Source organism: Euprymna scolopes, chromosome 8 (genome assembly GCF_053919585.1).
Source record: "Euprymna scolopes isolate OS-2025 chromosome 8, ASM5391958v1, whole genome shotgun sequence".
Lineage (NCBI taxonomy): Eukaryota > Metazoa > Mollusca > Cephalopoda > Sepiida > Sepiolidae > Euprymna > Euprymna scolopes.
This window is the reverse complement of record NC_136489.1, coordinates 161,733,355-161,990,812: the sequence shown is the minus strand read 5'-3', so window position 1 is coordinate 161,990,812 and position 257,458 is coordinate 161,733,355. Positions and strand designations below refer to the sequence as shown.

General features: G+C 34.6%; 1 protein-coding gene across 1 annotated transcript; it reads left to right on the top strand.

Annotated features, from left to right (window-relative positions):
- Positions 1-21,285: 21,285 nt before the first annotated feature.
- On the top strand, positions 21,286-243,360 carry LOC145283970 (WD repeat-containing protein 91-like). The gene is made up of 16 exons (XM_080133067.1): positions 21,286-21,485; positions 118,843-119,107; positions 128,752-128,874; positions 130,305-130,387; positions 134,530-134,654; positions 138,287-138,632; positions 200,609-200,945; positions 211,386-211,423; positions 213,451-213,545; positions 215,481-215,577; positions 219,341-219,435; positions 226,820-226,979; positions 232,764-232,872; positions 236,157-236,269; positions 240,089-240,280; positions 242,585-243,360. Exons 1-16 carry the CDS (start codon positions 21,363-21,365, stop codon positions 242,750-242,752), a joined length of 2,469 nt encoding a protein of 822 aa, XP_079989193.1. The 5' UTR covers positions 21,286-21,362; the 3' UTR covers positions 242,753-243,360.
- The last annotated feature ends 14,098 nt before the right edge of the window (positions 243,361-257,458 follow it).

The window sequence follows — 257,458 nt, the reverse complement described above, 5'->3', positions numbered from 1 at the left end:
TAAAACAGGGAGAGAGATGCCACATTGCGGCGATGGGACAGGGGTTGGAGCTTAGTTGACAAAGTGGAACCTACTAGATTTAAAATTCTTTTTTGGACCTTATCTAAGAGAGGGAGGCTAGTGGTAGATGCACCAGCCCAGATGTGGCAACAATACTCCATGCATGGTCGAATGGTGGCCTTATGGACGTACAGAATACTCTCAGGTGTGAGCAGTTTTCTAGCTCGATAGAGGGAACCCACCTTCTTTGCAGCAGCCTTTGCAATGTCCTCAATGCATTTCTTCCAGTTCATATTAACAAGCTTTAATTAAATATAATTTGTATAATTCTGTTCTGTTCCTTCTATTGTTGCAATCTATTCTTAAACATATATAAAACATTTCTTTTTTGGATATTTACCTCTGAACTCTTTGTTTACTTTCTTTTGTTTTATCCTATGACTTAACTCTTGCTATCTCACATTTAAACCTAAAATCTTCTCCACAAAAAAAGAAACAAAACATTTCTCTAAACCAAATCATCCCAAAGTACTTTGCCCAAATCAAAACACCGAAATATAACTCCACCCCCCCTCTCTGAAAAGATGACGATTCCCCGCAGTAGGAACCTCTAAAACCGGTCACTCCCATAAATGACGACTCCCAACATGGATGCATTCCTACAGAACATACAACATTGTTTGCGGGAGTCAATCAGCCGAGGAGTTTTAGCAGGTGTCCGTACAAAAGTATAACAATTAAATGTGTTGGTCTAACAATCAGTTGTAAACGATGGTGTAAAAGATTATCAAAAGTAATTAGTAAAAGTCTATCTAAACATAATATGTCAGTTTTGTTTAATGTAGTGTTATTCTTCTCTCTAACTGACCGCCATGTTGGCCGACTCTCAATACATGGAACCATACACAGCTAACTCTCAATACACAAACCATACACAGCTAACTCTCAATACACAAACCATACACAGCTAACTCTTAATACACAAACCATACACAGCTAACTCTTAATACACAAACCATACACAGCTAACTCTTAATACACGAACCATACACAGCTAACTCCTAATACACAGAATTGTAGGGGACTAAAAATTAGAGGACACCGGGGAGGAGTAACCTGCCCCTGCTCTAACGCTGGTTGTTTTTTTCCCTTTGGGCCCGGCAGACGGTTTCCTTTCCCTCTAAAGAAGAGGAGAACCTTTGTTCCACCACGAGGTGAGCTCTGAGAACTTTTTCCACCAGTCGGTGAGTCTAATCGAACTGTCGCTATCGTATTGTGTTTTATTGTTGTTTAAATGTTTGTCAGTGTATAATAAATGTGTAAACGTAATTGGGCTATTGTGTTTATTCATATATTTTTTGTTTAGTTAAAACTAACAGAACCATACACAGCTTACTCTTAATACACGAACCATACACAGCTAACTCTTAATACACGAACCATACACAGCTAACTCTTAATACACGAACCATACACAGCTAACTCTTAATACACGGAACAATACACAGCTAACTCTTAATACACGAACCATACACAGCTAACTCTTAATACACGAACCATACACAGCTAACTCTTAATACACGGAACAATACACAGTTAACTCTTAATACACGGAACAATACACAGCTAACTCTTAATACACGGAACAATACACAGCTAACTCTTAATACATGAACCATACACAGCTAACTCTTAATACACGAACCATACACAGCTAACTCTCAATACACGGAACCATACACAGCTAACTCTTAATACACGGAAAAATACACAGCTAACTCTTAATACACGGAACCATACACAGCTTACTCTTAATACACGGAACAATACACAGCTAACTCTTAATACACGGAACAATATACAGCTAACTCTTAATACACGAACCATACACAGCTAACTCTTAATAAACGAACCATACACAGCTAACTCTTAATACACGGAACAATACACAGCTAACTCTTAATACACGGAACCATACACAGCTAACACTTAATACACGGAACCATACACAGCTTACTCTCTATACACGGAACAATACACAGCTAACTCTTAATACACGGAACCATACACAGCTAACTCTTAATACACGGAACCATACACAGCTAACTCTTAATACACGGAACAATATACAGCTAACTCTTAATACACAGAACCATACACAACTAACTCTTAATACACAGATTATACACAGCTAACTTTTAATACACGAACCATGCACAGCTAACTCTCAATACACGGAACCATACACAGCTTACTCTTAATACACGGAACAATACACAGCTTACTCTTAATACACGGAACTATACACAGCTAACTCTCAATACACGGAACCATACACAGCTAACTCTTAATACACGGAACCATACACAGCTTACTCTTAATACACGGAACAATACACAGCTTACTCTTAATACACGGAACCATACACAGCTAACTCTTAATACACGGAACAATACACAGCTAACTCTTAATACACGGAACCATACACAACTAACTCTTAATATACGGACCATACACAGCTGAATCTCAATACACGGAACCATACACAGCTTACTCTTAATACACGGAACAATACACAGCTAACTCTTAATACACGGAACCATACACAACTAACTCTCAATACACGGAGCCATACACAGCTAACTCTTAATACACGGAACCATACACAGCTTACTCTTAATACACGGAACAATACACAGCTAACTCTTAATACACGGAACCATACACAACTAACTCTTAATATACGGACCATACACAGCTGAATCTCAATACACGGAACCATACACAGCTGACTCTCCAGACACAGAATCAGACACAACTGACTCTTAATACACCGCAGCAAACACAGCCGACTCTCCATACATGAAACAAAACATAGCTGACTTTCAATACATGGAACCAGACACAGTTTACTCTCAATACACAGCACCAGACACAACTGACTCCACAGCTCCACACATAACCGACTCTCAATACATGGCACCAGACACAGCTGGTTCACAATACATGACACTGACACAGTTGCCAGGCTGGCAGACTCGCCTTTGAAGAGGTAAAAGAAAAGATTTGCATGCTTGTCCAGTGTAACTTTCCAGTCACGATGCGTCATTTTTTTTTTCTTTTTCTTCTCTATTTTCCAATCTTTATGCCTATATATGCATTCCATTCCATGATATCATGCCTACGTCACAGCTTAAAATGCTGAAGTTGCCCATGAGTCCTCATTTAATTAGCAGACGCAGACCGTGTTGTAGTTGAAAAAAGGTAGTTATCAAACGTCATGAGTGTAGTGACATGGAGATGCAATTCAAACGAACACAAAAAACTACTGGCTTAAATTGCCACTCTCTTTCTTCATTTTGTTTGGAAATGCTCTCCTCTTCACTTCCAAAAGAAGTAAATAGTTTTCACCTGCTGCTGCTAAATCATAATTTACAGCCAATAAGAATGAGCCACATTCATTTAAAACCCGAAATGTGGACTTAGGCTTGGTGAAAAAAGCACAGAACACATGATTATCGCCACCTAATTTTTGAATATGTCCAAAGAGAGAGTTAGCTAGCAGACGTTGTATTTCCAATTAATATAATTGTACCTCAACAGCAATAACAACAACAGCAGCAGGGAAATGACTGGTGGTTAAGTGGTTAATGACACAGAATGTGCCATTTTTGAATACAGTGTGTTTCACAGAAACACTTTCAGTTAAGGATGTTAGCAACGTGTAAGTACCCAATGTCTTTCTAAAAAGAATTCTAACTAGAAATATATTGGTAAAGCTAATACCAACAATAAAATCATTTAAATTCATACAGAATGAATGAATGAATCTCAGAAATAAGGATCCGTGTCATCACGGATTAGTAGACACAAACTGGATCCATGGATTCTTAGTACTGCACGCCTGTGGAACTCTGTTCCATCTGCCTGCTTCCCACCGGACTACAACTTGGATGTCTTCAAGTCCAATGTTAACAAATTCCTAATGAACCGCCCCTTAAGTAAACACTTCATCAAATCTCCACACTAACACAATGTACTTGCAATAACCCTTATCCCTGAGTGGCTTCCGGGCCTTGATAAGTGGTGATCACTGTGTAAAAAAAAAAAAAAGGCCATAAAAAAAACACAGTGTGCATCACCCATTGTTACTGAAGAATCATAGATTTTCTTTGTTAGCGTTTGTACTAGATGTTATTATGTTGATATTAGTTATTGATGATGATGGTGATGATGATGATGATGTTGTTCATCCATCACTTGCTACGATGACTGGGCCCAGAGATGGCTTTTTAGTCCAATCTGAACTCTGAAATATCTCCTGTAGGTGGAACACCTGTGGAATGATTCTGTAGCAGAAGTGTTGAGCCCTCTATTCATAATCTTGTCAGTATATTGAGCTATCAAGGATGTTTTTATCGTGATGCCATCACTAGATGGGTTGCTTACTGTTAAAATTTGTTCAAATAATAAGGCTATGACCCCAATGCTATGGACGATCTTATTTATAACTACAGTAAGGACAATCAACCAATGAGAAGCCTCTGACTGCATTATAAAAATATCGAATTTTGGATTCAAGTCAGTTTGCTGTCCGCCTCCATCTTGAACGATTGAACCACTGCTGATTGTGATTGCATTGATTCTTCGCTGATCTAATGCCGCTTTCTTTGTTCTAAAGAATTACTCAACACTTGAGATCATGACTGCATTGATTCTTCGCTAATTTGATTTACTATCACGATCTTTGTTCTACATAATGGCTCAACATTTAACACAGCTTAATAGACGCCCATCTACTCTCATCGAGAGAAAGATATTTCGCGCCAGTTTCCCAACCTGGTATTTTACCTGACGATATATATACATACATATATACATGTATATACATGTATATCGTAACCCTCCAAAGCCTCAGAGGGAGGCTAACAGGTGCTACACCTTGCCCAAGTGTGACCTGGAACTATGCAAGGCAGGAACGTTCATCTCCCTCAGGTATTATACATACCCGCATACCATCCTACTCTATGGATCTGAAACTTGGACTTTTTCAACAAAATAACAGCGCCGTTTGGATGGATGTTACACACATCTTTGGAGAAAAGGACTGAATTTTGTTTCATCATTTGTACGGTGGAGGCACCCATCATCTCACAACCGATCACGTAAGTAAACTTTTCCAGATAGGATACAATACATTCATCTCCAAGGAAGATCTTTTAGGTGCTATGACAGATAGGAAATTCTGGGAGGGTTTAATGAGTTCTATGTCGGCTGAGGCCGCGGGATGATGATGATGATGATGATGACTGCTCTGTCTTTTCTATTTTATTTCAGTTGGCATATTGTATATAATGGCGCCCAAAAGTTGTTGTTCAACCATAGACTTCTCAAGCGCTTTCTATCGTTGCATACCAACCGTATTTAATTACTAACAAGAAACTAAATAAATAAAATATAAAATAGGAAAATCGAAATTAAAATTAAAAATAACTCGCCCGTAACCATCCTGCACCCACCTTTAACTCCCCCCCCCCAAAAAAAAAACTATAAATACACTAAGCCTCCAAGAAAAAGAAAAAGAAAACGATAACAACAATCACTCCTGATGACGATCGGATGCACCAACAGAATGCACTTGAGAAGAATATGACTGAACAACAACTTTTGGGCGCCATTATATATAACATGCCAGTTTCTTTTCGCATTCCTCAATTTATGTGAATTTATTTTTGTTTTTAACTACAAAAAAAAAAAAAAAGGAAAGGGGAGACAACCCTGCAACACTGAATGCCTAATGTGGCACGAGAAATCGAACATGGCTAGTGGGTTTTAGAATTACTGATACTTAATTCATAAAATAAATAAGAGAGCTTTAAATTACACTTTTTTGAAAATAAAAGATAAACAGAAAATTAAAGGTCAAATTTTTAAACAGAAACTCATCACTAAAAATAGGATGGAGGAAACAATTCCCTTTGTGGCTTATGATACGTCAAGAACATCTGTCTTGGGCTAGATTTCCCTGTGAGTGGGAATGCAAATTGAACTGTTAGAGAGCTGTCCTTCAGGCTGTCCTTGAACCGTTGTTGCGTGTTGAGACACATGCATGACAGTCAGTAGACAAAACGCACTAGGTGATGGGATGGAGCTGTCAAAACTGATGTCGCTGGAGGTGAATAGGTCAAATAATTGACCCCCAGTCGGAGCTGAAACACTTGCTCGGGAACAGGTCAATATATATAAAAGCAAGGAAGCACAAGCGAAAAAAAGTGACAGCAGCCACGAGTGAGTCATCTTCCCCACTTCATAACGCTTGAAAACACGCCCACAAGGCAAGCAATAAAATAATAATTTTATATTTCTCTAACAAATGAATTGTGTTGCGAGTTTGTTTTCTTGACCGCCGAAAAACTAGCAGCATTTAACCCGGCTACATCACACCGTTTCTTTATTCTTTTACTTCATATGAATATTAGTTACTAGCTGAAGAATGCACAAACTATGTGAAAAGTATAACTGAAGACTTAACATCTTTTCTGTTAGAGGCTATGCCAAAAATCTGTCCTGCCGGTTGCATATACAGAAAGCACGTGAGAACCAAACTTGGTCTTTATTTTCCACCTACGAGAGTTTCCAATAAAATCTTGTGTCCACATGAAATTTGCATTGGATAGCTTTAAGAAATTGATTTCCAAAATAGCCTATCTCTGACCAGGTCTTTATTTATCCCTCTTTTCCTCAGGTCAATTTTTATCACTTCCTCTCATGTTTTCCTTGGTTTTCCTCTGAGAACTGAACCTGCTACTTCAGCTATTCGGCATCTACTAAACTAAGAACTCTCATCCATTCTTTCAATGTGGCCATACCAACAAAGTCTTCTGTTCTGCACCCATCTCCTTCTACTGTTCAGATTTATTCTTCCATTAAGATCATCAGATCTAAGCCTGCATATTATCTATCTATCTATAAAAGTGAGAATGTGTGTGTGTGAGGACAATTCTCAACCTATACACTCAACGAATTTTTGATCTGTGGACTTGAAATTTGGTATATAAAGTATTCAGACATGTGGAAAACGTTTTAATCGGTTTTTATTCAGAAAAAAGGGCTACTAAAGGGTCAAAATTGAAACATTGGTACGTGGAGGTCATCGGATTATTATCTGTTTGCTGTTTCATGAATGTGTATGTATGAATTGTTCATATGACAGATTCATCATATTAAAAATAAGTAGGTTTGAAAACATTTTTTAAAGATTGTGTAAAGCTGATCTAACAGTTATCATACTTGACTCACTGTCTTTAGGTTTTGGTTTCGATCTCAGCTCGAGTTTATATATTTGTTTTTGGCTTTCAAGACGTGGACTTATCTTTCTTAGTTGTTGTTTCACGATGTTTCGGACAACTATTCATCAGGTGGTAACCGTGATGGGATAGGAACTCCGAATCTCCTAACTGCATTCTCAGTAATTACTGCCATCCATAGTTGTTGTCATCTCACCACGTTTTGGCCAACTAAGTCTCTGGCCAGCTTTGGGTAGGATTGAAACTGCTATCTTAAGACAATTCTCACCTGAAACCATAGAGATTAAACGTCTCTATCCACTGCGCCACAGGCCCTGAGGAGGGATCAAGATTGGATTTTTTGATTTTAGAAATCTATGTTTATTTATTATCTGATCTTCCATGGTCGAATCCGTACTGAATGGTATATATAGTATTTTGATTGGAATTCATTATTGAGATGAGTATTATTTATTAATTTATTTATTGCGGACTATTATTCTCATCTTTATTAGTTGTTGTTTCACAACGTTTCAGCCAACTATTCCTCTGGCCTTCGAATCTCCTAACTGCATTCTCAGCAATTCTAGGCCAATTGCTCTTGACATATCAAAGGCCTTTGATAGAGTATGGCAGAAAGGTTTACTTCACAAGATCTCCAGCTATGGTATAGCTGGAAATGTCTTCTCAATTATTAAATCATTTCTCTGACAGGTTCATAAGAGTAATAGTTGATGGCCAGAAATCAGAAGCTCGCAGTATTAATGCTGGAGTCCATCCTGGGCCCAACTCTCTTCCTGATTTACATTAATGATCTTCCAAATCACATCCTTACATCATTCGTAGACATTTATGCTGATGACACTACTATATATGGTAGCACATCTAAGACCGTAAACGACCAAGTTCTCTCCAATGCTCTCTCCTCTGATCTTGAGCAAGTGGTACAATGGGGGAAAGAGGTGGCTTGTTACTTTTAATGCATCTAAAACTGAGCTTTTATCTTTACATCATCAACGCTCTGATCCCCATTTGCCATCAATTGAAATGAATGGCTTTCGTCTTGGGGAGGCCTCATGTTTTGACAAGCTTCTGGGCTTGACCTTTACTCCAGATCTTAAATGGAATACATACATTCAATCTGTTGCCAAGGCCGCTGGAAAAATGGTGGGATCCTTCTATCAATCCAGTAGATATCTCACTGCTGATGCAATTCTCTATTTATATAAGAGCCAGGTACGTCCAAGGATGAAGTACTTTTGCCACATCTGGGCAGGAGCTGCTAGAAAGGACTTCTCCTGCCTTGATAGAGTTCAAAATAGACTTCATAGCCTCGTAGGGGATGTCCTTTTCTCTTAAAGCAGGGACAAACTCGCAACATCTCTTCCCTGTAACCTCTTTCTCACAGAAGAGATGTTGCGAGTTTGTCCCTACTTTATAGTTATTTTCATGGCAAGTGCTCGACTGAGCTCCAATCTCTGACCCTGCCTTGCCAAACTATCACAAGAAACACCCGTCTAGCAGAAAACACTATCAATAATTTCCCCCACTCTTTATCTGTGCCTAAACCTAAATGTAGATTTCATGAACAAAGCTTCTTTCTTAGAACTGCACACCTGTGGAATTGTCTTCCATTTTCCTGTTTTCCAGCTGACTACAATATGGTTGTGTTCAAGTCTAACGTAAACAAGTTTTTGATGAGCCGTTCGATATAAATTAACAAATTTACCGAATTTCCATTACTAACGATTACTTTATTGTCCAATTGTCTACTGTACACTCTTTAACTCTTATCCTCGAGTGGCCTCTTGACCTTGATAAGTGGTGATGCCTTTGTAAAAAAAAAAAAAAAAATGATGCACTCCATAGTTGTTGAGACGACAACAACTATGGATGGCAGTAATTGCTGAGAACGCAGTTAGGAGATTCGGAGTTCCTATCCTATCATGGCTACCACCTGACGAAGGCCAGAGGAATAGTTGGCCGAAACGTCGTGAAACAACAACTAAGAAAGATGAGGATAACAGTCTGCAATAAATAAATTAATAAATAAAACTCAACTCAATAATGAATTCCAATTAAAATACTATATAAAAAGTGGACTGTTAAGAAAAAAACATAATACTCACATGCACATGTCTCAGTTTCTGTATGAATTAAAATATAATATGCATATTTTATGACCGGACAACGTCGGGCGGCCTGCTAGTGTTTTTATAAACTTTACTATTTAGGCTGTGTTCCCCTTACCTCACCAAAAAAGAAAATTAAAATTAAAGACTAATTCTATATATATTGTTTATGCCCACCTTGGGACGGGTGTTTTTCTAGTTTCACGATAATAAAATAGATTTATCTATCAACTACCACTGTATGCTAATTTACCTTGTAGAAATGGAAGACAAGGAATCTCATTCTAATATTTAATAAACAGCTTTATTTGTTATCTTCGTTAGTAAGAATAAGGAAACGAGTTAGTTGTGGAAAATGTTTATGTATGAGAGACATAGATTAAAGATTAAAGAGACAGAGTTCATGTATGTTTGTGTTTAAAGTAGTAGTGGAAACGTACATCACGGATGATTAGAGACAGTATTGTAGGATGAGAAAAAGAGAGTTTGTGTGTGTGAAACACATGTGGAGTCTGTGTGTGTGTGTGTGTGTGTGTGTGTGTGTGTGTGTGTGTGTGTGTGTGTGTGTGTGTGCATGGAGATAGTCATATTGTCTTGTTTGTATTCATGTTTTAGTCGAACCCCGTGCCCAAAGGCCAGGCGAGTTCCGTTGGGTCCCAAGAGAGAAGTTGGGGGCGGACAGGTCCGTTCCAAATGGGGTTGTTGTCCGCCCAATAAACTTGGTCACGTGACCTAGAACTGGCTTCTGATTGGACAATCCAGGAAGGAAGTGTATTTCAAAATCTCTTGCTTATTTATTGCAATTTGGTCTGCTACAACCTCATCATCAGCATCATCATATCGTACAGAGTTGAAAGAGAGAAACAGACCAAATCTCAAGGTCTCATGCATGATATGAAAAGAAACTGGAATCTTAGGGAGATATCAATCATACTAGTTCTTATAGGTGCCACAGGGCTTATAAAGAAGCACCTGAAGTCCAACTTAACTAATATTCCTGGTGAACCAAGTGCAAAAGAGATCCAGACAATTGCACTTAAGGGAACAGCGAGGATACTAAAAAGAGCTTTTGATTGAGAGTCTGATATTTTTTTTTTCTGAAATCTTAGGATTGAGAGTCTGATGTTTTGGGGGGGAAAAAAAATATTAGGACTTGGAGTCTGAATCAGACCTTATTACCTTCTTACTCTGCAACCTGGATCAATAAGAATGTAGCAAAATTTTCAAGGAATGTTGGCAAGATTCATATTCACAGAAATTTGTTAATATTTATCTAATTGAATAACCACAGATTTTAGTTTATCATATTATTACTGAAGGCTCTTCAAATATGTCCAATATTGTTACATAAGTGATTTGATCGTAACCGTTGAATCCACCATAATTTCTGAATTATATCTAATTTTATTTAATACCACCAAACAATTAAAAAATGAAGAAAATGAAAAAAGATTCTGTTGTTAGCATTGGTTTCCCTGATTTTTATCTTATCAGGATTCTTTCTAAAAAGACATCAGGTACTTACAGGAGAAAGTTGCCAACGTCCTAAGTAAAAGTGAGTTTTGTGAAACGAACTGGATTTGAACTTGGAACACCACTGAACCAACGCCACCACCTGCTAATTTATCTAAAATACCAGTTGACAAAATGTATAGCTTATTGCACAACTTATGTTAATTGAAAGCTTTATTTTATTTATTTATTTATTTATTTTTTATATTCTGTATTGAAATCTTTTTTTGTAACCTACCTCTGGATTCTTTTAATTAAGAACATGTTTTATGAGCAATTGTGCCTAAAGAGTTTTCTATTTTTAACTGAAGTATTTTGTAGTTTCATGTCATGATCAATTTACTTACTTCCAACCCTACCTTCATCTACTAAAGTGTTTCTTACTTATTCAACTCATAAGTGTTGCAGAATTTAGACACACGAATTGACTAATAGCCATTTATTGAGAGGAAATATATTTTAAGACTTTGCTTTAATTGCAAATTAATACAAAGTTAGGTAAATATTTTGATTACTCCACCCCCTATATATACGTGTATATATATATATATATATTGAACTTATGAATAGTCAAGTCGCTGCCTGATGATATCTGTTGTTTGATTGAAACAAGTGGCTATTTGTAGCAGCGGGATGTGAGCATGTTTATATAACAATAAACAAGTATTATCAGCTCTTTTTATTGAGCACTATCTAACAACCTCGTTGAATTCATTAGTCCGTTACTTTTGAATATATTTTGAAAAAACCCGAGTATATATATATATATATATATATATATATAAAAGAGTAGGTAGTAGCTTGTTTGAAGCATTGTTGATAAAGAAATATATATATAAATATATATATTTTTTTTAAAGCCAAAAACAATGCGGAGGAAAACCGGAAAAGATGAAGTAAAAAAGAAAAACAAACAGATGTAGACGAGTATGGTTGAGTAGAGGAGTGTCTAACCTTTATTTGACTATCATTCTTCACTTCAATGTATAATTATTTATAACCAAGTTGCTGGTATGTCCGGTGTATGTAAAGTCCGTGGGTGGTGTGGAACTTTATGTATATATAAAATAAATAAATTTTTTAACATGTTTTATTAACTGTTTGCTCGTATATATATATATATATATATATATATATATATATATATATATATATACACACACGGACGCACACACACACACACACACACAGTGTATCACAAAAGTGAATACACCCCTCATATTCTTTCAAATATTTAAGTATATCTTTTCATGGGAAAACACTGAAAAAATGATTTTTTGACACAATGAAAAGTAGTCTGTCTGCAGCATATATAACAGTTAATTTATTTTCCCTTCAAAACAGCTCAAAATATAGCCATTAAAAGCTACATCCCTAGCAACAAAAGTGAGTACACTCCTTATGAAAAGTTGTCAATTGAAGACATCCAAGTTGTAGTCAGGTGGGAAACAGGCAAATGGAAGATAGTTCCACAGGTGTGCACTTCTAAGGAAGAAGCTTTGCTCATGGAATCTACATTTTGATTTGGGCACAGATAAAGAGTGGGGGAAATTGCTGACAGTTGTTTTAGCTAGACGGGTGTTTATTGTGGAAGATTGGCGAGGGGGGGGGGCAGAGATTGGAGCTCAGACGAGCACTTGCCGTGGAAATAACGATAAAACAAAGACAGACTCGCAACGTCTCTTCTGTGCGAGAGAGGTTGCAGGGAAGAGAAAAGGGCATCCCCCACTAATCCACGAAGTCTATTTTGTACTTTGTCAAGGCAGGATAGGCAGTTTTTAGAAGCTCCAGCCCAGATGTGGCAGCAGTACTCCATCTTTGGACATACTTGGCTTTTGTGATACACTGTATATATCTATAATATAAAGCTGAATGTCTGTGTGTGTCTGTGTGTGTGTGTCTGGTCACGAATAGGCTCCTATATGGTTGACTATTTTAAAAAACTCATTACATATAAGGATAGAAGATGTATTGAGACACAGGAATGGGTATGTTTGATCTGGCAGAACAGTGGTTCATTAAAATTGTGGGGTCTATGTTCACGCCTGGTCCACAAAGTATGGAAATAAAAAATTTTAAAATTAAAAAAAACGTTTACAAGTGTTTTTGATATAGATGTACATAAGAATATTTTGATAAGTATGTTTTAACTTAAAAAGAGATGGTATAATAAAATTGTGGGGTCTGAGTTCGCGCCTGGCCTCCATAGAATGGAAATAGGCACAAACTTTAATAAAGATTTTTCATATCTATCTGCGTAAGTATACTTTGATAATTATGTTTCAGTTTGAAGAAATATGGTATAATAAAATTATTGGGTGTTCGTTCGTGCCTGACCTCCATAGAATGTAAATATGTCACAAAGTTTAACAAGGTTTTTTAATATAGATCCACAGAATATTGTTATAAGTGTTTCAGTGTGAACAGGTATGGTATAATAAATTATGGGGTTTATCTATTTTATTTTTACTTTCATCATATTTTGCTTTGGTTTTGATGCCCCCAAATTCGAAGCTATCTCTTTACAACCGTTCCTTTTCATAACCTATCATACTTTCATAAATAAGAGTCCATTTTCTGTAGGCTGTTTTTGAACCCAGTCAACGACGGGTACTTTTTCTAGTATATATATATATATATATATATATATATATATATATATATATATATATATGGGGGTAATTAAAATATTATATATATATATATATATATATATATATGAAATAGTTGTATAGTTCGGTTTGCTAGATGTAGATTAATTGTGTGATTATTAAAGACTGCTCAACAGAGAACAGAACAGGTATATAAATTGAGATTCCACTGAAACATGTATGCACATATGTAACCAATAATGTTTTTATCATAAACATACTATATATATATATATATATATATATATAGGAGCAAACAGTTAATAAAACATGTTAAAAAACACTTTGAAAAAGAGTTAAAAACATATTTAATCTGAAAAGGAAACACTTGATAAGTGGATAGTCCTTTCTAAGAAATACTTTCCCTCTCATCAGAGGGTAGGAATTAGCCAAATGCGGGATTTTTATTTTATATATATATATATATATATATATATATATGTATATATGTATATATATATATATATATATATATATATATATATAATAAAGCATTAGCATCAAAAAGATAAACATGATAGGCCAGGATGTCCCCTTGCCGCCCTCCATCAGCATCGATGGCCAGGTTCTCAAGATTAGTGACCAGTTCACCTATCTCGGCTCCACTATCACTAGTAACAAACGCATTGCCGAAGTTGCATGTGTGATGGCCAATCTAAGCAAGAGTGCGTGGAGTAGCAGCACACTGACTCTCAACACCAAAATCAGGGTGTACCAGGCTTGTGTGCTCGGAATGCACACTAGGAAAACCGTTTGGAGAGCTTTCATCTCCACTGCCTGCGTCATATGAACTCGGGAATGTTTCTGTCGAACCCTGCAAGGACCCGTGGCACAGTGGTTAGAGTACTTGGAAAAATTAAGTGTATACAAACATTATTGATATTCTCCTGAAGGTTGAAGGTTCAATCCTCAGTGTGGGTGACTGAAAAAATACAATTGCAAATTACTGAGGACCTCTATCCAGTCATGGCTGACAGAACAAGATCACGCTACCTTCATGAAGTAAATAAAGGGTTCCACTCGAAATTCCATCCAAATTCCCGAATTCGACAGAAACATTCCCGAGTTCGACAAGATACACTTAAAGAAGGTTGGAGGTTACCTCGACCAAAACGTTGTGAAAAATCCCACTCAAGATAAGAACAGTAGTCCGATGAATTCAAATGATACGAAGTTGTAAATGGTTGGTAACATTTAATGCTACTAAGACTAAGCTTCTTTCCTTTAAAAACTGCAAAAAAACCCTTCTCAACCACTGATTGTCATCTATACTATTAATAAAATTCTAAATGTTTATTTATTTATGTGTATGTGTGTATATATACCAATAAAACTTTCGAACGGATGCACTGAATTGAAAATTTTTTTTTTTTCCTGAAAGGTGTGAGTCCCTAGATTGTCCTTATCTATACCGAGTCACACAAAAAGCCCAAAATAAGGGTTTGGGGGCCATTTTGTAAACTTGTCGAAAAAGTTATCTGCCCATGTCAACGGAATTAAGCATTGTCTGTGTACAGTTGTGGTAGCATCTTTCTGGCATACGGAATTAAGCATTGTCTGTGTATAGTTGTGGTAAAATCTTTCTGGCATATGGACAGGACTTGCGGCACAATGGATAACGCGTCTGTCTACGGATCAGAAGATTCCAGGTTCAAATCCTGGCAAGGTCGTAATAATTTTAACCATTATTTACTCATTATCCTTACCCTTAGGGTATTTTTGTTTTTTCAGTGATTTTGTTTTGTGCATATGGAAATTCCCCATACTCCGAGTTCACAGGGTAAGAGTTGATGGTAAGACGATGTTGAGTGTACTTGATGTTGAGTGTACTCAATTTTGTGTTTGAGTCTGTGTTGTCTGTGCTGACGCAGCACAGCTGCTAATTACTAATAACATTCTATCTGAGAGGCTATCTTTCAAACTCCTCGGCCTAACATTCACAGGCAACATGAATTGGAGCAAATATATTGAGGACATTGACTAGGCTGCTGCAGATAGTTAGGCTCCCTCTGCCATGCTAGGAAATCACTCACACCAAAGTGTATCCTTTACCTCTACAAAGCCATGAAATATTGTTGCCACAATTGAAATGGTGTATCCATCACTAGTCTTTCTTTCTTAGGCAGGGTATCAAAAAGAGTCTCCAATTTAAAAAAAAATTTGTTTTTTCTTCCTTTGAAGATTGTAATGCTGGGTATGGGGCAGCCAAACCAGCTGCCAACATTGCCCTGCTTTTTTATTGAAACCAACCGAGAGCTCTTTTTAGTATCCTCGCTGTTCCCTTAAGTGCAATTGTCTGGATCTCTTTTGCACTTGGTCCACCAGGAATATTAGTTAGGTAAGACTTCAGGTTCTTTTTCATAAGCCCTGTGGCACCTATAATAACTGGTATGATTGATATCTCCAACTTAATAGGTCCTGCAGTGTCAACCAAACTTCAACTCCTATCCAATTGCTTCAGTATTGCATCCCTGTGTCTATTTTACAAGTATTCTAATGGGATATGCTCTGACGAACTCTTGCACTAGTGTTCCCTCAACGTAAATATCTCCAACTAACCCAACAAGCAGCAAAATCCCACCCTTCCACTTTAGAGATCTCTAGATGCCGGAATGCATTCTGCGCTAATGGCTTCTTTGCTGTAACTACTAGATTATGGAATTCCCCCTTGTTTTCTGACTGTACTGTTTAAATGTAATGTGAACAGACATTTTGCTGCTCAATTCCCTACATAGTATACCTGTAGATATGGTCCCAAATAGTAGCTCCTTTAAGTCAAAGTAGCACTGTACCTTGTTTGATACCTCAAAATAAAATGGTTGGTCACGTTCAATGCCGCCAAGACTAAACTAGTTTCATTCAATAATCACAAGAAACCCTCTCTACCACCTATAGCAATGGCCAACGACTCTTTATCTGAGAGTAAATCTTTCAAACTCCTTGGCCTAGCGTTCACAGGAAACATGAGTTGGAACAATTACATTGAAGGCATTGCCAGGGCCGCTGTAAGAAAGGTGGGCTCTCTCTACCGTGCTAGACAACTACTAACACCCGAAAGTATTGTGTACCTCTATAAGGCCACCATTCGCCCATGTATGGATTATTGCTGTCACATTTGGGCTGGTGCATCTGCTACTAGCTTCTCGCTCCTTGACAAGGTTCAAAAGAGAGTCGCAAACCTGATAGGCCCTGAACTGGCATCTAAGCTTCAGCCTCTGTGCCATCGATGAAATGTTGCATCCCTCTGCCTGTTCTACAAGTATTTTAGTGGTGAATGCTCTGACGAACTGCAAGCACTTGTGCTCCCACGACGTGAGCACACTCAGCAAACCAGACAGGCTGCTAAATCCCACCCCCACACTGTAGAGATGTAAAAGATCCACACCTAGATGTAAAAGATCTTTCTACTCCAATAGTTTCTTCCCCAGAACCGCTAAACTTTGGAATTTCATTCCAGGTCCCTGCTTCCCCAACAGTACTGATGTGCAGAAGTTCAAGTGTAACGTGAACCAACATCTTGCTGCCCAAATCCCTACATAGTACCCCAGTAGTTGTTGTCCCTGATAGTAGCCCCCTACACCAAAGTGGCAATTTGCCTTGTTTGGGGTGAAAATGTAATAAAAAAAAAAAAAGAAATACAAAATGCTGCAATTTATTTATTGCGTTTAAAAAAAAAAAAATTTCTAACAGAATAATCGTAATTGACTGAAAAATTGACTGACGGAAAAAAAAATCTCTATCTATTCATGTACCTATCTATATATGTTGATAATAATTTCTTTCCTTTAACAAAAAAATAAAACCTTCTCAAATATTGGTTGCCATAAATATGCTACCTGAAAGCTCTTCATTCAAACTCTTCGGCTTCACATTCACAGGCAACATGAATTGGAACAAATACATCGCAGACTTTGACAAGGTTGCTGCAAAGAAGGTGGGCTCTTCCTACTGTGCTTACGCAGGATGTAAAAAGAGTCTCCACACTGTCAAACAAACTTCAACTCCTGTCCCATCACCGCAATGTTGCATACCTGTGCCTATTTTACACATATTTATAATGGGATGTGCTCTGATGAACTTGTAACATTTGTACTCCCTAAACATAAGGTCCTGGATATGACCTAAAACTATATCCGATGGTGAGGCCCTAGCTTGCGGGCTTTGGGGAGTGTGGAGCCACCGTTTAATTGCCAGTGCTCCCAGGTCCACTCTGACCAAAAAATTTTTTTCAAAATAACCAGATTCGGCATTAAATAGCCTGGAAAGGCTTGATATGCTGTAAAACAAAAACAACCAACCAACCCTAAACATAAATACCCCCGACTAACCCAATAAGCAGCAAAATCCCAACCCTTCACTGTAGAGATTTCTTCGGAATATCTTCTATTCTAATAGTTTCTAAGTACGGCACAATCACATTAACACACCGGTTCTCGCCAGATCACCAAAGTTAAGCAATGTTGAGCCTGGCCAGTACCATATGGGTGACCATTTTGGGAAGGCTAGGCGCTGTATGTACCTTCTGGGAAGGTTGGACGTGGGGCCAGCACCCTGAAAAAAGAACTTCTCGCTTCAAAAGTATCTACAAAGTTGTGAATGGCCTATTCCCCTTTATTTTTGTTTTTCTTTTAATAGTTTCTTCCCTCGAACTGCTAGACTTTGAAATTCCCTCCTTGTTTTCTGCTTCTTTGACTGTACTAACTTGCTGAAGTTTAAATGTAATGTGAATAGACATATCGCTACTCAACCCCCTCCCCCCCCAGTCTCCTGTTAGGCATGATATCAAACAGCAGCTCCTTGTTGCAATATACATTATTTGGGGTGAAATAAAAAAGCCTTTCTACCAATACTTTTTATTTCATGGTATTGGTTCTAGATTAAGATAAAGACATTTTCTTTTAATTACAACCTTCTTTTAATTTTTAGTAGGACAAATTGCTGAAACAATCTTTCACTTGGTGATACAAGTATCAAAATTAACACACAGGCGCTTCAAAACTCCCTCTTTCAGAAAAGCACATTAGCCAACTTCAAAAATAAAATGGCCGCCATTTTTGAAGATGGCCACTATTCGTACCAGTATAAAACAGTATTTGCACTAAATATTGTCAGAGTAATGACATTTTGATGATCTGTACATCAAAATATATGTTTTTTATATGGGGAATCGAATTCTTCAATCAAAATTTCAATACCATTAAGCGTTATAGTGATGTGATGACAATTATATGAAGTAGCACTGTCTCAGTCAAGTTACTGATGTGGTATATCAAATTGTTGTGATAGAAGCACAATATACTACAATAGACTGAAGTGATTTGCTTGAATTTAACCTGGATCATTTTTTTACTCTTTGCATTTACAGCTATACATTAGTGTGCACTTCAGGGTGTAGCAATAATATTTGCATGGTCCCCGACATTCACCCGTGCAATGACATTTTGTCAACTGCTGGCAGGACTCAGCAATGGGTGGGAGGGTTGACCAGTGAACTTGCCAGGCTTCACCTTTTTTTTGCCAGCCCCAGTTGCCAGAGCTTTCAGGTTGCATTGTACATTCTGTGGATTGGCCCCCTATGACAGCAGCTTGGAATGCTGATCGTCTAACATGCTGAACGAGAGATACACTAGTTGGTGGAATGTGGAGTCATAGGGTCTTTGCTTCCGAGCAAACAAGTGCAGTGTTGCCTCATCAATCTTGGCAGTGTTGCTGTGTTTATCATACATAGTGACAATAAATTTTTAGGGTTTGTAATGCTTTTAGGGCACACCCTAATAAAATAAATAATTTGATACAAGCTTCTGAAATGACAAATGCAACAACTTCATAACATGTAACACAGAAAAGGTTTATTGAGGAGAATGTGGTATTTTCCTTGTAGAAAGCTGGACTCCGGCACCTGGTATTATCGCGGTAGTTATTCCTGTGGAATCGTCGATACCGTAGAGATAACACCGAGGTGGAGAGAGAGAGAGAAGAAAAGGAGGTCCGTTCCATTTGGTGTCTCTCTGCGTAAGAATGAGTTGTTCTTCTTCAAACTGGATGCTGGCTGATTTCCTTTGGGGATAGGAAGTATCAATGCGCCGAATAGCACAGGGGAGAGGCATTGATTCGAGGAAGAAAAAAGTCCCACTTCAGGATCATGTTTGCCATGCAGTTGTCTTCCCTCTCCCCCAAAAGGCCGAGACCGCATCACAACCAGTGAAAGCATGAAAGAAGAGCATGCCACTACATTTCTCTTGGCCGAGGTTCATCGCCAAGTCATGAATTGGAAACCATCTTACGGATTGTCCCTGGCCGAATTCTAGCCAAAGCATTTTAAGCCAACATTCAGCCCTTTGTTGCAACATACATTATTTGGGGTGAAAAAAAACAAAAAAACTTTCTACCAATATTTCTTATTTTATGGCATTTTGTCAAGATTAAAAGGAAGATATTTCCTTTTGATAACAATCTTCTTTTAATTTTCAGCAAATTGTTCAAATTAGTGTTTGTTTCTATCATTTTGAAAGAAAGGCGTATCTATACCATAAAACCTTAATCCAAACAATGTTTGCGCTTCTACACTATTGGAACGAAATTTCAGAAATCGTAAAACTGAATTTCACATGAAAACAATGGTATCTACGTATTCCTTGTATTTTTAAGATGATTATTAAAAAAAAATACGAAAATCGATGAGGTAGAAAATTATCTATTAAAGAAAATAAAAAAAATAGAATTTGAAGAAAACGATTGTAGTTCAAACGGAAGGTAATTTTCTGTTTTGATTTAAACAAGATGGCGGCCATTTTCACCTGCTAACACGATTAAAGTTTTTTTTTTTTTTTTTTTAATAATTCAGTAATATTCAGGTAATTCCGACTGCATAATTTGGAAGCTACCATTGTAATTTATTAGAATTTACAAAAAAAAAAAAAAATCAGTTAAAATCCTTTTTTTTTTTTAAATCTGAAAACTCCCTTTATCGACTACAAATTTCGTTCTGATAGTGTAGAAGCATCCAAAAATTATATACGCTAATAATTTGGGTGACAAACAGTGGTTGGTATTATTAGACCCTATGCTTATTCACCAAGAAGAAAAAAGAGATTCTACTTTTTTTAAGATGATTACTTGTAAACATCCTGAAAAAGTTAATAGCAAAAAAAAACACCATTACAACAATAATATATTTTAATTATATTCGAAAACAAGGCTACATCAAAGGGAGGCTACTCTCGTATTCTTGTCCAGGGTTGTCAGATTGGTTTCTTTTAAAGCCAGATTCGGCTGCAAACACGATTAAAGTTTTTTTTTTGTTTTTTGTTTTTAATAATTCAGTAATATTCAAGTAATTTCGTCTGCATAATTTGGAAACTAACATTGTAATTTATTAGAATTGACAAAAAAAAAAAAATAAATAAAATTAAAAAAATCAGTAGAAACCATTGTTTTAATCTGAAAACTCCATTTATCGACTACAAAATCTTGTCCCAATAGTGTAGAAGCGCCACAATGTTAAATATTATTTAAAAAAAAAAAAAAGAAAAAAGATCTGAATTATAGACAGGATTTTAGTTTTTTCTTTTGTTTTTATAACAAAGAAAATATTTGTGTATTTAAGCACAACCAGACGAATCAATTCAACAAATGTGTAGGAAGAATAAATGGGGAGAGGGGGGGGGTGATTTTTGCAGAAAAATAGCAAATTGCAAACAATGGTAAAAAAAAAAAAAAAAAAAAGAAGTCAACGTTAGTTCGCGTGATCGCCGCTAGAAGGCAGCAGTGCAGTCGCTGCTATGGCGGCCGCAGCAACTCATGTCGACGAGTTGGTAAAGGAATATTTATTACAAAGAGGACTTACAGCTTCTTTCAGGGCTTTTGAGCTTGAATTAAAGAATGAGAAAGAGAAAGGACTTCGGGTAGGTGGACCATTAAATAATAAAAACAGACAATAACTTGTTTTTTTCCCCCCTCAATATTTTGTTTCTCCAGTAACACTGGTTACTTTTGAGCGTCCCAAATTCTCGTCTTACAATTGACTGATTATAAACATTGCGTTGCAGTTTAATTTGTGGTAAAAACAATAGAAATATTCAAAAATTTAATTTAAATGTTGATTAAAAAAAAAAAATAATAATAAAAAATTGATTTGTTAACTTAAATAATAATAATGATATTAAAAAAACCCAAAAAAACAAAACAAACTCAACGGGGGAGGGAAAAGTCATAAAAAGAAAATAGGAATATATCTAAATTTAAAACTTTGCATAAAAATGAAATTTTTAAAAAATTGCAAAAATATTATAAATCCCTTAAAAAGAAAAGAATTGGTATTAAATTAGCTGAACATTTTATTTTTTTTATTTGCTTCTTAAATTTAAACCTAATTTTAAACGACAAAACAATCGTATTGTGATTTTTGGAAGGAGTATTTGGGACGCTGAAAACGTACACAAAACGAAAGTTGAAGAACGACTCTTGAATTGTCACGATTTTTAAACGGGATTTTGTAAATATATGTATCTTGTGCAGTTTTGCTACCGTGCTGAACATTATCATTCAGAAAGTCATTCTTAACAAGAGGAGGCGGTGTTTTTTTTTTTTTTTTTTTTTTTTTAAACTATTCTGTACTTTCACTTAATTTAATAAACAAAAATATCAAAAAAATTGAATTTAACTCGAAAATGCCATTATAAAATAGTGCGATAAGATAGACTCATAAGCAAGCACCTACCTAAAAATAATTACGATTACGAATTTTATTTTTATAAAATAATAATTTAAAAAAAAAAATCTGTGCAATGCACATATTGAACCGCGCTCTTTTTTTTTTTTTTTTTTTTTTTTTTAAATCGTATTTTCAAGTTAAATTAAAGTTTTACGAATTTTGACTTTATTTAATTGTTAGGTGAAAGTACAGAATAATTGCGGTACTAGTGCAGAGTCCAGAGAGTGATCCGGACGTAAATAATAACGTTATTATTTAAAAAGCCATTCTTAACATGGGGAGGGGAGGTTGTTTTGTACCTATTCTGTACTAACCTTACAATTGACTAAAAAAACATATAAAACTTTAATTAAACTTGGAAATACGATTTAAAAAATAGCACGGATCAGTAAGTGCACTAGCACCATAATTGCAAAACACCCTCCTCTCTCCATGTTAAGAATGGCTTTCTAAATAAAGTTATTTCAGCAAGGTTAAATAAGTGCATTGCATAAGTACCCAAAAGATCAGCTAATGTGAAGTGATTTCGGCTTTCATTTAATATCTTTTCATATAAAACCAACTACGGCATAGTTTAACAAAAGTAGCTTTAAAATCACCTTATTTTATATTTTCTTACGGAAATATTTCGTCCTAGTTTAAATCCTGTTTTGATAAATATGCTAAAAACAAATAACAATTTTCATGTAAAAACAAAAAAAAAACATATTCATCCACCCACTTCACAACAACAGACATAAAATCCTGATATTGCTGACATAATCATATGATTAAGTTATTATGACTATTTTCACCCCAAACATGTTCTGCCCCCCCCTACTCTTCCCTTCTTTCCATTTCCCGTTTCTCTTTCTATCTCCCTCACTTCCTGACTGGTTTCCTAACTTAAAATGTACCAAACTGTAACCCTTTTCCCTCTCCCATTGCCAAAACTCATTCATGTTCTGCAGGGCAGGAAATAAAAACGATAAAATCCACTCTAAAACAACCAAACAAAACCAAACACTACAAACTAGCGACAAAGAGGTTGAAGAATAAAAACCTTCTACAAAATAACTGGATGCAACATGGATATTATTTTCAAAAAAAACTGGATTCGGCATTAAATAACCCGAAAAGGGTGATATGCCGTAAAACAAAAACACTTCAAACAAGGCTCAGTGCCACTTTGATGTAGTGGGCTACTACCTGGGACATAATTTGCAGGGGTACTATGTAGGGAGTTGAGCAGCAAGATGCTTATTTACATTAAACTTGAACTTCCGCATGTCAGTACAGTCAAGGAAGCAGGAACCCGGAAGGGAATTCCAGAGTCTAGCAGTCTTAGAGAATAAACTATTAGAGTAGAAGGTTATCTTACATCTAGAGATTTCTACTCTGTAGGGGTGGGATTTTGCTGTTTGTCTGCTTTGTCGGAGGTATTTACATCGAGGAGGGACAAGGGCTTGTAATTCGTCGAAGCATCTACCATTAAAATACTTGTAGAATAGGTAGAGGAATGCAGCATTTCGTCGTTGGGGCAGCGGTTGAAGCCTAGCTGACAGTGCAGACCTGTTGTCGACTCTCTTTTGAATCCTGTTTAAGAGAGAAGGGCTAGTAGCAGATGCACCGTTTTTTTTGTTTTTTTTTAAATTTTTTTTTTTATTATAGTTTTACATTTTAAACAGTAGTGCAATATACCTGTGCCATAAATATTACTATTGAACATTTTGTTTCATAAAAATTAAATTTTGCTTCAAGTAATTATCAGTGAGTTGAGATCAGATAGAGGGAACATATTTTCTTAAGGTTACAAACAAGATAAAGTAAATATGAGTATATATGAATTTATTTGCCGGCTCCCCCCCCCCAGATGTTGAGCTTCCTTATACCTTCATAAGTTTCCATTTAAAAATCTTTCAATATTTTTTAATCTCCTCTGATATATATGCTTTTACTCGCGTTCCCCCCTAACAAGGCATATCGTCACTTGAACATAAAGAGCTACTATTTTGAACCATGCCTAGGAAAGATTAACAAGATGTCGGTTTACATTACATTTAAACGTCTGTATATGAGTATAAGGGAAGCATGTAGCAAAAAGGGAATTCCAAAGTCTACCTGTTCAAGGGAAAAGAAGCTATTAGAGTAGAAAGCTTTCTGGCGTTTAGTGATCTCAACAGTGAAGGGGTGTGATTTTGTTGCTGAGCGGGATATGTATGTCAAGGGGGCACAAGTGCAATGAGTTTATCAGAGCACATTCGATTAAAATATTTGTAAAACAGACACGGATGCAACATTGCGGCGATGGGACAGTTAAGCTTAATTGACAAATTGGGACCTATTAGATTGAAGACTCTTTTTAGACCCTATTCAAGAGGGAGAGGCTAGTGGTAGATTCACCAGCCCTGATATGGCAAAAATACTCCATGCTATACTCCAAGTTTAACAAGAGGTTAATTTTAAATATGGTAGAAATTCAGCTCCTTAAAAAGGTACAATTTGGGTTGGGACAAAAATAGAAATTGATTTGATCTAGATTCATTTCTCTTTTTTTTGACTGAAAACAGATACTACACTTTGTACTGTTTATTTAGAAAATTGAAACAAATACAATTTTATAAATTAGTCATAAAGTACTCAAAAGTGTGGACAGGTCAGTGGTCAACTGCTATCTATTTTATCCTAAGCTAGAATAATTCTGACCTGTAATTACACTTTGAGCTCAAAGACCAGAAAAAAAATGGAACATTTTATTCTTGCTCATACCAAGATCGATACTATACTTCAATCCTAAACTGGAGCAGGTACTAGATTTTGATCCTAGACTGTAGTGGCTACTAGATTTTGATCCTAGACTGTAGTGGCTACTAGATTTTGATCCTAGACTGTAGTGGCTACTAGATTTTGATCCTAGACTGTAGTGGCTACTAGATTTTGATCCTAGACTGTAGTGGCTACTAGATTTTGATCCTAGACTGTAGTGGCTACTAGATTTTGATCCTAGACTGTAGTGGCTACTAGATTTTGATCCTAGACTGTAGTGGCTACTAGATTTTGATCCTAGACTGTAGTGGCTACTAGATTTTGATCCCAGCTTTGACACTGGACTGGTGCGGCTAATAGGTTTTGATCCTAAACTGGCACAACTACTAGGCTTTTATCCTATACTGGATTAGATATCCGGCTTTGATCCTAAATCTATGCAGATATCAGGTTTTGATCTGAGATCTATGTGGATAGCAGACTTTGAACCTGGACTGGAGCAGCTACTAGACTTTGAACCTGGACTGGAGCGGCTACTAGGCTTTGAACCTGACTGGAGCGGCTACAAGGCTTTGAACCTGAACTGGAGCGGCTACTAGGCTTTGAACCTGGACTGGAGCGGCTACTAGGCTTTGGACCGGGACTGGAGCAGCTACTAGGCTTTGAACCTGGACTGGAGTGCCTACTAGGTTTCAACCTTCAGGAGAATATCACTTTTTACAATTGATTTTTCCAAATACTCTAACTACTGTGCCACAGGTCCTTGCAGCCCCCAAAACGTTGTGAAAATCACACTCAAGATGAGAACAGTAGTCCGATGAATCCAAATAATACGAATAGTTTATGATCCATTTGACCTAACAAGTGGAAAGTGGGACATGCAAAAAAAAAAAATCTATGTCGCCTCTCTTGATTAGCGTAGTAGGAAGGAACGCTATTAATCCACATCCACATCCCCCATGTGGGTGCTCAAAGCAGAACCTGTTGACCAGATTGCATCTATCAGATCAGCCAGGCTGGTTTTGCACCGCTCCAGCCCTCTAGCTTTACCACCTACCTTGGGTCAAGTCTGGGGTCAAGGATTGCATTCCAATTCCCCACTCAAACTGTGCATTTTGGACACGTGATGAAAGCGTCAAGATCATGGAAGAAGGAGACCCACTCTCGAGTGGTTCTAGGGGCATGAACCACAATGACTCAAAACGCGCAGTTTGATGGCAATGTTGGCCACAACAAGCCTGATTGCGTCATCCCTATGGATAACGTCGACCGTCACAGACAGTGTACATTCCAACGACAGGAAGATGCCCTTCCTCTGAGGATTCCCATGTGCTGAAAAGACATTGCAGTCTCTAGCTAGCACGTGATAATCCACAAATGAAACGAAGTGTGACACCTTTATCACAGCAACATCCCCTCCCAGAGACAAGAGGTTCCTGTGGATGTGAGTCGCCTGGTTTGAAGACCTCAAACCCCTTGCATTCAGACTTGTCAAGTTTAGAGACCTGATGCTTTACTTACCTAGGTGGTGTTCCAAAGTCTTCCGGCGATAGGATGCCGACGCTATGTGCCATGCTAAATGTTGCCAGTTCTTTTATGTTGTGGCCATTGCGTGCAATGCCGCTGATGTCCAAGGGGAATGTTAATTTCAGGGCCTGTACAGTAATGGATGGGTTCACAGACAGGTTTGTGTTCAATGGTCATGTTGGGACTGGCCAACGAGGTCTCATGGAGATGCCAAGATGCTGGCTTTCCTGAGTTGAATCTCGACAGAAGAGTCGACGTGGAACCTTGTGATCAATAACACTTTCCGGGAGCTCATCATAGGTCGTCGGGCGACATGCAGTTCCTCAAAGTGCTGAGCCATGCTCAGGAAGCTCTTTTCAAGGTCCAGCAACCTTTCACAGGTTTCGAGAAAAAAACTCTATAGGGAATTAGTCAAGTGTTTGAGGAGATCCACTCTCAGTGGAGTTGTAATGAATGCGAGTACATTCGGGTTCTTCCTCCTTACAATTAATGATTGGATGGTTAAGCCATAAATACTGACTTGTAGAACCACCTGAGACATACGTCGAAAGGTACATCACAAACCTCCGAGGAATACTAACTTCGACCACGAGCACTCCTTTAGTAAGGAGACCAGATTATTACTCGGAATAATAGCAAAACCCTACTCAGCTACTTCAAACGAATATATCCCTTTCACAAGATATATCATTTAATTTATAAGAAGTATCCTTGACACCTCAGCTGTTTATGCAAAAATTTGGCGAAATTCTAACTAATAATTTCGGAACTTATGCATTTTGATAATCCTTATTATTAGCAGTCATAAAAACGTTATGATTCTTCTATGAGCATAGGTATCTGTTATAGTCATAAAAAGGGGAATAACTGTAAAGAAAGTGAGAGTAATCACCCTTTATCTATTCAAGACTAGAGAGGCTGGGAGAGACAAGCAAGATGGCGACATTGCCAGACACTCAATATTGTCATGTAAATAATTTAATGTTTCTACTGTAAATAAAATGAGTTAAAATGCCAATAAGCCTGTATACATGGCATTATAATATTCAGCAAGGCATCAGACGCTTTTGGAAGGTTACAAGATAGTCTGGTCTGACGGTGATCTAACTCTGACAACTAAAATGTCAGTATACCGAACGTGTAGTGCCATCCCTACTCTATGCCTCTGAAACATGGACCTTTGTACCAGTCGCATATAGAACTGCTCGAGAGGTTTCATCAGCACTACCTTAGACACATTCTTAGTTGTAGGATAGCTTTGTGCCTGATACATGTCTTAAATAAGGCCAAAACAATGAGTATGTTACCATTGTTATAAAGAACCAGATGCGTTGGGCGGGTTATTTTGTCTGGCTTGATGACTGCCAAAACAGTTGTTCTATGGTGAGCTCCTTCTTGGCAAAAGACCAGCACAAGCCCAAAAGACGTTTTTATGATAGCATCAAGGAGAGTCTGGTGAGCTTTCTTGTTCCTGTTGACAGTTGGGAGACCCTAGCGTATGATTGCAAGCAGTGGAGGGCACTGATATACACTTTGAAGCAGCCGAGATAGACCGAGCGAAGCTCAAGAAAGCATGAAGAAAACGCCAAACCTTGTCACCCAATCATGGAGATCTTTGGATCTGTGAGGTGTGTGATCGAGCTCTGTTGTCTAAGGCAGGTTTTGTTAGTCACATGAAAGTGCACGGTGATACAAGTTCTGTTGCTGTCAGTTTCATCCAAACCAATGAACGTTTTCAGTGTCATGTCTGCTTGAGAGTGTGCAAGTCGCTGGCAGGACTGAAAAATCGTCTTCGGGCATATGGACTTTCAGTGACTGAGGGAGTGACACTCGTCTAACAAGATGTCGCAATCATCATAATATTCAGCGATCCTGACGTCACATTTCTCTGAACACAACAGTATCCTAAACCAAAGTTTTATTTTTATGATATTTAAAAAAAACATTGTGGACTTGTAGATTTTTGCAAAATATAAATGTTGTGGTGGCAACCACTTATTTGCATATGCGAATAACATAACACTATAAATGGCAAGCCTAGGTTGGCCTTGGGGTGTCTTACTCAAATGCCACCAGAAGTGACGCCGAAGAGCGTACATGTCCTCCCACCAAGACTCTCTGACTCGACACCGTCATTTGTACATATTGTAAATATACCTTTTCTTTAATACACTTATTATTGCGTTATCTTGTTGTTTGCGTCTTCATTGTATTTCCTTACTAATTATTGTTCAACCTTGCAACCACAACAGTTGGCGACGAGATATGAAGCGTCAAATATAACAGTTTGACGAAGAACTATTTAAAAAAAAAAAAAAAAAATGTACAACGCAAAGGTTGACCATTTTTTTTTAAGGAATGCAAAGTGTTGACGAGCAAACGGATTTTACGCTAAAGAGAAGTTTCAACTCAAGTGAAAAAAAAAAAAACTCTAACGTGGCAAAAGCGACAATTTATGCCGTTTTCTGGGAATCCGACTCGCCAACGAATGTAAAAGTGAATTTTTGTTTGTCGCTACACGACAAATCTTACTAAAGGACCAACTTGCAAACGAAAAGCGAACTTTGTTCTGTCGCAAAAACGACAGGTCAGACCCGTATTACGAAAAGCAAGGAAGTAACCTACGAAAAAAGTTCACCAGTGGATTCTAATTACTGTTCTCCGTAAACAAAACAACAACTAAAGGACTTTTTAATTAATGTTTTGGTTGACGTCAGTACTAAAAGGAAATACCACAGCTAAAACTAAAATTCAAGGAAAGGATTTTTTTTCTTGAAGTTGTCACTGAATAACGGATAATACAGTAAAACGTCACGAAAAAAAAAAGGTAATCTCAATTTAAGAGGTATTTTAATTACTAAAATACTAGAGAAAAAAAAAACTCAAAGAACTAAATGTACTGCATACATTTATTCAATTGTGACTCGATTAAAAAAAACAAAAAACAAAAAAAACCCAAACTTTTATTTTGTGGAAAGAGTTACTTATTAGTAAGTGCCTAAAAACGGAAAGTCAATTCCATTTCGTGATTCCAGATAAACCTCTTTTATTTTTTTTTTTTGCAGCGTGACTCGCAAAAAGAATATATTATTGCAAGCAGCGATATTATTATGGAAAACAGGAGCTTACAGCAATTTGCTTTTTTGTTGTAACCCAAACCGGTATATATGGTACATGGTACAATATTTTTTTTAACTACACACTAAAAAAAAAAAACATGGAAGACTTATCAAAAATGTTCATGCAATTTTTACAAGCACAGGCTGAGCGGGATGAACGCAGACAAGCTACACAAAACGAGCTTTTGCAAACACAAATACAGGCACAGGCTGACCGCGAGGAAAAGAGAGAGGACAGATTATTGAAATGGCAGCAGGAACAAGAAGAAAAGCAGAAAATGGCACAATTAAAGCAGAAAAAACTGCAATTGGAACAGGAAGAAAGGCATCAGAAACTACAATTGGAACAGGAAGAAAGGCATAAGAAACTACAATTGGAATATGAAGAAAGACAAGAGGAACGTTTTGCTAAAACACTGGAACTACTAAAGAGTAATCGAGAAAATGTCGATAGTGTTAATTTCTCCTATACAACTATTTTTAATAGCATGGACACATTTCATTATGTGCCTGAGGAAGAGAAGAATTTTGAAGCATACTACACAAGATACGAGGATGTTTTTCAACTGGACTGTAAAAATTGGCCAAATAGTCAGAAAGTGAGCCTCTTACTCAGAAAATTGGGTACATCAGAACACAGCAAATTCGTAGATTACATATTACCTAAAAAAAACTGTGGAATTAGAGTTCATGGAAGCTGTAAAATTACTAAAAGAATTATTTAATCCAAATATATCTCTTTTTCATAAAAGATGGCTGTGCATGAATCTAAGAAAGATGGACAACCAAGATTATTTGACATACGCATCAGTTGTCAATAAAAACTGCGATAATTTTAAGCTTGCAGAACTAACGGTAGAAGATTTTAAATGTCTAATCTTCGCTCAAGGGTTAGTTTCCACGAAAAATGCAGAAATACGCAGACGAGTGTTGTCTAAGCTGGAATCTGAGCAAGATTTAACCCTCCAGAAACTAGCAGAGGACTGTGAAAGGGCCATTACACTAAAAAAGGATTAAAAAAATATAGAAGAATCCGGAGTGGCATATGTAAGAAAAGTTAGAAAACCATACGCACCAACCAAGAACTTTACAAAGAAAAGCAATGGAACGGGATATTCCAAAGATAATAACCATAAATATAGTACAGAATATAACCAGCCTCTTCCTAGATATAACTGTAAGAGATGTGCAGAAAAGCATTGGGAATCAGATTGTCCTTATAAGAAGAAAAAATGCTACATTTGTAAGAAGGTGAGACACAAAAGCGATTGCTGCAGATATAAAGATTACACCAGAAAGAGAGTACAGCAAACAAAATCAAATACAAAATTAGACAAAGATCGGCGAAAATACGTAAAAGTGGAAATATTTAAAACATCAATAAAGTTACAACTCGACTCCGGCTCCGATGTTTCTATAATAAACCTGAATACGTGGAAAAAGTTGGGAAAACCGGCCATGATGAAAACTAGTAAAGCAGCCCGGACGGTAACTGGTGGTGGTATAAAATTTGAATGGGAAGTTGTCCTCCCGATAAAATTGAAAGGGATTTCGAAGAAATTAAAAATATTCGTACTAAAAGATAGTGAAAATCTGTTTGGAATAGATTTAATTGAGAAATTCGGACTATGGGATAAGCCAATCAATACATTCTGTAAAAAATTAGAATGTTCTTCTCCAACAACAGTAAATATAAAAGACGATTTAAAAGAATTATTTCCTGAGGCATTCACGACTAACTTAGGTCGCTGCAATAAATTCAAGGCCTCGTTTGAACTTAAAGAAAACGCCAGCCCAATTTTTAGAAAAAAGCGAAATGTTCCGTTCGCTGGGTTGGAAAAGATTGATAAAGAATTAAATAGATTGGAACAGACGGGAATTCTATCAAAAATAGAACACAGCGAGTGGGCAGCCCCCACCGTATACGTAAAGAAAAAGAATGACGAAGTTAGAGTGTGCGCAGACTTTTCGACCGGGGTCAACTCCCTATTAAAAGATCACCATTACCCCCTACCAAGCCCAGAGGAAATATTCACGAAGTTGAATGGGGGTAATATCTTATCCAAGATGATGATGATACGACAACAGTCGAAGAGGAGGACACCATAGATATCATATACGAATCTTTTAATTTGGAACCGCCTCAAAATGCACCTGAACCCCGAAGATCAGGTAGGAAAAGAAAAGTGAATGAACCATTAATGGTAAACCCAAAAAGAAAAAGATATTGAAATCTGTGTGACTTCAAATCTTGGGAGGGGGGTGTTGTGGTGGCAACCACTTATTTGCATATGCGAATAACATAACACTATAAATGGCAAGCCTAGGTTGGCCTTGGGGTGTCTTACTCAAATGCCACCAGAAGTGACGCCGAAGAGCGTACATGTCCTCCCACCAAGACTCTCTGACTCGACACCGTCATTTGTACATATTGTAAATATACCTTTTCTTTAATACACTTATTATTGCGTTATCTTGTTGTTTGCGTCTTCATTGTATTTCCTTACTAATTATTGTTCAACCTTGCAACCACAACAATAAACAATAGTGTCAAAGTTAATTTTATAGTTGAATTAATCACAGAATTATAACCATTCAAAGTTTATTGGAAATGAGAAAATTTGTTGTCTGTTGTGCTATTGGTCTAGAAGCCAGTTGCCATGGTGTATGACTAGAAATTCAGAAGAGATATTTTTGGAGAGTTGAGTCGTTCGTAAATACTCTCCTGATATCATATGAATAATATATCCTCTGTTTTTTTGTTTTTTTAAATTCTTTTTTAGACAAGCTATAACATTCTACAGATTCTAAAAATAGAAACACATTTCAATCAATAAAATAAAATATGTATCAGATACGTTTGAAAGCCAAATCACAATGCAATATTATGAAAATAAACAAATATTTTACTTATTTAAAATTTATATATTTCGGAGTCAAACTCCATCCTCAGAATTTTGTACATTTTTTTTTCTCTTCTTTTTTCTTGTCCTGTTGTTACGTTATAGAAAGAAAAATCAGTTAGTAAAGGTTTGCGGGTTGTCTCTCAACAGTTGTATTTTGAAATGCCGGAACGGTGCGTTGGCTACGCGAGATTAACGTCAGGGGTGCGAGTTCCATGATAGAAGCGTTAATTTAATTTAAATAAAATAAAATACATATCAGATACATTTAAAAGCCAAATCACAACGCAATATTACGAAGATAAAGAAACATTTCACACATTTTTACCAAATTTGAACACTTCTAAACTCATAGTTAGAAATTTCCAAATCTACATCCTATGTTTTTATTTGCAAAAAAAAAAAAAAAAAAAATCAAATGCTTTTTAATTGCTACTAATATTTAGGTGCCGTCAATTAGAATCGAAACCGAAACTAACATTCAAAGCTGGTGACGTTACCACTGTACCAACGTGACACGCATATGAACAAATTAAAAATTAAAACTAAACTAAGATGAATGTACAAAATGTATAACAATTTTTTTCAATTTTGACCCCTTAAAAACAATTTTAACTAGTTAAAGAACCATAAAAAAACGGTTCGTAAACAATCCAATCATTTGAGGCCCCTAGTGCCACTCTGCAACTTTTAGTTTCGGAGGAAATAGAGTTTAAAAATATTGAGACAGACAGACATACATATAGCCTTTTATATATTAGATTAATAGTAAAAATTAGCGCATTACTCAATATGCTGTGGGGCTAATTAATAAAACGGCTTTTAGGCAAAATTTCACTTTATATATCAAGTTTCTTTCTAGCTTAACACAGTAGTTGCAATGCTTATCTAACTAATGTCTTTTTTATAGAACTACCATTGCTTCTGATGGAGAAAAGTCTGAATAACAATTTATCCAACCATTGCTTTGCTTGAGTAGTATATTTTCTCATCAGAACTCAATGCTTTAAAAATACGAAATTCAGATTTTTGCATTTTGTTTAAAAACTCTTTTTTTTTTTTACCCCAAACAAAGCACATTGCCACTTGGAATATAAGGGGGTAGTATTTGGGATTGTATCTAACAGGGGATTGTGGGGAGTTGAGCAACGAGATGTTCGTTCACATTACATTTAAACTTCTGTAGGTTAGTATAGTCAGGCAAGCAGGAAGGGAATTTACAAGTCTAGCAGTCCGAGGGCAGAAACTATTCGAGTAGAAGGTTTTTTAGCAGCTAGAGATCTCAACAGTGAAGGTATGGAATTTTACCACTTGTCGGGTTAGTTGAAGGTATGTATGTCGAGGGGTCACAAGTGCTAAGAGTTCATCGGAGTACATTTCATTAAAGTACTTGTAAAACAGACACAGGAATGTGACATTGCAGTGATGGGACAGAGATTGGAATTTGGCAGAAAGTGTGAGATCTATCAGATTTGAAACTCGAGAGACTAATGGTAGATGCACCAACCTAGATGTGTATGGGTGAATTGTGGCTTTCAAAAGATATCGGATGATCTCTGGTGCGAGAAATTTTTTTAGCAAAATAGTGAGAGCCTACCTTCTTTGCAGCAGCCTTGTTAATGTCTTCAATTTGTTTGTTCCAATTCATGTTGTTTGTGAATATTAGACCAAAGAGTTTGAATAATGGGCTCTTAGGTAGGGCGTTATTTGTCATGGCAATCTGGTTGAGAAGTTTTTTTGTTTTTTTTGTAGTTAAAGGAAAAGAGCTGAATCTTAGTAGCATTAAATGTGACCAACCATTTGCGGCCCCATTTCTCTACAGACTGAAGGTCATTTTTTTAGTGTTTGGATATGAGTACATTCATCCCCCCCCCCCCATGTCTATTATAAAGTGTGGTGACATCAGCATCTTGGGTACAATTTTATTTAGGTCATTTATGAATATCAGGAATAATAAAGGTTCAGGGATCGACCTCTGGGGCTCACTTGCATTAATATCATGTTATTTAAACGTATGACCATCAAGGATAATTGTGGGATGTCGTGGACTATGGAATCATCTATGTTAAGTTGAAATTCTATCAGATCTATTATTATGCATTAATTTCATCTATAATAGAAATCTCACCTGTCTGTTTAAATGTATGTTTGTATGTCTGCCTAAAACTTTCGACAGAGGCAATGGATTTTCACAAGATCGATATCGTCTTGAAGCTCGACCCTTCGGATGACAAATATAAAAATATTGGCTAAAAACATTAATTCCTTCATCCTCAAGTGGCCACTTTTCTACAAGGAGGAGTCGTTTTATTCGCCGATATTTTTGAAAGTCATCTCCCTCTTTTCTGATTGACTAGCTTTAATTTAAATCTTTGCCACTTCCGGTTTGGTGATGGATGCAACGGCAAAGACGTCACATCTTTTTTCTCATGTTCTTTTCCTCCTTCGCGATACGGGTTCGAGCTTGCCTGCCCTACCACCACTTTTTCTTTTTTTGCTCCACGCACATTTCTAAACACCTGGGCAACACCGGGCACCTAGGCTAGTCTATATAAAAGGCAAAATGGTCGTAAGCGTTTGTGTATGTAAAAGGCTTTTTGTGTCAAGGTTCTCGCATTGGTTAGATTCTGGGAGAAGTTTTCTTATACTTTTTAGATCGTAATATCTTAGATTCGCAAACGGACATCGTCTCTACCTTCTTTTTTGATTAAGTTTGAAAAAGTTCCCTCCGTCTCGTCGTGTCGGCTGTTTGTTTGTCTTTTATGTATAAATAAAGCGAAACTAATCGAACGCAACTGCCACGTCTGGCCCTCGAGCCGGGTACTATCTGTTCTGGAATTGGTCCTTAGTCAATGTAGGGGAAACCCTTCATACTGAGGCAATTACTATTTATTTGGATACTGTCAGAGTGCCTCCTTTTTAGGGGGAGCTGCTTTTCCCCAAAAGCAACGCCATTTCTGCAAGTCATCTTTTTGATTGACTATGTTTAATTTGAACGCTTTACACTTCCGGTCGCGTCATGGAGTAGCGGTAAGACGTCAGATTTTCTTTCACATTCTTTTCTGCCTTTGCGTCATGGGTTCGAGCCTCCCTGCCTACTACCACTTTTTTTTTTTTTTTTTTTTTTTTTACACTTCCAAACACCCGGGCAACGCCGAGCACCCAGGCTAGTTTTGACTAATAAACAAAAAACAAAGTTTATGACAATATGACCTTTGGTCATTTTTTAATTTTTTTTATTTTACACTTTGATTTAATTTTTTTTTTTTTTATTGTTATTTCATTCCAAACAAGGCACAGCTCCACTTTGACCTAAGGGGCTACTAATTGGGGCCAAATTTATAAGGACACTATAATGTAGTGAGTTGAGCAGTGAGACATTTCTTCATATTACACTTGAACTTCTGCATATCAGTATAGTCAGGGAAGCAGGGAAGAGGAAGGGAATTCCAAAGTCTAGCAGTTTAAGGGAATAAACTATTTGAGTGAAAGGCTTTCTGGCATCTAGGGATCTCTACAGTGTAGGGGTGGGATTTTGCTGCTTGTCGGGTTAGTCGGGGGTATACATGTCAGAATGCTTTGAGTTTGTCGGAGCACATTTCACTAAAATACTTGTAAAGCAGGCGCAATGAATCTAACATTTCATCAATGGGACAAAGGTTTGAGTTTGGTTGCTAGTGCAGGACGTATTCAGTTGGCAAATCTTTTTTGAACCCGACTGAGTGTGAGAGACTAGTGGTAGATGCACTAGCTCAGATGTGGCAACAATACTCCATGCATGGGCGAATGGTGGCACTTGTAGTGCTACAGGATACTCTCAGGTGTTAGTAACCTTCTAGCACAGTAGAGAGAGCCCGCCTTCTTTGCAGCAGTCTTGGCAATGACCTATTTTGAAAATAACTTTAAGAAAAAATAGTCAACAGAATAAATAGAAACGAAATAGTTTATTTATTGAAATAAAGATGCTTATGCACTTACGTTACCGTGCTATTTTTTCATAAATAGTATTTCCAAGTTAAATTCAACTATTAAAATATCTTTCTTTATAGAGTTGTTAGGTGAAAGTAGAGAATAATTACAAAGTAACCTCTCCTCCCCATGTTAAGAATGGTTTTCTAAATGTTATTATTTCAGCATGGTAACCTGGGTGCATTAGTATTAAAAAAAAAAAAAAAATTTGTTCAAGCATAACTGCAAAAAAAATTTTTTCTTTTGTATCTGATATTACAGGGTGGAACAATAAAGTTGTCGCCCTAAAGAAAACAATACTACAGCTTTATTTTAAAACTTTTATTGAAATTCAGCTAACTTGATTATGTAGTAGAGATGACATCTATTCTATACAGCTGCCATCAGCCTCAATCACCGCCTTGATATGGGTCCGGAACCGCTTACTTGGCAGAAAGTGGCAATCAGGCTGACTCTGGTGTTGTGGAGGTCATGTTGATAATGTTCGCGACGTATGACCAAACAACGTAGTCGAGCGGGTTCAGGTTGGGGAGGAGGAGGGGGGCACTGAGAGAAGAGTACAAAAATATAGCACTCCTTCTGAAGCCAAGCCTGAGTTTCTTTGAACTTGTGGGCTAGTGGCGAGTCCTGTTGTCACACCCAGGTCTGCCAGCAGCCACCTGATTGCATTGAAAATCACCACACTCTTCACTCTTCAGCACATCCCAGGTACACCTTGGTGTTGACTTTCAAGCCAACTTTGAAGATGTGAGGTGGCATGATGTGGCCCTCACTTAAAACCACAACAAAGATCATAACTGTGGCCAGAAACTTTTTTATCAGCCTGGGCATGTCCCTGATATCCGGATTTGCATTTTGAGGGTGCTGGAAATAATCCTGTTGTCATAACTTGGATCAGTAGAGAGCATGAGTTGTACAGTGGCACATCTCCGATCTCGCTCGTTTAACATTGTGTCACTTTCAGACATGATAGAAGGCTCATATCACTCTTGGGGTTTATACACAACTGGCTAACTAGTAGATGGTCTGCAACAAAAAAGAAAACCAAGTTTTGATCAAACAAATGAAATCATGTTGTCTTTTCTACGGCGACAATTCTATCGTTTTACCCTGTAGTTACTTGTTCTGTACTGTGTTTAATTGCAATGTGTTTTGTTAACTATGCTTTTTTTTTTTTTTTTTTTCAAAATATTAATTTTTGTTCCAATCAAAGGGGCACGTAACTCTTAATGAACAGAATATATCATGTCACTATTTTTAAGTTGTTGATGTGAAAAATAATTCCAATGTGGACAAGGTATTTTCTAGAAGAAATTCAATAGAATTGCATTTTATTTTTAAGAACATGCTGCATGATGGTACAATAGGCAATTATTTATTATTTTACCAGCAGGGAAACTTGACGTTGCTCGGGATTGAATGATGATCAACGAATGTTTCACACTTTTATTATCATCAAAATCGGTGAAATCATCCATTTTTCAATCAATTCGATTGATTGCCTGCTATAGTTGGGGACCCATCACGGTTCACTGGGAGAAAGCTTCACATGCCTCTTTGCAGTGACTAAGTCCACAATACATTGTAATTTACATTGCACTGTAGAGAACCTACTATTGATTTGGTAAAATTATTTTTATATATAATGACTTGAATTAAAGTCTAAAATGAAAACGTCAAGTATCATGATTCAGTTGTCCACTAAACAGAAACCTTCATTTCAAATGTACCCCTGTCATATCAAAGAACCTACTGTTGATTTTTATATGCCAGACCTTTCAGCTTGTGCGGTAAAAAAAAAAACTTCTTAAATGCACTTCTGATGTCAGGCTGTATAAGGCGTTAAATTTGGTCAAAATCCTGTTCCTTCTTTCATCAGATTTTTTTGATTATCGATACAAAACCTATTTAAGAACACTGCTAGGTACATAAAGTACATTTGTGTGAAATTCCATAAAAATTGACCCAGCTGTTCCGGAGTCCATACGGAACTCTTTTTTTACACACACACACACACACACACACACACAGTTCTTTTTATATAATAGTAATGAGAAAAAATGTTTAAATTAGTGTTGGGACGATGCCTAATTTTTATACGATTCCGATTCCGATTCCAGGAAAATATTGATTAACGATTCCGATACCAAGTACGATTCCGATTCCGATTCCTAGGGAATTTATTGTTTTGAAATATACCAGGTAGTTTTATACTTATGGTCGGTAGTTCCCAAATACGTTCCCTAACTTTGGAAGAGATATTTTATGTCTACACCGTCGTATTTTGGGTTAAATAAAATTATTATATAGTAAACTAAACGGAAAAATTAGCAAAATTTATTTTAGGGAAAATTTATTTTACTTAATTGGAATACAGAAAAAAAACTCAAAGAAAATAGAATTTATCCTTCAGAGAAAAAACAAATAAAATAGAATTTATATAACAGAACAAAAACAAGAAAATTAGAGAATAAATACACACGATTCATTATTTTGGTCCTCATAATTAACAGATTTAATGAATTAAATAAAAAAAATATAGCGGAAGAGAAAGAAAATATATACTAATTAAATATAAAAAAGATAAATATTTGATTTAATAATTTATAAATGAACGTGCGTAATGAAAAAAAAAAACAATATACCACGTGACATGGCGCTGTAGATACAAAATAACCTTTCCAAAGTTAATGACCATATATGAGAAATACCATTAATCGAAAGTTTTTGTGTTTTATACCAAAAGGTAGGTATAGCGAAAAGTTACAATTAAAGGAATTTCAAAAACGATTTTTTGTTTAGCTATTGATAGTTGTATTTGTGACAGCAGTTCTTCAGACCTCCATAATTCACAAGGAGTAGTTAACACCTATTATTTTTTTCTTACTTTTTCATTACTTTTACACATTGTTTCTAACGTGAAGAATAAGTTTAGCCAAACTAATTTTGAAATAGGGTATATCAAAGGAACACATATAAAAATGATAACACTATAAAAAACAAATGAAATACTAGATAAAATTGAGCAAACATAATTACCAAAATTACAGAAAAAGATAAAAAAAAATGGTGAAGTTTGTTGAGTGAAATGAATTATTGAAAGAAAATTAATTGAACTAATAGAAATGTTAAATAAAAAAATGTCACATTTCAATATGTTTTTAATAATTAAATTCTCAGGGTTGTCGAAATTAAAAATTAAGTGATTTTTTTATTAGACTTCTTTCGAAGCTTGTTACCTTGAAAAATACATTTAAACCCCTGTTTTTTTTTTAAATAAATTGAAAAATAAATGCAATTAAAAAAATTTAATTGATAATTGAAACTTTAAAAACATATTAAACATTGAAAAATTACTTATCTCACAAATTAACGTCCAATAAAGTAGATCCAGTCTTCATACAGGAATTTGGTTATAATAAATATATCTTTCCCAAACTTAAAAATTAAATCTTTTTTTTTTTGAGAGAGAGAGAGTGCTTTAAAATCGCCGGGGAGTGCCGCCTAAAATTTTAAAGAAGTAAATTTTAGGAGTTTAGTGCCTTTCAAAGACGGTTATCATAATTTATTATCATCATTTAATTTCCTTTTTTTCCTCCCCCCACACCTTTCCACGTGGTTCAGTAGTTAACCAGTGCTCCTGTTGCTGTCAGTCAGCTATCTTTACCTAAGTTTTAATTTCTAGTTAAAAGAATTTTTCATGAATGGAATCAGCATTTTTAAAAATTATTTTTTTAGTTGTATATATTGTATTTACTCTTTGAAGTTAAGGAGCGTTAAAAAAAATGGTGACACCTAGATGGTGACGTAGGCAAAAAAAAAAAAAAAAAAGACACTGCGATTTCGACCCTCACTAATAAAACTGCTCTGAGTGACTAGTTGGTAATTTTTTGTTCCTTTTCTTTTTTATTTTGCTCCTCCAATTTATTTGGATGCTTCATAGTTAAATGTTTTAACATGTTGGTTGTGGTCATGTTAGATGGTTTTATTCCTCGCGATATTTTAATTTGACAGACTTTGCAAATGGCTTTCAACTCATCATCTTCAAAAAGACTTTTTTTTGGACTTTGGGCCATATTAGAAAATTCAGTTTATCTGTAAGCAAATAATTTACTATTAAATTTTGTTTTAAAACTAGTCACTTATTTGGATAATTAATTGAAGAAAATCCGCTAAAAAAGACAAAAAGAAAAAAATATAAAGGGATGGGGCGGTAAATTGTACCAACCGGTAGTTAACAAAAAAAACTTATAGAATTTAATTTTTGAAACCAATGTATAAAAGTTTACATAATGAAATGCAAATATGCATTTTCGGGTTTGTATTACTGTACACATAGATTCGAAAAAGTTGGCAAGAAACAAATATATAACAAACAAATATTATCAAAGGCAAGATAAGTTACTTTTCTACCAAACTGGGTAATTTATTTTGTTTTTATTCAATGTAACATGTTTATTCATCTCGAAAAACATGCAGTGTTTACCGATGTATTGGAAAATTCAAAATGGCGCCCGACACTCTCTTTAACATGGTAAGTTCGGGAAAAGGTGTTATAAATAATAAACTAGACAAAATACTATTAAAAAAAACACCGAATATATGTCAAAATATGTCACGGTAACATATATTGAGCGAGTTTCTTACAGTATTTTGTATAGTTTATTATTTATAACATCTTTTCTTGAACTTACCGGGTTAAAGAGAGTGTCGGGCGCCATTTTGAATTTTCCAATACATCGGTAAACACTGTATGCTTTTCGAGCTGAATAAACATGTTACATTGAATAAAAAACCGAAAAATATATCCAGTTAGGTAGAAAAATAACTTATCTTGCCTTTGATAACATTTATTTGTTATATATTTGTTTTTTGACAACTTTTTCGAATCTATGTGTACAGTAATACAAACCCGCATTTTCTTTTGAATTTTTTTTTTGGTTGACTGTGTTCAATTCACACATGGTTGATGCGGTTCAATATTGCTAAACTATAAGTCCTTAGTAAAATTCTATTTATAAATACTTTTTAAAATGAAATTATTTAATTAATCGTAAATATTATTTAGAAATAAAAATTAATTGATTACAAAACCTTTTAAAAATATATATATTAATTTCTTTTTCATTCAGCAAAAAACTGCGCAAAACACTTTTAATTTTCAATTTAAAATTCTAGAAAAAAAGATAATATTATTCTGCTTTTAATATAATCAAATTCAGGGTTTTATCTTTCTGGAGAAAAAAAAATAATGGATTTTATTTCAATGAAATTAAAAAAAAACTTGACTGAATTGAATTAATTACCCTTAAATTAACGAAGGGGTTATTTAATAACTTTAGGTTTGGAAGAGATAGGTATGGGGTCGATTTTTTTGAAACTTCAAAAGAAACCGACTACTGTCAAAACTTTGCGAAATAATACAACGTGATCAATTTCATTTTAGAGATATTTCTTTCAAAAGCCTTCTTTTAAAAAAAGAAAAAAAAGTATGTTGTTCTATTAAACCTTTTACTGTTTAAATAATTTGACTTTGCTCGTTTTATTTTAAGAAAATATAAGTTGAAAAAGCATTTTCATTCAGTATTAGAAGATTTGTCAGTAAAAAAAAACAATCGCCAAAAAGATAAGCGTTTTTTTAAATTTTTACTCGCAATGTAGAGCCCTGCATACTTCTTTTCAAGTTAACTGTTTTGATGTTTTGATTACAATAGATCTGAATGAATGAACCTTGTAAGGGAGGGGCACTAAGTATTGCCCTGTTAATAATGAATTTCTTTGGTTTCTTTTTATTTCTCTCTTGCGGTTAGAAATATCAGGAATTTTTTTTCTTTTTTTCAACATCAGACTAAAAGAATCGTAATGAAGGAATCGGAAAATTAAGGTATTTTTTAACGATGCGATTCCGATTCCGATACCTCCAAAAATACACGATTCTTACGATTAACGATTCTGATTCCGATTAATCGTCCCACCACTAGTTTAAATATTTGATTCTTGCTGGTCAGTAACTTTATGCCAGACATAGTTTAGTAAATAATTTATAAATATAAAAGCGAAAATGTATGCATGTATGTGTGCTCGCTTTTTCTGTACGTCTACAAAAGGCTTTTTTCAGAGAAGCGATCGGTCGCTTCACAACGTTTTAAAACTTTTTATATCACATATAAATCATAATATCTCACAGTTAACAACGAAGCTCGCCTGTCTATTTAATTTGCTCGATTTTGGGAAGATAAATATTTAACATTTGTCGCTCGTCGCATTTGAGTTAGTCTTTTTCCTATAACATCTTGGGGGGGGGGGCGTTCAGCAGTAAATACTGTCCCGCAGTCAAATTTGACCTCATTAACTCATTAAAACGGGCATCTGCCAAATCCAAGTAATTAAATAAATTCAAACGTGTTTCTGTTAGCATATCGCGGTGGGGGCAATGGTTAACGTCGCACGTTTTTTTTTTTTTTTTTTTTTTTCACACTTTAATTTACAACTTTGCCTCAAGGGTTCGGGTTCGATCCTCATACTTACTTTTTTTTAACCCCCCCCCCCCACACACCTGAGTTTCCACACACACCTCCAAACACCCGGGCAACGCCGGGTACCCCTCGCTAGTTTTAGGATAAAAGAGAGATTGGTTAAAGAATATCATCAGCTGACAGTTTTATTCATAAAAAAGCTTCAGGTTATATCTCTGGATGTTGCTAATCTTTACCCCCTCCCTCTCTCGGTCCTTCACCACGGCTATATCTCGATGGCCGTGCTTTCACCCAATTCACTGTGGGTGACAGAGCACGTGATAGTCTCCTGTGATACCATTTCTCACTCATGGTTTGCAATTATAGTTGTATGCTAAGTCTCATGACTGACTTTAATTTGTTAACACATGCTTAAAATAAGAATTCTTTGGATCAACCATTGAACCCACACCTGTAATGACGAGACTTCACCATGCCCCTTACACCCCTCCCGGTTACCTCTTTTGCTATTGTTCAAATATACATATAGATTTTATGTAGACTCTGGATTCACTAGGTTTCTGTTTTGGCCTTTTTTAAGTTTTTAACAATAACGTTTTTTATCTTTGTTTTTAGTGTTTGTACTCTAAAGTTAAATTAAAAAAAAAAATGTTCTGTTTTTAATTAAAAAAAATTTTTTTTTGTTGATTAATTAGCTCAAAAAAAAAAAAAAAAAAAGAAATGATGAAATTATGTTTTAAATAATGAATCGGACTTTGATTTTATTTTGGAAGAAACCTAATTTTTAACCACTAGGCCATCACTCGGCTTTTAATGATTATTTCTACTAGGTTTCATAAACAAAATATACATTTTTATATGCATTTTTTTCTTTTTATTAAAATAATTATGCTTATAAAATATAATTATATTTATATTATAAAAATATTTAATGTGCCTACATGTCGATATTTTCTATCTATTATTAATTTTAAAATGGAGTCGTCACATATCAAGGCATGAGCGCCACTAGAGGATAACAGTTATGAGTGTACAATGGTCATTGAGATAACAGCGTAGTGATCGTTAGTGGTGGAAATTTAGTAGAATTTGATTATTCAAGGGGACAGCTCAACAAGAACTTGTTTACATTGGACTTGAAAGCAACCATGTTGTAGTGAGTTGGAAAGCAGGCCAGTGGAACAGTTTCACAGTTATAGAAAAAAAGCTTTGTTCATGGAATTGGTGTTTAGATTTAGGCACAGATAGAAAGTGGGGGAAATTATTGATAGTGGTTGTAGTAGACGAGTGCTTTTTGTGAAAGTTTGGCAAGGTGGAACCACAAGTTGAAGCTCAGATGAGCACTTGCCATGAAAATAACAATGGAGCAGTGACAGGTTCGCAACATCTCCTCTGTGGGAAAGAGGTTGCAGAAAGGAGAAAAGGGCATACGCTACTAGGTTTAAAAGCCAGTTTTGAACTCTGTTAAGACAGGATAGGGTGCTTCAAGCAGCCCCCCCCCCCGATGTTGCAAAAGTACTCCATTTTAGAACATATTTGGGCTAGGACAACAGCATATTCTTTTCATTTTCTTGACTCTCGAGTGTGTATCCGTTGATATCTTATATGTTTTTATATAGAGTGATGTGGTTCTTGGTTGATTAATTGTGTCGGATATATGCTAGAGAGTCAAAACAACAAAAAGAATATTCTTTTGTCATAGCTCTAGTTATAATACAGGTGGAAGATTGTGTCGGGTGTGAAATACCTATTGGAATGGTAGACTGACACAATGATTTTTCCATCGACATTCGCAACAGATTTGATGCAAATCTTCCATTTCAGATCGGGACTAAAGGTCAGTCCCTGAAGCTTGTCAAAGCAGAAGGCTTCTTTGAGCCATTCATATCAATTAGGGTCAAGTGGGGATCAGAACGTTGGTGGTAAAAGGATAGAAGTTTGATTTTGGAAGCGTTAAAATTAACCAGTCACTTTTTCCCCATTGCACCACATACTTAAGGTTGGAGGAGAGAGACAGAGAGATCTTGGTTGTTGCTGGCCTTTGAAGTATTGCCATCAATGGAAATGTCGTCTGCACATGTGTAAACAAATGAACTTAGAATGTGGTTTGAGAAATCGTTGAAGATAAGGAAGAGAGTTGGGCCAAGGATGGATCCTTGAGGCAGGCCAGCATTGATACTTTGAGCGTCTTCCCATCGAAGACTACTTGTATAAACCTAATGGGGAGAAAGGATTTGATGGTTGAGAAGACATTTCCAGATATTCGATAACTGGAAATCTTGTGAAGTAGACCCCTATGCAAAACCCTATCAAATGCCTTTGATATGTCAAGAGCTATTGCTCTAGAAAGGAAATGCCTGTCGACAGATTCACTGATTCTATGTGAGATTACAGTTGATACATCAGCTATAGATCTCGCAGGATGGAAGCCATATTGCTTGTCACTGAGTAGGTTTTTACTGAGCTGGTTAACAATTTTTCTATTTAACAGATTCAAGCACTTATGACACCCAGATGCAAACTGATTCAAAAGTTTTCTACATGTTTGAATATCATATATACCAAATTTCAAGTATGTAGATAAAAAATTTGTTGAGTATATAGGTTGAGAAGTCTCCTCACACACACATTCTCACTTATATATATATAAATCACTGTTACTATTTTCTCAACCTAGCATAAATTTCACTCATAAAAAAATAACTCTATGCCTTTCTTAGATTTCCTTCTCCATAAAACCAACAGCATTCCAAGTTGTCTATAAATCCACCAACAAACTAGCATGCCACAAGAATAACAGGACTTGTAATAGCATTTTATCTATGCACTCTAAGAATATGTAGCTCTCTGTATTTGTCTGATGAAATTAGGATAATTGATCCCCCTTTCACAACTCTGACCCTTCATCCTTAATGTGACACAAGAGGCTTTCCACACTAAAAAACTAAAGGCTCTTCTACTTAGCCTACCAAACTCATCACTATATCTACAAAAATGTACAATATTTAACTCTAACCTTTACCCTAACCCTAAACCATCAATATACCTACAACCATGTACAATATTAAACCCGAACCCCATCACTATACCTATGACCATGTACAATATTTAACCTGGACCCTAACCTCATCACTATAACTACAAACATGTACAATATTTAAGCCTAACCTTAAACCCAACATGTACAATATTTAAGCCTAACCTTAAACCCAACATGTACAATATTTAAGCCTAACCTTAAACCCAACATGTACAATATTTAAGCCTAACCTTAAACCCAACATGTACAATATTTAAGCCTAACCTTAAACCCAACATGTACAATATTTAAGCCTAACCTTAAACCCAACATGTACAATATTTAAGCCTAACCTTAAACCCAACATGTACAATATTTAAGCCTAACCTTAAACCCAACATGTACAATATTTAAGCCTAACCCTAAACCCCTGACTATACCTACAAACATGTACAATATTTATATGTTGGTCCAGAATCATTCAAACTATTTCTCAAATTGTCAAAATCTCTTCAGCAAACACAAAATCACTCCTACAATACAAGCCAACATTTATACCATGCCATGTAAAAAATGCATCAATCAGTACATTGATGAAACTGAACATTCCCTTGAGAAAAGTATGTATGAACATAAGAGAGTAATTAATCTAGACAATGTCAAAACATTTGTTTCACATGAGCTTGAATTCAATTGTAATTTCGACCTATTTCTCCTTGTCTTTGCCAAAACCATAATAGAAAATATACAAAAACAATGGTTAAAATGCTTTTTAGCTATGTCCTTTTTTCCTTCATTATTTTGTCATTTCTTCCCTACCAATCCAATATACCTATCTTTCTTCCACCTATCACTTTGACTTTTCTGCATATATATTTACCTCCTACTATATCTGTATAAATACTTTGTTTTTGCCTGAACCAGTGACACACAATATGGTTTCCGTTCTGCTAGATCTACAGCAGATGTGCTTACAGTTATATCTCATAGGAATAGTGAATCTCTTGACAGAGACAACCTTTCTAGGGCAATTGCTCTTGACATATCTAAGGCCTTTGATAGGGTATGGCATGAAGGTTTACTTCACAAGATCTCTAGCTATGGTATAGCTGGAAATGTCTTCTCAATTATTAAATCATTTCTTTCTGACAGGGCCATAAGAGTAGTAGTTGATGGGCAAAAATCAGAAGCTCACAGTATTAATGCTAGAGTTCCTCAGGGGTCTATCCTGGGCCCAACTCTTTTCCTGATCTACATAATGATCTTCCAAATCACATCCTTACATCATTTGTAGACATTTATGCTGATGACACTACCATCTATGGTAGCACATCTAAGTTAGTAAACGACCAAGTTTTCTCCGATTCTCTCTCCTCTGATCTTGAGCAAGTGGTACAATGGGGAAAGGAGTGGCTGGTTACTTTTAATGCATCTAAAACTAAGCTCCTATCTTTACATCATCAACGTTCTGATCCCCATCTGGCATCAGTTGAAATGAATGGCTCTCGTCTTGAGGAGACCTCAAGTTTTGACAAGCTTCTGGGCTTGACCTTTACACCTGATCTTAAATGGAACTCGTACATCAAATCTGTTGCCAAGGCCGCTGGAAAAATGGTCGGATCCTTCTATCGATCCAGTAGATATCTCACTGCTGATACAATTCTCTATCTATATAAGAGCCAGATACGTCCAAGGATGGAATACATCTGGGCAGGAGCTACTAGAAAGGACTTGTCCTGCCTTGATAGAGTTCAAAATAGACTTCGTAGCCTCGTAGGAGATGTCCTTTTCTCCTCCTTGCAACCTCTATCTCACAGAAGAGATGTTGTGAGTTTGTCTCTGATGTATCGTTATTTTCATGGAAAGTGTTTGACTGAGCTTCAGTCTATGGTCCTCCCTCGCCAAACTTTCACAAGAAACACTCGTCTAGCTGTAAACACTATCAATAATTCCCCCCACTCTTTATCTGTACCTAAACCTACACGTAGATTCCATGAACAAGGCTTCTTTCTTAGAAATGCACACCTGTGGAATTGTCTTCCGTTTTCCTGCTTTCCAGCTGACTACAATATGGTTGTGTTCAAGTCTAACGTAAACAAGTTCTTGATGAGCCGTTCCACTTGTTAACAAATTTACTGAATTTTCATTACTAACGATTACTATATTGTCCAATTTCTACTGTACACTCTTTAACCCTTATCCTCGAGTGGCCTCTTGGCCTTGATAAGTGGTGATGCCGATGTAAAAAAAACAAATTCTTTCCTCTATGATGCCTTTATAAAGTAAAATATCGATTTATTTTTTTAACCTATATCTGTGCTGATTTCTTTTTAAAAGCCATATCTTTGCTGATTTTTTTAAAAACCATATCTTTGCTAATTTTTTTAAAAACCATATCTTTGCTGAATTTTTTAAAAACCATATCTTTGCTGAATTTTTTAAAAACCATATCTTTGCTGATTTTTTAAAAGCCATATCTTTGCTGATTTTTCAAAAGCCATATCTTTGCTGATTTTTCAAAAGCCATATCTTTGCTGATTTTTTAAAAGCCATATCTTTGCTGATTTTTTAAGAGCCATATCTTTGCTGATTTTTTAAGAGCCATATCTTTGCTGATTTTTTAAGAGCCATATCTTTGCTGATTTTTTAAGAGCCATATCTTTGCTGATTTTTTAAGAGCCATATCTTTGCTGATTTTTTAAGAGCCATATCTTTGCTGATTTTTTAAGAGCCATATCTTTGCTGATTTTTTAAGAGCCATATCTTTGCTGATTTTTTAAGAGCCATATCTTTGCTGATTTTTTAAGAGCCATATCTTTGCTGATTTTTTAAGAGCCATATCTTTGCTGATTTTTTAAGAGCCATATCTTTGCTGATTTTTTAAGAGCCATATCTTTGCTGATTTTTTAAGAGCCATATCTTTGCTGATTTTTTAAGAGCCATATCTTTGCTGATTTTTTAAGAGCCATATCTTTGCTGATTTTTTAAGAGCCATATCTTTGCTGATTTTTTAAGAGCCATATCTTTGCTGATTTTTTAAGAGCCATATCTTTGCTGATTTTTTAAGAGCCATATCTTTGCTGATTTTTTAAGAGCCATATCTTTGCTGATTTTTTAAGAGCCATATCTTTGCTGATTTTTTAAGAGCCATATCTTTGCTGATTTTTTAAGAGCCATATCTTTGCTGATTTTTTAAGAGCCATATCTTTGCTGATTTATTTTTTTTTATTCATATCTTTGCTTATTTATTTTTTTTTATTCATATCTTTGCTGATTTATTTTTTTTATTCATATCTTTGCTGATTTATTTTTTTTATTCATATCTTTGCTTATTTATTTTTTTTTATTCATATCTTTGCTTATTTATTTTTTTTATTCATATCTGTGTTTATTTTTATTTTTTTTTGTGTTCCATATTGTCTTCAAGAAATATCTATTGCCAGAGTAAATGAGATGTCTAAAATATAGTGATGGGACGATTCCAATATTTTTCCCGATTTCGATTCTTTATAAATCTCTAAATATTTTACCGTAGAATTGTTATTTTTCCCCGATTATTGTAAAAACGCATGTTAATTGTGGAGATTTTTTTCTAAATGAAAAAATCCACTTGCAGGTGATCATCTGTCGATTTCAGTTTTACTAGTAGTTAAAAAACAATAAATAATTATTATTTTATCATTATTACCAGCAAAGAAAGATTTTGCCTTAAACACGTTCAAATAAAAATAACAAAAGAATCGTTTTGGCATGGGAAAATATGCACACATTTTTCCGATTCCGAAACCTCCAAATGGTCTGAGTTTTCTGTTTTCCTATTCCGATTTATCATCTTAACACAACTAAAATATATAATAAAATATATATAATCTTTTAAAATTACACAACTAAAATATATAATAAAATATATAATCTTTTAAAATTACACAACTAAAATATATAATAAAATATATATAATCTTTTAAAATTACACAACTAAAATATATAATAAAATATATAATCTTTTAAAATTACACAACTAAAATATATAATAAAATATATATAATCTTTTAAAATTACACAACTAAAATATATAATAAAATATATAATCTTTTAAAATTACACAACTAAAATATATAATAAAATATATATAATCTTTTAAAATTACACAACTAAAATATATAATAAAATATATATAATCTTTTAAAATTACACAACTAAAATATATAATAAAATATATATAATCTTTTAAAATTACACAACTAAAATATATAATAAAATATATATAATCTTTTAAAATTACACAACTAAAATATATAATAAAATATATAATCTTTTAAAATTACACAACTAAAATATATAATAAAATATATAATCTTTTAAAATTACACAACTAAAATATATAATAAAATATATAATCTTTTAAAATGGCATGCCTTATTTCATTACATGCTGAGGTTGACAAGCATCGTCTTGCATATTTATTTGTGAACTGTTATCCTCATCTTCATAGTTGTTGTTGTTGTTGTTTCACCCAACTATTCCTCTGGCTTTCTTCAGATGTTTATACGCGACAGGATAGGAATGCTGAGTCTTTTAATTGTATGCTCAGCAATTACTGTCTTCCATAGTAATTATCTCACCAACTATTCCTCTGGCTTTCTTCAGATGTTTATACGCGACAGGATAGGAATGCTGAGTCTTTTAATTGTATGCTCAGTAATTACTGTCTTCCATAGTAATTATCTCACCAACTATTCCTCTGGCTTTCTTCAGATGTTTATACGCGACAGGATAGGAATGCTGAGTCTTTTAATTGTATGCTCAGTAATTACTGTCTTCCATAGTAATTATCTCACCAACTATTCCTCTGGCTTTCTTCAGATGTTTATACGCGACAGGATAGGAATGCTGAGTCTTTTAATTGTATGCTCAGTAATTACTGTCTTCCATAGTAATTATCTCACCAACTATTCCTCTGACTTTCTTCAGATGTTTATACGCGACAGGATAGGAATGCTGAGTCTTTTAATTGTATGCTCAGTAATTACTGTCTTCCATAGTAATTATCTCACCAACTATTCCTCTGGCTTTCTTCAGATGTTTATACGCGACAGGATAGGAATGCTGAGTCTTTTAATTGTATGCTCAGTAATTACTGTCTTCCATAGTAATTATCTCACCAACTATTCCTCTGACTTTCTTCAGATGTTTATACGCGACAGGATAGGAATGCTGAGTCTTTTAATTGTATGCTCAGTAATTACTGTCTTCCATAGTAATTATCTCACCAACTATTCCTCTGGCTTTCTTCAGATGTTTATACGCGACAGGATAGGAATGCTGAGTCTTTTAATTGTATGCTCAGTAATTACTGTCTTCCATAGTAATTATCTCACCAACTATTCCTCTGGCTTTCTTCAGATGTTTATACGCGACAGGATAGGAATGCTGAGTCTTTTAATTGTATGCTCAGTAATTACTGTCTTCCATAGTAATTATCTCACCAACTATTCCTCTGGCTTTCTTCAGATGTTTATACGCGACAGGATAGGAATGCTGAGTCTTTTAATTGTATGCTCAGTAATTACTGTCTTCCATAGTAATTATCTCACCAACTATTCCTCTGACTTTCTTCAGATGTTTATACGCGACAGGATAGGAATGCTGAGTCTTTTAATTGTATGCTCAGTAATTACTGTCTTCCATAGTAATTATCTCACCAACTATTCCTCTGGCTTTCTTCAGATGTTTATACGCGACAGGATAGGAATGCTGAGTCTTTTAATTGTATGCTCAGTAATTACTGTCTTCCATAGTAATTATCTCACCAACTATTCCTCTGACTTTCTTCAGATGTTTATACGCGACAGGATAGGAATGCTGAGTCTTTTAATTGTATGCTCAGTAATTACTGTCTTCCATAGTAATTATCTCACCAACTATTCCTCTGGCTTTCTTCAGATGTTTATACGCGACAGGATAGGAATGCTGAGTCTTTTAATTGTATGCTCAGTAATTACTGTCTTCCATAGTAATTATCTCACCAACTATTCCTCTGGCTTTCTTCAGATGTTTATACGCGACAGGATAGGAATGCTGAGTCTTTTAATTGTATGCTCAGTAATTACTGTCTTCCATAGTAATTATCTCACCAACTATTCCTCTGGCTTTCTTCAGATGTTTATACGCGACAGGATAGGAATGCTGAGTCTTTTAATTGTATGCTCAGTAATTACTGTCTTCCATAGTAATTATCTCACCAACTATTCCTCTGACTTTCTTCAGATATTTATACGCGACAGGATAGGAATGCTGAGTCTTTTAATTGTATGCTCAGTAATTACTGTCTTCCATAGTAATTATCTCACCAACTATTCCTCTGACTTTCTTCAGATGTTTATACGCGACAGGATAGGAATGCTGAGTCTTTTAATTGTATGCTCAGTAATTACTGTCTTCCATAGTAATTATCTCACCAACTATTCCTCTGGCTTTCTTCAGATGTTTATACGCGACAGGATAGGAATGCTGAGTCTTTTAATTGTATGCTCAGTAATTACTGTCTTCCATAGTAATTATCTCACCAACTATTCCTCTGACTTTCTTCAGATGTTTATACGCGACAGGATAGGGATGCTGAGTCTTTTAATTGTATGCTCAGTAATTACTGTCTTCCATAGTAATTATCTCACCAACTATTCCTCTGACTTTCTTCAGATGTTTATACGCGACAGGATAGGAATGCTGAGTCTTTTAATTGTATGCTCAGTAATTACTGTCTTCCATAGTAATTATCTCACCAACTATTCCTCTGGCTTTCTTCAGATGTTTATACGCGACAGGATAGGAATGCTGAGTCTTTTAATTGTATGTTCAGCAATTACTGTCTTCCATAGTAATTATCTCACCAACTATTCCTCTGGCTTTCTTCAGATGTTTATACGCGACAGGATAGGAATGCTGAGTCTTTTAATTGTATGCTCAGTAATTACTGTCTTCCATAGTAATTATCTCACCAACTATTCCTCTGACTTTCTTCAGATGTTTATACGCGACAGGATAGGAATGCTGAGTCTTTTAATTGTATGCTCAGTAATTACTGTCTTCCATAGTAATTATCTCACCAACTATTCCTCTGGCTTTCTTCAGATGTTTATACGCGACAGGATAGGAATGCTGAGTCTTTTAATTGTATGCTCAGTAATTACTGTCTTCCATAGTAATTATCTCACCAACTATTCCTCTGGCTTTCATTAGATGTTTATACGCGACAGGATAGGAATGCTGAGTCTTTTAATTGTATGTTCAGCAATTACTGTCTTCCATAGTAATTATCTCACCAACTATTCCTCTGGCTTTCTTCAGATGTTTATACGCGACAGGATAGGAATGCTGAGTCTTTTAATTGTATGCTCAGTAATTACTGTCTTCCATAGTAATTATCTCACCAACTATTCCTCTGGCTTTCTTCAGATGTTTATACGCGACAGGATAGGAATGCTGAGTCTTTTAATTGTATGCTCAGTAATTACTGTCTTCCATAGTAATTATCTCACCAACTATTCCTCTGACTTTCTTCAGATGTTTATACGCGACAGGATAGGAATGCTGAGTCTTTTAATTGTATGCTCAGTAATTACTGTCTTCCATAGTAATTATCCCACCAACTATTCCTCTGACTTTCTTCAGATGTTTATACGCGACAGGATAGGAATGCTGAGTCTTTTAATTGTATGCTCAGTAATTACTGTCTTCCATAGTAATTATCTCACCAACTATTCCTCTGGCTTTCTTCAGATGTTTATACGCGACAGGATAGGAATGCTGAGTCTTTTAATTGTATGCTCAGTAATTACTGTCTTCCATAGTAATTATCTCACCAACTATTCCTCTGGCTTTCTTCAGATGTTTATACGCGACAGGATAGGAATGCTGAGTCTTTTAATTGTATGCTCAGTAATTACTGTCTTCCATAGTAATTATCTCACCAACTATTCCTCTGACTTTCTTCAGATGTTTATAAGCGACAGGATAGGAATGCTGAGTCTTTTAATTGTATGCTCAGTAATTACTGTCTTCCATAGTAATTATCTCACCAACTATTCCTCTGACTTTCTTCAGATGTTTATACGCGACAGGATAGGAATGCTGAGTCTTTTAATTGTATGCTCAGTAATTACTGTCTTCCATAGTAATTATCTCACCAACTATTCCTCTGGCTTTCTTCAGATGTTTATACGCGACAGGATAGGAATGCTGAGTCTTTTAATTGTATGCTCAGTAATTACTGTCTTCCATAGTAATTATCTCACCAACTATTCCTCTGGCTTTCTTCAGATGTTTATACGCGACAGGATAGGAATGCTGAGTCTTTTAATTGTATGCTCAGTAATTACTGTCTTCCATAGTAATTATCTCACCAACTATTCCTCTGACTTTCTTCAGATGTTTATACGCGACAGGATAGGAATGCTGAGTCTTTTAATTGTATGCTCAGTAATTACTGTCTTCCATAGTAATTATCTCACCAACTATTCCTCTGGCTTTCTTCAGATGTTTATACGCGACAGGATAGGAATGCTGAGTCTTTTAATTGTATGCTCAGTAATTACTGTCTTCCATAGTAATTATCTCACCAACTATTCCTCTGGCTTTCTTCAGATGTTTATACGCGACAGGATAGGAATGCTGAGTCTTTTAATTGTATGTTCAGCAATTACTGTCTTCCATAGTAATTATCTCACCAACTATTCCTCTGGCTTTCTTCAGATGTTTATACGCGACAGGATAGGAATGCTGAGTCTTTTAATTGTATGCTCAGTAATTACTGTCTTCCATAGTAATTATCTAACCAACTATTCCTCTGGCTTTCTTCAGATGTTTATACGCGACAGGATAGGAATGCTGAGTCTTTTAATTGTATGCTCAGTAATTACTGTCTTCCATAGTAATTATCTCACCAACTATTCCTCTGGCTTTCTTCAGATGTTTATACGCGACAGGATAGGAATGCTGAGTCTTTTAATTGTATGCTCAGTAATTACTGTCTTCCATAGTAATTATCTCACCAACTATTCCTCTGGCTTTCTTCAGATGTTTATACGCGACAGGATAGGAATGCTGAGTCTTTTAATTGTATGCTCAGTAATTACTGTCTTCCATAGTAATTATCTCACCAACTATTCCTCTGGCTTTCTTCAGATGTTTATACGCGACAGGATAGGAATGCTGAGTCTTTTAATTGTATGTTCAGCAATTACTGTCTTCCATAGTAATTATCTCACCAACTATTCCTCTGGCTTTCTTCAGATGTTTATACGCGACAGGATAGGAATGCGTAGTCTTTTAATTGTATGCTCAGTAATTACTGTCTTCCATAGTAATTATCTCACCAACTATTCCTCTGGCTTTCTTCAGATGTTTATACGCGACAGGATAGGAATGCTGAGTCTTTTAATTGTATGCTCAGTAATTACTGTCTTCCATAGTAATTATCTCACCAACTATTCCTCTGGCTTTCTTCAGATGTTTATACGCGACAGGATAGGAATGCTGGGTCTTTTAATTGTATGTTCAGCAATTACTGTCTTCCATAGTAATTATCTCACCAACTATTCCTCTGGCTTTCTTCAGATGTTTATACGCGACAGGATAGGAATGCTGAGTCTTTTAATTGTATGCTCAGTAATTACTGTCTTCCATAGTAATTATCTCACCAACTATTCCTCTGGCTTTCTTCAGATGTTTATACGCGACAGGATAGGGATGCTGAGTCTTTTAATTGTATGCTCAGTAATTACTGTCTTCCATAGTAATTATCTCACCAACTATTCCTCTGACTTTCTTCAGATGTTTATACGCGACAGGATAGGGATGCTGAGTCTTTTAATTGTATGCTCAGTAATTACTGTCTTCCATAGTAATTATCTCACCAACTATTCCTCTGACTTTCTTCAGATGTTTATACGCGACAGGATAGGAATGCTGAGTCTTTTAATTGTATGCTCAGTAATTACTGTCTTCCATAGTAATTATCTCACCAACTATTCCTCTGGCTTTCTTCAGATGTTTATACGCGACAGGATAGGGATGCTGAGTCTTTTAATTGTATTCTCAGTAATTACTGTCTTCCATAGTAATTATCTCACCAACTATTCCTCTGACTTTCTTCAGATGTTTATACGCGACAGGATAGGGATGCTGAGTCTTTTAATTGTATGCTCAGTAATTACTGTCTTCCATAGTAATTATCTCACCAACTATTCCTCTGGCTTTCTTCAGATGTTTATACGCGACAGGATAGGGATGCTGAGTCTTTTAATTGTATGCTCAGTAATTACTGTCTTCCATAGTAATTATCTCACCAACTATTCCTCTGACTTTCTTCAGATGTTTATACGCGACAGGATAGGGATGCTGAGTCTTTTAATTGTATGCTCAGTAATTACTGTCTTCCATAGTAATTATCTCACCAACTATTCCTCTGACTTTCTTCAGATGTTTATACGCGACAGGATAGGAATGCTGAGTCTTTTAATTGTATTCTCAGTAATTACTGTCTTCCATAGTAATTATCTCACCAACTATTCCTCTGACTTTCTTCAGATGTTTATACGCGACAGGATAGGGATGCTGAGTCTTTTAATTGTATGCTCAGTAATTACTGTCTTCCATAGTAATTATCTCACCAACTATTCCTCTGACTTTCTTCAGATGTTTATACGCGACAGGATAGGGATGCTGAGTCTTTTAATTGTATGCTCAGTAATTACTGTCTTCCATAGTAATTATCTCACCAACTATTCCTCTGACTTTCTTCAGATGTTTATACGCGACAGGATAGGGATGCTGAGTCTTTTAATTGTATGCTCAGTAATTACTGTCTTCCATAGTAATTATCTCACCAACTATTCCTCTGGCTTTCTTCAGATGTTTATACGCGACAGGATAGGAATGCTGAGTCTTTTAATTGTATGCTCAGTAATTACTGTCTTCCATAGTAATTATCTCACCAACTATTCCTCTGACTTTCTTCAGATGTTTATACGCGACAGGATAGGGATGCTGAGTCTTTTAATTGTATGCTCAGTAATTACTGTCTTCCATAGTAATTATCTCACCAACTATTCCTCTGACTTTCTTCAGATGTTTATACGCGACAGGATAGGAATGCTGAGTCTTTTAATTGTATGCTCAGTAATTACTGTCTTCCATAGTAATTATCTCACCAACTATTCCTCTGACTTTCTTCAGATGTTTATACGCGACAGGATAGGAATGCTGAGTCTTTTAATTGTATGCTCAGTAATTACTGTCTTCCATAGTAATTATCTCACCAACTATTCCTCTGACTTTCTTCAGATGTTTATACGCGACAGGATAGGAATGCTGAGTCTTTTAATTGTATGCTCAGTAATTACTGTCTTCCATAGTAATTATCTCACCAACTATTCCTCTGACTTTCTTCAGATGTTTATACGCGACAGGATAGGAATGCTGAGTCTTTTAATTGTATGCTCAGTAATTACTGTCTTCCATAGTAATTATCTCACCAACTATTCCTCTGACTTTCTTCAGATGTTTATACGCGACAGGATAGGAATGCTGAGTCTTTTAATTGTATGCTCAGTAATTACTGTCTTCCATAGTAATTATCTCACCAACTATTCCTCTGACTTTCTTCAGATGTTTATACGCGACAGGATAGGGATGCTGAGTCTTTTAATTGTATGCTCAGTAATTACTGTCTTCCATAGTAATTATCTCACCAACTATTCCTCTGACTTTCTTCAGATGTTTACACGCGACAGGATAGGGATGCTGAGTCTTTTAATTGTATGCTCAGTAATTACTGTCTTCCATAGTAATTATCTCACCAACTATTCCTCTGACTTTCTTCAGATGTTTATACGCGACAGGATAGGAATGCTGAGTCTTTTAATTGTATGCTCAGTAATTACTGTCTTCCATAGTAATTATCTCACCACCTATTCCTCTGGCTTTCTTCAGATGTTTATACGCGACAGGATAGGAATGCTGAGTCTTTTAATTGTATGCTCAGTAATTACTGTCTTCCATAGTAATTATCTCACCAACTATTCCTCTGACTTTCTTCAGATGTTTATACGCGACAGGATAGGGATGCTGAGTCTTTTAATTGTATGCTCAGTAATTACTGTCTTCCATAGTAATTATCTCACCAACTATTCCTCTGACTTTCTTCAGATGTTTATACGCGACAGGATAGGGATGCTGAGTCTTTTAATTGTATGCTCAGTAATTACTGTCTTCCATAGTAATTATCTCACCAACTATTCCTCTGACTTTCTTCAGATGTTTATACGCGACAGGATAGGGATGCTGAGTCTTTTAATTGTATGCTCAGTAATTACTGTCTTCCATAGTAATTATCTCACCAACTATTCCTCTGACTTTCTTCAGATGTTTATACGCGACAGGATAGGAATGCTGAGTCTTTTAATTGTATGCTCAGTAATTACTGTCTTCCATAGTAATTATCTCACCAACTATTCCTCTGGCTTTCTTCAGATGTTTATACGCGACAGGATAGGAATGCTTAGTCTTTTAATTGTATGCTCAGTAATTACTGTCTTCCATAGTAATTATCTCACCAACTATTCCTCTGACTTTCTTCAGATGTTTATACGCGACAGGATAGGAATGCTGAGTCTTTTAATTGTATGCTCAGTAATTACTGTCTTCCATAGTAATTATCTCACCAACTATTCCTCTGGCTTTCTTCAGATGTTTATACGCGACAGGATAGGAATGCTGAGTCTTTTAATTGTATGCTCAGTAATTACTGTCTTCCATAGTAATTATCTCACCAACTATTCCTCTGGCTTTCTTCAGATGTTTATACGCGACAGGATAGGAATGCTGAGTCTTTTAATTGTATGCTCAGTAATTACTGTCTTCCATAGTAATTATCTCACCAACTATTCCTCTGACTTTCTTCAGATGTTTATACGCGACAGGATAGGAATGCTGAGTCTTTTAATTGTATGCTCAGTAATTACTGTCTTCCATAGTAATTATCTCACCAACTATTCCTCTGGCTTTCTTCAGATGTTTATACGCGACAGGATAGGAATGCTGAGTCTTTTAATTGTATGCTCAGTAATTACTGTCTTCCATAGTAATTATCTCACCAACTATTCCTCTGGCTTTCTTCAGATGTTTATACGCGACAGGATAGGAATGCTGAGTCTTTTAATTGTATGCTCAGTAATTACTGTCTTCCATAGTAATTATCTCACCAACTATTCCTCTGGCTTTCTTCAGATGTTTATACGCGACAGGATAGGAATGCTGAGTCTTTTAATTGTATGCTCAGTAATTACTGTCTTCCATAGTAATTATCTCACCAACTATTCCTCTGGCTTTCTTCAGATGTTTATACGCGACAGGATAGGAATGCTGAGTCTTTTAATTGTATGCTCAGTAATTACTGTCTTCCATAGTAATTATCTCACCAACTATTCCTCTGGCTTTCTTCAGATGTTTATACGTGACAGGATAGGAATGCTGAGTCTTTTAATTGTATGCTCAGTAATTACTGTCTTCCATAGTAATTATCTCACCAACTATTCCTCTGGCTTTCTTCAGATGTTTATACGCGACAGGATAGGAATGCTGAGTCTTTTAATTGTATGCTCAGTAATTACTGTCTTCCATAGTAATTATCTCACCAACTATTCCTCTGACTTTCTTCAGATGTTTATACGCGACAGGATAGGAATGCTGAGTCTTTTAATTGTATGCTCAGTAATTACTGTCTTCCATAGTAATTATCTCACCAACTATTCCTCTGACTTTCTTCAGATGTTTATACGCGACAGGATAGGAATGCTGAGTCTTTTAATTGTATGCTCAGTAATTACTGTCTTCCATAGTAATTATCTCACCAACTATTCCTCTGGCTTTCTTCAGATGTTTATACGCGACAGGATAGGAATGCTGAGTCTTTTAATTGTATGCTCAGTAATTACTGTCTTCCATAGTAATTATCTCACCAACTATTCCTCTGGCTTTCTTCAGATGTTTATACGCGACAGGATAGGAATGCTGAGTCTTTTAATTGTATGTTCAGCAATTACTGTCTTCCATAGTAATTATCTCACCAACTATTCCTCTGGCTTTCTTCAGATGTTTATACGCGACAGGATAGGAATGCTGAGTCTTTTAATTGTATGCTCAGTAATTACTGTCTTCCATAGTAATTATCTAACCAACTATTCCTCTGGCTTTCTTCAGATGTTTATACGCGACAGGATAGGAATGCTGAGTCTTTTAATTGTATGCTCAGTAATTACTGTCTTCCATAGTAATTATCTCACCAACTATTCCTCTGGCTTTCTTCAGATGTTTATACGCGACAGGATAGGAATGCTGAGTCTTTTAATTGTATGCTCAGTAATTACTGTCTTCCATAGTAATTATCTCACCAACTATTCCTCTGGCTTTCTTCAGATGTTTATACGCGACAGGATAGGAATGCTGAGTCTTTTAATTGTATGCTCAGTAATTACTGTCTTCCATAGTAATTATCTCACCAACTATTCCTCTGGCTTTCTTCAGATGTTTATACGCGACAGGATAGGAATGCTGAGTCTTTTAATTGTATGCTCAGTAATTACTGTCTTCCATAGTAATTATCTCACCAACTATTCCTCTGGCTTTCTTCAGATGTTTATACGCGACAGGATAGGAATGCTGAGTCTTTTAATTGTATGTTCAGCAATTACTGTCTTCCATAGTAATTATCTCACCAACTATTCCTCTGGCTTTCTTCAGATGTTTATACGCGACAGGATAGGAATGCGTAGTCTTTTAATTGTATGCTCAGTAATTACTGTCTTCCATAGTAATTATCTCACCAACTATTCCTCTGGCTTTCTTCAGATGTTTATACGCGACAGGATAGGAATGCTGAGTCTTTTAATTGTATGCTCAGTAATTACTGTCTTCCATAGTAATTATCTCACCAACTATTCCTCTGGCTTTCTTCAGATGTTTATACGCGACAGGATAGGAATGCTGGGTCTTTTAATTGTATGTTCAGCAATTACTGTCTTCCATAGTAATTATCTCACCAACTATTCCTCTGGCTTTCTTCAGATGTTTATACGCGACAGGATAGGAATGCTGAGTCTTTTAATTGTATGCTCAGTAATTACTGTCTTCCATAGTAATTATCTCACCAACTATTCCTCTGGCTTTCTTCAGATGTTTATACGCGACAGGATAGGGATGCTGAGTCTTTTAATTGTATGCTCAGTAATTACTGTCTTCCATAGTAATTATCTCACCAACTATTCCTCTGACTTTCTTCAGATGTTTATACGCGACAGGATAGGGATGCTGAGTCTTTTAATTGTATGCTCAGTAATTACTGTCTTCCATAGTAATTATCTCACCAACTATTCCTCTGACTTTCTTCAGATGTTTATACGCGACAGGATAGGAATGCTGAGTCTTTTAATTGTATGCTCAGTAATTACTGTCTTCCATAGTAATTATCTCACCAACTATTCCTCTGGCTTTCTTCAGATGTTTATACGCGACAGGATAGGGATGCTGAGTCTTTTAATTGTATTCTCAGTAATTACTGTCTTCCATAGTAATTATCTCACCAACTATTCCTCTGACTTTCTTCAGATGTTTATACGCGACAGGATAGGGATGCTGAGTCTTTTAATTGTATGCTCAGTAATTACTGTCTTCCATAGTAATTATCTCACCAACTATTCCTCTGGCTTTCTTCAGATGTTTATACGCGACAGGATAGGGATGCTGAGTCTTTTAATTGTATGCTCAGTAATTACTGTCTTCCATAGTAATTATCTCACCAACTATTCCTCTGACTTTCTTCAGATGTTTATACGCGACAGGATAGGGATGCTGAGTCTTTTAATTGTATGCTCAGTAATTACTGTCTTCCATAGTAATTATCTCACCAACTATTCCTCTGACTTTCTTCAGATGTTTATACGCGACAGGATAGGAATGCTGAGTCTTTTAATTGTATTCTCAGTAATTACTGTCTTCCATAGTAATTATCTCACCAACTATTCCTCTGACTTTCTTCAGATGTTTATACGCGACAGGATAGGGATGCTGAGTCTTTTAATTGTATGCTCAGTAATTACTGTCTTCCATAGTAATTATCTCACCAACTATTCCTCTGACTTTCTTCAGATGTTTATACGCGACAGGATAGGGATGCTGAGTCTTTTAATTGTATGCTCAGTAATTACTGTCTTCCATAGTAATTATCTCACCAACTATTCCTCTGGCTTTCTTCAGATGTTTATACGCGACAGGATAGGAATGCTGAGTCTTTTAATTGTATGCTCAGTAATTACTGTCTTCCATAGTAATTATCTCACCAACTATTCCTCTGGCTTTCTTCAGATGTTTATACGCGACAGGATAGGAATGCTGAGTCTTTTAATTGTATGCTCAGTAATTACTGTCTTCCATAGTAATTATCTCACCAACTATTCCTCTGACTTTCTTCAGATGTTTATACGCGACAGGATAGGGATGCTGAGTCTTTTAATTGTATGCTCAGTAATTACTGTCTTCCATAGTAATTATCTCACCAACTATTCCTCTGGCTTTCTTCAGATGTTTATACGCGACAGGATAGGAATGCTGAGTCTTTTAATTGTATGCTCAGTAATTACTGTCTTCCATAGTAATTATCTCACCAACTATTCCTCTGACTTTCTTCAGATGTTTATACGCGACAGGATAGGGATGCTGAGTCTTTTAATTGTATGCTCAGTAATTACTGTCTTCCATAGTAATTATCTCACCAACTATTCCTCTGACTTTCTTCAGATGTTTATACGCGACAGGATAGGAATGCTGAGTCTTTTAATTGTATGCTCAGTAATTACTGTCTTCCATAGTAATTATCTCACCAACTATTCCTCTGACTTTCTTCAGATGTTTATACGTGACAGGATAGGAATGCTGAGTCTTTTAATTGTATGCTCAGTAATTACTGTCTTCCATAGTAATTATCTCACCAACTATTCCTCTGACTTTCTTCAGATGTTTATACGCGACAGGATAGGAATGCTGAGTCTTTTAATTGTATGCTCAGTAATTACTGTCTTCCATAGTAATTATCTCACCAACTATTCCTCTGACTTTCTTCAGATGTTTATACGCGACAGGATAGGAATGCTGAGTCTTTTAATTGTATGCTCAGTAATTACTGTCTTCCATAGTAATTATCTCACCAACTATTCCTCTGACTTTCTTCAGATGTTTATACGCGACAGGATAGGAATGCTGAGTCTTTTAATTGTATGCTCAGTAATTACTGTCTTCCATAGTAATTATCTCACCAACTATTCCTCTGACTTTCTTCAGATGTTTATACGCGACAGGATAGGGATGCTGAGTCTTTTAATTGTATGCTCAGTAATTACTGTCTTCCATAGTAATTATCTCACCAACTATTCCTCTGACTTTCTTCAGATGTTTACACGCGACAGGATAGGGATGCTGAGTCTTTTAATTGTATGCTCAGTAATTACTGTCTTCCATAGTAATTATCTCACCAACTATTCCTCTGACTTTCTTCAGATGTTTATACGCGACAGGATAGGAATGCTGAGTCTTTTAATTGTATGCTCAGTAATTACTGTCTTCCATAGTAATTATCTCACCACCTATTCCTCTGGCTTTCTTCAGATGTTTATACGCGACAGGATAGGAATGCTGAGTCTTTTAATTGTATGCTCAGTAATTACTGTCTTCCATAGTAATTATCTCACCAACTATTCCTCTGACTTTCTTCAGATGTTTATACGCGACAGGATAGGGATGCTGAGTCTTTTAATTGTATGCTCAGTAATTACTGTCTTCCATAGTAATTATCTCACCAACTATTCCTCTGACTTTCTTCAGATGTTTATACGCGACAGGATAGGGATGCTGAGTCTTTTAATTGTATGCTCAGTAATTACTGTCTTCCATAGTAATTATCTCACCAACTATTCCTCTGACTTTCTTCAGATGTTTATACGCGACAGGATAGGGATGCTGAGTCTTTTAATTGTATGCTCAGTAATTACTGTCTTCCATAGTAATTATCTCACCAACTATTCCTCTGACTTTCTTCAGATGTTTATACGCGACAGGATAGGGATGCTGAGTCTTTTAATTGTATGCTCAGTAATTACTGTCTTCCATAGTAATTATCTCACCAACTATTCCTCTGACTTTCTTCAGATGTTTACACGCGACAGGATAGGGATGCTGAGTCTTTTAATTGTATGCTCAGTAATTACTGTCTTCCATAGTAATTATCTCACCAACTATTCCTCTGACTTTCTTCAGATGTTTATACGCGACAGGATAGGAATGCTGAGTCTTTTAATTGTATGCTCAGTAATTACTGTCTTCCATAGTAATTATCTCACCACCTATTCCTCTGGCTTTCTTCAGATGTTTATACGCGACAGGATAGGAATGCTGAGTCTTTTAATTGTATGCTCAGTAATTACTGTCTTCCATAGTAATTATCTCACCAACTATTCCTCTGACTTTCTTCAGATGTTTATACGCGACAGGATAGGGATGCTGAGTCTTTTAATTGTATGCTCAGTAATTACTGTCTTCCATAGTAATTATCTCACCAACTATTCCTCTGACTTTCTTCAGATGTTTATACGCGACAGGATAGGGATGCTGAGTCTTTTAATTGTATGCTCAGTAATTACTGTCTTCCATAGTAATTATCTCACCAACTATTCCTCTGACTTTCTTCAGATGTTTATACGCGACAGGATAGGGATGCTGAGTCTTTTAATTGTATGCTCAGTAATTACTGTCTTCCATAGTAATTATCTCACCAACTATTCCTCTGACTTTCTTCAGATGTTTATACGCGACAGGATAGGGATGCTGAGTCTTTTAATTGTATGCTCAGTAATTACTGTCTTCCATAGTAATTATCTCACCAACTATTCCTCTGGCTTTCTTCAGATGTTTATACGCGACAGGATAGGGATGCTGAGTCTTTTAATTGTATGCTCAGTAATTACTGTCTTCCATAGTAATTATCTCACCAACTATTCCTCTGACTTTCTTCAGATGTTTATACGCGACAGGATAGGGATGCTGAGTCTTTTAATTGTATGCTCAGTAATTACTGTCTTCCATAGTAATTATCTCACCAACTATTCCTCTGACTTTCTTCAGATGTTTATACGCGACAGGATAGGAATGCTGAGTCTTTTAATTGTATTCTCAGTAATTACTGTCTTCCATAGTAATTATCTCACCAACTATTCCTCTGACTTTCTTCAGATGTTTATACGCGACAGGATAGGGATGCTGAGTCTTTTAATTGTATGCTCAGTAATTACTGTCTTCCATAGTAATTATCTCACCAACTATTCCTCTGACTTTCTTCAGATGTTTATACGCGACAGGATAGGGATGCTGAGTCTTTTAATTGTATGCTCAGTAATTACTGTCTTCCATAGTAATTATCTCACCAACTATTCCTCTGACTTTCTTCAGATGTTTATACGCGACAGGATAGGGATGCTGAGTCTTTTAATTGTATGCTCAGTAATTACTGTCTTCCATAGTAATTATCTCACCAACTATTCCTCTGGCTTTCTTCAGATGTTTATACGCGACAGGATAGGAATGCTGAGTCTTTTAATTGTATGCTCAGTAATTACTGTCTTCCATAGTAATTATCTCACCAACTATTCCTCTGACTTTCTTCAGATGTTTATACGCGACAGGATAGGGATGCTGAGTCTTTTAATTGTATGCTCAGTAATTACTGTCTTCCATAGTAATTATCTCACCAACTATTCCTCTGACTTTCTTCAGATGTTTATACGCGACAGGATAGGAATGCTGAGTCTTTTAATTGTATGCTCAGTAATTACTGTCTTCCATAGTAATTATCTCACCAACTATTCCTCTGACTTTCTTCAGATGTTTATACGCGACAGGATAGGAATGCTGAGTCTTTTAATTGTATGCTCAGTAATTACTGTCTTCCATAGTAATTATCTCACCAACTATTCCTCTGACTTTCTTCAGATGTTTATACGCGACAGGATAGGAATGCTGAGTCTTTTAATTGTATGCTCAGTAATTACTGTCTTCCATAGTAATTATCTCACCAACTATTCCTCTGACTTTCTTCAGATGTTTATACGCGACAGGATAGGAATGCTGAGTCTTTTAATTGTATGCTCAGTAATTACTGTCTTCCATAGTAATTATCTCACCAACTATTCCTCTGACTTTCTTCAGATGTTTATACGCGACAGGATAGGAATGCTGAGTCTTTTAATTGTATGCTCAGTAATTACTGTCTTCCATAGTAATTATCTCACCAACTATTCCTCTGACTTTCTTCAGATGTTTATACGCGACAGGATAGGGATGCTGAGTCTTTTAATTGTATGCTCAGTAATTACTGTCTTCCATAGTAATTATCTCACCAACTATTCCTCTGACTTTCTTCAGATGTTTACACGCGACAGGATAGGGATGCTGAGTCTTTTAATTGTATGCTCAGTAATTACTGTCTTCCATAGTAATTATCTCACCAACTATTCCTCTGACTTTCTTCAGATGTTTATACGCGACAGGATAGGAATGCTGAGTCTTTTAATTGTATGCTCAGTAATTACTGTCTTCCATAGTAATTATCTCACCACCTATTCCTCTGGCTTTCTTCAGATGTTTATACGCGACAGGATAGGAATGCTGAGTCTTTTAATTGTATGCTCAGTAATTACTGTCTTCCATAGTAATTATCTCACCAACTATTCCTCTGACTTTCTTCAGATGTTTATACGCGACAGGATAGGGATGCTGAGTCTTTTAATTGTATGCTCAGTAATTACTGTCTTCCATAGTAATTATCTCACCAACTATTCCTCTGACTTTCTTCAGATGTTTATACGCGACAGGATAGGGATGCTGAGTCTTTTAATTGTATGCTCAGTAATTACTGTCTTCCATAGTAATTATCTCACCAACTATTCCTCTGACTTTCTTCAGATGTTTATACGCGACAGGATAGGGATGCTGAGTTTTTTAATTGTATGCTCAGTAATTACTGTCTTCCATAGTAATTATCTCACCAACTATTCCTCTGACTTTCTTCAGATGTTTATACGCGACAGGATAGGAATGCTGAGTCTTTTAATTGTATGCTCAGTAATTACTGTCTTCCATAGTAATTATCTCACCAACTATTCCTCTGGCTTTCTTCAGATGTTTATACGCGACAGGATAGGAATGCTTAGTCTTTTAATTGTATGCTCAGTAATTACTGTCTTCCATAGTAATTATCTCACCAACTATTCCTCTGACTTTCTTCAGATGTTTATACGCGACAGGATAGGAATGCTGAGTCTTTTAATTGTATGCTCAGTAATTACTGTCTTCCATAGTAATTATCTCACCAACTATTCCTCTGGCTTTCTTCAGATGTTTATACGCGACAGGATAGGAATGCTGAGTCTTTTAATTGTATGCTCAGTAATTACTGTCTTCCATAGTAATTATCTCACCAACTATTCCTCTGGCTTTCTTCAGATGTTTATACGCGACAGGATAGGAATGCTGAGTCTTTTAATTGTATGCTCAGTAATTACTGTCTTCCATAGTAATTATCTCACCAACTATTCCTCTGACTTTCTTCAGATGTTTATACGCGACAGGATAGGAATGCTGAGTCTTTTAATTGTATGCTCAGTAATTACTGTCTTCCATAGTAATTATCTCACCAACTATTCCTCTGGCTTTCTTCAGATGTTTATACGCGACAGGATAGGAATGCTGAGTCTTTTAATTGTATGCTCAGTAATTACTGTCTTCCATAGTAATTATCTCACCAACTATTCCTCTGGCTTTCTTCAGATGTTTATACGCGACAGGATAGGAATGCTGAGTCTTTTAATTGTATGCTCAGTAATTACTGTCTTCCATAGTAATTATCTCACCAACTATTCCTCTGGCTTTCTTCAGATGTTTATACGCGACAGGATAGGAATGCTGAGTCTTTTAATTGTATGCTCAGTAATTACTGTCTTCCATAGTAATTATCTCACCAACTATTCCTCTGGCTTTCTTCAGATGTTTATACGCGACAGGATAGGAATGCTGAGTCTTTTAATTGTATGCTCAGTAATTACTGTCTTCCATAGTAATTATCTCACCAACTATTCCTCTGGCTTTCTTCAGATGTTTATACGTGACAGGATAGGAATGCTGAGTCTTTTAATTGTATGCTCAGTAATTACTGTCTTCCATAGTAATTATCTCACCAACTATTCCTCTGGCTTTCTTCAGATGTTTATACGCGACAGGATAGGAATGCTGAGTCTTTTAATTGTATGCTCAGTAATTACTGTCTTCCATAGTAATTATCTCACCAACTATTCCTCTGACTTTCTTCAGATGTTTATACGCGACAGGATAGGAATGCTGAGTCTTTTAATTGTATGCTCAGTAATTACTGTCTTCCATAGTAATTATCTCACCAACTATTCCTCTGACTTTCTTCAGATGTTTATACGCGACAGGATAGGAATGCTGAGTCTTTTAATTGTATGCTCAGTAATTACTGTCTTCCATAGTAATTATCTCACCAACTATTCCTCTGGCTTTCTTCAGATGTTTATACGCGACAGGATAGGAATGCTGAGTCTTTTAATTGTATGCTCAGTAATTACTGTCTTCCATAGTAATTATCTCACCAACTATTCCTCTGGCTTTCTTCAGATGTTTATACGCGACAGGATAGGAATGCTGAGTCTTTTAATTGTATGTTCAGCAATTACTGTCTTCCATAGTAATTATCTCACCAACTATTCCTCTGGCTTTCTTCAGATGTTTATACGCGACAGGATAGGAATGCTGAGTCTTTTAATTGTATGCTCAGTAATTACTGTCTTCCATAGTAATTATCTAACCAACTATTCCTCTGGCTTTCTTCAGATGTTTATACGCGACAGGATAGGAATGCTGAGTCTTTTAATTGTATGCTCAGTAATTACTGTCTTCCATAGTAATTATCTCACCAACTATTCCTCTGGCTTTCTTCAGATGTTTATACGCGACAGGATAGGAATGCTGAGTCTTTTAATTGTATGCTCAGTAATTACTGTCTTCCATAGTAATTATCTCACCAACTATTCCTCTGGCTTTCTTCAGATGTTTATACGCGACAGGATAGGAATGCTGAGTCTTTTAATTGTATGCTCAGTAATTACTGTCTTCCATAGTAATTATCTCACCAACTATTCCTCTGGCTTTCTTCAGATGTTTATACGCGACAGGATAGGAATGCTGAGTCTTTTAATTGTATGCTCAGTAATTACTGTCTTCCATAGTAATTATCTCACCAACTATTCCTCTGGCTTTCTTCAGATGTTTATACGCGACAGGATAGGAATGCTGAGTCTTTTAATTGTATGTTCAGCAATTACTGTCTTCCATAGTAATTATCTCACCAACTATTCCTCTGGCTTTCTTCAGATGTTTATACGCGACAGGATAGGAATGCGTAGTCTTTTAATTGTATGCTCAGTAATTACTGTCTTCCATAGTAATTATCTCACCAACTATTCCTCTGGCTTTCTTCAGATGTTTATACGCGACAGGATAGGAATGCTGAGTCTTTTAATTGTATGCTCAGTAATTACTGTCTTCCATAGTAATTATCTCACCAACTATTCCTCTGGCTTTCTTCAGATGTTTATACGCGACAGGATAGGAATGCTGGGTCTTTTAATTGTATGTTCAGCAATTACTGTCTTCCATAGTAATTATCTCACCAACTATTCCTCTGGCTTTCTTCAGATGTTTATACGCGACAGGATAGGAATGCTGAGTCTTTTAATTGTATGCTCAGTAATTACTGTCTTCCATAGTAATTATCTCACCAACTATTCCTCTGGCTTTCTTCAGATGTTTATACGCGACAGGATAGGGATGCTGAGTCTTTTAATTGTATGCTCAGTAATTACTGTCTTCCATAGTAATTATCTCACCACCTATTCCTCTGACTTTCTTCAGATGTTTATACGCGACAGGATAGGGATGCTGAGTCTTTTAATTGTATGCTCAGTAATTACTGTCTTCCATAGTAATTATCTCACCAACTATTCCTCTGACTTTCTTCAGATGTTTATACGCGACAGGATAGGAATGCTGAGTCTTTTAATTGTATGCTCAGTAATTACTGTCTTCCATAGTAATTATCTCACCAACTATTCCTCTGGCTTTCTTCAGATGTTTATACGCGACAGGATAGGGATGCTGAGTCTTTTAATTGTATTCTCAGTAATTACTGTCTTCCATAGTAATTATCTCACCAACTATTCCTCTGACTTTCTTCAGATGTTTATACGCGACAGGATAGGGATGCTGAGTCTTTTAATTGTATGCTCAGTAATTACTGTCTTCCATAGTAATTATCTCACCAACTATTCCTCTGGCTTTCTTCAGATGTTTATACGCGACAGGATAGGGATGCTGAGTCTTTTAATTGTATGCTCAGTAATTACTGTCTTCCATAGTAATTATCTCACCAACTATTCCTCTGACTTTCTTCAGATGTTTATACGCGACAGGATAGGGATGCTGAGTCTTTTAATTGTATGCTCAGTAATTACTGTCTTCCATAGTAATTATCTCACCAACTATTCCTCTGACTTTCTTCAGATGTTTATACGCGACAGGATAGGAATGCTGAGTCTTTTAATTGTATTCTCAGTAATTACTGTCTTCCATAGTAATTATCTCACCAACTATTCCTCTGACTTTCTTCAGATGTTTATACGCGACAGGATAGGGATGCTGAGTCTTTTAATTGTATGCTCAGTAATTACTGTCTTCCATAGTAATTATCTCACCAACTATTCCTCTGACTTTCTTCAGATGTTTATACGCGACAGGATAGGGATGCTGAGTCTTTTAATTGTATGCTCAGTAATTACTGTCTTCCATAGTAATTATCTCACCAACTATTCCTCTGGCTTTCTTCAGATGTTTATACGCGACAGGATAGGAATGCTGAGTCTTTTAATTGTATGCTCAGTAATTACTGTCTTCCATAGTAATTATCTCACCAACTATTCCTCTGGCTTTCTTCAGATGTTTATACGCGACAGGATAGGAATGCTGAGTCTTTTAATTGTATGCTCAGTAATTACTGTCTTCCATAGTAATTATCTCACCAACTATTCCTCTGACTTTCTTCAGATGTTTATACGCGACAGGATAGGGATGCTGAGTCTTTTAATTGTATGCTCAGTAATTACTGTCTTCCATAGTAATTATCTCACCAACTATTCCTCTGGCTTTCTTCAGATGTTTATACGCGACAGGATAGGAATGCTGAGTCTTTTAATTGTATGCTCAGTAATTACTGTCTTCCATAGTAATTATCTCACCAACTATTCCTCTGACTTTCTTCAGATGTTTATACGCGACAGGATAGGGATGCTGAGTCTTTTAATTGTATGCTCAGTAATTACTGTCTTCCATAGTAATTATCTCACCAACTATTCCTCTGACTTTCTTCAGATGTTTATACGCGACAGGATAGGAATGCTGAGTCTTTTAATTGTATGCTCAGTAATTACTGTCTTCCATAGTAATTATCTCACCAACTATTCCTCTGACTTTCTTCAGATGTTTATACGCGACAGGATAGGAATGCTGAGTCTTTTAATTGTATGCTCAGTAATTACTGTCTTCCATAGTAATTATCTCACCAACTATTCCTCTGACTTTCTTCAGATGTTTATACGCGACAGGATAGGAATGCTGAGTCTTTTAATTGTATGCTCAGTAATTACTGTCTTCCATAGTAATTATCTCACCAACTATTCCTCTGACTTTCTTCAGATGTTTATACGCGACAGGATAGGAATGCTGAGTCTTTTAATTGTATGCTCAGTAATTACTGTCTTCCATAGTAATTATCTCACCAACTATTCCTCTGACTTTCTTCAGATGTTTATACGCGACAGGATAGGAATGCTGAGTCTTTTAATTGTATGCTCAGTAATTACTGTCTTCCATAGTAATTATCTCACCAACTATTCCTCTGACTTTCTTCAGATGTTTATACGCGACAGGATAGGGATGCTGAGTCTTTTAATTGTATGCTCAGTAATTACTGTCTTCCATAGTAATTATCTCACCAACTATTCCTCTGACTTTCTTCAGATGTTTACACGCGACAGGATAGGGATGCTGAGTCTTTTAATTGTATGCTCAGTAATTACTGTCTTCCATAGTAATTATCTCACCAACTATTCCTCTGACTTTCTTCAGATGTTTATACGCGACAGGATAGGAATGCTGAGTCTTTTAATTGTATGCTCAGTAATTACTGTCTTCCATAGTAATTATCTCACCACCTATTCCTCTGGCTTTCTTCAGATGTTTATACGCGACAGGATAGGAATGCTGAGTCTTTTAATTGTATGCTCAGTAATTACTGTCTTCCATAGTAATTATCTCACCAACTATTCCTCTGACTTTCTTCAGATGTTTATACGCGACAGGATAGGGATGCTGAGTCTTTTAATTGTATGCTCAGTAATTACTGTCTTCCATAGTAATTATCTCACCAACTATTCCTCTGACTTTCTTCAGATGTTTATACGCGACAGGATAGGGATGCTGAGTCTTTTAATTGTATGCTCAGTAATTACTGTCTTCCATAGTAATTATCTCACCAACTATTCCTCTGACTTTCTTCAGATGTTTATACGCGACAGGATAGGGATGCTGAGTCTTTTAATTGTATGCTCAGTAATTACTGTCTTCCATAGTAATTATCTCACCAACTATTCCTCTGACTTTCTTCAGATGTTTATACGCGACAGGATAGGAATGCTGAGTCTTTTAATTGTATGCTCAGTAATTACTGTCTTCCATAGTAATTATCTCACCAACTATTCCTCTGGCTTTCTTCAGATGTTTATACGCGACAGGATAGGAATGCTGAGTCTTTTAATTGTATGCTCAGTAATTACTGTCTTCCATAGTAATTATCTCACCAACTATTCCTCTGACTTTCTTCAGATGTTTATACGCGACAGGATAGGAATGCTGAGTCTTTTAATTGTATGCTCAGTAATTACTGTCTTCCATAGTAATTATCTCACCAACTATTCCTCTGGCTTTCTTCAGATGTTTATACGCGACAGGATAGGGATGCTGAGTCTTTTAATTGTATGCTCAGTAATTACTGTCTTCCATAGTAATTATCTCACCAACTATTCCTCTGACTTTCTTCAGATGTTTATACGCGACAGGATAGGGATGCTGAGTCTTTTAATTGTATGCTCAGTAATTACTGTCTTCCATAGTAATTATCTCACCAACTATTCCTCTGACTTTCTTCAGATGTTTATACGCGACAGGATAGGAATGCTGAGTCTTTTAATTGTATGCTCAGTAATTACTGTCTTCCATAGTAATTATCTCACCAACTATTCCTCTGGCTTTCTTCAGATGTTTATACGCGACAGGATAGGGATGCTGAGTCTTTTAATTGTATGCTCAGTAATTACTGTCTTCCATAGTAATTATCTCACCAACTATTCCTCTGACTTTCTTCAGATGTTTATACGCGACAGGATAGGGATGCTGAGTCTTTTAATTGTATGCTCAGTAATTACTGTCTTCCATAGTAATTATCTCACCAACTATTCCTCTGACTTTCTTCAGATGTTTATACGCGACAGGATAGGAATGCTGAGTCTTTTAATTGTATTCTCAGTAATTACTGTCTTCCATAGTAATTATCTCACCAACTATTCCTCTGACTTTCTTCAGATGTTTATACGCGACAGGATAGGGATGCTGAGTCTTTTAATTGTATGCTCAGTAATTACTGTCTTCCATAGTAATTATCTCACCAACTATTCCTCTGACTTTCTTCAGATGTTTATACGCGACAGGATAGGGATGCTGAGTCTTTTAATTGTATGCTCAGTCATTACTGTCTTCCATAGTAATTATCTCACCAACTATTCCTCTGACTTTCTTCAGATGTTTATACGCGACAGGATAGGAATGCTGAGTCTTTTAATTGTATGCTCAGTAATTACTGTCTTCCATAGTAATTATCTCACCAACTATTCCTCTGGCTTTCTTCAGATGTTTATACGCGACAGGATAGGGATGCTGAGTCTTTTAATTGTATTCTCAGTAATTACTGTCTTCCATAGTAATTATCTCACCAACTATTCCTCTGACTTTCTTCAGATGTTTATACGCGACAGGATAGGGATGCTGAGTCTTTTAATTGTATGCTCAGTAATTACTGTCTTCCATAGTAATTATCTCACCAACTATTCCTCTGGCTTTCTTCAGATGTTTATACGCGACAGGATAGGGATGCTGAGTCTTTTAATTGTATGCTCAGTAATTACTGTCTTCCATAGTAATTATCTCACCAACTATTCCTCTGACTTTCTTCAGATGTTTATACGCGACAGGATAGGGATGCTGAGTCTTTTAATTGTATGCTCAGTAATTACTGTCTTCCATAGTAATTATCTCACCAACTATTCCTCTGACTTTCTTCAGATGTTTATACGCGACAGGATAGGAATGCTGAGTCTTTTAATTGTATTCTCAGTAATTACTGTCTTCCATAGTAATTATCTCACCAACTATTCCTCTGACTTTCTTCAGATGTTTATACGCGACAGGATAGGGATGCTGAGTCTTTTAATTGTATGCTCAGTAATTACTGTCTTCCATAGTAATTATCTCACCAACTATTCCTCTGACTTTCTTCAGATGTTTATACGCGACAGGATAGGGATGCTGAGTCTTTTAATTGTATGCTCAGTAATTACTGTCTTCCATAGTAATTATCTCACCAACTATTCCTCTGGCTTTCTTCAGATGTTTATACGCGACAGGATAGGAATGCTGAGTCTTTTAATTGTATGCTCAGTAATTACTGTCTTCCATAGTAATTATCTCACCAACTATTCCTCTGGCTTTCTTCAGATGTTTATACGCGACAGGATAGGAATGCTGAGTCTTTTAATTGTATGCTCAGTAATTACTGTCTTCCATAGTAATTATCTCACCAACTATTCCTCTGACTTTCTTCAGATGTTTATACGCGACAGGATAGGGATGCTGAGTCTTTTAATTGTATGCTCAGTAATTACTGTCTTCCATAGTAATTATCTCACCAACTATTCCTCTGGCTTTCTTCAGATGTTTATACGCGACAGGATAGGAATGCTGAGTCTTTTAATTGTATGCTCAGTAATTACTGTCTTCCATAGTAATTATCTCACCAACTATTCCTCTGACTTTCTTCAGATGTTTATACGCGACAGGATAGGGATGCTGAGTCTTTTAATTGTATGCTCAGTAATTACTGTCTTCCATAGTAATTATCTCACCAACTATTCCTCTGACTTTCTTCAGATGTTTATACGCGACAGGATAGGAATGCTGAGTCTTTTAATTGTATGCTCAGTAATTACTGTCTTCCATAGTAATTATCTCACCAACTATTCCTCTGACTTTCTTCAGATGTTTATACGCGACAGGATAGGAATGCTGAGTCTTTTAATTGTATGCTCAGTAATTACTGTCTTCCATAGTAATTATCTCACCAACTATTCCTCTGACTTTCTTCAGATGTTTATACGCGACAGGATAGGAATGCTGAGTCTTTTAATTGTATGCTCAGTAATTACTGTCTTCCATAGTAATTATCTCACCAACTATTCCTCTGACTTTCTTCAGATGTTTATACGCGACAGGATAGGAATGCTGAGTCTTTTAATTGTATGCTCAGTAATTACTGTCTTCCATAGTAATTATCTCACCAACTATTCCTCTGACTTTCTTCAGATGTTTATACGCGACAGGATAGGAATGCTGAGTCTTTTAATTGTATGCTCAGTAATTACTGTCTTCCATAGTAATTATCTCACCAACTATTCCTCTGACTTTCTTCAGATGTTTATACGCGACAGGATAGGGATGCTGAGTCTTTTAATTGTATGCTCAGTAATTACTGTCTTCCATAGTAATTATCTCACCAACTATTCCTCTGACTTTCTTCAGATGTTTACACGCGACAGGATAGGGATGCTGAGTCTTTTAATTGTATGCTCAGTAATTACTGTCTTCCATAGTAATTATCTCACCAACTATTCCTCTGACTTTCTTCAGATGTTTATACGCGACAGGATAGGAATGCTGAGTCTTTTAATTGTATGCTCAGTAATTACTGTCTTCCATAGTAATTATCTCACCACCTATTCCTCTGGCTTTCTTCAGATGTTTATACGCGACAGGATAGGAATGCTGAGTCTTTTAATTGTATGCTCAGTAATTACTGTCTTCCATAGTAATTATCTCACCAACTATTCCTCTGACTTTCTTCAGATGTTTATACGCGACAGGATAGGGATGCTGAGTCTTTTAATTGTATGCTCAGTAATTACTGTCTTCCATAGTAATTATCTCACCAACTATTCCTCTGACTTTCTTCAGATGTTTATACGCGACAGGATAGGGATGCTGAGTCTTTTAATTGTATGCTCAGTAATTACTGTCTTCCATAGTAATTATCTCACCAACTATTCCTCTGACTTTCTTCAGATGTTTATACGCGACAGGATAGGGATGCTGAGTCTTTTAATTGTATGCTCAGTAATTACTGTCTTCCATAGTAATTATCTCACCAACTATTCCTCTGACTTTCTTCAGATGTTTATACGCGACAGGATAGGAATGCTGAGTCTTTTAATTGTATGCTCAGTAATTACTGTCTTCCATAGTAATTATCTCACCAACTATTCCTCTGGCTTTCTTCAGATGTTTATACGCGACAGGATAGGAATGCTTAGTCTTTTAATTGTATGCTCAGTAATTACTGTCTTCCATAGTAATTATCTCACCAACTATTCCTCTGACTTTCTTCAGATGTTTATACGCGACAGGATAGGAATGCTGAGTCTTTTAATTGTATGCTCAGTAATTACTGTCTTCCATAGTAATTATCTCACCAACTATTCCTCTGGCTTTCTTCAGATGTTTATACGCGACAGGATAGGAATGCTGAGTCTTTTAATTGTATGCTCAGTAATTACTGTCTTCCATAGTAATTATCTCACCAACTATTCCTCTGGCTTTCTTCAGATGTTTATACGCGACAGGATAGGAATGCTGAGTCTTTTAATTGTATGCTCAGTAATTACTGTCTTCCATAGTAATTATCTCACCAACTATTCCTCTGACTTTCTTCAGATGTTTATACGCGACAGGATAGGAATGCTGAGTCTTTTAATTGTATGCTCAGTAATTACTGTCTTCCATAGTAATTATCTCACCAACTATTCCTCTGGCTTTCTTCAGATGTTTATACGCGACAGGATAGGAATGCTGAGTCTTTTAATTGTATGCTCAGTAATTACTGTCTTCCATAGTAATTATCTCACCAACTATTCCTCTGGCTTTCTTCAGATGTTTATACGCGACAGGATAGGAATGCTGAGTCTTTTAATTGTATGCTCAGTAATTACTGTCTTCCATAGTAATTATCTCACCAACTATTCCTCTGGCTTTCTTCAGATGTTTATACGCGACAGGATAGGAATGCTGAGTCTTTTAATTGTATGCTCAGTAATTACTGTCTTCCATAGTAATTATCTCACCAACTATTCCTCTGGCTTTCTTCAGATGTTTATACGTGACAGGATAGGAAGGCTGAGTCTTTTAATTGTATGCTCAGTAATTACTGTCTTCCATAGTAATTATCTCACCAACTATTCCTCTGGCTTTCTTCAGATGTTTATACGCGACAGGATAGGAATGCTGAGTCTTTTAATTGTATGCTCAGTAATTACTGTCTTCCATAGTAATTATCTCACCAACTATTCCTCTGGCTTTCTTCAGATGTTTATACGTGACAGGATAGGAATGCTGAGTCTTTTAATTGTATGCTCAGTAATTACTGTCTTCCATAGTAATTATCTCACCAACTATTCCTCTGGCTTTCTTCAGATGTTTATACGCGACAGGATAGGAATGCTGAGTCTTTTAATTGTATGCTCAGTAATTACTGTCTTCCATAGTAATTATCTCACCAACTATTCCTCTGGCTTTCTTCAGATGTTTATACGCGACAGGATAGGAATGCTGAGTCTTTTAATTGTATGTTCAGCAATTACTGTCTTCCATAGTAATTATCTCACCAACTATTCCTCTGGCTTTCTTCAGATGTTTATACGTGACAGGATAGGAAGGCTGAGTCTTTTAATTGTATGCTCAGTAATTACTGTCTTCCATAGTAATTATCTCACCAACTATTCCTCTGGCTTTCTTCAGATGTTTATACGCGACAGGATAGGAATGCTGAGTCTTTTAATTGTATGCTCAGTAATTACTGTCTTCCATAGTAATTATCTCACCAACTATTCCTCTGGCTTTCTTCAGATGTTTATACGTGACAGGATAGGAATGCTGAGTCTTTTAATTGTATGCTCAGTAATTACTGTCTTCCATAGTAATTATCTCACCAACTATTCCTCTGGCTTTCTTCAGATGTTTATACGCGACAGGATAGGAATGCTGAGTCTTTTAATTGTATGCTCAGTAATTACTGTCTTCCATAGTAATTATCTCACCAACTATTCCTCTGGCTTTCTTCAGATGTTTATACGCGACAGGATAGGAATGCTGAGTCTTTTAATTGTATGCTCAGTAATTACTGTCTTCCATAGTAATTATCTCACCAACTATTCCTCTGGCTTTCTTCAGATGTTTATACGTGACAGGATAGGAATGCTGAGTCTTTTAATTGTATGCTCAGTAATTACTGTCTTCCATAGTAATTATCTCACCAACTATTCCTCTGGCTTTCTTCAGATGTTTATACGCGACAGGATAGGAATGCTGAGTCTTTTAATTGTATGCTCAGTAATTACTGTCTTCCATAGTAATTATCTCACCAACTATTCCTCTGGCTTTCTTCAGATGTTTATACGCGACAGGATAGGAATGCTGAGTCTTTTAATTGTATGCTCAGTAATTACTGTCTTCCATAGTAATTATCTCACCAACTATTCCTCTGGCTTTCTTCAGATGTTTATACGCGACAGGATAGGAATGCTGAGTCTTTTAATTGTATGTTCAGCAATTACTGTCTTCCATAGTAATTATCTCACCAACTATTCCTCTGGCTTTCTTCAGATGTTTATACGTGACAGGATAGGAATGCTGAGTCTTTTAATTGTATGCTCAGTAATTACTGTCTTCCATAGTAATTATCTCACCAACTATTCCTCTGGCTTTCTTCAGATGTTTATACGCGACAGGATAGGAATGCTGAGTCTTTTAATTGTATGCTCAGTAATTACTGTCTTCCATAGTAATTATCTCACCAACTATTCCTCTGGCTTTCTTCAGATGTTTATACGCGACAGGATAGGAACGCTGAGTCTTTTAATTGTATGCTCAGTAATTACTGTCTTCCATAGTAATTATCTCACCAACTATTCCTCTGGCTTTCTTCAGATGTTTATACGCGACAGGATAGGGATGCTGAGTCTTTTAATTGTATGCTCAGTAATTACTGTCTTCCATAGTAATTATCTCACCAACTATTCCTCTGGCTTTCTTCAGATGTTTATACGCGACAGGATAGGAATGCTGAGTCTTTTAATTGTATGCTCAGTAATTACTGTCTTCCATAGTAATTATCTCACCAACTATTCCTCTGGCTTTCTTCAGATGTTTATACGTGACAGGATAGGAATGCTGAGTCTTTTAATTGTATGCTCAGTAATTACTGTCTTCCATAGTAATTATCTCACCAACTATTCCTCTGACTTTCTTCAGATGTTTATACGCGACAGGATAGGAATGCTGAGTCTTTTAATTGTATGCTCAGTAATTACTGTCTTCCATAGTAATTATCTCACCAACTATTCCTCTGACTTTCTTCAGATGTTTATACGCGACAGGATAGGAATGCTGAGTCTTTTAATTGTATGCTCAGTAATTACTGTCTTCCATAGTAATTATCTCACCAACTATTCCTCTGGCTTTCTTCAGATGTTTATACGCGACAGGATAGGAATGCTGAGTCTTTTAATTGTATGCTCAGTAATTACTGTCTTCCATAGTAATTATCTCACCAACTATTCCTCTGGCTTTCTTCAGATGTTTATACGTGACAAGATAGGAATGCTGAGTCTTTTAATTGTATGCTCAGTAATTACTGTCTTCCATAGTAATTATCTCACCAACTATTCCTCTGACTTTCTTCAGATGTTTATACGCGACAGGATAGGAATGCTGAGTCTTTTAATTGTATGCTCAGTAATTACTGTCTTCCATAGTAATTATCTCACCAACTATTCCTCTGGCTTTCTTCAGATGTTTATACGCGACAGGATAGGGATGCTGAGTCTTTTAATTGTATGCTCAGTAATTACTGTCTTCCATAGTAATTATCTCACCAACTATTCCTCTGACTTTCTTCAGATGTTTATACGCGACAGGATAGGGATGCTGAGTCTTTTAATTGTATGTTCAGCAATTACTGTCTTCCATAGTAATTATCTCACCAACTATTCCTCTGGCTTTCTTCAGATGTTTATACGCGACAGGATAGGGATGCTGAGTCTTTTAATTGTATGCTCAGTAATTACTGTCTTCCATAGTAATTATCTCACCAACTATTCCTCTGACTTTCTTCAGATGTTTATACGCGACAGGATAGGAATGCTGAGTCTTTTAATTGTATGCTCAGTAATTACTGTCTTCCATAGTAATTATCTCACCAACTATTCCTCTGGCTTTCTTCAGATGTTTATACGCGACAGGATAGGGATGCTGAGTCTTTTAATTGTATGCTCAGTAATTACTGTCTTCCATAGTAATTATCTCACCAACTATTCCTCTGACTTTCTTTAGATGTTTATACGCGACAGGATAGGAATGCTGAGTCTTTTAATTGTATGCTCAGTAATTACTGTCTTCCATAGTAATTATCTCACCAACTCTTCCTCTGGCTTTCTTCAGATGTTTATACGCGACAGGATAGGAATGCTGAGTCTTTTAATTGTATGCTCAGTAATTACTGTCTTCCATAGTAATTATCTCACCAACTATTCCTCTGGCTTTCTTCAGATGTTTATACGTGACAAGATAGGAATGCTGAGTCTTTTAATTGTATGCTCAGTAATTACTGTCTTCCATAGTAATTATCTCACCAACTATTCCTCTGACTTTCTTCAGATGTTTATACGCGACAGGATAGGAATGCTGAGTCTTTTAATTGTATGCTCAGTAATTACTGTCTTCCATAGTAATTATCTCACCAACTATTCCTCTGGCTTTCTTCAGATGTTTATACGCGACAGGATAGGGATGCTGAGTCTTTTAATTGTATGCTCAGTAATTACTGTCTTCCATAGTAATTATCTCACCAACTATTCCTCTGGCTTTCTTCAGATGTTTATACGCGACAGGATAGGGATGCTGAGTCTTTTAATTGTATGCTCAGTAATTACTGTCTTCCATAGTAATTATCTCACCAACTATTCCTCTGACTTTCTTCAGATGTTTATACGCGACAGGATAGGGATGCTGAGTCTTTTAATTGTATGTTCAGCAATTACTGTCTTCCATAGTAATTATCTCACCAACTATTCCTCTGGCTTTCTTCAGATGTTTATACGCGACAGGATAGGGATGCTGAGTCTTTTAATTGTATGCTCAGTAATTACTGTCTTCCATAGTAATTATCTCACCAACTATTCCTCTGACTTTCTTCAGATGTTTATACGCGACAGGATAGGAATGCTGAGTCTTTTAATTGTATGCTCAGTAATTACTGTCTTCCATAGTAATTATCTCACCAACTATTCCTCTGGCTTTCTTCAGATGTTTATACGCGACAGGATAGGGATGCTGAGTCTTTTAATTGTATGCTCAGTAATTACTGTCTTCCATAGTAATTATCTCACCAACTATTCCTCTGACTTTCTTCAGATGTTTATACGCGACAGGATAGGAATGCTGAGTCTTTTAATTGTATGCTCAGTAATTACTGTCTTCCATAGTAATTATCTCACCAACTATTCCTCTGGCTTTCTTCAGATGTTTATACGCGACAGGATAGGGATGCTGAGTCTTTTAATTGTATGCTCAGTAATTACTGTCTTCCATAGTAATTATCTCACCAACTATTCCTCTGACTTTCTTCAGATGTTTATACGCGACAGGATAGGAATGCTGAGTCTTTTAATTGTATGCTCAGTAATTACTGTCTTCCATAGTAATTATCTCACCAACTATTCCTCTGGCTTTCTTCAGATGTTTATACGCGACAGGATAGGGATGCTGAGTCTTTTAATTGTATGCTCAGTAATTACTGTCTTCCATAGTAATTATCTCACCAACTATTCCTCTGACTTTCTTCAGATATTTATACGCGACAGGATAGGAATGCTGAGTCTTTTAATTGTATGCTCAGTAATTACTGTCTTCCATAGTAATTATCTCACCAACTATTCCTCTGGCTTTCTTCAGATGTTTATACGCGACAGGATAGGAATGCTGAGTCTTTTAATTGTATGCTCAGTAATTACTGTCTTCCATAGTAATTATCTCACCAACTATTCCTCTGGCTTTCTTCAGATGTTTATACGCGACAGGATAGGAATGCTGAGTCTTTTAATTGTATGCTGAGTAATTACTGTCTTCCATAGTAATTATCTCACCAACTATTCCTCTGGCTTTCTTCAGATGTTTATACGCGACAGGATAGGAATGCTGAGTCTTTTAATTGTATGCTCAGTAATTACTGTCTTCCATAGTAATTATCTCACCAACTATTCCTCTGGCTTTCTTCAGATGTTTATACGCGACAGGATAGGAATGCTGAGTCTTTTAATTGTATGCTCAGTAATTACTGTCTTCCATAGTAATTATCTCACCAACTATTCCTCTGGCTTTCTTCAGATGTTTATACGCGACAGGATAGGAATGCTGAGTCTTTTAATTGTATGCTCAGTAATTACTGTCTTCCATAGTAATTATCTCACCAACTATTCCTCTGGCTTTCTTCAGATGTTTATACGCGACAGGATAGGAATGCTGAGTCTTTTAATTGTATGCTCAGTAATTACTGTCTTCCATAGTAATTATCTCACCAACTATTCCTCTGGCTTTCTTCAGATGTTTATACGCGACAGGATAGGAATGCTGAGTCTTTTAATTGTATGCTCAGTAATTACTGTCTTCCATAGTAATTATCTCACCAACTATTCCTCTGGCTTTCTTCAGATGTTTATACGCGACAGGATAGGAATGCTGAGTCTTTTAATTGTATGCTCAGTAATTACTGTCTTCCATAGTAATTATCTCACCAACTATTCCTCTGGCTTTCTTCAGATGTTTATACGCGACAGGATAGGAATGCTGAGTCTTTTAATTGTATGCTCAGTAATTACTGTCTTCCATAGTAATTATCTCACCAACTATTCCTCTGGCTTTCTTCAGATGTTTATACGCGACAGGATAGGAATGCTGAGTCTTTTAATTGTATGCTCAGTAATTACTGTCTTCCATAGTAATTATCTCACCAACTATTCCTCTGGCTTTCTTCAGATGTTTATACGCGACAGGATAGGAATGCTGAGTCTTTTAATTGTATGCTCAGTAATTACTGTCTTCCATAGTAATTATCTCACCAACTATTCCTCTGGCTTTCTTCAGATGTTTATACGCGACAGGATAGGAATGCTGAGTCTTTTAATTGTATGCTCAGTAATTACTGTCTTCCATAGTAATTATCTCACCAACTATTCCTCTGGCTTTCTTCAGATGTTTATACGCGACAGGATAGGAATGCTGAGTCTTTTAATTGTATGCTCAGTAATTACTGTCTTCCATAGTAATTATCTCACCAACTATTCCTCTGGCTTTCTTCAGATGTTTATACGCGACAGGATAGGAATGCTGAGTCTTTTAATTGTATGCTCAGTAATTACTGTCTTCCATAGTAATTATCTCACCAACTATTCCTCTGACTTTCTTCAGATGTTTATACGCGACAGGATAGGAATGCTGAGTCTTTTAATTGTATGCTTAGTAATTACTGTCTTCCATAGTAATTATCTCACCAACTATTCCTCTGGCTTTCTTCAGATGTTTATACGCGACAGGATAGGAATGCTGAGTCTTTTAATTGTATGCTCAGTAATTACTGTCTTCCATAGTAATTATCTCACCAACTATTCCTCTGGCTTTCTTCAGATGTTTATACGCGACAGGATAGGAATGCTGAGTCTTTTAATTGTATGCTCAGTAATTACTGTCTTCCATAGTAATTATCTCACCAACTAATCCTCTGGCTTTCTTCAGATGTTTATACGCGACAGGATAGGGATGCTGAGTCTTTTAATTGTATGCTCAGTAATTACTGTCTTCCATAGTAATTATCTCACCAACTATTCCTCTGGCTTTCTTCAGATGTTTATACGCGACAGGATAGGAATGCTGAGTCTTTTAATTGTATGCTTAGTAATTACTGTCTTCCATAGTAATTATCTCACCAACTATTCCTCTGACTTTCTTCAGATGTGTATACGCGACAGGATAGGAATGCTGAGTCTTTTAATTGTATGCTCAGTAATTACTGTCTTCCATAGTAATTATCTCACCAACTAAACCGCTACTCTGCTTAAGGTAGGATTGAAACCACTATCTTCAGACAATGCTCACCCGGAACCGTAGAGAGTCAATGCTTCTATCCACTGCATCATGGGCTCAGAAGGGTGATCAAGGTTTGATTTTTTAGTCTTATAAATCCAAATTGTCGTTTTTATCTGGTCTTCTATCGTCGGGTATTATATATTATTTCTTATTGGAATCCTTTGAGATGAATAATTTTGTATATTTATTTATTTTGTAGACTGTTATCCTCATCTTCATAGTTGTTGTTTCAATACGTTTCGGCAAATATATATAATGGTCTTGTATGTTTTTATACTGCTTTCAAGTTATGACCTGGTGCTTGCATTTATACAGTCACTTCTCTTGCAACAGAAACTTAGACAATGGATTCCTGTGTACTGGTATATTTATTTGCCTTACCTGGACTCGGTATTTTTTTTTTATTATTATAAAAGTTTGGCATTATTCCACTGGGTTATATTTTTCATAATAAGTTTTGGATTTTAGTTTAGTTTCTATTAGTGGGGGGGGGGGCTTACCGGGTCATAAAATAGGTTTAAATATATTTTAATTCATGCAGCTTTCACATTTATTATTACAGAGCCAATTCTCCATTTAATATTATATTGTATCTAATATATAGTAATGATTTCAAAAGTTTAAAAAAAAAACAAAAAAAAAACTGACTTGGGTGTCATCAGCTAATCAAAACCAAAGCATTAAGCACTTCAACTGCATCTCCTACCGATGTAGCTATCAAGAGTAAGGAAGATTTAATATTAAACGACTTGAAGAATTGAAGAAGTAAAAATATGTCAGCAAGTTGAAATGAACATTTTGCATTTCAACTTGCTGATATAGCTGTACGTGTTATATATATATATATATATATATATATATATATATATATATCCATCCAAACAAAACTTTTACTCATTATAAACTATCATTAGGGTATGATTACTATTTTCTGTTAATTTCAGTTTTATGCGACCAGTAGTTTAAATGTTCATCGGTTAAATACAGGGTAAAACGATAAGTGTCGCTCTAAATAAAACAGCATTACAGCTTTATTTTAAAACTTTTATTGTAAAAAATTAATTCAGCTAACTTGATTATATGGTAGAGCTGACATCTTGTCCGGTGATGAATAATCAGTCATAACTAAGACTAGGACAACAGCATATTCTTTTCATTGTTTTGACCCTCGAGTATGTATCCGTTGATATCCTTTATGCTTTTATATAGAATGATGTGGTTCTCGGTTGATTAACTGTGTCGGATATATACTCGAGAGTCATAACAATGAAAAGAATATTCTGTTGTCATAGCCCTAGTCATAACAAATACATGTTAGAGGATATTTATGAACTTTAAATATAAAAACTTTTCTTGGAATGACCTTAAAAATGTTGATAGGCTGTAAAAGTGCACAAATGTGCCACTAAATTCTCCTGACAGCACCTGACCCCATCATGATTTGTCAGTCAGGTATTGGTTTCACTAGCCCTAACCTGCACATGAAGGCGATGACGTATGATGTGCAGGAAAATGGTCAATGTATTCATGATAGAAAATATTTTACTTAGTTTATCTAAGCATTTTTTTACCGTGCACATACAAGGGTTATACAAACAAATTTATCTTTAGTTAACCTTTGACAACTAAATATTTTCATCCACTAACTAAATAGAGAAATTACTAGCTAAGCTCACGTGATTTTTGGAATATGACATCTTCGTTGTGTGACGAGTACGTACATCATAAAGATTTATCTATCTATCTATCTATCTATCTATATATATATATATATATATTTTTTTTTTTTTTAAATAAGTATAATTCTAAATATGCACCAAATTATTTATGATTATGGAGTTCCAAAGGGTCATATCCTGGTCATGAAAACACTAATGTAACAGAGTAAAGACCAGTGTTCACCGGTACATAAGTGTAGTCATAGGTGGTTCCGATTTTGGAACACCCAAGAAAGTTCAGTAGCATGGCCTTGATCGCCTATACGATGACGGGGTTGATACATAATTCCTGTTATTTCTTGCTTCACCAATGGTCCATGGGGAAAAGAACAAAATAAAAACAATTATTTTTAAATAATAAAAATATATCGGAGTAAAAAAAACAAACAAAGGGAACAACTCCATCTCCAGGAAAATATGAATGCCACTGGCCACAGACTGGGCCAGCATTAGGTTTGCTGTCCTTTTTTTCCTGCTTTCTTCAAAGGTGAAAGGGGAAGGTTTGGCGAGATCTGGGTTTTTATTCAGTCAATCCATCTTCATAGCGTCAAAATTGAATTTGCCCTAATTGGCTAAATTGATAAAATCACTTGATCATATTAAGTAAATTTCCATCATAAGTTTCTCACACAGGCAAACTCTGAAATCTCTGGTTCACATCTGCCATGCCAAAAACTCAAGTTTAGACAAAACAATCGTGAACACTACCATACACCATGCAATGGTTTTCTTCACAAAACAATATTATTATTAAATATTATTATCAATCCCTAATTGGCTCAGCTGAAGTTATTTTTCCTTCTTTTAATTTGCGTCACCAACCAAACAAATTGAATCAGCAAGACACCCAGGGTTTGCCCGGGATTGTTCACATAATAAAAAGCTCTAATTCCGCTATGTGGTAGGATTGCAAATTTGGCTTTGCCTATTTTATTAAAAAAAAAACAGATAAATGTTGAAAAGACATTTTTCACCCAGTAATAAGCTTTGGAAGATTGTTGGTGAAAAAAACACAATTGCCAAACGATAAGTGTTTTATTATTTCTTTTTTCAACTTTGAAAAATTACTCGCAAATATGACTGTTTCACTCACAACGTAAAGCCCTGCACACACACACACACACACACACACATATTATAGAGTTTGAATGCTTACGAGACACTATCCTCGAGTGTCTTAAGCAGAAGTCGGCAACTCATTCAACCTCGTGGGCTGGATCATGTTATAATGACAGGTCGCGGGCCAGACAAAGGTGATTAGTGAAAAAAATAATGAAAATTACACATGCAAACCACTATCAGCCTAAATATTTAAAACCATAATGGAAATAAAGAGTGAGAAATCAGAAAACAAGAGAAAATCTAAAATTACAAAAACACCAAACAAAAATCAGTTTTCTTCAAGGAACGTCGAAATATTTCAAAGTGAAAAAAAATCCACTGAACCTCACACACCAAACAAAAATGAAAAACGTCTACACATACATACGAATATAAAGACACCACAGCTCTTCTGACCTCAATAAATAATTGCGAGTATAATACTTCCTCGTGGCAAGCTTGAACACTTATACCAATTTTTTTTTTTTTTTTTAATAAGTAAATACGAAGAACACTGATTACGTTCATTTGAATTTTATTTTAGTTTTAAAACATTTTTATTCAGTTTCTGCAAATTAATTAAGCTTTAAATAACATGTTATGTGGTCCGTGCGAGCCAGGAAGCATGCAAAAAATCGGTGAAAGACTCTTGTTTGGGGGTATGGTAAGATAATAAAATGAATCATTGCAAGATTCTAGCAACATATATAAGGTAGGTGGCAAGGCTAAGTGATGGAAAGGCTAAGTGATGGGGGGGGGTCGCTGTTGAAGGAATGAAATAAAAAGCTGACTGAGACAACATTGTCCCTTTGAAGCTGTCCCTGCCTAATGTCTGTCACTGCTCGCAGGATCAAACTAGCCTACAATTTTTATTTCAAGCTTATTTTTTAAAATTCTTTATGCAGAAATGAAAGTGATTGAGTTTTTATCATGTTTTTGCATTCATAGTATTCAAATTCGGTTAGATGGATCAGAGGAAAATAGCAGCAGGCCTTTAGTTGAACCTGAAAGCCTCATATCTTATGTTAAAAATAGTCATTGATAATCCCGCTCACGGGCTGTTCAAAATATCTTTGCAAGCCTAATCCAGCCCATGCACCGTAGGTTGCTGACCATTGGTCTAAACTCTCTCTTTATATGGGTTTGTCAGGACAATCCAGCATGAGGATACATATTTCTACAAGTAAACCCTGACTAAATATTCAAAATCACATAGTATTCACTGCACAAATAAGATTTCCTCAGTATGGCTGACTCTTATTGGCTATTACAAAGAATGGTACATCTTCGAGTGATGTTACCTTAGGTAACAGTATGAAGCTGGATATTCCATTAGACTAGATGAATTCTTGTCTTGGAATCTGGTAAGACCAGGAGACCATAAGAAAAACTGGTAAGATCAAGAGATCATAAGAAAAACTGGTGAGACCAGGAGAAAGACTGGTAAGACCAAGCACCCCCCCCCCAAAAAAAAAACTGGTAAGACCAAGAGAATATGAGAAAGACTGGTAAAACCAAGAGACCATAAGGAAGACTGGTAAGACCATAAGAAAGACTGGTTCATAATATTCAAATTCAGTTAGATGAATCAGAGAAAAATAGCAGCAGGCCTTTTGATAAACCTGAAATGAGACCAAGAAAAAGACTGCTAAGACCAAAGAGACCATGAGAAAGACTTGTAAGACCAAGAGACCATAAGAAAAACTGGTAAGATTAGGAAACCATGAAAAAGACTGGTAAGACTAATAGAAAAACTATGAGAAAGACTGGTAAGACCTAGAGACCATGAGAAAGACTGGTAAGACATAGAGACCATGAGAAAGACTGATAGTACCAAGAGACCATGAGAAAGACTGATAGTACCAAGAGACCATGAGAAAGACTGATAGTACCAAGAGACCATGAGAAAGACTGATAGTACCAAGAGACCATGAGAAAGACTGATAGTACCAAGAGACCATGAGAAAGACTGATTTAGTTAGATGGATCAGAGGAAAATAGTAGCAAACCTTTTGTTGAACCTGAAATGAGACCAAGAGAAAGGCTAGTAAGACCAAGAGACTATGAGAAAGACTGTTAAGACCAAGAGGTCATAAGAAAGACTGGTAAGACCAAGAGAAAGACTGTTAAGACCAAGAGATCATAAGAAAGACTGGTAAGACCAAGAGAAAGACTGGTAAGACCAAGAGAAAGACTGGTAAGACCAAGAGAAAGACTGGTAAGACCAAGTGAAAGACTAGTAAGACCAAGAGAAAGATATCCTATAACATATTTTAATGGTCAATGATGAGAGATAAATCATGTTAACTTGTTACTCCATATTTGAGATGTAAAGGACATCTTTAATGGAATATTCTAATATGTATGTATCGCATATAGAGATCAATTGCAAGTCCCAGGAAGAGGGCTCCTTGATTTCTGAAAACTTCAACTGAAGTAAAATGAAACAAAAACAAGAAATACGTGTATTAGCCTGGGTGCCCGGCGTTGCTCGAGTGTGTCAGGGGCTTGGTTGAGTAACCAAAGCCCTAAAAAAAAAAATGAATTGAAACAACTCAAAATAGCAGCAAGTACAAGTGCAAGCACAAAAAAAAAAAAAAAAAAAAGGATTAGTAGGCAGGCTCAAACCCGTAACGCGCAAGAAGAAAAAGAGATGAAAAAAGCGAACGGTCTTATCCATGCAGCCACCGCGATTGTGACATCATGGGCATTTGAAATAACCTGTTTTATGCGACGTCATTCACGCAAGGCTTGAATGACTTGCAAAAGTGTTGACGGTATAAAGTGAAGGCCAATTTTTCGATAATTTGTCTTCCTAGACATCGATCTTTGAAAACGATACCAATTTTATCATGTTCCGATGTGTCTGTCAGAAGTTTTTATGAGACACACACACATACACACACGCACATACACATTTTGCCTTTTATTTATATATATATATAGATAGTTAAAACTTGACAAATTGGTTTATAAAATTTTGCTAAAAATTTTTTCTTTTTTTAGTCTTTCTTTTTCTGCTTCTTTTGCATTTTTCTTTTTCCATTTTCATTTATCTTTTTCTGTTTCTACTATTCCGTCTTCTCTTTTCGTGTCTTTTTTTCTATGCTACCTTTTTTCTTTTCTTATTCTTTATTTCCGTTTCCCTTCTTTTTTGATGCTACCAGATTAGGCTGTCTGAAGGTATTGGCTTCCTGAGACGAAATGCACTTAACATTGATGTTTTTTGTTTTTTCTACTTCTTTTTGCAAAATTTATGTTCTGCAAAAAAAAACAAAAGAAAACAAAAACAACCCACTTTTTCCCCTTTTTCTTCTTCCCAGTTCCCATTTCTCTTTCTATCTCCCCCACTTCCTGTCTGGTTTCCTAACTTAAAATATATCAAACAATAATACTGTAACCCTTTTCCCTCTTCCATTACAAAACTCATTCATGTTCTGCAGGGCATGGAAGAAAAACAATAAAATCCACTATAAAACAACCAAATCAAACACTGCAAACTAGCGATTAAAGATACAAAGCGCTTAAAGGATAAAAACTGTCTACAAAATAACTGGATGCAACATAAATACTGTTTTCAAAATAACTGGATTCAGCATTAAATAGCCAGAAAAGGGTTGATATGCCGTAAAACAAAGCAACTAAACTAAACCAACCCATCTTTGTCCTTTTTTTCCTTTTTTTCTTTTATTTCGTTTTAAAAATATTTTATTCACACAGACAATATTTTTTTTATTATAAAATACCTTGTGTAAGGAAATAAACAACAGACAAAAAAAATGTCAATAATAAAAAAAAAATGAGGTTATGGAAATTGCCAGTTCCTGTTTTACTATAAACAGTAAATCGTTTTGTGAGCAACGTACACTGACGATTGGCATGATAATAATTGGGTGCAGGTGGATGAGGTGGGTGGGGGTATCATATATATTTAATGCAGTTGACCATACATATCAAGGACAAAATTAATGGCAATACAGGGTGGAACGATAAATTTGTCACCCTAAAGAAAGCAACACTACAGCTTTATTTTAAAAATTTTATTGAAAAAAATCAATTCAGGTAACTTGATTATGTAGTAGAGCTGACATCTATTCAATGTAGCCATGTCTTTTCAACAAGCGCCAGCGAGAACTTCATGGATGGCAGCGATCAAGCTGGCTTTGGTGTTGTTACTGATGTTCTTGACATATGACCAAACAAAATGGTCCAACGGGTTCAGATTGGGGGAGGAAGGGGGGGGGGCAAGTGAGAGAAGGGTACAAAGTCCTAGCACTCCTTCTGAAGGCAAGCCTGGGTCTCTTTGGATTTGTGAGCCAGCATTGAGTCCTGCTGCCACACCCAGGGTCTGCCCGCGGCCACGTGATTGTACCGGGAGATCGCCACACTCTTCAGCACATCCAGGTACACTTTGGTGTTGACTTTCAAACCAACTTTGAACATGTGAGGTGGTATGATGTGGCTCTCACTTGAAACCACACTAAAGACCATAAATGTGTCCAGAAACTTTGTTTTCATCACTCTGGGCATGTCCCTGTTATTCATGGCAATCCAGTGATTCATTTTGAGGGTGCTGGCAATGGTCCTGTTGTCATAACTTGGATCAATAGAGAGTATGAGTTGTACAGTGGTGCATCTTCAATGTCGCTCATGGAACAGTGTGTAACTTTCAGACTTGATAGAAGGCTCCTATCGCTCTTGGGAATTGTACACAACTGACCAACTAGTAGATTTTCTGCAACAAAGAAAACAAACCGGTTTTCATCAAACGGAAATGGAATCATGTCGTCTTTTCTAGGATGACAATTTTATCGTTCCACAATATATATGTTCATTTTTTAAATAAATCCATATTGATAAAATTGTGTGACCATATGCCAATTAACTCTATAATAATTACATATTTAATAGTTTTTTTTTTTATTTTCTATTAATTGGATATTGATTGAAATAAAAAAATATTGTAAAATAAAACTAAATTTTAAAAAATCATGAAATTAAATCCACCAGAATACATTTTGTTTGTTCATAAACAACTCAGCCATTTTATTCTTAATAGCTGAAAAAAAAAATAATGGAATATAATTTATCGAATAAAAAACATTTCTGGCTTTAATTTTTTTTAGTAAATCCTCATCTATTAAAAAAATTTAAAGTTTTGGAAATTATTTACATTAAATAATTTTATATAGATTAAAACAACATTTCTTTTAAAAATTTAACAATTTGATTCACATAATAATTAGCAGACAATATCGTAATTAAATTTAACTTTCAAAATCCTATTTAAAAAGAAAATTTATTTGGTAAAAAATAGTCTTCATGTTACTGATTTGAATAGTCCTATTAATAAAATATATTTTAGTCATAGACATACAGTCCTGTTTCGTTGTATCACAACTCATCAGTGCCGCTAGACTAGCACCTATCCCAAGCCGAGGATCGAACCCAGAACCGTCGTGATGACAGTCGGCAGTTCTACCCCTTGACCACGGAAGCGGTGCCCGCAACTAATCTGTCCGAATGTCTATTTAAATAAACATCCGTCCGCCACTCGTAAAGTGCTCAAACGTTTGTTTGTAAACAAACCGCGAGCTTCGCATTTTTTCAGCCAAATTAAGTAGCGAGTGAGATTATTTACGATAGTGCTCAACCCAAAGAGGGGGGCTTTATAAAATATATTTTAGTCATCGACATACAGTCCTGTTTCGTTGTATCACAACTCATCAGTGCCGCTAGTCCTATTAATATACAGTTCAAATTCTAAAATAAGTCATCAAATATATCCCCAAAATATTTTTTACACTCGCCAAATATTTATGAAACTTTTGCGTTATTAATATAAAACTCCCGCTCTCTTCTGTTTTTTTTCCTCTCCTTTTCTATTTCTTATTGCTCTCTCTCTATCCTTTTTTGTTTTTTAATTATTTTTTGCTCTATCCTTTTTTCTTTTTTAATTATTTTTTGCTCTATCCTTTTTTCTTTTTTAATTATTTACCAGGATGTGTATTAACTATACTTATAAGAATGTCAACACTTTGGTTTGTAAAAATATAAATTAGCTTTGTTGTGAATTTTGGAGGTGGTAACAGTGAGTCTGATCAAGGGAGACGATGATGGGTTGGTAGGAAGAAGGTATGCACGTAGGAATTCGCTGACCCCTCTCTTCAACTCTGCTTAACAAAAACTAAACTTCAGCTTAATTTGGATGCTTGTTATGTAATCGTCTGTGAACTTTGACATTTGACCTCTCTTTCTTCTGACAATCGATTCCGAGCCCTATGATGTCCACTGGACGTCAGCTTCACTCATTTTTTTTGAATGGCCTTTTGGAATTTCCAATTATTATTTTTGTTCTGGCTTTTCTGGCTGTCGTTGTGTTAAATATCGTTTTTGCAGAAGGTCTTTGGAATTTCTAATTATTATATTTTGTTATGAAGTCCGATTGTCATCCTGAATTCTCAGGGTTTTCGGTACACGCAACCTTGATTATTTAACAGAGACTCGACATTGCCCGGGGATTGAATGAGGATCAACAACAAATGTTTTACATTTCCAATACTTTTATTGTCATCGAAATCAATGAAATTACCTATTTTTCAATTAAATCGATTGATTGCTTGCTCCAGTCTAGGGTTGAACCCAGTGCATTGGGAGGAAGCTTCATATGCCTCCCCACAGTGACTTAGTTCACAATACATTGTAGTCTACATTGCACTGTAGAGAACCTACTGTTTTATAAAATTATTTTTATATAATGGCTTGAATTAAAGTTTAAAATGCAAAAGTCAATTATCATGATTCAATTGTGCTCTAAACAGAAGCATGCATTTAAAACGCACCCCTGCCTTATCAATAAACCTACTGTTCATTTTATGTGTTGGACCCTTCTGCTTGTGTGGTGATAAAACTTCTCAAATACACTTGTGATGTTAGGCTGTATAAGGATGTTAATTTTGGTCAAAATCAGATTGTTCCCTTTTTAATTAATTTTTTTTCAATTATTGATTTTTAGATGCTTATTAGAGGCATTCGAATAAAAGACCTATCCAAGAATACTTGTGAAAAATTGGCCCATCTGTTCAGGAGTTCATAGGGAATAAACTCTCTTACACACACAAACACACACACACACATGCACATGTATTGCCTTTTATCAACTATTACGTGTAATTATATTCATGAAGATATTCTACATGATTTATACTTGCGTAATATTTGCGTGAAAAGTTTATAGTAAACAAGGCACGTTGCCATTTTAACGTAAGGGGTCAGTAATTGGGACCATACCTATAAAAGATTAAGATGTTGGTTTACATTACATTTGAACTTCTGCATACCAGTACAATTTGGGAAGCAGGTAGCGGGAAGGGAATTCCAAAGTCTAGCCATTTTAGGGAAGCAGCTATTTGAGTAGAATACTTTCTGACATTTAGGGACCTCAACAGTGAAGGGGTGTGATTGTTCTTCTATAAGAAAGGCTACCCGTTAACAAGTGAATCTTTTTGCACTTACAAAATACATTACTCATGAGACATTTCCAGAAACATTCCAATTCAGCCCTTTTTTTTTTTTAATCCTTTACAGTACCCAATTTCCTCTGTGCCATTTATCCTGTGTGTCCGGCACAAGGTAATTCAGTATGTTATGACAAATTTTTTTATTCACTGTTTTTATTTCGTATTATTTAGATTCATCGGACTACTGTTCTCATCTTGAGTGTAATTTTCGCAACGTTTCAGTCGCTGTGACCTCCAACCATCTTCAGGTGTATCGTGTCGAACTCAGGAATGTTTCTGTCAAACTCTGGAATTTTAAGTGGAAGAAGGTCGGAGGTTACATCGACCAAAACGTTGTGAAAATCACACTCAAGATGAGAACAGTAGTCCGGTGAATCCAAATAATATGAATAACCAATCCTCATCTCAAAAATTCAGAAACTGTGAATTCTTTAAACGTGACCATACCAACAACTGTGTTTATTTGTTTACGCTTTGTCAAACAAATGAGAAGTGAATAATCTTGTTTCAGAAATTTTTTGAGATGAGGATTTATAAATTAGATTATTTCAAACTTCTATTCTCACCTTGATTTTTATTTTCACAATATTTCAGCTGCTGCAACCTTTGACGTTCTTGAGTTTTAAATGACAATCTAGTAAAGGTTTAATCCCCACTGTAGGCAATAATAACTAAGAATGAAATAAAAATTACTCAACACTTCTACCTAGTCATGGCTAACAAAACAAGAACAATCTACCTTCATGGATTAAATAAAGGTGTTACAGCAGCAACTGAGGTCAAAAATCAAAAGATCACGAGTCTGAATGGTGAAGAATAATTTTATTGCACATGTTCAGCATAAAACAAGCATGCATTTTTCAACGTGAAAACTGAAACCAACACAAATGCACTCATCGATATTTTAAAAGATGAAAACTCACCTTAAGGTGAAATGTCAGTAATTATTTGAATCGGATGACTTTAAGAGAACTCACATGCTTACCTCCTTTTGCCTTGCTAGTGAACCATGAAGAATATGTCAGTCTTGTATGCTGGTCGCTTTGAAAAAGGTTGAATTCGCACCAGGCAGTGTTCAAGACAGAAGCTCCTCTTGCACCTTCCCTCCGGATGATGACTGTACACGAGATAAAAGTTCACTCTAAAACATTATACCGGCCAAAACGCAAACAACCTACATTTCTGGTGTTAACAGATCAGGCTGTCTGACGATATTGGCCCTGTGAGGCGAAATCCACCTAACATTGATGGTTTTTGTTTTTCTACCACTTTTTGCAAAACTTAATTGTTTTGCAAAACTTAATTGTTTTGCAAAACCAAAACCAAAAACCCATCTTTTCCCCCCTTTTCTTTCTTCCCATTTTTCCTTTCTTTTTCTATCGCTCCCACTTTCTGACTTGTTTCCTAACTTAAAATGCACCAAACATTAATAATGTAACCCTTTTCCCTCTCCTATTGCAAAACTCATTAATGTTTTGAAGGGCAGGGAACAAAACTGATAAAACCAAGCAAAACACTGCAAAATAGTGATTGAAGATACAAAAAGCTTGAAGAATAAAAACCTTCTACATACTAATCAACTTTATAGAGTTGTCCTCCTTAGATCGGTCTTCATGGGACAGTCGATTTCACCAGTACCAGTGAAAGGGGACATGTTATTTGAGATGTAGCGCTTAGTTTCCATTTAAAATTATATCCCCTGATATGATGATCATAAAATCTGTTTACAGTCGATTTCTATTTTGTACTTGCTTAATGTTTCTACAATTCCAAAATTACGTAATTTCCTGTTGCTAATTTTCCGTTGTATCATTTTCAGTGTGTGGAACAATAGTACAATATGAAGTATTTATACTGTGTAAGTTGGTTCACAGTGCTTTCAATGTTGGGCATGGGGTATGCATCTAGCATCTGTTTGCGAATAGCCAATAACCATTCTTTTTTTATGGTTACCATCCTCTTTCACAACCAATGGTTGTGCTCTCCATGGGGATAGACTTGGCTCAATAATCCCCTCCTTCAATAACCGTTGTATCTCTGAGTCAATGAAGTTGAGAATCTCTGCGGTTTAGTTGTGATAGGTTTGCAATATTTGGATAAGTTAGCAAACAGGGTCGTGAGGGCACAGAATGTTAATGTCAGTTTGCTGCCACCATATTTGCTGATAACACTTTCATGTTATTCTTGGAAATCAGTACCAAGAATCACATCAGTACATAAAACATTAATTACATTTAAAGTTCCTGTACTCATGTTCAAGAAGGCTGAAGTCTACAACACAATATCCTGTAATTTTTGTAGTTTGTGCTCCTGCAGCCATGCGAATTGATCCTGAGCTTCAGCTTAAGTCTTTTGTCAACATTGTGGCTGAAAAAGCTTCTATCAGTACTTCCACTGTCGATTAGGGCTTTCAGTTTATGTCCTTTCAGAAACAAATTAGTGGATACTTTAAAGCCCGATTCAGTAGCAGCAGAAAAGATGGTTGAGAGTGTAGGGCCGTTACTGTTTGATATTGACTGAATAGCATCGACACTTGCAGTCGAATGAGTGCTGGAATTGCCCGAATGGCACAATTTTGAAAATTGCCCGAATGGCACAATTTTGAAAATTGCCCGAATGGCACAATTTTGAAAATTGTCCGAATGGCACAATTTTGAAAATTGTCCGAATGGCACAATTTTGAAAATTGTCCGAATGGCACAATTTTGAAAATTGTCCGAATGGCACAATTTTGAAAATTGTCCGAATGGCACAATTTTGAAAATTGTCCGAATGGCACAATTTTGAAAATTGTCCGAATGGCACAATTTTGAAAATTGTCCGAATGGCACAATTTTTCGAACATTTATGGCAAGTTACTTGCCTTGCTGGACACTTACTTTGTGGGTGACGTAGATTTCCACAAAACCAGCATCGTGGTTTTGTAGCGGCCAACATGGCTTCCATAGATATTCTCTCTCCTCTAGCAGCAGCAGTCATAGTAGGTGTGGGAGAATCTTGCTGGACAAAGGCAATAGCATTCTTTTGAGCAAGCGTTCTGTAAGTCTGATGTCCTATTCTACAATAGCCTCCGTCTTAACAGGATTGGACTCCAGACCATTGATGAACGCATCCCGAATAGCCTCTTCAGCTGTGACTGGTTTGTAGTTACAGACTTTAGACAATTCATATAGAGCTTGTAGGAATTGGTTGATAGACTCGTCCGGTTTCTGGTGCCAACTAGACAAGAGATGATGTGCAAATATTTCGTTTGTAGGCTTAACGTAAACATTCTCCCGTGTCCATATAGCCTCTTCGTATGTGTCACAATGTTCTATGTCATCATACACGGCCCTGTCTATGTTGCCTAACAAGACATTCAATTTATCCAAGTGTTTGAATAACGTCCAAGTAATTGCTGAATGTCCGGTACCAAAACTTACACTCTTTAGCGGCAACTGGTGAATTAGCATCCTGGCTGAATCGTTCTGGTTATCCATTTGAATAAATTTGTTTTGAATAAGTTTTGAATAACTTCTAGTCGAATAAATTGGGATCATCTTCCTCTCAGTACAAACCAATAAGTCTGTGCATCATGAGTAAGTTGCTGGAATCTGTGTTAAATAGAGAAGTAGTCAACCACCTCAGCAAAAATAACCTATGGTTTCTATTCTCCTAGATCTATAGCAGATATGCTTACAGTTATATCTCATAGCATTGGTGAATCTCTCAATGGAGGCTTCCTTTCTAAGGCAATTGCTCTTGACATATCAAAGGCCTGAAGGTTTACTTCACAAGATCTCCAGCTACCGTAACTGGAGATCTTGTGAAATAGACCTTTATGTGATAGCTGGAAATGTCTTCTCAATTATTAAATCATTTCTCTCTGATAGGTTCATAAGAGTAATGGTTGAAGCTCAGAGTATTAATGCTAAAGTCCCTCAGGGGTCAATGATCTTCCAAATAACACCCTAAGATTATTCATTGACATTTATGCTGACGACACTACCATCTATGGTAGCACATCAAAGGCAATAAACAACCAAGTTCTCTGATTCTCTCTCCTCTGACCACGTGGTACAATGGGGAAAGACGTGGTTGGTTACTTTTAATGTATCTAAAACCAAGCTTCTATCTTTATATCATCAACGCTCTGATCTCCATCTGTCATCAATTGAAATAAATAGCTCTTGTCTTGGGGATGTTTTGACAAGCTTCTGGGCTTGACCTTTACTCCTGATCTGAAATGGAACACATCAAATCTGTTGCCAAGGTTGCTGGAAAAATGGTGGGATCCTTATATCGATCCAGTAGATATCTTACTGCTGATGCAATTCTCTTCCTGTATAAAAGCCAAGTACTGTTGCCACATCTGAGCAGGAGCTGCTAGAAAGACCTTATCCTGCCTTCAAAATAGATTGCCCTTTTCTCTCCCCCACCTCAACCTCTTTCTCACAGAAGAGATGTTGCGAGCCTATCATTATTTTCATGGCAAGTGCTCGTCTGAACTTCAATCTATGGTCTCCACTCGCCAAACTTTCACGAGAAACACTCGTCTAGTTGAAAACACTATCAATAATTTCCCCCACTCTTTATCTGTGCCTAAACCTAAATGTAGATTCTATGAACAAAGCTTCTTTCTTAGAACTGCACGCCTGTGGAACTCTCTTCTGTTTGCCCGCTTTCCAGCTGACAACAATATGTTTGTCTTCAAGTCCAATGTAAACAAGTTCTTGATGAGTCGTTTCCCCTTAAGTAATCCAATTTACAAAATTTCCACTACTAATGATTAATACAATATTGTCCTATGGACTACTGTACACTCTTTAACCCTTATCCTTGAGTGGCCTCTGGGCCTTGATAAGTGGTGACTCCTATGTAAAAAAAAAAAAAAGAAAAGCAGTGTGCATGTGCGTCAATAAAGTCATCTCTAATTATATCTCCGTTGTCAGTTTTTTATATACAATTTGCACTAATTTTTCATGCAAAGAAATAATGGTCAAAACATGTTAATGTGATTGCAACAGTTAGGAGTGGATGGAATTAGTTCGGGGAACTTCTGCCATTACAGAGCATTAGCAGTGTAGACCAAGGAGAGAGTCCATTATAGTGTAATGATATATGCAAGTGAAAGCTAGCGAGTTGCAGACATGCTTTGCATGCAGCAAAAATGATATGAGAATAATATGATGGATGTGTAATGTAGGTCTTAAAGACAGGCTTAGATCTGATGTCCTCAGAGGAAAATTAACTTTGAGCAGAATATGGAAATTCTGTTGGTAGGGTCACGTAAGAATGGATGAGAGTTCTTGGCTTATTTGGATGTAGAATGATTGAACAGGTTTAATTGACAAGGATAAGCCAAAAAAGTATGGAAAGAAATGATAAGGATGAATTTGAGAGAAAACTCTGAGAGAAAACCCTGAGAGAAGTCAAGAATCATAATTCCCAAAAGACAATTGACTGGAAAGATTTTTTTTTTTTTTTTTACCTCAAACACTAAGTCTCTGTTCACAATATAATAGAACTATGCATTATAATAAAATGAAAACAATCCTTGAATTATAAAACAATAAGAACAATGAATTAATGAGATGTTCTTTTGTAAAACAATATGCAAATCAGTTAACAATAAGATGTTTATTGCATCCACTAGATCAGTATATTAGAAAGCTTTCTACTCTTATTTTAACTATAAATTTGACATTTTAACCTCACTGTTAGTGCAGTAAATGTTTCCGATTTATAGAGATAAATAGGTTAATATTTATTGAAAAAATGTAATGTTTATCTGATAATTAAGATAGAGTAATTACTTTTTATTAATAATGCAAGCTGATTTTCTTCTTAGGGGATCATTGAAGAATATATTCATTTTATCAATCTTCTGGATGAAATTGTTTTTCAAAAGAAACTTAAATGAAGTACTTTTTTATTTCAAAAGAACACAGTGCAACAATAATAAAAATTGTCTGAATCAAATGTTAAATCCTATCAATAATAAAACTCTGAAAATCTGGTTTCTCTTTATATATTATTAAATGTAAACGTTCAAAAGGCGCCGGTGAATGTTGATCAGTTCAATTTTTTTCTGTATGAAAGAATTCAATGACACATCTCTGCTTCTGACACATCTATGACAGGGTTGCTTTCGTAGAGTCCTACACCATCAATGTTTGCAACAGAGAGATGAAACTTTCATGTCATGAATGCATAAATTCAGTCATCATAACAATGCAATTTTCAATCTTCTCTGGTCCATTCAGACGGAATGAAAAAAATTGGAAGCATTCCTTTCGAAACATCCCTATGGCATAATCACATATATATATATACGGCATAATCATACTGATTCTTGTCAGATCACTGAAGTTAAGCAACGATGAGCCTGGCCAGTACCAGATGCGTGACCATTTGGAAAGGTTAGGCACTGTATATACCACGCCGGTGACATACAAATTTCCAGGTTGGTATCTGGAGGTGTGTTTAATTCACTAAGAGAGATGCACCCCTAGTCTTCGTTAAGATATGTATTTAGGAAAAGGAAAACTGATGTAAAAACCTGAGGGCTACTGTCTGTTCTGTCTTGTGGCAGCCCTTTGCACCGACAAAGGTTAGCAGTTGTACCAAAAACTGGTTGGTTCTTCACAAAGCCTTCAGTACTATAAACAATTCATCTGTGTGGATTTCCAAGCAACTTAGTTGTTGTGGTGGAACTCTTACGTTGAAATCGACAGGAGAGTCCATCGCATAAATATATATATATTTATATATATTACTAGCAGGGGGGTGCCCGGCTTTGCCCAGGCATAAAATACCCTTAAATATCATACTTTGTGTAAATTTCATATATATTATTATAGCCATGTTTTCTAAAAAAAGAAATATTTGGGTGCCATCAACTAGAATTGAAACCAAAACTGTAGCATTCATGTAAAAGCTGGTGATGTTACCACTGTACCAACATGGCATGATTATGAACTGATTAAAAATAATTAAAATGAATGTACAAAATGTATAACGATTTTTTTTTTTTTTTTTTTTCAATTTTGACCCATTTTTTGACCCCTCGAACACTATTTAAACCGGCTAAAGACCTGTAAAAAAATCCATTCATTTGAGGTCCCTAGTGCCGCTCTGCGACTTTTCGTTTCAGAGGAGATAGTTGAAAATATAGAGACAGATAGACATCTAGCCTTTTATATATTATATTTTATTTATGAAAGACCAACTGAGAGTCCAGTTACCAAGAAAAGAATGATAAAAATATTCATGAAAGAGCCCAGATAAAAAGAACTCTTGGTGTGAGTGCCAGTTGTTACCATCAGTGTTCATTCATTTCCTTATCATATGCGTGTGACATTTCTTTATCTGTGTGTGACACGGACTTTTAAGGGTTTGACCTGTTATGCTTTGACAAGATGGAGAGATTAGACAAATTCCCAGTTTTGAATAAGGAATGACTTAAAGCAGACCTTTTCTTTTAGAAACCACTAGCCAGGGGTACCCGGCATTGCCCGGATGTTTGGAGGTGTGTATGGTTTTGGGTAAATCAAAACTCCGGGGGGGGGGGTTAAAATAAAAAGAAAATGTTTTGGTAGGTAAGTATGAGGATCGAACCCGAACCCTTTGAGGCAAAGTTGGAAATTAAAGTGTGAAAAAAAAAAAAAAACGTACGACGTTAACCATTGCCCCACCGCGAGATGCTAACGGAGACACGTTTGAATTTATTTAATTACTTGGATTTGGCAGGTGCTCGTTTTAATGAGTTAATGAGGTCAAGTTTGACTGCGGGATTTCATTTACTGCTGAACGCTTTTTTTTTTTTTTCTTCCCCCCCAAGATTTTATAGGAAAAAGACTAGCCCACATGCAGCGAGCGACAAATGTTGAATATTTATTTTCCCGAAATTGAGCAAATTAAATAGACAGGCGAGCTTCGTTGTTAACTGTGAGATATTACGATTTATATGTGATATAAAAAGTTTTAAAAAGTTGTGAAGCGACTGCTTCTCTGAAAAAAGCCTTTTGTAGACATACAGAAAAAGCGAACATACAGACAAACATACATACATTTTCGCTTTTATATTCATAGATTACTTAGTGTATGTACTAAGAATGAATACCATCCAGCGTTTCTTTTTATATGTCGACTCACTGTATTCCTGTTGCTATTTAATGTTGGTAGAATGTAGGTTTAATGTGAGATATAGGCAGCTTAATTAACGAATTATTGTGTTTTTTCAGGATGCCTTCCCGCTTGGGAAGGTGCCAGAAAAACAATCAACACAGATAATACACTTTGATCTGAGCCAGTGATGTTGTCTACATTAAAATATTGCTGGTAATTTTAATTAAAAAAAAAAATCTTATTGGTATGGCTTCTATATATTTTTTACACCCATTTCTTCCAGAAAAAAATAGATCTCTTTAATTAATCTGAGAGCATTCCTTTTTCTGCCATGAATATAAAGAATAGCAGTGGGCATCTCCATGTGTGATTGATTTTCCTGATGGATAACATCATGACCTATTGAATTAGCTCTTCCTGGTTCAAATCCTATCAGATCTATTATGGTCATTTATGTATTGTTCATACTGCTGGGGAGGGTATGAGCTTGTAATATTTTCCTGGCATTTATTACATCTGCAGTTGATATGTCAAATAGACAAATACCAAATCAGTTGTTCTCCAATATGGTCACTATCAACAGTTTAGTCATCTGTGTTTAAAACAATTGTTGTGAATAACTAATCTTACCTGTTAAATTGTAAGTGTAAAAAGTCTGTTGTTTTGAAAATTGACTTTAGTCATGAAGATGTCTTCACTCTGCCTGTCACTTAAATACAAGGTAAATAACCTCTCGAAGTAAATCATTTGTTGGGTTTGTATTACTATACACATAAGTTACTTTTCTACTTATCTGGATAATCTTTTAGGGTTTTTATTTAATGTAACATGTTTTATTCAGCTTGAAAAACAGACAGTGTTTACCGATGTATTGGAAAATTTAAAATGGTGCTGGACTCTCTGTTGAACATGGTAAGTTTGGGAAAATGAGTTAAAAATAAAGAAATATACAAAGTACTCTTAAAAACCCACTAAATATGTCCGTCTATGTCATGGTAACATATATTGAGTGAGTTTCTAACAATATTTTGTATATTTTTTCATTTCAACCCATTTTCCCAAACTTACCGTGCTCAACAGAGAGTTCGGCGCCATTTTTAATTTTCCAATACATCAGTAAACACTGTATGTTTTTCGAGCTGAATAAACATGTTACATTAAATAAAAACACCAAAAAATTATATCTTGCCTTTGATAACATTTATTTGTTATATATTTGTTTTTAAACAACTTTTTCGGATCTATGTGTATAGTAATACAAATCCCACTTGTTTAATAAAATTTGATTTTTTATTTTTAATTATTTTTAGTTAGCCCAGAAGTAATTATTCTGTGATTCAATTCAGTAAATTAAAATTATACCAATAAATTTCTAATCATGTTACAGATATTCCAAATAGACAAACCAAACCAGAACCTTTCCAAACTAGACACTATCAACCTCTAGTGTTTGACTACTTACAGACTGTTGTGTAGGGGTCGATAAATGACAAATAATTTGAAACCAAAAATATATTCATATGATATAAAATAGAGCATTCCCAAGGCTGCTGCGGAAAACGTGGGCTCTTTCTACCATGCTAGAAAACTACTTAAACCTGAAAGTATCCTGTACCTCTATAAGGCCACTATTCGCCCATGTATGGAGTATTGCTGTCACATTTGGCTGGTGCATCTGCTGCTTGTCTCTGACTCCTTGACAGGGTTTAAAAGAGAGTCGCCAACCTGATAGGTCCTGAACTGTCATCTAAGCTTCAGCCTCTGTCCCATCGACGAAATGTTGCATCCCTCTGCCTGTTCTACAAGTACTTCAACGGTGAATGCTCTGACGAACTGCAAGCACTTGTACCCCCTTGACGTGAATACCATTGACAAAACCGACAAGCAGCTAAATCCCACCCCTTCATAGTAGAGATCTTTAGGTGTAAGAAAGCCTTCTATTCCAATAGTTTCTTCTCCAGAACTGCTAGACTTTGGAACTCCTTTCCGAAATTCTGCTTTCCCAACTGTACTAACATGCAGAAGTTCAAATGTAATGTGAACAGACATCTTGCCACTCATCTCCCTTCATAATACCCCTGCAACTTATGTCCCCGATAGCCCGCTACTTCAAATTGGCACTGTGCTTTGTCTGGGGTGAAAATTGAATAAAAAAATTTTTTTTTTTAATATATAAATATATGGATAATATTTAAGTAAAATAAAAAAAAAATTATTTGCCAATACACGTTTTTGATTTATATATAAAAAAAAAATAAAGTGTGTGGTGGTGGTGGTGGGGGGGGATCGCCCAGCGTTGCCCGGTTGTAAAATATGGTTAAATAAATATAAATAAATAAAAAACGGTACAGGTGCCATCAGCCAGAAACGATTCTGAAAGCAAAATTTTGGAATCAAAAAAAGAAAAAAAATACTGCATGGTGGATGCGAAATCACAAAAGTTAAGTTTGTAAGCGAACACGTTATCGATCGGACCATGATGACACAGATGTTATGACGTTGCAAATTTAGCTTTTTAAAATGAAATGATGAATTGACCGTTCGCGTATACATGATTTACAAAGATCGTTGAAACTAAGGTTTTTACTTGACCGCCCCCCCTCCCCGCTTCAAACAAAACGACAGTTCTACATGAAATAATTGACGATTCTTTTCTAATTTTTTTATGTTATGTGTCCGAGAGATCGCTCTTTCTAATGATACCACGTTCGTGCCACCTTATTGAATAGATTAGTCTTTATTTTTTATTTATGTTTGCTAAAATGTAACAACACAAATTTTAATTTATTTTAATAAATGTTTCCATTTGGATGAAGTAATAAAATACTATTAACATCCTTTTGTTGTGACACACCAAAGGTTGATGTGAAATCAAGAATTCATTGAAAAGTTAGATGGGCTAAAAAGTTTTGGTCCCCTTGATATAAAAAGAAATAAGTTCTCCCTTCCTAAAATCTCTTAAGAATTTGGGAATTTCTTTTTATATTCAATTTTTATGTTACGCATATATAATATCAGCTATACCTACGGCGGGGTACAATTCCCGATTCCATACTAAATTCCCGATTCCAATACAATTTCCGATTCTTTATAAATCTCTCAATATTTAACTATATAGTTATATCTTTTTCTCTGATTACCATATAAACACATGTTAAATGTGCAAATATTTTCCTAAACATAAAAATATAATTGTGGGGGGGGGGATCTATCGTTTTTAGCTTCACTGGTGGTTTAAAATCAATAAATATTTATTATTTTATTATTATTACCAACGATGGAAGATTTAGCGTTAAACAAAATCAAATAAAAAAAGACAATTAAAAAAATTGTTTTGTCATTGGAAAATCGGTACAAATCGTTCCGATTCCCGATTCCGATAATTGTCCCAGCAGTACTATTTTTATTGCAGCAACGCTTTTTAATCTCTATAAAATCATTAGATCTAAATAACTTCCAAAATTTTCAGTATATGATGAATCAAAGGATGACGCTCTTTGGGAAAAATATTCATGTGAACCGACTACTTATACTCATTAGAAATTAAAAGTTCTAACTGGAATGGAAGCCATTACTTATCAAGGCCTGAAGGCCACTCAAGAATAATGGTTAATGAATGTAAGGTGGTAGTATAGTAATCGTTCATGGTGTAAATTGGATAGAATTTGATTATTTATGGGGGAGACTCAACAAGAATTTGTTTACATTGAATTTGAAGGCTACCATATTGTATTCAACCAGTAGTAGTAGTTGGTAGGTGACAGGTCTGGAGAGTATGGCAGATTGGGCAGTTTCATTGCCCAATTTGTTCAACCTCTGCCGGGTTGGTTTAGCAACGTGTGGTCAGGCATTGTTGTGGAGGACAATTGGGCTTTTTCGTTGACTAATGCTGGGTATTGTTGTTGAAGTTTCTGATGCATTTCATCCATTTGTTGACAATATTTTGCTGCCATAATGGTTTCACTTGCATTCAAAAAAACTGTAATAGATGAGACCGATTGCAGATAACCAAACAGTCAGCATGACCTTTTTTTGGTGCAACTCTCGCTTCGGGAAGTGTTGTGGAGCTTTGCCGGCATCTAACCATTGAGTTGAGCATCACCAGTTGTCGTAAAGAACCCACTCTGTTCCGTCTGCCTGCTTCCCTCCGGACTACAACTTGGATGTCTTCAAGTCCAATGTTAACAAATTCCTAATGAACCGCCCCCTTAATTAAACACTTCATCAAATCTCCACACTAACGTAATGTACTTGCAATAACCCTTATCCCTGAGTGGCTTCCGGGCCTTGATAAGTGGTGATCACTGTGTAAAAAAAAAACCCCAAAAAAAAACAAACTTTTCCATCACAAGTCGCAACCTGGTCGAGAAACGGGTCATTCTTGTTGTGTAAAAGAAGGGAAGATGAAACTTTACAACTGCATTTCTTTTGGTTGTCGTTCAATTTAAATTATCGTGTTTTTGTCTTTCCAATCTCTCTCAAGTGGTTGGAAATCGTCGTATACGTTACGTTTAATTCAGAAGCAAGTTCGCAAACAGTTGTGCGTGGATTGGCTTAGACTAAGGCTTTTAATTGATCGTTGTCAACATCCGATGGCCGACCATTGCGCTCATAATCTTCAAGACTCTCCTCACTGCCACAAAATTTCTTAAACCACCATTGTGCTGTGCGTGCAGTAGTGGTTCCTGAGCTAAATGCTTTGTTGATATCGTGAGCTGTTTTAGAAGCTTTTCGGCCTAGCTTGAATTGAAATAAGAAAATTGTGTGAATTTTTTTTTTTTTTTTTCTATCTTGTATTCAACATTCTGAAAAGAAGACAATTGTTTTAAAGCGATTGTTATTTAAACGATTAAATAAACCAAGAAATGCTGTTTAAAATGATACATAAAGTAAAGGTATTATAATGAAAACTTATTTGAAAACACGTCATTTGAAATCAAAATTAAAAACTCTGCAAGAACTTTCTTCTCAACCTAATGCAATATGTAGCGCAATATGTAGGAGAAATAATCTGCTCTTCCCCTTCTTTTTTAGGATTTTTGAGTTGACCATAGGTATATTCCAAATATGAATAGATCCATGTTGGTTTATTCAATTATGCGATCCATAAATTTATTATTTGCCTCAACTTCTTGTCTGGATCGTCTAAAATTTACGTCTGGCATAGTTTTTAAAAAGCTTAGTTCTTTGATTTTTCCTTCTGAAAAATGAATGACCTGAAAACCAGCCAAAAAGAGAAGATAATTTGGGTTTGTATTACTGTACACATAGATTCAAAAAAGTTGTCAAAAAACAAATATATAACAAATAAATGTTATCAAAGGCAAGATAAGTTACTTTTCTACCAAACTGGATATATTTTTTGTGTTTTTATTCAATGTAACATGTTTATTCAGCTTGAAAAACATGCAGTGTTTACCGATGTATTGGAAAATTCAAAATTGGCGCCCGACTCTCTCTTTAACACGGTAAGTTTGGGAAAAGGTGTTATAAATAATAAACTAGACAAAATACTATTAAAAAAACACCGAAATATGTCAACCTATGTCACGGTAACATATATTGAGCGAATTTCTAACAGTATTTTGTCTAGTTTATTATTTATAACACCATTTCCCAAACTTACCGTGTTAAAGAGAGTTGGGCGCCAATTTTGAATTTTCCAATACATCGGTAAACACTATGCTTTTCGAGCTGAATAAACATGTTACATTGAATAAAAACACGAAAAATATATCCAGTTTGGTAGAAAAGTAACTTATCTTGCCTTTGATAACATTTATTTGTTATATATTTGTTTTTTGACAACTTTTTCGAATCTATGTGTGTAGTAATACAAACCCGATAATTTTTCTTCAATTTGTTAATAATCAGGTCACGGACTGGTCTGCCAAAATATAGTTTAGCCTGACGTAAAAGAGTGTCATGTTTATTCTTAAGTTGGAACTGGACCAGTTTATCTTTTGTGTGGGTGAGAGATTATTATGAAATAAAATTCCTCTTATGGTATTCCTGATCAACTGGCTTTTTTAAAAGTGTGAAATGCCAAGTTGACATAAATATTACTGTAAACCGTGATTATAAAAACAAAGAAATAAAAGAAGCTTCCATTTGTCTTTCTCGTACTGTTGCACGGGGGGGGGGGGTCTGCTTATTTTGCGTGTCAATGTTCCCTTTACGGCACATCAGCCCTTTTTTAGGGTTTATAAAAATGAAGCAGAATGTACTTTTTATATCTTTGCATCTCTTGCCATGTCCTCGAGTGGTTTTGTGTCCCGATGTTGGCTCAGCTGGAACAAAAACTCTCAAGCATAACAGATCAAAGTTTCATTTCTTTGGACAATTTAGTTTCACAGTCGAATGTCACATCCCTGTTCTCTGCACATCCTCAGGAGAGGCAGGAATTTTCCTATCGATTCACCTTCCATACATCCCAATCAGGATGGTTCATGAAAAAGAAAAGAAAAATAAATTAATGAAAACGCAACAATTTTTGATTAATCAAAACCCAAATAAATAGTTGTAAAACATAATAAAATCATAAACAGAAACAACTAATGATTAAGTATAAGTTAAAATTTGAAATGAATGTTTTTCATATTTATTTTAGAAATTATCTTGTTAGTGCTCCGTAAAAAAACTTTTGCTCTGCTCAGGGACTTCATGATATCCTGAAGTTTGGGAAACCCTGTTTTAGATCAACTGCTATATATAACGATCCATATCCTGTATCTCTACAAGGCCACCATTCGCCCATGCATGGAGTATTGCTGGTGCATCTGTAGCAATTATTAAAAATAAAAAAAGACAGCCTCCTGGTCACATATTAAAAGACGCTTAAAATATATTTCGGGCTCCATGAGTAAGGCTGAGGGGCTCTGGAAGTCCTTTCTTAAAGAGGACCAAATGCTTTATATGGAAAAATTAAATGACTGTAGACATTTAATTATTGATTTTTTTTTTTTTTACTGGAATGAGATATGATACATAACTACAGGTGTAAAGAGTTTCAGGATGGTTCATGAAAAAGTAAAAAAAAAAAATAAATTATAACAAAAAATGCAACAATTTTTGATTAATCAAAAACAAAAAAATAATTGTAAACACAAAAATATAAAATCATAAACAGGAACAACTAATGAACAAGTATAAGTTAAAATTTGAAATTAATATTTTTCATATTTATTTTAGAAATTATCTTGTTAGTGCTTTGGGAAAAACTTTTGCCCTGCTCAGGGGCTCCATAGTGTCCTGAAATTTGGGAAACTCTGATCTAGGTGACAGTAAGCACTGAAGATATTACTATCTTTCTTTTACAATACAAAAAGACGTTCTTGTCTTGAACACCACTCCTAATATTCTAGCTGACAAGTATTGCATCAGCATTGGTTGACCTCTAAACGCTTTTTCATGAAAGTCGTAGAGTTTTAGCTCTCGAAATATGCAGTCCTAGAAAACTTGTTTTTTAATCAGCTTATGTTGAGATTTCAGGAGTTCTCAGTCCGAGAATAATTAGATTTCTACGTGACCTTAGTCAAATGATGGCCGTAATAAAGAATAAAGACAAATAGTGTGAATGGCTGGTCCAAAGAATTTCTCTGGCTATTTTCCTGTGGGGGTGCTGTGGAGCCAACTGCCAGGTAGTGTAGAAATATATACCTTGTCTATTATATAAATCTTAGTCGTTTGTATATCCGCTAAAAACTTTTCTCATTCACATCAGACAAGCATGAAACTGGTACTGTTAGAAAAAGTGATGGTTTTCATATACATAAGGTAAATTTCACAATGTATAAAGATTATTTGATGCTGAAGATATTCATAATCGTACCCTTTTACCAAAGAGGGGAGATATAACATATGAGAAATATTTGGAATCAAGTCTCCTCTTGCTGTTATTTCAGATCATTTGAAATCATAGCAGCAAGTTTTAGTCTCCCCTCCATCAAGGTCAGAGGTTTTGGGGAAATATATATATATGTATAAGAGAAAAGAAATTAAAACTAAGTTGAAATTTACAATCAAATTTATTATTCGACTGAATACTCCAAAATATCAATTTACAAAGTCCTTATTCCGCAAAGTTTCTAAGAATGTTATTTTGCTATTCTTATCATCAGAGGACAGAAAGAAATCAGAATAGCATTCTTTGAAACTGCAGGATTAAGAGTTTGTAAATTGTTTTTTGGAATATTCGGTCGAACAATAAATTTGATTGTAAATTTCATCTTAGTTTATTCTCATATAATAAGCTCTGCTCTCTATTGTGTGTGTATTGAGCTTTCTTTTTTATTTGGTTGGGATTAAAATATCTATCTATAAATACTGGTATTTATATTAAATTGAAGTTTACCATTGCTTATATCAGGTAAACACTGCATCTCCTTTGATTTCATTTCATATATATTATATATATGTATTATTTGTTTTTGCAATACATTGTGAATGAATTCAATTATTTACAAAAGTGCATTTTTACCTAAATACGAATTGGGAATAATTTTCCCTTTAACCAATTTCGTACCTCCACATGGGGGAGCGACATATATATATATATATATATATATATATATATATATATATATATATATATATATATTTTTTTAATATAATTATCCACTAACACGTGTCTCGTAGGCACGTGTCAATGGATAATTATATAAAAAAAAGAGAAAAGCAATATATATCAGTTGTCAGCGATTCTACAAATATTTTCCTTATGTATATTTTTATTCCCTAGATTGTGTAAATATAGGAAAATAAAATGCACACGCAATCCAATCAACAGTTCTAAATGTATTAACAAAATTATCAACAAAATCCGATTTGAATGACATGGATTATTTAAAAACTTATAATTAATCTCCGACTCCTAAAACAAAATCATGATTTGATAAAACGAACAACAGGAATAAAAGATTTTTGGGCAACGCCGGGTTAGGACAACTAATTATGAAAGTGGATGGATGCTATGAAAATTACCCACGATCAAGAATGTTGCGTTTTTTTTACTCGGGATTGCCCAGGAGCAATAAATGTAAATATTCAGTATTAAATAAATTACATCATTTTTTTTTTTTTTTTTTTTTTTTTGCAAGAGAGAAGAATGGGTTGGTTGGAGGATAAAGAGAATTTTAAAGAGAAAGACAGAAGATGAAGGGCAAAGAAGGGGATTGAGGGAGAGATAAATTTTTAATGTAGGTTAAGTTCTATTTAGTTTTATGTAGCCCCGAGCAATGTCAAGTAGCTCTACTAGTTTTATTTAAATCAAATAATTTTTTTCAATTTTTAGTAGACGTTTGGGTAAAAAAAAAAAAAAAAAATTATAAAAATCATTTGTATTCATTTAATTTAAGGAGGCTGTTATCAAATGTTTAATGATAAAATTGTTTTTGTAGGTTTATTTATTTTAAACCCAACAAAAACATTAAATATTATTTTTTTATTGGAATCCTTTGAGATGAGTAATTTGTATATTTATTGATTTATTTGTGGACTGTTATCCTCATCTTCATAGTAGCTGTTTCACAACATTTCGGCCAACTATTCCTCTGGCCTTCTTCAGGTGGTTAACCACAACAGGATAGAAATGCTGAGTCCCTTAACTGTATTCTCAGCAATTACTGCCTTCCATAGTTGTTGTTGTTTCACGTTCCAGACGAGTATTGTCTGAAGATAGCGGTTTCAATCCTACCCAAGTAGTCCAGAGGATTAGTTGGCCAAAACGTGGTGAGACAACAGCAACTATGGAAGGCAGTAATTACTGAGGATGCAGTTAAAAGACTCAGCATTCCTATCCTGTTGCAGTTAACCACCTGAAGAAGGCCAGAGGAATAGTTGGCCGAAAAGTGGTGAAGCAACAACTATGAAGATGAGGATAACAGTTTGCAAATAAATAAATAAATAAATAAATATACAAATTACTAATCTCAAAGGATTCCAATAAAAAAAAAATATTTAATGTTTTTGTTGGATTTAAAACATTTTAAAACTATATTTTTCAACTTGAAGAATACAGGGTGACCCAAAAACGGGTCCCAACTCTAATTAGGTTCCAGTTCTTAGTGTTTCGTCCGAATGAAATGAAAATTTGGTCATAACTAGTTTATTATATTCAAAACATTACATCAAAACACTAGGGTTTTGGCCTTTTTTTTCTCCGTTCTACAGCATATGTTCTAGATGGCCTCCATTTAGCTTTTTTTGGGGGGGGGGGGTCACCCTATATAATTGAAAATTTGGTGTTTATACTGACAGTTGTTTTCTGTTCTTGTTCAGAGGAATATAAATATTTCGATGGCAGTTCTCACACGCTGACCAGATTTAAGCTGGCGGATGTGGTGGAGTTACCACCATATCAAAAGCTGGATCTTGTTATTTCTATTGGTGACACTGGATGATATCAAATGTGTGTAACTCTCAGGTCAGTCTCATGACCTTTTTGAACATCCCCCCCATCCTCCAAAGAGGATGTTTGTTTCTGATAAAGGATTTTATTTGACAGTATCTCCAAATCCAAGTTGTTTTTACTTCACAAGACTTCTCCAAGGAAATTGAATAGACTTTATAGATAATTCATTAGAGCTTGCTTGTATGTACTCCTATAAATTTTTTTTATATTCATATTAAAAAACCCTTTTTTTTCTATTTATTTAAAAAGAAAATACAATGTTATATATGGGTCGTGGAATTGCATTCATCTGCAAAAGATCTAATTTGCATATTCTTTTAAACATTCATTTTAATTTATTTCTTATTAGTTTTTTCGGTTTTCTTATGAGATGATCATCTTTAGTTAACTATTACGTGTAATTATATTAATGCAGATATTCTACATGATTTATACTTGTGTAATACTTGCCTAAAAAGGTTATAGTAAACACAAACCTCTTTCTATATCTATAAAAGTGAAAATGTCTGTCTGTATACATTTCCCTACCAAATAACTCTGTCAATTTTCGGTCTACAGACTTGAGATTTGACATAAGGAGTATTGAAATTTGGGAAAATCTTTTTAATCGGTTTTCAGCCAGAAATTTAGCAGTAAAGGGGTCAAAGTTCAACGATTTGACCTTTGAAAACTCTATCAAAGTCCTCTGTCAATTTTGGGTCTAAACATTTAAAATTTTAAATGTAGGTTGCTTGGACCTGGATCAAACTTTACCATTTGATTTGAGCCCCCAAAAAATAAATGTTAAGGGGTCAACATTGGAGTCAAAGTTAAAAAAAATTGACCTGTGCTGTCTCTACCAAATGACTCAGCCAATTTCTGGTTTAAACATTTGAAATTTTACATAAAGGGTATTCAGAGATAAGGCAAGCTTTTTAATCGGTTTGGCTAATAAATTTGAGCTGCCAAAGATTTGACCTTTGCGGTATCTAGCAAACTACTTAGCCAATTTTGGGTCTAAACATTTGAAATTTATACATAACAGGTATTCAGGCATGTGGCAAGCATTTAAATCCGTTTTGAGGCGAAAATTTGGCTGCCAAAAGGTCAAAGTTGAAAGAATTGACCTTTGCTGATTCTACTAAATTCCTCCACCAATTTTGGGTCTAAAGACTTGAAATTTTAGATGTAGGTAACTTGGACATAGGTAAAACTTTGTATTTTGATTTGAGATAAAAATAATAAATGTTAAGGGGTCAAAATTGGGGTTAAAGTTTTTAAAAATTGACTATGAAATTACTCAGACAAATTTTGGTCTAAATATTTGAAATTTTACATAAAGTGTATTCACACATAGAGCAAGTTATGAACAGTATGTAGGGCGTGAGCAAAACCGGGTTGAACTGCTAGTATATATATATATATATTTGTATGTGTATATATTTGTTTAAAAAATTTTGCCTACCAAACTTCTTTGTCAGTTTTTGGTCTACAGACATGAAACTTCATATATAAGATATTCAAACCCATGCAAAACTTTATATTTGGGTTGTTTAGCTGGGGATAATTGATACAAAAGTAAAAATTAAGGAAATGAAATTTTGCCAGGTGAAGGTCAGATGACGGCATTACGAATATGCATGTGTAACGTAGTAGCTATTGGTTCATGTTTTAATTTTTAGCCTTGCAGCAAACGTCTTCATAGGTCAGGCATTAACGTCAAAGGAAAAAATAAATCATAAATTAAACATTTTGGTTTCGATTCTCAATTGGTGGTGCCCTAGTCATTTTTTTTTTTTTTTTTTTTAACTTTTTAAATCATTACTCTATATTGGGTCCAATATAATATTATGATATAAGTCTAACCTATCTGTTAAATTGTTTGTATGTATGTATGTTTATATGTTAGCCTAAAACTTTTAATAGAGGTGACGAATTTTCACGAGATCGGTATCATTTTCAAGCTTGACCCTTTGTGCAACAATATTTTGAAAAATTGGCTAAAAACATTCATTCCTTCACTCTCAACTGCGCACTTTTCTATAAGGAGGGGGTGACTTTTTTCGCCGATATTTTCGAAAGTCATCCCCTCTTTTCGATTGACTAGCCTTAATTTAAACCTTCGCCACTTCCAGTTTGGTGATAGACATCATGTTTTTTTTTTTTTCACATTCTTTTCCTCCTTCGCGGTACAGGTTTGAGCCTGCCTGCCTACTACCTTTTTTTTTTTTTCAACACACACCTCCAAACACCCGGGCAACACCGGACACCCAGGCTAGTATTATAATAAATACGAAATCTGCATTAATCAAAATATCATATGCGTATTTTACGACAGAGCAATGCCAAGCGGCCTGCTAGTTAAAAATAAAAAATAAATGTGTGGAAAAAAGGTTATTTCTATTCTCTATATCTATAAAAGTGAGAACGTGTGTGTGTGTGTGTGAGGACACTTCACAACCTATATACTCAACAAATTTTTGAAATTTGGTATATTTGGTATTAGATATGTGGAAAACTTTTTAATCGGTTTTCATCCATAAAAAAAGGGCCGCTAAAGGGCAAAAATTGAAAAATCGTTACGGGGTGGGGGTGGGATTTTTATCTTTTTCTCAATTGTTCAGATTACTGATGTTAAGAATACATATGTTTTAAAACACATTTTAAAGGGCCGTGTCAAGCTAGCCTGACTCACTGTCTTTAAGTTTTGGTTCTGGTTTCAGCTCAAGTGTATATTTTTTACTTTCAAGGAGTGACCTGTTTAGAAAAAAAACATAATATGACACATACATGTCTCAGTTTCTGTATTAGTCAATATATAATATTTATGTGTATTCTACCACCGGGCAACCTACTACTAGTAATATACAAAATTTAAAAAAAAAAAATATACGGAAATTGTAAGATTTTCTTAGCAAAAGAATGAACAAAAACTGACTTAAAATTAAAATCTTTTAGTTTTGGAAGCCTGTCTCTGCTCTATCGTTATTTTCATGGCAAGTACTCGTCTGAGCTCCAATCTATGGTACCCCCCCCTCCCGCCTGACTTTCATGAAAAACACTTGTCTAGCTGAAACCACTATCAATAATTCCCCCCACTCTTTATCTGTGCCTAAACCTAAACGTAGATTCCATGAACAAAGCTTCTTTCTTTAGAACTGCACGCCTGTGGAACTGATCCATTTTCCTACTTTCCAACTGACTACAATATGGTCATCTTCAAGTTCAACGTAAACAAGTTCTTGATGAGCTGTCCCTTTCAGTAATCCAGTTTACCCAATTCCTACTACTATCGATTACTACAACATTTTCCCATTGACTACTGTACACTCATTAACCCTTATCCTCGAGTGGCCTCCGGGCCTTGATAAATGGTGACCTCCCTTTATAATAATAATAATAATAATAATAATAATAAAATCATGTAATAAAATTCAGATTATCAAGCAAGTGAAAGTCTGTTATAAAATATAGTGTGAATTTCTCTGAAGCTATTTCAGTTTTGAAGCCTTTTTATTTAAATTTACCAAAATTCATTTGAATTCTTTGCAAACACAGCAAAAATATAACGAATCCTCAACAACACAAACTATGTTTTCACTTCATTATGAATCAATTTTAATAAATCAATTTTTATTGAAAACTAGCAGAACTACTCTACATCATCAGGAGTTCTAATTTTTATAAAGTACATAAATTTCCAAATTAAAAAAATCTATTCCTAATGAGGATGACTATAGACATGGAACAAAAAAGAAATGTTTGTTTTGAATTAGTCTGAATAATTTTTATTTTAATCACTTAAATTATTTTGAGTGGAATGGGTTTCTTCATTTTTTTCTAAACGACTTATTTTTCTACTCCAATTATATTTTATAAAAAAAAAAATAAGATTTTTAAATTTTTTTTTTTTTTTTTTTTTTTTACGATTATGCATTAAATTTTTTCTTCCAAGAAGCCGTCAAAAATAGAACCCATTATTGTAGAATTTGAATGGCTGATCAGTTTTTAAGTTAACTTTCCTGTAGATAATTTATTTTTGTATTTAGTGTCACATATATATATATATTAGGTTGGTGCAAAAATGTTGTTTTTTGACGTTCAACTGTATATATATATATATATATATGAAATAAAATGGAGGTGGAAGGACCTGGATACTCAACGTTTCGCCTGATTTATGCGGGCTTCTTCAAGAGGGATGGTCATTGACGAGAGAGTCGGAGGATTGGGGCTATATATAATGATGGGGGAGAGCAGCGTGTTTTCCTTATGTAAATTAGATGTCATATGTACATGTATATACATTTTATGAGAGAAAAACTAAATTAGAGTAAACTAGTGTAGTGGATTACGTCTAAAAGATAAAATATCGTAGATATTAAAAAAAAAAAAAAAAAATTGTGTTTGGAAATATAGCGGTGTTAGATTAAATAAATAAAACGCGAAACAAAAAAAACAAAAAAAAAATTCATAATTTCACTTAATTTTATTTTTATTTTACTTATTTACTGTATTTTATCATTATCTATTTTTAGACTCCATTTTATCACCTCCTATTATTTTTTAGACATCATCTTTTAACTTACTGCGCTATTTTATCCCAATTCAATTATTTCTAATTTAAAAAAAAGATTCTTTCGTAATCTCATGTCATTTTATTTATTTAATCTAACACCGCTATATTTCCAAACACAATTTTTTTTTTTTTTTCAATATCTACGATATTTTATCTTTTAGACGTAATCCACTACACTAGTTTACTCTAATTTAGTTTTTCTCTCATAAAATGTATATACATGTACATATGACATCTAATTTACATAAGGAAAACACGCTGCTCTCCCCCATCATTATATATAGCCCCAATCCTCCGAGGTTTGGCTTTGAAAAGATAATTTTATATATAAGATAATCAGTTATACATGCGATTGGGGATCGCTTGTGAATTTCATATTCCCATGGAACTTCCTCCTTTGGAGGAAGCCGGTTAAACCCGCATAGGGTTAGTGCTGTTTCCCAAAATTCTTAATAATTCAGTTGAGAATATAATTCACTTCGGAATATAATTATTTGATTCCCTCCCCCCCCCTTTTATTAAATTATTGCAGTTTTTTACGTTTTTGTTCTTTCTCTTTCTCTTTATTCAGGTGGACAAATTGCTTGAGCAATTGCAGCAGTATATCTCCTCTTATGATTTGGTCAGTTTACGAGAATACTGGGCTCGACTCAACACCCGCCTCTTCTCTCGGCTTGACCAGCGCTACATGGCTGGAGTCCGAAAGATGGAAGTGGGGCTGCTCAAGTTTTACGTGGTCTATGCAGCACAGAACAACAAGCACGACAAAGTTATGGAGTTTTTTGAGAAGATGACACCAGAGTTGCAAAGTCAATCGGAGTTCCGAGAATGGTTTAGTAAGTAGAATTTGTTTTGTTAAGGTTCTTAAGTTTGACATTTGATTAATCCAAACCTTTTATAACCTGGTTGAACTAATTTGTTCAGTCGTAAATAAATGAATATAACAGCATTAAAAAAAATTGAGAATTGATTCAAACACGCCTTGTACATATTAGTTCAGTATCTGAGTAGATGCTAGATTCCTCCAGATTGCAACTGTCCATAGCTTACATTCAGTATGGTGCCATCTGTCTCAGAGAGTGAAGGATTACGAGTCAGACACATTCACTTTTATAGATATACTAGCATTTCAGCTCGGCGTTGCCCGGGTGTTTGTAGGTGTATGTTGAGGGGGAGAGGGGAGCGGTTGATTTGTTTAACTTTGACCCCTACACATTTATTGCTTTGGGATCAAATCAAGTTATCCATGTCCAAGGAACCTATATCTAAAATTTCAAGTGTTTAAACCCAAAATTGTCAGAGGAATTTAGTTCTTAAAGGTCAAATCGTTGAACTTTGACCCCTTAACAGCCAAATTTCTGGTCGAAAACCGATCACAAAGGTTTTTCCAAATCTCAGTATCCTGTATATCAAATTTCGAGTCTGCAGACTGAAAATTGACACTTTTTCCATAGCTACCAACGTAATAGATGCACTGAGACTAAAGCTGCTTTCAGGACTGCCAGCAACCCTCGCCAATCTTTCATGAAAAACACCCGTCTAGCTGAAACCATTGTTAATAATTGTCCCCACTCTTTATTTGTGCCAAAACCAAAACGTAGATTCCATGAACAAAGCTTCTTTCTTAGAAGTGCACGCCAGTGGAACTCTCTTCCGTTTGCCTGTTTCCCACCTGACTACAACTTGGATATCTTCAAGTCCAACATAAACAAATTCCTTTTAGTAAGACACTTTATCAAATCTCCAATACTAACGATTACTACGATACTATCCCATTGATTACTGTATACGCAATAACCCTTATCCCAGAGTGGCTACCGGGCCTTGATAAGTGGTGACCTCCATGTAAAAAAAAAAAAAAAAAGACGCAGAATGGTCTCGAGTGTTTGTGTATGTCCACGAAAAGCTTTTTGCGTCGGGGGTTCTTGCGTCGGTTAGATTCCAGAAGAAGTTTTTGCATACTCCTTAGATCGTAATATCTCGGATCTGCAAACGGACATTGTCTCTATCTATTATTTTTTGATCAAATTAAACAAAATTCACACCGTGCTGTCATTTCGGGTGTTTGGCTTTTTCATATAAAGCGAAATTCTTCAAACTCAAACGACAGTTCGACAGCCTGCAGTATCCGCTCTTGCACTGCACCAAAATGAGATTAGTTCTCGATCAATGTAGGGGGGAAACCTTTTTATACCGAGAAAATTTCATTTTTAAGCAAATTGTGTCACATTTTGTTTTTGTGGGAAAACAAATAAATATCAACAGAAAGCGGCAAGTTCATTTTTGCTTCTGTGTGGCGACTCCTACAATTAAGTTAATTACCAACTCATTGAATGCACTATTCTCTTTGGCCTAATGGTTAGCGAGCAAGACTAATTACCCTACGTTTTCGAGTTTAATCCCACCTCTATCTCTATCTTTTTTTTTTTATTTCGTCCTTGTGTCAACTCATTGAATGTACTGTCCTCTTTAACCTAATGGTTAGCGTGGAAAACTAATTACCCACCTCTCTCTCTATTTTTATTTTAACCACGTGGAAGCCATTCTTAACATTGTTTTGTCCTTGTGCCAATATCCTCCACCCGGGTAACGCCGGGTACCCCACTATTTAATAAAGGAAACAAAAATGATGGAGCCTACTTTTACAATTACGACCTACTTTGTCTTTTTATTGTCTTGTTGGCCCGCACAGTGCCCACTTCAAATATGGTAGATGTTCCTGCCTCACTCTGTACATAGCAATATCATTCATTCATTGAATATTTCATTTACATTATATCATTATTGATACATGAATTTGATATTTTAGTATGGATTTAAATAGGTACTTTTATTATGCACAAAAAATTAGCACCAGAATAATTTAAAAACAAGACATATTCTCTTCCGACACCAGAATACATTTTTAATCACAATTAAATTTGGTAAATGCATTTTCTTTATACAAGAAAACAATTGTTAGAAACAGAAGTGCTAATCCTTTCTGTGGATGTGCTAGTGTCCATTTAAAAATCATAACTTGCTGCGTACACTTGTATAATTAATAACCATTTAATACCAAATCAACCACATATTGGATCAGTATTTGTTATATATATATATATTACTAACAGGCCGTCTGGCATTACCTGGTCATAAAATACTCTTTGATATGATGTTCTAATTTATGCAGATTTCATATGTATTATTATAGTGCCAATGTTACATTGATTATTATATTGTACCCAATATAGAAGTGATTTCACGAGTAAAAAAAAAAATGATTGGGTACCATCAGCTAGAATCAAGACCAAAATATTTAGTGCTTCAGCATCATTTGTTATCCTCTGGGCCACGTCCATGCACGTATAAAATTTTAAAAACTAATGTTTAACCTATAAATGTATATTTGCGCATGTATAGAAGAGCACTTTAAGGTAACTTACATTTGTCAAGTTTCAATTTTTTAATATATATATGTATGTATGTATATATGTATATATCATTCAAACACAGTAGTGTTTGAATATATGGTTAAGTGTTAGTTTTACTCATTTAGAACTGCTTTAAAGCTTCACTTATTTTGCGACCAAATTTCCAACAATTTTTACAGTTCATAGGTCACCTTCTCAGCTATATTTTGAAAAAAAAAAATTTGCAATTTTTATTCATTAAAACAAAAGTTATAATAAAATTACTGGTGTTCAAAAATCCTTAGAATTAGTAAGGAACATGAGAGACGGTTTCTTCTGATTGACTGTAGGTTACCATAGCAACTTTTTCAACATTGATGCTTTAGAGATGATTTCTTCTGATTGGATGTTGTTTACCATAGCAACTTTTTCATCGTCGACACCTTCATAAATCATATCGAGAATGTCGCTCACATGCCATCTTATTTGAGTTATATAGAGAGAGTTAACAAAAGTGATGCTCTTTGCTGTGCTAGGGCTGATAATATTTTGCTTACAATGTCACCTGTTAATTCTGTTTCTCTCTTTTGTCCCTTCTTTCTGTTTATTTACTTCATTATGTCTTTTACTTGATTTTTTTAGTCAATTTAAGAAATTGCTAATTTTTTATGGATTGTTGAATATTAAGAATTGAATTGAATTTTTAAAAAAATTCTTAATGCTGTAATATTTTAAGTTATAAATTTATTATAGTTTTTACTAGAATATCTTGTCATTTTATTTTCCAGTTTTAAAAACTTGTCCTATTACTTTTCTAAGTTTAATCTTAACCATATTACTTTTCATGCTCATATTTTTCTATGTAATTCATAATTTTTTCCAGAATTTGGTTAGAAATATTTTCTTTTTTGTGTTCAATATAATACGCATTGTCAACAATCCATAAAAAAATTACCAACTTCTTAAATTGACTGAAAAAATCAAATAAGACATAATTAATTAAATAAACAGAAAAGGAACAAAAAAAGAGAGAAACAGAATTAACGGGCGATATTTAAGCGAAATATTATCAACCCTAGCACAGCAAAGAGCATCGCTTTTGTTAATTCTCTCTATATAACCTAAATAAGATGGCATGCGAGCAACATTCCCACAACTTGTCTTTTTCTTTTCCAGTTTAATCTTAACCATATTACTTTTCATGCTCGCATTTTCCCATGTAATATATGTATGTATAGATCAAATATTTGGAAATTTCAAAATGTTTTTTTAAAAAATACTTTAAATTCATTCCAAGTTACAACTTCTGATACTTTCAATCAAACATATAAAAATATTTATGAAAATCTCTTGGCATATCATAACAAACACCTGCCCCCTCCCCTCTCTCACTCTCTCTTTCACCACTTGCTTTCTTTCCTCTTCTCTCTTCTCTTTCCTCCCCTCTCTCTTCCTCCTCCTCTCTCTCTTCCTTCTCTTTCCTCCTCCCTTTCTCCCTTCACGATTCCATCTCCTTTCCTTCTCTCTTCCTCTTCTCCTTTCCCTGTTCACTCTTTTTCTTCCCCTCCTCTCTTTTCTTCTCTCTCTCTTCACCTCTCTCTTCCCTTCTCCTCTCTCTTTCCTCCCCCTCTCTCTCTTCACTCCTCTCTCTTTCCTCCCCCTCTCTCTCTTCACTCCTCTCTCTATTTCCTCTCTGTTCATCTCTTTCTCCTTGTTCCTCTTTCTCTCTTTTCACCACTCTATTTCAACTAATCTATTTCTCTCTTTCTTCCCCTCTTTTCTTTCTTCTTCTCTTCTCTCTTTCTTACGCTCTTCTCTCTTCCTTACCCTCCCTCGCTTTGTTTCTTTCTCTCTGTTCCTCCTCCTCCTCCTTTTCTCTCTTTTCACCACTCTCTTTCAGCTCATCTGTTTCTATTTCTCTCTTTCTTCTCTTCTTTCTTTCTCTTTTCTCCCCATCTCCCTTCCCCTTCATAACACTTTTCAAAACAATCTCATTGTCTTCATTATTCCAACTTATTTCAATTTCCATCATTTGTTAGACATCAGTCACAGCTGGCATCTCTTAACCTGAATCTGACTTTGATCTATGCACTCATATTGTTCCTCCATATCTTTATCTCTCATATCTCATTTCATTTCTAACATGTGACTGGCATAATCACAATTCACACAAACTGTGCAATTGCCAAATTCAAATCGATTTTCATTATCATATTCGCTTTAATGTCTGTTTTACATGCTGGCACTGACTTCTAAACTAACATATCTTTGGCCAGGTCTTTATTTATCCCTTTTTCTTTCATCTATTTTTTTATCACTTCTTTCTATGTTTTCCTTCTGTACAAAAAGAGTTGTTTGAAGGCTATATCAATGCGGTTCATAGGAAACACCATGGACACGAGTTAGCATGTAAAAAAAATGACAATATTAGAAGGAATTAACAATAATTTTTAATTACGTTTATTTGCCAACATAATGTGTCCTATAAAATGGTAGGTATTGATGTCTCGAATTTTCCAGTGAAGAAAAAGTTTTTAATCGAGTATATTGTTTTTTTTCCAAGTTTGTTTCTATTTAACCCATAGTTGAGACCCTAACAGGTACTACCACTCCAGGTCAAAGTGGACCTGAGAGCAATGGCAATTAAGGGGTGGCTCCACACTCCCCAAGCTGCGGCCTCACCATCGGACATAGTTTAAGGCCATATCTAGGACCGAAAAATATGTGGGTAAAAAAAGATTTTCAGAATAATTTTAATACTTTTCCTGTAACAAAAGTATGTCTGTTTCTCACATTTTCTTCTCCTCATCCATCAAACATCAAGTCAAACAAATAACACTAAAATAATAATAATGAGAAGAATGTTATAGTTTGCTTGAAGCATTGTGTATAGTGTAAAAGAAGTTGTATTGAAGGCTATATCAATGTGGTTCATAGGAAACACCGTGGACACGAGTTTGTATATATATATATAAAAAAATGACGATATTAGAAGGAATTTTCAATAATTTTAAATTACGTTTATTTGCCAACATAATGTGTCCTACAAGATGGTAGCTGTTGATGAGATTAATGTACTATACTGGATTCGGCATTAAATAACCCGAAATTTCATGGAAAGTGTTCGACTGAGCTTCAATCTATGGTCCCCCCTCGCCAAACTTTCACAAGAAACACTCGTCTAGCTGTAAAAACTATCAATAATTCCCCCCACTCTTTATCTGTGCCTAAGCCTAAACGTAGATTCCATGAACAAAGCTTCTTTCTTAGAACTGCACGCCTGTGGAATTGCCTTCCGTTTTCCTGCTTTCCGGCTGACTACAATATTGTTGTGTTCAAGTCTAACGTAAATAAGTTCTTGATGAGCCGTTCCATATAAGTTATCAAATTTACCAAATTTTCATTACTAATGATTACTATATTGTCCAATTTCTACTGTACACTCTTTAACCCTTATCCTTGAGTGGCCTCTTGGCCTTGATAATGTGGTGATGCCTATGTAAAAAAAAAAATATGCCATAAAACAAAATAACCAAACCAAAACTTCTGTTTGATCAGCAGCCTTTAACATTTCTGCGACAATGTCTGACAATTCTTTAGTGTTACTCTTCTTAATTTAACTCACACAGCTTCCCATCTAATTTCTTTCTCAATTCTCACAGCCCTTTCCGATATACTGCTTCCGTAACTTCTAGATTTTCTCAGCTCCGGGGCAACTCAATATCTAACAATCTCCCTTAAAGTCATTTTCAGGCATGCCTTTTGTCCTGTTCATTTATTACCATCATTCTGTTGTCATTTCGAATGCACTTCTCTCTAACAAAGATCACGTTTGACTGATGTTGTATCCTCAACTGCTAAGAACACACCTGAGGCATAGGTATTTTACTCTAATTTTGTATCAAAATGAACAGATTGCAATATTAAGCAAACTATTTATTATTATTTATTTTTTTTTTTTTTTTTGTTATCTACGTAATTTACAGAAATTAGAAGTGGGTAGCTCTGTTAAAAATTAAGATGATGAGCTTTCAGTTACTATGTAATGTCAGTTTTATAAAATCTATACTATTATATAAAAGTCACTTTGTGTGTGTGTGAGTTCTTTCCTCATAGGTTCCAAAACGGCTGAGCTTATCTTACACAAATTTCACACAAAGCTCATTTATTTTTGGCAGTGTTCTTGGATATGTTTTGTACAGAAATTAATACATTAAGTATTGAAAAATCCAATCTTAAAAATAGTCTTTCTTCCCTTATAGATAAAAAAGAATTTTTACGGGGGAATATTTTACGTTACACTGGTAGCTGGTGTAACATAAAATATTCCCCTGTAAAAATTCTTCTTTTTTATCCATAAGATAAGAAAGACTATTAAGATCGTCAAGCCCAAATATCAGCTGACATGATATTGTAAACAAACACAGACGGAATTTGATGAATGACATTCATTATTTTTTAAATGTTTTTGCAAATTAGTCCACTGGGCAAATTATTCCTTGTAATACATAATATTAAGTAGAGGATTGATTCTATAATAATACTTACGCAATTTGCATAAATTAAAATATCATGTTTAAGCGTATTGTATGACCAGGCAATGCCAGGCATCCAGCTAGTCACACATAGATTGCAATTAACAGTTGAAAAAAAAACATGATTTCTTATTTTTCATTGAACTAGAATGTGTACTCTGTGCTGATAAGGTAAAAAAAACAAAACATTCCTTTCATTAATTAATACTAGATGGGTGCCCGGCGTTGCCCGGGTGTTTGGAGGTGTGTGTTGAGCAAAAAAAAAACAACAAAAAGTGGTATTAGGCAAAGAGGCTTGAACCTGTACCGTGAAGGAGGAAAAGAATGAGAAAAAAAAAAAAAAAGTGATGTCTTTGCTGTTGCGTCCATCACCAAGCCAGAAGTGGCAAAGGTTTAAATTAAGGCTAGTCAATTGAAAATGGAGATGGCTTTCAAAAATATTGTGGAAAAAAAAAAAGCGACCCTCTCCTTGTAGAAAAGTTCCCAGTTGAGTGAAAGAATTAATGCTTTTAGCTAATTTTATGATATTTGTCGTCCAAAAGGTCAAGCTTCAAAACAGTACCGATCTCATGAAAATCTGTCGCCTCTATTGAAAGTTTTAGGCAGACATACATACATATAAACAGACAGGTGAGATTTTCATTAGTACTAGCGAGGGGTACCCGGCGTTGCCCGGGTGTTTGGAGGTGTGTGTGAAAACTCCGGGGTGGGGGTAAAATAAAAAAAAAAAATGTTTTGGTAGGTAAGTATGAGGATTGAACCCGAACCGTTGAGGCAAAGTTGTAAATTAAAGTGTGAAAAAAAAAGTGCAACGTTAACCATTGCCCCACCGCGAGATGCTAACGGAAACACGTTTGAATTTATTTAATTACTTGGATTTGGCAGGTGCCGTCTTAATTTGCATGTATTTTTTGGTCGTCCACACTGAGAATTGAACCATCAGGAGAATATCACATTTTACAATTGATTTTTCCAAGTACTCTAACCACTGCGTGACGGGTCCTTGCGGACACACTCAAGATGAGAACAGTAGTCCGATGAATCCAAATAATATGAATAACCAATCTTCATTTCAAAAATCCAGAAGCGTCATTTAATTGTGTGAAAGTTTATAATGAGTGTTGAATCAAGAAGTGTCCAGTCAGACATATTTAAAATGAATTTAGCGAGTCTAGCTTATTTAAAGTTAAACAAATGATCATGTTGTAATATATGAGAATAGTGCATTTAGAGAATTATTATTGTTTTATATCTCTTTTATGTTCATCAAGCCTTTTCTTTAGTTACTGTTGAATTTCACCAATATGTATTTGATTATAATTATTGCATGACACAGTTTATATTCTTGTTTTAGATTTTGGTATTTTAGAAAAATGTTTTGTTGTTTTTAATGTTTGTTTTATGGTTTGTGATATAGTTTGTGCTTTAGGGAATTCCTAGCTTATTTAGTGTTATGAATTATTGTATTATTGAAATGGGGAGATAAAAGAAGACTATTTCTAGCAGAAGTATTTACTGACTGTGACTTTTAAATGTGTACAATCATGAATCTATATGATCCAAACGTTACAATGCATATTTCACATTAAATTCAAAAGCCTTACATTTTTTTTTCCAGAAGCAATAAACAAAAATCTTTTATGTTTTTTTTTTTTCTGTATTGCTTCTAAAAAATAATTAGCCAGCTTTTTCCTTGACCTGCACCACGTCCTCCACTGTCTACCGATATGCTTGCACTACCCAGGCTGAAAAGTAGGGAGGATGACGTCTCGAATCCATTCTTCTTTGAACCTTCAATTTCAAGAAAACTTATTGTTAATCAATACTCTTAACCTTTAAGCCATGTACCCGATGGAATAATCTTTTATTTGATAAAAGTTTCATTCCAAAACATTCAAATAATATAAAAAAAAAATTTTTGTACAGATCATAGAAATGATAAAATATTTTTGTATTTTTTTAATCAGTTTATCTACTTTTCTAAATATTAATTTGTCTGTATGTCCATTGTCACAAAAGAATCATCATCGCAAACATGAATTAATGAGAAATGAATTACCTCCCTCTATAGTCGCTCTTTATCAGTTGAAACTCATTAAAACCATTTCTTTTCCAAAAAAAAAACAAAAAAAAAACGTGGCTGTCTGTTTACAGTTTCAAGTTGGTTATTTTTTGTTAAAAAAAAAAGTCATGTTGAGAGGAGACTGTAAGTTTTTTTTATTATATTTTTTTTTAAATTTAAAAAAAAATATGCAAGTGAATTAACATCTGTTCCTTTATAATTTATTTAAAACATATTCAGGAAAAAAAAAAAAAAAGCGAAACATGTTGAATTTTCATTGAAAACAAATCCAAATTTTTAAAATCAATTCTTTTTAGCTTTTAAAAGGTTAAAAAAGATTTTTCTAAAAAGTTGTTTTAAATTTGTTGTTATTTGTTTTATTTTATTTTTTATTCATTTTTTTTTTTTTATGTTTTAAAAAATTAGCAACTACTGTGGAATTTCCACGGGTTCTGCATGTTTTTATTAATTAATCTCTGATTTGTTTTCAGTTTTTCCATTTGTCCGCAATCCTGAGGATCATCCAACTTTTTCCATGCATTTTACGCGCCATTGGCAGGAGACATACTTCCTGTCTTTGCACAACTTCCTCAGCACAGTCCTTCAGGTGATCCATATCCTTTAACGAACACAAGTCATAACAAATAAGTTCTTTATTTTTTTTTTTTAAATACAAAAACAAAGTTAACACTTTATAAGATTTTTTTTTTTTAATACAAAAACAAAGTTAACACTTTAGAAGATTTTTTTTTTTTTTTTTTTTAATACAAAAACAAAGTTAACACTTTATAAGATTTTTTTTTTCACATACAAAGAGATGTTCGATATTATATGAAAGATATTACTAACAGCATTAGAAACACTGAACAGAGAGACATTGACTCGTACTTAACAGGGACGACCAGCAAAATAGGTTCAAGGTCACCTGATGAAGTCTCTTGACTGAAACAGTTGGCTATTTGTAGCGACCAAATGTAATTTTTTACCTTCTAATAAATAATAATATATATAGATATATTAGGTTGGTGCAAAAATAATGTTATTTTATTTATTTTTTTTTTTTCAGAGATATATATATATATATATATATATAGAAAAAACATTATTTTTACACTAACCTAATATATATATATATATATATATATATATATACAGGGTGTCCAAAAAGTCACTGAAGGGTTCGAACTTAAATCAATTCTTTATTTTTGATAATATCTTTCTGTAATTTTAACACAATCTGGCTAAGACATTGGGAAATTTAATTTAAAAAAATGCAAAGTTCAAACAATCTTTATTTATAAAAAAAAATGTCTTTTAAATTTTGCCCATTTTCAGCTTTGCATATTTGTGCTCTTTCCAAAACATTATTCATGACAGATTGCAGAATCTCTGGATTATGATCTAACTCCCTTAAATAAATTAATTGCACTTCAAAATTTGCTATCCAAGTGATTAAAGTGATCAGCCATAGCCGAAGGCGATCTAAATGCATCCCTTTTTTCATTATCTACTACATCGAAATGTAGAAGAATCCCCCATTTATTTATTTTTTTATTACATTTTCACCCCAAACAAGGCACAGTGCCACTTTGAAGTAGGGGGCTACTATCAGGTATATAAGTTGCAGGGATACTATGTAGGGAGTTGAGAAGTGAGATGTCTGTTCACATTACACTTGAACTTCTGCATGTCAGTACAGTTGGCAAAGCAGTATCCCGGAAGGGAGTTTCAGAGTCTAGCAGTTCTCTAGAAGAAAATATTAGAATAGAAGGCCTTCTCACATCTAGGGATTTCTACTGTATACGGATGGGATTTTGCTGTTTGTCGGGGGTATTTACGTCGATGGGGGTTATAAGGGCTTGTAGTTCATCAGAGCATCCGCCATTAAAATACTTGTAAAACAGGCAGAGAGAATTTACAAAAAGCTATTTTTTTTTTTTAATGACGCATTCTAAAATTTTCAGAAACATGTAAAAAAAAAAAAAAAAGTTAAAAAAGAAGCAACTTATTTTACGTATGTTATTTCCTTAATTAAATTTCTTACCTCGTCCAGCTTTGTTATGTTTTGAGGAGGATACCATACAAAAGAAAAAAATTGTGCAAGAAAATGAAATGTTAAAAATGAAGGTAAGTTTGTTTTGTCAATTTTTTATGATGTTAACATATTCCTAGTAAAGAATATGGTTAACAAAAAATGTTAACAAAAAAAAAAAAAAAAGAAAAACAATATATAAAGTTGTAGCTTCTGTCTGTCTGTTCACAAACTCCTCTTAGAATTTTGGAGTTAGAGTTTTTTTTGTTTTTTTTACTCACGTTCACTCGTAAGGGGCAACTATTTAAGACTATTCCTAGGAAAGATTAACAAGATGTTGGTTTACGTTACATTTAAACTTTTACATATCAGTACAGTCAGGAATCAAATAGCAGGAAGGATATTCCAAAGTCTAGCTGTTCGAGGGAAGAAACTATTAGAGTAGAAAGCTTTCTGGCATTTAGGAACCTCAACAGTGAAGGGGTGAGATTTTGTTGCTAAGCAGGTTTGTCGAGGATATGTATGTCGAGGGGCACAAGTGCAACGAGTTCAGAGCACATTCCATTAAAATATTTGTAAAACAGACACAGAAATGCAACATTGCAGCGATGGGACAGGGGTTGGAGCTTAGTTGACAAAGTGAGATGTATTAGAATAAAGACTCTTTCTGGATGCTATCCAAAAGGGAGAGACTAGTGGTAGATGCACCAGCCCAGATGTACCAACAATACTCCATGCATGGGTGAATGGTGGCCTTGTAGAGGTACAGGATACTCTCAGGTGTGAGTACTCTTCTAGCTCAATAGAGGGAACCCACCTTCCTTGCAGCAGCCTTCGTAATGTCTTAAATGTATTTGTTTCAGTTCATATCGCCCGTGAATGTTCGGCCAAGGAGTTTGAAGGAAGAATTCTCAAGAAGTGAGTTATTTGTCATGGATATCGGTGGTTGGGGAGGCGTTTTGTAATTGTTAAAGGAGAGCAGCTTAGTCTTACTAGCATTAAATGTTACCATCCATTTGTGGCCCCATTCCACTATGGTCTGGAGGTAATTTTCTAACGATTCTGCCATTGTCTTAGATCTGTGTACTCCGCTCTTCCCTTGTGCATATTATAGAGCATTGTATCATCAGCAAATATATCTGTCTTGGACACACTATTATCAGGGAAGTCGTTAATAAATATCAGGAATAATAGTTGTCCAAGGATCGACCCTTGAGGCACTCTCACATTAATGTTATGCTGCTTTGATGTACACCTATCAATGACAACCTGGATGGTTCTATTATCTTAGAAGGATCTAATTATATTTAGTATACATCCAGTTATACTATATGATTTTATTTTCATTAGCAGCTCATCATGCCAGACTTTGTCAAAAGCCTTGAAAGTGCTATAGCCCTGGCTTCACCAACCTTATCCTCTGCATAGTATATGCATTCAGAGATGACTGTTTAAATATCTGTCGTAGAACGACATTGCCTAAATCCGTACTGTTTGCCAGAGAGAAGATTAGCTTTAGTGAGCTGGTTTACTAGTGCTTAATTAATTAGCGTCTCAAAAGTTTTTGCAAAGAGGAGGAGACTGAGAGGGTCAGTCCTTTCATCAGAATTCTTGTACCATGGTACCACAGCAGAGGCCACTTTCCAACTATTAGGGAAGCAAGATTCTGTATGGCATTTATTGTAGAGCTTGGAAGGTACGGGGGCTAGCTCATCTGAGCATTTCTTAAATAGTATAGCAGGGATAGAATCAGGCCCACGTGCCTCGGAGATTCCCATAAACATATATTCTGAAACTATATTGCTTTAAGTCAAACTTATTGTTGAGCTCCTAATTTAATTGGTCAAATTTTGACAATTTAACCCATTGTTTCTAATTCTCTCAAGGTGTTGTTAATCGCCAATGTACAATCTCATTAACTCTTATTCTCGAATGGATTTTGAGCCTTGATAAGCAATAACACTTAGTATGAAAGAAATAGAGGCTCCTGAGTCAAATAAAATCAATCCTTGATATGACATACAACTAAAAAGTACTATACATGAACGTTATGAATAATGACAGGATAACCTCGCCCCTACCCCACCCTGTCTAAATGAAATGCCATCTATTGAATTAGTGATAAAATTCACAAAATTCTTGGAATCCAATTACTTAGCATTCTATGCCTGAATTGCTAGCATTTCACTCATCAATGTCCAACAAGTTTTGTTTTGACGTTTCTGAATTTTTTGATGATGATTGGTTATTCATATTATTTGGATTCTTTGGACTACTGTTCTCATCTTGAGTGTGATTTTCACAACATTTTGGTCAATGTAACCTACGACCTTCTTCAGGTGTATCTTGTCAAACTCGGGAATTTGGACAGAATTTCTAACGGAACCCTTTACTTCACGGGGGTAGCGTGCTCTTGTTCCGTCAGCCATGACTGGATAGAGATCTTAAGTAATTCACAATTGTATTTTTCAGTTGCCCACACTGAGGATTGAACCGCAAGGACCCGTTGTACAATGGTTAGAGTATTTAGGAAAATCAATTGTAAAGAATGATATTCTCCTGAAGGTTGAAGGTTCAATCCTCAGTGTGGGCAACCAAAAAATACAATTATGAATTACTTAGGACCTCTAGCTAGTCCTGGCTGACGGAACAAGAGCACACTAGCCCCGTGGAGTAAATAAAGGGTTCCGCTCAAAATTCTGCCCAAATGTCCGAGTTTAACAGAAACATTCCCAAGTTCGAGAAGATACACCTGAAGAAGGTTAGAGGTTACATCGACCGAAACATTGTGGAAATCACATTCAAGATGAGAACATTAGTCCAATGAATTTAAATAATACAAAGTTTTGTTTTATTTCCATTCAATGAAAAACCGGAATATAACATAAAAAAATTGACACATTCCTCTCTTAACACTGCCCTGATTTGAGCTCTGCTAGCCCTTTGCTGTATTATAGTCCAATGAGTGTGAAGCTAATTCAGAATCAAACCTATTGATAAGATGATCACCAAAAATGTTTTCCAATAAACCGCAATAAAACAAAGACTTAATATTACTTGTTTTGATCCGACTATTTTTCTCATCTTGAGTGTTATTTGTGCTACATTTCAGTCGGTGGAACCTTTGACCTTCATCAGGCATGTTGGTTGTTATCCTGGAAAAGAAAAGAGAAAAGTTACTGGCTCCATAGATGGTTTCGTATTCTAGGAATGTTTTTTGTTTTTTTGCTGTGGTTTTGCATGTGTGAAAAATAATTTGGTTGACAAAGGGGAAGCAACTCTAATAAAATTTGACAGGGGATTATCTTCCTTTTATCATTGAAATTTTGAGAGGTTATACAAATTTTTGTTTTTTCTACAATTAGAGATTCCCATATGCTGCTAATTTCTACGCTTGCTCTGCTTTGTAATTTTTCTTTTTTTTTTAGCATATGTGCTGCTGCTTTGAGTCATAAATAAAGACTGTTGGATATTCATGAGTGAAACTTGGTAGACAAGTCAATCAGAGATCTATTTATATCAAATTGCAGAAAGGATTATGAATTTTGTTAACAATTCCATGAGTTGCCTTTTGCGGTGACTCACACTATAATTAAAACAAATATCATGAACACTTATTTGAATATATTCAGAACTTGAGGCAAAACTTTTTACCAAAATTACTGAAAGCATTACATAATTGGAAAAAAAGGTTGATATGCCATAAAAAGAAAGAAAACTAATTCAGTATTATTAAACCAAGTGTTACAGTTCTGAAGATGGAGTCAGACGACTCAAAAAAGCAGCACATATGCTAAAAAAAAGAAAAATTACTAAGTAGACCAGGCTTAGAAATTAACAACATTTGGGAACCTCTAATTGTAGAAAAAAAAAAAAAATGTACTCCCTTAAAATTTAGGCGATGAAAGGGAGATAATTCCCTGTGGATCTTTATTAGAGTTATCTTCCCATTGTCAACCCATTTTTTTTTTTACACATAAGAAACTGCAGCCACAAGACAGATCAACTCCTTGAATACGAAAATGTCTACGGAGCCAGTAACTTTTTCTCCTTTCTTTTCTTTTTCAAGACAACAAGCAACAACGGTGGTCGAAGGTTACAACCAACCAAAACGTTGCACAAATAACATTCAAGATGAAAACAATATTCCGATTAAAACAAGTATTATTAAAGTAATCAAGTGTTTCTCTCTCTCTGTTCCTATTGGATCTTTTTTTTTTTTTTCAATTTTTTTTAGCTTCATGCTCAGATCCAAGCCGAAGCAGCTAAACACTCGAACATGGGTGAACGGAGGCATACGATGCCAGTCGACACTGCACGTACGACTGATGAGTTGGTCTTTGATTTTTCCGGCCTATCAGAGTAAGTATATGCTATTTTCGTTTTGTTGTTGTTGGGGGGCAGGGCGGGTAGTCTCTCACTATTCTTTACGAGTTAGCAAACTTGAAGAGGATAAGTCATTATGGAAAGGAAAGAATGACAGTCTGTTCATACAAAATTCACTTAATTTTATTGAACAATTAAAAAAATATGAAAAATGAAAGTTCAAAATGCCTTAAGGAACATTCCTGAGTGAGAGATGTTTTTTCTGTAATGCTGAGTGCGACGTTTATTTCCTGACCACCACAGCATGATGTGACACAAGGTTTGGAAAGTGGGATTTGAAGAGTCAGCACCTTAGAGAAAGAGCACTCTGGAATGCAAAAAAAAAAAATAAATAAATAATGCCTGAGCAGCCCTGTCAGCATTCCTGGGCAAGGGCAGCTCAAGAGATTAGCAATGAAATAACCCCTTCTCAAAGGGAGGGTCGACCTTAAACTGCACAGTACCAGAACAATATCTCGGTCATTATGGAATAAGACAACTCAACAATGCTCTAATGCTGTGTGCAGTTACGTGTGTGGATGAATAGGTGTGGGAATATGTGCATGGGATTTTTTTTTTTTTTTTTTTACAAAAGAATCACCATTTATCAAAGCCCAGAGGCCACTCGAGGATAAGGGTTAAATAGTGTACAGTAGTCAAAGGAGCAATATCATAGTAATCGTTAGAAGTGTAAATTTGGTAAATTGGATTACTTAAGGGAAACGGCTCATCAAGAACTTGTTTACATTGGACTTGAAGAGAATCACATTGTAGTCAGCTGGAAAGCAGGCAAACGGAAGAGAGTTCTACAGGTGTGCAGTTCTAAGAATAAACATGCCGTAGTATTGTTATTGTGTATGTGTGTGCATCTATTAACTTGTGTATGTGTGTGCATCTATTAACTTGTGTATGTGTGTGCATCTATTAACTTGTGTATGTGTGTGCATCTATTAACTTGTGTATGTGTGTGCATCTATTAACTTGTGTGAGTTAATTGATCGGCATATGTGCTTTGCTGATTGTACAGTAGTTTGTGAATATCTCTCGTATGTGTGTGTGCTATTGTTTGGAAACCTTTTGTCCCCCCCCCTCCTGAAAGGGGCTAGGCAAGATTGCGATAAACACACATGTAGTCTGAAAGAAAACAAGAAGTAAAGGGAAGAAAAAGCTGTGGTTTAGGGTTCTTCTAATTATGCACTGATTGCTTGAAGGAAACAGTTGATTTGAGATTTCATCCAATGAAGAATCAATGTGTAAATACAATATTTACTGCCGCTGTTACTTCTGAACAAATTGCATGAATGTGCAACAGTGTTCATGTTGCATAGATCATAAATGTTGTTACTAATCATAATTTTTTAAATAAGATTGCTTTAACGTATAATCTGATATAGAGCTGAATGTCTGTGTGTGTGTGTGTGTGTGTCTGGTCACGAATAGGCTCCTATATGGTTGACTATTTTAAAAAAATTGATTACATATAATGATAGAAGATGTATCGAGACACAGGAATGGGTATGTTTGATCTGGCAGAACGGTGGTTCATTAAAATTGTGGGGTCTGCGTTCGCGCCTGGTCCACAAATAATGGAAATAAAAATTTAAAAAAAAAAAAAAAAAAAGAAAAGACGTTTACAAGTGTTTTTGATATAGATGTACATAATAATACTTTGATAAGTATGTTTTAACTTAAATAGAGATGGTATAATAAAATTGTGGGGTCTGAGTTCGCGCCTGGCCTCCATAGAATGGAAATAGGCACAAACTTTAATAAAGACTTTTCATATCTATCTGCGTATGTATACTTTGATAATTATGTTTCAGTTTGAAGAAATATGTTATAATAAAATTATGGGGTGTTCGTTCGCACCTGACCTCCATAGAATGGAAATATGTTACAAAGTTTAACAAAGTTTTTTAATATAGATCCACAGAATATTGTGATAAGTGTTTCAGTGTGAACAGGTATGGTATAATAAATTATGGGGTTTATCTATTTTATTTTTACTTTCATCATATTTTGCTTTGGTTTTGATACCCCCAAATTCGAAGCTATCTCTTTACATCCCTTCCTTTTCATAACCTATCATACTTTCATAAATAAGAGTCCATTTTCTGTAGGCTGTTTTTGAACCCAGTCAACAACGGGTACTTTTGCTAGTATATATATATATATATATATCTATATATATATATATATATATATATATATATATATATATATATATATATATCATGCCCTCTTCACCAAATAAATCCAGTCTGTGGGCTAAATTAGTTATTCATGATGAATGTAAATGAGGATTTGAATGTCTATCAGAGAAGCACTTTCACTCGTACTTCAATTAATAAATTTTACTGAATTAAATTAAGATAATCGACTTGTTGTCTCAGTCAAAAATAAGGTGTCTCACGGGTCGTTCGGCATTTTCTCTTCCTTCTCTTTTTCATCTTTTCATTGTATTTAACATCATGTTCAGAAAATGAATACTCAACGTGGTCTAAACTCAGCAGGTCAAATTTTCATTCTGCCCCCGAGAGAAAAAAAAAATGTCCGCTCTTTTTAACTCAATGAAAATTCAACTGCAAAAATGCAAAACGAATGTTCATTCGCATAAATGAACCTTCAGCATCGCACATGAAACATTCAAGGAGAAGTAATCAAATGTGAAAACCATAAGCTGCCCCAAAATATATATAGTTATCTCCCCTGTCCTCATTAAGCATTATGCAGTAGAACCCTGGGATATGATGGCCCTAGGATATGGGTTTTTCAGGTTACGGTGTGGAATACAATGTTTTTCCGGCCTTTGATTATGGTATTTGACTCGCCTTACGGTGTTATTTATAATGTTATTTGATTATATACATATGTGTATTATATACTGTACTGTGTTTGGTTACTAATTTTTAATGCTGTATCCCCGGAGTTTTACTGTAATTGTAAAAAAGGCACAGGGATGCAACATTTTATCTACTGTATATAAAATAAACTTAATATGTGTGTGTATATATATATATATATATATATATATATATATATATATATATATATTAAATTTATTAAATTGGGCCCGCCCTGTTGATACTCATGATTCCACTGCTTCCTTAGAATCTAAATTTCAAAAGAAATTAGTAATGTGGTTGAAAAGTGGTGTACTCCCTTCTGACATTTGATTATATACATGTGTGTATTATGTTAATAATTTTTAATGTCTTATCCCGGGGTTCTACTGTACTGCGCCTTGGTAGTCCCAAATGGTCACCTATCTGGTACTAGCCAAGCTCAGCATTGCTTAACTTTAGTGATCTGATGAAAACTGGTGTGTCAATTGACCATCCATGCTGTAGAACCGCGGGACACAGTGGCCCTAGGATACGTTTTTTTCAGGTTACGATGTGGAATACAATGTTTTTCTAGCTTCTGGTTACGGTATTTGCCCTGTCTTACAGTGTCATAATGTTATTTGATTATATACATGTGTATTATATCCTGTACTCTATTTTGTTACTAATTTTTAATGCCGTATCCTGGGGTTCTACTGTATAATAAATCTAGAAATTGCAAAAAATGAACTTGTTGATTTTAATTTTTGATTAATTTTTTTATTTTATTTTTTATTTTTACAGTGATTCACTCTCTGAGAAAAGCCAGAAGCAAAGCAAACGATTTGCTCTTAATTTCTCCTCCTCACCATTACTGGGTAAAAAGTCAACAAGTAGCTCTCGGAAAACAGAAGCCAAAGATGTTCCACAATCTTCTAAGAGTCGCAATAATCATTCCGCAAGTTCAAATTCGGCATCCTCCTCAAGTATCCTCAGGATCGGCTCTGCTGGAAATGTATCTGGATCCCCATCACATATAGATGAACATTCACCTGTAATCAACTCTCGATCCCGACGGCAAGTGGAGGAGTATGAAAAGCAGCGACGCGCATTGCTAGGGCAGGGAGATCTCAGTCGCAGCAGAGATAAGGTGATAACATGCACATGTCTACCGTTACTTTTTTTTCATTTATTTATTTTGCTACTCTGTGTCTGCCGACTAACAGTGGAAAAAACAGTGGAAGTTGGGGGCAGTCCTGTTTTGAATCGAGTTGACATCTTTAAGGAGAAAATTTAATCTCATTCTAGTTTTCTTTCAAATTTTACTAATTGCAGACTAGTCATTAAATATTTTGAAATAATTTGGATGATCGTTAGAGAAAAAAAATTCAGAGTATTTATAATAATTACGTTGATTTTGAACTTATATATATTTTATATATATATATATATATATATATATATGTGTGTGTGTGTGTTTATTGAAAAAAATAAAATTTAATCTCATTCTAGTATTCTTTCAAATTCTTATTAAAGATTGCTCATAATTTTATTAATTGTAAACTAGTCATTAAATATTTTGAAATAATTTGGATGTTCGCTAGAGAAAAAATTTATAGCTGCTTATAATAATTACATTGATTCATAATTTATATTTTTCTTCTTTTTTTTTTATATATATGTTTATTGAAAAAATAAAGTTGAGCTATTTATCACACTGACAGTAACTTTAAAACACCTTCACGTTCACGATAGACAAAAAAGTTTTCTAATATCCTCAGTCATGTCTGTGATTGACATCCGTAGGTTAACTAATTTGCATATTGCTTTGAAAAAGAACATCTCATGAATTAACTGTTTTTATTGTTTTTTTATTTGAAGATTGTTTTTATTTTACTATAATCCATAGTTTTATTTTCAAATATTTTCTCAAATGTGGATAAATGCTTCATTTTTTTGGGGGGATGGAAAGAATCTATCTTTCACTTCTGTCGGTTGCAATTCTTAGTTTCTTCAATTTTCTCGGAAAACGCCAGGACGTAAATTATGTATATATTTTTTTTTCCAGAATTTACTTCAACAATGCTCAATATACAATCAATAGTAGTATAGAAATGTACTTATGGCAAGTAAGCTACATATAATCCTTTTTTTTTTTTCATTTAATCAAAGAAGTTCAGGTTAACTTTGACAGCTAGTTTTAATAATTCCTTTGATGGAATTAAATACTAATGCTTCTGTGTAGCTCGCTTGCCATCTGTGTAATTTTATTCTTATATGTTGAGGGAGGGGGAGGGGGTTACAAGGTGTGTAATTGATAGAGAATTTGTTTCCTATAGCTATTGTTGTTTGGCATGATATGCCAGAGTAATGGAACGATAAATATCCATATAAAAATCATGTCGAAGGTTGCATGTTATCTTTTTGCTGTTAAGAATTATATCAAAATATGAAATTTGCACTTTACAGAATGTTTTGCATTGTGATGAGGCTTGTTTTTTTGTTTTTTTAAATTTTTTTTTTTAAAAGTATTGTTTGAAAAAAAAAAACATGTTTGCACAGTGTTCATTAAATTACACAAAGTTTGCTCACTCACTATGCCCGTTTCAGCTAATGTACACATACATGCACTATCTCCATTATAATATCTCGACAACAATTTTTCCAACAAAGTCAGATGTGGATTTTCACACATGCAATATGGTCATTAATAGTTTCTTGATTTTTATTTTTGCAAGTACCATATATTTTCGGTGTATAAGACGACCCTTAACGTTAAAATATCATCTTTAAAAAAACAATATTTCATAAGATACCGGGTGTTGCAATCTCTAGCCTAGACTAAACAAACATGGTTTCGTGATTTAGCAGGCATCTTATACAACTGATATATGATACATTTTTGAAAATTTGCTCCAATTCTGTACCTCATCTTATCTGATGGTCGCCTTATACTTCGAAATATACACAGCAATTTTAAAAAATATTTTTCATTTTTACCTCAGATATCTTAACTGTGAAATCGATTATTTTAGAGATTATCAATTTCATGATTATGAAATTCATAGAGGAATTTAGCTATACCAAAATATGTGCACAGTGGGGGGGGGGACATGAGGACAGATGTGTATATATATATATATATATATATATATAAGTATTTTTTTGTGCATGGCTGCATGTATTCACCTATAAAATTGCATTTCAGGTCAATTTGTGCATGACAGAAAACTTGTATACTAATAAATATGCAGTGATTATTATCTATATAATAAAAGTGAACGTACGTATATCCAATGTGTTTTTTGGGGGATGTGAGGAGGAGGAGGAGGACGTAGGAGGATAGGGAATAAATAAGATGAAAAGAACAAAGAGTAAAACAGAAGGGAAGGAGTAGGCTGAGGAGGAGGAGGAGGAGGGGAAGAAATGCTATGAAATAAATCAAATATGAATCAACAATAAAAAATAGTTTCTTTAAAAAAGCAAAGAGAATGTCATCTCGATTTAAAATGTATATTTATGGAGGTATTTTATTTAACAAATGAATTGATATCAGGTTGGTGCAAAAATAATTTTCTTTGATTTGAAGTTGACCATCGAAAAGACAACATTATTTTTTGAACCAATCTCTTATTTAGTTTTTATTGGAAAAATGTTTAACCCTTCCGACCTTGCACGGTCGATATATCGGCCCGAGCAACATAGCTAAAATAACAACACGGACGATATTTCGACATTTTAGTAATACGTTATCAAATAATTTTGCTAATCTGCTATTGTCATTTTGGCCAATCATTGCTTAATCGGGTCAGTGTTCAAATGATTAAATTCGTTAAAAAAAATATGCTTGAAATTCACTGATTGTAAACAAAGCATTTGCTTTGAAGAAAAAAAAAACTTTCATTTTTATTATTTAATTAATTTAGTCATTTCTGCTATTAATTTATTCCATTTAATTTTTTTTTTTCCTTCTAGATTAATTAGTTTTGTATACAGCATAATCATGTTAACAGACCAAAGTTAAGCAATGTTGAGCCTGGTCGGTACTAAATGAGTGACCATTTAGGAATACCAGGTGCTGTTTTTGCTCTCCGTTTATCTTCGCATTGTTTCCAGTTGTGCTGAACTTCTACTTGCCATTGGAATTTAGCAGTGCAAATTTAGGAGAGGTGTTAGGGTTAGAGATTGCGCAACACTAGCTTCACAATTTCATGCACAGCTACGTTTACAGATGCTATCTACTATCTCTTAAGAGTAAAAAGTGGCCATGTAGTTTTGTGTGTTTTTTTACATCAATTTGTTTTGTTTCAACGATTTCAAGCAGCGAATAGGAATTAATTTGCAAAGTCAGCTAGTCATAGTATGTGTACATGCTAGCTTCCATCAGTCTTGATAGACTATGGATACCCACTGTAAGGGTGCCTGCGTATGAATTTTTTGCGGCAAGAGTTGAGCAATCTCCAACCATGCCTTTCCTGAGTGGGCATTGTTAAATACCAATGGCAAGTGGAGGTTCAGAACGACTGGAAACAAATGTCGAGATAAGCAGAGAGCACATACAATGCCTAGAATTCCCAAATGGTCACCCATCTGGTACTAACCAGGCTCGATGTTGCTTTACTTTGGTGATCTGATGAGAACCGGTGTGTCAACGTGATTGTGCCGTACATAAGTATCATGGTTGGAGAAGATTTATTGACGAAATACAAAAGTAAATGTAAAAGAGGAATTTAAAAAAAATAAACATTTGATATATCAAATTAACCAGAATATATTAATAAAGGAAATCCAAAACTATATTAGTAATGTAAAAAATGTATAAGTATGATATAAGAAAAAAAACTGTGTGTGTGTGTATGTATGTGTGTGTGTATATATGTATGTATGTGTGTGTATATATATATGTATATATGTGTGTGTGTATATATATATATGTATATATGTGTGTGTGTGTGTATATATATATAGGTATATATATGTGTGTGTGTGTATATATATATATAGGTATATATATGTGTGTGTGTGTATATATATGTGTGTGGATATAAATATATGTATATATATGTGTATATATAGTTGTGTATATATATGTGTGTGGATATTTGTGTATATATGTATATGTGTGTGTATGTGCTTATATGTGTATGTATGTATATATATGTGTGTGTATCTATCTGTGTATATATATATGTATATATATATGTGTATATATATATGTATATATATATGTGTGTGTATCTATATGTGTATATATATATGTGTGTGTATCTATATGTGTATATATATATGTATATATATCTATATATGTATATATATGTGTGTGTGTATATATACATATATGTATATATGTGTATGTGTGTATATATGAATGATAAATCAATATTTTTAACTTTTCTACGTTTTTAACAAGTAAATAAGAATGTAAATATATAAAGTAGTAATAATAGTAGGGGATGATAAGTAGTATAATTTATTAATCTGAATCATGTAAATACAACGCTGGTAAATTAAAAAATATATCCATTTTGAATTTGGAGACCGGGACGAATCTTACAGGTATGGAAGGCAATTTTTTTGATAGCATAGATAGGTAAGCCAAATTGATCTGGAGCAGGAAAGTAGATCCAATGTCTGAAACATTTTTTTTGTTCTCGTGATGAAGGGAGGTGGTGTTTGATCAACACTGCTGGGGAGCCCTGATTTAATAGGCTTTTTTGTTTTTAAATTCCCAAAACAATGTTTCATGGTAGACAACTAATGATCCCTTAAACAACATTAGAACTATTGTAAATTCAAGAAAGCAAGTTGATGTAGCGATTGCAGGTGATTAAATGACTTACTGACTAAATAGTTTTCCAATGAATTATAAAAAATATAAAAATAAGTTTTTTTTATATAATTTTAAAGATTAAAAAACTTCCAAGACTATATATATATATATATGTTCGTGTTGGGATGATTAATCAGACTTGGAATCAAAAATCAGAAGATTTGGTTGAATCGGTATCAGAATCAGAAAAATTTATGCCTATTTTCCGATGCCAAAACGATTCTTTTAATTGCTTTTTTTTTTTATTTGATTTTGTTTAAATCAAAATCTTCCATTGCTGGTAATAATGATAAAATAATCAATATTTATTGATTTTAAAATGCCAGTAAAGTTAAAATCGATAGATCATCCTCCACAAGTTTATTTTGATGTTTATGAAAATATCTGCATATTTAACGTGTTTTTTACGAAAATCAGGGGAAATAACAATCTTATAATTAAATAATTATAGGTTTATAAAGAATCGGAATCGGTAATTGTATCGGAATCAGGAAAAATATTGGAATCGTCCCATCTCTGGTATATATACATATGTGTGTGTGTACTTGCTACATCTAGCCACACTGAGTCATATATGACGAAAATATTGTCAGTAAATGTCTATATATATATATATATATATATATATATATATATATATATATATAGATATGTGTCTCTTATCTAAAGGTTGGGTTGTCTGGTGGTGGAAATAAGTTTCCGATTAGTGCAAAGCAATAATCTTTTGTAAAGATTGGATTTATCGGATTAGTGATAATCATCATAAAAATATATGTACTAGTATTTCGTCCATTGTCAGCAGCGATGTTTGTTGACAGAAATGATTAGGTAATTGGACTGCTGATCACATTTCTATGTGGTCGGCCATTCAAATTTTGAATCTCAGCTTCAATACCCTTGTCATGTCTAGCCACACTGATGAGTCATAAATGAAACTGCAGTCTATGGGTGATTTTTATATATAGTGTGTAATGTATGTATCTAAAAAAAACAAAAAAAAAAACTGTATGGATTAAATCTGGAAAAATGGAAAAAAAAAAAAAAAAAAAAAAAACAAGGAAACAAATCAAAAACATTTTTGGTTGACTGATATTTTAGCACTTTTATTAAAATAATTTTTTTTATCACTTTATTTTTATATTTTTTTCTTTTTTATCAATAATTTTTTATTTTTTTATTTTTATGAATAATGTTATATTTTTTATCAATAAAAGAATTGGATGAAGATTGAAGAAAAATATAAAATTAGGAGATGAATTTCCATAGATTTCATGTTCAATTTAATTTATGTCATGATTAAAGTGCTGGTATAATACCATGACAGGCCAGTTTTAAATTGCTATTTGAATGATTTCTTAATACTTTGAGTTCACACCAGAAAAGATATATTGGCACTTGGACAAAAGGACATTCTGTGAATTTGGAGCCCAAAATTAAGATGGGGGAGGCATTCTAAGTAAGGAGTAAGATGTTTGTTTATATTACATTTAAATTTCTGCATGTCAGTACTGTCAGGGAAGCAGAGAGGCAGTTGCAAAGACTAGCAGTTCAAAGAAAGAATTTATCTTCTATTACATAAAGGGCAAATGTCTGTGTATTTGTATGTCCACTAAAAACTTGTCATTGCATCAAAGTGGCGTAAACATGGTATCGTTAGAAAGAGCAATCTCTCGGACATATAATATCAAAAAATTAGAAAATAAATCGTCAATTATTTCATGTAGAAATGTGGTTTTGTGTGAAGGGGGGGGTCAGGTAAAAACCTTGCTTTCGATGCTGTTCGTAAACCATGCATGGTTCTTTCATTTTAAGAAGATAGATTTGCAGCATCATAGTATCTGTGTCGTCATGGTTCCATCGATAATGTGTTTGCTTACAAACTTAATTTTTGCAAGTTAATGTTACCAGCACGCAGCATTTTTTTTTTTTTTTTTTTTTTTTTTTTTTGCTTACTAAACTTTGCTTTCGGTTGCGCTTCTAGCTGATGGCACCCAAGTCCCGTTTTTTTGTTCTTACAGCCAGGCAATGCCAGGCGCTCTCCCTGCTGGTTAGAATAGAAAACTCTCTGACATCTCAGGATCATCACAGTGAATAGATTGGATTTAACTGACTGAGAAGTCAGTCAGATGTATGTACGTCGATGGGGCACTAGAGCAGCAGTTCATCAGAGCACATTCTATTGAAGCACAAGGATACAACATTCCAGTGATGAGACAGAGGATAGAGCTTGATGAATAGATTAGAGTATTATATATTAGATTAGCGATTCTTTTTTGGTATCTAAGAGGAAGAGACTAGTAAATGGTACATCAGTCCAAATGTGACAGCAATACTCTGTGCATGGGCAGATGGTGGCTTTGTAGAGATATAGGATGCTGGCAAGTATGATAAGCATGTTCTTTATATTTGTTCTAATTCAGGTTACCTGGGAATGTTAGGCCAAGGAGTTTAAACATTTAAATCTTGGGTAAAATTTTATCTATTATCCATAATTGCAATCAATGGTTGAAAAGGTTTCTTATACGTGTTAAAGGAAAGGGGTTCTGTCTTAGTAGCATTAAGTGTTACCATTCATTAGTGTTATCATTCAACTGCAGATTGGAATGTATTTTCGAAGGATTCAGCCATTGTCTTGGATATACACACCTATGTTTTTCCCACAAGTCTTAAGTAGAATGTGGTGTCATCGGCAAATATACCCATCTCTGACTCAGTTTTATCAGGGAGGTCCAATGATCGATCCTTGGGGTACCCCTGCATTTTATTTCATGTTGATTGCCTGAACTGCCATTAAAGACAATCTGAATCTTTCTTTTAGATAGAAAAGATCTAATTATATTGAGTATTCGTTCAATAATAGCATAAGAATTAATTTTCATGAGAAGACCTTCATGTCAGATTCTGCCAAAGGTCTTAAACTAGGGTTTCCTAACCTTTTTCGTCAAATGCCCTAACCCTAACCCATAGACTGCTTGGATACCTACTACCACCCACCTTCCCTACATAAATCCTTACATAATAATATTAGTAGTAGTGTCAGTACATAATTACAGTGAAAATAAATAAAGTATATTTCGGTGTATAACACGACCCTTGAAGTTAAAATAATAATCTTAAAAACCCAATATTTCATAAGATATCGGGTGTTGCAATCTCTAGCCTAGGCTAAACAAACATGGTTCCGTGATTTAGAAGTCATCTTATAGAATCGATATATGATAAATTTATTAAAATTTGCTCCAATTTTGTATCTCGTCTTATCTGACGGTCGCCTTATATGCCGAAATGTACGGTAAATGAACATTCATAAAAGTTTATTCAACGAAATTCTTCTCTGTCAATCGAATGGGAACAGTAACAACTATAAATCAAGTGGATTAATATATCATGCCATTGCTAATAAAATAATCAATAAAATAAAAATAATAATCACGGGAATCACTGATCAATCACCAATCAATGTGCAGATTGTTTTAGATGATCAACAACTAATTTTGAAATATTTGGTTCCATATTTGGTAGAAAAAATTTTAGATCACCACATTTCACTACATCCATTCGGTTTCTGTTCCGAGGACCGATTCGATAGATGAGAAAAACTTGTTGAAAATGTGAAATAGAAATCAATCAGATTCAGGAAACACTTAAGAAACTTTGTCAACATTACAGGAATGAGTTTTGAATTAATTTTCCCAATTAAAAACAAGTGTGATGCAATCAATTTCCACATTAATTATGAATCCTAAAGAAAATGGTTCAAGAAAAACTAGTAATGTTATTGGAAGCTCTCAGTCTTTCGCCACCCCCTAAAGAATCTCGGGGATCTCCTATACGATAAATTTGACCATTGCCCACATGAAGTATCATAACCCCCCCCCCTTCGTGTGAATAATATGGACCCGTTGGGAAACCGTGCCTTAGATATATCAAGTGCTATCGCTTTAGCTTCACCGGCTCTCCAAACTTTTCGAACAGGTGGCCATATTGCTAACTTTTTAGAGCTACGAGGGCCAAAATAAAAAAAAAATGATCTGAACGTTTTATATTCATTTGCTCATTAGCTTTGCTTTTTAGCAAAACTGGTTCTCCAAAAACCTCGTTTTGTTTTTTTATTTAAAAAAAAATTATTTTCAGAACAAAAAGAAAAACCATTACACTATTTTTACACATTTCCATTTTAAAAATATTTCCTGAATATTTTTTTGTCCTCTAAAAGAGCTCCATGGACTGGATTAAAGACGTTGGCTGACTGAATCTGACGCACGGACAGTAGTTTGGAGACTCCCTGGTCTAGTGCATGGTATATGTGTTTAGAGATGACCCTTTAGATAGCTACAGTATAACATGATTGTCTAAATTCATACTGATGGTCAGAAAGAAGTTTAGCGAGATGGTGGATTATGGCTAGACTGGTTAAAGATTACAAGATTTTAGCAGAGAGCAGTAGAATGATAAGGTGATACTTGTAAGGGTTGGTTCTATCACCGGAGTTCTTACAGCCTGTTTGAATTGTCTCGTCATTTTGAGTAACAGCTGATTGGTTTTTGGCATGAGACATAACTTTACCACAAGGTAATCAGCGGTCCTAAAAAGAGCCATGGGTATTCGTCACACAAAAATCCTCGGTAAAAAGCAGGTTGAGAAGTGAGGATTCCTGATCTTGACAATCTTGGAAGCAGGTTGGGAAAGTGACAGTCTGTGAGAGGGAATGTGCAATGGAGAATTTATGTACGCAGTTACCAGTTGTGTTTGAGTAGCTTTAGAATCCAAGCCAATCACAGTGGTAGATATCAAAATCCCCAAATACATGTACATGCGCACTCGGATCTAGAGAGTGCTATCAGACAAAGTTGAGCGGTTAGGTCGAAGGAGAACAGTATCTCTCTCTATCTCTACTATTATATAAAAGTCACTTTTTGTGTGTGTGTGTGTGTGTGTGTGAGAGAGAGTTCCTTCCTTATAGGTTCCGAAATGGCTGAGCCTATCTTTCGCAAATTTCACACAAAGGTAATTTATATGCCTGGCAGCGTTTTTAGATATGTTTTGTACAGAAATTCACCTGATAAGTATCGAAAAAAAAAAAAATCCAATCTTACAAATAGCTTTTCTTTCTTATAGATAAAAAGAATAATTTTTACAAGGGAATAATTTACATTACACTGGCCAAGGGAGATAATAAATTCTTAGTAAATCATTTCTGCTTAAAAACCAGATTTATTATAATCTGGAGATATAGCTTGATGGTAGAACATTCGACTACAGATCGAATGGTCCCATGTTCAAACCCGGGTATACCTCACCATTTTATTTTTATTTTTTTCTTATTAACGAGTTCAATTTACGATAAAAGAAAAGATACCATTTAAAATCACTACAAATTATTTTTTCGTTAACATATTTTAAAACTAAACATTAATCAGATGTGACTTTTCCAGGGCATTCATTGTCAAGCCCAAATATCAGCTGACATGATATTGTAAACAAACACAGATGGAATTTGATGAACGACATTATCATTATTATTTAAAAAAGTTTTTTGCGAATTAGTCCACTGCGCAAATTATTCCTTGTAATATATAATAATCAATAGAGGATCGATTCTATAATGATACATACACAATCTGCATAAATTAAAATATCATGTTTAAGTGTATCGTATGACCTGGCAACGCCGAGCGGCCAGCTAGTATGAAATATAAACTACGTTGTTTTGTACATTTTTTTTTTTTTTTTTTTTTACTCATGTTCACCCCTTACAAAACATACCGCCACTTGGATGACGGGCTACTATTTGGGGCATGTCTTGGAAAGATTAACAAGATATTTGTTTGTTACATTTAAACTTCTGCATATCAGTACAGCCAGGGAAGCAGGCATCAGGAAGGGAATTCCAAAGTCTAGCTGTTCGAGGGAAGAAACTATTAGAATAGAAAGCTTTCTGGCATTTAGAGATAACAACAGTGCAAGGGTGAGATCTTATTGCTAAGCGGGTTTGTCGAGATATGTATGTCGAGGGGGTACAAGTGAAACGAGTTCATCAGAACACATTCTATTAAAATATTTGTAAAACAGGCACAGTGATGCAACATTGTGGTGATGGGACAGGGGTTAGAGCTTAGTTGATAAAGTGGGACCGATTAGATTGACAATTCTTTTTGGACTTTATCTAAGAGGGAGAGACTAGTGGTAGATGCACAAGCCCAGATGGGGCAACAATACTCCATGCATGGGCGAATGGTGGCCTTGAATGGTGCACATCTAGGTTTGATCATTTGATTATAAACTATAGTCTTCATAGTCATATCGTCAGAGAAAAAGTATTCCAAACATAAACCCCAAGTTTGTGCATATATTTGTCAGTTTTATCGGAGAGAAGGAGGAGTGTAGGTTAGTTTCACTTGAAAGTAGGATAGATATCTTACTTTCAAGTGAAACTAACCTACACTCCTCCATCTCTTCAGATCGATTTGACATGACTGAATACCTCCTTCTAAGGAGTTTTTATTAGGAGAAAGGATTCTACGTCATCAATGTTGGTTCTAAACTGATGGTTCTGATATTTGTGAATGCAAGATTCAAGGGAGGAGGCGAATGTGTTTTTTGGTGAGAATCCAGTTTGAATTTGTTGTATTTACTTTGTACTGTCATTTTTTTTTTATTTGATAACGAGGTGGGCAAAGTGGGCGTTTGATGCTGGTCATGAAGTAGATACCTATTAGTTGATTAATGCTGTTTTGTCTACAGCAATTTTTCCCTTATGTTTATGGTTGCTATTCAATCAGAAAGAAATATAAACAGACGTTAGCTATCATAATAGATGAAATATGATTATAGTTTTTATTTTTCATGGTAAAACGATGCATTAATGAACCCTCTCTTATCTCTCCTTTTCTTTTTCCCCCCTTTTCTTCCTCTTTGTCTTCTTTCCTCCCTCTCCTTTTTTCCTCTTGCATTTTTCTCCCTCTTCCTTCGTTTTCCGGTCAGCACTGCACTGAAGAATCCTCACACCAAGTAAAACCAAAAGTCCAGTTCATAAACAAATAATAGATATTTACTTTTTTTTTTTTTTTTTTTTTGAGTTTATAAATGATACCTGTCCGCATAGGTGAATAACAGACTTAGAGCGTCTAATCTTGACTTGATCAGATCGAGACACAAGTCCTATTAGCAAATTTTGTTGGCTCAGAACCCCAAAGGGACTCAGGGACTCAACCTGATGGGAGCCGACAGCAGCCGAACTATCTTGTAGCTCTGCCATAACTCACTTGCCCCCAAACATTATCCTTCTAACTCATTTAATTTTTATCCTTTAAGAACTCTCTTCCGTTTACCTGCTTTCCAGCTGACTACAATATGGTTGTCTTCAAGTCCAATCTAACCAAGTTCTTGATGAGCCGTTCTCCTTAAGTAATCCAATTTACCAAATTTACACTACTAGCGATTACTATGATATTGTCCCATTGACTACTGTACACTCATTAACACTTATCCTTGAGTGGCCTCGAGGCCTTGATAAATGGTGATTCCTATGTAAAAAGAAAGACTTATGGGTCTTATTACAACATAAAAAAGCTGAGTGTTGAAGGCGAACATTTTTTTTATTGTTATATCATCAGATTATGTAGCAATGTTTTGTCACACACAAACTGCTATATGTGCTATGTAATGAGTGTGGTTATTTCGACCATGATGATCAGTTCTTTGATTATTTAATATGAGAGATGTGGCTGAACTTATGTAGTGGTTGATGTCAAAATAATTTGAAACCAGTTCTTTCCAGTCAAATAACCATCTCATATTATTGGTCCCCCAACAAAGGAGAGATTGGACCTAATAATTCACTCCTGTTAGTTTGTTCGCACTTTTCTCAATAACCACTCGTTGAATTTTTTGTTGAAATTTTGCACAAACATTAGTCATGGTGAAAGTAAATTTTTGACAAAATGGATTTTCCAGGATAACTCTGGTTGCCTCCTTTCCCTAGAGGGTATTATAAAATTGCCCCAAATTATTCATCTATTCATTTGCTTACATTTTTCTTAATAACCACTCCTTGGATTTTTTTAAAATTTTCCACAAACTTTAGTCATGGTGAAAGTAAATTTTTGCCAGAATGGATTTCCCAGGATAACTCTGGTTGCCCCTTACACCAGGGGGATTATAGAGGTAAAATTGCCCCCAAATTGTTCATCCATTCATTTATTCAAACTTTTCTCATTAACCATGCCTGGGATTTTTTTTTAAATTTTGCACAAACATTAGTCATGGTAAAAGTAAATTTTTCACTCATGGAGGGGGACCCTGCATGCTTGGCTTGTTTCCATTTGACAGTTCTGTATTTAAGATTTTACATGCAGCAGTCATAATGCGGAATATGGGATAAAATGAGAGACGCTTACTTGGATTGGTTTGCTTATTGTTCAGTTTGCCTTCTGCTTCTAATTCATCTGTAATCTAACAATCTCTTCTTTCTTCCCTGATGATGACATCTTTTTTCACCCAGTTGTCTTTTCCTTTTTCTCGTGTCTTTGAGTTATCTGCCAGACAATCTGTCATTGAATGGTTAAAAATAGAACCAAACAGAAGCGAACCATCATTTAAAATTTGCTGATTTACCTGACACTCGGAATTTGTATTATTTGGATTACTGGTCTCATCCTAAGTGTTAATCACATAATATTTCAGTTGATATAACCTTCAGCCTTCTTCAGGTGTATCTTGTCAAACTCTGTAATCTTTCTGTTGAACAGAATCTGTACAGAATTTTGAATAGCCCCATTTATTTAATCCACGGGGGGTAGCATGACCGAGATGAATTCTCAAGTAATTTATGATTATATTCTAAGTATCGTCGGCACTGAAAATGGAACCTTCAACCTCCAGAAAAGTGTCACCTACAGTTGAATTTTACCTAGTACTTTGTCCGCTACACCATGGGTTCTCGCAGATTGTGAGAATAATATCTGAAAATGAGAACATTAGTTTAAAATAATCTATCTCAAAAAATCAGAACCATAATGTTAAAACTGAATATATTAGATATGTAAAAATATTAACATATACACCATGCCAATTAGGTGTGTGACTGCTTTTGTGAGTAGTTACTTCTATTGCACAACTTATTCCAAATGTTTTTGGCATTGAATAACGAAAAGGGGTTGATATGTCATAAAACGAAATCAACCAACGTCTTTATTAATGAGTAAAAAAAATTTCTTGATTTTTTTTTTTTTTTTTTTTTTTTTTTTTAACGATTTAACTTGATGCTTTTGTTGGCGAATTTATCTATTAATTGGCATTGATAGTTTTTTTTTATTATTTATGTTTTGATATATGTATTTGTTTTTGTTTTATCTTATAAAACATATGAAAGATTTCATAAGCTATAAATAGACTTACCCTCCCCTCTATTCTGATTATTGATAAGCTAAATAGGATAAATTCAAGATTCACTGATAATTCTCACCAATCAGTTTTCTAGGTTTATTTTATGCGACAACATGGTTGTGCTTATCTTATCTATGTGAACAAAATTATCTTTATCAAAAAAATAAAAATAGAAAAGCAACTTCATTTACTATTAATAGAATCTATTTTAGACAGGGTTTGCCTTTTTTCAAAGCTTATAAACATTTTTGGATTTTATTACTGTGAATTTATGAATTATGTTATATTTTTAAAAATTTCTTTTTTAAATTTTTTTAAAAAATTTTTTTTAATCATTTTGTCTTGATACTCCAATTCTGTTTACACCTGTCTAATAATTACCTCATTCTTCCACTTTCATCTCCTACTTTTTTCTTCCAATTTTTTGCTCCCATCTAACCACTACCTCTTTTGCTTCCACCCCCATTTCACCACTGCTTCTCTTTCTGCTCCTATCTAACTGCTACTTCTTTCTTTCCCAACCCCATCTGACTAATACCTCCATTATATTTTTAACTGCAACAGATTATTTCTATGATTTTTTTTTTTTTTTTTTAAATCATTTTGTCTTCAGACTCCATTCAGTTTACACGTGCCTGATACTTTTCCCATTTTCCATCTTCATCTGATTTCTATCTTTTTCCTTCCATTTTTCTGCCCCTATTACCTTTCTTCTTCAAGCACCCATCTGACTGCTACCACTCTTTTTTATGACCTCATCTGACTGCTACACATTTCTGCTTCCATCTCTCTTCTTTCTGACTTAAATCTTATCACATTTGACCTCTACCTATTTTCTTTCTACCCTCATCTGACAACTACCTCCCTTTTTTTCTGCCCTCATCTAATCATTAACTCTCTCCTTTCTTCCTCCATCTGACCGTATGTTTTGGGTGGCTTTTAGAAATTGACTTTCAAACTAACCTATCTCTGAACAATCTTTGTCTTCTTCCCAAATCAATTCATTACTTTGTCCCATGTTTTGTTAGCATTCTCATCCTAACATAAAAATATCACTAAAATTTGACATGAAATCTCACCAAAATTTGACATGAAATCTCACCAAAATTTGACGTGACATATCACCAAAATTTGACATTAAATCTCACCAAAATTTGACATGAAATCTCACCAAAATTTGACGTGACATATCACCAAAATTTGACGTGACATATCACCAAAATTTGACGTGAAATAGAATACAAATAATGATGCTTAGACATAGTTTTAACAGTTCTCCATAGAAGCTAATCTAAAACTTAATTGCACGTTAGTAAAATGACTTCATGGTTATAGAATTTCTTCTATGAAGAACTACATATAGTAGATGCAGATAACTTCATTTGTAGCACCTGTTGAAATCCAACTTCCATGGAAACAGAAAATTGGCAGTCGCTCTGCAATGGCTTCCATGAAAAATTGTGTCAAAGAACATCACGTGCCGTCAATCATCCAAAGCTCTCCAAAGTGTGTTTCACATCAATGTTGATTGTTCGAAGCTGCATAATAGGCTGCTTAAGACATGGAGGGGATCAGTTAATGACGACCTAACAGCGTGTGACCCAAGCAAGATGGTAGCAGACAGAAGAAATTGGAAGTCATTCATGAAAGTGTTTTGTTTCATCACAGAGACACAAAAAAGTGAAAATACTTAGATAATAATGCTCTAATGTATTTCACGTTTGTACATACATTATCACCTTTCACACATGTTTAAGAAATTGAGATTGTCTAATCAGCAGAGATGGTGATCGGTGATTAATCTGATGTCGGTAAGATAAACTATTGCAACTTTACATGTCTTAAAATGAATACTTCCAAAATCAAATTCTGGTTTCTCATTAACTAAAACAGCACAATCTTAAATAAGTATGTTTCAAAAAGTGACATTTCTTTTATTGATTTATCGGATATTTACAAGGTGCCCGAAATAAGTTTCCATACTTTTTTTCATATGGGCACTTTTATTGATAGTACACACATGAAACTCTAGTCTCCTTCAAAGTAATCTCCTCCGGCTGCAATGCACTTGTTGTACCGTTCCAACAACTTCTGGAAGGTCCCACGGAAGTCGTCTTGTCTGAGCGTGTCAATGACCCTCATCACAGCCTCTTTCATCTCCTCAATTGTCTCATAACGACAGCCTCTTAGGTTTTCCTTGAGCTTAGGGAATAACCAAAAGTTACAAGGAGCAAGATCTGGACTATATGGATGGTGAGATGTTTTGATGCACATCATGGTCAGTTTGTGGCAAGGATGGAGTTGTGGACTGGTGCATTGTCCTGGTGGAAATGCTATTGACCTGATTTGAAGAGTTCTGGCCTCTTCCGACAACATCTCTTCCCGAATTCCCTTAAAACCTCAACATAGAATTCCTTGTTGACTGTCTGTGTAGTGGGAACCCAGTGCATATAGTTCATGTGCATGCTGTCAAAAAAGGGATCATCATTAGTTTCTGGATGGATTTGCTCTGTCTGGCTTTCTTAGGTCTAGGAGAGCCAGCATGCTTCCACTGAGAACTGTCTCTTGGTCTCTAGGTCATAACAGCAGATCCAGCTTTCATCACAGGTCACCAGAGCATCGAGAACTGTGGTATCTAAAATGATCAGCTCAATCACCTCCCTGTTGTCATGACAACATCTTTCTTTCTGATCTTCTCTGAACACCCTTGGAACAAACTTTGCACAAATCTTCTGCATTTTGAGTTCCTCATAAATAATTGTGTGTACAGTTCCCACACTGACATCAAACTGTTCACTTATTTGTCTCTTGACACAACAATCCTTATCCATGAAATTCTTTATTTGGCCAATCAACTCTGATGTTCTGACTTCCTTACTCCTCCCACACCTCTCCTCATCCCTCACAGACTCCCTGCCTTCCTTGAATCTCTTATGCCACTCAAAAGCTGATGCTCAATTCATGCAATAGGCTTAATAAATAAAAAAAGAAAACTAAGGAGTTCTACATATAATAACCAGCTAGCTTGACCTCAATAACACAAGATGAGGATGGACTTTTTACTTTTATTTCTGAGGAAAAATAAAAGAAAAACAACAAAAGTTAAACTCTTTCTCTGACAAAGGATTTTAAAATCAAAATTAATTAGAAAAAAAAAAGAAATGACATTCTTTTTAAAGCAGTTTATCTGTTTAGTCTGTATTATATATAATATATATAATCACATATGTAACCAAAAATGTTTGTATAAATAAAAAAATTATATATATATATATATACATATATATATATAATTTTTTATTCATACAAACATTATTGGTTACATATGTGCTTACATGTTTCAGCTGTAATTTGTATTGGAGTCTAGCACCATTAGGTCACTAGTCTCAATTGTGATTTTATATATATATATATATATATATATATATATATGGCAGTATAGCTTAGTTTCCTAGAAGTACATCTACTGAAACAGGTGTCTACCAAAAAGTGCTCAATGAGTTAATAGAGCAAGTATATTAAATTTATATATATATATATATATATATATATATATGTGTGTGTGTGTGTACATCTTTACAACTATATTAACTATTTAACAGGGACCTATCTCAACACTCCACTGCAGTTTCATGGTCAATCAATTCATTAGAAGTATTACTCTATATATCTGTATGTATTTGAATACGAGCTGCAGCAGTTTGACTACAAATAAATGTTTTCAGTTGAATCACATATTTGGTTCACATCTTGTGATTTGAATCATCTCCTAAACTTAGTTCAAGAGAAAGGAATTCTTACTGTCTACAATTCTGGTTTTTATATTTTTTCTTGATTTGAGTATCAGACTTGCATTATATTTGTAAATTAAACTGGAAATATCTGGTTCGAATATAAAGCAGATCAGCACATACGTTAATCTTTTCAATACATTTTTTAAAACTTTTCTAATACAATTTGCATGATAAAAACAAAGCAAGAAACTACTGATTTGATACAACTCTCTTGATCTATATCTGTATCGCTTTCAGGAAACCAAACTGACAGCATGAAATCAAGAGAGGTTGTAATTTAATTCAAAGTTCTTTGTTTAAAAAAAAAAAAAAACTTTGGTAAAACTTGTCGAAAGCGCTGTGTTTTGAGGTTGTTTTAAAAATGGAATGGAAATTAAAATTTTGTTCTGTTTTAATTCTTTTTCTTTTTATTTTTTTTAATTTTGCCAACAAAATCGAAAATAATCAAAAAAATAAATTTAAAAAATGTATAGCATGACCACCGATATGTGCACAATTTGCAAATATAAGAACTTTTATGCAATAATAAAATTTTGGGAACTAGATTTGTTAATATGGCCTGGTTGTTCCACTGAAAACTTACCTGTAAAGAGTAGCTTTTTAGTGGTATTATCCCCAATCTTCCCATGTTAAGAACGGCTTTCGGAATAAACACCCCCTACCTTTCCATTTTAAGAACAGATTTCAGAAACCCCTCCCCAACCTCTCCATGTTAAAAATGTTTTTCAGAATAAACATCCCCTCCAACCTACCCGTGTTAAGAACGGCTTTCAGAATAAACATCCTTTGCAGGTAAGTCTCAGCGGGACAACCAGACCACATTGACCAAAGATTTAAATAGAAAAGTTTCTAATATAACATGTTGTATTGCCCAAAATCATATGTCCGAAAGCCAAACACCATGTTCTTTTACGGAGATAAGTCGAATGTGCCGCTGCACAAAGTGTGTCCTCATTGTTTTACCAATGAAAAGAAGATGCTGTTTTGATATGAGTGAGAGAAAGGGGACAGTTTTTGAAAAATCTAAACTTCCTTATTGGAAAATTATGTTTGTCAAACATTTCTTAAGTAAAATGTGGAACCAGAACAATTTTGAAAAAAAAAAAAAAAAAAAAATGATTAAACTGGAACGGAATTTAAATTTCCATTCCATTTTTTTAAAACAACCTTAAAACAGAGCACTTTCGACAAGGTTTTACCAAAAAAAATTTTTTTTGTCTATTTTTTTGTTACCAATCTGTATTTTTCAGGTCGTCACTAGCACTGAACATGTGTAAATGTTTGGTAGGGTCTCTCAATCAGCTTGTTTGTAAACCGGCTTGCAAGATGGACAACTGTTTTTTGCACCCTCCCATGGAACGTCTGAAGATATTAGTTCCTTGTAGACTTTAGGGAGACCACAAATGCTGCTGACACATCTCTGAACCATCGCAAGTTACCTGTCCTGAACAATACCCACCCTCTTATATATATATATATTTTTTTTTTAATTTTTTTTTTTTAATTTTTTAATTATGTTCAGATGATCCTGTTTTTTTTTTGTTTTTTTTTTATATCACCTCGGATAATTTTTTATTTATTTATTTTTTTTTATTAAGAAAATCAAATTTTGTGAAGAGAAAAAGGATGAGGTTAGAAGCAGCCATGTTTTAAATTTTGCCAAAATTCAACTACAAGGATTTTATTTGTATTCAAAATAATTGAAACATTTTAACTGCTAAAAGTCATAAAATTTGATTTTCTTAAAAAAAAAAAATACCCACCCTCTTATATATAAATTTTTCTTTTTCTATTTTTTAATTGTGTTCAGATGATCCTGTTTTTTTTTTTATATCACCTCAGATAATTTTTTTTTTAAATTCGTCCAATTTTACAACAAAACATAATGTATAAAATATGGCAGTTACTCTAAATAACAATAGTTGTATGCTATTGCTATTTAATTAACAAGAAAATTATATTTTGATAGTTCGGTTTTTATTCATATCATTGAAGATTTGTAAAAGAGTGACTTTCTCTGCCAAAAATTGAATAAAACAGAATAAAAAAGAAATTAGTAACGCTAAAGTTATATTCAATTAGACTTTTAAACATTTTTTTTAAAGCAATAAGATATGATTTGTATATTTCTGGTCATATCTTTGGATTTTGTTTTTCCATTTTCCTAATCTAGACTTAATGATATTATTTATTTATATTTTTTATTTTTTGGCTGAAACATTATGAAAAAAACAACTATGAAAATGACGATAACAAAGTCCGCAAATAAATAAAAATATTAAGTTAATAAGTCCACTTTTTTTTATTTATCCTTTCATGATGACGTGTTTAAACATTGAACTATCAACAAATTCACTTAGAAACCTCATCTGCTAATCAGATACATTGCTGACGAATATTATCTGATGCTGAATTATTTATTTGTTCAAATTGTTTGATCATTAAACTCACGGCATATATAATCAACTTTTTAACACACAAAATCAAATTTACAAAAAAAAAAAAAAATTCACTGGATTTTATTGGAAAAATCACTCATTCTTAATACCACAAGTATTTCAAAATTTATTGAAAAAAAAATAACATTTGCATCATTCTTATACTCTAAGCATAATTTTTAAAAAATTATTTGCTTTTTTATGAACAATTCATAGCAAATCATTTGAACGAGCATATGTATTTAAAAAAAAAATTTTTATTAAAAAATATTATTTTCTGGGTGTTTATTATGAATTACACTTAGTTAAAAATAAACAAAAAAAACACATAAAATCTTTATGATGTATGCAGTTGTCACAGAACAAAAATGTCATATTCCAAAAATCATATAAATTTATCAAGTTGGATTTTTTTTTAAGAAAATTAAATTTTATGAAAAAAGTGGAGAGAAGTAGGAGGCCAGGAGCAGCCATATTGTTTTCAATTTTGACAAAATTCAACTATAGAGATTTTATTTGTATTCAAAATAATTGAAATTTTTTAAAAAGTCATAAAATTTGATTTTCTTAATTAAAAAAAAAAGCTATTTGAAAAATTTACGTGATTTTTGGAATATGATATTTTTGTTCTGTGGCAAGTGCTCCAGTCTATGATCTCCCTTGTCCTGACTTTCACGAAAAACACTCATCTAGTTGAAACCACTATCAATAATTTCCCTCACTCTTTATCTGTAGATTCCATGAACAAAGCTTCTTTCTTAGAACTGCATGCTTGTGCAACTCTGTTCCGTTTTCCTGCTTTCCAACCGACTACAATACGGTCGTCTTCAAGTCCAACGTAAACAAATTCTTGATTAGCCGTCCTCTTATTTCAACTAACGATTACTACGACATGTTCCCTTTGACCACTGTACATTCATTAAACCTTATCCTTGAGTGGCCTCCGGACCTTGATAAATGGTGATTCCTTTGTAAAAAAAAAAAAAAAGTACATACATGATAAAGATGTTTCTGTATTTTTTAATCAAATGTAATTCTAAATAATTGTCATTTTCTGTTATATATTTCTTCATAAAAAGGTTAGATTTTTTTTTTTGCATAATACGAATACAATTTTTTTATCACCTACCTTATGAGAACTGAGGAAATCAGTTCTTAATTATGAATTAAACAGCGTATAAAAAAATATTGTTCCTATTTACTTGCCTCCCCACGAGGGCAGTGTTAGACACAGGGTCAGTTTATAATGTGGAGAAAAATCCAGCTCCCCAAAAAGAGGCACTCTGGATAGGAACAAGAATAAAAATGACCTCACTCCAGAAAGATTTTGCCTCCACTGATCGCGGTCAGAAAAGGTGAAGCGTAGTATCAGAACAGATACTACACTTGGCATTTATTTGCTACCCCACAAGAGCAAATTAGGAATGAGGCCGTTTTTTAATGTTGAAAGGGGGAAGGGGAAATCAGGACCAGTTCCCTAAGGGATAGGAGGGGAGCTGGTAGTGCGAGCCTCTCTTGGTATATAGGGTTGCTCCTACATAGACCAGAAGCTCATTGCTACAAGGACAATGATCTTTGATTGTAGCATCTGCCGGAACAGATACTACACTTTGCTCCTAGGCCAAGAAATAAAAAATATTGCTACTACATTGATTGAACTGAAACAACCGTCTTTTTAAAGAGTTGATAATTTAATTCTTGCCTGTTGCTCAAATGTTAAACAAACTATTAATTTCAGAAACAGGTTAATAGGTTTGACTCCTTGTACAGAACGATTTCTTATCATCTATTCTTGGTCATTACACTTGCATGTTTTTTACGGGTCAATTGAACAATACATTACAATACGTTGCATGCATAAAACTTACGTCAGTATTAAAAAATGGAATTTGATTGTTTTAATCACTAAATGTTTGTCATTTTCGTCGAAATGCTTTTTAAGTTTTAGTATTAAACGTATATTTTAAACCATATTGTCAGTCAACAGGAATTGATACTTAAATTAGAGTGTATGTAATTGGCCTACTAGATATTGTCACAGAGTATGTAATCGGCTATCATTATCAAACGGTTTCCTCAGGAACATACATTAGCGCATCAAATTGTTGGTGATTTACGTCTTTCTCTGCACTCTTCCACCATCCTTTCTAGACATGTTCAGACTGTTGATCTTTTTGTATGTCCGTATACAGTTCTAACACTTTTCGTATGAAGAAACAGGATATGCACTTGAATTTTATTTTTATTAAGTATATTTCTTCTTCTTTTTTTTTATTTTTTTTATTCAATTCTCCCCAAACAAGGCACAGAGTTACTTAATCTATTTGAGACCAGATTTGCAGGGATACTATTGAGAGAGTTGAGCAGCGAGATGTCTATTTACATTACAGTCGAGTTCCAAAGTTCAACAGTTTGAGGTAAAAAGTTATCTGAGTAGAAGACTTTATGGCATATAGGGATCTCTGCAGTGGGTGGGGTCGTGTTGTTTGTCGGGTTTGTTGAGGGTATTGTCATCGAGTGGGTACTAGTCCTTTGAGTTCGTCAGAGCACTTGCCATTGAATACTTGTAAAAGAGGCAGAAGGATCCCACGTTTTGGTGATGGGACAGAGATTGGAGTTTAGTTGACAGTTCAGGACCTATTAGGTTGGCGGCACTTTTTTGAATTCTTGCAATTATTATTCTCATCTTGGTTCTTCGAACCACTGCATCCTTTTTTCTGTTATTTCACCCCAAACAAGACACAGAGCCACTTCGTCATGAGGGCTACTATTTGGTGCCAGATTTGCAGGGACACTATTTAGGGAGTTGGGCAGCGAGATATCTGTTCACATTACACTTGAATTTCTGCATGTCAGTACAGTCAGGGAAGCAGAGGCCCTGGAGGGTGATCCATCAACTTCACTCCACACATTGTTTTTATTAATTTTAATGGCCTGAATTTTTTGACAATTTGACACATACACAAATAATACATAATTATTGGCAGTGTGTGTGTGTTAATAATCTTAGATTTCATCCAATTGATTGGTTCTATTTGGTTCTCATCAGATCACTGAAGTTAAGCAACATTGAGCCTGGTTAGTACCAGATGGGTGACCATTTGGGAATTCTATACGCTGGATGTGCTCTCCGCTTATCTCAGCATTTCTTCCCAATCGCCTTGTACATACACTTCACTTGCCACTGGTATTTAACTATGTCGACTCAGGAGAGGTGTGGTTGGAGATTGCGCACCTCCTGCCACAAAAATTTCACACGTAGGCACCCCTTCGTGGGTATCCATAGTCTGAAGGACTGAAGGAGCCCCCCCCCCTTATTTGGTTTAAATCCTAATTAAATTGTGCATTAATAACTTGTCGGGTTTGTTGATAAGCTGTCCCCATAAATAATCAGAGTTTACCCAATTTACACCAAAAGTGATTACTACACCATCATGTTATATTCATAAACCCTTATCCTCGAGTGGTTTTGGGGCCTTGATTAGTGATAACTCCCAAATGGAAAAAAAAAAAAAAATCAGCATTTAAAATAAAGTCCCTTGAAAATTATTGCATTATACTGTCTCTGTAACTGAGTGCGGACGCGTCGGTATGGTGGCTGTATGCAAATGCCAAACCATAAGCAATGTGACGTCACTTAAAGAACAAGATCTTGATCCCTTTTTATTCGAGAAAAGTACCTGGAAATATATGCTGTTTCAATGGAAAAAGTGAACCGGCTTATTCTTCGTCTTGGTCTCCTTTGCAACATACTCTGCTACGACGTGTTGGGTTCCGAGTGTCTATATATTAACACGGGTGTAAACGTGTGTGTGTGTGTACTGTGTTACGTCTCAGATTGATTAGATTATTTGTAAAGAGGAAAAATAATATACTGTTAAGATTACAAGAATTCCATTATATTATTTGTATTTCTTGTTCCGATCAGACTGTTGTTCTCATCTTGAGTGTTATTTGTGCGACCATTTTTCATTTTTTTTGTTCCGTCTTTTGGATAATTTTTATTTTTTATTACTTGAATTATTTTAAAGCCCTGATGAGATGTGCTGATGTAGAAATGTTCGTCGATCCACGTAGATTCTTCCTAATGTTTATATAATCTATACTATAAAAGGCAAAATGTGTATGCACGTTTCTGTACGGGTTCGAGCCTGCCTACCTACTACCACTTCTTTTTTTTCTCAACACACACCTCCAAACCCCCGGGCAACGCTGGGTATCCAAGCTAGTTATTTTTTTTTTCATAATTTTTTTTCCATGATCAAATCATTTTTTAATACAAAACTTTAGTTATTATATCTAATTTCTAAGTGTTTTTCTTGTCTGCCTAATAGTTAATTTACAACATTAACAAAGTACTAGCGTGAACTGTGGAAATTCCACAGCGGATATATTATGTTGGCATTCTATGGATGTTCAACGTAAATGGAGATACCCTGATATTATTGTAGCTCTTTTGTTAAAACTGCAAACGTATTTATCTAAGCTAGCAGGGATGCCTGGCATAGCCAGGTCATAAAATATGCTTAAATATGATATTTTAATTCTTGCAGATTTCATATATATTATTATAGAGTCAATTTTGTATTGATTCTTATATACTATAAAGTTGTGATTTCAAAAATATATCCATATGACTTGGGTACATCAGCTTAAACTGAAACCAAAACCAAAACTTATGAAGAAAATATATATATATAACTTGAGTTCCTTCAGCTACAATTGAAACCAAAACTTATGAAGGAAAAAAATATTTGTGTGTGTGTGTGTATATATATATATATATATATATATATATATATATATATATATATATATATATAACTTTGAGTTATTTCAGCTACAACTAAAACTTATGGAGAATTTTTGGTAAAATTATTTCTAAAAAAAAAATAGATGACTTCAGTGCCATAAGCTATAATCGAAACCGAAAGTCAAACTTATGAAGAATTCTTAGTAAAATTATTTATTATAAGAAATGGAAGTTCGTAACAATTAAACGACAGTCACTCGGAAGAAAAAAGATGTAAGCTTGACACACAAAATAACACGCTAGCATATTAATATATAGATTAGGAGAACTATTATTTTTTTTAATATAAGTATATATCCATTTGAATATTTATTCATGTATGCATATGAAATCTAATTTTTATCAGTGGTTGATTTACTTACCATTGTTTATACATGTATATTTAGATATTTATTTATACAAATCTTGGAAAATTAATTGCAAGTCATGAATATAGTATACTTTGTTCATGTTTTTATTTATAATTTATTAATTTTATTTCTAACTTGAAATATGTTAAGATGCACTCAATTTTTTGTGCCATTCATAGTTGGCCATTTTGTTTTTTGAGATTGACCAAAAAAATAAAATGGTTGTCATGTTTTCAAATCAACAAGTTCATCTTGCAGACCGTAGTAACTACAGGAGTGGCTCTCTATCAGAATTGGCTTGACTCCAGAAATGTTGAGAACAAAATTGACATTTTATTATTTCCCAAGTTTGCAAAGATGAAAGTAACTCTACAAAATATGAAAAAATAAATGTTTTTTTTTTTTAGTGTGTTACTGTTTCTTTTAAAAATTAAAAAAAAAGTTTTTTCTGTTTATTATGAGTTCTGTTAAATTTTTAAAACAAATTTTATCTTAGATGTAAAAAAGAAAATAAATAAAACAACGATACTGTCACTCAACGTGGCAAATTCACTTTTATTTATTTATTTATTATAGTACGTAAGCTTAATCTAATTTGTTTTCCAAACTTGTTGACGTAATTTTCTTAGCACATGATACTTAAAATAACCAGAAATTTTTTTTTTTAACAAAGGAATCACCACTTATCAAGGGACGGAGGCCACTTGAGGATAAGGGTTATTGAGCAAGTAAACCAATTCATTCTATTGGTTTAGCAATATATATGCCTTCATTTTGATTAAGCCTTTGACTATGTACGGTGAAGAAATCGAAGTCTGATCTTAGCCAACATTACATATCCATCTTGTTACTTTGTCATTACATCGAAGAGGGTCTGTTGAAAATTATAATTTGTGTTACTTGGTGCAGTTGTCATATAATAATTTTTATTGAGAACTTCCATTAAAAGAAAATAATCCGATTCATTTTATATTGAAAAAAAATCTACAATAATAGACTTATATGTAATTATACTGAGTTCGTGAAATTCAGTAAATTTTCATATACCAATGAGTTTTAGGCCAAAATGGTTGACTTAAAGAGTAAGCTACAAAATTATCAAATTTTATAATTGAGCACTAATATACTGTGTAAACAAAAACAAGACTCAAAACAAGGTGTTGGTGGCAACAAAAAGTGTACTTCAATTTACGTTACAATTGTTTCCATGTCCAGTTTGACAATTTCAAGCATTATGTCGTTTGAAAATTTTCAAAAACCAGCATTTTTTCAGACTTTATGAATAAGCACACTTTTCGCAATGGAGCATTTTTTGAAGAGAAGGAAATTGAAATACACTTTTTGTTGCCACCAACACCTTGTTTTGAAGTCTTGTTTTTGCTTACACAGTGTGTGTGTGTATGTATATATATATATATATATATATATATATATATATATATATAACCTTGCTATACAATGGAATATTGTGCTCTAAAGCATTTTGTGAGTTAAGGATAAATTTTTGTAGTTAACTCAGAAAAGTTTTCCAATTAATTTTAAATAAGTACATGAAATTTTCTTATATATATATATTTCTGTGGGCATATTCTTTATTCACTTATATTTCCCTTTTTATGTATACCAATCCTTATTTAAGCTCAGTGTAATTACAGAGCATATAATGAATAAATGACCAGAGTCTGTATTCCTAATTTCATGATGTTGACCATCTTACAATTTATTCCTTTAATTCAGTTGACATTCACATAAGGTATTTGCAGTTTCTCTTCCAACTTGCGGAATTTTTTAATCATGTCCAAACACATTTTATTTCCTTTTGACGGATTGATTGTTGCTATTTTTGATGAGTTAAGGGCATAATAGATTCACTGATTACTATAATAATTAAGTGATTGATTTTGTGCTACGAAACAGATGCTGTCAAGAATTGGAAATGTCAACTGAATTCAAGGAATAAATTGTAAGATGGTCAACAACATGAAATTTGGAATATAGACTTGTCATCTATTCATATATATATATATATATATATAATATATATATATATATGATGAAAATTGTTATTTGATTAGTAACAGAAACTTGTTCTAAAACAAATTAAAAACAAAACATTTTTGTATTATTTAATTGGAATTCATTATTGAGATGAATATTATTTATTAATTTTATTTATTGCAGACTATTATCCTCATCTTCCTTAGATGTTGTTTCACAACGTTTCGGCCAACTATTCCTCTGGCCTTCCTCAGGTAGTAACCACGACGGATAGGAACTCTGAATCTCCTGTCTGCATCCACTGCAATTACTGCCTTCCATAGTTGTTGTCATCTCATCACGTTTTGGCCAAGTAAGCCTCTGGCAGGCTTTGGGTAGGATTAATTCGGGGTCCGTGGCGAAGTTGATAGAGACGTTGAATCTCTATGGTTCCAGGTGAGAATTGTCTGAAGATAGCGGTTTCAATCCTACCCAAAGCCGGCCAGAGGTTTACTTGGCAAAAACGTGTTGAGACGACAACAACTACAGAAGGCAGTAATAGCAGTGAATGCAGTCAGGAGATTCAGAGTTCCTATCCCATCGCGGTTACCACCTGACGAAGGCCAGAGGAATAGTTGGCCGAAACGTCGTGAAACAACTAAGAAAAGATGAGGATAATAGTCCGCAATAAATAAAATTAAAAAACATTTTTAGTTATCGAGAGAGAATATATGCGCATCTCACATAGTTGACTCTCATTACTGATGCGAGACCATAATATCTGTAGTGCCATTTTAGGCATTGACTGCCCTTCAATAAATGTGTAAAGAAAAAAAGTGTTTTAATATAACGGTTTTGTGTTTAATACATTTATTGTGTAACGGCCACTATTCAGCATTGAAATTATTTCTTGTTGTAGAGATGATTATATTAAGTTGGTGCAAAAATAATGTCGTTCTTTGACAAAGTTGAGCATTAAAAAAACATTATTTTTGCACCAACCTAATACAGATAATCATATGGCATTTCTTTTATTACCTAAAGACATCTTGCACATGGTTCTGATTTTGCTGGGCGTGAAAAGACTTTTACGTCTTTTAGGCTGGCCTAGGATTGATACAGAGAACCTCTCTCTCTAATCCCGACAGCTTTAAGAATCATAAGAATATAACCTTTTTTGGATTCTTGTGTTTTCCAATCTTACAACGATACAGATGTATATAATACAATGTATATTTGTTCATATTTTGCTATTCATATTTACTGTTTCTTTTTTATAAAATTAAAATGTTTTTGTTCCTTTTACTTATTGTTCTTATTTTATTTAAACCATATTTTTTGACAAACATTCGTAATGAATCCGTACAAGTGAAATTACTCCCATTTTTTTTTTTCACCCGTAAAAATAACATTCCATTCCAAGTATTTCACTGTTATTTTCATGGCAAATGCTTGTTCTAACTTTCACGAAAAATACTCGTCTAGTTGCAACCACTATAAATAATTTCCCATACTCTTTATCTGTGCCTAGACCTAAACGTAGATTCCATGAACAAAGCTTCTTTCTTAGAAATGCACTCCTGTAGAACTCTGTTCCATCTTCCTGCTTTCCAACTGACTATAATATGGTTGTCTTCAAGTCCAATGTAAACAAGTTCTTGATAAGCCGTTCCCCTTAAGTAGTCCAATTTACCAAATTTCCACTACTAACGATTACGGCGACATGTTCCCTTTAACCACTGTACACTCATTAACCCTTATCCTCGAGTGGCCCCTGAGCCTTAATAAGTGGTGATTTCTTTGTAAAAAAAAAAAAAAAAGTATATACTGCTTGCCTCATAGAATGTTTTATTGTTTATTAAAGGTAACAGATGCATTTTAAGAGATGAATTTCCTGTGCCAAATTAATTTTCTAGTCATTTTATATATAGACTACTAGCATGCCACCCGGCGTTGCCCGGTCATAAAATACGCATAAATATTATATTTTAATTCATACAGAAACTGAGACATGTGCATGCAAGTATTATGTTTTTCCTAAACAGTTTACTTCTTGTAAGTAACAAAAAAAAAAAAAATACTTGAGCTGAAATCAAAACCAAAACCTGAAGCCAGCGAGTTAAATACGATAACCATTAGGCCAGTTTGCTAGGATCTTTAAAAAGTGTTCTCAAACCTACTTATTCTTAACATAATAAATCTGTAAGGTGAAGTATTCATGCATGCGCATTGGTGAAAAAGTTAGCAAACTGATAAAAATCTGACAACCCCGACGCACCAATTTTTTCAATTTTTACCCCTTAGCAGCACCTATTCTGGATGAAAACAGATTAAAATTTTTCCACGTGTCTGAATACCTTATCTTCCAGATTTCAAGTCTGTAGATCAAAAATTTAAGTATGTAGGTTGAGAAATGTCCTCGCACACACACACACATTCTTACTTATAAACATATATATAAGTTCCGAACAAAGCTGAAAGATTGTCATATTTTCTTAGTTATCTTTTCAAAAGTTAGTACATTTCACGTTTTTCATAGATTAGCAGAACGCCCGGCATTACCTGGTGGTAAAATATGCTTAAATATTATATTTTAATTTATGCAGATTTCATATTTATTATTATAGAACCAATACTCTATTGATTATTATATTGTACCCAATATATAGGTAGGGATTTCAAAAGTAAAAAAAAAAAAAAAAAAGACTTGAGTGACATCAAAAAAAATGGAAACCAAAACATTTAGCACTCCAGCCTTAGTTGTTACCGTTTGTGCTACCATCAGACAGATAAGAAATACTTAAAAATGAACTCTAACGTATAAATGTATATTTGCACATGCATACAAGAGCACTTTAAGTCATTTTAAACCTGCCAAGTTCCAATTTTGTTTAATTTTGACCCTTTATCAGTTATTTTTACCAGCTAAAACCCCATAAAAGAGTGATCCACAAAAATGCAATCATTTGACTCTCCTCACACCACTCTGCGACCCTGTCTCTCGGAAGAGATGCATTTGGAAAAAAATGGAGGTAGACTGGCAGACATAATGAGTTTTATAAATCAAATTATTGCCCAAAAATACAAAAATTTTACTATTTTACAGAAATTACTGTACAATAATCCCATTTTAGTTTATTCCAGCCCCCCCCCCCCCCATCCAAGAAAAAAGTAATATAATGCTTAAAAAAAAGTAACCATTTTTTAAGCATTAAAATTAACACCAGTGATGTTATGATAAAGAAAATAATTGTAACATTTTAGCTTTTTATGAGAGAAATGTAATTTTAAGAAGTTTAAAAGAAATTGTTTAACTCTGTTGATAATTTTAATAAATTTTTTCTCTTTACTTCAAATCGCATTCACAATTCTACAATTGTACAAAAATATTTAAGAAATTTTTTTTTTTTTTCACAAAATGTTAATATTCTGTTGAATTCATTCACATCTAATCTTTATGGTTTACTTTTTCTTTTTTTTTTTTTTTTTACACTGTTTTTGTTTTGCGATCCTCTCATTGAGATTTGTCCAATTCACTGCTGAAAATGTTTATTACTTTTACATATCATTACAAAACTAATTTTGATTGGCTGTCTAATTCTGTCCAAGTTTTTATGGGTCACAAAAAAATTGATTTTTTTTTTTTTTTTTTTTTTAAATTTAAACAAATCAGTAAATGTTTCTAATACAAGACTTGTGCCAACATATTAAGCATGCTAATTATGTTATCTGCCATCTGTTGAGAAGAATTATCAAAATATTCAATGTGCCATTTTTTATTTTTTTATTTTTTTTCAATCATAACAAAATTTTAAATCTTTTCTAGAAATACTTTTGCTATGCAATGTTTTTTTTTACTTGAACATATATGATATAAATTTCAAAGTATGGTAAATGCTGTTTATTATCTGTGTAGAATTATATCTTTTTGCTTAAAATTAACTGCTGAGAATATTAAGCATGAATTGAATGAGACTATTAAATAAGACCGTACAATTTATTTAGAGTAACTCAATTAGTCTTGTCTGCCATTTATCTTTAAAATACTTCTTTTTAGCTTTCGACTGCTTATGTGCACTCGAAGTAATTACATTTTAAATTTATCTTTTTACAACCGATTGATAACATTATTTAAACATTAAACATTAATTGTAATTGAATGTTTAGCACTTCTACAGAATTGGGACGAGATTCTGTAGTAGATAAATGGAGTTTTCAAATAAAAAAAACAATGGTTTCAACTGATTTTTTTTGTCAATTCTAATAAGTTACAATAGTAGCTTCCAAATTTTGCTGTCAAAATTACCCAAATATTACTGAATTATTAAACAAAACGACTTTAATTGTGTTAGCAAATGAAAAATTGCCACTATCTTGTTTAAATCAAAACGGAAAATTACTTCCTTTTTTAACTCTCCTGTGTCTTATGATCATTTTCATCAAATTCTATTTTTTATTTTCTTTAATAAATAATTTTCTAACTTATCGATTTTTGTAAATTTTGGATATAATCATTTTAAAAATACGAGGAATATGTAGAGACCATTGTGTTCATGTGAAATTTTGAATTTTCGTCCCAATAGTGTAGAAGCGCCGAATGTTTAACTGATACTTATAAAATTAATCACAATTATAGGAAACTGTATTCGTACTCATACATTTTTCTTCTCTATAGGCTGGTATTTAATTTTTCCCCTTTATTTTATTTTAGCTAAAAATATTTTTTTACAAGTTTATATCAACTGATTGATTGTAATTTCTTTTTCCTTTTTATTTCTTTTTATTGAGATGAGAATTATTTTCACTTTATTTTGATTTTAAATATTTTTTTGTTATGCTGTTTATATTATAAAACTAACAATATATCTTGTGTATAAAATGCAGCATTCTCAGTATGTATGAAGGAATCCTATTTATTGTTTATTTAAAATCGTCTCCTCTTAGGCTGGGAACTCTTTATAAAAAAAGGAAGGAATAGTAGGTAACACATCTGTCAATCAACTAGGCAAGATAGGCTGAGTTAAACATTTAGGATGAGGGGCATTAGCAAACAAGAAATGTTTAGTTAGTAAAACTTATATAATGTTTAGTTAGTAAAACTTATATAATGTTTAGTTAGTAAAACTTATATAATGTTTAGTTAGTAAAACTCTTATAATGTTTAGTTAGTAAAACTTATATAATGTTTAGTTAGTAAAACTTATATAATGTTTAGTTAGTAAAACTTATATAATGTTTAGTTAGTAAAACTTATATAATGTTTAGTTAGTAAAACTTATATAATGTTTAGTTAGTAAAACTTATATAATGTTTAGTTAGTAAAACTTATATAATGTTTAGTTAGTAAAACTTTTATAATGTTTAGTTAGTAAAACTTTTATAATGTTTAGTTAGTAAAACTCTTATAATGTTTAGTTAGTAAAACTCTTATAATGTTTAGTCAGTAAAATTTATGCTTAGTTAGTGAAACTTATATAATGCTTAGTTAATAAAAGTTATATGTTCAGTTAGTAAAACCTATATAATGTTTAGTTGGTAAACCAGTTTATAATATATAAATATTTGTTGTTTTAGCAAAACAAAAAGATGGTGAAGCTCTCTTTAGTTTTGGTGGTCAATCATCAATAGATTGTGTCGTGATAAAAACGATGGTCCTCGTCATATCACGAAGTTGGGATTAGAAAGGGTATCTGTCTATATCCATGATAGTATGGATTCATCTGGCACTATGTAAGCCAGACATTTCTGCCGTCGAGCAGAGTGTGTTCGCAGTGAACACCAGGACTCTTTCACCTTAATATTGTGACCCCCTAAACAATACCACAGCAGTATCCAGCCTATAAAAATCTTGCTTCACTTAAGAAATAAGTTAAACGTTAATTACTAAAAGCTGTCCAATACATGCGAGCATCTGAGAGGGCATAAACACCAAATATGATAAAAAGTAAAAAATAAAAAAATTATACATTCTATATTATCTAAGAGCTAGAATTGTCCATTTTGAATCTCAGATGGGCCGTTTGTATTAGATGCACTTTGATATTTCTATTTTCATCATTTCGATGTGTATCTTATATGTTGAAGAAAATATAGTAATCCTCTTAGACTGTATTTCATCTATGTTCATGTCTTATATAGAAAGAGGAGTGAATTAATAGATGTGTTTATATATATATATATATATATATATATATATATATATATATATATATATATATATATATTATATAAATGATTTCCTAAATATCGTATCAGTATTTACATACTTTTTGTTTTACTTTAAAATTAATTCTGTTTTTACTTCAAGTATTTATTTCAAAAAATCTTCGAAGATGCTTATAAAGTTTAATAGAAATAATTTTGATTGATATGTATCAATACATATAAAAATCGCTTGATATGTATCAATACATATAAAAATCGTTTGATATGTATCAATACATATAAAGATCGATTGATATGTACCAATACATATAAAGATCGATTGATATGTACCAATACATATAAAGATCGATTGATATGTACCAATACATATAAAGATCGATTGATATGTACCAATACATATAAAGATCGATTGATGTCAGTCAGTGCATATAAAGATCGATTGATGTCAGTCAGTGCATATAAAGATCGATTGATGTCAGTCAGTGCATAAAAATAAATAAAAATATCTCAGCTTTGAGTAGATACATATTTAATGCAATCATATTTCAATATTATTTGCAGTTCCTAAGAAATTAATACGTTTTCAACGATTAAACTGCTTTTTGTTTTTAATATGTAATTAATTTAAATTAAGCTTGTCAATTTTTTTCTTTAAAAAATAATCGAAAAATAAGTTTCTTTTTTTTTTTTTGTATGTTTTTTTTTTTTTTTTTTCACTAAAAAAAAAAAATCTTCACGTTTGTCTTATACGAATATTTTTTTGATTGTTCACATTTGAATGTCTTTTTTTTGGTTTTTGCTTTTGCTTATCCTAGCAAATACAAAATTGTAAATAAATTTTTTATTTATAAAATCCATTTAAAAAATTTTTGAACTTTTTATTAAAATGTGTTGTCTTTCAATTTACTCTGTTTTCCTTTTTTTTTTTTTTTATATTTTATGAAATGATTTTTTTTGGGGTTGTACATTGTTAATGTATATTCATATATATATATATATATATATATATATATATAACCTAACGATTCTATATGGGAATAAAATGAAAAATACTCTGTGTAGCCTTATTGTCACATATTTTCATAAATTACTATCTAGTTCTACTCAAGTATTGAGCACTGTTGAAGTAAATACTGAAAATTGATATAAAATATCTCCTTATAACAGTTTATGTGGATACATGAAATAATTTATATATATATATATATATATATATATATATATATATATATATATATATATAATGTAATCCAGACTTGAGATATTCAAAAGTAGGAACTAAGGAACTCGACGAGGTTGTTAGTGCTCGATAACAAGAGCAAAATATTTTTTTGATTATTTATTCGAAGGTTGGTCGCTACAAACAGCTATCTGTTTTGATTAATGAGAGTTTGTCAGGCGACCTTGAACCATTTGATGTTATTGAAAAAAAAAAAAAAAAATCAGTTTGGGGGGGGGTTCAATAACATCAAATGGTTCAGAGTCTCCTAACGAAGTCTCATTGACTGAAACAGATGGCTGTTTATAGCAACCAAATGTAATTGTTTACCTTCGAATAAATATATATATATATATATATATATATATATATATAAAATGTATATGTATGAATTTAATATAAATTAAATTTACATGGAACAAATTGATTCCTGACAGGATCAAGGTTCAATTACAAACATCAAACTCCATTCTTAGCATTAAATAGAACTTATATATATAATTTAGTAAAAAAAAAAAATGATATCATTCTATAATAATTTATATTAAAACCATGCAGTTTTACATTGCAATTTTTTTTTTTTTTTCAAAACGATTATAAACTAGATGACTTGTTTTTGGTATAAATTATTATGGAATTATATAATAATGATATATATATATATATGTATATATGGCGAAATATGTTGATTCAATTATATTTCACCAGTTATTTATACTAGTCCTTTAATTTATGAAGTTCGATGTAACTACAGAGCATATACAAGGAACTTATCAACTTTAAAAGAAAATGAAGGAATATGGGCATCATTACAAAATCCGAAATTGGAAGAAAAGTTGCAATTATATTTCAACTTGTTACGCCATCTTTTCTTCTGATGAGTTATGGACGAAATAAATTAAAAAATTGACACAATAATTACATGAATGATTCTGCACTATGAAACAGGGGTACTTGTACAGTTTAATCAAGACATTAAAAAATGAAAATCTCTAAAAAAAAAAAAAAAGGTTATATTGTACGTATCCGTTTTGGATTGAAGATCTCTGGGAAAAAAATTTAATTTAATCGATTATTTTTCTTTTTTTTCTTTTTTCTTTTTTTTTTTTTTTTTTACAGCAGAAAAACACATTTTTATGAGAGCGTGTTGAAGTCGGCCATTATGGAAATGTTTAACATGCCACGGGGAGATAACTCAATGTAAAGCGCCGACACTCCCTCCCCATCTTGATTACTAGCTTTTCTTCCTAAAAATCTAACCTTTTGCTCGGTATCAACAAATTGTTTTTTGCTGTAAAAAAATAAAATAAATAAAAATAAAAAACAACTTCTTATTGAAATTAAGTGAAATTTTTTTCCGGAGAACTTCGTTCCATAACGGATATGTACAATATAACCTTTTTTTCGATATTTTCATTTTTTAATTTCTTGATTAAACTGTACAAGTACCGAAACAGGTGCTGTCAAGAATTTAGTATTTCAACATACTTAAAGAAATAAATAGTAAGATGGTCAACATCTTGAAATTTGGAATATAGACTTTTGTCAGTTGCCTGGTAGCAAACTAGTTAAGCATAGCTAAGATAAGCATTGCGTAGATACATATTATGTCAAGGTGCGAACTATCTGACAGTATGGTCTAAGGAAAACCTTTTTATTTGAACAAGACTTTCATTTCATATGAGATTTTAAATACGCAAAAGCCACCAGAAAAGATATGTTTCATAACTGAATAAGGATGATTGTCAGGGAGAAAGGAAAAGACAGGAAATTGTGAGGTGGGGATTCTGTTGATCATCTTTCTTTATTCATTTTTATTGTCATCTCCGAGATGAAAATCTGGTTTTTGTCTCTTGATTTTGGGATATCAAAACAAGATATAAAATATGCAGAAATGTCATTTATATAATAAAGTCGATTGTTCTCATGTACAAGGTGCTTTCAATAAATTTTCAGACTTTTTTTGTATGGCCACTTTTATTGATAGTGCACACATGAAACTCTAGTCCCCTTCTAAGTAATCTCCTCCGGCTGCAATGCACTCGTTGTACCATTTCAACAATTTCTGGAAGGCCCCATGAAAGTTCTCTTGTGTGAGCATGTCAGTTACCTTCATCACAGCCTCTTTCATCTCAATTGTCTCATAATGACAGCCTCTAAGGTTTTCCTTGAGCTTAGGGAATAACCGAAAGTCACAAGGAGCAAAGTCTAGACTATAGGGATCTGAACTGATCAGCTCGACCATCTCCACCATCTCCCTACTGTCATGACAATGTTTTCCTTTTTGATCTTCTCTCAGCACCCTTGGGACAAACTTCACGCAAATCTTCCACATCTTCAGTTCCTTGCTAATATTTGTGTGTACAGTTCTCACACTGACATCAAAGTGTGCACTTATTGTTTTCTAGACACACGTCAATCCTTATCCATGAAATTCTTTATTTGGCCAATCAACTCTGGTGTTCTGACTTCCTTACTCCTCCCACATCTCTCATATATTCCCTGCTTTATTTGAATCTCTTATGCCACTCAAAAACTGATGCTCGATTCATGCAAGATGGTCCAAAAGCAGTCTGAAGCATTCCATACATTTCTGTGGCATTTTTCATAAGTTTAAAACAGAATTTTATTGCATATCGTTCTTTTAAAGTGTCATCGCATTCAGATTGCACTTTTGAAATTTATCAGCTGTAACAATCAGACTTTTGTAGAGTGTATTCCAATTCCTGCTGTAGCTGTTCATTTGAACCTAAAATTATAAAAATGGGCCAGTCATCTCATAAGACATATAGCAATAACGTACTGAATTTTCAAAAGTCTACGACAATTTTAAATGCCTGTACAAAAAGAAGTCTAGAAACTTATTGAAGGCACTTTGCAAATTTAGACATAATAACTAAAACCTTCATACACTGATCTGTTCTGCCATGTAGTTAAACCCTCACGTTTCCAGAAATTATGTATTCCTTTTTCCGTCTTTCAAACATTCTTATATTTTCTCCACCTTAACTGTTTCTCCAAAATTTAACTTTCCCAAAAGAAAATGACTAGCATTTTTATTCGCTTTTTAATATCTATTTGTACAGCACAATCATGTTGCCATACCGGTTCTCGCCAGATCACCAAAGTTAAGCAAAGATGAGTCTGGCTAGTACGGTAGAACCCCGGGATGTGGTGACCCCGGGATACGTTTTTTTTTTTTTTTTTTTTTTCCCAGTCTATGATGTGAAATACAAGTTTTTCCGGCCCCTGGTCAGGGTTAGGGTTACGCTATTTGCCCTACCTTACAATGTTATTTATAATATACGTGTGTATTATATACTGTACTGTATTTTCTTACAAACTTTTAATTTGTACTGCATAAAATTTTGCTTAGGCTCCACCATATGGCAATTTCACCTTACGATCCCAACCCCGGAACAGATTAATGCTGTATCCCAGGGTTCTACTGTACTAGATGTACTGTATGTACTGTGCCAAGTCATAAAAATTTCCAGGTTGGTATCTGGGGGTGTGTTTAATTCAGGGGGGGGGGTGTACCCCCCCCCCCGAATCAAGACGGAAAGCAATGAGAAACTACCGCCTAAAGACATAATCTTCTTGAGATTACCATGGCTCTACAATTTGCAGAGTCGTGATTGCTGATGCTGTTGAAACAGCGGGACCACTACATACAATATCTATTACTACCGCCACCAGTAACATAGGGGTGCCTAATTGTTCATGGCATAGCAGTACTATGGACACCATTTGTGTTTACATTGTCACACTACTGTTTTTCTCTGTAATGTACTGTACATTTTTAATTAAAATAATGACTGCTTCCAGGTTTATGGAATATAAGAATATTGGTTTCATAATTCTAACATACTCAAATATTATAACTTATCAAAACTTATACAGTGGAAACCCCGGAATACGATGGCCCTGGGATAGTTTTTTAAGGTTACAATGTGAAATACAATGTTTTTTCGGCCCCTGGTTTTGGTATTTTTACTGCCTTGCAGTGTTATTTATAATGTTATTTGATTATATACATGTGTATTATATACCGTACTGTATTTTGTTACTAATTTTTAATATGTATTGTATAAAAGTTTGCTTAGGGCCCTGCCATACTGAGATTTCAACTTATGATCCCAACTTTTGAATGGATTAATGCCGTATCTCAGGGTTCTACTCTACGTATTTTCTTTCTTTTTACATTCGTTTTGCATTTTTAACATGATTTGGATTCATGCAGAGAAATTAAAATAATTCTAATTACCTTTTCAAAACTTACAATTTAAAAGTAATTTTTTTTTTTTAAGTTGTGTTCGCTCCAAACAAGGCATATCGCCATTTGGACATAAGAGGCTACTATTTAGAACCATATTTATGGGAAGATGAGTGAGGTATCTGTTTACATTACATTTAAACTTTTGCATGTCAGTACAGTCAGGGAAGCAGGTAACAGGGAGGGAATTCCAAAGATTAGCAGTCCAAGAAAAGAAACTGTAAGAGTAGAAGGCTTTCTGGCATCTAGGGATTTCCACAGTGAAGGGGTGGGATTTCGTTGTCAAACGGGTTTGTCAGGGTTATGTGCATCAAGTTCATCAGAGCACATTCCATTAAGTTACTTGTAAAACCGGCACAGGGATGCAACATTATAGCGATGGGACAGGGGTTGGAGCTTAGTTGAAAGTGTGAAACTGAGACTCTTTTTTGGACCATGTCCAAAAAGGAGGAACTTGTGATAGATAGACACCAGCCCAGATGTAGCAACAATACTCTATGCATAGGCAAATAGTGGATTTGTAGACATACAGGATACTCTCGAGTGTGAGTACTCTTTTAGCACAATAAAGGGAACCCACCTTCTTTGCAGCAGACTTGGCAATGTCCTCAATGTTTTAGTTCCAGTTTGTGTCTGTGAATGTTAAGTCAAGGAATTTTTAATAAGTTAAAAAAAATGACACATTCTTTTGATGGTGGTTTGAATTTTTTTATGTGATTTAATAGCCGAATGTACACAATAATATTTTTAGTTAGTAAACTATGAAATAACACTCTCACCGTATGTTTTAACCAGAATTACTATTAGACCCAGAATTTCTTGACTAGACTAAAAGCAAATCAGCAACAATTCAACTTCACCAAAAAAAAACAAATAGATTCACACTCAGCAGAAAAAAAAAATTCATCTGACATGTGTTTTTTTTTTTTTGTTTGTTGTTTCTATTATACACAACTAGCTTGGGTAGCCGGCATTGCCCAGGTTTTTGTAGGTGTGTGTTGAGTGAAAAAAATTTTTAAAAAGTGGTAGTAGCCAGGCAGACTCGAACTCATGCCGCGAAGATGGAAAAGAAAGTGAAAAAAATCTGACGTCTTAGCCAATGTCTCCATGACGCGCTCGGAAGTCAAAAGCGTTGAAATTAACCAAAAATAATCCAACGGTAACGATGACTTGCTAGAATGTCAGCGAAAAAAATCAACCCCTTCTCGTACAAAACGGACGAGTTTAGGTTGAAGGAATTAATGTTTTTGGCCAATTTTTTAATATTTGTAGTCCAAGATGTCGAGCTTCAAAATGATACCGATCTTGTCAGGATCTGCCACCTCTGTCGAAAGTTTTTGTGAAACATACATACATATATTTAAACAGACAGGTGAGATTTATATTATAGACTAGCGGGGGTGTTTGTAGGTGTGTGTATGGGGGGGAGAGTAATACCCTTGAAACGATGTTATAAAGATCGGAAAAAAAAAACAGCGAAAAAAAAACGCTGTGTGTATAGGGGGGAGTAAACTAAAGAATAAGCGAAGGCTGGATTGAACCCAGGAGCCTTGACGCGGAGGTGAAACAAACTCCAACCACTTAACTGTCTAGGCCAAGAGTAAGAGGAATTGGTTATAGTGTTAAAATAAGGCTTATAAAGCGAGTGAAAGAGGTTTGATTGACAGATAGCCGCTAAATGAGGTCATCGCGGGAGCGTTACGAGATGACGTAGCAGTATTTTATTTAATGCGTGACAGCTTTTTTGGGTTTGTTTATTTTGTTTCAATGCAGTGCAGTTTTCGCTCCCCCAAGATGATGGTGAAGGGGGGAGCGGACCGGCTCCCCAAATGAAAGGGGATATAAGGAGTTTAGCCCCACATTGGTCAAAGCTGATTGCTTCTAGACATTTCCCGGTGCGATTGCCGGGAACAGTGGCGCTTAGCTTTGGATTAGTTTCGCTTTTTATACGAAAAAGCTGAACGAACACAAGACGGGCTGAAATAGCAATAATTTTGTAAAAGTTGACGTAAATAAATCTAGATGCGACACGCTTTCCCAAACCATACATATTATTATTTAGGACCCATATAAACAGTTGTAAGCGATCGTAACGACCTCGGAACCGTGTGCGAGAAAAACCTTTTGAAGACATACACGAAATGGTCACACACATTTTGCCTTTTATATATATATATATATATATATATATATATATATAGATGATTATTTTAGGTTTTAGTCAAACGCGACAGAAGCAAACACACTCACACAATTACTTCAAAATTTACAATAGAGTATTAGTGCTGCATACAACGTTGAAAAAATAATAATATATTAATTTTTCTTTTTTTATTTGCAAAATATTCTAAAATATATACAGTTTTTTGTTTGCTGATTTTATTCTTTAAAAAAAAAAATCGGTGACTATTTTACTTCAATAAAAAACAAATAATATTTTGGTGACTAAACTAAGAAAAACAATGTCGCCATATATATCTCAGGACTATATAGATAAATTTATCTTTAGTTGACCTATGACAACTAAAGATTTTCGTTAATTAGCCAAATAGAAAGTTACTAGCCAAACCCACATGATTTTTAGAATATGACATCTTCGTTCTGACATTTTCCTGGCCCAAACAGTAACAACCACCTGTTCTGGCTTAAATAATTAATTGTTGCTACTTCCTAATTGCCCTCATGGCTAACTTGATTAGTGCATCATATTTACAGACAAAGGTTGTGAGCTTGAATCTCACTTACGACATAAGTATTCTTATCGGATTTTGTCCAAAAAATTAGCTTAGATTTTTCATAGTAACAGATTGCTTAATTTAACTTAGATTTTTTTTTTTTTTATAATCTATTGAAATTAGGACTGCAGGTGATGCCGGGTAGCCCTGCTAGTAATACATATGGTTGTTAAATTTTTAGTTAAATCGTTAGATGAATATGTACATCACTAGTAAGTGACCCTGAATGCAAAATGATGACAAATGCCCACAGAGCACATGCTAAAGTAAAGTCATATTCAGCTTGCATTGTTGGATAAAGGAACTTGGAGATCATGCACACACACACACACACACACACACACACACACACACACACAAATTCCAGTTTAGCAGAGAACAAAGAAAATACCATGTCAGACTTGTACACATATATTGACCTCCACCACCCTTGCTTGATATGTCTGACAACCACTGACAGGCAAAATAATGATTAAATAAATACAGTTTTGTTATGAAACCTCTTCTGTGTTTGATTGTCAAACGGCTGGGACAAGCTAGATTATACATATTTATGTAACAACACGCATCTTCGTAGAAGTGCAACAAACATGATTGTACACACATGACCAATAAACAGATAAATCGTTACAGAGAGACAATACAATATTTAACACATACATAAATAGGTAATACCAGTGAGAAAGACATTTTTTAATAATGTGAATAGGTTAACCAAATTAATTTAAAGCAAGAAATTAGATCCAATATCCGGAACGTTTTTGTTCCTTTTTTTTTAAAAGGAGGTGGTGTTTGATCAACACAGCTGGGGAGGTCGTTATTTAATATACCATTTTGTTTTTAAATCTCAGAAACAGTGTTTTTTATGGTTTTGCACACATAAGCACACACCCATGTGTGTGACTCTATTTACTCCTCTCAGCACCCCTGTAGACCATGTCTACACCAACTCTCCACACGTATACCCATACCAACATATAGATACTCATATATAGCTACATCCCTGTACATCTAACTGGTCTGGCTTCTTGCCCAGACCAATGTGACTTTCTCTCTCTCTCTCTCTCTCTCTGTCTCTAGATTTCCTTGTCTTCCATCTACTGCCTCAGATCTTCAGGATCATAGTTGGTGTAATGTGCAATTTGCGAGATGTATGTGGATCTAGGTAATCCTATGCTCGTGTACCCGTACCGTGGAGTCCACAGTAATACATTTCTCACCAGCTCTTGCTTGCTCTTCTGGTCAGCAAATCATAGATGTCGCTCCCTAATGGTAGTAGATTTGGCAGCAGGTAGGTTGTCATAAAGTTGCTGTTTCATGGGATGATCTTACCAAGATATATATATATATATTTTTTTTTTTTTTTTTTTTTTTACAGTGATCACCACTTATCAAGGCCCGGAAGCCACTCAGGGATAAGGGTTATTGCAAGTACATTACGTTAGTGTGGAGATTTGATGAAGTGTTTAATCAAGGGGGCGGTTCATCAGGAACTTGTTAACATTGGACTTGAAGACATCCAAGTTGTAGTCTGGAGGGAAGCAGGCAGATGGAACAGAGTTCCACAGGCGTGCAGTTCTAAGAAAGAAGCTTTGTTCATGGAATCCGCGTTTTGATTTAGGCACAGATATAGAGTGGGGAAAATTTTTCACAAAGGATTCAGAACACTGTTCGTAGCATATGGGTATATGTATCGTCTAGTTTTCTTTTGGTGAGTGTCCAGGTTGTAGCACCGTAAGCAAGGACAGAGTCCACCACTGCTCTGAAGAACTGCCTTTTCAGTTAGCTTTGAGATTCGTACATACACACCCATATGCATATATGTTTCTCCATATATCCTCTCACACATATGCAACTACGTATACTTGTGTATCCATCTATAGTGTATGTCTGCCCCCGTATAAGACCACACAGATTGATGTCCATACGTCTGGTCCACAGTATACACGAGCTAACAATCAAGCCATTATAGAAAAGTAATTTTATAAAATCAGCAGTAAGTTCTCTACAGTGCAATGTATTGTGAACCAAGTCATTGCAGGGATGCATGTGGAGCTTCTTCCAAGTACACTGTGGTGGGTCCCCGACTAGAGCAAGCAATCAATTGATTAGATTGAAAAATAGACAATTTAATCGATTTTTTTTTTTTTTTTTTTTTTTTTTTTTTTTTTTTTTACGCAGGAATCACCATTTATTAAGACCCGGAGACTACTCGAGAGTATGGGGTTAATAGATATACATTAGTCAATGTGATTATAGCGTAGTAAACATAAGTAGTGGGAATTTTGTAAATTGGATTACTTAGGGGGACGGTTCATCAAGAACTTGTTTAGGTTGGACTTGAAGACAATCAAATTGTAGTCAGCTGGAAAGCAGGTAAATGGAAGAGAGTTCCACAGGCGTGCTGTTCTAAGAAAGCAGCTTTGTTCATGGAATCTACGTTTAGGTTTAGGCACAGATAAAGAGTGGGAGAAATTATTGATAGTGGTTTTGGCTAGAGTGTTTTTCGTGAAAGTTTGGTGGGGGGGGGACTATAGATTGGAGCTCAGACGAGCACTTGCCATGAAAATAATGATAAAGCAAAGACAGGCTTGCAACGTCTCTTCTGTGAGAAAGAGGTTGCAGGGAAGAGAAAAAATAAAAATATTGGAAGTGTGGAATATTTGTTGATCCTCATTTAATCCCGGGTAATGTTAGGTTTCTGTGCTCGTTAGAAAATAAAATTCAATATTTTAAATTTGTTTTACTTTTGTTTTTTTACTGAAATAAAGTAAAAATGACGTTTTTATCTTCTGCTTTTGTTCATTCAGCAAGTGGCCATTTTGTTTTTATTTTTTTTACAATTTTTTTGATTTAATCAATTGCAATGTTGTTTAATTGTTAAAATATTTTATGCAATGAAGGAATCGTTTGCAATAGACGATGTGTTTTTGCAAATGAAATATGTATATTTTCATCTTATGTAAAATAATGTTTCACGAGTGTTGATAAAAATATTTTTCTTCTTTTTTTCCAACTATTTTTAATGAAACATCAATGTACAGTTATCTTTCAATGAACAAAATTAAACTTCGACTTAGTACAATAAATGCTCAATTCTAAATTAGAAAATAAAAATGCTCAACTTCAAATTAGAAAACAAAAATGCTCAACTTCAAATTAGAAAATAAAAATGCTCAACTTCAAATTAGAAAACAAAAATGCTCAACTCAAAATTAGAAAACAAAAATGCTCAACATCAAATTAGAAAACAAAAATGCCCAAGTCCAAATTAGAAGAAAGCGCTCAAGTCCAAATTAGAAGAAAGCGCTCAAGTCCAAATTAGAAGAAAGCGCTCAAGTCCAAATTAGAAGAAAGCGCTCAAGTCCAAATTAGAAGAAAGCGCTCAAGTCCAAATTAGAAGAAAGCGCTCAAGTCCAAATTAGAAGAAAGCGCTCAAGTCCAAATTAGAAGAAAGCGTTGAAATCCAAATTAGAAGAAAACGCTGAAATCCAAATTAGAACAAAAATAGCTCAACTCCAAATGAGAAAACAAATATGCTCAACACCAAATGAGAAAACAGAAACGCTCCACTCGAAATTAGAACAAAAAAAAATAATTAGTATATTCCTTAAATGAATAAATACAAAGTTCAACCAATTTTTTGCACTAACGGTGATGTCAAAACGGCCTATTCCAAATTAATCCAACTTATTTAATAAATACTCCATCTTTTTTATATTCTGATCGTGCATATGTGATGTCAGTCACAAAGTTAACTAATTTGCATATTAGGTTTGAAACAGGAAATTTTATTAACTATTATTTGTTATTATTTTTAATTCAATGAGTGTTTTGATTTCAATGTAACTGTTTTGTTAAATTGATTTTATTACGAAGACTAGTATTTATTATTTGTATTCAAATGTTCCTTTCTTTAAAGCGAACCCACCCTCAAATTTCTAAATTGCAAGTGAAAAGCCAAATGGATTCCTTCTGTCTTTAGACCACATTTAAAAGATAAATCTGTTTTGAAATTATCAAAATTTATTATTTTAAAACTAGCAGGGCTACTCAGTATTGCTTGAGAGATTTGAAGCCAGAACCCCAGTCTAAAGCCGGAAACTCTACCACTGAGCTAACTTACATTAATCCTAGAATGTATTGTATTTTTGTAGATTTATTTGTTTATTTTTTTGTTTGCAATACTTTTGTACCAATGATTTCTACAAAAGAGCATTTTTACCTTAGTGCTAGTTGGGAAATAATAGATGTGGGCTACTTGAACATGGATCAAATTTTTTAATTTGATTTGATCCCAAAACAAATGTTAAGGGGTCAAAATTGGGAGTCAAAGTTCAAAAAAAAAAAACATTGACCTCTGCAGTCTAAACATTTGAAATTTTACATAAAGTGTATTCAGATATAGGGCAAGATTTTAATCAGTTTTTAGCCGAAAATTTGGTTGCCAAGGGGTCAAAACTCAAAAGATTTGACCTTTGCGGTATCTAGCAAACTATTCAGCCAATTTTGAGTCTAAACATTTGAAATTTTACATAAAAGGTATTCCGACATGCAGCAAGCTTTTTAATCAGTTTTTGGGCGAAAATCTGGCTGCCAAGAGGTCAAAGTTGAATGAGTTGATCTTTGCAGACTTTACCAAACTCCTCCGACAATTTTGGGTCAAAACATTTGAAATTTTAGATGTAGGTTACCTGGACATGAGACAAACTTTTTGATATATATATATATATATATATACGTATGCACATAAAGTTATGAACAGTACATAGGGCCCGAGCAAAGCCGGGCTGAACTGCTAGTATTATATATGTCCCTAAATGTGAGTTTATAATGCATATGTAAAGGAAGGAAACTCTCTAAATCTCGAATATCAATAAAGTTATCACTAAAAATAACAAGAAAGATATTCATAAACATATAAAAATATGTACACATTCGCATATATATATATATATATATATATATACTCCTACAAATTTTTTTTTTGTGTTTGTGTGTAATGACATTCATATTAAAAACATTGTTTTTCTATTTATTTAAAAAGAAAATACAACTTTGTTATATATGGGTCGTAGAATTGCATTCATCTGCAAAAGATCTAGTTAATTTGCATATTCTTTTAAACATTCATTTTAATTAATTCCCGATTAGTTTTTTTTTTTTTTTTTCTCCCCGGTTTTCTTATGGGATGATCATCTTTAGTTAACTATTACGTGTAATTATATTCATGCAGATATTCTACATGATTTATACTTACATAATATTTGCATAAAAAGGTTATAGTAAACACAGACCTCTTTCTATACATATTTATATATACATGTGTCTTCAATCTATTTGATAGGCAAAATTATTTAAACAAATATATATATATATACGCATACATGCGTGTATATATATATATATATATATATTTGTTTAAATAATTTTGCCTACCAAATTCCTCTATCAGATTTTTGTCTACAGACATGAAACTTAATATTTAGGGTATTCGAGCCCAGGCAAAACTTTATATTTGGAAAATCGATGCAAAGGTATGAAAACGAAAAAAAAATGGAATTTTCCAGGTGACGGTCGAATGACAGCATTACAAATATGCATGCAAAATGTAATAGCTATTGGTTCAGGTTTTAATTTTTAGTCTTGCAGCAAACATATCTTCATCGGTCAGGCATTAAAAGGCCAAAGGAAAAAGTAAATTGTAAGCTAAACGTTTTAATTTTGATTGGAGTAATTTTTTTTTTTTTACTTTTTAAATTATTACTATATATTGAGTCCAATATAAAATAATAATAAATACGAAATCTGCATTAATCAAAATATCATGTTTAAGCGTATTTTACGGCCAGGCAATGCCGGGTGACCTGCTAGTATATATATAAGCACACACTTACACATACACTTGTAAAGAACTGTTGCTTTTTTATTCTTAATTATTTTTTGTTCTTACGTTTTCAAAACATTCTGTTTTGTTTTACTGGTAAATTTGTGACAACATTAGATGTAGATTTTTTGCGATTTTGTAATCAAACAGTTATTTTAAAAGCAACATTCACCTCAAAAGAATCTTTCTCCCAAACATTGTCACCACCCAATGTAAACTACCTGGTTCATTTACTTATATCTATACTGCCCTGCAACCTTGTGTCACCGCCATAAAGCACACCGGATCTGTTCACAAATAGTAAATTAAACTGAGGAATTTATAATTGAATCCGCATTTATTTGTGTACACTGGCGGATTATGTTCTTTGTATTGCAATATTTTTTCCTTTTTTAGCAATAAAGTTCATATGATTTGCATTAAACTTCTGTATTTTGTTTCTGTAGCTAGACACCATTTCCTGTTTTTTTTTTTATTGCATAAACAGAAGCATCCCTGGATCATAGGTCTCCAAAAGTATTCAATATTTTAGCTTTGATATATGAAAAAAGATAGAAATTAAAAAAAAAAAAAAAGAAGAAAAAAAAACAATCAAAGGGAAGTAAGTTATTTAAAATGACTGAGTTTCTTTGCATGAGAAATATAAAAATTGATATTTTGCTGCAATGAGAATAGTCCTAACAATTGAACAATTTATATAATATATAATAACGTGCATATTTATTTCATTGGTTAATTATTTTAATAACTTTACAAACATTCCAGCATGTTACTACTACTCCTTGTAATGTTACTTACAACAAATATGACGATTACATGAGCCAGTTCCTGCCAGAAGTGAAAACCTTTATTCACATGTTGGAAATGGTTGAAAACAGAATTAATAGACAAAAAACATCTATTTTATTTAATGAAATATATAAATATATATATCCTGGCTTGCGGTAGTTGCCTGTCTAGCCGCACTGATGAGCTGTGAAACAGTACTGTATGTGGATGATTATAATGCTCCTTATCTTGAGTTGAGAAGTGATACACGAATTACCATTAGCATATAAGCAATGCTCTTTGTGTAAAACAAATCAAGCAGAGGTAGTTCGGACCATGTCAAAACATCGTTAAACTCATGACTCACGCAGCAGCCGCCAATAGCGTAGTGGTTAGGAGCCTTGACTGTCATACAGACGGTCGGGTTTCAATCCTGGCTTGAGGTAGTTGCCTGTCTAGCCGCACTGATGAGCTGTGAAACAGCGAAACAGTACTGTATGTGGATGACTATATATGGATAAAGATAATAAGTTTTTTAAAAATAAGTAAAGTTACATAGGAATTTTATTTCATTATCAATTCAATAAGGGTTGGGAATAAGGGAGAAACCTGTTTAGGCAATGGCATTTCGAAGCTAAATGCTTTTTGTCAGAAGAAGAGGAAAAGCCGCCAGCATTATACAAATGCAAAGATAAAAAGACAGCATCAATTTTAAAGACATTCAGATCAGATTAGAAATGGGAAAAAATTATATTTAGGGTGGGGGTAATATGATGGAGATAAAAAGCAAGAACAGCCAGAAAAAAAAAAACAATAAAAGCTAAAAAACATATTAAAAAAAATATATAAAAAAAAATAATCCCTAACCCTTATTGACTTGATAATGTAATAAAGTTTCCATGTAATTTTACTCTATATCTTGTTTGCTCCTCTTAACCGAGTAGAGCTTCTTTTAATCCAGTTAGTTTTGCCTTACCATTGAAAATTTATTTTTCAGCTCAATTTAATTATTATATATATGGCTAAATATAGACCAATTAACATGATGAATAAAAAATGAAAATAAAGGCTAGCTAATGAGGTTTCGTTCCTCGCTCAACACGGCTAAATTAAGGAAAATTGTAATTTAAAAAAAAAATTGTCATGAATATGATGGGGAGAGAAAAAAATAATTAAATAAAAAAAAAATAAGCTGAGGGAGGGGGGTGAGAATCACATAGAAATCAAATTAAGTCCTAAGAGATTTTCTTTTTGTTTGCAAAGAGGTCTCAAGGATTTAATAAAAATGGTTTCTAGAATTTTTAGATGTAAAGGTGGGTGCGACTCAAGATCGTACTAAAATTCATGGCACACATATCGTTATTTATAACTAATTTATAAATAACTATATTTAGTCATAATGAAATAAACTTTGCTAAAAAAGAATTTTCATATATATATATATATGGGTGTGTGTGTATCTTGAAAGTTTTGAACCTTTTAAAACTATATTTAAAAGATTAATACCATGTCTTTTGTTGGAAGATTATTTTGCTACTAAGTCTTGAATCTCTACCAATCACTGTATTAGTTTGCTTTTAATAACTCGCACAAGTCCTAATATTAATTTCAGAAATCATCACTATTATATATATATATCCATCCATAGCCTTGGGCCCTTGGAGGGACATAGGCCATCCACAACTTTGTAGATGCTTTTATAGTGAGGAGTTCTTTTTCGGGATGAGGGTGCTGGTCTCACACCCAACCTTCCCCGAAGGTACATACAGCATCTAGCCTTCCCAAATGGTAACCCATTTGATACTGGCCAGGCTCAACGTTGCTTAACTTCGCTGATCTGGCAAGAACCGGTGTGTCAACATGATTGTACCGTAACATATATACATTATATATATATATATATATATATATATAATGTATATATATATATATATATATATATATATATATATATAATGTACACACACATACATATGCACACACAGTAGAACCCTGAGATATGGTGGCCCTAGGATATATTTTTTTTTTCAGGTTACAATGTAGAATACAATGTTTTCCTAGTCCCTGATTATGGTGTTTGCCCTGCCTTACGGTGTTATTTATAATGTTATTTAATTATATACATGTGTATTATATGCTGTACTGTATTTTATTACTAATTTTTGATGGCGTATTCCTAAGTTCTCCTGATATATATATATATATATATATATTTAAAAGATGGCATATCTATATATATAAAAGCGAAAATGTGTGTGTGTATGTATGTTCGCTTTTTGTGTATGTCTGCAAAAGGCTTTTTTCCGGCGGCTTCTCGAGGCCATAGCTCATTTTTAAAACTTTTTATATGCTGCCTAAATGATAATGTCTGCGACTTAACAACGGAGGTCGCCTCGACTTTGAAACGTTAAGTATTCAACATTTTGGGATCGCCGCATGTTTGCTTTCGTTTTTCGGTATAAAAAAAGCGAAACTCTATTCGAATCCCTGGCCCATGACCAGTGGTCTCTAGAAAGCGATGTAACATTTGGTCAATGTCAGCTTACCGTCGTCATATCAGACGGTTGCTTTCATTTCAAGACGAGCCACTCCCCTAATAAACGGGGGAGCTGTTTTTAGGTAAAAACAAACAAACCAGGTTATTGACCTCATTAAAAACTGTCCCGCAGAAAATGTTAACTGCTGAATAGCTATTGCTTACTTCGTCGTCGTAAAATGTTAACTCTACGACTTCTACTTGACGTCATTTACTGCGAGCACCTGTCAATTCTCTTCTTAATTAAATAAATTCAAACTTCTTTCAGTAACTCATTCTTGCTGGCCGAGCGGTTAACGTGTCATGTGTTTTTCACATTTTATTTTTCAACTTCGCTTCAGGGCTTCGGGTTCGATTCTACTTAATTACCAAAACTTCGCCCCCCCCCCTCCTCCGGTGTTTCTTTTTGACTTAAGAGCACACACACCTCGAAACACTCGGGCAACGCCGGGTAACCCCGCTAGTCTAAAATAAAACCCAATTGCAACTACTCTTCGGATTTTGTAATTATGTCCATATTCCTATGTTTTATTTTAAAGTTGACGAGTTCCTATTTTTCTGATGAGTTAAGGGCAAAATAAATTCAAAAATCGAATGACTGATTCTGTGCTACGAAACAGCTGTTGTCAAGAACTGAACATTTTAACATGTTGAAAGAAATAAACAGTAAGATGGACAACATCTTGAAATTTGGATTATAGATTTTTTTTGTCATTTATTAACATCTATAATATAAATCTCGCCTGTTTGTTTAAATGTATGTATGTCTCAAAAAACTTTTGACAGAGGCAACGGATTTTCACGAGATTGGTATCATTTTGGAGCTCGACCCTTCGGACGACAAATATAAAAAAATTGGCCAAAAACATTAATTCCTTCACCTTTAACTGGTCACTTTTCTACAGGGAGGGGTCGCTTTTTTCGCCGATATTTTCAAAAGTCATTGCCTCTTTTTGATTGTCTAGCCTTAATTTAAACCTATGTCACTTCCGGTTTGGTGATGGGTATAACAGCTAACACGTCAGTTTTTTTTTTTTTTTTACACTTTCTTTTCCTCCTTCGCGGTATGGATTCGAGCCTGCCTACTACCACTTTTTTTTTTTTTTTGCGCTCGCAATTTTCCTTTCTTTTTTTTTCTTTTTGCTCAACCAACACCCTTACACACACCTTCACTTTCTTTTCCACCTTCGTGTCGCAGGTTCGAGTCTACCTGCCTACTACAAACTTTTTTTTTTTTTTGCTTAACACCCACCTCCAAACTCCCAGGCAATGCCAGGCATCCAGGCTAGTATATATATATATATATACAGGGTGACCCCCCAAAAAAAACAGAGGACATTCAATTGTTTTTCTGAGCATTTTACAGTCAACAGAGAAAAAAAAGGCCAAAGACCCTAGTGTTTTAATGTGATGTTTTGAATATAATAAACTAGTTATGACCAAAGTTTCATTTCATTCGGACAAAACACTAAGAAACGGGGCCTAATTAGAGTTGGGGCCCGGTTTTTTTTGGTCACCCTGTATATGGAAGAATAAGATCGATTCTTTAAGAGGAGACATATCGGAATAATGCAAAGCTCAACAAATTGCTTTGGAGCTTATATAGATCATCAAGAAAATAAGAAAACTACAATATAAAAATATATACTAATCCATATAGATTCATTTATTCAGTAAGGGTGATATACAAATTAGAGGTGTAGGATCAGTAAACCTCTTGTATATGTATGTATATATAAAATTCCAAACACAAATTCTTCCAGAAGAAGGAACTTTTACGTCACCTGAAGTGGTTATTAGTTATAACTAGGGCTATGACAACAGAATATTCTCATCATTGTTTTTACTCTCAAGAATATATCTGACACAGACACAGTTAATCAATCGAGAGCCACATCACTCTATATAAAAGCATATAAGATATCAATGGATACACATTCGAGAGTCAAAACAATGAAAAGAATATGCTGTTGTCCTAGTCCTAGTTATAACTAACTGACCAAAACATTATGTCCGATGTAGTAATCATGTGAAATGTTTGCTTAAATATTCATCCTTTCAGGAGTAAAACAAGTTGGGGGGGTGGGGGGTGTTCAACATTTAGAACAATTTTTCTCGTGTTATTATGCAGCAATTTATTAACGATTTTCTGCTTCTAGTTACCAGAGAAAGAGTTCCACTTGTGAGAGAGGGGATAATAGAGAGGGGAGGGAGTAGAGAGAGAGATACAAAAGTTTTAAAAGGAAAATGTTGAGCACTTTTTATTTTGTTATCCATGCCCTCACTCCTGGATAACGCCTGATAACCATGCTAGTCTTATGTTCGTCAATAGAGTTTTGAGCCTGGAGAAAGTTATAGTAGGCTGGGGTTATGAGCGTATCAAGACTATAGATATTCTTCAGTTTCTATTTTTTTTATTGGTCCCCTGACAAAGGAGGGATTGGACATAGTAATTCACACCATTTTGCCTGTCTGTACTTTTCTCAATAACCAGGCTTTGGATTATTTTGAAATTTTGCACAAACATTAGTCATGGTGAAAGTAAATTTTTGCCAGAACAGATTCTCCGGGATAACTCTGGTTGCTTTCCTAGGGGCCATTATAGGGGTAAGATTGCCCCTAAAATCGTTCATCCATACTTTTTTCAATAACCACTCTATGAATTTTTTTGAAATTTTTCACAAACATTAGTCATGGTGAAGGTAAATTTTTGGCAGAACAGATTTTCCGGGATAACTCTGGTTGCCCCAACCCCTAGGTATATGGCTAAAATGGCCTCAAAATCGTTTGTACTTACTTTTCTCAATAAGCACGCCTTTAATTTTGTTAAAGTTTTGCACAAACATTAGTCATGTTGAAAGTAAAATTTTCACTCGTGGAGGGGACACCCCACATTGCTTGGCTTGTTTGGTGGAAAACTTGACCTCAAAATCAAGATTTGTTTATAAATCAAAGAACTTTTCAATGTAATCACCTTGTTTCACTATCTTGAGTTAATCAAATTGATTTTTACTAATAGTGGGGAAAGTATGCGCCCACAATCCCCCCTCCCAGCTGTAGATAAAATAGTGACTGCTGTTCAACTAACAAATGTATTTTTTAAACATGCGTATAATAGTGTATGTCATACCCTCTCCTCATCAGTCGACAGTCAGGATTGATAAGTTTCGGTGGCTTAGATGGCACTGATGCCATAAAAACAATATCAGTTCACTTTTTACCGATTCATATTGATTTATTGAAATGTGTTTTTTCAGCAATTGATGATATAATCTGTCATCGATCTTTTCCAAATGGCAATTTATCATGTGTAATTTATTTTTATGTTTTAAAAAATCCAGCTTAATGTCTGCACAGCAATGTTTAAAACATTCCAATGAAAAGCATTTTCAAACCTGCAACCAGTAATTCCTATTTTAAAAAGGAAAGGATTTTTATTTATTTATTTTTTTTATTTTACTCACATTAATCCCAACCAAGGCATATCATCACTTGGACATAAGGGGCTATTATTTAGGATCATGCCTAGGAAAGATTAACAAAATGTTGGTTTATGTTACATTTAAACTTCTGCATATCAGTAGAGTCAGGGAAGCAGGGAGCAGGAAGGAAATTCCAAAGTCTAGCTGTTCGATGGCAGAAACTATTAGAGTAAAAAGCTTTTTGGCATTTAGGGACGTCAACAGTGAAGGGGTGAGATTTTGTTGCTAAGCATGTTTGTCGGGGATATGTACGCCGAGGAGGCACAAGTGCAATGAGTTCATCAGAACACATCCCATTAAAATATTTGTAAAACAGGCACAGAGATGCAACATTGCAGTGATGGGACAGGAGTTGGAGCTTAGTTGACAAAGTGTGACATATTAGATTGAAAAATCTTTCCAAGAGGTAGATGCACCAGTGCAGATGTGGCAACACTACTCCATGCATGGGCAAATGGTAGCCTTGTAGATGTACAGGATACTCTTAGGTGTGAGTAGTCTTCTAGCATGATAAAGGGAAGCTACCTTCTTTGCAGCAGCCTTCACAATGTCCTCAGTCTATTTGAATGATTGAATATGCTAAAAACCCATGAAATCCAACGTGCATCACAAGGCATGTCCATCCCTTTTTTACGCAGTCTGCGCTCAATTCTTTCTAGCACCTTTCACAAACTTTCACAAAAACACTCGACTAGCTACCACCACTATATACGATTTCCCCCCACTCTGTATGTGTGCAGATTCCATGAACAAAGCTTTTTTTCTCAGAACTGCCTGCCTGTGGAACACTATTCTGCTGGCCTACTTCCTGGTTGAATACAACGTGGTAGCCTTCAAATCCAATGTAAACAAATTCTTGTTGAGCCGTCCCCATAAATAATCCAAATTTACACCATTAACAATTACTACACTACCACCTTACCTTCATTAACCCTTATCCACGAGTGGCTTTTGGGCCTTGATAAGTGATAATTCCCAAGTAAAAAATAAAAAAAAGCACCTTGTCCCTGTTTTCCTCTCAAAATATCTGTTATGAGTACGCTCTTTTTGGAGATGGAGCACTCTACCATGTCAGAATGCTCATCTGTTTGGATGATGTGCAGCAAAAAATCATATTAAGAATTTGTGGATGAAGAATTTTCATTGTTATTTATCATCCGAAATCTGAAATGGCAACTGCCCTCGGCGAAAGAGGAAGTTTCAAGGGAATATCAAATACACAAGCGATCCCCAGTCACTTGTATATCTTCGTAATAGGGAGATGATGACGTTAGGTTTTTGCAAGTTTTGTAAGGAGAGGATGTCAACATTATCCTACATACGCCATATGGTATTCCCAAATTGTCACCCCTCTGGTACTAACCTTAGATCATTTGTGAAAAAACTGTCCCTGTCTTTTCGGATTTCTGATGATCTCCATGTTCGATTGACAAGGTAATAGAACTATTAAGTTGAATAACAACTTTAATCATCCACTGTATAATTCGTTTAATCATCCACTGTATAATTCATTGTTAGACTAAGACAATCTACAGCAGCAAAATAAATTGTATTCATTATTTGTCATGAAATAGAAACAGCACTAACTCTAAAGTGAGTTTAACTGACCTCCTCCAAAGGAGGAAGTTCCATGGGAGTATGAAATTCACAAGCAGCCCCCAGTTGCATCTATATTCCCACTAGGGGAGATGACAACGTAAGATTTTTCAACTTTTGTGGGGAGGTGTCGTCATTCTCCTGCATATAGTGCTTGAATTCCCAAATTGGTCACCCATCTGATATTGACCAGGCTCAACACTACTTAACTTTGGTGATCTAACAAGAACCAGTGCATTGTGATTACGCTGTATCATTATTTTATAATCTTCAATATTGTTTATAATTTTTCAACTCATTTTTTTTGTTGTTGGCATCACAATGTTTTGACCATTTTTTTCCTTCGACACCCAGTTGCTTTGTGGTTCCGTCATGGAATTTCAGACTTATAACCTTTATTCAAGTCTTGGAATTACACTGTCCGTATAACATTCTGTTGGCCTTGAAATATTTTTCCATTTAATTTTTTGGAACTCAGAATCTTAAGATGACTAAAAGATTTTAATCAATGTTTTAGATTACAAAAAGTGAACATCATTGGAAAGTGGGGCGGTCAAGTGTAACAGGCCACATATTTCAGGCATACGTCTGCTTAGTTATCTTGTCATAAAGAGTCCTTCTTACATGTCGCATACATAAGGTCATCACAGCAACAATTTATGCTGGAAATAACCATGGTAAGAAAGCAAGTCTAGAAAACTGTAAATGTGTTATATATATAAAATAATGAAATCAAAGGAGATGCAGTGTTTATCTGATATAAGCAATGGTAAACTTCAATCTAATATAAATACCAAGTATTTATAGATATTTTAATCCCAACCAAATAAAAAAGCTTAATAGCAAGAATAGCATTTTTTTAAACTCCATGGAATAAGGACTTTATAAATTGTTTTTTGGAGTATTCAGTCGAACAATGAATTTGGTTGTAAATTTCGGCTAACTGTTTTAATTTCTTTTCTCTTCTCTTCTCTCTCTCTCTCTCTCTCTCTCATATATATATATATATTTATTTAGTAGAAATGGTAATTAATAAAAACCTGAAGAAAGTGCTCAATACTGTTGTAGAGCAAATATGCGTTTTATTTTTTATTACCGTATCTTTAATGTAACTTAACAAAAAAAAAACCCCAAAAAACGCATATATATATATATATATATATATATATATATATATATATATATATATATATATATATATGAATAAAAATGCAAATGATGGTTGATGTTATGTGAATGAAAAGGAAAACCTTAAATAAATAAATGGTAGTAAACGTTTCGTCCCTATTTCAGGGGACATCATCAGGATTTGGTTAAAAAAATGCTGAGGAAACAGGTTAGAGACGACCTGCGAGTGACGAGGGATTTGTTTGACAATTCAGTGGGGAATTATCTCCCTTTTATCATTGAAATTTTAAGGAGGGGTTGAACAATTTTTGTTTTTACTTTATAATTAAAGGTTTCCATGTACTGGAACTCTGATTATAAATAAAAATAAAAATTGTACCACCTCTCCTTAAAATTTTCTATGATAAAAGGGAAATAATCCCCTGTCAAACTTTGTTAAAGTTACCTCCCCTTGTCAACACAATATTTTTCATACATACGAAACCACGGCGAAAAACAAAAACAACTCCAAGAATACGCAACCATCTACAGAGCCAGTAACTTTTCCCCTTTCTTTTCCAAGATGGCAACCAATATGCATGACGGAGGTTGGAGGCTACACTGACCAAATCGTTGAACAAGTAACACTTAAGATTAGAACAATAATCCAATCAAAACAAATAATTCAAACAATTTTCCTTTTTTTATCTTCAGAAAAATCTGGTCTTCTATCTCCACTGTAAAGAAGTTTCGTTCCTTCCTCTATGTGCCTAACATCAAATAGAATTTCCATGAACAAAGTTTCTTTCCAAGAACTTCCATTATTATAATCATATTCTGTTTAACACCTATTTAACATGTTGGCATATGTTGGATGTCTTTTAGAAATTGCCTTATCTCTGACCAGGTCTTTATTTATCCTTCTTTATCTGAAGTCTATCCTTTTAGACTTCTCCCTTGTTTTCCTTGCTCTTCCCCTGCAAACTGACCCTGCTACCTCAACTATTCTAGAGTTACTAATCCAAGAACTCTCATCCATTCTTTCAATGTGACCAAACCATCAAAGTCTCCTGTTCTATATGCATCTCCTTATACTGTCCTGATTTAATATTCTTCTGGGGTTTACATATCTAAACTTGCCTTTAAGACTCACATTATACATCCATCGTATCATTCTTATATCACAGTTCGCACAAACTTGAAAAGTCCATGAATTTTAGCTTTTACTTTGAAAAGGCCTTATTTCTATTATTACCTTGAAAAATCCTTGAAAATATGGAAAAATATCTTGAAAATGTCTTGAAAATTGTATTATTTATATCCAGTAAAATTTGTGTTGAAATAAAATAAAAATAAATCTCCCTCTATTTTTGCTTTTATTTATATTTTAATATATTGGGGGGGGGGGGGGGTAGTGCAGCCGCCATAAATAAAAATAACTGCCCTACGCCTCTAAAAAAAAAAACTTTCCTTCTGCGGAAGGGGCTCTCTAATGGCAAATTCTTCCCTACTCCCCCAACCAAAAAAAAAAAAAAAAAAATTGTGATAACCTTAAATGAGGCTGGATGGGCCAAATAAGTGGACAAGACGGTCTTGATTGGAAATTTAAAAGCCGTAAAGAGAGTTAATATTTGAGATGAAATAAAAAAAAAACATTTAAAACTACTTAAAAACAAAAAAAATGATGCAAAATAACTTTTATTGGCTATGATAAAATCTATTTGATTTTTTTTTACCACTTTTTCAAATCACTGTGAATTGTAAAACTAACCTTAAATTTTGTTTTAAAAACTTAAATTTTGTCTGGAGAAGTCCTTGAAAATTTTTTAAGTTTTTGAAATGGACATTGAAAATCTGTATGAACTCTGTATATTATTCCTCTTCATGCAACACATGTCCTCAACCCTCATTGGCCAGATTTCACTTCTATACATCATTACACTGCATATAAATGTCTGATAAATTCTCCCTTTGTTTAACAGTGGTAATGCTCTGCTGATTAGTAATGACAAAAGTTCCTTAAACTTACTCCAAACCAATCCTAATTCTTGCATTCACACAAGTACCTGATCCTCCCTATGTTTCAGTTTTCCTATTTACGTGCCTTCTAAGTAGGGCAAAGTTAGACACAAGGTCAGTTTTTAATGTGAGGGAAATCCAGCTCCCTAATAAAGGGATACACTGGATAGGTACAAAAATAATAATTGCCTTAGTCTAGAAGGATTCTCCTCGCTGACTGAGGATATAAAAAAATAAAGTGTAGTATCAAAACAGATACTACACTTTGTTCATAGGCAAAAGGCCAAGGAATCCCTGTATTTCAGTGTTCCTATTTACTTGCCTCCTCACGAGGGCAGAGTTAGACACAAGGTCAGTTTTTAATGTGGGGGGAAATTCGGCTCTCCAAAAAGGGGCACTCTGGATAGGAACAAAACTAAAAATTGTCTCAGTCTAGAAAATTGTCTCAGTCTAGAAGGATTTTACCCACTGATCGAGGTCAGAAAAGTTGAAGTGTAGTATTAGAACAGATACTACACTTTTTTCTTATTTATATAGTTTATTTGTCATGAAGCCTTATAAAAAATTTGTGGGAGGGGGAAGAGTATAGGATCTTTCTAATTTGTCTTATAAAACTATGGAGATTACTCTTGACTGGCACCATTTACCACAATACCACATTCACTCCGTGGATTTACACCTACTTAATAAATTCCCCAAGCGTTTTTATAGGTTTTTGGTGACGTTGAAAACGAAAATAACGTTTAAAATTCCAGCAAACGAGTAGTTTCCAATATATGAAGAATTTTACGTAAATTGAGCACCCACACGTTGACGCTCCTCCAACAAAAATTCGGCAAATGTGTATTTCAGCGGCGTAAATTATTTGACCACTGAAACTGGTGGCCATAAAGTGGGTGATCATTATACGTTAAATTATTTTAGAATAGTGATCCCCCACTTTCTTTAAACTAACATTTCTTCATATCTTGGAAACTACTCGTTTGCTGGAATTTTAAACGTTATTTTTGTTTTCAACATCTCCAAAAACTCATAAATGTCTTAATTTTCCAAGTGTTTTTTTTTTCTAGAGCGTGGAAAGTCGATTGTCTGCCCCTTGCTGGTCTTATATTCCAAACATTCCCAATAGGTGTCGCGAGCAGTGTATCATCGTGGCCTTCGTTTAAGACGGTCTTGGTATCATTCCTAAACAAGATGGGGTGAAGTCATTCTTCGATAAAATGTCTCATAATATTTGATTTTCTTAAATAAAAAATAAAAAAAACTACTTGATCGATTTATATGATTTTTGGAATATGATATCTTCATGCAGTGACAAGTACATTCCTTATAAAGATTTTTTTACAGATTTTTCTTGTAAAAAAAATTTTTTTTTGCCCCGTTTATAGAGAAGCACCAAAATTATTTACATGTGTGTGTGTTTGTTTGTTCTTGACCAAAAGGCCAAGAAATCCCTGTGTTTCAGTGTTACCAGAACTTTTTGAACAATCTCAGTAATTTTGCCATTTTTTTCTCACCTGAGTTCTCACCTGTCTCTATTGTCTTACACTTTTTGCATGCAGATTGGTTATCTTTTAATCTACCAGTACTTCCGCTTGAAATTCCCATCTGTAGAACATTGACATAATATTCCATTAAAAAAATTTTTTTTGTTGTTTACAGAGAATTCACCACATCAAAGCCTGGAGGCCACTCGAGGATAATGGTTAATGAGTATACGGTAGTCAATGGGACAATATTGTAGTAATCGTTAGTAGTGGAAATTTGGTAAATTGGATTACTTAAGGGAACGGCTCATTAAGAACTTGTTTACATTGGACTTGAAAATAACCAAGTTGTAGTCAGTTGGAAAGCAAGAAAACAAAACAGAGTTCCACAGGCGTGCAGTTTTAAGAAAGAAACTTTGTTCATGGAATCTATGTTTAGGTTTAGTCACAGATAAAGAGTGTGGGAAATTGTTGATAGTGGTTTTGGCTAGACGAATGTTTTTCATGAGTTTGGCGAGGGGGGGGCATAGATTGAAGCTCAGCTGAGCACTTGCTATGAAAATAACGATGAAGCAGAGACGGGCTCGCAATATCTCTTCTGTGGAAAAGAGGTTGCAGAGAAGAGAAAAGGGCATCCTTTACCAGGCTACAAAATTTATTTTGAATTCTGTCAGGGCAGGACAAGATGCTTCTAACAGTTCCTGTCCAGATGTGGCAACAGTACTCCATCCTAGGACATACTTGGCTCTTATACAGGTAGAGAATTGCATTGGCAGTGAGTATCTACTGAAGCAGTAAAATGATCCCATCATTTTTCCAGTGACCTTGCGAATGGATTTGATGTATGTGTTCTATTTCAGCTCAGGAGTAAAGGTCAGACCTAGAAGTTTTTCCAATATGAGAGCCATTCATTTCAATTGATGCCGTAAAAATAGAAGCTTGGTTTTTGATGCATTAAAAGTAGCCGGCCACCTCTTTCCCCATTACTCAAGAGGAGAGAGAATCAGAGAGAACTTTGTCATTTGCTCCAAACCAATCCTTTCTCTTGCAATCACACTAGATTACTTCCCTGAGATCTACAATATGGTCCTCTTCAAATCCAATCTCAATGCACACTTGCAATAAACCGTCCTTATAAGTCATTAACTCTTATCCTCGAGTGACTTTCAGCCTTCATGAGTGGTGACTCACCAGTAAAAAACTAGTAAAAACCCAAAAATAACAACAAATTTTTTTCCCCTCTTCTTTTTGTTATTTCAGTGTCCAAGTGATGGAGAGGTTAGTGTGACATCTCGGAGTCATGGCTCTCCCAACCTCAGCAGCTCAGCTCGTAGCAGCAGTCAGGTTGATTTGGATACCAACTGTCCCTCTCCAGATATGCGCTCCTCTGCAGGATCATCCCCTTCAGCTTCTGGCAGTGGCAGTGGGGGAGGTAGTGGCACCCCAGGAACGGGAGACAGAAGATATATGTTTCAGGCGTTAGAAGAAGGGGAATATTCCGGAGCTTCCGCCTTAGATGGGGGACAAAAAGCTGAAGGAGACGGAAACGATCAAGTTGATAGCGCTAAACAACGGATGAAAGCAGATGAGATTCAAGGTAAAAAAAAAAATCTTTTGGTTGTATTTTTTTCGTACTTTTTTTTTTTTTTAAATGCTGCTGACATCACAAACAGACCAGAATGTATGAGGTGCCTTCAATAAATTTCCAGACTTATTTCATATAGACACTTTTATTGATAGTACACACATGAAACTCTAGCCCCCTTCGAAGTAATCTCCTCCGGCTGCAATGCACTTGTTGTACCGTTCCAACAACTTCTGGAGGGCTCCATGGAAGTCCTCTTGTGTGAGCATGTCAATAACCCTCGTCACAGCCTCTTTCATCTTGTTAGAGAATGGATCGAGAGAGAAAGGGAGGTGGTAAATTATATTGTAGACACGTTGACCGGAAGTCAGGATCAGCTGATCGGATTGCGTATGAGTCACGTGATCAGGTTAGCTGAATCGGAGAGATTTGGTTTGGACTTAGAAAGTGACGGACGGCTTAACAGACGTCTCCTCCCCTTCACGGGGGGGGGGGAGATGCTGACGTGTGTAGAAATGAGACCAAGAGAAACCATACAAGCTAGAGAATCACTTTCCATCCTTCTGCGAGACATCTGGAAAGTGAAATAAACTATAAAACCAATTCATCGTTTTGGAGTGATTGAACCTTCGTCCAAACAGGTACCAGTCTCCCCCCCAAGACACGAGATGAATCCAGATAGACCAACATCGACCAAGCAGGAAGGTATGTCCAAATATACATGTACCACACACACATGCACACAACGGCATATGAACAGATCATTTAATAGAGTGACCACTAGACGATCACACACGATCCCCTTTATGATACAGCAACACAACAATCTTCTCAATTGTCTCATGACAACAACCTCTAAGGTTTTCCTTGAGCTTAGGGAATAACCAAAAGTCACAGGGAGCAAGGTCTTATGTTATTATAGGGAGGGTGAGGAACTGTCTTGATGCCCATCTTGGTCAAATAGTCTGATCTTTTCTGAGCATCCTTTGAGACAAACTTCACGCAAATCTTCCGCATCTTCAGTTCTTCACGAATAATTGTGTGTACAGTTCCCACATTGACATCAAACTGTGCACTTATTGTCTCTATAGACACACAATAATTCTTATCCATTATTTGGTCAATCAGTCCTGATGTTCTGATTTCCTTACTCCTCCCACACCTCTCAGCATCCCTCATAGACTCCTTGCCTTCCTTGAATCTCTTATGCCACTCAAAAACTGATACTCGATTTGTGTAAAATGGTCCAAAAGCAGTACGAAGCATTCTATACGTTTCAAGTTTAAAACAATTTTATTGCATATCGTTCTTCTAAAATGTCCTCACATCCAGATTGCATTTTGAAATTCACCAGTTGTGACAATCAGGCTTTAGTAGGGTGTATTCCAATTCCTGCTGTAGCTGTTCACCTGAACCTGAAACCATAAAAATTAGTCAATTATCTCATAGTATGTATAATAATAACATACTGAATTTTCAAGAGTCTACAAAAATTTTAAATGCCTGTACAGTCTGGAGACCTATTGAATGCACCTTGTACCTGTAAAGAAATTAACTTTGATTTCCTCATTAAAAAAATAAAAAATAAAAACCAGTTATTTTATTAAAATATAATATTTTATCAATTTGAAAAAAAAAAAAAAAAAGCATTGATTTTTTATTTTGTTTTGTTTTTTAATTGAATTTTTTTATTGCCAACATTTTTGTCAAATAATCACAGACAATTATTATTATTTCACCACATTTCGGCCAACTATTCCTTTGACCTTCTTCAGGTGGGTGTTAACCCCAACAGGATAGGAATGCTGTATCCTCAGTAATTACTGCCTTCCATAGTTGATTTTGTCTCATCACATTTTGGGCCAACTAATCGTCTGGCCTGCTTTGGGTAGGATTGAAACCGCTATCTTCAGACAATGCTCACCTAGAACTGTAGAGATTGAATGCTTCTATGGAAGGCAATTTCTTAGGATACAGTTAAGACTCAGCATTTCTTTCCTATCATGGTTAACAACCACTTGAAGAAGGCCAGAGGATTAGTTGGTCGAAACATAGTGAAACAACAACTATAAAGATGAGGATAACAGTCGACAAATAAATAAATAAAAATATGCAAATTACCAATCTCCAAGGAATTCCAATAATAATATACTGTTCGTATGTTGGGTGTTATTCTAATCAACCCCACGTGCACGTCGTGACCACTGCCATGCAGACGGGGCTCTGATGAACGGCGAGTGTCCTGCGCCGTATAACTGGACCTCCACTGCCTTGTGGGCCAAGATTATTAAACCAAAGGCTAAGGGTGAGGTAACTCTGACAGAAACCTCCAGAGGAGCTTAGGCCCTGTAAGCTGCGGCATATATGACCCACTGGCGTGTGGAATATGCTCTGGTGCCCAGCAACCTAAGTTCCAGTCATGGATCAAATAGCATGGTGGGTGGAGAGGGCTCTGTAAGGCAACCTCTCTAGGAGAAGGAAAACTGATATAAAACCTGTAATGACTGCTGCTCCAATGATGTTGACTTGCTCTTCTTTTTGGTTCAATGTGGCAGTTGTTTAGAGAGTGGGATTGTCTCGGTGCAAAGTCTTTCCTCACTATAAAAAGTCTCATGCACAGGCATTGCTCGATATAAATTAGATACACTTTTTACCTCGTGTATCTTGATAGCAATTTTGGCAATGTTCGAAAACGAGTTTGCTGCCATCATTCTTTGTGTATAACTTGACAATAGTTTCATTATAAAAGCCATGGTTGAGATCAGTAGTCGCCGGTAACCTGACCATGCGACAGGTAGTACTAGGTTACATGGTACCAGTAGCATATGACATAACCTGACCTAACGCCTCCATATCCTATGGAAAACTCAAATAGAAGGTCTGGCAAAATAAAGACCTGACTTTCAGAACTAAATGCTTGGTGTACCGCGCCATCGTCCTCTCGTCACTCTTATACGGTGCAGAAACTTGGCCAGTGTACAAACTGGTAACCCGCAAGTTCAACACCTATATGATGAAACACCTCTGGCAGATTTTAAATGTCAAGTGGTATGACTTTTTCAGCAACAGGGAGATCCTATCACAAGCCAACCTCCCAAGCACGTATGACCTGCTCATCCGTGAAAACCTGAGATGGGCCGGGCATGTAAACAGAATGGAGAACTCCCAACTACCAAAACAGATACTGTTTTCACAATTGGAGGATGGGGTACGAGGCATAGGCAGACCTAAGCTCAGGTTTCGTGACACCGTCAAACGAAATCTAAAGGACAGGTTGATCCCTACTGGAAGCTGGCAGACCCTCAGTCGCGACCGTGACAAGTGGAGAATGATGGTTCACAGGAAGTCGTCTTTGGATATGAAGGACAGCACATGATGATATATATATATGATGATGATGAGATCAGTAGTTATGTCGACCTTGACGTTGTGATAATTGCAGTCATGATGAGAACAATAGTCCAGACAATCCAAATAACAGATATTATTCCTTATCTAAAAAAAAAAATCAGAAACAAATATTACCAATATTTATTTATTTGCAGACTGTTATCCTAATCTTTATAGTTGTTGTTGTTTGACCACCTGAAGAAGGCCAGAGGATTAGTTGGCCGAAACATGACGAGACAACCACAACAACTATGGAAGGCATTAATTACTTACAATACAGTTAAGAGAGTCAGCATTCCTATCCCGTCACGGTTAACCACCTGACGAAGGTTAGATGAATAGTTGGCTGAAACAACAACACCTATGAAGATGAGGATAACTGTTTGCAAATAAATCAATAAATATACAAATTACTAATCTCAAAGGATTCCAATAAAAAAATAATATTTAATGTTTTTGTTGGGTTTAAAACATTTTAAAACTATATTTTTCAACTTGAAGAATACAGGGTGACCCCCCCCCCAAAAAAAAACGGGCCCCAACTCTAATTAGCCCCCGTTTCTTAGTATTTTGTCCGAATGAAATGAAACTTTGGTCATAACTAGTTTATTATATTCAAAACATCACATCAAAACACTAGGGTGTTTGGCCTTTTTTTCTCCGTTCTACAGCAGATGTTCTAGATGGCCTCCATTTAGCTTCTTCTCTTTTTTTTTTTTTTTTTTTTTTTTGGTCGCCCTATATAATTGAAAATTTGGTGTTTATACTGACAGTTGTTTTCTGTTCTTGTTCAGAGGAATATAAATATTTCGATGGCTGTTCTCACACGCTGACCAGATTTAAGCTGGCGGATGTGGTGGAGTAACCACCATATCAAAAGCTGGATCTTGTTATTTCTATTGGTGACACGGGATGATATCAAATGTGTGTAACTCTCAGGTCAGTCTCATGACCTTTTTGAACATCCCCCCCCAAAAAAAAGAAGATAATATATTATCACAGGTTCTAACTATTTGCTTTAACACATGTATCATTATCTGGCAAGACATTGTGTTGTTTTGATGGTCCAGTTCTAACGAAGCAGAAGAACAGTTGGAAATATACAGTGATAAATAAAGAAGGATTTCATTTGTAACAGGTTGTCTATGAAGGCATGGGAAAATATCAGCAGCAGCTGTAAGATAGCAGGCTTGTGAGGATATTAGCAGCAGCAGCCGAGAAAAAAAGCACGTATGCAAATTAGGAAGTGTGCGAGAGCTGGCATGGAAAAAAAAAAAAAAAAAGGACACCACGTGGTTGGGAGAAGAAAAATTGCGGTTGAAAAAGATGGACGTGTAAAGTCAAAGGTGAAAAACGTCCGACTTGTAGTGGAGCAGAAAGAAAAACGTATTAGGGGGAGATGGGCATGTGGCCCCGCAGAGAGAGACTTTTTAAATGACTTGTGTTAAAAAAAGAAAGAAAAACGTATCAGGGGGAGATAGGCATGTGGCCCCACAGAGAGAGACTTTTTAAATGACTTGTGTTAAAAAAAGAAAGAAAAACGTATCGGGGGAAGATGGGCATGTGGCCCCGCAGAGAGAGACTTTTTAAATGACTTGTGTTAAAAAAAGAAAGAAAAACGTATCAGGGGGAGATGGGCATGTGGCCCCGCAGAGAGAGACTTTTTAAATGACATGTGTTAAAAAAAGAAAGAAAAACGTATCAGGGGGAGATGGGCATGTGGCCCCGCAGAGAGAGACTTTTTAAATGACTTGTGTTAAAAAAAGAAAGAAAAACGTATCAGGGGGAGATGGGCATGTGGCCCCGCAGAGAGAGACTTTTTAAATGACTTGTGTTAAAAAAAGAAAGAAAAACGTATCAGGGGGAGATGGGCATGTGGCCCCGCAGAGAGAGACTTTTTAAATGACTTGTGTTAAAAAAAGAAAGAAAAACGTATCGGGGGGGGGGAGATGGGCATGTGGCCCCGCAGAGAGAGACTTTTTAAATGACTTGTGTTAAAAAAAGAAAGAAAAACGTATCGGGGGGAGATGGGCATGTGGCCCCGCAGAGAGAGACTTTTTAAATGACTTGTGTTAAAAAAAGAAAGAAAAACGTATCAGGGGGAGATGGGCATGTGGCCCCGCAGAGAGAGACTTTTTAAATGACTTGTGTTAAAAAAAGAAAGAAAAACCGAGTCGGATTTATTCATTTGCTCTATTTGTTTGTCCACCTGCGACAGTACGCATTAACTGACTTGCACAAGATTTAATAAGAAGGTAATTTAATACATTTTGTATTTTAAAGCTTAATAAAGGAGGAAAGGATTAACCAGTCCAAGGATGGTAATTAGATTATTCCACACACATGCGTGTAAGACCCATCCCCCTCCCATCCATGAAAAAAAAAATCTATATGATGTACCTACTGGTGATGGAAAGAAAATATTGTATACCAAAAATTACATAAATTGATTTTTATTTTTAACTAGCGGGGGTACCCGGCATTGCCCGAGTGTTTGTTTCCAGGACGGGGGGGGGGGGAAGTAGGAAGGATCAAACCCGGAGTCATGAGTAAAAGTGGGAAAATAAAGTGTGGAAAAAAAACAAAAAAAAAAAAACATCTGCAACGTTAACAGTTCGGCCACCAAGAAAAGTCCATTCCAGTTGTTTAGAAAAAAAAAAAAAAAAAAAAAAAAACGACTACGGTAGGTCGGCGCGAACGTGAAAATATAATGTGAATTGTCCAGCACGCTAACCACTACGCCACAGAGCACTGCAGCTTAGTTTAGTGATTTTAAATAACTACACATGAAAGAACTACGAAGCCAAACCGGTGTTCTCTTCTCAACTGTTGCTTGTGAACGATCCCCAAACGGTGTTAAGTGGTGGCAGGGGGAGGAGGAATTTATTAGAGAGAAAATATTTTACCACTTCCATTGATCTTAACCGATTTTGGCCGTGACTTCTCAGCAGAAAAAGTATAGAAATCTAAGATTATCGAGGAATTTGAGAAATAATAAGCCTATAACACACCTCAGATATTGTTCTGCCGTTTGTGCATATTATATTTGCATGAAATATCTTGATTTTTAATCCTATTAAGGTCAAAATCCGACGGGAAAAAATGAGTTCATTTTATTTATATAGAGATTAAGAAAGTCAAATTTTATGTGATGATTGCGTGATGACATCTTGAAAGCAATCTAAAGCAACAAGGGAGATAATTCTAAATATTTCAAACTTGCGAGATTTTAAAAAGCCATTCTTAACATGGGAAGTGGGGGCTTTTTTTTTTTTGTAAAAATAAAACAACTTTATCATTGTACATAATTTTTGGTGTACAATATTTTTTTTTTTTTATCATGGTTACATACATTATACATAGTTTTATTTTTGTTTCTACATCGGGTGAGGAGAAGTTCAAGACAAGTCCCAATAGTGAGCTTAGATTTCTATAATCGTTGTGTTTCTTTCACATATTTTTTGTCAACACTACTGCTTCAGCATAATAATATAGATGCTGAGAGCACCCTACGCATCTGGCAGTTTCTACCCCAGAAAAATTGTGTAATGTTGTTCCAGTATTAATACAATACTAACCTTCCTATTCATCCACTCTTCTTCCATGTGACGTTTTTTTCTTTTCACTAAAGTTCAAAAGGCTCATCATTTTGTGGCATACGTTATGAAATGAAGCAGCATCTACAGAAGAATCCGTTTGGCCTCCTGCACAGAAATGCATCAGAATAGGAGTATAAAATGTATCTGACCCATAAGGGATTACCTTGCATAGAGGTGGGTGGTGGGGCTGGTTATTATTTGAAATTGAAGTTCATTGTAACATGTCAGCGCTTTTCACACACACCTCCTTAATACTACGAGTATGGGGCCTAACTTAATTTTGTTTTGCAATATTTTAAATGAGAATAGCTAATATTCAGACTTCTATTCTCATCTTGGTTGTCATTTTCACAATGTTTCAGCCGTTGTAAGGTTTCCAAGTTTGAAAAGATGCACCTGAGGAAGATTGGAGGTTACATTGGCCAAAACATCGTAGAAACTGTTGGTTGTTGACCCAAGATGAGAATAGTAATCTGAATATTAACTATCCACATTTAAACTATTTTTTTTTAACTTGTGTTCACCCCTAACAAGGCATATTCCCACTTGGACATAAGGGGCTACTAATTGTGAGCGCCCCTAAGAGAGATTAAAATGTTGGTTTACATTACATTTGAACTTCTGCATATCAGTACAGTCAGGGAAGCAGGTAGCAGGAAGGGAATTCCAAAGTCTGGCTGTTCTAGGGAAGAAGTGACTGTGAAAAATAATGTTAGATTAGGCCCAATGAACATAGTATTTTGGAGTTGTGTCTGAAACTATAAAATGTTCTGTTCAGAGTTTCAGATATGTTCCCTTGTAGCACGGTTGCTGGCCTTGGCAGAGCCGTTTTGGACAACGATAGCGTTTAATATGAACTGTTTATAAAATTATAACAAAAGGAAATGAAACAACAGAAGAAAACGAAAGCTATATATACAGATGTGCACGGATGTTAAAATGAAAATAAATGAAACGTGAAAGAATAGAAAGGGTCACCAGTTAGCAAGTGCTAAAGCATAGTTTTATAAATGAGCAATTGAGAAAAACGAAATTTTATAGCAAAACATTTTTTATATCTAAACAGGTGTTGGTGATGCAACATGTTGGTGATAGGTCAAGGGTTGGAATTTGTTTGATCATGCGGAACCTATTAGGTTGATGATTCTTTTTTGAACCTTGCTTAGGAATGAGAAACTAGTGGTAGATGCACTAGCAATAATAATATTACAGGGTGACTCCCCAAAAAACGGGCTCCAACTCTAATTAGGTCCCATTTCTTAGTGTTTTGTCCGAATGAATTGAAACTTTGGCCATAACTAGTTTATTATATTCAAAACATCACATCAAAAAACTAGGGTCTTTGGCCTTTTTTTCTCCGTTGATCTGATATTGAGCACATGGTACAGTGGGGCAAGAGGTGACTGGTTACCTTTAATGCATCTAAGACCAAGCTCCTATCTCTACATCATAAACGTTCTGATCCCCATCTGGCATCAATTGAAATGGATGGCTCTCGTCTAGGGGAGGCCCCATGTTTTGATAAGCTTCTGGGTTTGACCTTTACTCCTGATCTTAAATGGATCACATACATCAAGTCTGTTGCCAAGGTCGCTGGAAAAATGGTAGGATCCTTCTACCGCTTCAGAAGATATCTCACTACTGATGCAATTCTCTATCTATATAAAAGCCAAGTACATCCAAGGATGGAATACTGCTGTCACATCTGGGCAGGAGCTGTTAAAAAAAGCCTATCCTGCCTTGACAGAGTACAAAATAGACTTTGTGGCTTAGTGGGGGATGCCCTTTTCTCTTCCCTGCAACCTCTTTCCCACAGAAGAGACGTAGCGAGCCTATCTTTGTTCTATCGTTATTTCCATGGCAAGTGCTTGTCCGAGCTCCATTCTCTGGTCGCCCCTTGCCAATCTTTTTCCAAAAACACCCGACTAGCTGAAACCACTGTCAATAATTTTCCCCACTCCTTATCTGTGCCTAAATCAAAACGTAGATTCTATGAACAAAGCTTTTTTCTTAGAACTGCACGCCTGTGGAACTCTGTTCCGCTTGCCTGTTTCCCTCCCGACTTCAACCTGGATATCTTCAAGTCCAATCCTGATGAATTGCCCCCTTAAGTAATGACACTTTATCAATTCTCCAATACTATTACTACACTATCCGATTGATTACTGTACACACAATAACCCTTATCCCCGAGTGGCCCTTGGGCCTTGATAAGTGGTGAACTCCATGTAAAAAAAAAATGCTCAGAAAAACAATTGAATATATATATATATATATATATAAACACCTGGACAACGCCAGGCCCCCCTCCCCGATAGTACAGGGGGACCCCATAAAACGGCCCCCAACTCTAATTTGATCCCGTTTCTTAGTGTTTTGTCTGAATGAATTGAAACTTTGGTCATAACTAGTTTATTATATTCAAAACATCACATCAAAGCACTAGGGTCTTTGGCCTTTTTTTCTCCGTTGACTGTAAAATGCTCAGAAAAACAATTGAATGTCCTCTGTTTTTTTTTTGGTCACTCTGTAATAACAAGCTGCGTGTTCGTGGGCCCCCTTTTTTGGTGCTGCATGTGAGATAATGCCACAAAAAATAGTGAAGAAGTGATGAATGTGAGAAGTGTGAAGGGCCAATGTTACTTAAACATTTTCAACAAGTTTCAGAAAAATCTAATGAATGGGGCGAAGTTCTCGGGTAAAAAGTGTCATTTTTTGCAAGTTTGGGGCATTTGTGACCTCTTTTGAGCTCCTAAGAATGCCGAATTCCAATGAAAATGGACAAACGGTGCAGTTTCACACCTTAAGACATGTATATTTGAATTCAGCACCATCGAAAACTACTATGTAGACATACATATCAAGTTTTTGAGTAATATGAAAAAAGAGCCCCAAAAAGACGGGTTTCTTTTTTGGGTTTTTTAAGGTCCAAAAGTCCCAGAAGGATACGAACCAGAATTTTGCCAGGATCACCCATACTGAATCTATATTAAAAACAATGGGCTTCACATTTTGGCAAAGTTTCAGAAAAATTTAATGGATGGATCAAAAGTTATGGGGTAAAAACATGTAATTTGCGGCCATTTGGGGGCATTTTTTACCTCTTTTGAGTCCCTGGGAACGCAACGGGAATTTTCGCAAAAAACATTTTTTTACTGTGCACATCTATTTAATGAAATACAATTTGTGGCAAAATTTCAGGAAAAACTAATGGACGGTTATCTGGAAATCGTCCGGAATAACGGACGCATGAGCGGACGCCACTGAAAGCATAGGTCTCTCTCTGATAAATCGGGGGGACCAATAATAATAATAATATAGATTCTCAAGTAGCATTTTGCCAAGTAGAAACAATGAAATATGAAAGGAAAGCATGCAAAAAAAAAAAAAAAAAAAAAATTTTTAAGTTTGAAAGAATAACAGTGTATTGTTATTGAATTTTTTAATGTTTGATTCATTTCAGGTAATAGAAACGAGACTCCTTTTATATTACTTAGTCAGGTAAGCATCCAGTTTCATCAATTTCCTTTTATTTTTGTGAATTATAGAAGTTTAATGAGGCAACAACATATAAGTTCTAACATGTTTATTAGATGATGAGATGCGACTTTTAGTTGTTTCATTTTATTTGAACAAGTAAAACCGTAAACTTTTTGGCCATGCTAAATGATCAACCACTGGTCTGTCAAATTTATGCTTTGAGGGTATCTTAGAAGGCAGAAGAGGCAGAGGAAAGCCAATGAGAAGATGGAGAGAAAATGTTTTTGATTGGGCATTTCTCAACAGTTGGGCGTCCATTAACCAACTTGCCCTGGATTGGAAGGTTGGTTGGTTGGTTGTTTTTGTTTTACGGCATATCAACCCTTTTCGGGTTATTTAATGCCGAATCCAAAGATTTTGAAGAAAAATTTTTTTAATAGAATATATTTGTTGTTTTCACGTCGGTTTCTATTTAATCCATAGTTGGGACCCCTAACAAGTACTACCACTCCGGGTCAGAGTGGACCTGGGAGCAATGGTAATTAAAGGGTGGCTCCACACTCTCCAAAGCCCTCAAGCTGGGACCTCACCACTGGATATAGTTTAAGGTTATATTCAGGACCCCCATTGAGGGACTTTTACCCTCTGCAGGGAGGCAGTCGGCGTATTCTAATGCCCCACTGACAGAGCCTGGATTGGAAGGAGTGGCAAAAAATAAGTCCCTTGGTTTCACAATCTGCACCAAGCAGAAGATGTGACTCATGATGATGCCTTCAGTTGAAGTTCTCAGAAATCAAGGGGGCCCCCTACCAGAGGCTAACACTTGAACTCTATATGAGATACGTCGATATTCGAATGTTCAATTAAAGTTCTATATCTCTCAAACACTGAGTTAGTAAAGAAGTTGAGAACATAATTTTCCTTTTCCTAATTGACCATTTTAATCTAATATATAAAAGGCTATATGTCTGTCTGTCTCCATATTTTCAAACTCTATCTCCTCCGAAACTAAAAGTTGCAGCGCAGTACTAGGGACCTCAAATGATTGGATTTTTTACAGATCCTTCTTTTATGGGTGTTTAGCCGTTAAAATAGTTTTTAAGGGGTCAAAAATAGGTCAAATTTTTAAAATTGTTAAACATTTTGTACATTCATCTTAGTTTATTTTTAATTTTTATTTTAATTATTTAAAAAACAAACATAATTTGTTATCTGATGTATTATGGGCTACCATTAGAACATTTTTTTTAGTTTAACTATTTAAAAAAAGCAAAGAAAAAAAAAATCAACGGTAGTTTCCTGATGCATTATGGGCTACCATTAAAACATTATTTTTTAGTTTAACTATATATTAAAAAAAAAGCAAGGAAACAATTGTAGTTTTCTGATGCATTATCAGCTACCATTAAACAATTTTTTTTGTTTAACTATTTAAAAAAAAAAAAAAAAAATTAATTGTAGTTTTCTAATGCATTATGGGCTATCATTAAAACAATTTTTTTAGTTTAACTATTTAAAAAGAAGCAAACGTAATTGTAGTTTTCTAATGCATTATGGGATACCATTGAAAGATTTTTTTAGTTTAACTATTTAAAAAAAAGCAAACTTAATTGTAATTTTCATATGCAATATAGGATACTATTAAAATATTTTTTTTAGTTTATCTATTTAAAAAAAGCAACAAAAAATAATTGTAGTTGTCATATGCATTATGGGCTTCCATTAAACCAATTTCTTTTAGTTTAACTCTTTAAAAGAACCAAACAATTGTAGTTTTTTAATGCCTTATAAGATACCATTAAAACTTTTTTTTTATTTGACTATTTAAAAAAAAAAGCAAAAAAAAAACAATTGTAATTTTTTAATGCATTATGGGATACTGTTAAAATAATTTCTTTAGTTTAACTATTTAAAAAAAACAAAGACAAACGTAATTGTACGTTTCTAATGCATTATGGGATACCATGAAAATACTGTTGCTTTTTATATTCTGTTGCAATTGTTACCTTTTTGGCTGATGACTAAATCAATAATATTTCTTATTGTAGGAAGAATACACAGAACATCGGTCTGGAATTTGCTATTGTCGATTTAGTAATTCTGGTCAGTACGTGGCCAGTTTAGATGCTGATGGAGTCGTCAAGTGAGTTTCAAAATCTTTTCTTGCAGCAAGTTTGAGGACAAAATTATTCACCTATTTTAATGTTGCTCGTTTTTTTTTGGTTTTTTTTTTGGTTTTTTCTATTTTATCGTTATTTCCATGAAAAGTGCTCGACTGAGTTTCATTCGGCTTTGTAAAATGTTTGCAGCAAGAACTTGTCTTAATACCATCACTGCAAAGGACTTTTCTTTTCTTCCTTTGTGTGTGTGTGTGCAAACTGTAACAAAATTTCCATGAACAGTGTTTCTTTCCAAGAACTTCCCATTTGTGAGTGATTTACTGCAGACTACAATAAGGGTCGTCTTCGAATCCAGTTTCAACAAAAATTTGCCATAAATCATCGTCATAAATAATTCTGTTCAGTTCATTTTTAATCTTCACAAAATTCTTCAAAATTTAACTGACAATTATTTCATTAACTTTTACCCTCGAGTAATTTTTGGTTCTTAATAAATGATCACTCATTATTAAAAAAAAAAGAAAAAAAACATTATGTCACAAATGATTTCCTTTAAATAACATTCTTGTGCTGTTGTTCATAAAATTATGGGCGCTTCTACACTATTAGGACGAAATTTCGAAAATCATAAAACTGAATTTCACATGAAAACAAATGGTATCTACGTATTCCTCATATTTTTAAGATGATTATATCCAAAAATTACCAAAATTGATAAGGTAGAAAATTATTTATTGAAGAAGGTTGGAGGTTACATCAACCGAAACGTTGTTAAAATCACACTCAAGATGAGAACAGTAGTTAAAGAAAATAAAAACAGAATTTGATGAGAATGATCGTATTTGCTTATGTAAGACACAGGAGACTTCAAAGGGGAGGTAATTTTCCATTTTGATTTTAACAAGATGGCCACAATGTTTTGCCTGCCAACACGATTAAAGTTGTTTTTTCAATAATTCAGTAATATTTAGGTAATTTCGACTGCATAATTTGGAAACTACCATTGTAATTTATTAGAATTGACAAAAAAGAATCAGTTGAACCCATTGTTTTTTATCTGAAAACTCCATTTACCGACTACAAAATCTCGTCCCAATAGTGTAGAAATTGTGAAATAAAAAATTTGATTCTTCAAGCTGAGAGATCTACAAACCTTTATTAGCTGAAATGAAAATATGAGATTATCCGTATTGTTTGGATTCATCAAACTACTGTTCTCGTCTTGAGTGTGATTTTAACGTTTCGGTCGATGTAACCTCCAACCTTCTTCAGGTGTATCTTGTCAAACTTGGGAATTTGGACGGAATTTCAAACAGAACCTTGATTTACTTCACGCGGGTAGCATACTTTTGTTCCGTCAGCCATGACTGGATAGTAAGTAATTTGCAATTGTATTTTTCGGTCGCCCACACTGAGAATTGAATCTTCAACCTTCAGGAGAATATCAGTTTTTACAATTGATTTTTTTCAAGTACTTTAACCAAGTACCAGTGGCGCAATGGTTAGAGTACTTGGAAAAATCAATTGTAAAAAGTGATATTCTCTTGAGGGTTCAATTCTCAGTGCGGACGACCGAAAAATACAATTGCGAATTACTTAGAACCTCGATCCAGTCATGGCTGATGGAACAAGAGTATGCTACCCCCGTGAAGTAAATAAAGGGTTCCGCTCGAAATTCTGTCAAGATACACTTGAAGAAGGTCAGAGGTTACATCGACCAAAATGTTGGGAAAATCACACTGAAGATGAGAACGGTAGTCCAATGAATCCAAATAATATGAATAACCAATCCATATCTAAAAAAAAAATTTAGAAACGAGATTATCCGTATCATTTTCATGTCTTATCTCACTAAAATTTTAGCAATTGCTATTTTGATTTCAGTTTAAACATTGAGGGTTTGTAATAACCAATGTAATTCCATTTTCTTATGTTCGTCTTTTTTATTATTCTTTCAGAGTTTGGACTTGGAGTCCACAGCCTTCAACAAAGGCCACTTGTATGGCCAAATCACCATTCTTATCCTTGGAATGGTCACAAAAATCAGATCGCCTGGTAGGACCTTTTTTTTTTTTTTGATTTACATTTCTCTCACTCTGCAATACTCCTGTATTTTCTACCATAATTCTTCGAAATTCCGAATGTTGGCAGCCATGTCCCTTCAGATGTTGTGATATGGAGCTAGAGTCAGAGAGGTGGAGAGTCAATCTTTGCAACAACGGAGATTGGAGAAGATAAAAAGGAAAATTGTAAAACAGAATAATTCCGTGCTATTCAATAATATTTGTCTAAATGAGAAAATGCTGCCTAAATATACACAATATATATATATATATATATATATTTAGTAATGTGATTGATAATTTAAAAATCAAATTATAATTAAATTAAAAATCCGTTTCATAAGAAGGAACAACAACAAAATCAATTATTTGTACGATCGTTTCGGAAAACAGTGTTTTTGTTGTGGTAGACATCAAGTTACGGACAATAATTATTACATATAGTTTTTTAGTAAACAAGGTTTCCTCGTCAGCAAATATTGTGAAGGGTTTTTATTAAATGTGAAAGACACCATAAATAAACCTAGCATTAAAAGTAAGGCAGATGTATCTTTTAATTTTTCGCCTTTTGAAATCAGGAACTATGGTTGAAGTATTCATATAGATGTTTGCTATAGCTTCTCAGCTTGTTCTAATCTCCTTTAAATAAATATATATATATATATATATATATATATATATATATATATATATAGTTTAAAATTCCACTGACATGTTTTGTCGTCTACAACTCATCAGAATGGCTGAATCTAGCGAGATTCAAAATCAGGACCCTATGGTTAGAACCCAAAACATCTACCCCTGGGCTATCACACACGACGGCTGGACGTACATCATTTTATGTAGATGTTTTTTGTTTTTGTTTGCGATACTTTTAAATCTCGTTGGATTCAGCCACCCTGATGAGTCGTAGATGACGAAACACGTCAGTAGATAATTATATTTTAAACTATATATATGCTGCTCCCCATTTGGGAGTACCAAATTGGTAAAAGGGGAAAATTATTGCCAACTCGCATTTACTACTAATTTACAACTATCATACTTGTTTGTATTTTCTGTTAACATATTATTCTTTTCACCGTTTCCGAGTCTTCTCGTTATTCCTTCCAACAGTCACGTCACAACATGTTTGCACTTATAACGGAAAGAAAATATCATCCACCAAAAACCATGTACATTGATCAAGTAGTTTTATTTTTAAGTGAATTTGACATTTGCCAATATCCTCCCTCTCCATGTTAAGAATGGCTTTCTAAAATCTCACAAGTTTGAATTATTTGGAGTTATCTCCTTTGCCCTTCCAGACTGTTCGCAAAATGATGTCAGTCAAAGTTTAGCTATAAAATTCTATTTTCTTAATAAAAATAAAACTACTTAATCTATTTACCTGATCTTTGGCATACAATGTTTTCTTTTTCTTTCTTTTTTTTTATGTGAGAGGGAATCCTAGACAAGCGCCACTCATTTTCTTGGTAAATAAGTTTAGTAAATATTTTGTTTGTTGAAGACTTTCAAACTGAACGATAAAATAGATTTTCTTGAGATTAATAATTGTCGTGCTTCAACTCACACTTAAAGCATGTCACTTGTGTTAAATTAATAATTGAGATACGAACTGCCTTCAGTAAGTTTGCATACTTTTTTTTCGTATGGACACTTTTATTGACAGTACACACATAAAACTCTAGTCGCCTTCAGAGTAATCTCCTCCGGCTGTAACGCACTTGTACCATTCCAACAACTTCTGGAAGCCCCCATGGAAGTCCTCTTGTGTCAGTGACCCTCGTCACAGCCTCTTTCATCTTAGTTCTCTTATAACGACAGCCTCTAAGGTTTTTCCTTGAGCTTAAGGAATAATCTAAAGTCACAAGGAGCAAGGTCTGGACTATAGGGAGGGTGAGGAACTGTCTTGATGCCCATCTTGGTCAAATAGTCTGTGACAAGGATGGTGTTGTGGACTGCACCCTTGAGACAAACTTTGCGCAAATCTACTGCATCTTCTTTTCTTTGCAAATAATTGTGTGTACAGTTCCCACACTGACACCAAGCTATGCACTTGTCTCTATAGACACACACAGGTCCTTATCCATGAAATTCTTTATTTGGACAATCAACTCTGGTGTTCTGACTTCTTACTCCTCCCACACCTCTCATCATCCCTCACTGACTGCATGCCTTCCTTGAATCTCTTATACCACTTAAAAACTGATGCTCGATTCATGCAAGATGGTCTAAAAGCAGTCTGAAACATTCCATATGTTTCTGTGGCATTGTTTCAAGTTTAAAACATAATTTTATTGCATATCGTTCTTCTAAAGTGTCTCCACGTCCAGATTACATTTTTTAAATTCACCCGCTGTGACAATCAGGCTTTAGTAGGGTGTATTCCAATTTCTGCTGCAGCTATTCATTTGAACCTGAAATCATAAAAATTGGTCAGTCATCTCATTAGATGTATAGCAATGACATATTGGAGTTTCAGGAATCTATGACAATTTTAAATGCCTGTACAAAAAAAAGTCTGGAAACTTATTGAAGGCACCTCATAGTTGGGCAGAAGAATACCATACATTTTCATGCTACGTAATGATTTTTTTTTCTCCACCCCATGGATTTAAATAAAGGCCTCTGTTTGAAATTCCGTGCAGATTCCCAAGTTTGACAGAAACATTTCTGATCTCGACAAGATACATCTAAAGAAGGTTGGAGGTTACATCGACCGAAACATTGTGAAAATAACAATCAAGATGAGAACCGTCATCCAAATAATCCAAATAATATGGATATTTGTCACCTGTTAAAAAATTCTGCCAAACATTTTACAAATACAGTAGAACCCCGGGATATGGTGGTCCTAGGATATGTTTTTTTCTTTTTAAGTTATGATGGTGAATATGACATTTTTCCAGGCCCTAGTTACGGTATTTGCCCTGCTTTACGGTGTTATTTATAATGTTATTTGATTATATACATGTGTATTATATACTGTACTGTATTTTGTTACTAATTTTTTTATGCCGTATCCCGGAGTTCTACTGTATGAAAAATCGATCTTCATGTACTTTTATTAATTTTTCCCAAACTGTAACTCGTCCATATCTACTTACATTGTTGTTCACTACGTTAGGCCCTGCAGCAATGCTGTTGTTTTGTTTGTTCTTAATGACAGACAGCTGAAACAATAAATGAAGAAAGAGATGACGACAATGATTGTGTATAAAAAATATTTACTGACATGACGATAGATCCATTTTTCTTTGCTTTGTGTTGTTTCTGACTTGATCATCGCTGCAAAAGGTTTGGGTTTACTTTAAAAAAAAAAAATGTTTTTTTTTTTTATATAAATTGATATTACATTTTTTTTTTTTTCATTTTTTTTTCATTTTTTTTTCATTTTTTTTTCATTTTTTTTTTTCCATTTTTTTTTTCATTTTTTTTTCATTTTTTTTTCCATTTTTTTTTCCATTTTTTTTTTCATTTTTTTTTTCATTTTTTTTTGTTTTTTCATTTTTTTTTGTTTTTTCATTTTTTTTTTCATTTTTTTTGTTTTTTCATTTTTTTTTGTTTTTTCATTTTTTTGTTTTTTCATTTTTTTTGTTTTTTCATTTTTTTTTTGTTTATTCATTTTTTTGTTTATTCATTTTTTTGTTTTTTCATTTTTTTTTTTTTTCATTTTTTTTTTTTTTCATTTTTTTTTGGTTTTTCATTTTTTTTTTGTTTTTTCATTTTTTTTTTTTTTTTTCATTTTTCAGTTGTTGTTAGGCAATCGATCTGGCAATATCCGTCTCTTTGACGTAAAAGATAAAAAGTCCGTGGTTGATGCCTGTGCAGATCAAAGTTACCCAAGGTGAGTAGTTAAAATGCACACACACACACACAAAATAAAATGCAAAAATCTCATTATTTTCTAAGTTTTGATTTTATTTATTTATTTTTTTTTAACTCATGTTCACCCCTTACAAAGCATATCGCCACTTGGACGTAAGGGGGCTACTATTTGGGGCCATGTCTAGGAAAGATTAACAAGATATTTGTTTATGTTACATTTAAATTTCTGCATATCAGTACAGCCAGGGAAGCAGGCAGCAGGAAGGGAATTCCAAAGTCTAGCTATTCGAGGGAAGAAACTATTAGAATAGAAAGCTTTCTGGCATTTAGGGACATCAACAGTGAAGGGGTGAGATCTTATTGCTAAGCGTGTTTGTCGGAGATATGTATGTTGAGGGGGTACAAGTGAAACGAGTTCATCAGAACACATTCCATTAAAATATTTGTAAAACAGGCACAATGATGCAACATTGCGGCGATGGGACAGGGGCTGGAGCTTAGTTGACAAAGTGGGACCTATTAGATTGACAACTTTTTTTTGGACTTTATCGAAGAGAGGGAGGTTAGTGATAGATGCACCAGCCCAGATGTTGCAATAATACTCCATGCATGAGCGAATGGTGGCTTTGTAGAGGTAAAGGATACTCTCAGGTGTGAGTAGTTTTCTAACTCGATAGAGGGAATCCTTCTTTGCAGCAGCCTTTGCAATGTCCTCTATGCATTTGTTCCAGTTCATATTGCCTGAAAATGTTAGGCCGAGGAGTTTGAAGGTAGAATTCTTAGGTAGGGTGCTATTTATCATGGATATAGGCAGGTGGAGAGGTGTCTTGTAAATTTGATATTTTATTTGTGAAATGCTGAGATGTGGAAATGAATTCGAACATAATTGAACAGACTATTAGGAAATTATTTCAAATAGGTTTTTCATTGGTCAATGATTCTCATTGGTCAATGATTCTCATTGGTCAATGATTCTCATTGGTCAATAATTTTCATTGGTCAATAATTCTCATTGGTCAAGAATTCTTAATAATTTACTTATTTATTTTTACTCTTTTTCATTCCAAACATGGCATATTACCACTTGGAATGTAAGAGGCTACTATTTTGGATTGTGTCTAACGGGGAGCTCTGGGGAGTTGAGCAGCAAGATATTTATTAATATCACTTAAACTTCAGCAGGTTAGTAGAGTCAAAGAAGCAGGAAACGGGGAGGGAATTCCAAAGTCTAGCAGTTTGAGAGAAGAAACTATTAGAGGAGAAGGCTTTCTGGCATCCAGGGACCTCAACAGTGAAGAAGCGGGATTTTGTTGCTTGTCGAATTAGTCGGGAGTATGTACATCGAGTTAGTTAAGGGGGCACAAATGCTATGAATTTATCAATACTTTTTCATAAAGAATGTTAATGAATTTATTTAATAAATTAAGACAAACATAGCTTGAAAAGCAAGACTTCAAAATTTGCAAATTTTGATGGCAGAAGGAAAATATTTTATGCAAAAATATCATGTAAATTGATCAAGTTTCATTTTTTAATAAGAAAATCAAATGTTTTGGGTAAACAAACAGCGAGGAAATCACAACGGCATTTTGAAAATAAGGGAAATAACTCCAAAAATTCAAACTCGCGAGATTTTAGAAAGCCATTCTTAACATGAGGACATTGGAAAAACTTACCTAAAAATGATTTTCTTTATAAAAAAAACCTACTTGATCAATTTATGTGAATTTTGGAATCTATGTATTTATACAATAGCCTATGTGTTATTTTGTGTGTCGCACTTACATCCAGTTGTTTAATTGTTATGTACTCCCATTTCTTGTAATAAATAATTTTACCAAGAATTCTTCATAAGTCTTGGTTTCGGTTTCAGCTGATGGCACCTTAGTAATTTATTTTTTTCATAAATAATTTTATCAAGAATTCTTCATAAGTTTTGGTTTCGGTTTTGATTATAGCTGAAAGAACTAAAGTTATATATATATATATATATATATATATATAAAATGGGTTAATAAATTCCAACGAAAGAAAGATGTATATTTAAATAAGGGAGTAGTCACCAACAATGTGTATTTTTTAACATTATTTTATTATTCCGTGTTTTGGTTTTTCATTGAGAATTATGTTTGGATCATTGTAATAATGTTTTTAAGTCATTGAAATCGTTTACGCGCGTTTCAGACGGTCTGTGATGCGTCCTCGTCAGAAATTATTTTCAAATGTGTAAAAATGGCGATTTTCTTAGTTAATTTGAAGTTTTTCCAAGGGGTGGAGGCTTGTAAGTATTTATTATTCATTGGTATGCTGAATTTTTATTGCTCCACCCCTTGGAAAAACTTCAAATTAACTAAGAAAATCGCCATTTTTACACATTTGAAAATAATTTCTGACGAGGACGCATCACAGACCGTCTGAAACGCGCGTAAACGATTTCAATGACTTAAAAACATTATTACAATGATCCAAACATAAATCTCAATGAAAAACCAAAACACGGAATAATAAAATAATGTTAAAAAATACACATTGTTGGTGACTACTCCCTTATTTAAATATATATATATATATAAGTTTGGGATTTGATTTCAATTCAAGCTGATGAACCCAAGTCATATAGATACATTTTTTATTTTTAAAATCGATAGAACATTAACTCTATAATAATATATACAAAATCTGCAAGAATTAAAATATCATATTAAAGCCTATTTTATGACCTGGCTACACCGGGTGTCTCTGCTAGCTTGGATAAATAAATACTTTTGCAGTTTTAACAAAAAAACTACAATAATATCAGAACGTCTCCATTTATGCTGAACATCTACAGAATACCAACATCAATGCATTACATATGAATGAGTCCACTGTGGAATTTCCACAGGTCCCGCTAGCACAATATTATCTTTGCATCACAGGTACATATATCCTGGAGATTTTTCTCTATTTTTGTTTTTTTTTAATATAGGGGGAATTCTGGACCAGAACCAACAAATAATATTCTAATTATGAGAATCTGACTTGTAGAAATCACTTACAAACTTATGCATTTCTCCAGCTCTCCTAACCACTAGCCAAGTCTAATAATACAAAATCAGCAGTAATGATGGCATCTAAATATATTTTTAATTTGCTATGCTAGTCTTTTCTTTTGTTTTGTTCAATTTTTCTATTTGTTTTTTTTCTTTTTTTTTTTTTTTTTTTTTTTTTGCATATGATATCGGGGACATGAGAAGGAGTGATTTTCAGATCTACAAGTGCGGCTTCTGTCCGCAAAGGGAAATTTGGGAGACAGTAGATTGAGGGGTTAAGAGGCAAGCTACTGGCAGGCAGGTCAGCTTTCCCAGTCGCTGTTGCAATATTTTTGAAGTATAATGGAGTATGATCCCGCACAGTCGGGAGATTCTATTTATAAACACTGCTGCTAGGAACTGACGAATCAAATTAATTCACGTTCTGCTACCAACCAATCAGAAACCAGAATTGCTCTATAAATATTAAGCCTTTTCTGTAGCAACTTCGCATAGGTTTTCTTTGTGTCAACACGTGAAGAATCTTTTGTTCTGTCTACTGAGAATTAGTCACCTCCCGGACTTGTGTAGAACACCTAACCATCGGAAACTGTGCTGAAACTAAACATGGTTGTTTCTATGCAAGCGACCTCATAGTTATTGGATAGTGGGGGAATTGTACATAATCTATTATTCACCATACTATAAAATTTTTCAGAAATCACAAGTTCCTATTTTCTGCAACTCTATACAATTCCTGATCAATTTGGTATGCATTTTCTTGGCTGCCATTATTTTACTCTTATAATTATTTCCAGCTTCTATAAGCTATTGTCTGTTTGTACTTGTTGCAGATGAATCGGCTGAGTGCACACTGCATTTGCGCAATAGCAGCTGTACAAGTTGAAGTGAACTATTGTTCTTCGTCTGATGGATTCCTTTTATTTCTCTGTTTTTCTTTTTTTTATGCCTTTCTTAGTGTCACCAATTTAAACTAGCGAGACCTGTGGAAATTCCACAGAGGACTCATTCATATATAATATATTGATGTTGGCATTCTGTAGATATTCAGTGTAAATGGAGACGCGCTGATATTATTGTAGGTCTTTTGTTAAAACTGCAAAAATATTTATCTAAGCTAGCAGGGACGCTATGAAAAAAAATATATGTATATTTTATACATAACTTGAGTTCCTTTAGCTATAATCAAAACCAAAACTTATGAAGAATTCTTGGTAAAATTATTTATAACAAGAAATGAAAGTCAATAATAATTAAACAATAGTCACTCAGATATAAGCGTGGCACACAAAATAAATAACGCGCGTTATCCTATTAATATATAGATCTATATTTTATATGTTATGTCTATACCTCTATTGTCACTGTTAGAATCATATTATTAGACTGGGCTAACATACAGGAGAGATGGATGAATGTTATTGGCTATTTGGATAATCCGTAACTAGAAACGTTCAGTTTTCATAAGTAACTTCTTATATGGTAACTTCAATCACTTTTCAAAATGTATTGAAATCATAAGTGACCATTGTCAATGAAAGGAAAAGTCAGGCATGTGTACACAGTGTAATGATGTATGAAAAGGAAACAGTGAGGGTTGAGGACATGCCTCTGAGATGGGTATATATGCTGATGACACCACACTCTATAACAGGCACGACAGGAAAACAAATGAACACATATCTAAAGAAATGCCAGAAACACGAGAGGATGACCTCCAATCTGTAGTAGAATGGGGACAAAAATGGATGGTCACGTTCAATGCCACCAAGACTAAACTAGTTTCATTCAGTAATTACAAGAAACCTTCTCTACCACCTATAGCAATGGCCAACGACTCTTTATCTGAGAGTACGTCTTTCAAGCTCCTTGGCCTAACGTTCACAGGAAACATGAGTTGGAACAATTACATCGAGGGTATTGTCAGGGCCACTGCGAGGAAGGTGGGCTCTCTCTACCGTGCTAGAAAACTACTAACACCCAAAAGTATCCTGTACCTCTATAAGGCAACCATTCGCCCATGTATGGAGTATTGCTGTCATATTTGGGCTGGTGCATCTGCTACTAGTCTTTCGCTCCTTGACAAGGTTCAAAAGACAGTAGCAAATCTGATAGGCCCTGAACTGGCATCTAAGCTTCAGCCTCTGTCCCATCGACGAAACGTTGCATCCCTCTGCCTGTTCTACAAGTATTTTAATGGTGAATGCTCTAACGAACTGCAAGCACTTGTGCCCCCACGACGTGAACACCCTCGACAGACCCGACAGGCTGCAAAATCCCACTCCCACACTGTAGAGATCCCTAGATGTAAAAGATCTTTCTACTCCAGTAGTTTCTTCCCCAGAACCACTAGACTTTAGGAATTCCATTCCAGGTCCCTGCTTCCCCAACTGTACTGACGTGCAGAAGTTCCAGTGCAACGTGAACAGACATCTTGCCTACATAGTGCCCCAGTAGTTGTTGCCCCTGATAGTAGCCCCCTACACCAAAGTGGCAATGTGCCTTGTTTGGGGTGAAAATGTAATATAAAAAAAACAAAATGTGTTGCATGGAGAAAAATAATTTGAAAATGATACGATGGATGTTTGATGTGAGTCTTTAACATTTTTAAATTATGACTGGAAAATTAAAATCAGCAAAGGGGGAATAATTAATTTTTAATTGAAGAATACAAAAACACTTAGCTCCCTTGCAACTAAAATTTATTTTGTTTTTTGTATAAGTTTTTTAAAATATGCAAATAAAAAATAAAAAGCCTTCAATGCATCCCGGGCAACACTGGGTATGTATAGTTAGAAATTCATATAACACAGTTGTAATGTCATAAAACAGACATACAAAACCAGAAAGATACTCGTTATTATTGTTCAATGATTATCATCAAGTCTATGCTTATTTTTGTGGAGCACCACCCTCTGAATGGACTCAACCCTAACCCTAACTCTTACTCACTTGCTTGGTGGAATGCAAAACACTCTTCTCATTCTGTAACCCTTTGTTTGTCTTTTATTAATAACTAGCCTGGGTGCCCAACGTTACCCAGGTGTTTGGAGGTGTGTCTTGAGCAAAAAAAAAAAGAAAGAAAGTGGTAGTAGGCAGACAGGATCGAACCCGTACCGCAAAGGAGGAAAAGAGCATGAAAAAAAAAACGTGACGTCTTTGCTGTTGTTACGTCCATCAGCAAATCGGAAGTGACATAGGCTAATCAATCAAAAAGAGGATATGATTTTCGAAAATATCGGTGAAAAAAGTGACTCCCCCTTGTAGAAAAGTGCCCGGTTGAGGGTGAAGGAATTACTGTTTTTAGCCAATTTTTCGATATTTGTCGTCCGAAGGGTCGAGCTTCAAAACGATACTGATCTTGTGAAAATCCATTGCCTCTGTCAAAAGTTTTAGGCAGACATGCAAACATACATGCATACATGATGATTGCAACGTCTTGTCAGACGAGTGCCACTCCCTCAGACATTTAAAATCCATGAGCCCAAATACCTGAGGGAGTATCTATACAAATATGATGTTACAGAGGCTTAGCTTTGTACGACAGCTAAGTCTCTCTCTCCGTTCAAAATGTTGAGATCCAGCAACAAGTAAGAGCAAGATAGCCAGCAACAAATTAAACTGCAGACCAGCTTAATGCGGGTACTGGTCTTCCGCTTTATGATTTTTTAAATCAGAGATTTGCTTCTCCTAGAAAGGTTGCCTTCACCACGGCTTACGGGAGCCCTCTCCACCCCAATACACATATACACACACATAAATATACACGGTGCTAGTTAGCCGTTGACCCAGAAAAGGAGTTCATTCGCCCTTTGGAAGGTCTTGTTTTTAATCCTTCAGGGAGACTAGCCATCCTCCTCACCAAACAAGTCTGGTGGGGGAACCAGTTTAGTCGCCGGTGACCCGACCATGAGGCAGATAGTACTGGGTTACATGGTACCAGTAGCATATGACATGACCTGACATTAATACATACATACATATATACATTTAAACAGACAAGTGAGATTTATATTATAGAAGGTCTTGACTTACACTGTTGTCTCTGAAAGAAATAAACATTATACCGGTTGTGATAGGAGCAACTGGTTTAATAAAAAAGAATCTTCAGAAATACTTAGAAGCAATCCTTGGAATACCAAGCTGTACCCAAATACAAATAGTAGCCATAAAGGGAACAACATTTATTCTTAAAAGAGCCCTCGGATATAAATACCAATCATAACGGAAAGCAAGTATTAGCTCCAGGAGGGAGCCCCTTGATCTCCTAAAACTTACTGAAGTAAAATAAAAAAAAAAAAGTTCTGTTTTTATTGTGGCGAATCAAGAGTCGTAACACTTATCATTTTTTCTCCATTGTTTTCCTTTCAGAATCCGTTGTTTGTGCTGTAGCCCTACAAACCACCAGTTTATATGCTCAGCAACTGCAAGCAAGGCCAAAGTTGTTGGATCCGGTGGAAATGGAGGGCTCCAAGGAACTGGACGCATTGGACGCTTGTCGGTTTGGAATCTTAAAACTATGAAGATGGAAGTTAGTAATTCTCTTTGTTTTTTTTTGCTTTTTTTAAAAACAATATCTATGCAAGCATGGCATCTTGCTGTCACATCTCGGTTGGTTCATCTACCACTGGTCTTTTTCTCTTGAACAGCGTCCAAAAAAGAGCCTTAGATCAAATAGATTTCGCACTATCAACTAAGCTCCAATCTCTGTACCATCACCATAATGCTGCTGCATCCTTGTGCCTGTTTTACGAGTACTTTAATGGAATATACCTGGTGGTGGAGGGGAAGAGCATCAGTAAAAAAGGTTAATTTATCTGTTAACCCTTTATGAACTGGTTGAACTAATTTGTCTATTTTTTATTTTCATTTATAATTTAATTTTTTTGGAGGGGCTTGCACAAGGGGGTGGGGGTAGTGGCGGCCTCCATAAATAAAATTGGCAAACCGTGCCTAACAAAAAAAATGTGGTTATTTAAAATTAGGCTGGACGGACCAAAAATGAAAACAAATGGACAAGATGGCAGCCATCTTGGTTGGAAATGAAAAGCCATAGAATTAGTGTTTGAGAAAAAATAAAAAGCTTTAAAACTACTTAAAAACATTAAAAATTATGCCGGTAGGTTAAAAAGTATTAACCCTTTATGAACTGGTTGAACTAATTTGTCTATTTTTTATTTTCATTTATAATTTAATTTTTTTGGAGGGGCTTGCACAAGGGGGGTGGGGGTAGTGGCGGCCTCCATAAATAAAATTGGCAAACCGTGCCTTACAAAAAAAATGTGGTTATTTAAAATTAGGCTGGACGGACCAAAAATAAAAACAAATGGACAAGATGGCAGCCATCTTGGTTGGAAATGAAAAGCCATAGAATTAGTGTTTGAGAAGAAATAAAAAGCTTTAAAACTACTTAAAAACATTAAAAATTATGCCGGTAGGTTAAAAAGTATTAACCCTTTATGAACTGGTTGAACTAATTTGTCTATTTTTTATTTTCATTTATAATTTAATTTTTTTGGAGGGGCTTGCAAAAATGTGGTTATTTAAAATTAGGCTGGACGGACCAAAAATAAAAACAAATGGACAAGATGGCAGCCATCTTGGTTGGAAATGAAAAGCCATAGAATTAGTGTTTGAGAAAAAATAAAAAGCTTTAAAACTACTTAAAAACATTAAAAATTATGCCGGTAGGTTAAAAAGTATTAACCCTTTATGAACTGGTTAAACTAATTTGTCTATTCTTTATTTTCATTTATAATTTAATTTTTTTGGAGGGGCTTGCAAAAATGTGGTTATTTAAAATTAGGCTGGACGGACCAAAAATAAAAACAAATGGACAAGATGGCAGCCATCTTGGTTGGAAATGAAAAGCCATAGAATTAGTGTTTGAGAAAAAATAAAAAGCTTTAAAACTACTTAAAAACATTAAAAATTATGCCGGTAGGTTAAAAAGTATTAACCCTTTATGAACTGGTTGAACTAATTTGTCTATTCTTTATTTTCATTTATAATTTAATTTTTTTGGAGGGGCTTGCAAAAATGTGGTTATTTAAAATTAGGCTGGACGGACCAAAAATAAAAACAAATGGACAAGATGGCAGCCATCTTGGTTGGAAATGAAAAGCCATAGAATTAGTGTTTGAGAAAAAATAAAAAGCTTTAAAACTACTTAAAAACACTAAAAATTATGCCGGTAGGTTAAAAAGTATTAACCCTTTATGAACTGGTTAAACTAATTTGTCTATTCTTTATTTTCATTTATAATTTAATTTTTTTGGAGGGGCTTGCAAAAATGTGGTTATTTAAAATTAGGCTGGACGGACCAAAAATAAAAACAAATGGACAAGATGGCAGCCATCTTGGTTGGAAATGAAAAGCCATAGAATTAGTGTTTGAGAAAAAATAAAAAGCTTTAAAACTACTTAAAAACACTAAAAATTATGCCGGTAGGTTAAAAAGTATTAACCCTTTATGAACTGGTTAAACTAATTTGTCTATTCTTTATTTTCATTTATAATTTAATTTTTTTGGAGGGGCTTGCAAAAATGTGGTTATTTAAAATTAGGCTGGACGGACCAAAAATAAAAACAAATGGACAAGATGGCAGCCATCTTGGTTGGAAATGAAAAGCCATAGAATTAGTGTTTGAGAAAAAATAAAAAGCTTTAAAACTACTTAAAAACATTAAAAATTATGCCGGTAGGTTAAAAAGTATTAACCCTTTATGAACTGGTTGAACTAATTTGTCTATTTTTTATTTTCATTTATAATTTAATTTTTTTGGAGGGGCTTGCAAAAATGTGGTTATTTAAAATTAGGCTGGACGGACCAAAAATAAAAACAAATGGACAAGATGGCAGCCATCTTGGTTGGAAATGAAAAGCCATAGAATTAGTGTTTGAGAAGAAATAAAAAGCTTTAAAACTACTTAAAAACATTAAAAATTATGCCGGTAGGTTAAAAAGTAACTGTTATTGGCTGTGATAAATATTTATTTGATGATGTATATTTGATTTTTTTTAACACTTTTCGATTTGCTGTGGATTGTAAACCAAACCCCAAATATTGTTTTGAAAACTTGAATTTTGTCTGAAAAGGCTTTCAAAAACTTTAAAAAGTCCTTGAAAATGGACATTGAAAATCTGTACGAACCCTGACTTATTTGTTACTAGCCTGTGTGCCCGGGTGTTTGGGGGGGGGGTGAGCATAAAAAAGTTGTAGTAGGCAGGCTCAAATCCATACCGTGAGGGAGGAAAAGAACATAAAAAAAAAACGTGACGTCTTTGCTGTTGCATCCATCACAAAATCAGAAATGGTAAAGGTTTAAATTAAGGTTAGTCGATTGAAAAGAGGGGATGACTTTTGAAAATATTGGCAAAAAAAGTGACCCGTCCTTGTAGAAAACTGCCTAGTTGAGAGTGAAGGAATTAATGTTTTTAGCCAATTTTTTATATTTGTCGTTCGAAGATTCGAGCTTCAAAACGATACCGATCTTGTGAAAATCCGTCATCGCTGTCAAAAATTTTACATAGATGTACAAACTTACATACACACATACATTTAAACAGACTTGTTTTAAGCTCAGGATTTAATTATTTAAAGTTGTGTTAGACAAACTTTGAAACACATCTTGTCTCATTCCAGCTTCAACCAAAACTTGTGTCTGACTAAATTTTATTGACTTTCTTTAACACAAATTTTTACCTATTTAAGAAACCCCAAATTTTGTTTTGAAAACTTGAATTTTGTCTGGAGAAGGCCTTTGAAAAACTTTGAAAAGTTCTTGAAAAGTGAAATCTGTACGAATCCTGTACATTCCAACTCGTTCGATGCGATGGTCTAGTAGTTTTCACAAAGATACTTCGATATGATACAGTTTCCTATTCTCATAGTTTCTTTGTGGAACTCTCTTTCTGCTGACTGTTTTCCTCCTATCTAAAGCAGAGCACTACATTGCGAGTGAAACAGTCATATTTGTGAGTGATTTTTCAAAGTGGCGACTAGAAATAATGGAACGCTTATTTTTTGGCGATTGTATTTCTTTCACTGACAATCTTCCAAAGCTCACTACTGAGTGAAAGATATCTTTTCAACTTTTTTCTTTTTAATAAAACCAACAAAGTCAAATTATTTAAACAATAAAAGTTTAATAGAACAATATACTCTTTTTGTTTATCTTTTTTTTCTTTTTTTTTTAACAAAGGCTGTTTAAAAAAACATCTGAAGAAATTCGAATGTTTATACCTTCAAGTATCAACATAAAATTTTTTGTATATTTACAATTACACTTATTAAAAAACACAGAAAAATCTTTATGGTGTACATACTCGTCACAGAATGAAGATGTCATATTCTAAAAATCATGTGGGTTTGGCTAGTAACTTTTCTATTTCTTTTTTTTTTTTTTTTTACACGGTGGTCACCACTTATCAAGGCCCGGAAGCCACTCAGGGATAAGGGTTATTGCAAGTACAGTACGTTAGTGTGGAGATTTAATGAAGTGTTTACTTAAGGGGGCGGTTCATTAGGAATTTGTTAACGTTGGACTTGAAGACATCCAAGTTGTAGTCAGATGGGAAGCAGGCAGACGGAACAGAGTTCCACAGGCGTGCAGTTCTAAGAAAGAAGCTTTGTTCATGGAATCAACGTTTTGATTTAGGCACAGATAAAGAGTGGGGGAAATTTTTGACAGTGGATTCAGCTAGACGGGTGTTTTTCGTGAAAGATTGGCGTGGGGGGACCAGAGATTGGAGTTCAGACGAGCACCTGCCATGGAAATAACGATAAAACAAGGATAGGCTTGCAACGTCTCTTCTGTGGGAGAGAGGTTGCAGGGTAGAGAAAAGGGCATCCTCCACTAAGCCACGAAGTCTATTTTGTACTCTGTCAAGGCAGGATAGGCTGTTTTTAGCAGCTCCTGCCCAGATATGGCAGCAGTATTCCATCCTTGGACGTACTTGGCTTTTATATAGATAGAGAATTGCATCAGTAGTGAGGTATCTTCTGGAGCGGTAGAAGGATCCCACCATCTTTCCAGTGACCTTGGCAACAGACTTGATGTACGTGTTCCATTTCAGTTCTATTTGGCTAATTAACAAAAATATTTAGTTGTCAAAGGTCAACTAAAGATAAGTTTGTCCGTAGAGCCCTGAGATACAACCTTGATCCTTTGAAGCCTAATGTCTTTTGTTCTTGTTAGTTCCTTACATTAAGTGACTTCATTCCTTGTCTGGAGCGATTTCCATAAAAATATGGCTAGAAGTTTCTCTCTCTCCTCCCAATTTTGTCGTCAATATCTTTATCAAGGGAATAGATAAGTTTTCTGGTTTCTTTGAAGCAACAGAATTTTTTTACTTTGTGATGAGGGTGGCTGACTTTAAAGTTGCTTCAAATGTGAAATCAGATTTTTTAATCAAGAATTAATAATTTTTACAAATTATTTGCTCGTTTTTGTCGCTTGTTGAAATCACATTGTAAATTCTTACCAAGTCTTTAGGACAAATCACAACCTCAACGTTCACTTTTCTGGTGTTTTTTAATTGATTTTTCAAAAAAAAAAAAAAAACCTGTCCTGCTTTTGTTTCAAGCATTTTTACTTCTTTAATCACTGTTTTATCATATCCATAAAAATTTATTTTATTCCCCCCCCCCCCGGATAAAGGAGGGATTAGACCTAGTAATTCACTCCTGTTTGTCCGTGCGTCTGTTCATTTGTTCGCACTTTTCTTAATAACCATGCCTTGGATTTTTAAAACATTTTGCTCAAACATTAGTCATGGTGAAAGTAAATTTCTGCCAGAACAGATTTTTTTTTCTGGGATAACTCTGGTTGTCCCCTTAAGGGACATTATAGGGGTAAAATTGCCCCCAAATCGTTTGTCTGCTTATACTTTTCTCAATAACCACTCATTGAATTTTTAAAAAAATTTGCACAAACATTAGTCATGGTGAAGTTAATTTTTTCCAAAACAGATTTTCTTTTTCTGGGATAACTCTGATTGTCCCCCCCCCCCCGGGCCATTATAGGGGTAAAATTACACCAAAATCATTTGCTGTTCATACTTTTCTTAATAACCACTCCTTGAATTTTTTAAAAATTTTGCACAAACAGTAGTCATGGTGAAAGTAAATTTTTCATATGTAGAGTGAGACTCCACATGCTCAGCTTGTTTTTCCAGAATGTTTTTCTAATCTGTTCTTACCAAAGAAGAAATTGTAATGTCGAATCTATTTTTAGCAATATTTTTTCCCTTGCCGCCATCTTCCTAAAGAAGTAATTTTATAAGAATTCTTTGTCCTTTTTATTTCTTATCAGAAAACGTTACCGATTGATGTTGGACCCTTGGCTGTAAACTGCTGTGCATTTAATCATAATGGGCAGCTGTTGATTGTCGGAGCTGTTGATGGTGCAATCAGACTATTTGGTAAGTATACAAGAACTAGCAGGTGGTGGGGCATTGCCCGAATGTAAAATACGGTTAAATAAAAAAAATAAATAAAGAGAGATTTGGGTGCCATCAGTCAAAAGCGAAAACAATATTTTGTAAGCAAAAAAAAAAAAAAAAAAAAAAAACAGAAAAAAAAATGCCACGCGCTGGATGCAAACTTGCAAAACTTCGTAAGCGAACACGTCATCGATCGGACCATGATGACACAGATGTTATGACGTTGCAAATTTAGCTTTTTAAAATGAAACGATGAATTGACCATTCATGCATGTACGATTAACAAACAGCATCGAAAGGGGTTTACTTGTTTTTACTCGTGCATGCGGAGGAAGAAGTAAAAATATGTCAGCAAGTCGAAATGAACAGTTTGCATTTCAACTTGCCGATATATGTCTGTACGTGTTATTCATCTATCCAAACACAGATTTTATTTGTTATAAATCATCCTTAATGTAGCGACATGCAAGAAACATTAAAATGGATGGATAAGGAACGTTTCAGTTGTGCGTACATTTGTTATATATATACCCACGCAAATTCTGCAGGCATAAAAACTAGAACCTTGCCTCTTTGTGCGGACATATTCACAGACAGTACCACGTAACAGGGTGTCCATTTGTTATCCAATCAGTGTTCAGAGAAAACACTTATTAAATTCTTTTTCTGATAGTCTTCCCCTGGAGCAAGTCAAAGCATATAAAGGGACTGCACGTGAAATCCAAGTCAGCTAAGGATGCAGTTTTACCAGTAAGCAACTCGTGTTTCACTCTGTCGTGGTGGGCGTAAGATCACTAACCTGGCTTTGCACGCTTCATATAAATATCTAACAACCTTTTGTCACATCAGGCACATTTATGGAACTAATTAATGCAACAAATTTTATTTCCTTTTTTGTTCAAAAGAGAAAAACATTTTTCTCGAAAAAAAAAGACCATTCTCTTTTGTCCTTTTTGTTACATTTTTTATTCCAGTCTTCAAGAAAAATATATATAAAGTCCTAGCGACTATACATAGTTCTACAAGCATAGCGTTTATTTCCAGGACACTCTTTCCAAGAACATTTCCACGTTCTTACAAAACATTGAAGGATTTAATCTTCTTTTTCTCGCGTGTTGAATCGACACACGCATATAAAATAGAACAACACAAAAATATGATTTATTATTATTTTTTCTTTCAATTGCTAAAAAAAACAACATATTATGAACTTTAAAATCTGTCTTTGCCTTGATGCTGATTCTGACACCTTTTTATTTCTTGTTAAGGGTTGGGAAACATTTACCTATGCTCACACTATGACTGTGATACCAGGCATCAGTGAATGTCAATCAAATCCCCTACATCAGTATACGATTACTATTTCCTGTTAATTTCAGTGTCATGTGACCAGTAGTTTAAAAGTTTATTGGTTAAATATTTATACACAGACAGATGCATACATTTACTGTTTTATTTATATAGATTAGGTTTTTTAAAATTGTTTGGTTCAGTTTTTTATTTCATGGAAGATTGGTGTATTGTTTTGAGATGGGTTTTTTTTTATGTGTGTGCAGAGCAGAAGACATTATTGGTATGATTACATTAAATGATTGGATGAGAGTTCTTGTGTTCATAGAACAGTTGAGGTAGCAGGGTCAGTTAGCAGGAAAAGGCTAAGGAAAATATGGGGGGGGGAATGATGAAAATAGACATGAGAGAAAGACTAATAAAGATCTGAGAAAATAAAGTTAGTTCAGAAGTCAGCATGTAAAACGATTAATGCACAAATAGGACATTTCAAAATAAAATAACAAGAAAACTTATGGTTATACTTGCTTATCAGTGAAAAATATTAGTGTTGACTAAAAATTATGGAAAATCATTGAGTAAAATTTTAATAATAAATAAAATTTATTGACTATTCAGAGTTCACAAAGTCCAAATCACAAGACAGTTTTAATATCAAAGAAAGGAAAATAATCTATGATGCACTGACATACATAATAGCATCATTTTAGCATATACTTGGAAATATCAATTTTTTTTTATTACTAAAATTCTACTCGATACTTTTCCATAATTTTTGGTGTACACTAATATTTTCAGCTGTTAAGCAAGTAAGAAGTGCCTTCAATAAGTTTCCAGACTTTTTTGTACAGGCATTTACAATTATCGTAGACTCTTGAAAATTCAGTATGTTATTGCTATACATCTTATGAGATGACTGACCCATTTTTATGATTTCATATTCAAATGAACAGCCACAGCTGGAATTAGAATACACCCTACTAAAACCTGATTGTCACGGCTGGTGAATTTCAAAAATGCAACCTGAACGTTGGGGGCATTTTAGAAGAACAATATGCAATGAAATTCTGTTTTAAACTTGGAAAAACTACCACAGAAATGTATGGGATGCTTCAGAATGCTTTTCGACCATCTTGCATGAATTAAGCATCAGTTTCTTAGTGGCATAAAGGATTCAATGAAGGCAGGGAGTCTATGAGGGATGATGAGAGGTGTGGAAGGAGTAAGGAAGTCAGAACATCAGAGTTGATTGGCCAAATAAAGAATTTCATGGATAAGGATCATCGTGTGTCTATAGACAGTAAGTGCACAATTTGATGTCAGTGTGGGAACTGTATTCACAATTATTTATGAGGAACTGAAGATGTGGAAGATTTGCACAAAGTTTGTCCCAAGGATACAGTCCACAACTCCATCCTTGCCACAGACTATTTGACCAAGATGGACATCAAGACACTTCCTCATCCTCCCTATAGTCCAGACCTTGCTCCCTGTGACTTTTAGTTATTCCCTAAGCTCAAGAAAAACCTTAGAGGCTGTCGTTATGAGAAAATTGAGGAGATGAAAGAGGCTGCGATGAAGGTCATTGACATGCTCATACAAGAAGACTTCCATGGGGCTTTTTTTTTTTTTTTTTTTTTTTACAAGGTAGTTACCACTTATCAAGGCCCGGAAGCCACTCGAGGATAAGGGTTATTGTGTGTACAGTCCAGAATCTGTTGGAAATGATACAACAAGTACATTGCAGCCATAGGGGAGTATCTTGAAAGGGGGACTAGAGTTTCATGTGTGTACTATCAATAAAAGTGCCCATACAAAAAAAAGTCTGGAAACTTATTGAAGGCACCTCATATATCCATAAGTTTTCTATGATTTTATTTTGATCCGCCAAATTTCAATTGTGAATGAATCAAAAAAAAGTGTTGATGGCTTTAATAATTAAAGACAAAAATATTAATTTTTGTTTTTTTCAGACATGCAGCAGCAAAGATCGATAGCCAAGTGGACAGCACACGACGGAGAAGTTCTTTCGCTTCAATTCAGTTCCGATGAAACTTCATGCTATAGCATGGGGCTTGACAATAAGGTAAACTCCGAACGTCTCTGTCTATCACGAACAATAAATAATTGAGAGGTGTATTTTTTTTTAATTTTTTATTTCATTGCAATTCTTTGATTATTTGTATCTTTCTGTCTCAAAAGACAATGGATATGCCCTGAAAAGGTGCATGGAGAAAGAGTTGGGTAATCACCAACCACACTTCTCCTGACGTGTTTTTTTTTTTTTTTTTAATGAAAATCTGTAGCAGCCGCTACAAACAGGCAGAGACTACTTCTCACAACTTCGAGATTTGAAATCCATTTTTCTCTGGCTTGTCACAATCACAAGCCAGCTCTCAGTCACATGACTTTTTTTTTTTTTTTTTTTTTTTTTACAGTGGTCACCACTTATGAAGGCCCGGAAGCCACTCAGGAATAAGGGTTATTGCAAGTACATTACGTTAGTGTGGAGATTTGATAAAGTGTTTACTTAAGGGGGCGGTTCATTAGGAATTTGCTAACGTTGGACTTGAAGACATCCAAGTTGTAGTCAGGTGGGAAGCAGGCAGACGGAACAGAGTTCCACAGGCGTGCAGTTCTAAGAAAGAAGCTTTGTTCATGGAATCCATGTTTTGATTTAGGCACAGATAAAGAGTGGGGGAAATTTTTCACAGTGGATTCAGCTAGACGGGTGTTTTTCGTGAAAGATTGGCGAGGGGGGACCAGAGATTGGAGTTCAGACGAGCACCTGCCATGGAAATAACGATAAAACAAGGATAGGCTCGCAACGTCTCTTCTGTGGGAGAGAGGTTGCAGGGTAGAGAAAAGGGCATCCCCCACTAAGCCACGAAGTCTATTTTGTACTCTGTCAAGGCAGGATAGGCTGTTTTTAGCAGCTCCTGCCCAGATATGGCAGCAGTACTCCATTCATGACTGAGTATATAAAAGGCGAAATCGGGGGGCTTTACCCCCCCCCCCCAGGCCTAACATGAGTACAAAACAAGCTACTCTTCAAACTCCTATTTGCTTCCACATGCCGTACCCAAACGAACATTCTTTGTCATGGTAGAGAGACACCAGCCAGCAACCAGAACAGATCTCTCTCACAGCACTCCTAACACCGCTACTCACTGGCTCCTGCCATCCGTCGCATACCTGCCCGACCATCAGCAGGCGACACCCAGCCAAGCAGATTCCTTTGCCCTTTCTTTCTTTTCAGTTCGAGAAACAATCTCGTCTTTCTTCTGCAATAAACCCCTTTTTGTTGTTATTTGTTTCAAGGAGGTGTTTTGTTGTTTTTGTGATTATCAATTAAATAATAATTATTAGGAGAGTAATGCACCTGCATTTCTTCTCCTATAAATCGCTTCTGACAACGCATGAAGCCCATTAATGTAAGAAGGTAATAACAACAAAAGATGATTATCGCAAGGACAGGGGGTGTCTATTAGCCTTAATCTTGAAAATACCAAGAATATAAGTAGGAGGAAAATAGTCAACAGACAAAACAGTTTTACAAGCTTCAGTTCTTAGAAAGAAGTTGCTTTACAATAAGTTGAATTGATTCCAATTGTAAAGATCACAAGAAGTAATGTTTCTGAATTTTTTAAGAAGACGATTGATAATTCATATTACTGTTCTCATCTTGGGTAGTATTTTCACAATGTTACGGACGATGTAACCGTGACATTCCTTGGTAGGAGCGGTTTAACAATAATAAGGTTAGGTTAAGGAGTTTTCTTGCTTTCTCCTGGCTTATTCCCTCCAACCATTTCTGTCAGACACTGCCGCCGACAAGTCCCCTAGATGTCATCCAGAATCAACGCTTGTGTTCTGACTTCTTTACTCCTCCCACACCTCTCATCATCCACCACAGACTCCCTGCCTTCCTTGAATCTCTTATACCACTCAAAAACTGATGATCGATTCATGCAAGATGGTCAAAAAGCAGTCTGAAGCATTCCATACATTTCTGTGGCAATTTTTTCAAGTTTAAAACAGAATTTCATTGCATATCGTTCTTCTAAAGTGTCCCCACGTCCAGGTTGCATTTTTGAAATTCACAAGCTGTGATAATCAAGCTTTAGTAGAGTGTATTCCAATTCCTGCTGTAGCTGTTTATATGAACCTGAAATCATAAAAATTGGTCATTCATGTCATAAGATGTATAGCAATAATATACTGAATTTTCAAAAGTCTACGACAATTTTAAATGCTTGTACAAAAAAGTCTGGAAGGCACCTCGTATTACAATACCCTCAAAGGAGGAGGTAATGCCTGGTCATGATGTATTTGATAGATTTTCTGAGGCAATAAACAAGCGATAATGAAGGACATACATGAAAAGACACGAACGTTGATGAGTTCTTTAATTATATACACAAAATGGCAACAAAAGCGTTATTTTATACATTAATGTAAGCACACGACATCGATGGTCATAATTGTTGAAGTAGATGTTCATGTAATGACACCTATTGGTTTTACAAAGTTCAGATTCTCTCTGAACTGTTAGGATTGAATTACAGAGTGGCATGATAAAATATTCGCCTTAGAAAAGACAACATGAATCCATTTCTGTTTGACGAAAACCGGTTTTCTTTTTTTTTTTTTTTTGTTGCGGACCATCTACTTGTTGGCTAGGTGTGTACAGATCCCAAGAGCAATACAAGCCTTTTATCATGTCTGAAAGCGACACAATGTTCAACGAACAAGATCAGAGATGCGTCGCTGTACAACTCATGCTCCCTACCAGTCCAAGTTATGACTACAGGACCATTGCCAGCACCCTCAAAATGCATTGCTGGATTACCATGAATAACAGGGACGTGCCCATGGGGATGAAAACAAAGTTTCCGGCCACGGTTATGGTATTTAGTGTGGTTTCAAGCGAGGGCTGCATCATGCCACCTCACATCTTCAAAGTCGGCTTAAAAGTCAATACCAAAGTTTACCTAGATGTGCTGAAGAATGTGATGATACCCTTGTGCAATCAGGTGGCCGTGGGCAAACCCTGGGTATAGCAGTAGGACTTGGTGCCAGCTCACAAGTCCAAAGAGATCCAGGCTTGGCTTCAGGAGTGCTATGTACCCTTCTCTCCCTGGCACTCCCTTTCTCCCCTAACCTGAATTAGCTGGACTACTTCGTTTGATCATACGTCGAGAACATCACCAACATGACCTCTCACAACACCAAAGTCAGCCTCATCGTCCCCATCTGCTGCTGAGTATTTGTCGTGCTCCTGCTAGCGCTTGTAGAAAGGACATGCTCCTACTTCCGGACCTATATTGAGGCAGTGATTGAGGCTGAAGGCAGCTACATTGAATAGATATCAGCTCTACTATTAAAGTTACCTGAATTGAGTTTTTTAATAAAAGTTTTAAAATAAAGCTGTACTGTTGTTTTCTTTATGGCGACACTTTTATCGTTCCACCCTGTATATACTTGGGAACAATAGGAACACCCACCCCAGCTATAAATAAAATAGCAATTTGTATTCAACTGTTCACGATAGGTGAATTGTGTTTCAGCTTTAAATAACTCAAATAGGTTTGATATGCCATAAACCAGATAAACCCAATTAATAGTGAAGTTTCTGCTGAACTGTTGGAGAGAAATTGAGATCAGTCCATTTGAAAGTAAATATTAACCAATGACACGAGGAAAGTATGCGTCTCTCATGTATACATATGAAAACCTTAGGTGACTTTCTCTGCCATTTCAAAATGATCCTAGCTCTTTTACCACGTGATCTTGCTTGACTAATCAGGGCTTTTGGTATCTGTCAGCCCTTGTTTAACATGTGTAGGAAATAATTTTGGCTGAGGCTTCAACTTTGATCTTATTTGCATCTTTTCCGTTTCAGTTTTATCAGTGGAGCATCCACAAGCCAGGAAAGAAACTGGCCGAGTTTGCCGTCTTTCACACTGCTACGTCTCCTATCATTATTAACGGACCGATGGGAACCCGGGAAGTCCTGCATGGAAAGTCGTTTGCGTTTGACAGTGAAGGTCAATATATGCTTACCTGTGACAAAACAGATGGAGTTATTTATCAGGTGAGCGTTGCACCACTTTGATTCTTCGGCTAAAAATTTCATGTTGATTTAATTTACGATCCTTTTCGGATACAATTTTACCTTTTTCACTCGGAAAAATGTAAATATGTTAGAAAAAATATATTTACAAAAAAAAATGATAATTGATAAAAAAAAAAAAGATTATAATAGATTACACATGCTTAAATAAAAAAATAAAACTAACTATATTTGAAAAAGAAAACAAAAACAAAACCTAAATATGTTTGAAAAAATATATTTAAAAAAATTTATGAAATTTATAAAAATATATAAGCTTTCTTATCAATTGTTTTTTTTTAGTTTTTTAATTGCATATCTTTTTAAATAACTATATTTAATTAAATTAAAAAAATAAGCTTAAAATATAATTGAAAATTGTATCGATTCTTTGCTTCCATGCCTAAATTGAGAGACGCGTGTGCCAACTTCCGGTGTGTTAAAAAGTTGGTGTCTCCTTTTATGCGCTATTACCAAATTTCTTTCTTAGAACGGCATGCCTGTGGAACTGGAACTGTCTTCCGTTTGCCTGCTTTCCAGCTGACTACAATATGGCTGTCTTCAAGTCTAATGCAAACAAGTTCTTAACAAATTTACAGCATCTCCACTACTAACGATTACCATGATTCTGATATTGTACACTCCTCGACCCTTATCCTCGAGTGACCTCTGGGCCTTGATAAGTGGTGACATCTATGTAAAAAAAATAAACTAAAAAATATAAGGTTCTATTTTTTAGTCACTATAGTCACCAATCTAGAAATATGGAGATGAAAAAAAAAAAAAAAAAATTTTAGAATTTACCCACTATATTGATGTAATGTGAAATGATCACCTTCTTCCTGACCAGAAAATATTATTTATCACCTAATTCTTGATTATACGACGACACAATCAAATTGACATATCGGTTCTCGTCAGATCACTGAAGTTAAGCAACGATGAGCCTAGCGAGTACTAGATGGGTGACCATTTGGGAATATCAGGCACTGTGTGTACTGCACCGAGTCGTAGAAATTTCCAGGTTGGTATCTGGGGGCGTTGCATTCTTGAATCAAGATGGAATCCTCCCGGGATTACTATGACTGTACAGTTCAAAGAGCTGTGGTCACCGAAGCTGTTAAAAACAGTAGGGCCGCTGCTGATGCTGCGGGATTCTTGATTAAAAAGCATTAAACAGAACGAGTAACCATTTTTTTTTTTTGTATTTCCAAAATGACCACCATTTTTCTTCTATTCTTTCAGAATTATATTTTAAATTGTTTTCTTTGTGTTGGTTTAGAGTTAGAGTTTGGGTTAATGAATGGCAGATGATTCCTCATTCTGTAATATGTTATGTGGTCCAGAACTGAGTGATCATTTTACATTAAATTTATATAGTAAAGTGAACCCCACTCGAAAGTCTAAAGTGAAATAAAATTCTTGGTATTTATAAAGTGTTCACATGTAACAAGTATTTATCTAAGCTAGCAGGGACACCCCGCGTAGCCCGGTCATAAAGTATGCTTAAATATGATATTTTAATTCTTGCAGATTTTGTATATATTATTATAGAATTAATATTCTATTGATTTTTATGTTATAAAGTTGCGATTTTAAAAATAAAAAATAATATATCCATATGACTTAGTTGCATTAGCTTGAATCAAAACCGAAACCAAAATTTATGAAAAAAAAATATATATACAGGGTGTTCCAAAAGTCTTGGCACATTTCAAGTCCGCATATCTGCTTAATGTGCCCAAGACTTTTGGAACACCCTGTATGTATGTATGTATATATATATATATATATATATATATATATATATAACTTGAGTTCCTTCAGCTATAACCGAAACCAAAACTAATGAAGAATTCTTGGTAAAATTCATAAAAAAAATAGATGACTTAGGTGCCATCAGCTATAATCGAAACCACAAACAAAACTCATGAGGAATTTTTGGTAAAATTATTTATTACATAAAATGGAAGTCCATAACAATTAAACAACAGTCACTCGGATGTAAGCGTGACACACAAAATAAATAACACACGCTATCCTACCAATGTATAGATAATAATGATAATATGTATAAGAATGTAATAAATTTCTTCAGTTAAAATATCTGTTGGACACGAAATCACCATCGAGAAAACAGGGAAAGTAATACAACAGTGAAATGTCTCGAGAAATATTTTTTTTTTTTTTTTGCTACACACGTTTAAGCCAATTTTTAATTTTATAATTTTTTTCTTTTGATATGAAGAATTTTTCATTATTCCTTGTCTCTTCCTCTCATTTCAGATGCATCATGAAGGCATGTCCGAAAGTTGTGCCGAGAAAGTTTTGTCCCTGCAGGGCCACAAAGGATTGGTCACAACTGTCGACTGGTCGCCCTCCATTGACACGCGTGTCTGTTTAACAGGATCGCTCGACGGCAAAGTCAAAATATGCACACTTCTTCCGAATTGATGATTAAATATTTAATCGCAACATATTAATATAAACACTTCCCTCCCCCACACCAAAAAAAAACTTTGGCATCAATACCAGTTCTCATTATTTTAGTCTCGTATATCATGTGCGATAGGAGTTGGCTTCGTTTCTCTTTGTTTGCCAATTCTTTGATCACACGTTATACTATCACTGTAAAAAAAAAAAAAAAAACTCTTCTGCTGGACTATCTATCTATATATATATGTATATATATATAAGTGAACGTGTCTATGTCTGTCTTTCTTTCTTTTTTTTTTTTTTTGCTCAACATACAAATTCAAATGAAATGCTAGTTAATTACAAAATCGTTTTGTTCCGATTTCTGTTTTTTTTTTTTATATGTCATAAGTATTTGATTTCCAAACATTCCATTGCAAATGATTTTCAACTTTTATTACTTGTAAAAGAAAACCTTATGCAGATATGCATGCATATATATGGAGTAATCTGCAGGCAGAAACTTATCTCTTGCTGCACACACACACACACACACGTACGTAATAATTTAAAAAAAAAAAAAAAAAAAAAGGTGCTTGTTAAGTCGACAGATCAATTTTTTTTAAATATCTCATTTTAGGCAAAAACAATATTACGTACTTAATTGTCATGTTGAAAATAGTAATATATCCAAAAATTACAAAAACCCATAGAGTAGAAAGTTATTTGTAGTTTAGTCATTTTATGGAAAATTGGGTAAAATCACATTTTTCTTAGATGTGGTAAAGTAGGCAGTAGGAGGCTACACACAGGGGACATAACTCTGAAAGGAATATTTTATATTACTTGTGTCATGGCTGCAATATTTGTTGTTGATAGGGGGAATTTTTTTCCCGAAATATAATGGATATTGTCACAGACCACGCAAGTAAGACATTTGTACTTCATACGATTGAATAAATATATGTATATATAGACATATATGTATATACTTATTGATTTGCAAATTGTCACTTGTTTTCGTCTTTCCTCATCAACACCGACTATATCCCATTCCTTGCATTGTGATAGCCTGGTGTCGGCTAGCAATAATTAAAAATAAATCAATTTTAAACAATATTCCTAAACGAAACAAAACAATATTATAATATTGTTTTAATTGTTTTAATAACATGGAGCTAATTATTGAAATAGATTTTCTTTAGTATAGAATGTAAATAAGGTTACTTCTTTAATGTAGAGTGAATAGCAAATATAGGAATCATGTTGGAATGAAAGTATATAAAAATTTGTTTTCAGCGTGAAAGTTAATTTGTGAAACAGTATCTTTTGTACATATTGATCAAATTGTGGACAAACAAATAAACAGGCAGAAATATTGCTTTATTATAATAGTTGTATGTTCTTTCTGAACTTCTGCAATTCAAAAATCGTATTGTACTTTTGAAAACCAAGCAAAATTTTGAAAAGAAAAAAAAAAAAAAAAACTTGTTTTTTTCCAAAGTGTCTCATGTAAAGACGTAAAAAAGGCCCCAATTTAAAAAAAATAATAATAATTTTAATCATAAACTGATTTTGTTAAAATTTTCGTTTGTCGCGTTTGTGGAATTCTAAATCCTTGCAGAATTGTTTTTGTTGATCACTTTCTTTTTTCTTTTTCTTTTTTTTTTTTTCTTTTTTTTTTTTTTTTTTCTTTTTTTTTTTCAGGTTTAATGTTAACAATATACATCAAAGTAAGACGTTGATTCCAATCATACAAGGTGGAACAATAAATTTGTTGTCCTAAAGAAAACAGCATTACAGCTTCATTTTAAAACGTTTAGTGAAAAAAAAAAAAAAAAAAGGATCTTGGCAAATACTCGACAGATGGCAGTGATTAGGCTGGCTTTGGTGTTGTGGGAAGTCATGTTAGTGATCCTCTTGATTTATGACCAAACGAAGTAGTCCAGCAAGTTCAGGAGGGGGAGAGGGGTTAATGAGTGAAGGGTACAAAGTCGTAGCACTCCTGCCGAGGCCAAGCCCGGATCTCTGTGGGCTTTTGGCCTGGTGCCGAGACCTACTGCCACACCAAGGACTGCCAGCAGCCACCTGAATACACTAGGGGATCACCACACTCTTCACATCCAGGTACACTTTGGTGTTGATTTTCAAGCTGATTTTGAAGATGTGAGGTGGCATGATGTGGCCCTCACTTGAAACCTCACCAAAGACCATAACCGTGGCCGGAAATTTCATTGAGTTGTGCCCTCAAGCGTTGAACCGTCCAGATTTGCATTTTGTGGGTACTGGCAATGGTCCTATTGTCATAACTTGGATCGGTAGAGAGCATGAGTTGTACAGCGCTCGTTGAACATTGTGTCACTTTCAGACGTGATAGAAGGCTCGTATCGCTCTTGGGATTTGTACACATATGACCAACTACTAGATAGTCTGTAACAAAAAAAAAAAAGAAAGAAAGAAAATCAGTTTTCATCAAACGGAAATGGAATCATGTCGTCTTTTCTAGGGTGACAATTTTATCGTTTCGACCCTCTACAGATATTAACTTTAAAAACAATTTAAGAGAAAATGAAGAGACATACAATATAAATTGTAAAACTTGTTTATGATATCAGTTCAATGTCAATCTTTATGATATCAGTTCAATGTCAATCTTTATGATATCAGTTCAATGTCAATCTTTATGATATCAGTTCAATGTCAATCTTTATGATATCAGTTCAATGTCAATCTTTATGATATCCGTTCAATGTCAATCTTTATGATATCCGTTCAATGTCAATCTTTATGATATCAGTTCAATGTCAATCTTTATGATATCCGTTCAATGTCAATCTTTATGATATCAGTTCATCAATGTCAATCTCGCACAAATGTTTAATATTTATAATTACGTAAATGTTTTCGTCTTGTCTAATCGTGCTCACATTCCTGAAGTAATGACCAATTTTGGGAAGATTATCAAACAATTTATAAATTCATTTACTGGTTTCAACTTTAAGAAATATTTACGGTTCTTGTTCAAAAGTCCTCCTATATTAAAAAATAAAAAATCACAAACAAATCTGCATAATAACACTAGAATATTTTATTCCAAAAATCAGAAAATGATCAAGTAATTTTGCTTATTAAATAAGAAAATCAAATTTTATAAGTAACCAAAGAGCAGCTGTCTTGTTTGCCATTTTAAAAACAAAAACAATCTTTAAAAAGGAAGGCAATAACTCAACAAAAATTCAAATTTGTGAAATTTATATTGTCATGCCTATAAATTCACATTATTTGCTTAAAAATTATTTTCTTTTATAAAAATGAAACTATTTGATCAATTTACGTGATTTTTGGAATAAGATATTTTCATTTTGTTATGAGTCATATAAATCTCTACTATTATATAAAAGCCACTTTGTGTGTATGGGAATTCCTTCTGAAACGGTTGAGCCTATCTTTTGCAAATTTCACACAAAGCTAATTTATATGTCTGGCAGTGTTCTTAGATATGTTTTGTACAGAAATTTATCCGATGAGTATTGAAAATCGAAAAAAAAAATCTGATTTTTAAAATAATTTTTTCTCTCTTATAGATAAAAAAATAATTTTTACAGGGGAATATTTTATGCTACATCAGCCAAGGGAAATAATAAAATCTCAGCAAATTATTTCTTCTTAAAAAAACCTAGATTTATTGTCAGCTGGAGATATAGCTTGGTGGTAGAGCATTCGGCTAAAGATTGAATGATCTCCTGTTCAAGCCTCGGTGTACCTCACCATTTTATTTCAATTTTTTATATTAAAGAATTCAATTTACAATAAAAGAAAGAGGTATCATTTAAAATTGCTGCAATCATTTTTTTTGTTTTTATATTTTAAAACTAAACATTAATCAGAAGTGACTTTTCCAGGGCATTCATCGTTAAGCCCAAATATCAGCTGATGTGATATCGTAAACAAATACGGACAAAATTGGATGAACGACGTTATTTTTTTATTATTTTTTTTTTTTTTTGCAAATTAGTCCAACGGGCAAATTATTTCTCATAAGATAGAGGATTGATTCTATAATAATACATATGCAATCTGCATGAATTAAAATATTGGAATTGGATGAACAATATTATCATTATTTATTTTTTTTATTTTATTTACTTTTTTGGGCGGATTAGTCTACCGGGAAAATTATTCCTTGTAATATATAATAATCAGTAAAGGATTGATTCTATAATACATACATACACAATTTGCATAAATTAAAATATCATGTTTAAGCGTATTGTATGATCGGGTAATTTTTTTTTAATATAGGGGATTTTCTGAACAAGAACCATATTTACTCTACACTGATTTTTGCATATTAACAGATGATAGAATTGAGATTTCCAAAGTGTCTTTTGCAGGTTCTACGAGAGATATAATGTTAACTTTTTGGCATTATTTATAATTGACAAAATCTTGAAGAGTGACACTTTTCTAAATTATCCCAATATAATGAAACATTTTTTTCTAAAACACAAACACCTAGAGATGTGAGGCGTACAGTGATCGCAAGTTAAAAGTGCGCTAGTTTTTCACTGAAAGTCTTACATTTTTAGACGTTGCTTTTTAGGGTTATCAGAGTTTGTTTCTGGTGTATTTGAGTCTGTTGCAAACGAATATCATATTTAAGATTCTCACTGACAAAAGCTGTTTGCAATATTAACATTTTCACTATTCTGATATTTACTTTAATAGTTTTTTCTAGGTGCCATTTTTTTATTTTTTTCAAACATTGTTTGTAAAAAGTGATTACTGGACATGTTCAGTAAGAGTTGAGGGTCAGTTTTTATGTCTTTCCAAATTTTTACCTGTAACATTTTCTTTCCAATTTTTTTTTTTTTTTAAGTCCATTTTGTTTCTAACTTAATATTAATTAAAAAAAAAAGGCATACACATTATTACCATTATTATAAATTTAACTTTTTTCTTTTCTTTTTTTTCAATTATTAACTAAAAATTTTCATTTTTTTGGTAACTTTTCTAAAAGAAAAGTTTTCTCTTCCAACTTTTTGCATGTAACATTTTCTTTCTAAGTCAATTTTTTTCCAACCTAATACAAAAAAAAATATATATATATATATACACACATTACCATTATAAAAAATTTAACCTTTTTTTTTTTTGATAACTTTTCTTAAAGAAAAATTTTCCCCTTCCAAATTTTCGCATGTAACAATTTCATTCCAAATTAAAAATAAGTCAATTTTTTTTCAACTTAATACAAAAAAAAAAAAGCCAACACATTTTTACCATCATTACAAACATTGGATAACGAATGTATTAATGAAACTCGAATAGCCATAAAAAACAATTTCTAATAAGGTGAAACATCTGGTGGTCAACCTGCGCACTTTCTCAGATCGCAACACCAACCACTAGCAATGGCCAGTGACTCCCTGTCTGAGAGTACATCTTTCAAACTGCTTGGCCTAACGTTCACAGGAAACATGAGCTGGAACAATTATATTGAAAACATTGCCAGGGCCGCTGCAAAAAAGGTAGGCTCTCTCTACCGTGCTAGAAAACTACTGACACCTGAAAGTATCCTGTATCTCTATAAGGCCACCATTCGCCCATGTATGGAGTATTGTTGGCACATCTGGGATGGTGCGTCTACTACTAGTCTCTCGCTCCTAGACAAGGTTAAAAAAAGAGTCGCCAATCTGATAGGCCTTGAACTGGCATCTAAGCTTCAGCCTCTGTCCCATCGACGAAACGTTGCATCCCTCTGCTTGTTCTACAAGTATTTTAATGGTGAATGCTCTGACGAACTGCAGACACTTGTGCCCCCACGACGCAGACACCCTCGTCAAACCCGACAGGCAATTAAATCCCACCCCCACACAGTAGAAATCCCTAGATGTAAAAGATTTTTCTACTCCAGTAGTTTCTTCCCCAGAACCGCTAGACTCTGGAATTTCATTCCAGGATCCTGCTTCCCTAACTGTACTGACATGCAGATGTTCAAGTGCAACGTGAACCGACATCTTGCTGCCCAAATCCCTACATAGTGCCCCAGTAGTTGCTGACCCTGATAGTAGCCCCCTACACCTGAGTGGCAATGTGCCTTGTTTGGAGTGAAAATGTAATAAAAAAAAAAAATTAAAAAAAAAATGTTTCCAACTTTATACAAAAGAAAACGCACACACACACACACATTTTTGCCATTATTATGAATTGAACATTTTTTTCCTCCAATTATTAACCAAAAATTTCCATTTTTTTTTTTTTTTTGTTAACTTTTCTAAAAGAAAAAAGTTTTCCCCTTCCAAATTTTCACATGTAACATTTTCTTTCCAAATTAAAAAAAAAAAAAAAAAAGTCAATTTTTTTCCAACTTAATACAGACAAAAAAACAACACATTTTTACTATCATTACAAACATTGGATAATGAATGTGTTAATGAAACTCAAATAACCCTAAAAAGGTAAGACATCTGGTGGTCAACCAGTGCACTTTCACCAATCGCAACACCAACCACTAATATGTGACTGTGTCTGATAATTCATGGCCTTAAGCAAAATGGTGACATGATCTCTTAAATTAAGATAGATCTTTTTTTTTTACTTTCACTAATAAAATGTCTTTTTTGTGTTGCAAAGTAAATTTTTATTTATTTCTTTTGTCTTTCTAATGATTTAAATGTTGTAAAAACGATACCCCTTCTAAAAAAAAAAAAAGAAAGTCTTGTGTAAAAAAAAAAAAAAAAATCCATCAGCTTTTTTGTAATAAAATGAATTTATGAACTAACAAAAAAACAAAAAATATGTTATTGATCTGCAATGATTGTTGTTGCTTCCAATTGTTTTTAGTCCAACTTTACTACAGTGTGTCTTTGAAAAAATGCATTTCAGAGAACAACGTTATTACATACTTTCGTGCCACGCCGAAAGTAGTATGAATTCCAAAAATTATGAAAAATGGTCCAATTGCAATTTTTCACTCTATATTAACCCTTTAGAACTGGGTTTCCCAAACTTTAGGACACCATAGATCCCTTGAGCAGGACAAAGGTTTTCCATGGAGCACTAATAAGATAATTTCTAAAATAAATATGAAAAACATTAATTTCAAATTTTAACTAATGATTTTAACCACTTTTTTTTTTTTTTTTTGATTAATCAAAAATTGTTGCATTTTTTTTGTTAACTTATTTTTCTTAGTTTCTTTTTCATGAACCATCCTGAAACTCTGTTCACCTGTAGTTATGTATCATATCTCTTTACAGTTAAAAAGTTCAATAATTAAATGTCTGCAGCCATTTAATTTTTTCATAGAAAGCATTTGGTTCTCTTTAAGAAAGAGCTTCCGGAGCACCTCAGTCTCACTCATGGAGCCTCAGAGCTCATTGGAGACCACTTTGGGAAACCCTGCTTTAGAAGATCGAAAACAGGGGAGATAACTGCATTCTAACGTTGCTTTGCATAGAATCTGATGACACTATCTTTCAGGTCAGCCATCTTGCTTTTTCATAATCTATGCTTTTATTTTTTTTTCTGAAAATCCACTTTAACACATCTACTGGATCATTTTTTGTAATTTTTGGAATTTGTACTAATTTCGAGATGACACTTTAGTACATAATAATGTTTGTCCCTATAAGAGCCAGGTACGTCCAAGGATGGAGTATTGTTGCCACATCTGAGCCGGAGCTGCTAGAAAGCACTTATCCTGCCTTGACAGAGTTCAAAATAGACTTTGTAACCTAGTAGGGGATACGCTTTTCTCTTCCCTGCAACCTCTTTCTCACAGAAGAGAAGTTGCAAGCCTGTCTCTGCTTTATCCTTCTTTTCATGGCAAGTGCTCGTCTGAGTTCCAATCTATGGTCCCCCGTTGCCAAACATTCACGAGAAAGACTCGTCTAGCTGAAAACACTAACAATAATTTCCCCCACTCTTTATCTGTACCTAAACGTAGATTCCATGGAACAAAGTTTCTTTCTTAGAACTGCACACCTGTGAAGCTCTCTTCCGTTTGCTTGCTTTCCAGCTGACTACAATATGGTCATTTTCAAGTCCAACGTAAACAAATTCTTGAGGAGCTGTTCCCCTTAAGCAATCCAATTTATCAAATTTACATTTCTAACGATTACTATGATATTGTCCTTTTGACTACTGTACACCCAATGACCCCCTCCTCCTCCTCCTCCTCCTCGAGTGGCCTCTGGGCTTTGATAAGTGGTGGTTCCTTTGTAAAATAAAAAAAAAAAAAAAGAAAGAAGGAAAAGATGCCTTTATTCGAAAATAAATATAATAAAGTTACACTTTTGTTTTTTTGAGGGGTGGGGTATCAGATCCTTGCAAGATGGGATAATGTCAACCCTTGCATGATCCAAGTGAAAATTTATCTGACAAAACATGGCATTCCCAAGTTTTTTGTTTTTACTGATCATTGTCTCTTTTTGTTTGACTGCAAGTAAAATAATCTAAGATTTATTTTACTCATTTATGGATTTAATTCATTTTACATGACAATGCCAGCAATGGACGCCTTAGTCATTTTTGATTTGATGGGCATAATATTTCAAGATGTAACTGTTTTAGATAATCTTTATACCTGTAAAGTTGTTTTTTATTTATTTCTCCCATTCTGACATTGATATTAAAAGCCTACTTTTTCTATTTAAAAATTATTAAAAACGAACTTCTTAATATACTCAGTTATGGATATGCAATCGGTTACATCAAGGTTATTATTTTTTTTTTTTTTTTTTTTACACAGGAATCACCACTTATCAAGGCCCGGAGGCCACTCGAGAATAAGAGTTAATGGGTATACATTAGTCAATTTGATTCTAGCATAGTAAACATATTAATATAAAGGCATGGAATGTACGATTTGTTTCACAATAACATTTGTGAATTGTAACTTCTACTTGCAGTTATGACTGAAAATGATTGGGTGGGGACATCTTGGCTGGATCCACGGTGGTAATTAATCCCACTGCTGTGGTCGTAGCAAATTGTGAACATTTATTTGTGGACTGTTATCCTCATCTTCATAGTTTGTTTTTTTTTTTTTTTTTCTCCACAGGAATCGCCATTTATCAAGGCCCAGAGGCCACTCGAGGATGAGGGTTACTGGGTATACATAAGTCAATTTGATTCTAGCATAGTAAACATAAGTAGTGGGAATTTTGTAAATTGGATTACTTAGGGGGGGACGGTTCATCAAGAAATTGTTTACATTGGACTTTAAGACAATCAGATTGTAGCCAGCTGGAAAGCAGGCAAACGGAAGACAGTTCCACAGGCGTGTAGTTCTAAGAAAGAAGCTTTATTCATGAAATCTACGTTTAGGTTTAGGCACAGATAAAGAGTAGGGGGAATTATTGATAGTGTTTTTGATTAGACGAGTGTTTTTCGTGAAAGTTTAGCGAGGGGGGGGGACCATAGATTGGAGTTCAGCTGAGCACATGCCATGGAAATAACGATAAAGCAGAGACAGGTTCGCAACGTCTGTTCTGTGAGAAAGAAGTTGCAGGGAAGAGAAAAAGGTATCCCCACTAGGCTACAAAGTCTATTTTGAGCTCTGTCAAGGAAGGATAAGCTGCTTCTAATAGTTCCTGCCCAGATGTAACAACAGTACTCCATTGTTGGCCGTACCTGGCTTTTATATAGGTAGAGAATTGCATCAGGAGTGAGATATCTACTGGAGCGGTAGAAGGATCCTACCATTTTTCCAGCAGCCTGCGCAATGGATTTGATGTATGTGTTCCATTTTAGGTCAGGAGTAAAGCTCAAGCCCGGAAGCTTGTCAAAGCATGAAGCTTCCCAAAGACGAGAGCCATTCATTTTAACCGATGCCCGATTGGCCTCGGAGCGTAGATGGTGTAGTGGTGTAGAGATAGAAGCTTGGTTTTAGATGCATTAAAAGTAACCAGCCACCTCTTCCCCCATTGTACCACGTGCTCAAGATCAGAGGAGAGAGAATGGGAGAGAACTTGGTCATTTACGGTCTTAGATATGCTACCATAGATTGTTCCTTTGAAAAACGAGTGTTAATTATTTTTTATTTTTTTTTTTGTTAATTATTATTATTATTTTTTTTTTTTTTTGTTAATTATTTACTTTTTTTTTTTTTTTTCTTATGAAAGGATTGCTTCCATTTCAAATACACTAAATTCCATATGTGCATAGTTCCTTGCAGGGAATTTAAGATCATGTCCGTGTAAAAAAAAGTCTCTACTAAGCTCTTGTCTGAATATTAGGTGTACGGACTTGAAATTTGATATATATAAGGAATTTTGACGAAGCACACTTTCGATTTAGTTTGTAGCCGGTTAAGGGGGTCAAAATTGAAGAAAAAAGTAAAAATAACATTGACCTTGGCCAGCGTACGTAGGCTACACAGGGTTTTTTTTCTACATATGTGCTAATTAAAAGTTAAAAAATTTATTTTTTTCTTCCAGTTTTTGTCTATGTATGTATTTAGGTCATGCGCTAATGAATAAAACTGGAGATGTATTAGTTTTCGTTCCAACTCTAACTGATGGCACACCAGTCTTTTTTTTTTTACTTTTGAAATAATTACTAGGTACAATATAATAATTAATAGTCTATAATAATAAATCTGTATGAATTAAAAGATAATATTTAAGTATATTTTTCAACCTGGCAACGCTGGGCCAACTACTAGTTGATAACAAAACTGAAATACACAGATTTCATTTCTCATAACTACTCATGTATAAAAGACATTTTGTGTGTATATCGGAGTTCATTCCCTAAGGACTCTGAAATTGGTGGGCTGATTTTAAAAAAAAATTTTTTTTTTTTTTTTATTTCACACAAATGTACTTTATGTATCTGGGAGTGTTCTAAAAATAGGTTTTGTATCGGAATGCCTCCGATAAATATCAATGATTTAAAAAATCCAATCAAAGAAGGAACTGTCTGATTTTAATCAAAGTTAACACCCTCATGCAGCCTAACAGCTCAAGTGCATTTGAGAAGTTATATTAATGCTAAAGCAGAACAGCCTGACATATAACATCAACAGTAATTTATTTCATAAGATAGGTGTGCAATTGAACCATGATACTTGATTTTTGCATTTTAAACTTTAATTCAAGCTATTATATAATTTCATAAAATTGACAGTATGTTCTCTACAGTGCAATGTAAACTACAATGTATTGTGAACTAAGTCACTTTGGGAAGACATCTAAAACGGTGGGACCTGACTAGAGCAGGTGATTAGGCGATTTTATAGATTTTGGTAACAAAAAAATATTGGATGTATGGAACATTTGATTCTCATTCAATCCTAAGCAACGCCAGGTCTCCCTGCTAGTTTTGCCTACATTTTGCTATCGGGAAGTGATACTTTCCACTGGAGAGCCATAAATTTAAAAGCTGTTTTGTTTTTAAATCTTTGAAACAGCTACATGGTAAATAGCTGATAATCCCCCCGTTTTCTATTTCACAATTTAAGTTAAGGCTTCTTGTTTATTTTTCACCATTATATAGTGGAATTCTTTTTTATAATTAGGAATTTTCCAGAAGTAGGTTGGCTTCTGTAAGTGCCAAGTCTTTAATATGTTTAACTTGTTATCCTTTAAAATTTGAATTGCATTTTTATTATAAAAATGCTCAAAGCGTTTTTAGACATACCGTATATACTTGTGTATAAGTCAATCTTGTGTACAAGTCGATGTGCATTTTAAGATCAAAAATTGTGTCATTTTAGGTATTACCTGTATAGAAGTCACCTGTAGATTCTTGACAAGTTAATGGTCCATCTCATTGCTCTTTCTTGCACAGATAATTTCCTATTTGGTGTTTTTCTTTTTTTTTTTGTAAGACATTATAAATTGTTTCTCGGCATCTGCGAGTGATAATTCCCGTATTTACGCAAGCGTAGTCTATTCAATTTTCATATATAGAACCAACCGGCTGCACACTTACATGCAACGAACGCAAATGATGTTGCTAATCAGACATTCTGATCAATGACATGCTGTAGATTCCAGGCGCAGTTACTGTTTTTAGAAATAATTTATGTCACATACGATAATGACGTAAATGCATACATTGCACGAGCTGTCATAATGTGAACGCACGCGTTAAGTGCCATTAAATTGTTGAACTTAGGGAAGAATGACATATCGTAAACACTACATGTTCTAACCTTAAAAAAAAAGTCATATCATCACATCGAACTTAGGCCTACAGCCACATCTAGAGAGTGAACATTATGAGAGCTATTCCAATTATTATTAAGCCTCCCACTGAAAAACCGTGCACGTGCTTACATGCTGGCAAACACACTGCAGTAGGGGTTCAGAAGGAGTGCGATTAATTACTAAGATTATCAATATATACTGAGTGCACAAACAAAACGTTTTCTATGTTTTGATCGAGTGCAGAGTCGCTCTTTAACAACATTTCCAAAGACATTACCTATGTACAAGTCGACCCTCAAAACAATATAACTTTGAAAATGTCTCCCAGAAATGCGATTAATACACTAGTATATATTTTATTTTTATTATTGTGACAATAGTCACCTAATGTAGATTACAGTGGACTCCAGCGGTTTCGTGGGAGTTGATTTTTAAAATTGATTTTCTGGGAGAGTAGTTAATCTTGTTAGCTGCGACTACTTGTTGAGCTTGTGAGAAATTTTAGCAGTTGTCTGGTTGATCAGTCAAGGATATCTCACGATATCTGCGGGTTATTCATAAATTAATAATCTGATCCTGAGAAGATATGTGTGATTATGACAATATATAATTTTTTTTTTTTTTTTAATTCAATTTATTCGGTATAAGTTAACACATTACATAATTCGTGCTATTAAGAAGGGTGCAGAGAAAGCACACAAACAGGAGGGAGGGAGCAAGTGAGCAAGCAGGAGAGAAAGAGGGATGGAGCATGAGAGTAAGAGGAGGAGGAAGCGCAGGAGCACATAAAAAGAAAGTGAGATAGAGCATGAAAGAAATAGGGAGGGAGAAAGAGACAGAGAGAGGGAGCGAGTAAGAGAGATAACGAGAGAGAAATAAGGAGATGGAGGGAGGAAGAGAGCAACAGATGGCGAGAGAGGAAGCGACAGAAGAAAAGAGATAAAGGGAGAGAGTGTGAGAGAAGGAAGGAGGATGCAAGAGAAATAGGGGGAGGGAGAGGGAAAGATAGAGAGAGAAAGAGGGAGTGTGATAGAGGAGGAGAGAGGGAGGGGCATGAGTGAGTGTATTTGTTTAACGGCATTTCAACCTCTAAGAGTCATTTAATGCCAAAAAAGTTTTGTTGATATAATAGGTTTTCGGTTTCTTGTAAAAATTTTTTAAGTTTCTTGAAAAAGTTTATCTTTTGAAGCAAGATGTTTTAGGTTTTCCGAAAAATTGTTTTAGTTGTAAGAGATTTGTTTTTCTAAACTGAATTTTACTTGTTTACTTTATAGGAGTTTGAATACATTTGTTTCTTTTAAATAGTTTATGATTTGTTGGGGTTCCACTTCTTGGAACACTTTTCTAATGTTTGTTGTTTTAAAATATTTCTTCCAAGTGTGTTTGTGTTTTCTACATTCTGTCAGTAGATGTTTAATTGTTAGTTGTTGGTTGCAGAGTGTGCAATTTGGTGTTTCCTCCGCTTTGATTAGGTAGGAATGAGTTAATTTTGTACGTCCAATTCGTATTCGGTTTAGTACAATTTCTTCTCTTCTTCCCTTGAAAACTTTTTGTTTTTCGTTTTTAATTATTGGTTGATGTTCATGCAATTTGTTTCATTCATATTGCCACATGTTTTCTATATATTCATTGATTTTTCTTTTTAGGTCTATGTGTGGTATTTTAATTTTTTTTCATTTGGTGGTTTGTGGCTTTTTTAGCGAGTTTGTCTGCCTTTTCATTTCCTGGAATGCCGACATGACTTGGTATCCAAGCTATTATAATTTTTTTTATAGTTTTTTTTTCGGTTATTTCATTGTATTCTTGTATAATTTCTGTGATAAAAGGATGTTTAGATTTTTCTTCCAGGGCCATGATACAGGATAGGAAGTCTGTATATATATTATGGCTTTTTGTTCGTTGATGTGTTTGAGAGCTATTTTGATGGCCTGCAGTTCTGCTGTATATTGAAGCCTCGTTGGGCAGTCGTATTTGATATTGATTTTGACCATGTGTGCATGCTGCACTTGTTCCATTTATAGTTTTAGACCCATCCGTGTATATTTCTATGTATTCTGCATATTTTTCTCTTAGTTCTCCGAAGTTGCTTCTGTTTGTTATATTATTTGTAATGTTTTTCTTGTAAGCAGTAAGTGTTAGGTCGGTTTTTGGTTTGTGTAATGTCCATGGTGGTCTGTTGTTGTTTTTTGAGTAATTATATTGTTGGGGTTTTCATTGATTTGATGTATTATTTCTTTAATTCTGTGTCCAAAGGAGGGTATACTTTTTGGTTTCCTTGAATAAGAGTTTGTACATTGTGGGTTGAAGGTAGTTTTGTATGTTGGGTTTTCGGGGTTAGTTTGTAGTTTTCTTGCATATTGTAACACTAGTTTTTTCCATCTTAAGTGCAGGGGTAGTTCTGGGGCTTCTACATGAAGGCTTTCCATTGGAGAAGTTTTGTAGGCTCCCAGGCTAAGTCTTCAACTTTGATTCTGTATTGTTAGTAGTTTGTTTTTGTAGGATTTGTTAGTAGAGCTGTATATGGCACAACCATAATCCAGTTTGGATCTGAAATCTGAGTGGTATATTTTGAGCATTGTAGTTT

Excerpts from the sequence above, each read along its gene's own strand:
- LOC145283970 (XM_080133067.1), top strand. The coding sequence starts at position 21,363 with ATGGCGGCCGCAGCAACTCATGTCGACGAGTTGGTAAAGGAATATTTA. Across the intron at positions 134,655-138,286 it reads GATTTTTCCGGCCTATCAGA|TGATTCACTCTCTGAGAAAA; the intron begins GTAAGTATATGC and ends TTATTTTTACAG. Across the intron at positions 138,633-200,608 it reads TCAGTCGCAGCAGAGATAAG|TGTCCAAGTGATGGAGAGGT; the intron begins GTGATAACATGC and ends TTGTTATTTCAG.